This window comes from Gopherus evgoodei, chromosome 1, assembly GCF_007399415.2.
Source record: "Gopherus evgoodei ecotype Sinaloan lineage chromosome 1, rGopEvg1_v1.p, whole genome shotgun sequence".
Taxonomy (NCBI): Eukaryota; Metazoa; Chordata; order Testudines; family Testudinidae; genus Gopherus; species Gopherus evgoodei.
The window spans coordinates 336,050,176-336,293,968 of record NC_044322.1 but is presented as its reverse complement, the minus strand read 5'-3'; the positions used below and the strand labels follow the sequence as shown (position 1 = coordinate 336,293,968).

The 243,793-nt window shown below is 42.4% G+C and overlaps 1 protein-coding gene across 4 annotated transcripts; it reads left to right on the top strand.

Moving 5' to 3' along the window:
* The first annotated feature begins 17,245 nt into the window (after nucleotides 1-17,245).
* Nucleotides 17,246-168,998, top strand: GRAMD4 (GRAM domain containing 4). Of its 4 annotated transcripts, none has more exons than XM_030550539.1 (20): nucleotides 17,246-17,402; nucleotides 67,474-67,684; nucleotides 90,830-90,950; nucleotides 122,382-122,502; nucleotides 131,201-131,262; nucleotides 133,809-133,941; nucleotides 134,768-134,793; nucleotides 137,023-137,114; nucleotides 138,850-138,941; nucleotides 140,378-140,426; nucleotides 141,383-141,454; nucleotides 150,526-150,569; nucleotides 150,673-150,782; nucleotides 153,112-153,266; nucleotides 156,706-156,723; nucleotides 157,322-157,469; nucleotides 157,981-158,074; nucleotides 160,263-160,347; nucleotides 162,159-162,227; nucleotides 163,488-168,998. In XM_030550539.1, exons 1-20 carry the CDS (start codon nucleotides 17,374-17,376, stop codon nucleotides 163,587-163,589), a joined length of 1,833 nt encoding a protein of 610 aa, XP_030406399.1. In that variant the 5' UTR covers nucleotides 17,246-17,373; the 3' UTR covers nucleotides 163,590-168,998. The 4 variants fall into 4 exon arrangements, with proteins under 4 accessions (XP_030406399.1, XP_030414498.1, XP_030422802.1 ...); XM_030566942.1 differs by lacking the exon at nucleotides 17,246-17,402 and adding an exon at nucleotides 25,091-25,312; XM_030575290.1 differs by lacking the exon at nucleotides 17,246-17,402 and adding an exon at nucleotides 84,854-84,952 and having other exon boundaries at nucleotides 67,596-67,684.
* Nucleotides 168,999-243,793: the final 74,795 nt, after the last annotated feature.

Sequence of the window (243,793 nt, the reverse complement as noted above, 5' to 3'; positions counted from 1 at the left end):
TATCTTTGTAAATTTAAAATGGAATATGTTACAGGGTCTTTCAGCTATAGACGCTGGGAATACCCTTCCAGCCTAAGTATGCAAGTACAAATTAAAAATCCTTTCAGCAAAATACAAATTTGAACTCCTTCCAGCCAAATACACATTTGCAAATAAAGAAAACAACCATAAGCCTAACTCGCTTTATCTACCTAGTACTCACTAGTCTGAACTTATAAGAGCCTGTATCGGAGAGATTGGAGAGAAACCTGGTTGCATGTCTGATCCCTCTGAGCCCCCAGAGTGAACAACAACCAAAAAACTAACAGCACACACAAAACTTCCCTCCCTCAAGATTTGAAAGTATCCTGTCCCCTGATTGGTCCTCTGGTCAGGTGACAGCCAGGCTCACTGTTCTTGTTAACCCTTTCCAGGCAAAAGAGATATGAAGCACTTTTGTTCTATTAACTCTTACTTATCTGTTTATGACAGGCTACAATTCCTCATTACAGTAGACCCTAAGGGCCAAATCTTTTGACCATAATAAGGGCCCTGGAAGGTGCCGATTTCAGTGAAACCAGTGTTAGTCCCCTATGCAGGGTCAGAGCAGAATGCAGGGAGTCAGCACAGGGGTACCCAACCTGCTCATGATGGAGCTATGCCACCTGGGGGTCCTTCCACTTTAGGATGTGTGGGACTGGTATCAGGACCACAGGGACTAGCTTTCTTGCATGTAGCATCTTGATGGGTGTAAGAGGACCATCATTCCAGTCTTTGTATTATGATGTCTCACAGTGGCCCAACTAGTTTTGATAATCCTTCTTGATGGCGGGGGAGGGAACGGGATGGACCACTCCTCCTGCCTGGATTGTGAAGTTCAGAGCAGGCATTTTTACAGTTATAAAGCAAAACTTACATATTGCCTTATAGCATGGGATCCAGACATTACAATAAGATTAATGCATGCAACAACTTAGAAGCATTTTATAGAGACAAAACACTAAAAACATCCTTACTAGTCTAGCACCTATCTTGAACAAAACTAACATACTGGTGAGCTGGTCTGGTTTCCAGCTATGAATGTCAGTGCTCAGCTGACTCCTACAGCTTTGAAAAGAGTGGCACCTGGTCTGCAAGTGTCACACATGTTTGAAAAATTCATGTGGAACAGAGGGGTTTGGTGTTTAAAATTCTGTGTTGGCCCTCAAAATGTTGGACATACTTAGAAGTTGTGAGAACTGGTTACTTAAACAGCCTATTTTTCACCTTTTGTGGTCCTCTTTCTCAGTAGTAGCTTGGGGGAAAAATTATTCCACTTATCTTTTTTGTTTGGAGACTTGGAGATATTTCTTCTCAAGAGGAAGGCATTTTTCCAAGAAAATAAATAAGTGTGCTTGCCCCTGTTCTTGGATTGGCTTCTTGACAGAAAATATCACAATCATGGTCCAGAAGACTGTTTCACATTTTTTAATGTGCTCTTTATATATTTATTAATCTTTATTCCCACCTCTGCCCCAGGTTCTAAGATAAAACAGTGCTCCTGAAAGATGCCAGATTGTCTACCATCCAGGTAGAGCATGGGCAACCTACTGCCCCATTAACTTGCTGGATATTGTGGGTGGGATCTTACTCGTTCCAGTCATAGCTTAGACATGTTTTTAAGCTAAACTCTGTTTGCTTAATTGTTACTTCACCTTTTCAGTTCCTACCCTATCCTTGTTTTTCTGATGTGTGCTCTCCAACACCTAGATCAGGGATTGGCAACCTTTGGCACATGGCCTGCCAGGGTAAGCACCCTGGTGGGCCGGGCCAGTTTGTTTACCTTCCACATCTGCAGTTTCAGCCAATCACGGCTCTCACTGGCCACTGTTCGCTGCTCCAGGCCAATAGGGGCAGTGGGAAGTGGTGGTCAGCACATCCCTTGCCCTGTGCCGCTTCCTGTAGCCTGCATTGGCCTGGAGGCATCGGGGTCTCTGGGCTCCTCAGCACAGGTAACTCCCTGGTGACACAGGTGACTCCGATGGCAACAGATCTCTGGTCCGGGTCTCGGGATCTCTGGCTCTCGCAGGCAAAGGCTCTAACTGCTCCTAGGCTGGAGACTCCACCAAGTGTCTTTCTTCCTTGGTGTTCTGCCCAGACTGAGCTAGGCTGCTCTCCTTTATACTAGTGTAGCATCTGGAGCATGCTCAGTACAATCTGAGGGACGGGACTTCCTCCATCCATAATGTGGGATTAACCCTTCCCTTCCCAGTACGGGGTATGCACACCCCATCACATCATATGAAAAAATAAAATATCTGAAAACTCTTTAGCCTTTAGCTGCAAACCAAAAAATTATTTGGAAATGCTGCCGCAAGGTCTGTTGGGAATTGCAGTTTGGGTGACTTATGCCCTCATTCTCCTCTTTGGGCTGATCTCCCCAGCTGGACTACATTTCCCATAACACATCACAGCCAGGGATTCCCATGGTGCATCACAACGGGCTCACCAAAAGGGGAAATCATGGGGCATCATAGAAGATGTAGTCCAGCTTGAGAGCCTCCTAGCCCATAGGAGAGACATGACGTATGCAAACTATAACTTCCATGAACCAAGGCAGCATTTCTGAATAGAAATGTTTGGTTTTCAGCTGAAAATTTTTGGTTTGCAATTTTTGTTGTTGATGAAAATGACTTTTTAAAGTTCTCATCAAATCTTCTGCAGAATAAAAGCTATTTCCCAACCAGTTCTAAAGAGCAGGCCGGCTGCTACTACCCTCCACATCTAAGACAACCAGCAGGTCAGTAAAAGGTGTCAGATGTGTCCAGTTCTGTGCCAATTATCATTTGCTTCAGCAAAGTGAAGAAAAACCTTCACATGCTATTGGCTCTCCTCATAAGAGGGAAAGCAAAATGGGGAAGGAAACAAGTTGAAGAAATCTCTCTTTTTTTTTTTTGAAATAAAACATGAATCACTATAGTATCTAGGTAGCAGTGGGGTCTAAAATGGGATGACGAGTCAACCCGGAAAAACCTATTTCTATCTACATCTTCCCTAGGTCCAGTAAATCCTGGCTGCAGCCCTATCTGGAGAGAGCCATTTTAAGGGCTGAGATGTTGGTGGATGATGGTGTCTATGCCCTTTCCATTCTTGGTCTCACTGATGTGATCAGTGGCGGCTCCAGGCACCAGCACGCCAAGTGCCTGCCTGGGGTGGCAAGCCACGGGGGGCGCTTTGCCGGTTGCCACGAGGGCGGCAGGCAGGTTGCCTTCGGTGGCAAGCCTGCGGAGGGTCTGCTGGTCCCACGGCTTTGGCGGACTTCCGGCAGGCATGCCGCCGAATCCATGGGACCGGGGACCTCCCGCAGGCAAGCTGCCAAAGGCAGCCTGCCTGCCATGCTTAGGGCAGCAAAATACCTAGAGAGTGATTAGAACAAGGTGCCAGCTAGTACCAGCTGTGGTAGGTGGGTAGTTTATTGGCTCATTTGGACTATGAGCCCCAACACCTTCCACATATAGAGCCAAACAGCTGTCAGCTTTTCAATTCCTATCAGGATGGACCAGATTCAAAGCAGTGACCTCGAGCTGTTCAGTTCCATAGCTCATTCTAAATCCACAGTTGATCTCCAGTCATAATATATTAAATGAACCTAAGAAGTTATATTGGCATAATTATTACTTTGTTTTTCTGAGTTTTTGATAAGGAAAAAAATGAACATGTTTGGGAAAAGCATGAGATCTTAGCCTTCAAACTTTATTAATAGAGTTTGAATGCTCCTGATATTTGTTAAATTTTTGACAAGCTATTTTAGTCCTTGATAGAGTAAATAAAAACCATTTGGACACTGTCATTTACTCAGCTCTTTACATCAGAATTGTTTTGTTAGTTCTGTCCAATTAATTCTACTTTCTTTAATTCCTCTTGCAGAATCAAATCAAGCAAATCTGGCTTTAATCCTACATGTCAAGGAACTTAAATTGAAATTTGCTGCTACTCTTTGTGTTACCATCTCCCAAGCACAAAGAAGGGCTGCAAATTACAGTATGTTCCCATGGAAAGAAAATAAAAGCTTGTGCTAATGGGCTCTTTCATCTGTTCAGAAAGATTTATAAAAGCACAGACAAAACGTTTGTAAAATGCAGTTTAGGAATGGCCAGACTGCCATCAAGTGACAGGGCTATTATTGGAATACTGTATTACTGCAAACTTCAATTTATTCCTTCTTAAAGGCACTCAATTTTTGGAATTCTCTAATCCTAACAGATACTGTTAGGACTCACATTAATGGAATTCTAGAAAAGAAATGGACACTTTGCGATAACTTGGATCTCAAGTGTATCTCAGGGTATAAATGGGTTCCGATACTGATGATTCATTGTGATGCATGAGGGGATGCTTGGTCACGTGCAAAAACTGATTGCCACGTTTCAAACCAGAAGGAATTATTTTCTCTGTCATATATTGTTAGAGACAGTAGTGGTGATGTTATATTTGCCTTATTTTGAAACACCGAATAGGGATCATTTATTAGGACAAGATGAGCTTATCCCAAATGACTAATTTCCTGCAAAGGAGCATGGGGGTTGGTAGATACCAATCTTTCTCATCTTCTCTTTCTAGGCCTCCTTTTTAACAGACCACAATTAAAAAAAAATAATCTAGTAGGAAGAATCCACTGTATTTGAAATATGGCATTTTCCACAAAGTGATCATTTAATCACTGACAGCTAAATTATATGTTTGGGTAAATGAATGCAGTTCCTATTGATTCTAACCTGATGTATTTGACCGTGAGAAGATTAGAAAATTATCTGCCCTAGAGTTACATATATGCGAGTGTTACACAGGCTGGCAACAACTAAGGATTTCTGAGTTGCTGCCAGCCTGTATAATACTTTCACAAATCCTATGTAACCTATAAGAAACAAATTTTATGACTTATTATAGCCAGAGGTCTTTGTCCCCTGCCACATGATTGTGCTTACACTTGTGTGCGTTTTCCTATCTCAGTATTTGTTTGTAGTTTGGGGAAAACGTACATATCTTAAATACCAGAAGAGCTATTTTTGTGAGGCCCATAAAAACAATATTTCATGTTCCTTCTGCCAGAGCTGCAAACTATTTTCAGGGCTATGGTGACATCGTAGCAAATGCACAAGCAAAGATATTTGAGGTCATATGGTGCTGCATACAGGATGTATAATTTGAATTTTTAAACAAGAGACAGAGTTCAGTCCCACTTATAACACATGGAGAAATAAATGTTTGGCTAAGAGAAAAGCACACTATTGGTAGAAGAAAAGCTTTTCTCAGTAGGCTAAATACTGTTGTCTTTATGATGGCTATTGAAAACAATTAATGTTTAACCTAGACTGAACCCCAGGGTCTGATTTTTCAGAGATGGTGGACTCACCTTAAACTTCAGCTAGAGTCTGGAATGTCCAGCACCTTTGAAAATGGGGCTCTGTATTCTTTGAAGATGTTGTTATTATAAAGAAGAGCATTTTTTAAAAAGTCCTTTTAAAAATTACATTTAGCTGCATGTTAATAAGAACACTGTCAGCGTTCATTTTGGAAGCTCATTATCATGCACAGCTTGACTAAAGTCTAATACATGCAAAAAAGAAAATTAATATTTTCCACAGTGTGATATTACACCCCATATTCTTCTTAGAAATACTATTATATGAATACAGTATAACTAAGATATACTTTATGCAAGATGGCTCATGTAAGGTATCATTGGAAAGGTTATAATTTACTGAATGTGATTATCCAATTTATATGCATATATCATCTAAAGTTAGGAATATTGACCATGTATTTCAAATGTGCTACTTTGGGTAACACCCACAACTAGTCCTTGAGGTACAACAGTGAAAAAGTCAGGCAGGGCTGATGGCCCAGCAGTAAAGACAACAGACTATGAAATAGCTTAGTCTTCCTGTGGACCCTCCAAACAGCCTGCAAGTAATGGCTGCTATGACCCTGCTGAGACATGTGACTGAGCCACCTGGTACTGGACCCCCACCTACCTTGAATGCCACTGGAAGACAAAGGGTTCCCACCATACACAAAGCTATATAAGGCAGGGGAGTGACATCATCATGGTTCTCCTCTGCCTCCCTGCCCAAAGAGACACTGGGAAACACCTGGAAGCAAGAACTGAACTGGGGGGAGAAGAGTTAAGCCCAGTCTTGAAGGTTGTCTAGCCCGTGTGTAATAATACCTGAAGTTTCAAACTCCAGGCCAATGCAGCTGGCTTCCAAGAATCTCTATAATCTGCTTGAAACAACTTTTAGGGTGAGAAATTACTATTTGTAGCCAATTTCTTTAGTGAATCAAACTTAGTTTGCATGGGATTTTTTGCTAAGTAATCTGCTTTGTTCTGTTTGCTATCCCTTTAATCACTTAACTGGGGGAGCAAGTAGGAGTGTATATCTCTCCATGTTGAGGAAGATGGTAAATTTTTATGAGCTTGTGCTGTGCAGATTTTTCTATACAGAGCAAGACAATATACCTTTGGGTTCGTACTCCAAGGGAGGTAGGCGCCTGAGTGCTGGGGCAAGCCCCTTAAGCTGAGTCTTCCCAGAGCTGATCTTAGTGTCTGACTTTCTGTAGCTGGGTGTGGCCCTGCCTGTTGTGCACTAGAGGAGGCTTAAGAGCCTGGTTTTACAAGACAGGTTAAAGTGGGCCCATGCTGGCAGAACAGGTGGGCTTATGATAGCTCAACACATCAGGTGGCACCTTGAAGGGGGCAACCTGTCACACACAGATCAATACACATAAAATTTTTAAGAGTACTTCTAGTAAGGTACATAGCAGAAGCTTGAAATCAACACTCATCTAGTTCTCCCCAAAGGAGATCCAGGGCTTCAAGATGTATGGTATTATATTACACTTGGAGAACCCTCACTACTCAGGTCAGTCCTGAAGCATTCAAAGCAAAGATGAATTTACATTAAGGGAGCGTGCATAGGCTGAGTCTCTAACCCATACTTCACAAAGCACACAGATCCTGAGTCAGCGTCCAAACTCACTCCTAGTTTGGTGTTATTAGTAAATTAAATTATCACAACAGAACAACCTGCTACTCTACATTTCACCATTTCTGAGATTGCGCTCCTTTGTCCTAAATCCCTTTACCTAAGGCGAGGCTTCTAACTCCTTTATAGCCTGACAGGAGCTAACTAGATTCACCTGCCAACCTGTCGGTAGTAATTACCATAAATCTTAATGCAGAGTTTAGCACCTGCCCATAGGGTGATTTAGCAGAGGAGTCCTGCATTCTCAGACAAGTCTTATGGTCTGCCAACCTCTTTTAGGGAGAAGACCTCAAACAGAGCTGCAGCAATCTAGCTTTGTGAAAAAAGAAAACAAAGCATCCCAGTAGCTCAGCAACCATATAATAGTGCCCAAACCTGTATAAATCTTCCTTAGCATTTACAAAACCTACAGAGATGCCAATCTGAAGGATGAAAATGGATGTGAATAGGCAACCAGCTTCTGGAATAATATCTACATCATCATACATATTAATACATTATTCTCTCACTTATTACATAATACCCAGTTCTACCTCTATTAAATATCGGAGAATTGAAAAATAGGCATGTTTCCTGCTAAAGTATCAACACCAAGGCTCTTATAAATCACACTCAATTTTTAACTGTTGACAGTCATTGGGGAAAGTAAAAGAATATACTCCGACTCCTACTCTTGTGTTTGTTCAGCACCTAGTACAACAGGGCCCCAGTTTCTCGATGCTACCAATGGTATGAATAAGTGGTATCAGTCCCCTAAGCTTATTATTATACCTTTTATGTGAACAATTTATTATTTTTTTTCCATAATGGAAGGACTACTGAAGTCCCATGTTATATTTTTACATTGGTGATGAAAAAATATATTGTCAGCCATGACCAAACATATAGGGAAAAAGAGGCACAACCCAGAACTTGCAACTCATGAGGCATGGTAGGGGAGATTAATACAGCTTTAAGTTACCTGGGGGCCTGATTCAGTCAGCTATCCCTGACATGTCCTTTCTGGTCCCAGCCAAGGCTCGGTAGGGGGTCCTTGGAAGATATTTTTATGGCTGTCTTCCACAGTGCTTGTGCCAGGGCTATCTTCCTCCAGCCAAACTCAGGCTTTTATGCTGCTCTGGCCTCATCCCAAATACTTACTGTGGTCACACCAGTTGGACTGGGTGAAATATGCATAGATCTAAAAACCTCCTGTAATAGAGCCTTCATAGCTAAAGCCCTGTGACGTTCTTTTTAATTTGTATCATTTTTCAGTTTTATTTTAATTGGGCTTTATTTTGTTTTATTATTGGAGGCCCAGTGTGTCAGGTCCTGCCACTGGGTGTTCATGTGGGAGGCCAAGACAGTGGGGTATTTGATCCTGACCCCAGGGATGTGTGGGGGATGTCTGGGGGCACTGCAGAGTGAGCCCACGGGACTGGTCTGGGCTCCCCACTTTGGGCATTGTGACCTGCTACATGGGGTTGCAGCACCACTCACTCAGATTTGGCCTGGAAGCCCAGTCATGATAGCAAAGCAGCCAGGCCAAAGCTGAGCAATGCTACAATTCCACGCACCAGGTCACAACACTCAGAGTGTGGAGCCAGGCCCAGACCCATAGGACAGGAGCAGCCAATGTGGGGAAAGTTTTTTTGTTTTTAACTTTATGGGTTGTTTTCATTTTATTTCACACTTGTGAAAAACTCAGGCCTCTATTCACAGCTATCGGTTACCAAACCACATAGAAGAATATGGGCAAAGATCACACCTATGCTGCCACTAAGGCAGCCTAGAGAAGTTGCAATGATTGTAGTATCCACAACAGAGTTGTAATGGAGAGTTCAGTTCTCTGTATTGTGGAAAGCATAGCACAGAAAGACTTTTACACTGTCTTAATGTCATGTGGGTACATGTGACACACGCACACACAATCAAATAAGATGCCAGTTGGGCAATAAATACCATGAACTTCTTATTCTATGCAGTGAATTCTTATTGACATAAAAGGGTGCTCCCTTTGAAAATCAGGGGGAAGGATAGCTCAGTGGTTTGAGTGCTGGCCTGCTAAACCCAGGGTTGAGAGAGTTCAATCCTTGAGGAGAGCTCTTAGGAATCTAGGGCAAAAACCAGTACTTGGTCCTGCCTAGTGAAGGCAGGGGGCTAGTCTCCATGACCCTTCCCTTCCAGCTCTATGAGATATAGGTAGATCTCCATATATTTATTCATTCTATTTTATACCAGTAATAAATCAGAGTGAAATTTTTTTTAAATGAATAACTTTAAAATCAGGTTTTATTTTTCAGGTTACCTTACCCAAAACTATACAGCCCTCTCTACATTTCAGAAGACTCATGAAAGATTAGCAGAGTGTGTGCTATTATCAAGAAGGTCTGGAATAAGTGAAGGCTTCTTTGTCATTACTGTAAACTGTGGCTGCCTCAGAGCATAAAATTTAAACTCAGGCATTCTGGCTGAAGTAGAAAAGAAGTAAATGGGTACAAGCTCAAAATTATTACAATTATTACATACTCTGCCAGAAACTATGTGGAAGAGATTGGTAGAGATCATGAGATTTCATCTAGTGTTACAACTGAGCTTTGAAAAAGTAGTGATAATTTTAATGTAAACATTGTTAATAATACTTGGAGATATTTGTGTGAAAGTTGATATGTAAGTGCCAAGTACTTTAAAAAGGAGAATAAATATTATAACAACCCATTTTACAGATGGGGAAACTAAGAGACAGTGGAGTTTAAGTAGCTTTCCTCATGTCACATAGCATGTCAGTAATAATAGGAATAGAATGCAAGACTATTGACTCCCATAACCTGCTCTTACCACTAGATCACACTGCCCCAGTTTGGGTAAAATATTGGTATTTAAGGTTAGCTCAGAGCTACAGTATTTAAAGGGACGTTGTCAATATGTTGAGTTTCCTCATCCTACTTCTCACTTTACTGTTTAGTTATTCTTATACCTATTATAAATGCTAACGTGTAATCAGAAACAAAAGAATCTTCATAATGCCAATGCTCAATGTTATTAAGTAGCTATATAGCCTTAGGCGAGGGGTCTGACCATTGGAACTACACCAGCTAAACTGATGAGCAAGAGTGTACATTGCCAAATTAACATGTATGCATATTTTATTTATCTGTACTGCAGTAGTTCCTAGGAGCTCCAGTCATTGTCTAGGACTCCATTGTGATGGATGCCATACAGACACAAAACAAAAATTCCCTGTCCCAAACTGTTTACAGTCCAAGCTGGAACGCATGCCTGTGCACATCAAGCAAGGATGCTAAGAGCTCTGAACCTGAGACAGTCTCCGTCACTGCAACCACTATGATAGAGATAAATATCAAATGAGCAGGTGGAAAAAATATGTGATGCAACAGGGGTGATGGTAGTTCCTGACTGACTTCTAATTGGTGGCTAGAAACTAGGAGCACACTACCAATAACTGAGTTCATCTTGAAAATTACTGCAATTTAGGCTCAAACTAGGGCCTTCTTAGTTCAAAAGCAGCAGCTCCAACATGTGAGTTAAGAGCAGTCAACTGTCCTTGACTGAGCCAGTGAGAGCTCTATCATCTACAACCTGCTTTTGTGATCTGACAGTACGATGTCTCATTTTAAACACAGTTGATCACTCCCACTTCTGCCACTTGTTCTCATGACTATGCTCTTCACATCTGCTCCTGCATCATATCCATTGGAGATTGCCTTTCCCCCTTCCTTCCCACACTCTGTTGATGTCTCCTAGTATTGTGTTCTTCATCCCCATCTCCTCTTTTCTCTGTAGTCACTCCTGGGTGAGCTCATTCATGCCAGGGGTTCAGCTACCACCTCTGTACTGATGACTCCTAAATCTATCTCCTCACACTGACTTCTTTCCCTCATTGATTATGTTCATTTAATAATAAGAGAATAATGATCAGCAGAGGGCCTGAATATGCACAGAATCTTTTTTTTAAGGAGCAGGGGGATATAAGGTGGCTGCTGCATTTCTTTCTGTATCTTTAACATGCGGTAAAGACATATTTTTATGCTAATATAAATCTCAATCAACAAAACAGCACTCTTGTGCTAGGCGCTATCTAAACACATAGGAAGACATGGCTCCTACCCCACAGAGTTTACACTCCCAGATCTTCCACTGCCTCTCCAGCATCTCCACTTGGATGTCCTATCACCTCTCAAACTCAGCATGCTGGCAACTAACCTCATCTTCCCCTCCTTTCTGTCTTTGTAAGTAACTCTCCATTCCCTTCAGCCAAGCTTATAATATTATGTTGATATGAACTTCCCCACTCCATCTTCATGAATAGCCTTTCGCTTGCCTACCTTTGTTTCAGAGTAATAAACAACATTTATAAAAACTGTCCTTTCTCTACGGCTAAGCCTTTTGTTTCAACTTCAAAATAGATTCATAGATTCTAGGGTCAGAAGGGACCAATGTGATCATCTAGTCCGACCCTCTGCACAAAGCAGGCCACAGAACCCTACCCATCCAGTTCTATAACAATCCCCTAACCTATGCCTGAGTTATCGAAGTCTTCAAATTGTGGTTTGAAGACCTCAAGCTGCAGAGAATCCACCAGCAAGTGACCCATGCCCCACGCTGCAGGGGAAGGCGAAAAACCTCCAGGGCCTCTGCCAATCTGCCCTGGAGGAAAATTCCTTCCCGACCCCAAATATGGCGATCAGCTAAACCCTGAGCATGTGGGCAAGACTCACCAGCCAGCACTCAGAAAAGAATTCTCTGCAGTAACTCAGATCCCATCCCATCCAACATCCCATCACCAACCACAGGGCATACTTCTCTGGCGATAATCAAAGATCAATTGCCAAAATTAGGCTCTCCCATCATACCATCCCTTCCATAAACTTATCAAGCTTAATCTTAAAGCCAGATATGTCTTTTGCCCCCACTACTCCCCTTGGAAGGCTGTTCCAGAACTTCACTCCTCTAATGGTTAGAAACCTTCATCTAATTTCAAGTCTAAACTTCCTAGTGTCCAGTTTATACCCATTCGTTCTTGTATCTACATTGGTACGAAGCTTAAATAATTCCTCTCCCTCCCTAATATTAATTCCTCTAATATATTTATAAAGAGCAAGCATATCCCCCCTCAGCCTTCTTTTGGCTAGACTAAAGAAGCCAAGCTCTTTGAGTCTCCTTTCATATGACAGGTTTTCCATTCCTCGGATCATCCTAGTAGCCCGTCTCTGAACCTGTTCCAGTTTGAATTCATCCTTCTTAAACATGGGAGACCAGAACTGCACACAGTATTCCAGGTGGGGTCTCACCAGAGCCTTATATAACGGTACTAACACCTCCTTATCTTTGTTGGAAATACCTCGCCTGATGCATCCTAAAACCGCATTAGCTTTTTTAACGGCCATATCACATTGGCAGCTCATAGTCATCCTGTGATCTACCAATACCCCAAGGTCCTTCTCCTCCTCAGTTGCTTCGAACTGATGCATCCCCAATGTATATCTAAAGTTCTTATTATTAATCCCTAAGTGCATGACCTTGCACTTTTCACTCTTAAATTTCATCCTATTACTATTACTCCAGTTTACAAGGTCGTCCAGGTCTTCCTGTAGGATATCCCAGTCCTTCTCCGTGTTAGCAATACCCCCCAGCTTTGTGTCATCCGCCAACTTTATTAGCACATTCCTGCTTTTTGTGCCAAGGTCAGTAATAAAAAGGTTAAATAAGATTGGTCCCAGAACCGATCCTTGAGGAACTCCACTAGTAACCTCCTTCCAGCTTTGACTGCTGCCTCCCTGCATCTCATTTCACCCCATTCCAGTGATAAAATGCTGCTAAAGCCTTCCTCTTTCCTTCTCTGGCTTCCTCTCACCTTCCATGTCAAATACAATATTCTTGGCCTGATTTTTGGGGCTCTATATAACTCCCTACATTTCAGTACTCAGTTCCTCTTAATCTCCCTCCAATGCCTACTGGATGTTCCTCCTAAGCCTACACCTTACTGACACCCTTTCATCTTCCTCTCACTCCCATCTTTATATCTTCTTCCCTGCAAACCCTTATGCTTGAACCACCCTCTGTTAACTCCAAATGATCTCCTTCCTCAACACGCATTTCTTTCACTAAGTCTTTTGGTGATGATCCTCTGCATCATTTTGAGACTGACCTTCCAACTTATGTATCATATTTCTGAAATGTCATGTCTCATTTCAATGTTAAGCTCTTTGTGACATAAATATTGTATCTTTTATGTTTGTACAAGGATAAGCAAACTGCCAATGCTCAATAAATAACAGCCGCATAATGTATTTATCACAAGGAACACTTGCAAATTTGTTATAGATTTAGATAAACTTGTTAACATATAGTGCCAGAGATATTTAGGAAGATAAAATTTTCAACCCTGACAGACCATATCTTAAAGAGGGTCTGTGAAATGACATGATAAGGGTGATGATTAACACTCAACACAAAGGAAAATGTTGAGCTGCTGTAGGAGGCATATAAATTGTCCCACTCTCTTTCTGACTCAGGTAAGCTGCCAAAAAGTGGAGGTGGATACTGTGGGATGGAACTGTTTTGACTCCAGCCAATTGCTCGAGGTTTTTCTGTTTTTAAGGAGAAGACAGTTAAATTGTTAATCAGATGTTTTATTATTAAAGGTTCAAACCTAACACTTGGCTTTAGCCCTCAGTCGAATTACTAGTGCACACTGAATTAAAGGACACTGTCTACTGTAGCTTTCCGGTGCACACATCTGCCCCTCAGCGCCCTCCCTCGCAATGATACATATGGTTCCACAATCACATCTTCCTATTTTTATCCCCCCTACAACCTGCTGTATGGAAACCAGGGAAACTTACTAGCTAAGGTCTCAGTCCTGCAATTACTTCCATAGAGGCAGACCTTGCACCCACACGGAGTTCTTTACAGGATCTGAGCCTAATTGACTGAAGATGGGGAACACTGACAATGACTACAAAAGATGCTGCCTAATGTACAAAAAAAGCAAACCAGGGACAGGGGGCAAGAAACACATACTTCCCCCCTCTTACTTATTTCAGTTCCAGTACCCTTAGGTGTTGCTTGTAACAATAGGAGCTAAAAGTGTTCAGACAGCAGTGTGATTTTTTTAAAGTTGACAGTATCCTGTTCATCTGAAGGGTTAAAGAATTCAACCCAAAAGAAACTAGAGATAAAAGAAAACAATCAGAAGTTGCGAGACAGTGCTCATACTCATGGGTGTGGCGAGTCCAGAGTAGACCTCTGGCACTTTTGAGGGATGCGGGATAGTCCCCTTGCTTCCCTACATTGACACTGTAGGCTCAACATGCTACTTTCAGAAGTCCATGCCTGAATCTTCCAGAATGTTCAGTCCAGTCGGGGTTCTCTATTCCTTCCTCTACCTGATACTTACCTGTACATGTATTTCTGACAGCGCAGGGAACAGAGTACTTGAGACTATGACGAAGTGTGGATCAGGATATGCAATAGGACTGGATTAGCAGTGTGAGTCAGCACCCAGGCAACAGCTGGGAAATGGAAGATCTGGAGTGGATTAATGTGGGTGTGTAAACCAGGGGAAAGGGTGGATTGGGGTGAGGAAGGGCAAGAAAGCAAGGGATGAACGGAGTGGCAAATCATGACATGGAATGAGGGAGCAAAGAGGGAAAAACCGTGGCATGTGAAGTGGGATGAATGAGGGCAGAGAGCAAAGGGGAATGTAAAAGCAGAGAGGGATAGAGGGAGAAAAGAAGGAAGGGGGAGGACACAGTAAGGGGGCTAGAGAATGAGGGAGCAGGCAAGAAGCTGAGGAAATGGAAGAGAGAAGGGGCTGGAGAAAACATATCCTGCCAGAACAGCACTTTTGACAGTCTCAGAGAGAGGTACTGCTGCTTCAAGAAGGGATGATTCCAGCACCAGGAAGTGCAGGAGATTAAAAAAAGAGATGGAGAATAATCTCCTGATCTCAAATAGGGCATAAAAGAAGAGACCAAAGAGAAGAAGAATGATTATTGTCCCTGTTTTATTGGTTTTAACACGCTTTCATGCTGTCTCCCTTTTTTCTTCCTTGTTATAGTCTAAAGCAGTGCCAATATATGTCAGGAATGTGTCCCTGGACCTCATTATGGCTAAAGCAGCCTTTGTCCCCATGTCCCCTTATGTTCCTGGGCTCTATTAAAATATTTCAACATCTGAGTTCCTGCTCCTCCAAAATTATCACAACACCATTGCAAAATAGTTCAGGACAGGATTAAGAAACAAACAAGGATGGAATTTAGAGAAAAGTTAAATAACTAGAAAAACTTACCAATATGTAAGGAAAAATTAAATTGCTGCTGGTAAATAAACTGTCATTCCCTTGCATGTCAAATACTATGAACAAAGAAGGGTGTAGGATGTGCATTCATGTTAACAAATTCTTACTGTAATTAGCATGCATTCAGTGAAATATTACAAAAAAAAAAAAAAAAAAAAAAAGGAAAAGAACAGGCTGTAATAAAACTGATACTGAAGAAATGGAGTCAAACCCCAAGAAGACCAGACAAGGTTCCCAGTGTAGACCAGTTTGAGAAACCAGAATTTTATTAATAGTAACAGGAGCAGCATGTGAGGCTGAATGAAACCATATTTGTAAATGTGATATGTAATTGCACAAACTCCCTCCTTGGTTTGATTTTCCACCGGCTGACTCAGCCACTGCACAGAGTGACTCCCCCACCTTTTGATTCATAAATTCTTGATAGTGTAAAAATAAAAAGTTAGCATCAAAAGCATCATGTGAGCAAAAGGGCACAAGATGACGTGAAACACAATAATGTTGGAGGACAAGGAACATGTAATGAATCATCACTAAGTGAACGAAAATCCAAACCAAAACATCCAACAACAACAAGCACTACTCTCAAAGGAGATTGCAAAAATATAAAAGTCAAGATCATTCCCTGCAGGAGTCTGAAGGATACAACATATAAGAAGCTAAATCCTGTCTTCATTCTACTAGAAACACAGAATGAGGTATATGAATGCATCACAAAAAGTGTATGACATATGGTTTAAATTGCACAAGTGCCCAATTACCTATTCCTTGTGTATCCAAAGTCAAAAGAAGCTTGTGATGTACAAGAAAAGTGGTATAATAGGGCCTTAAGTAGTATAACTGTCTATATTCTATAATGTACAAAAAGATAATTAATATACAGCACAATATGCAGCAAATAATGCACGATAAAATGTAATGTATAAGAAAGGTATGTAATGTTTACTAAATAACAATACATAAATACATCGATATAAAGTGTGTAAATTATATATAATGTATAACAAAGGTATGTAATGTTTACTAAATAACTACAGTACATATATATCTATAATGTAGATATAAAATGTGTACGATCTGATTGACTTTCCTCCCACACTTTATGTGCTGGTCTTCTGAAAGCCTAATCCTCCAAACATTCATGCATGCGAGTAACTTCACTAACATGAACAGCACCATTGCTACCACCAATGGGACTACTCACCTGATCCATGTTTGCAGGATCAGAGCCTTAGACTGCGGGGCCCTATGGGCAGGGACCTCCAACCTTACACAGCATGTCCTTAACTTTCAGGCTGTGAGCAGTCCTGTCCAGCTGATTGCAAGGGAGCTATTCACGCGCGCGAAGCACAATGCGGGGAAGGGGGACCCGCGGGACGGCCGCCCTGCGTGTCGCTAAGCCCCTAGCACTGCAGAACGGGACCCGCACTTTGCTGGCGGCTTTCTGGGTGCCACAATAAAAATGCCGGGGGAGACGGACATCGCGAGCCGCAGCCCAGGACGGCTGGAGGGAGCCCCGTGCCTAGGCAGATGGCAGCCCAGCCCGCCCGGCTAGACTCCCTCGCGGGCGATCCCCGGGCGCAGGCTCGGCGCAGCAGCAGGTGCACTGGGGGGGGGTGGTGGTGACCGGTTTCTCTCAACAGCCCTAAAGGACTAAAGGCTGCCTGGGCCCCCAGCCCCGCTGAGACCCCGCCGGGCGGCTGCGCCCACACCCACACCCGCCCCCGCCGCCCGGTGCAGCGTGAGCGCTAGCGCGCCGGCCGCGGGAGGCGGGGGCTCCCCTGGGGGCCGCGGGGGGGCGGTGCCCCCGCAGCACCGCCCCTCGGAGCGCTGACGCGAGGGGCGCGGTGCGGCTGCGCGGGGCGGGGCTGGCGGCGGCGCGGGCCTGGCGGCCGGAGAAGGGAGGCAGACGACGGGCAGCGCGTCTCCCCGCCAGCGGCTGGGTGTGGGGCTGAGTGGCCCGCCCGGCCCAGCAGCAGCAGCAGCGGGATCCCTCCGCGCCGGGCGGCCCCTGGGCTCGGCGGGGAGCCGGACAGAGCCGCGCCGTCCGCCCGCCCGCCCGCGTGGATGAGAGTGTGCACCGAGTGCCGGGCAGGGTGAGTCCGCAGCGCCCGGGGGAGGGATGGCGGAGACCGGCCTGTGGGAGACCCTCTGTCCTCTCCTTGAGGGAAACGCCCCCTTGTCTCCAGATCCAGGCAGCTGCCCCTTCCTCTCCAGTGCGGCGAGCTCCCTGCTCCCTCCTGGGACAAGGCGACACCCGCTCTCCGTCCCCCAAACCCAGTCCCGGGGGCAGAGAGCTGCTGCCTTCTCATCCGTGGGGCCATTGCCTCTCTGCAGCCCTTTGTCTGGCATCCATGTGGGGAGTGATGAGCAGCTTCCCAGCGCCAAGGAGACCTGCTCCTTTCTGCGTGACCCGCCTTGCCTTGGCCTGTGGGAACAGCGCCCTGTGCAGATGTCAATGTCATTTGTGTAGTGCTTTCCGGATGTGAAGGGTTGAGTATATTGTGTGGGGTGGTTGTGTTCTCTTGGATGTGAGCAGGGGAGGGAGCGGCTGTGTTGTGCTTCACAATTTGCATGCAGTTGTGTATTGTGTGGATTCGTGTATGTTTCAGTATTGGGGCTATGTATGGGGGGGGGGTTGTTCACTCCTGGGGGTTATATGTAGGGGGATTGTTGTGTTTCACTGTTGGATGTGACAGCAGCATCCTGAGTATTGGTGGATGTGTTGTCTTACTCCATGGAAGCAGAACCCTTTTTGTGAGGGTGATGGGGTGCTGTATTTGCTGATGAAAGCACCACTGTGTAAGTATGTATGTTGTGGCCTGTCTCAGGTGAGAGCAGGAAGGTGTCTGGTCAGTTTATTTGCAGTGTGATTAGAAATGGGAGCCTTTGGGGTTGTTTTTTGTTCCACTTACTTGCTCTGTGACCTCTGACAACTATCCTCTCTGGGCTTATGTTTCTCACTGTCTAAAATAGTGATTTTCTCCATCTACCTTTTTGGCCTGGTTGTTGCTTTTTTATGGTTTTTTTTTTTTTTTTTTTTTTTTTTTTCATTTTGCTTTGGAGGGTCGTCCTGCTCTTACCTCTGCAAGTTGTTATGGAAATTATTCCTGGCCCTTCTCATGTTGAAGCGTATTTGGCTTTAATTCCTTTCAAGAAGTTAGGTAAATCAAGATTTACAAATAAAGAAAAATCTAATGAACTAGTTTATTTTGGTTTCCCTTGGTATTTCAGTAGCTATGAAGTAAGACTTTATTAGTGTGTATTTACACAACACTATTATCTCCATAAAGATCAGACACTGGGGGAGATGAAGATACTTCACATGCTCCTTAAGCACATAGGGATACTCTTACACTAGGAACCTCCCCTGCACGATGCATTCATTTTTGTAGTGAGGATTGTGGTTGATGCGGTAAGTCTGCCAGGGTCACTTTACCATTTCTGATCTTGAGACTTTTCTGTGATATGCAAGTGGAAGCTGGTCCTTAGCACTGTAATGCATTCTTTGGGGTGGCTGGTAGGGTCTCTCCTGAAGCAGAAGTGAAGGACAGGAGTGACCTGCACACTACTGCCCGGCATATATCACCAGTGTCTTGTATAAAGAGCCTAATCTGGTGTCATACAAACTGACTGAATTTTCATTTGAGTAAGACCTACTGCAAGGCATTGTCTAGTTACTTTATTAGATAGAGATTGAATGTCTATCTTTAGTTTGAATAAGCATGCTTAAATGCAATATCAGCAATGTATTATCTGAAATGCATTTATCTTAGCAATAAGGTGTATTCGAAAATGACTGACAATGTGGAGCAGGAGGCAGGGGAAGAATGAAGGAATGATAGCAGCAAATAATTGTCTAGGGTTTTCCTCTTTCAAAGAGACAGTGAAGAGAGGGGGATGGATTGAAGGGTAGACGCTCATCTGAGTTCCACTGATAGACAAATGTCTGGTGTTATACAGGCTAAGCTGTGTGCCAGTAAGCTTATTGAAGAAATGGTCTTCTGGTGGGTATGCCCACAAATATATTGGTAGATTCCTCTCTCCGGCCTTCACTGAGTCCTTTTGTAGGTAAGGAGTAAGTGATTTTTCTAAAAATGTTTACGAAGTGTTATCAAGAGTCAGTTGAATTACCGAAGCTGTAAACTTTTCTATACTAATACATAACTTGAGTTTTAAGCATGTGTGTGGTGAGGGGGAAGGATGGGAAAGATTGATTGCATTAGACCTTAGCTTTGATGTGGAGGGAGATGAGCATGTTTACTAAACTAGGGCAGGTCCAGACTAGAGCTTTAAATCGATTTAAACAGCTTTAAATCGATTTAAAGCTGTAACCGTCCACACTACAGAGTACAGTAAATCGATTTTAAGGGTCCCTAAAATCGATTTCTGTACTCCACCTAAACGAGCGGAGTAACCCTAAAATCGATTTTATAAAATCGATTTTATGCTAGTGTGGACGGAAACAGAAGTTAATGGCCTCCGGGAGGTATCCCATAGTGCACCAGTGGCCGCTCTGCACAGGGAAAGGAACTCTACTGCTGGCCAGGTAAACAGGAAAAGCCCCGGGAACTTTGAAATTTCAGTTCCTGTTTGCCCAGCGTGGAGCTCTCAGCAGCAGAGATAACAATGCAATCTCCTGAAAATAGGAAAAGAGCTCCAGCATGGAACACACAGGAGTTACAGGATCTGATAGCTGTATGGGGAGAAGAGTCAGTGCTTTCAGAACTGAGGTCCAGCAGAAGAAATGAGAAAACCTTTGAAAAGATTTCTAATGCCAGGAGACAGAGAGGACACAGCAGAGACTCGTTGCAGTGCAAGGTGAAAGTGAAGGAGCTCAGACAGGCGTATCAGAAGACCAAAGCAGCAAAGGGCAGGTCAGGATCTGGCCCCAAAACATGCCGCTTCTACAAGGAGCTGAACGCAATATTGGGGAACTGTGCAACGACAACCCTCCCCTTGTCTGTGGATTCAGAGGTGGGGGTAGTGATCTCTGCCACTGCCGAAGATTTAGAGGACAGCGAAGATCACGATGAGGACCAAGAGGAGGACGAAACAGCAGAGAGCACAGAGCATTCAATTCCCCCTAACAGCCAGGATCTTTTCCTAACCCTTACAGAAGTACCCTGCCAGCCCTCTCAAGCCAGTAGCACAGAAAATGATGCTGTGGAATTGTCCTCTGGTGAGTGCACTTTTTTTATTAAAAGCGTAGGCTGAATGAATGCAAGCCTTTTTTAGTGAGTGATTTGCCATGAGTGCTTGCATGCAGTAGCTGGAATTAGAGTTACTGGAACAGTCTGTTAACATGTCTGGGAACAGAGATGACCATTCATTCCTTTCTTCTGTGCTGAGCCAGTAAATGAAAAACCTTTCCTAAAACAATGACCCAGGTGGTGGTTGTTAGAAAGCTGTTCATTCCTACGGGGTGGTGTCCCCTAGCACTTGGCCAGCATGAATCATCCCTATTAACTGCTATGGCAGAGGGGGGATGGGGTTAGGTAGATGGCATTAAAGCTAACTCCAAAGTGCAGCACAGATGATTGTGGGAGGGAACTTGTATTTCCCTGTGCTGCACCTTTTCCATGGCTTAAGAAAAGAAACCAGTGTTGTTCCTTAAAGCGCTTTGCCTCACTACTGTTCATGCTACCTGATAATAGCAGGGGGTGCAGGGTACTACAAGCCACTGCACGGTTCACTACCAAATAACTTACCATTGTCTCCGGACACGGTCTGTGTGCTCCCCTGACCTGCGGCTGAGCTGAAATCTCAGGCCATGTCTACATCTAAAATTTTGCAGCGCTGGTTGTTACAGCTGTATTAGTACAGCTGTATAGGGCCAGCGCTGCAGAGTGGCCACACTTACAGCAACCAGCGCTGCAAGTGGTGTTAGATGTGGCCACACTGCAGCGCTGTTGGGCGGCTTCAAGGGGGGTTCCGGGACGAGAGAGCAAACCGGGAAAGGAAACCAGCTTCCCCGCGGTTTGCTCTCTCGGTCCCGGAGCCACCCAGCAAACCGCAGGGAAGGAGACCTGCTTGCTCGGGGTTCCGGGACCGAGAGAGCAAACCGGGAACGCCGCGGTTTGCTCTCGCGTTCCCGGAGCCACCCAGCAAACCGCAGGGAAGGAGACCTGCTTGCTCGGGGTTCCGGGACCGAGAGAGCAAACCGCGGCGAAGCTGGTTTCCTTTCCCGGTTTGCTCTCTCGGTCCCGGAACCCCGAGCAAGCAGGTCTCCTTCCCTGCGGTTTGCTGGGTGGCTCCGGGACCGAGAGAGCAAACCGGGAAAGGAAACCAGCTTGATTACCAGAGGCTTCCTCCTTCCACGGAGGTCAAGAAAAGCGCTGGTAACTGTCTACATTGGATTACCAGCGCTGGATCACCAGCGCTGGATCCTCTACACCCGAGACAAAACGGGAGTACGGCCAGCGCTGCAAACAGGGAGTTGCAGCGCTGGTGGTGCCCTGCAGATGTGTACACCTTCAAAGTTGCAGCGCTGTAACTCCCTCACCAGCGCTGCAACTTTCTGATGTAGACAAGCCCTTAGTCCTCAGCCACAAGCAATAAGTATTAAAAGAATCCTAAGGCGACCTTGTGGTAAAGTTACATGCTCAAGGTACGGTGAATAGCGCAGTTCACTGAGAAAGACTGTATCCATTGTTCTATGAAATGTCTCTTATGATTCTTCTATCACTCTTTCCACCCCCACCCCCCCACACAGCTGCACATTTCTCCAGCCTCCCTCTCCCTTCTCCTGTCCGACGGGGAGGTCACATAAGAAGGCTAAGAAAAAAGAGGACGCGTGAGGAGATGTTCACAGAAATTATGGCAGTAACCCGTACTGAGAGAGCTCAGCAGGGGGACTGGAAACAATTGGTCGCAAAGTACAGGGAGGCTGCCAGTCAACGCAAAGACAGGAGGGATGCTAAAAATGATTTCAGGTGGCAGGAAGAGCAGCGCTGGCAGGCAGCAACGCTGGATCTTCTTCGTGATCAGACCGACATACTCCGCGATATGCTGGAAGAGCTGCGTGGTCTCAGGTTGCCTCTGCAGCCCATGTATAACCTCCCTCAGTACTCACCCTGTCCCACACCTTCCAGAACCAGGCGTGTAAGAACGCGTGGGGGAAGGCTATCTGCACCAGCCAACTACACCCCTGTGGACAGTCCAACCAGAAGGCTGTCATTACATTGAAAACCCCTTAATGTTATGTTTCTTCCCTCCTGTACTCCTCCCAAACCTCTCCCTTGGCACCATTTACTTACTTTACTCTCAGGACATGCTATGCAAAGGCAGTGTGAGGGTGGGTTGTTAAAGAAATAAAGCATGCAGCTTTGCAAAGCTTCAGGGAAGCTAGTTTGCAGCATCAGGAGTAAACACATGGGAAGGTGGGTAATACAGGGAAAATAAACAAAGCAGTCATACCATACCATGGTCTATGATAAATCTTGTTATGTCTTCTCTGATGCGCCTTCTTCTTACCAACCTCCCTCCCCCTTCCTCCAAACCTCCCTCACTCCCTTCCCCGGAGAACCCCGAGTTATGAAATGTCATGCACAGGATTGTAACAGCAAGCATGATGATTGATTGCTGAAAGGGTCTGATTTTTAATAAAGAACTCAATTTCTTTAACAAATACCAGTAACTTTATTTTCAATAAGCAAGCAGTTAAGGAAGGGTGCAGGGAAGCTCGTTTGCAGCAGCCAGAGTCAAGACATGGGGAGGTAGGTAATAACAGGGAAATAAACATACCAATCACACCGTTCCCTGGTCCATGAAGCCACTTCTGGGCTTCCTTAACTGACTTTGTCTTTCCTTCCTACATCCCTCCCTAACCCTAGCCATTTACTATTCTTCTCTCAAAAAAACCCTATTACTGTAATTCTATTCACAGGCTTCTAAATGCAAGAGGGAGGGTGCGCTGCTTACAGTGACTGTCTTTTAATAAAGAATTCAATGTTTTCCACAGACACAGACGGCTATTTTAATTACCGTAAGCAAGCAGTTGTGGAAGGGTGCAGGGAATGCAGCTTGCAGCAGCAGGACTGAATACATGGGGAGGGTGGTAATCAATGGAAAATAAACTCAGCATTCAAACTGTACCCTGGCCCATGAGGAAGCTACTTTTCAGGGCTTCTCTGATGCGCACAGCATCCTGGTGTGATCTTCTAATTGCCCTGGTGTCTGGCTGCGCATAATCAGCGGCCAGGTGGTTTGCCTCAGCCTCCCACCCCGCTATAAAGGTCTCCCCCTTACTCTCACAGAGATTGTGGAGCACACAACAAGCAGCAATGACAAAGGGGATATTGGTTTGGCTAAGATCTGAGCGAGTAAGAAGCGTTCGCCATCTTCCCTTCAATCTGCCAAATGCACATTCTACCACCATTCTGCACTTGCTCAGCCTGTAATTAAACAACTCCTGAGCACTGTCAAGGCTGCCTGTGTATGGCTTCATTAGCCAGGGCATCAAGGGGTAGGCTGGGTCCCCAAGGATAACTATAGGCATTTCAACATCTCCAACTGTTATTCTCTGGTCAGGGAAGTAGGTCCCTTGCTGCAGCCGTTTAAACAGTGTAGTGCTTCTGAAGACACGTGCGTCATGAACCCTTCCTGGCCATCCCATGTGGATGTTGGTGAAACGTCCCTTGTGATCCACCAGGGCTTGCAGCACCATTGAAAAGTACCCCTTGCGGTTTATGTACTGGGCGCCCTGGTGCTCCGGTGCCAAGATAGGGATATGGGTTCCATCTATGGCCCCCCCACAGTTAGGGAATCCCATTGCAGCAAAGCCATCCACAATGGCCTGCACGTTTCCCAGAGTCACAACCTTTCGAAGCAGCAGCTTAATGATTGCTTTGGATACTTCCAGCACAGCAGCCCCCACAGTAGATTTTCCCACTCCAAATTGATTACCGACTGACCGGTAGCTGTCTGGCGTTGCAAGCTTCCAGATGGCTATTGCCACTCGCTTTTCCACTGTGAGGGCTGGTCTCATCCTGGTATTATGCCGTTTCAGGACAGGAGAAAGCGAATCACAAAGTTCAAAGAAAGTGCTCTTACGCATGCGAAAGTTCCGCAGCCACTGCGAATCGTCCCATACCTGCAGGACTATGCGGTCCCACCAGTCAGTGCTTGTTTCCCATGCCCAAAAGCGGCGCGGAACGGGTAGAACCTCCCCCAAAACCGTCAGGAGCTCCAAAGTGCAGGGGCCCGGGGTGTCGGAAATCTCGTTCTCCAAGTCCTCATCACTGTCGTCCCCGCAGTCAAGCATTCTCTCTTGCATTTCTGACTCATGGTTCAGCATGGATAGCATGAGAATGCGTGAACTATTTACAGCATTCGCGATCAAGGATAAGAGCACTCCTGGATCCATGCTTGCTGCAAAATGGCGTTTTCTCACTGCAGCCAGTAAAAACCGCGCGAAGTGACTGTGTTCCGCTGACAGGAAGGGAGGGGGTGAGGCTGTACCCAGAACCACCCACGACGGGGATTTTGGCCCCATCATGCACTGGGGTAGTAACCCATAATTCCAAAGGCCAGGGACCCATGCAGGAACTGTGGGATAGGTACCCAGAGTGCAACGCTCAGGGAAAAGATGGACGCCAGGGAACATGGACGCTCAACATCGATGTAAGTAGCCCTAGTGTGGACGCGCAAAATCGATTTTATAAAGCCTGCTTTATAAAATCGATTTTAATAACATCGATTTTACCCTGTAGTGTGGACGTGGGCTCTTTGATGTGGAGGGAGATGAGCATGTTTACTAAACTAGAGAATGTAGTTACAGTACTTCAGAATGTCAGATACTCTAGAGCTTCTGAAGATTCTGCCTTAGAGCTTTTATCTATGGATGTTAAATACTTGTTTAACTTTTCTCTTTAAAATGGTAGAAGTCTGTACAGCAAGCCAGACTCTCTTGAGCACCTCCTCAAGTGTCTATCTGCAGTTACTAAAAATGCAGGGAAGTGATATCCTTGTGAAAGTGCAATGGCTCCCAGAAACACACTTCTATGTAAGTCTTTTTAAAGCTTAAAGCAGTTTTAAACTTATGAGACTGAGTGTTTTAGAACTATGTTATTAGTAACATGAGCAATTATGCAAACTAACTAAAAATCTGATTTACATTTCAGGACTTTCTTATGCTGCCTGTTTATGGAGGAGGGAGGGAAGTGGATGGGGAAGATGAACTAGAAAGTCTAGTTCACTTTCAGGTTCTTATGCCCTATCACGGTGGCACAGCATTAGGCCCTGTGCCAGCGAGGAGTAACATGCTGTCAGACCCTATGCACCTGGTTCCTTTCAGGATTCTGGCCATTGGTTGTAAACTTGGCAAAAATATCCCTAAATCCAAACACACTTGTTTAAGTGGAAAATGGCGTTTGTCTTTCTTTCACCTTGGCTCCTGTAGGTACATCAGTGATCAAACCCCATAATGACTGATGGGACTTTTGGGGATGGAGTAGAGGGGGTCTCCTGCACCATTGTTCCTATCTGGCTCCCCAGATATTTCCTACAGAGCTAGTTGCCTCAGGTAGCACAGCAACCACTTCCTGTGGAGTCCCATTCCCCCTTTGTGCTTCTCCCTCCCTGCACTGCCTGCCCGCCCACAAGGTTTTTGGATTGTTATGGGGGAATCAGGTGAAGACAGCAGATTCCTACTGGAGTTATGCTGTCAGGGTAGAGGTAATTGGAGGAGCAGCAGGAAGAGATGCCTGGAGGTTACTTTCTGTTAGATGATAGGATTAGTAGGCCATGCCTTTTTCTTTCTTTCCCTGTGATCTCTTCTCAGACCTCCACTAGGTGATGGTAGGAGGTTCTAGGCACTGAGTCCAGCTTCTCTGTCCTGCTCCACTTGCTTTTTTTCCATGAGAAAGGTTAAGCTAGGCCTTTATTAGGTATAAAATGGTGTCTCTGTCATTTCAAACATAACATTGATATTTAACACAAGGTATTAGCTCAGCCATACTAAGGCAGAGACTAAAGGTCATACTATTCTATGCATACTAAGGGCATAGAATAACTTGTAGCACATTTTTCAATATACAGATCTCACAGGATGACCATGAAGCAGTGACTTCAAAGCTTAGCATATGACGAGCACTGCAAACATTTCAGACATTCTTATCTTAGGCAGTTCCTGCATTATTTCAAGAATGTTTGCAGTGTTGTTGTAGTGGTGTTGGTCCTAGGATGTGGAGACAAGGTGGGTGAGGTAATATCTTTTATTGGACCAACTCCTGTTGGTGAAAGAGACAAGCTTTTGAGCATACACGGAACTCTTCTCCAAGTAAGTTTGTATTTACATATTTTTTTATTTCCATCTCTTCCCCCTCCACACTTTTTTTTTTTATTTTTTTTTATTTTTTTAATGAATATAGTGCGCTTGAAAAGTCCTGGTCTACTTGACCTCTGGAGACTGAACTTCATGCACAGAATACATACATTTCTTTGAGGTGCCACACCTAGTGGCTTCAAACTTGGCTAGGAGGGGCCACTTCTAGAAGTGAGTTGTTCAGTCTCCAAACCTATTCAGCTGGCTTCCTCTGCTGGGATCGCAAAACCTGTGATTCCACTTCTGGTGGTGAACTGTCAACCAGGAAATGGACTCAGACTCGCACTTCATTTCATGTAGGCTACCAAAAAGCCATCAGTTTGTAATGACTTTATGTCACTATCAAACTACACTGTATTACAGTTGGTGATTGAGATGAAAGGATCCATATTACATGAGTCTGCAGTTCCAATAATCTCTTATTGGAGTAACTTCTGTTGGTGAAAGAGAAAAGCTTTTGAAGTAAACAGAGCCCTTCAGATCTGGGAAAGGTACTTGGAGGCCTTGTCTACACTACCCAAGTTTTGTGAGCAAAAGGCAGCTTTTTGTCGATAAAACAGTGGAGGTGTACACACTATAATGCTCCACCCACCGACAGAACTCTTCTGCTTTGCTGACAAAATAAAGCCACCTCGATGAGAGGCATAAAACTTTTTGGGGCATAGTTAGTTTGACAAAGCGTCATTGTAGATGCTGCGTTAGTTACATCGCTGTAACTGCTCCCCAGGAGTATCCTACAATGCTCACCATGACTGCTGTGCTCACTCTTCTGAATCCACTGCCTTGCATCCAGCTACACAGTCATGCATACCTCCGTTTTCAAAGCCCCAGAAAGTTTTGAAACTGCTCAGCGTTGAGAGCTTACAAAGCTACCACCTAGCTGAGCATGTTGCCTGGACTACAGGGGAGAGGGTGGATCTCTTTCCTCCCATGGAGAGAGGAGGCTGAGAGAGAGCTGGGAGGGAATCACATAATCAAAACATTAACAAGTAATTCTGCTTTCCCTGCCACTAGGACCACAGTGGGAGGCAGGCAGGGCAGGCTGCCGCTGTTGTTGGGGGCAGAGGAGAGACTGCTGTGCAGAGCTGGAGAGAGAGGCAGGGTCTGATGTCGGGGTGTTTCCTGCCCCCTGCTGCTGTACTGGTCTCTGAGCTGGGGTGGGGAACTGGGGACACCAGCTATCTGTGTACCAGCTTCTGCCTCAGGATTGGTTGCTTCTGGCAGCTGTCTGAACTTAGAGACCGCCTGCTGACACACACACTTCCCCAACACACTCTCTCTCTCACATACACACTTCCCCCCCCTCCCCTCTCTCCCCCCCCCTCACACACCCCCGTCTCACACACTCCCCTCCACACATGTACACACTTCTTTGGGCTTCTTGTGTTAGTGCTCAGCAATGTCAGTTTGGTGAGATTACCAAGCGTTACTTTAAAAAGTGATTTAAAATGTTTTACTTCTTGGGCACACACAGCAGTAATTACAAGGTTCATAGCATGGTACAAACAAACAGTGCCAGGCTCAGCACAGCAACTGCCTCTGTGAGGCATGCAAACCCTTCCCAAAGCATCCTGCAGCCAATTGCACAGTGGAATAGCTACCCACAGTGCAGTGCTCTGTGTTGATGGAGAGCCACTATTGTGGATGGACTCCACTGACACAAGGAGCTTACTGTGGGCATGCAACAGCAGTTTAATTACAGTGGTAGCTGTATGTCGGTGTAACTTGTGTTGACAAAACTCTGTAATGTAGACAAAGCCAGAGGGTCACAGCTAAATGCAAGGTAGAACAGATTGTTTAGCATAAATCGGTAACATATATTATAAGAGGCTATTCAAGGTGAAGTGGCCAGTTAACACCAATTTAGTTGGTTACAGATTGTTGTAATAAACCATAAAAATCCAGTCTTTTTATTAAGACACTGATTTTTAATGTCTAACAAAGTTATGAATATAACCTCCTGGGCTCATCTTTTGGACGGTTTGTGTAGCTTTGAGGATGAGGGCTGAGAGGTCAGATATGGATTAATCATTTTGTAAAAAGTGTTCGCCCACAGGTGATCTGGTGTTTTTAAAGTGACAAGGTGGGTGAGGTATATCCTTTACCTTTCTCTTGTCTCTCTGTCCTTGTCTCTCTAACATCCTGGGACCAACACAGCTGTAACAACACAATACAGCAATTGTTTTTGTCTTTTTATTTTACCGTGTGAGTTCATTTGAGAATGTAGTGATTGCCTGGTTTCACCCATACAGTTATTGGGGCAGTAATCTTATGTGTTAGCTGCTTAAGCTAAAGAATCTGTTCCACCTTTCATTTAGCTGTGACACTCTGAAAGCTCAAAAGTTCGTTTCTTTAACCAACAGAAGTTGGTCCAATGAAAGATATTACCTCATCTGCCTTGTCTCTTTAGTATCCTGGGAATACCATGCTACAACAACACTGCAAACAGTTCCAATAACTAAATTGCTTTTTAAGTGAAACTACTCTGTTCAAGCAGATATAAATCATAGCTTCCAAGACTTCTCTGCTGCTGTTGTGTGTTTATGAATTTGGAACACCATTTAGGAATGTTGGATGACTTGCCAAGGCCACTCATGACTTGCTGAAATTTTCTTTAAAGCTAGTTTGCTGATCAGGATCCCCCACATTTATCAAGCCCAGCAATGATGCCAACAGTAACTGAACGTTCCTAAAGCAGTAGCTACAGCATAGGGACCTGATTCTGCATGCAGAAAGCTTTCAGGTTTCCCATATGGACTTGGAGAATAAGGTCTAAAAGTTAACAGGTTCAGTGGTTGTTCCAAAGCTTTCATGACTGTAGTCTGTGCCACTATCTTCTTTTCCTTCCATTGTAAATGATGATTTCACTCACTTCCAGTACCATCCCATATTCTGTAAACAGTCTCTAAGATTGCATTCTGACCAGAGCTCATTGGAAATCCATCAACAAAATGTTTTTTTCATCAAAATCAAAACTTATTGCAAAAAAGTGTTGGTTTTGATGAGTTTCACATTTCAGATTTTTTTTTTTAGAGCTTCAGAATTGGCAAAATGTTCCATTTTGACATTTTTGAAACACAGTTTTGTGTTTTTGGTTCAAAGTGGTTATGCGGTTTGAAATTTAACATATATATTAAAATTACCCACCAAAATCAAAACAGAACACTTTGGCCTGTACTAATTATATTTTATTTTTTTATTTTTGGTTGGTAGAAATTTTTGAAATTAACTTTTGTGGATTGGGGAGAAAAAATTCAAAATCTCAGATTTTCCTGGGATGGAAAAATGTCTTCTTGTTCATGTCTAGATCTGATTGTGTTGCTGGAAGTTGCTTTCACTTTACCCCCTAATGTTAACTGACAACAGGTGTTAGACCCCTGATGTTATCACTGAATTATAGAATCATAGAACTGGACAGGACCTTGAGAGGTCATCTAGTACAGTCCTCTGCACTGAAGACAGGACTAAGTATTATCTATACCATCCTGACAGGTTTGTCCAACCAGCTCTTAAAAATCCCCAGTGATGAACATTCCACAACCTTCCTAGGCAGTTTATTCTGGTACTTAACCACTCTGACAGAAAGTTTTTCCTAATGTCCAACCTATACTGCCCTTGCTGCAATTTAAGCCTGTCGCTTTTTGTCCTGTCCTCAGAGGTTAAGAAACAATTTTTCTCCCTCCTCCTTGTAACAACCTTTTATGTACTTGAAAACTGTTTCACGTCCCTTCTCAGTCTTCTCTTTTCTAGACTAAACAAACCCAATTTTTTTCAATCTTCCCTCATAGGTCATGTTTTCTAGACCTTTAGTAATTTTTGTTGCTCTTTTCTGGACTTTCTCCAGTTTGTCCACATCTTTCCTGAAATGTGGCACCCAGAACTATACACAGTACTCCAGTTGAGGCCTAATCAGTGTGGAGTAGAGCAGAAGAATTACTTCTCATGTCTTGCTTACAATACTCCTGATACTACATCCCAGAATGATGTTTGTTTTTTTTGCAACAGCGTTACACTATCGACTCATGTTTAGCTTGTGATCCACTATGCCCCTCCGATCCTTTTCCGTAGTACTCCTTCCTAGGCAGTCATTTCCCATTTCGTATGTGTGCAGCTGATTGTTTCTTCCTAAGTGGAGTACTTCGCATTTGTCCCAATTGAATTTCATCCTATTTACTTCAGACCATTTCTCCAGTTTGTCCAGTTCATTTTGAATTTTAATCCTGTCCTCCAAAGCACTTGCAACCCCTCCCAGTGTATTCTCTGTCCCATTATCTAAATCATTGATGAAGATATTGAACAGAACCGGACCCAGAATTGATCCCTGAAGGACCCCACTTGTTATGCCCTTCCAGCATGATTGTGAACCTCTGATAACTGCCGTATATACTTGTTCATAAGCCGAATATTTTTGGTAAAAAAGTGGCTCATCAAAGAATGGGGGTTGGCTTATAAACTGGTCTACACCAAAATTTGATGATTTTAAACTCTGTGGAATCATTAAATTGGATATCTAATACATTGTCGTTTTGTTTACATGGAGCATCTGCAGGTATGGAGCCCCTCAGCTCCCTGTGGCCACGGTTCGCCGTTCCCAGCCAGTGGAGCTGCGGGAAGTGGCGACCACTGGGAGCTGAGGGGCTCCGTGCCTGTGAATGCTCCAGTTAAACAAAATGTCCAGGCCTGCTAGCGGCATACCCTAATGGGCCAGGAGCCAAAGTTTGCCAACCCCTGAAATATAGGGTTGACTTATGAAAGGATCATACATTTTTTTTTTGCTATTTTTACCTATCTATCTTGGGGAGGTTGGCTTATAAATGAATGAGCTAATGAGTGAGTATATATGGTAGTCTCTGGGAACTATTTTCTAATCAGTTATGCACCCACCTTATAGTAGCTGCATCTAGGTTTTATTTCCCTAGTTTGTTTGAGAAGATCATGTGAGACAGTACCAAAAGCTTTACTAGAGATATGCCACATGTACTGCTTCCTCTCCTCCACAAGGCTTGTTACCCTGTCAAAGTAAGCTATCCGGTTGGTTTGACATGATTTGTTCTTGACAAATCCATGTTGACTGTTGTTTATCCCCTAATTATCTTCTAGATGTTTGCAAATTGATTGTTTAATTATTTGCTCCATTATCTTTCTGGGTACAGAAGTTAAGCTGACTGGTTTGTAATTCCCCAGGTTGTCCTTATTTCCATTTTCATAAAAGGACATTATATTTGCCCTTTTCCAGTCTTCTGTCTACTGTCTTCCATGACATTTGAGTCATTAGCAATTATCTTTGAAAAATCTCCTCAGTCAGCTCCTTAAGTAATCTAGGATGCATTTCATCAGACCCTGGTGATTTGACTTGTTCTTTCTCTTTTAAATTCTGATCCTACCTCATTTTCACTGGCATTCACTATGTTAGACGTCCAGTTGCCACCAAACTTTTTGGTGGAAACCGAAACAAAGAAGTTATTAAGCATCTGTGCCATTTCCACATTTTCTGTTTTTTATTATAGTTTCAGTGAGTGTGTCTGGTACTGAAGTCTGGCTTACCAGCCTATAATTGCCAGGATCACCTCTGGAGCCCTTTTAAAAAAATTGGCATCACATTAGCTGTTGTCCAGTCATTTGGTACAGAAGCTGATTTAAATGATGGGTTACAGATTACAGTTAGTTCTGCAATTTCACATTTGAGTTCCTTCAGAACTCTTGGGTGAATACCATCCAGTCCTGATGACTTACTACAGTTTAATTTATACATTAGTTCCAAAACCTTCTCTAGTGACACCTCAGTCTGGGACAGTTCCTCAGATTTGTCACCTAAAAAAATGGCTCAGGTTTGGGAATCTCCATCACATCCTCATCCTTGAAGACCGATGCAAAGAATTCATTAAGGGCTTGTCTACACTGGCACTTCACAGCGCTGCACCTTTCTCGCTCAGAGGTGTGGAAAAACACCCTCCTGGGCACTGCAAGTTTCAGTGCTGTAAAGTGCCAGTGTAGACAATGCATCAGCGCTGGTAGCTATTCCCCTCGTGGAGGCAGACTACACAAACCACATTAAAGACAGACATTTAAGTTGTTTTATTTAACTAAAACAATTAAGTTATGTATTCTGGATTTTTTTCTTCAACAGCAAACATGATGTTTTAACAAAACAAGCATATTTCAAGTTTTTTTAAAATTAGGTTTGTTTTTGTTGTTTTTTTAACTAAAATAGTTAAATGAAATATTTTAAAAAATTAAATTCACACAGCCAGGTCAACATGTTATTGGCTTCTACAGTTAACTCAGTTGTCTGCACCTTTATTTTCCTGTTTGTTCATAATCTGGAAAAGAAAAACAAGTTTCCCGGCTTCTTCAGGTCGCAAACGATATCTCAATTTGGAATGAATTAGTCCAAAGGAAGAAGATGTTCTTTCTACACTGGCAGAAGAAGCTACTGTCGTTAAGAGCGATTGTCACTTCAACAGTCTCTGAATCCAAGTGCTTAATGACCTCCACCAGTTCACTGGTGTGACTTTCTTTAAAACATCAGCAGCAAACATATATTTCTTGAATGGTTCTTATTTCCAACCTGGGTCTCTTTTGCGGCTTGCTGCCGTTATAGATTTTTCCCTTCTAGTGAGAGAATGGTGTGGTAGAGCTCAAATCAATGAAGGCTACACTCAGAAAGACCTCAAGGCTTCTGGAATATGCTGCTCAAACAGTTTCACTTTTGTTTCTTCTGCTGTCCCTCCCTTCTCACATTTATCTTCAGACTTCTCCTTGTCCAAATCTATTCCGCTCCCAACAATCTTCTATTCATTGAACTTTTTGAAACTTTGCACTTTTAGAGAGAGGTAAGGGATTGACTCTATGTACAGAAATTTGCAGAGAGACAATGGGGTTGAGGTCTGTTATTTCTCACCATATTATATTGTATTATATTAAACGTTTTTGCTGTTAACAAGCATGTTATGTTATTTCTGGAGACATAAATCCATAGTTTGAGATGCTTAGTTTTGCAGTTCTCTGATGGTATCTTCTAGACTGAGCATGGGTCCTATTGGGTAGATAGAAAGATTAACCTAAATAATCTATACAGAAGCCCCTGGAACTCCATAAAATTGGGTCCCTAATCCATGAACTATTGGAACTCATTTACAAAACTTTTCTCAAATATTACATGAATATATTGTCTCATACTATAGAAATAGAATTTATAATCCCTATTCCATAGCTCTATATCTTTGAGCTATCATGTATCTTAATTAAAACTATCTTTAGATAAGTTTTTTCCTCAAAAAGCATTTTATCAACACCCCCCAGATTTAAATTAAAAAAAATCTTTTTTTTAAATCATTGGTTTTTTTTTTATACACCCTGGTGACTGGGCAACAAAATGGCACATGAGATTCATTGTTGATAAATGCAAAGTAATGCATATTGGAAAACATCCCAACTATGTATCTAAAATGATGGGGTCTAAATTAGCTGTTACCGGTCAAGAAAGAGATTTTTGAGTCATTATGGATAGTTCTCTGAAAATATCCATTCAGTTTGCAGCGGCAGTCAAAAAGCTAATAGAATGTTGGGACTCATTAAGAAAGTGTTAGATAATATAACAGAAAATATCATATTGCCTCTATATAAATCCATGGTACGTCCACATCTTGAATACTGTGTGCAGATCTGGTTGCCCCATCTGGGGGGGGGTGGGGGATTGGTAAAGGTTCAGAAAAGGGCAACAGAAATAATTAGGAGTATGGAACAGCTGCCATATGAGGAGAGATTAATAAGACTTGGACTTTTCAGTTTGGAAAAGAGACGACTAAGGTGGGATATGATAGAGGTCTATAAAATCATGACTGGTATGGAGAAAGTAAATAAAGAAGTGTTGGTTGCTCCTTCTCATAACACAAGAAGAAGGGTCATCAAATTAAATTAATAGGCAGCAGGTTTAAAACAAATGAAAGGAGTATTTCTTCACACAACACAGTCAACCTGCGGAACTCCTTGCCAGAGGATATTGTGAAGGCCAAGACTATAACAGGGTTCAAAAAAGAAGTAGATAAATTCATGGAGGATAGGTCCATCAATGGCTCTTAGCCAGGATGGGCAGAGATGTTGTACCAAGCCTCTGTTTTCCAGAAGCTGGGAATGAGCAACAGGGTTGAGGATTACCTGTTCTGTTCATTCCCTCTGATGCAACTTGGCATTGGCCACTGCCGGAAGACAGGATACTGGGCTGGATGGACCTTTGGTCTGACTCAGTATGGCCATTCTTATGTTCTTGTGTAATATAGCCTGCTGGTCAGCAAAAAGTGTTAAGTTTAATTTAAAGTTATGTTTAGTTGCAAATCAACTGTTTTAACGGTTGCCTATCAATGAGGATGATCCTTTCTTTAGGAAAATATCTAAAGTATAAATGCAAAAGTAGTTCTAAAATCAATTATTTAAATCGAAGTTTCTGCTTGCTGATTTAAATCACTGATTTTAATGGTTAAATTCAGTGTAGGACTTCCTAAGCTGAACACAGATTTAAGTGGTATTTGTTAGATATATCTGTAATGTAAGTCCACCTCTGTCTGGTAACTTAACCCTTACGTTGTAGAGGTGCTTTGTTTTTATTGTAACTCCATCTTATTTTGTTAAATTCTTCACTGCTGCTGGAACAAAGTGTATCTTAGTACAGTTTTTGACAGTGTGATGAGAGAGATGCTATGTCTAGCTTCACTGGATAAGCACAGTAATGGATATAACATGGATGTAACATGACAATTATTTGGTGGAGAAATTAGTGAGTCGTATTAATTTGATCAGTGGAACAAGCGAGCTGAAGTGCCCCAGACTAAATAATCTATAATAGCTATTTCCTTGGGCTATTGAAGTCTGTAATGACACGTCTAAAGACGTTAATGAGGTCAACGCTGGGCTTCAAAATTAAGATAAATAGAGTGAAGTTCAAATGTGGTTCCCCATACCCCCCGCTTTTCATGTCTGTGGACTCTAGTGGAGCCTTCGCAATATTTATACAGACAGATGAGCTAGTCATATTGGCATTAGTGTAAAAAGTGCTAAATCCTTGTAGTGCAAATGCAGCTTCACTACTGGTAGAACTATGCTCCCTTCTCTTTCCTCTCCCCCCACAAGTCTCATAAAATGCTTGTTGCCCTAAGTTTTTTTTCTTTATAGGGCTGTTGCTAAGAATTTTTGGGGGTAAGGGGTTGAATGGTGAAGCATCACCTTATCCTCACAACTATCTTCAATCTCTCCTCCCCCTCCTCTGTTGTTCTACTCTCACATCTAGCTTTTTTTGTATGATCTCTTTCATGAATAGCTCCAGACTCTGCTTCTCTTCCTGGTTTTTCCTGGCCAACACCATGAAATTGTCATGATGGAAAGTTTCACTGTTACCCACAAGCAGCAACAGTGAACTTGACAGTTATGTAAACTTCCCTCTGCCTCTGGGTAGCAATGCTATGATCTATAAAGGATGTGCTGGAGTTGTGGGCAGACTTGGGAACAGAGAACAGCATTGGTTTATAACATTTGCTTCATGTTTAGGATGTTCTCTACTGTGATAAGAGCTAGAAACTCAATTTCAAAAAATGAAAACTAAAATATATAGACATTTATGGGTAATGCCCTGGAGAAGCTTTCCACTCTCCTCTGACAGGTGGATTTTTCCAGTCATTTGAGAGAATATAGCTACGGCATGTGAAAAAAACATTTCAGTGTTGGATATAAGCAGGCTACTTGCTGTGTCAAAATGAGCAGCCTTTTCCGTATATCAGGGTTTGCCATCAAAATACTAAAAATCCAAAACCCAAACGTGATTTTATGCAAATCTGCCAAAGTATTAACTTTTTATTATTAAAAATTGCTGGATGTTGCAAGATGTACTTTAAAGATTCAGGGATCTTGCCCTGAAGAACTTAAACTGGGGTTGGGGGAAGGAGAATACAAGAAAAACAAACACCACAGCAATTCAGATAAAGGAGATAGAAGTGAAATTATTAGTGAAAAGAAGAGGAAGAACTCCTGAAAGTTGGTTTTGAGGTGATTTTTGGCAGATGTCATAGGGGCTTGGAAGTTCTTATCTTATTTACTACCACCTCTCTAGATAAAAGAGGAAGAAAAAAAAAGCCACTTTCGTGAGCGAGCAGTAAGGTATGATAGAGCTGCTGGAGGAAAAGGTAAGGGGACTGGAGATGCAAGTGGAGACTCTGGCTGAGTTTAGAAGGGGATTTGAGCAGATGATGGAACACAGACATGATGAGGCACAGGGGACAAGCTCAGACGAGCGGATAGAAGCAGGACCAAAGGACTCTGAGGAGGGGCTGCTAGGTGAGGAAAGTGGACGGTGGAAGCATGTGACTAGGAGAACCAGGCAGAGGAAAAGACGGGCCAGCGATGGAGAAATAGAACTCAGGAACAGGTTTGTTGAGTTGGGAAATGAAGATGGAGCACAGCAGGCTGCTGAAGGACAAAGGGCGAGGAAGAAGAGGCGAGCAGCTAGTCCTGCAGAAGGAGGGGAGGAGTCAATGGAGGCAACACCAAGTATGAGCCCTAGGAGGACTGTAAGGGCGAATACAAATTGAAAGGAATTGCGACCACCTGCTGTGGGGGATAGACCGCAGAATCGCACTGTTGCCAGGAAAAGGCAAGTCTACGTGATTGGAGACTCTTTACTGAGGAGAGTAGACAGGCCTGTAACTAGACCTGATCGGGAGAACAGAAGGGTGTGCTGTCTGCCAGGGGCTAAGATACAGGATGTGGACCTGAGGCTGAATACGATCTTAGCGGGAGCGGGAAAGAATCCGTTGATTATCCTTCATGTGGGAACGAATGATACGGCTAGTTACTCGCTGGACTGTATCAAGGAGGACTATGCCAGACTGGGGAAGAGGCTCAAAGACATCGAGGCTCAGGTGATCTTCAGTGGGATTCTGCCGGTTCCTGGAGCGGGGCGACGAAGGAGTGACAAGATTATGGCGATCAACAGATGGCTTAGGGAGTGGTGTTATAAGGAGGGCTTTGGGATGTACGGTCACTGGGAAGCGTTACGGATAGACGACTGTTCGCTCAGGATGGACTCCATCTAAGCAAGGAGGGAATAGAATTCTAGGATGGAGGCTCGCCGACCTCATCAAGAGAGCTTTAAACTAGGAAGTTGGGGGAGATGGTTGGGAGATGCTCGGGAGATCTCCACGCCGGAATATAACCTGGAGAGGAAAGTAAACAAAGTGAGAGGGGATACCCTTGCGGTCCCAAGATTTGATCCAAGGAGGAACAGTGGAGTAGAAACCAGAGTAACGGGTGATGCTGGTGGTAAAAGGTCTCTGCACGACGGGGGAAAGAATGTCACTGATGCCAAACGCCGAAAATTAAAAGGTCTGTACACTAATGCGAGGAGCCTAGGTAACAAGATGGAGGAACTGGAGTTACTGGTGCAGGAAGTGAAACCGGATATTATAGGGATAACTGAAACCTGGTGGAATAGTACTCATGACTGGAGCACGGGTATTGAAGGCTATGTGCTCTTTAGAAAAGACAGGAAGAAAGGCAAAGGTGGTGGAGTAGCCTTGTACATCAATGATGAAATTAACTGTAGCGAAATAAGAAGCGATGGAATGGATAAGACAGAGTCTGTCTGGGCGAAAATCACACTGGGTAAAAAAGCAACTAGAGCTTCCCCTGAGATAGTGCTTGGCGTGTGCTACAGACCGCCGGGATCTGATTGGGATATGGATAGAGACCTCTTTAATGTCTTTAATGAAGTAAACACAAAGGGGAAATGTGTGATTATGGGGGACTTCAACTTCCCGGATATAGACTGGAGGACGAGTACTTGCAAGAATAATAGGGGTCAGATTTTTCTGGATGTGATAGCGGATGGATTTCTTCATCAAGTAGTTGAAGTACCAACGAGAGGGGATGCCATTTTAGATTTGGTGTTGGTGAGCAGTGAGGACCTCGTAGAAGAAATGGTGGTAGGGGACAACCTTGGTTCGAGTGATCATGAGCTGATTCAGTTCAAACTAGATGGAAGGATAAACAAATGTAGATCTGGGATTAGGGTTTTTGACTTCTCGAGGGCTAATTTTAAAGAGTTAAGGAAATTAGTTAGGGAAGTGGATTGGACTGAGGAATTAGTGGATTTAAATGCGGAGGAGGCCTGGAATTACTTTAAGTCGCAGCTGCGGAGACTGTCGGAAGCCTGCATCCCGAGAAAGAGGAAAAAAAACATGGGCAGGAGTTGTAGGCCAAACTGGATGAGCAAGCAACTCAGAGAGGGTATTAGACAAAAGCAGAAAGCTTACAGGGAGTGGAAGAAAGGTGGGATCAGTAAGAAAAGCTACCTTGGTGAGGTCAGAACATGTAGGGATAAAGTGAGGAAGGCTAAAAGCCGCATTGAACTGGACCTTGCAAAGGGAATCAAAACCAATAGTAAAAGGTTCTACAGCCACATAAATAAGAAGAAAACAAAGAAAGAAGAAGTGGGGCTGCTATACACTGAGGATGGAATGGAGGTTAAGGATAACCTAGGCATGGCCCAACATCTAAACAAGTACTTTGCTTCAGTTTTTAATAAGACTAGTGAGGAACCTTGCGATGATGGAGGGATGATAAACGGGAATGTGGATATGGAAGTGGATATTACCGCAACTGAGGTAGAGGCCGTTCTTGAACAGCTCGATGGGACGAAGTCGGAGGGCCCGGACAATCTCCATCCGAGATATTAAAGGAACTGGCGCGTGAAATTGCGAGCCCGTTAGCGAGAATTTTTAAGCAATCGATAAACTTGGGGGTTGTGCCATATGACTGGAGGATTGCTAATGTAGTTCCTATTTTTAAGAAAGGGAATAAAAGTGATCCGGGTAATTATAGGCTTGTTAGCTTGATGTCTGTAGTATGCAAGGTCTTGGAAAAAATTTTAAGGGAGAAAGTAGTTAAGGACATAGAGGTCAATGGTAATTGGGACGAATTGCAACACGGATTTAGTAAAGGTAGATCGTGTCAAACCAATCTGATCTCCTTCTTTGAGAAGGTGACGGATTACTTAGATAAAGGAAATGCGGTGGATATAATTTACCTAGATTTCAGTAAGGCGTTCGACACGGTTCCGCACGGGGAACTGTTAGTCAAATTGGAAAAGATGGGAATGAATATGAAAGTTGTAAGGTGGATAAGGAACTGGTTAAAGGGGAGACTCCAGAGGGTCGTATTGAAAGGTGAATTGTCAGGCTGGAAGGAGGTCACTAGTGGAGTCCCTCAAGGATCGGTTTTGGGACCGATCTTATTTAACCTTTTTATTACTGACCTTGGCACAAAGAGCGGGAATGTGCTAATAAAGTTTGCGGATGACACGAAGCTGGGGGGTATTGCTAACACGGAGAAGGACAGGGATACTATTCAGGAAGATCTGAACCACCTTGTAAACTGGAGTAATAGAAATAGGATGAAATACAATAGTGAAAAGTGCAAGGTTATACACTTAGGAATTAATAATAAGAATTTTGGATATATGTTGGGGGCGCATCAGTTAGAAGCGACGGAGGAGGAGAAGGACCTTGGGGTACTGGTTGATAGCAGGATGACTATGAGTCGCCAATGTGATACGGCTGTTAAAAAAGCAAATGCGATTTTGGGATGCATCAGGCGGGGTATTTCCTGCAAGGATAAGGAGGTGTTAGTACCGTTATACAAGGCGTTGGTGAGACTACATCTGGAATACTGTGTGCAGTTCTGGTGTCCCATGTTCAAGAAGGATGAATTCAAACTGGAACAGGTTCAGAGACGGGCTACAAGGATGATCCGAGGAATGGAAAAACTGCCTTATGAAAGGAGACTCAAAGAGCTTGGCTTGTTTAGCCTGGCCAAAAGAAGGCTGCGGGGGGATATGCTTGCTCTATATAAATATATCAGGGGGGTTAACGTTAGGGAGGGAGAGGAATTATTTAAGTTTAGTACTAATGTAGGCACGAGGACGAATGGGTACAACCTGGATATTAGGAAGTTTAGACTTGAAATTAGACGAAGGTTTCTAACCATTAGAGGAGTGAAGTTCTGGAACAGCCTTCCGAGGGAAGTAGTGGGGGCAAAAGACTTTTCTGGCTTTAAGACAAAGCTTGATAAGTATATGGAGGGGATGTTATGATAGGATCGTTAATTTGGGCAATTGATCTTGGATTACCACCAGATAGGTCTGCTCAATGGTCTGTGGGGAGATGTTGGATGGAATGGGAACTGAGTTACTGCAGAGAATTCCTTCTTGGGTGCTGGCTGGTGACTCTTGCCCACATGCTCAGGGTTTAGCTGATCGCCATATTTGGGGTCGGGAAGGAATTTTCCTCCAGGGCGGATTGGCTGGGACCCTGGAGGTTTTTTGCCTTCCCCTGCAGCGTGGGGCACGGGTCGCTTGCTGGTGATTTCTCTGCAGCTTGAGGTCTTCAAACCAATTTTGAGGATTTCAATAACTCGGTCCTGGGATAGGGGTTGTTATAAAATTGGATGGGTGGGGTTCTGTGGCCTGCCTTGTGCAGGAGGTCAGACTAGATGATCAGATTGGTCCCTTCTGACCTATGAGTCTATGAGTCTATGTATGTGAAAGAGCAGGAAAGTAGATCAGAAATGTATGTGAAGAAAGTTAGATAAAACCTTCAAGGGACGGACAAACTTGCTTGACACATCACTTCTGTTCGTTCTGCATCTTCATATGCTATGGTTGCATGCATAATTAGAGTGACCAGATAGTAACTGTGAAAAAATGGGATGGGTGGTAATAGGTGCCTATATAAGAAAGTCCCCCCAAAATGGGACTGTCCCTTTAAAAATGGGACATCTGGTCACTCAATGCATAATACATGTATGCAAAATATGGTTGCACAACATGAGAGAAAAGGCAATATTTATGTTAGAGAACAAAGCCATGCACTCCATGCCAGTCTTATGCATACAATTAGTGACTAAGTGCAGGTAGTTTCCAGCTGCTAAGATTGTCTTATTAGCCCTGTAATATAAAACCATGTCAGACTTGTGTTAGAACCTCATTATTACTTGCCATTTATACAGTCCCTGTAAAAATCATTCTCTCAATCTCCCTTTCAGGTATGAGGTTATTTTTACTTATGTTTTGAATTTATTATTTTAAAAACCAAAATAAAAGAGAACCAGGTTTTGTAGGCCGAAAGTTGGCATTTCAGTTTTCAATGAGGTACATGCAAACCTGTGTATATAAGTCTTCAACTAAGCCAAAGATAATTTGAAGCTTTAAGTATCTAGATTAGAACTTCTGGTTTTTGTGGCAGAAACAAATATTGGAGTTTATTTTCCTTCCTAGAAGATGATGTGGTGGGTGAACGAGCTGCCTTCCTCTATCTGCAGCCCTTATCTTCTGGAGGGAGGACCTCAGCCCCATACCACTGTTGCTGCTACAGGGACAGTTGGGTGATTACAACTTTGTATGTCCTACTGCTAACTCTTAATGTTAGGGTGGCTTTGGATAATAATCTTCAAATCCAAGGTCTGATTGGTCTGGAGCCTGTTTTTATTATATTGTCAAGCCATATACCAACTCTGACTGAATGTATAGTTAGGACCCTACCATTGGAAGCGATAAGCACTGACGGAATTTGTCTAACTGCCTCCATGCTTAATGTGACTCATACAGCTGTATTTAAAAACTGTTTTTAGGCTTTATTCCAGTCCTCTTAACCGTAATTTGTAACTCTGCACTTCTATAGTACCGTTCAATCGAGGACTTCAAAGTACTTTTTAGACATTAATCTGGAATGCCAAACACTCCTGAGGGACATGTGGGATTGCTTCATACAACCACCTCTGGAGTGAAACATAGCAACTTGGCAGCAGTGCTACTCAACAGTTTGGGTCAGGAAATGAAGAATATCATATCCAACAAATTACAGAGGCAGAATGAGTTGCCTCTTAGGAAAATTGCAGACTTCTGTAGTTTCTTTCATAATTACAAGTTGTCAGGACCTCAGTGTCTCATCCCAAGTGAAATTCAGGAGCACAGTGTTTCTTAATACCGTGCTGGGATGCTGATTTATTAGTGACTTGGAGATAAAAGCACCATTATCTAATCGCCAAGATCACCTCCAAGATATAGGTGACTTAGCACAGCCCTACTCTGCTTCTGAGACCTGAAAGGATCACAGTGCACAGCTTTATGATTACAGACACCCTGTTTTACATAGATCTAGAGGGGACTTCCTGGGTCATAGAATCCAGCCACTTGCTATTTCAGATGACACTATCATATAATCTTGTTCATAAATTTATCAACCTCCATCTTAAAATTAGGTAGATTTGTTTTTCCCATTACTCCTGTTGGGAAAGCTGTTCCAGAACTTCTCTCCTCTGATGGTTAGAAAACTTCCAATTTCCATTCTAAATTTATTCATAGCCAGTTTATACCCATTTGTCCTTCTGCCCGGATTGTTTCTTTATCTTAAATAACTCTTCTCCCTCACTAATGTATTTGTAGAGAACAATCATATGCTCTCTTGGCTTGTTTAGCTTAGCAAAATGAAGACTAAGCTCTTTTAGGACTTGTCTACATTACCCGCTGGATTGACAGGCAGTGACCACCAAGCACTCTCCTGTCGACTCTGATACTCCACCGGAGCAAGAGACGCAGGCAGAGTTGCTGGGGGAGCATCAGCCATCGACTTACCGCAGTGAAGACACCACGGTAAGTAGATCCAAGTACATCGACTTCAGCTACATTGTTCAGGTAGCTGAAGTTGCGTAACTTAGATCGCCCCTCTCCCCCCCCCGCCCTTTCCTTGTAGACCAGGCCTTAGTCACTTCTCCTGAAGTAGACTTTGCATTCCCTGATAATTCTGCTAGCTCTTCTCTGCACATGTTCCAGTTTTAATTAATCTTTTTTTTGAACATGGGTGACTAGAATTGCATGTAATATTCTAGATGAGGCATTAATACTTCCCTATCTATACTGGAAATATCTCACATGATGCAAATTTGCTTTTTTTATGGCCGTATTGGCGAGAAAAGAGGGCAACCCTTTCTTATGTTGCTTAAGGCCCTTTTTTACTTTATATATTGTATTCTTTTATATATTGAACATTGTTTTTGATTTTTTTACTTTTATGATAGGAAATTAATTTTATTGTCAAAACATTTAAATATTATACATAGTTAAACTTACAAAGTTTTTGCTTTGTTTTTTAAAATACAGTACATATGATGCTAATAGTAGCTGAAATATTTGCTTATGCAGTAAATAGATGCAGTGCTTTTGCTGTTAGCTTTTGTTGAAATGCTTGGTCTGGAAACCTCAAATTTAAACCCTTCCAATGCCGTTGCTAAACTGCTTGATTGTGATCTTTGACAATAAAGCTACATGTACAATAAACTATACATTCCTGCTTCAAATGAATGGATGTCACGCACCACTAATGTTGGGGTTCCCTCGGAGGCCTTTTCCACTCAGCTTATTCAGAACACCTTGTCCAGATCTGGGAAAACACTTCATTCAGTTCTCTGGGATCCAAAAAACTCAGCTTGACTCCAGATTGTATCACTTAGGTATCTTTTTAATTGGAAAACAGCAAAGCTATGCTGAATTGATCAGACTCAAGCATAGGGGGTGGGTTGGTATAGGCATGCAGACATTCAAAGTTTCACTGAAAACTTCTTCCTTTATAAACATGTACACATTGCATTGTGTTTACTGTATTACATCACACTTTTTTGGATTGGCTTAGTTGCTTTTCAGAAACCAATCCCTGTGCAGCGTGCTCTGTCCATGCTCAGCCTCATCTCTATATTCCTAACTGATTTTGTCCATAGTTATCTTGTTTGTAGTAAGTAAATGGTTCCTTGGGTGTTATCCCTCTTATCCGAGGTGATTCAGATTTTGGGTATGGCTACACTTGCAACTGTACAGTGCTGCCGCAGGAGCGCTCCCGCGGCAGCGCTTTGAAGTGCGAGTGTGGTCGCTACGCCAGCACTGGGAGAGAGCTCTCCCAGCGCTGCAGGTACTCCACCTCCCCGGGGGGATTAGCTTACAGCTGGGGCACTGTTTATACTGGCGCTTTGCAGCGCTGTAACTTGCTGCGCTCAGGGGGGTGTTTTTTCACACCCCTGAGTGAGAAAGTTGCAGCGCTGTAAAGCGCCAGTGTAACCAAGGCCTTTGTCTTTTTAGTCTACTGACCTATTTACTTATCTTATTTAGCATAGATTTGTTTGCAGCCTAACGACCCTTTTACCTTCCTGATTCTATCATCGAAGAAATGAGGCCTCCCTCCATGTGTTAATTACTCACTACAGGCCAGGCTTCAGCTACATTAGCCATCCTGTGATTGACTTGTCTACACTGGCACTTTACAGCTTTGCAGCTTTCTTGCTCAAAGGTGTGAAAAAACATCCCCCCTGAGCATGGCAAATTTCGGTGCTGTAAAGCGCCGGTATAGGCAGTGCACCAGCGCTGGGAGCCACGCCTCTGTTGCGACTACACAAGCCACATTAAAGCGCTGTTGCGGCAGCGCTTTAGCATTGCCAGTGTAGACTAGCCCTAATACACATAGTGTTTTCCTCTCTGTTTCCAACTGGTGGAACCCCTGCTAATAGCAGTTTTTCTGTGGGAGTCACTGATAACCTGTTGAATTCCTGTTGCTGAAGAGCTTTTCTTCCTTCCATGCTGAAACCAGAAGCGTCAGATCCAAATTGGTGTCGGGGAAATTGAGCTATACGGTTTTTCTTTTGGTAAACGTCTTTGCAATGGAAATGAGTAGTTGCTTTAGAAAATCCAGCTTCCTTCTTGGAGTGGGAATATTCATTTCTGGCAGTTGCCTGTCTTTAAATTTTTTTTGGTGAACCGTGTCCATATAGCAATTTCTTAAAATTAAAACTCTTTGTAACATCAATAATCTACATTAGGATTTGCATCTCCTTGAGCCTCTTGTGAAAGTCTTGGGTGAAGTGGAGGTGCCCTATCTCTGCCTCTTGCCCATGTGAACATCTTTGTGCGTGTCTGTTGTAATATGGCAGTGCCCAGGAGCTCTAACCAATATTTGGGGCCCCATATTGCTTGGTGCTATGCAAACATGAAAGACAGTTTTTCTGCTCCACAGAGTTTACTGTTAAAACTAGCAGCCTGCAAAGGGTGGGGGAGAAGGAAATTATTCAGCATAGACTTGCTACTTTTGTAATTATGTAAATATTGACTTCCTTAGCTGCTCCTCCCTCCCCCCCGGCTGTCACTCAGGATAGCCCTCCTGCCTTAATCAATGGCATAAATACCCTGCCTCTAAACTTCCTACATCACACTTACGGTTATGAACCTGGTCATTGGTGTATTTAAGGCATACACCATTATTTGTGTCTCATTGCTTTAATAGTGGCTCTACTGTTTACATTCCCTCTTATGCCTGTTTTTCAGGATAACTGTGAATGCTTGAAGTAAAACAGATGTAATTTTTATCTTGCTGGTTAAGAAAAAAGTTGCACTGATGGCTGAACTTTCATATGATGGCTGTGATTTAGTTGCATTTTAATAGGAGTGTTGTAAGACTGGCCATATTGGGTCAGACCAATGGTCCATCTAGCCCAGTATCTTGGCTTCTGACAGTGTCTGGAGCCAAATGCTTCAGAACGAATGAACAGAATAGGGCAATTATCAAGTGAGCCATCCCCTGTCATCCAGTCCTAGCTTCTGGCAGTGAGAGGTTTAGGGCACCCAGAGCACAGGGTTGTGTCCCTGACCATCTTGACGAATAGCCATTGATGGACCTATCCTCCATGAGCTTATCTAATTGTTTTTGGAACCCAGTTATACTTTTGGCCTTCATAACATCCCTTAGCAATGAGTATCACAGGTTGACTTTGCTTTATGTGAAGTACTTCCTTATGTTTGTCTTAAACGTGCTGTTTATTAATTGAATTGAGTGACCACTGGCTCTTGTGTAATGTGAAAGGAGAAATAACACTCATTTCTTTTCTCCACATCATTCATGATTTTATACAGTGCTATCATATTCCCCTATATCTCTTTTCTAAGATGGACAGTCCCCGTTTTTGTGTAATCTCTCCTCATATGGAAGCTGTTCCACGCCTGTAAACATTTTTCTTTCCCTTCTAAGTCCTTTTTTGTGCTGGGCTGCCCAGAACTGCACGCAGTATTCAAGGTATGAGCACACCATGTATTTATATACTGACATTATGATATTTTCTATCTTATTATCTTTCCCTTTCCTAATGGTTCGTAACATATATTTTCTTTTACTTTAGTGAATGTTTCAGTGAACTGTCCAAATGACTACAAGATCTTCCTCAAGCAGTAACAACTATATAGACCCCATGATTTTATATGTATAGTAGGGATTATATTGTCTATTTTGCATTACTTTGTATTTATCAATATTAAATTTCTTCTGCCATTTTTGTTGCCCAGTCACTCAGTTTTGTGAGACCCCTTTGTAACTCTTTACAGTCAGCTCTGGGTTTAACAATCTTGAGTAATTTTGTATCATCTGTGAACTTTGTCACCTCAGTGTTCACCCTCTTTTCCAGATGGGATGACAAGCTTTCTAATCATGTCTGTCACTATTTGGAGTAGCTTTGACATTTGTGCAAGTATAAATGTTCACAAAACAATTTTGTATTTGTTTTTTGGGGTAAGAAAAGAAAAACACAATAAATCTTGCAGCAACTTATTAATTAAAATGTCTTTCCTTACTAAAAGGGACACTGTCCTCCTGTTTGGACCCAAAACCCAATTCTCTTCAGCCTCCCTAGACTTTTTTCTTTTTAATTGTTTGCATCCTCTATGTCCTAAATATAGCACAAGGAAGACAGTCGCAGTAGCATTTGTGTGCCCTTGCGAGGCAGGGTAGCTTTTCCCTAGCCCCATCACTTGTACACAGAGTCAGATCCCTACCCCTTCCCAACCATAGTCAGTGTTTATCTAGTTGGACTTTAAAATGTTTGGAGCAAGGACTGTGCCTTCCTATGATTCCATTCTCTTTTGATTCTTGTACTGGTACCAAGAATCCTCTGTTCTGGATGGGCTTTTGGACACTACCATAGTTTGCATATAAACAAAAATAGCCTGCCTTCTACTACATGCAAATGTTCTTCAAAGCAGCACTTGCAGCAGTAAGTGAATCCTCATGAAATTTGTCTATTGTTACAGTGAGTTATTTGGAGCTCTGACACATCTAAATTACACATTTTTGGGCAGTGAAGCTGTAGCAAAAAAGCAAATCTGGACTATGAGGGACTCTCCTGCACTTTTGCAAATCCCACTTTTTTATAGGCTGATTACAGCTATTGGTTTTGTTGTATAGTGTTCAGTATACCTTTCTGTAATCCGAAAAAACAAAACCAACAACTTACACTTTCTTTTACTCCTAAAAGAGGTTAATGTGAGCTTCCAGTGCATGGGTATTGTCATGTTGAGACATGTTAATTTGTGACTACTAAAATGGGTGTAAAGTGCTTTGTTCTAAGGAATTTTAACTAAATTGGAGAAACTCATTCAGTTTGAAAGTGAACTTCAGTTACAAGTTTGTAAACTGCGAATTACAATACAGAAGTGTTTGTTAAAAAAGAAAATCTTAAGGTTGCAACAAACACTATTGTAAGTGAAATATTGATACCAGGTAGAATGTAGCCACTGTTTGAAAAATGACTTTTTCCACATGGTTTAAAACCTCCATATAAATGTTGTTTTAAGTGCAACTTAATAAAACCGAAAAAATCACATGAACACAAGGGAAAAATAATCCCAAAGGGTTCAGTAGGAACTCTGTGTCACTAGTGACAGGATCAGAGATCTGTAAAAAGGGCAGCTGATGAAGCTGAGGAAAATCTAGTGTTTTCATCTTCAAGTGAAAAATTGCTGTTCCTTAATTGCTTGTGTTACTGTAGTGTAGGTATTTTTTCTCAAGTACTCAAGGGTCTTGTAATGTATTGGGTTCTAACCTTTGTATTTGTTTGAACGAAGGGGGAAGTGCGTATCTGTCAATATGCTGTTGAAAAATTGGTGTAATCAGATAAAGCGGAATGGTTAGCAATTGAACTTGATATCTCACCTGTTTAAAACCAGAGCTCAACTCTGACAGCTTGTTAGGCTTTCAAATGCTTTTTAACAGATTGTTCCATTAAATATTTCCAGATATCTGTGACATTTCAGGGGTTGAGTACATGAATGCGATGGAAATGCCAAACTGGACAAATAAATTACAATTTGGAAGAAGTTTCTTCACGTTTTGTGTCACTTAAGCAGAGGTTCTCAAACTTTCTTTCTGAGCCCCCCTCCCCCTCCGCCAACATACTATAAAAACTCCACAGCTCACCTGTGTCGTCACAACTGGTTTTCTACGTATAAAAGCCAGAGCCTGCATTAGAGGGTAGCAAGCAGGGCAGTTGCCTGTGGCCCCGCGAAGCTAAATTCAGCTTCAGCCTCAAGTGGTGGGGCTCAGGGCCCCAGACTTCAGCCCTATGTGGTGGGGCTTCGGTTTTCTGCCCTGGGCCACAGCAAGTCTAACCCTGGCCTTGCTTGGCGGACCCCCTGAAATCTGCTCATGGCCCCCCCCAGGGTGCCCAGGACTTCTGGTTAAGAACCACAGACTTAAAGCAACAACAACAAAGAAACCGATAAGGCCACTGCTTGTCTATTTCCACTACCCTCTGGAGTTTAATTTCTACTCCTTCCTTCAAATGCCAGTTTCTGAATATACAAGATGTTAATATTTCCTCTCTTTGGGGAATTTCTTCTATAGGGAGTGCAAACACTGGGTTTTGACTTGTGAGGTTGCTCTTATGATCCTGCCATGGAGATGGAGTTGTCATCTTCTGCTCCTCTTTACTATACATCGCAATATCAGTGGTAGGAGAGAGATCTGTTGGCAGCAAGGGGCATCTGTGTAAAGACACCTTATCCGTCTACATATATTAAGCTCTCAGAATGGATATAGCTAAAATGTTTTTCTGCGGCTTCTGATTTGCCTGTGTTGCATTTTCTTCTTTCTTGACTACTTAGGCAGATGAAGCATGTTTGTAAATAAAAACTACTTTGACCTTTGGACCTTGTATGAACTGAAGTGTCAGCATAGGAAAAATACATCCTTAAATTCTGACTACTATAACTTTGGCCCTGCTCCCAGTTTTAGAGGCATACATATCAACCACTCTTTAGCTTGCTGGAAAACTGGTTGATCTGGTTATGGTTAGGCTCAAGAGTGGATTAATTGTGTTCTGTTCTGTTGTGGTGTGGTTTATATATTTCTTTATTAAACTTTTTGTATGAATTTAATAGACTACTGAAGTAGGATTATGTAGTCTCAAAGAATTGCTAGATTATTCACCAACAATTTAATTCCCTTAATTTGTTGCAACATTTCAGATATCTGACAATTTACATAACACGAGTGATGCTTTTATTTCCTTATGTGGGGCAGGAAAATGTTTTGTTTAAAATTGGATTTGAAGGATTAGGTTTTTCAGTGTCAATAAACGTCAATTTCACTGTACACACCCAAACCAATGAATTTTTTTTTCAGTTGATGATGATGGGAATATACAGATAGGCACAGTAAGAAAATGCTTGACTTAAGGTTTGACGTAAGGTTTTACTTAAGTATCCTTATTTGTATATTTTGACACACGGTGTTTTTCATAGATGCCAAGGCCAGAAGGGACCATTGTGATCACCTAGTCTGACCTCTTATATAACACAGGCCATAGAACTCCCTCAAAATAGTTCCTAGAGCATATCTTTAGAAAAACATCCAATATTGATTTAAAAATTGTCAGAATCCACCATGACCCTTGCTAAACTGTCCCACTGGTTAATTACTCTCATAATTAAAAAATGTATACCTCGTTTCCAGTCCAAATTTTTCTAGCTGCATTTTCCAGTGGTTGGATTGCGTCATACCGTTCTCTGCTTGATTAAATAGCCCATTATAAAATGTGTTCCCTATATAGGTGCTTATACACTATAATCAAGTAACCCTTTAATCTTTTTACGCTAAATTGATTGAGCACTGAGTCTATCACTGTAAGCCATGTTTTCTGATCTTTTAATTATTCTCATGGCTCTTCTCTGAATCCTCTTCAATTTATCAACATCCGTCCTCAACTATTTGCACAAAAGCTGGACACAGTATACCAGCAGCAGTCACGCCAGTGCCAAATATTAGAAATAAACCCCTCCCCCCACGCTCCTGCTTGAGATTCTCCTGTTCATCTATCTTAGGATCACATTAGCTCTTTTGGCCACAATGGGAGCTCATGTTCAGCTGATTATGTACCATGACCCCCAAATCTTTTGAGAGTCTCTGCTTCCCAGGATAAAGTCCCCCCATCTTGTTAGTGTGGCCTACATTCTTTGTTCCTAGATGTATACATTTTGATTTAGCCATATTAAAATGCATATTGTTCATGCCCAGTTTGTCAAACAATCCTGATTGCTCTAAATCAGTGACCTGTATTCTTCATTATTTACCACACCCTTCAGTTTTCGTCATCTGCAAACTTTCAGTGATGAATTTGTTTTCTTCCAGGTCACTGATAAAAAGGTTAAATAACACAGGGGCGAGGAACTGATTGCTGCAGATCGCCATTGGAAACAGACCTGCTTGATGACGATTCCCTGTTTACAATTAGATTTTGAGACCTGTTAGCTAGTTTTTAATCTGTTTAATGTTTGCCATGTTCATGTTGACAGTAGGTGTTTTAGTGGTTATAAAGCCTTAACTTTTTGAATCTGTGTTTGTCATTAATTAACTGGAGGGAGGGTGTCCAGACAATGTTTCCCACAACTGTGAAAATAAGTTGATAAAAATCAGGAAAAAATACTTAACATCCATAATTTTGTTAACTGAATTTAAAATCTATTAGAAATATAAAAAACATGTAAAAATAAACATCAATATTATCCACTGGAATTATTTTTAAAAATTGAATTCTGCAACGCCTATTTAAAATAGAGCATGTCAGAGGCAGAGTGGATCAAGGAGTACGAGATGGGTATAGTACTGTGTTCACTTAGCATCTGAAGTGGTGCTCCTCAAATGGCAAATAGCCATATTGCTAAACTTGTTTAAAATTGAAAGCCCAACCTAAGTAACCTATGAGACTTATTTCCAAACACGCCATCCCTCCAAAGCCTGTCTTGTACGTGTGTATTAAAGCACCATTGCTAGTGGCAGTGTGTCCTGGAAAGAAATGATATCCAGGGAGATGGTGATGCCTGATGCTACACTCTATTATTGGGGGAAGGTTGCTTCCAGACATAGCTGCATCAGAGTTCATTTCAGAGGGGGGGGTGTGTGAAAGAGAGAGAAAGAGAGGTTGGATTTTTCCATCCTAGACTGTTTGCTCTAGGATATCAAATATTGAACTTTCTACTTGTTTCAGTCTCAAAGGGAAAATATGTTCAGCTGATCCTGCAGCAGTGTTTAGAAGTGCTTTTAAAAAAAAACCATTAGCCCTATATATGTGTAACTTGGCCAGTTTTATTTTCATTTGTTTGAAACTGTGCATGCAAATTGTTAAGCTAGATACAAACTTGTTTTCCTAAATAGAAATTAAATTAGGGCTGTCAATTAATTGCAGTTAACTCAAGCAATTAACTCAAAACAAATTAACTTGATTAAAAAATCATGATTAATCAGTTTCAATCAGACAGTTAATAAATTTGAACTGGTATTCTATTATAAATATTTTCAAATATGTTGATTTCAGTTTTTTAAGCTCACTACTTTAAACCTAGGGCCTCTCATTGCACTATGCTGCCTCCTCTGCTATATTTGATGTCCAGAAAATTGGTTTTTGTATTTTTTTTTTTTTTTTTTTGGCCAAGGACCAATGCCCTGACTAACTCCAAACAAAATAGTGTTTCTGCTGCTGTCTTCTCCTGTTATAAAAATCGAGGGGATTCTCTCTTTTGCCAAGATGGAAGCGAGGATTTTGATGCAGGAAAGGGAGACACAAAATTTGGACAGCAAACCCAAATGAACTGAAAATTGCCTTCCTGACCAGCGAGGGCACGCTGCACAACTAGCAGAGGGCTGTATGGCTTCAGCCACTGAGATCCCTTTGAGATCGGAACTGAATGCTTAGACTATCGGTGAGGTCCAGAAAAGTGTGTGCACCAGGTGGCCCTTCAGCGCACAATGACTCAAACTTGCTCTGTTTTATGGGAAAACTTGTGCTAGAAGTTCTAAGCATACATACATGCATAAAAGAAAATCTTGCTGCATTCCTGGAGATGGTGGGGATGATCCATAACTCCCAGAGAGGCAGCCCTATTTTTGTAGTTCTATCTAATGAGTGATTGAGACGAGATTTTACTTACCACATATAATATAACTACAATGTAAAGGGGCAAAAATGTTCAACACCTCTCTCCCATATCTCTGACTAGCCACATGGGCTAGCAGTGAGGATTGTTATTTTGAAAAAGAAATTTTGTGCACCGCCTTTGCAGTAAAACTCCATCATTTTGATGGGAAATAGTTATATTTTGGGATCAAATAGCAGCAGCAGATGACCGTACTATGATGCTCATGGCGAGGACTGTGATACAGAAGGAACTCAAGAGGACAGATGGGACTTGCTGTGTGTGATACTTAACTCTCTTGGCCTCCTTTGACTTGCTCACAACTGGGGAAATCCTTGTTCTGTGTATCTTGCAACACAACATTCTTTGACACAGTGTCCTTGTTACGGGCTGCTCGTGTGAGCCTGTCTAAATGCTCTGTAGTGCTTCACTTAGAAGTTGGTGTGGTAAGAAAGTGGAACACTACATCCCCTCCTCCCTTCTCCCCTTCATTGCAGGAGCATCTTCAATCGTTACACAAGTATTATTTTTTCCATCCAAACTTCCCTCTCCCCCCGAAATGGACACTGTTACGTTATTGGCTCCTTGAAGAATGGATGTACTGTCTACCGCCATCCCCCTTGCACAATGCTCCTGATTTACTGAAAGTGTTGGTTAACTCTAAAATTATATAATAGAAATGTTTCTTTTCTTGGATTATATTGACCTTGACCATGTGTTTGTAAGCCAATGATACTATTAACCAGGATTATAGATGGTCATAGCCTGTATGATGATTACTATATATTCTTGGAGGTCTCTTTGACCTGTGTACCAGAAATGTACGCGTCTTCAGAAGAAAGTGTCTAGAAGTGATACATTAACTAGTTAAGGCACCTGCCGAGAAATTGAAACTGTAGCAGATAAGTGCTCATCATAGGCATATCTAGGCAACAAATTCTGTAATACTTTAAGCTGTGCTTTTATTTAATTAAATATGATAAATAACATGTCTCTTCAATTACTGTTTGGATAACATTTTCATGTTTTTTACAGTACAGTTTATTTTTGATGTTTAAAAGAATCTCATTCAAACTGTAGAACAATGCAGTTACAGGATGACAGCAAATGTTCTCTTGATAGTTACTGTCCTTGAAATGTGTGATCTTCTTGTGAAAGATCTCTGGCAAAAGATATTCATGCAACAAACATACGTAATAGAGCTGTTTGGGGAAAATTTCAATGGAAAATTGTGAGGTAGGGAAAGAATCTTCCTAAAATATTTCCCCATTCAGTTTGAAGAAATGCTAATTGTTAATGTATACAGGGCTCTGTCTTCCTGGATTGGCTGCAGTTTGTGTGTTGAGGATTGAGGAAGATAACGGCGGTGCTATGTAGCAAGATCAGTTTCACTGCACAACAGAGTGGATTTGATTTAAATCATTATTTAAATCAGTAGTCAGACTATTTAATCATGGATTTAACATAAAAAAGCATAAGAATGGCCCTACTGGGTCAGACCATAGGTCTGTCTAGCCCAATATCCTGTTTTCCAACAGTGGCCAGTGCCACGTGCCCAAGAGGGAATGAACAGGTAATTCTCAAGTGATTCATCCCCTGTCACTCATTCCCAGCTTCTGGCAATATTTCTGCATGAAAGTGCGTTCTTGTTGGTTGTTATAACTTCATAAATATTCTTCACAACTTAGATGTAGGTTTCAATTTTTGAAGGTACATACTATGCATTTTAAAAGTGATTTATTTTGAAAACTTTTCAGATTAGTTTTACAGCTATATCAGAAAATGAATGATTGTTTGGTTATTTCATTTACCAAAGGTAATTGAAGCAGATTGTTCACCTCACAATGGTATCATAAATATCTCCAATTCAATAGGTTAATCATTAATAATTGGAGGATTTTCTTGCCATGGTGTATTAGGAGGAGAACATCACCAGACAGACATTTAAATTGCTTTTTAACTAAAATAACAATGTTATATAGCCTGGATTTTTTTCTTCAACAGCAAACATATTATATTTTAATAAAACAAGCATATGAATAAACATTCAATTTTTAAAATCAGGTTTGTTTTTATTAAAATTGTTTAAAATAGTTAAATTAAATATATATATTTTTTAAAACAAAAACTAAATCGACTATGTCAGCAAGATCAGCATGAGAATTTTAAAATATTGGCTTCTACAGCTAACTCAGTTGTCTTAACCTTCCATTTCCTGTTTGTTCATAATCTGGAAAAGAAAAACAAGCTTTCCTGCTTTGTGAGGTCCCAAACACTTTCTCAGTTTGGAATGAATTAGTCCAGAGGAAGAAAATTATTCTTTCTACACCGGCAGAAGAAGCTACCAGTGTTAAAAGTGAGATTATCACTTCAACAGTCTCTGAATCCAAGTGTGTAAGTGACTTCCTCCAGTTCACTGGTGTGACTTTCTTTAAAATATTAGCAAACGTGTATTTCTTGAATGGTTCCATCTTAGCTCTGAAGTTTATTATATTTGGCATTATAGAGGGATGAGTGCTGGATGTCCTCGTCATAGCCAGCTCTTCTTCAGCAGTTCAGGTTTGAGCCTGGTACCCAGTATTGAGAATATTTGCAAGAAAATGACCTGGAGATACTGCTTGTCCCATTTTTTTTTATCCTTGTAATTTAGCTGTGTCCTTGCATATTTCTATTTTTAAGATCTCATTTAGTTCCTTCCAAATTTCAACAGCATCAGCAATAAAACAGCGATTTCCCTGCATTTTGTTCAAGGCTGCAGAAATAGGCTTCAAGGTACTCAGCACGTGTTCAACATTTCTCTTAAGCCCAATGTTGCTGTGACCGTGCTATCTATTTTTTCACAATTTTGTTCATAAACTGTCATCAGATTAGGCCAGTTCTTGATATAGTGCTCAAAACAGTCCATTAGTGAGTTCCATTGCACGTCTTGTCAGAGAGTTAGCTTGATTCCTCCCACTTTTTTCAGAGCAGCTGCTGCAAAATAGTTTTTACGGAAGTACTTTGCAGTTTCAACATTAGCCTTTATTTCTGGAACACTGAAGTCTTTGGCTAGGAGATGCATCAAATGAGCACTGCAACCGTATGTTGTTAGCTTGGGACTCTATTCACTCTCTTCTAAATAATTTCTTCTCATCTTGGATATGTTTGCAGCATTGTCTGTGACCAAGCTGCATACTTGACATTTGAATTTTTTTTCAGTTTGTTATAGCTTTTATTGCTGCTTCTTGTAAGTATTCTGCTGTGTGTGCATTTCCTGATGTATCAATTGTTTCTGTAAGGAAGACATTCCTTTCTTCGGTCGTCTTTCTAGCTACCCAGTGGGACTCAGTGCTCAGTCTAGAAGTTAAGTAGATGTTTGTTGCATGAATATCTTTTGCCATCAGAGATGATCTTTCACAAGAAGATCACACATTTCAAGGGCAGTAGTAACTATGAACAGAACATTTGCTGTTACCCTGTAACAGCATTGGTCTGCAGTTTGAATGAGATTATTTTAAACATCAAAAATCAGATTTAAATAAAAAAAATCATTTTTTAAATTAAAACACGATACATTTTTATCCATCCTGCTGCACAAAAGCTAATTCTTGTGGCTGTACTACAGCTCTTCTGTTTCACACCTTTTGATAAGTTGTCTGTAAAAATTTACTGCATGCTAAAATGTGACACAATCCCATGTGTGGATGCTGGGGTATGTGATTCATTCAATCCTGCAAAGTCTTCCTATAAACATATGCATGCACAATTTATGCTATGTCATATGAATTTCTTGGGAAGGTAGGGGTGAATGAGAACAAGAAGGTGAGAATGATCACTGCTCCAGCAATGTAGCTACATACAAATGTCTGTAGCTAGACTCTGTGATACCTTGGGGAGGCACAGAGATACTTGGCAAACCCATAACCAGCCTGCCTATCCTAGGTCGGGGGCATGAGTGCATAGTCATTCTCTTAAATGAGTCTCTTGATTAATGCCTTTTTTATGTTCTCTCCAATTGTTAGGTTGGCCAAGAGAATGAACTGAGTTAAGGTGGTGAATTTTCATCCCTTGCTGACTTACATGCATGTGTTTCCCCAGACTTACTGGTATTTAGAAGTCTGTTTTGCTAATCCTGGATCCTGCTGGTTTTTCAAGATACCAGTCACTATTTAGATCTTCAGTTTGAGGTTTTAACACCTGGACTCTGAGAGGTTTTGCCTTCTAAACCACGACTGTTCCCAGAATCTAGTGAATTTCTGCTTTTATCTACAAAACCTTCAACTGATTTGCTCTATAAGGGAATTTGGAGAACATGGTTCACTGGGTGTGTAAATGAATTTTTCTTCTTTGCCAAACACATCATGCTGCCACCTCCACCACATGCACATTTTGTTAATATTAGCAGAGAACCAAAATTGACTTGGTTGGAATCTAAGTGGCAGTTCGCTAATGTGCCTCAGTCCTCTTGGTCATTGTTGAGGCAGATGGATAGGGATAATTCCAAAGCTTCTGCAAAAGGTGTCACTGTTCTGTGGATAATAAGACTTCAGAATTCTGCCTTGCAAAGAACTACCAAAATGGCCATGTTTTAGTTTCTATATCAAATGTGCTATCTTTAGAAATGTAGAAAAGGATTATTCTGACACTGTGCAAACTCAGTCTGAAAGTAGAGTTTGGCTTCTTTCTTGCATAATACAAGTAACAAAGATTTTTACAGGCAAAGGTATGGAATGCAGTGGTTTGAACAGATGTACCTGACTTGGCCATGGTAATTTAGAATTCTCACATGCAAAAAGGAATAAAAACCCATCTCTTCTCTTCTAGTAGTAGCTGTTCAAGCAGAGGAGACTGGTAACTGCTGATAGTGGGCTCTCCACTCTGAACTGGGCTGCCCCCGGGGTCCTGATTCCCCCTTCGGAGCCTGGGTGCTGCCCTGAAGCTCCCTTTTTGGAGCTGGGCTGTGCCCGCCCTGCTCCCAGCTGGACAGTTGCCCAGATTCCCAGCTCCCCATTCCCTGCTGAGAGCATGGCAGCTGCCCAGTGGGGAGCAGGGTGTTGGGGTATGGGGGTGGGCAGCTGTGCTCCTGGCAGAGAGTGGGGAGCCAAGAGCCCTGGCATCTTCTGTGCTTGGAGCGGGGAACCTCAGGGCACTGGGAAGTGGGAAGTCAGGAGCCTCGGGGTAGCACCCCAAGGGGATGGGGAGTGCGGAACATGGGGGGGCAACAGCCCAGCTCCAGGCATCCCCCAGGCTCACAGTGGGGAGGCCAGGAGTCTTGGGAGCCCAGGGGCAGCCTGGTTCCCCGGAGGGGAACTGTGCTTGGAGATGAGGCTTTGTCACCCACACTGCTCCCTTTAGGTCAGTGGAAGCACCACCTACTGAAGAAGGGCAGTGTGGACATGAATCACCACAGGTAATTACTGCGGTGGCTGTAAGTCGACCTAACATAGGTTAACTAAATTTTTAGCAGGGCTTTGGAGCAGAGCCTGGAGGTGGAGCACAGACCAGTAGGTTTTTGCCCAGAGCTGGAGCAGAGCAATTCAAAAATTTGATTGCTCCAAATCCCTGTTTTTTAGTGCAGACATGCCCTTAATATGGCTGTAGTTACTGATTGAACTTGCAACATACTGAATCACCATTGCCTGCCCTCCTCTCTGAGCAATTTGTCAACGTGCATAGGAAGTGGTCACTCTCTTCCAACAAACGCTTGTTAGTCATCCTGTTGTAGGTTTAACTAATCAGATCTGTTTAAAATATTTTTGCCAGAACTATCTCATGTTTAAGCTTCTTTTTCCCCAGAGCTCAGATGTGTTTATAATCGGTGTCTCTAGAGGGTAAATGGGGAGCAAGATTTTTTTTTTTTTTTTTTTTAAGTTTAGACTGTGGTTTTAGAAAAAAGTTCCGTACCTCACAACCTTTGATTTTGCTTTTTGTGACCAAAAAAATAAGATAATGAAAAAGAAGAGTTGTTTGTGTTACATTTATAATGACCCTGGAAATACCAAATGTTATCTTATTGAAGGTCTGGGATAAAGTATAGAAATCTAGAAAACATGGTTAATTGAGTACCAGCTGCAGAGTTCAGCCCTAAGACTCCCCTTTTGTCTTTGTCTGAAGAGCAATAACCAGCAATAACATTACTTGTTTGTTAAAATGTATAAAATCAGTTTTTTTCAGGGGTTTCTTTGTCAGAGTTTTCCTTACCCATCTGGAGTCCCACCAAAATAGGAGGGTGTCTCTTGGGACTGAACCTGTTTTAAGTATTTTGACCATGCTTATAATTGTTGTTGCTAGGGTATAGAATATAGGTGTGTGTGTGTGTGTATGTGCTTATATGTATTTTTGATGTAACCAACTTTAAGTGGCCTTCGGATTAGTAAAGGAATGCTTGGGTGGAAACTGAGTCATGGTAAAAGGAAAATTATTTCTAACACCTTTCATTCTGGGACACTGTCTCTACTGTATTTGGTCTCAGTGCAAACAGTAAAATTCTAGTGTGAAAGGCCCACACAGGCCCCGAACCCCATTCATGTCCTTTAATACTGGGTTTGAGAGGTATAGGAAGTACTCTTTTCACAGTTGTGAAACTAACCAAAAATACTCTCCAGTTTTGGAGATCCATAAAAAACAATAATGCTCACAATCTTCAGTTCCTGTATTTCCTCTTCTCTACTCAATTTTATGGCTTGGGGAAACTGAGTTATGTTGCCTTGGGCAAATCACTCGTATTGCCAGTAGCAGAGTTAGGCAGAGTTCTTGACCCTCAGTCTGATCCACTAGATCATACTGTGCCTCTGATTTTAAGATTCCCCATGGCCATAAAGCAATGGTAGCCAGAAAGGAGGTGCAAGGAAAAATAATGGAAATCTATAATCCACCCAGGGCTGGATTAAGGTAATCTGAAGCCATATGCACACATGGCTCTGTCTTCATAGAGAGGTGGTGGGAGTAGGGAGGATGCCATTTTTGTACTTCAGGAGTGGCAGCAAGTGTTCCCTCTCTCTCAGGAATAGAAGATGCCTATCTTTAATGGAAAGGCAGGGATGTCAGCAGGGAGTTACCCAGTACATACGCCAATATGTGGGTTAAATCATAGAATATCAAGGTTGGAAGGGACCTCAGGAGGTCATCTAGTCCAACTCCATGCTCAAAGCAGGACAATCCCCAAACAGATTTTTACCCCAGTTCCCTAAATGGCCCCCTCAAGGATTGAACTCTCAACCCTAGGTTTAACAGGCCAATGCTCAAACCACTGAGCTATCCCTCCTCATGAATCTGCCATATTTGCTGTGTTTTTCTCTTGCTGCCGCATGCTATGCTTGCTTCAGTAGTGATAGGTTCCCCGCAGCAGTGTATCTTGCAATTAATACCCTATTAAGATGCATGGGGCAGGTTCTCTTCTTTCTTGAGCCAGCCAACAGTTTCTTGCTGAAAAGTTTTTATATGAAAGCAGGAAGAATCCTTAAATAAACATTTTTTTTTAATATAGAGAAGTTCAGGGATATCTCAAGATCCCTTATTTAAAGGGTGCAGGATCAGAAGTTGGATTTTTTTAACTGGTTAATTCAAAGTGCATCTCTTTGAAAGCTTCTTGCTATTCCCAAATGTCTCCTCTTGTTCAATGTTCTGAAAAATGAAGTGTCCTACAGCTTGATTCTTATAATTCTGATGACTTCAAAGATTTAAGATCTGTTTATCTTGCAATGGCAATTTGGAAAAAAAAAAGGACAAGAAAATCAGAATAGCTTGAAACTTTTAGTGGCAATGATGTGATAATAAAGTAACTGTGCTATTGTATAATACAAAGCATCAGGAATGTTTGTCACTGCAGTGTAAGATAGAATTAAGGGCTAAAATTTTTGAACATGAGTGGTGAAATGTATCTATGGAACCTAATTTTAATCACTTAAATATGAATGGCATGATTCTTTTCCCCTTAGCCTGCTGCCACCCCATCAAAGGTGCAGAGTTGTTGTAACTCCCATTGACTTCAGGCTTTGTGCATGCTCATTTATTCATGAAAATCAAGCTATTGAATGTGACTTTAGCTACCTAGTTTGGCTAATATTCTTATGATCTTTCCATAAGTAGTAGTTTTGGGTATGGAAGTGTGCTGGGAATAGGGGAAGGAGAATTGGAGTGTAATTTACAAATACAGCAATTTTATAGTGGCTGCGTACCAAAATTAAAAACTTCTACAAATTTTTTTCTTCATATTTGTAGTCCCTTCTTCATACTATGGTGGAAAATTTCCATCCCCCCCAGTTATACTGTAGAGGTGGTTTCATTAGTATCTCTGAGAGGGTGTTAATTCCAAAAATCCACGTTAGCTGGACCAAGCATGACAGAGCTTTACTAATACTGCTATTGGAGCAGCTGCTGCTAGTGTGCTGTATTGTGCCCTGGGAGAATACTGAAATATGCAGTAATGTAAGATGATTATATATAAACAAAACAAAAATTCAAAACCCCATACTATGCTGAGTGTGATTCAGAAGTCTATTTCTCTCTTAATTTCATCACTCTTCAGGACAGCTGAGGTCTTCAAACTGAGTCATCTGCTGCTCAGTATTTTGAACACTGTTTTCGTGTAAATGTGCTTTTTTTTCCCTAGGGCTTATGTTCTAAGACTAGTCTATTGAAATTGTAAGGAGGAATTTTTCACCACAGAGCCAGTGCTGAACTAGTTACCTGTTTCTGGAATTGTAGGTACTTGGTAAGAAATTAGAAATGGGTTACAAACAAAACCATTCATTACATAGTATTTATAATTTTGTTGCTGGACCGTGCAGATGTTCTTGACCAGGGGTTCTCAAACTGGGGGTCAGGACCCCTCAGGGGGTCATGAGATTATTACATGGGGGGACTCATAGACTTTAAGGTCAGAAGATCATAAATGCTGGAGGCAAAGCGGGGTTTATGATCATCTAGTCTGACCTCCTGCACAATGCAGGCCATACAATCTCACCCATCCACTTCTATAACAAACCCCAAACCTATGTCTGAGTTAATGAAGTCCTCAAATTGTGGTTTGAAGACCTCAAGCTGCAGAGAATCCTCCAGCAAGTGACCCATGCCCTATGCCGCAGAGGAAGGCGAAAAACCTCCAGGGCCTCTGCCAATCTGCCCTGGAGGAAAATTCCTTCCTGACCCCAAATATGGCAATCAGTTAAACCCTGAGCATGTGGGCAAGACTCACCAGCCAGCACCCAGGAAAGAATTCTCTGTAGTAACTCAGATTCCATCCCATCCCAGACCACTGGGCATATTTACCTGCTGATAATTTGGCAATTGATCTTTGATTAATTGCCAAAATTAGGCTATCCCATCATCTCATCCCCTCCATAAATTTAGCAAGCTGTCACCCTCTACCCCAAATCCCGCTTTGCCTCCAGCATTTATAATGGTGTTAAATATATTAAAAAGTGTTTTTAGTGTATAAGGGGGGTTGCACTCAGAGGCTTGCTGCGTGAAAGGGTCACCAGTGCAAAAGTCTGAGAACCCCTGTTCTTGACCAGGAGAATGTAAATAAAAAGAACATCTAATGGACACAATTTCAAAACAATGTAATAGTTAAGCTCATAAATCTCATAAACCACTAGAATTGTGAGTTTAACTCCTTTTGTCATGCTGTGGAAATGTGATGGGCAGTGTAATCTGTTTCCTGTTACCAGAATTAACGTCGCAAGAGGGAAGGGTGGGGGGAGGGAAGCTGTTGAAACTGTATAGTTGCAGGGAAAATATTGGTCTACATGTTTGGTTTTGAGGACTTTATTTTTCAAAATGTGTTTGTAGGAATGGCTTTTTTTGTGTTAAAGCTAATAAATCTGAAACTCAATATTAGCAGGTATTTTTGGCTTGCTCCTGGCTTGTGGTGGCTTTTTTTTATTTTGTTTTTGTTTTTTTGAGAAGGGGGTTATTTTCCTATACTCATGCATACATAATCCAGTGTCTATTTTGACACTCCCTAGTGGAGAAAAATGACTAGAAGCAGTATGAAGTTAACAGATGAGCTAGTGGAGATTGGGACATGCATGGCAAATCTTTTGGGGGCAGGGTGGAGGTTTATTGTGCATGTTTGCAATGTAGCTATAATTTACCAGTAAATCTAATTCTAACCTTTTGCTCCCGTTTTTATAAATACTGCCAAAGTGTCAAGCAGAAGACTTGTTTTCAGTCTGAAGCTTACTTAATTTTATAGCATGGGATGTCCAAAGCTGTGAGAAACTGATTCATAATGATGATCCGGGGAGTCTGCCTAAGTGTTGCCATGTTTGTTGGCCTTCACTTTTTTAGCAGCTAGTTGCAGAAGTATGACAGTAGAAATGTTGTAACCAGAAAATGAATAGTGCTGCACTTTTGTACAAAAACAGAGTTTTCTTTTGTCCTAGTAGTGTTGCAAACATAGTTTTCTTAAAGGAATAAATTGCGAAGAAGGTTGTAGCCATAAGCAGTATTACAGAACCAGAAGTTAGGAGTTCTCAATAGTTTTCAGACTCGTACTAGAAAAAATGTTGCTTTTAATTGTTACTGCCCTTTTCAGTTTATAACTGAAGATAACCATACTTCTGAACAGTAACATCTTTCCTGAAAAACTGAGAGGAAGATGACTAAGAACTATTTCCTTTCCTTTTTAATGGTCGGCCTGATGAGCTGTTTTGGTCCCTGCCAATGATTGTATTTTGTGGTAGCCTATTTTTGAGCTAAAATTTAAATTGAAGACTTATTTGGATCAGCGGAGCAAGTTCGTTAGTATTTTACTTTTAAAATGTCTTGCATTTTCAAAACTACAGGTGGTAATAACACAACTAAAGGTGGGCCTATCAATTACAGTGGCAAATGAAGCAGTCTGACCATGTTTTAAATAGAGTGGAACCTCAGAGATACAAACACCTCGGGAATGGAGGTTGTTCGTAACTCTGAAATTTTGTTAATGCTGAACAAAACATTATGGTTGTTCTTTCAAAAGTTAACAACTGAGCATTGACTTAATAAAGCTTTGAACCTTTACTATGCAGAAGAAAAATGCTGCCTTTTAACCATATTAATTTAAACGAAACAAGCACAAATAGTTTCCTTACCGTGTAATGTCCTTTTTTTTAAACTTTCCCTTTTTTTTATTAGTAACTTATATTTAACACAGTACTGTACTGCATAGTATTTGCTTTTTTTTGTTTCTGCGGCTGCATGATTAGGTAATTCCGGTTCCAAATGAGGTGTGTAGTTGACTGGTCAGTTTGTAACTCTGGTGTTCATAACTCTGAGGTTCTATTGTATACCTAATGCAAAAATCTGCATGTAAATAACAGGAAGCTGTCATCATGCTGCTACCAGATGCAAGGAAAATATTTTTGTCAAAAACTCAGTCTTTAAACTCATTGTGTGCCATGAATCAAAACATGTACATGAAACTAGTGTAGCATAGGTTCTTGACCTGTATGTCTTAGCTTGCAAAAGACTTGTTTTTAATCACAGATGATGTTTTTAATGCTTGTTACATGGGTTTCTCACACATCTCTTCTCTGCTGTGCCCTCCCCCCATATTTGCTTAGTAGGTAAATATCTTGTAGGCCATATGGAAAGGGGTTACTGTGGGACTTTTGTCACTTTCAAATTCACATCTCTAATTTTGTCAATGTTCTTGTGAACATACTAAAAGGACTTTTCCCATGATATAAATGATGTACCTTCTAAGACTTCACTTCTGCTTTGGAGAGACCAGTGTTTTAGCTGAGCTGCTATGCTGGGAAAGCAAAGGATTGTTTCAGACTGCTGGAACTTTAAGAGGGGCCTCTGCTGGACTCTTCCTCTGATCTGTATTTCCAATATTATCTAAGGGCTTGGCTACATTCAAAACTCCAAAGTGCTGCCGTGGCAGCACTTTGAAGTGCGAGTGTGGTCGCAGCGCCAGCGCTGGGAGAGAGCTTTCCCAGCGCTGCAGGTACTCCACCTCCCCATGGGGATTAGCTTGCAGCCCTGGGAGCTGCGCTCTCAGCGCTGCGGCACTGTTTACACTGGCGCTTTGCAGCGCTGTAACTTGCTGCGCTCAGGGGTGTGTTTTTTTTTTTCACACCCCTGAGTGAGAAAGTTGCAGCGCTGTAAAGTGCCAGTGTAGCCAAGGCCTTATATTGTATTGGAATATGAGGCTGAAGAACAATAGAACAAGCAGTGTATCGTTGCTGAGGGTGACAGCAGAGGCAAGGCAGGCAAGGGAAAACTCATTGGATAGCAAGGAAGGCTAACTTGTATTAGGCACTCTGCATGAGAAGTGTGTCATGACAGGAGATTTTGAAGGGGGTGGGGCTTCATTTTCTGAGGATAGGGAGGGAACATTCAGGCTTCTGTATGATATAAAGAGGAGTGGGCCAGCAAGTCTGCCCTGCTCCAGTCTTTCAATAAACAGCAAATATGCTTGCGTTTGGCTTTGTGAGTTAAACTGCATCCTGTTCAAAAGAAGCTTTTGAAGTCAAATTCTTTTCTGCCTCAAATAATTGACTCTGTTTTAAGAATTCAACTGTGCTCCCTCAAAAATCACCCCCAACCCCAACAAGAAAATAGCTTGTGTGTAATGGGTGGATTTTCCCTGTTTAAGTTTAGCCTGGATACAAACTGAAAGGCAAAGCAGTTAAACCTCAGGCATTAATTTTTCCACCTGGGTTTTAAAAATATAACAGACATTGGCTGGATGGTAACTAACTTACTACTTTGTCTTTGATAAAATACTGAGTTCACAAATTCTGCAAATGTTAATATGGTGTCCAAATTATTCCATTTATAGAAAACTCTTAGCTATATATCTTGCTCAGATCCATTTTTTTCAGTGCTTTTCTTCATGAAAGTGTTTTTTAAAAAATAATGGTTTGAGTAATTTATCCTCCCCCCCCCCCCGAGAAGCAAGTGAGAAGAAGTCTCTTAGCAAGGCTTTGTTTCTCTAGAATTGTCATAAACAGAGTGTTAAGGTTTAATGTCTCTTATACCTGTGAAGGGTTACAAGCAGGAAACTGGACACCTGACCAGAAGACCAATCAGAAGACAAGATACTTTTAAATTCGGGTGGAGGGAAGTCTGGGTGTGAGTTCTTTGTTCTTGGTTCTTTTCTTGGAGGGTCTGAGAGAGACCAGACATCACTGCAGGCTCTCTAAGTTTCTTTTCATATAGTAAGTAAAACAGGTGGTTTAGGCTTTTTAATTGTTTTACACTATTTGCATTTGTGGATCTGGCTGGTTAACCTTTTATATGTGTAGTTGCTGGGAATATTTTGATTTGTATTGGTACTGGTGGGAAAGTCTCTTTCTGGTGTCTGTAAGCTATAAGACCCTGTAATATTTACATCTTGAAGTTACAGAGATAATTCTGTACTTTTTCCTTTCTTTTATTAAAAGATTTCTTTTTAGAGAATCTGATTGATTTTTTTTTTTTTTTTTTTTTTTTTCCCTTGTTTTTATCCCAGGGGATTGGGATAACTCACCAGGACGGGTGGGGGAGATGGGAGGAGAGAGTGATAAAATCTCTCTCTGTTTTCCTTGAATCTGTTTGCCTCTTTGTGAAAGGGAAGGGAGATGCTTCCCTGTATGGTGATTTAAGAGGTTAGATCAGTATGTCAGGATAGCCCAGGGAGGGAAGTTCTGGGAGGGGGGAAAGTTGGGGGAAGGGTTTATTTCTCCTTGCTTTAAGAACCCAAGGGATCTGGGTTCTTAGGGTCCCCAGGGAAGATTGGGAGTCAGAGTGCCCCAAAACACTATATTTTTGGGTGGTGGCAGCCTATCAGATCTAAGCTGGTAATTACGCTTAGGGAAATTCATGCCAGGATCTCATTTTCTGAACTCTAAGGTTCAGATCTGAGAGAGAATGCTAGGACAAGAATTCTGTATGGATCAGCGAGCAGTGGTGGTTTTGGAGATGGCTCTAATGACTGCTTGCACAGATTGAATGTAGGTCACTGCTTCTGTTAAATACTCTTAATTTTGATGAGGTCTTTGACTTCAGTTGGGCGTCTAGTAGATTTCTTCAGTAAATTCTATGCGGTGTCTATGCAAGTCCTCGAGTAATACTTTGGCAATGTGCTGGCCTCTAAGCTACCAAGTTCGTGCTATGATTTGTAAGTCTCTTGAAAAATGTGATCTCAGCTATTCAGTGGAGTTGTATATCTTTTGATTAGATGTTGCAGAAGTCCAGGAGTGTGTGTGTGTGTGTGTGTGAATTTATCCTCAGAATAGACTTTGAATAAAAAAGCAGAAAATCTGAATGAAACAAACAAATAAAACTCTGTGCACGTCACTTGAGTTAGCATGTTGGTACATGTTGGGAAAGGTCAACATCAGTTCTCAGCCATTAGAAACAGTCTCTGCTCATTGTCATACTTGAAAATAAGTGCTTTTTTGAATGCTAAGCCATGTTACAGTTTTCCTTCTATAAATAACTGTTTAACCAGAAAGCACTTGAAAAATGATTAAAAGCACTCTTTGTAATTAGAATGTTTGTTTGTGTTCAGGCATACTGCAAATGTGTTAATAATAATTTTCAGCATATTGTTTTCTTTTGTTTCTTGCAGGGACTCCAACCGTCATGTTAAGGTAAAGCAGAAAAGTGCAGTGCTGAACATGCTAAAGAGGTTAGACAAAATAAGGTTCAGAGGTCACAAGAGAGATGAGTTCCTTGATTTAGCAGAGTCTCCAAATGCTTCAGATACTGAATGTGGAGATGAAATCCCAGTGAAAATACCTCGAACGTCACTCAGAGAGAATGACGAACTAAGAGACCCTGTAAGTATTCAATCTGGCTACATTTTTAAAGCTATTATCAGATTAAAAAAATAATGGAACATGGTAACTGTTAATGCTACTCTCCTGATTTTATTTTATTTTTTATTTTTTTGAAGTAATAATTTAGGATTAAGAAAGCAAATAAAAGGTGCACAGTTTTGAACATGCTCATATTTTTGTAACTGCACTTCAGTTTTTCCTTTTTGTTTGTGGACTTTAAGCCTATTTACTCTAATGGTCCACTGCTATCTATGTCATGGAAGTATAAAGCTATATTCAAATGTGGTGTTTCTTTATTCATGCTGTCCACTCTTGCTTCCCCTGGCTTTTGTGGGCCCATAGATCTATGGATGTAGTTAGCACCGGAAAGGAAGGACAATGATATTTAGCAATGTCAGCTCAGATTTTTAGGGGCAGTTAAGTGGTAGCAGAATGTTAACCAAGTCTCCCTCGACAAACTAGCATACTGTGGAGAATGCGGGAGATTTTTGTATTTCTGTGAATATATTTGTTCCTTAATTTACTTGCTTGATATTATTCTGTCTGATTGCATTAAGTTAAATCACAGGAGGTTGTTAGGGGAAAACAAATGAAACACTGACCAGGGAAGATACCTCTAGAGAGAACAGCAGCAGAACAATGTGGGGGGCAATTAATTGAGACACCCCCATCTGCCTGGCTCCTGCTAGGTCAAAAGGTTTATTTGTCCCAGGCCTAAACCTAGCATCAAAGAGAGCTAAACCATTGAAGATCCCTGTCTATCGAGAAATGGGGGTGAGTAGGAAGCAGTGCGGGAGGTGATTGACAGACACTTAGAGAATGCTTCTGGGGCTGGGTGTTTCTCTCCCAGCCCAGGAGTAGGGGTCTGTAGGCTGAGTGGAACTTAGCCAAAACTTGCATGAGGTTTAAGTAAGATGCGTGTGTTTAGGCTGCCTTGTTATTTTAATGTTTCTCTCTCTAACTGCTGTATTCCTGTTGAATAATACATAAACCTTTTGTTTTTAAAAGGCAGCACTGTGTTGCGGCATATTCTTTCTGGTTACGATACACATGCTCGCGCATGCTCTCTCTCTCTCGCCCCCCCTTTCCCTCTCTTCTCTAAGACTCCTGCAGGGAGCAAAGCCAAATTGGCTCTGCTAAAGAAGCTATAGTGAATATGGGAGGAGGGGGGCTAGGGTGACCAGCTGTCCCGATTTTTGGTGTCTTTCTTATATAGGTGCCTATTACCCCCCACTTCCCCATCCTGATCTTTCACATTTGCTGTCTGGTCACCCTAAGGGGGGCTGAAACCTAGAGGTCCAGTCTAAGAGTAGCAGAGTTGCAGAATTCTTCCTTGAGTGAAGTGGAGACTCACAACCTCTTACTAGGACGGGTGTACTTACAAGAGACAGTAGAGGGGTATAAGGCATAAATCGCTATGTAAGCCGTGCTGTATGCCTTTAAACTGAGAAACTCAAAAAGCTTTAAACAGCAGTGCCCAGATCTAAAAAGTGCCCTTTTCCCTTTCAGAATAATAAGAGGTACTGAGCACTTGTGGAAAATCTGGCCATTAAAAATTGCAGTGGCCTTGTGAGAGAGGTGGGGGCAGCAACGGGGTGTGTCTGTCACTTTTTCATTCTCCACTGAAATGCAGAAGCCTTTGGTGTGAAACGCAAGGCCTGTTTAACACTATGCAGCAGCTGAAGAAGGGAGGTGAAGGACAGGTCAAAACTTTCAAAAGTTACTAGTGCTTTTAGACACCTCTGTTTTGTGGGTCCCTAGACTGAGATACCTTTTAAAAAAGAGTGACTTTTCAGAAAAAGATAAATATCTATCTTCTGAAAATCAACCCACCCAGTTTCTCAAATTGAATGTCCACAAATAGTCACCCAAAATCACTAGTTACTCTTTAAAATTTTGGCCACTGTACAATGTACATTGCAAGGGGAATTTTATGTAAAAACAAGTTTCCAGAGTTGGAGTTGGGCCTGGACACAAGAACTCTAACCCCTTTTATTAAGAAATATGCTGTATTATCTTTATTAACCATTTGTATGCTTTGTTCTTACATGTTATCTGAAATTTGAAATGATGCTCTCTTGACTACTTGCTGGAACAGTAGTTCAGTGTCGGTGTACTAGCTCATACACACCAATTCCTGCTGTACCTGTATGTCCAGTAGTTATCTCTACTCTATCCCATTTACTTAAAAGCTGCTGGCAACCTTACGTTAAACCAGGTTAGCTTGATCAGTGCAAGGCATGTATTTTTGTATTTTTAATGTAATGTTGCTGATGAAATATAATAATGTGTTGATAAACTTAGAGCTATCTGGCTTTTAAGTAACCATATTCTACCAGATGTCATGCTATTTCTTTAAAGCATGTCACATAATTTAGACAGGAATTTGGGTTGTGGATTTTTTCCCCAAAGTTTTATGCAAGAGTTTAGTTTTGTGTCTTCTTTAAATTACGTGGAAATCAATAGCTATGCATTGCTTTGGGCAGGAAAAGTATATCAGAAAGGGTATCTTTTTTTCTGTACAGGGAATTGAGTCATTCTGCATATAAAGTTAAGAATAGACCTCTTCCCGTTAGACTTCCTAGGCTGTAAAGCACTCTGTGTGCTTATGTTCAGGCAGCTCAGTGTTTTCAAAAAAGGCACTTTGCTGTATTTGGTCTGTGTAAGAGAGTGTTTCTTTTCATACTGACTATATAAATGCAAGAAGGCTACTCTGATTTTCCTTCTAGGACAGTAGTTCTCAAACTTTTGTACTGTTGTCCCATTTCACACATCAAGTCTCTAAGTGCAACCCCCGCCCCCAAATTAAAAAACTTTTTTCTATATTTAGCACCATTATAAATGCTGGAGGCAATGTGGGTTTTGGGGTGGAGGCTGACAGCTCAGGACTCCCCCCATAATAACCTCACTTTGAGATCCCCTGTTCTAGAATTTAGCAGAGTTTCTAGTTAAAAATAAAAGTCTTTTGTTTTTGGCCCTGCTTATGACTAATATGGAACTCCAAACTGCACCCAAGGTGGCAGTGATATTGGAGCAAGACAAGAATGCTTGTAGTGTTTGTCATCGGTGACAAATAATCAGATTCATCAGAGAGGAAAGAAATCCTTTTGCTTTTAAGGTACTGGACTGTTAAATGGGGATAAAATAATTCGAGTGATTGCTCATGTGTATTCCACAGTAGGTTTGCGTGCTCGCCATGTGAACCGGTGCTGGAAGTTTTTCCCTTAGCAGTACCCATACTACGGGAGCACTGCAGCGACCCCTGGAGTGGCACCTGTATATTGCGCTATAAGGGGAGCTGCGCCCTCCCCCCGCCCTCAGTTCCTTCTTGCCACCAGTGAGGGTGGTCAGAACTTTGAGTCTTTCTACTCAACCTTAGGGGTACCGTTACTTCAGTTATTAGAGTGGACTTGGGGCATGTCCCGTGTCCTAGACTTCAAGTTGTGCGACTCCTGTCACTGTTCTATGCCTAGAAGTGACCTGCACACTGAGTGTCTCTGCTGCTTGGGTGAGACTCACATCAGTGAACATTGTAAGATCTGCAGGTCATTCAAGCTGCAGACCAAGAAGGAGAAGGACATTAGACTCCGTGCTCTTCTGATGGAACAGCGTTGGCCCCAACTCTGGCACGCTGGGCGGACTTGGCACCTGCTGCCGCATTGTCGGTGCATAGTGAGGCTCCCTCTATCAGCCGGCACTGCTCCCCCGCCAAGAAACAGGGAAAGGGCCTAACTCTGAGCAGCGCCGAAACAAGGAAAAAGGGGAGGCTGGTCCCACGTCAGGCAGCCCATGGTCCCCCCCCGGGCTCAAGGCCTCCGATTTGTGTTGAGCGGAGCAGCCCGGCGCCACTTGCCCGCACATCTCTGCCGGTATGGATGCCATTGATGCTGGAGACGATGCAGGCTGCGAAAGACATTATGAGTCTGTTGGTTCCAGGCGCGTAGCCAGTGATGGCTCCCTGGTCTCGGGGAAAGCCCCCATTGTGTGCCCAGCAGACCTTTCCTGCAGGTCGCAGTTCCTGCTCCGAGGACTGCTTCCCGCACTGTTTGGCGCACAGCGACCGATTGTCCAGCAGCTCGCACCCTCCCTCGACGCCAACCAGGCTATCCTGGTCACCACCTGTACGGGAGTCTTGGGGACCCTCTATGCCGCCTGCCAGCGCGCACAGGCACGAGAGGCGTGCCGGGAACGTTTCCCTTTGCGGCGCAACTGCCGCAGCCGTTCTTGATGGGATAGATGTCGTCATTCTCATTCCAGTTTCCGCTCAGCTAAACGTCATACTCGGGATTCCCCTCGCAATGACTTGGCACTGGGGCACCGGAGCTCCCGCTGCTGTCATGGGTACCGAAGAATCACTTCGGGCAAGTACTGGTCCTCACCGTTGAGGTCCAGGTCCCGAGGGAAGTGACACCGCAGGCACCACCACTCACTGTTTCCGTGAGACCGTGCTCTTGATGTGACCTCGGCACTCAGCCGCCCATCCCTGACCTGCGTGGTCTAGCTGGGACAACTACTGCTACTGGGCCCTCAGCCAGGTCAGTGGCAAGGGGCCCCGTGGCAGGGACAGTGGTGCCAGTGGGCACTCTGGCTGCTGATGGCCGTCCAAATGGAGGCCCACTCGGTCGCCGGACCGTCTCAGGCCCCATCAGCCTCGTCTGGCCGTCTAAGAGGCAGACCGGCAGGCCACGAGTCGGCGGACCTGCATCCGGACTCTGATCTGGGGCTTGACGCCCCCTCCGCCAGTACTGGCTGAGGCCCACGGCTCTGTGCCAGCCCTTTCCCTGGCACCAGACGACACCATAATGGCATCCTGCTGTCAGTCCCTCAGAAGAACTTTAAGGCGCACCAAGACGTGCTAAATCAGGTGGCATCCAGCCTCCAGCTTCAGGCCAAGGAAATGAAGGGCCCTTCCGATTCCCTCTTTAACGTGTTGTCCTCCTCGGCACTGGGCTGCGTGCTTCTGCCCCTGCACCAGGGTGTAGCCAACATTTTCAACACCCTGTGGCAAACTCCTGCCTCCTTGGCCTTATTCTCCAAGAAGGCTGAAAGGAAGTATTTTATGCTGGCCAAGGACCATGAGTACCTCTATTCCCACCTGGCACCTAACTTGCTTGTGGTAGAGTCGCTAAATCACAGAGATCGACAAGGCCAGCCTGCGCCTACCCCCAAAAATAAGGATGCCAGACGACTGGGCTCCTTTGGTAGAAAAATGTATTCTTCTGCAAGTTTCCAACTCGGGGTAGCCAACCACGAGGCCTTGCTGAGCAGGTATGACTTTAACTTTAACTTGTGGGAGTCTCTGCCTAAGTGTGAGCCTCTCCTCCCAGACCGGGACAGGAAGGACTTTAAGGGCCTGGTAGAAGAGGGGGTGGCAGTGGCGAAAACAGCCCTGCAAGCAGTGTCGGATGCAGCCGACACTGCAGCCCACTTGATGGCTTCAGCGATTTTCCATATGCGGAGTGTCGTGACTCCTCCTGTCTGGAGTGTCAGCTGAGGCACAATCCCTTATGCAGGACCTCCCTTTTGATGGGAAAGCTCTCTTTGCAGACCGGACGGATGTCAGGCTGCATGGGATGAAGGACTCCTGGACCGAGGGACCAAAAATGCCGGTCTCAGCGACAGTACCGCTCCACCCACAGCCTGGGCCCTCTAAGGGCAAGAGGCAGGGAAAGAGGCGGTTTTTGACTATTTACAGGGGAGCACTGGGCTAGTTGCCAGGGAGAACCCCCAATTAATAACGTATGTGTTCTGCAATCGTTTGTCTGCCTTCCGCATGGCGTGGTGCCGTATAACATCAGATCAGTGGGTCCTCAGCACCATTTCCAAAGGCTACATGTTGCAGTTCACCTCACTTCCCCCCCCCCAAACCATCTGCCTGACCCGGTGGACCCGGAGCATGCCCATCTCCTAGGGTATGAGGTGGACCATTTACTGCATCTGGGGGCAGTGGAAAGAGTACCAGAATTCCAGGGCAAAGGGTTTTACTCCCGGTACTTCCTGATCCCGAGGCCCATTCTGGACCTCTGGGGCCTAAACAGTTTTCTGGCCCGCTCCAAGTTCCGCATGGTGTCCCTGGCCTCTATTATCCCCTCCCTGGACCCGGGGACTGGTATGCCTCCCTGGACCTCCAGGGCTCATACTTCCACATCCATATTTTCGAGGGGCACAAGAGCTTCATCTGCTTCCTAGTGGGGCTGGACCACTACCAGTTTGTGGTCCTTCCATTTTGGCCTATCCACAGCACCCAGGGTTTTCGCAAAGTGTATGGCTGTGGTAGTGGCCCTCAGGTGAGATGGGGTACAGATCTTCCCATACCTGGACGATTGGCTTCTCAAAGGTGACTCATGTTCTGAGGTAAAGACCCACGTGGAGCTGCTCCTCTCAACATGCGCTGGTCTTGGCCTAGTGGTGAATGAGACCAAATCAACCTTAGTTCCAGTTCAGCGCACAGAGTTCATTGGGCTGCTGCTGGACTCTTCAAGGGCCGCAGCCTTTCCCCCAGACAGGTTCAAGGCCCTGAGAGATCTCATCACCTCGGTCACGGTTTTCCTGGTGACAACAGCGAGAGCATGCCTTCAAATTCTGGGCCACATGGTGGCATGTACATATGTGGTCCGCTATGCCAGACTCCAAAGGAGGCCCCTCCAACTCTGGCTAGCCTCTCAATTCTCTGAGGCACAGGACGGGCTGGAGAAGGTTCTCACGGTTTCATCCCTGATACTGGCTTCCCTTCAATAATGGTCTTGCCCAAGCAATATACTGCAAGGGGTTCCCTTTTGAGATGCCAGCCCGTCTGTCGACCTGATGACTGACGCGTTGGACCTGGGTTGGGGAGCCCACACAGGAAACATGCAAACCCAAGGGACGGGTCGATCTCGGACTTGTCCCTTCACATAAATGTCAAAGAGCACAAGGCAGTTCAGTTGGTGGGCGTGGCCTTTCACACGCACCTTTGCAGCAGGCTGATCAGCGTCCTCACGGACAACGCCGCCGCCATGTACTACATCAACAGACAAGGTGGGACTCGCTCCCTAGTCCTCCGCTGGGAAGCCCTGAGCCTATGGGAGTTCTGCATAGCCCAGGATATCTCCCTGAGGGCCATACACCTCCTGGGTGTCTGCAGTACACAGGCAAATCGCCTCAGCAGGGTCTTCTCCCCTCAGTACGAGTGGTCGCTCCACTTGGAGGTTGCTCACCGGCTCTTCTGAGAGTGGGGAGTTCCCCAGGTCGACCTCTTTGCAACCTGCCAGAACCAATGTTGCCCCCGCTTCTACTCCGGGGAGAGATGGGGAGGGGTGTGATCTCTGATGCATTCCTCCTGAGGTGGTCGGGCCAGCTCCTCGATGCTTTCCCACCGTTCCCCCTCATCAACAAAGTCCTGCAAAAGGTAAAAGCAGACAGGACGAGAGTCATCCTCATAGGCCCAGCATGGGCCTGCCAACACTGGTACAGGATCCTCCTTCGCCTCTTGGCAGGCCCCCTGAGGAGGCTGCCGCTTTGCCTGGACCTCCTCTCCCAGGATGGGGGCTGCCTCCTCCATCCTAATCTAGTCACACTCCACCTGGCAGCTTGGTTGCTCCATGGCTAGACGAGGAGGAGGGCAGGTGTTCAGAGTAGGTAAGGCGAGTCCTCGTGGAAAGCAGGAAGCCGTCCACGCACCGTACATACATGGCGAAGTGATCCAGGTTCTCCAAGTGGGCGAGTGAGTGGGGAGTCTCCCCTTTCTCCGCACCTCTCCGGCTTATCCTGGACTACCTCCTGTCCCTTGGGACCCAAGGACTGGCACCCGCCTCGGTCAGGGTACACTTGGCGGCTATATCGGCCTTCCAGCCGCCAGTGCAAAGGCTCTCAGTCTTCTCCCATTTTATGACCTCCTCCCACTTCCTGAAGGGCCTTGACCTTTGGTTCCCATATGCTAGACCCCCTGTGCCACAGTGGGACCTGAACCTGGTTTTGTCATGACTCACGGGTCCTCCCTTTGAACCCCTGGCCACGTGTTCCTGGTCTCACCTCTCATGGAAGGTGCCTTCCTTTCGCAATCACGTCAGCCCGCCTTGTCTCGGAACTCAGGGCCTTGACCTCGGAACCCCCCTATACGGTGTTCCACAGGGATCAGGTCCAGCTTCGCCCACACCCGGTGTTCCTCCAGAAGGTGGTCTCCGCCTTCCATGTGGATCAGAGCATCTTTCTCCCCATGCTCTGTCCTAAGCCCCATTCCTCCAGCGAGGAACGCCGCCTCCACATGCTCGATGTACGTAGAGCGCTAGCATTTTACCTGGATTGGACCTAACCGTTCTGGAAATCCTTGCAGCTTTTTGTTGCCTCGGTTGAGTGGGTAAAGGGGCAACCTATCTCCAGCCAGCGTCTTCTCTGCTGGATTATCTCGTGTACCTACGTGCTATGACCTGACAGGGCTTCCCCCACCACCAATCGTTAGGGCACCCAATAAGGGCTCAGGCCTCATCAGCTGCCTTCGTAGCCCATGTCCCTATCCAAGACATTTGTAGAGTGGCTAATTGGGCCTTGGTTCACACGTTTACTTTGCATTACGCGATCGCCTCCCAGTCTAGGGATGACGCCGGGTTCGGCAGGGTGGTACTCTGTCGCGGTCTATCGTGAACTCCTACCCACCTCTAACAGGGATAGTTTGGAATCTCCTACTGTGAAATACACATGAGCAATCACTCGAAGAAAAAAGGACAGTTACCCGTTCTGTAACTGGCGTTCTTCGAGATGTATTGCTCCTGTCTATTCCACACCCCGCCCTCCTTCCCTTCTGTCTGATTTGTCCAGTAAGGTGGGGGGAGTGAACAGCTCTCCTTATAGTGCGGTATAGAGGCACCACTCTAGAGGTCGCAGTGGTGTTCCCCCAGTACGGGTACTGCTAAGGAAAAAACATCCGGCACCGGGACACGTGGCGGGCATGTACATCTACTGTGGAATACACCTGAGCAACATATCTCGAGGAACACCAGTTATAGAACAGGTAACTGTCCTTTCTCTACCTCATGGGGATGTGGAGGGTAAGTACATTAATGGTTTGCGATTCCGACACTACAGTGATTGAGGCTGTATAACTGCTAATCAAAATGTAGGTCCTGCTGTCAAAACTCTTATTAACTGACAAAGTAAGTGTGTGTGTGTGTGTGTGTGTGTACACGCATATGTGAGAGTGAGTGATAAAAATATATGGTGCCTGGTTTTAAGGGCAGTGACTGTAAATTGGAGGGATTAGTTACCAAATGTGAATACAGTAGAACCTCAGAGTTAATGCCTTGGGAATGGAGGTTGGTTGTAAGTCTGAAATGTTTGTAACTCTGAACATAATTTAATGGTTGTTCTTTCAAACGTTTACAACTGAACATTAACTTAATACAGCTTTGAAACTACTATGCAGAAGAAAAATGCTGCTTTTAACCGTATTAATTTAAATGAAACAAGAACAGAAACAGTTTCCTTACCAACTTACTGTACTGTATTTGCTTGGGGCGGGGGGAGGGAGAATAGGGGGACTCTGTGCCTGATTGTGTACCTCCACTTCCAAATGAGGTGTGTGGTTGACCAGTGAGTTCATAACTCTGAGGTTCTACTGTATCTGATGCCTGAAAACATCAGGCATTATTGCAATATTAGTACTTCTATCCCAAGAATAGTTTTTTTCCTAAGGCTATGTGTTTGGAATCTGCATTAATGTGTTTAAATCAATACCCAAAACTCAAGTAAACATGAATTGTTGGGTTCAGTCTCAGTCTCACATGGAATTTCTTCTTCTCTCCTCTCCTCTCCCTGAACTACTTACTAAGTTAAACAATGTAAGATATACTCTCTTCATGGTACTTTCAGGAACAGAGGTAGGGTGGGAAGATCAAGTCTTGTATTACTTCACTCTCCATGACTGACTCCCTGAGGTACTGAACAAGACTATGAAAAGTAAGCATGAACACTAGATCTTGCATATGCCTGTTTACGTGTTAGACTGCATAGTCCTAAAATTGTATCTACACTAGATATCCTACAGTGGCAAGGGGTTCTTCCTTTGCTGTAGTAAAATCCACCTCTCTAAGAGGCACTTGCTAGGTTGACAGAATTCTTTCATCAATTTAGCACTGTCTACACCAGGGATAAGGTCAGTTAAATTATGTCTTTCAAGAGTATGAATTTTTCATGTCCCTGAGCAACATAGCTGGATCAGCCTAACTTTCTAGCATAGACCAGTCCTTAGTCTTTATTTCTCCACTTTCCTGTATTATTTTTTTCTGCTTTTGCTGCTTCACCTGTGCAGTGGTGATGATGCTATTAAAAGCCAAGACAGAGTGCAAAACTGTTGCCATCATGCATGTTATTTCAGCCAAGCAGAACAGAAAAATGAAGTACAATTTTGATCTCTTATGAAATCTGCCTGAGCACATACCCCAAGGGGTCCTCACCAATGCTTTTAGGCCCCACATTTATGTCCCTTGATGTGCAGATGAACTCTCCTTGCCAATAGTGAAAATTCCACAGTGCATCAAATGCAGTATAGTTAAAAGGACTTACTGGCGATTCTCTTAGATAAATAACTTGCCAAGGGGATTGCTGCTCTGCCTCTGAATTTCTTTTTAACACTCAATTTGGTGTTTGTACGAGATGTCAGATTGATGGCCATGTAGACTATAGCATCTTGTCTATAAAACTATAAAATCGGTGCAGCATGGGCAGCGAAATGCAAGTCAGTTCTGTATTGTGTCATGAATCTGAATGGAATGGAGCAAAAGGGAAATTTAGTCTCCTTTCAGTACTTGTCTCGTGATCTTGCCAAGGCTTGGCAGGCTTTGTAATGTGGACATCTGCCCACTAAGAACTGGACTAAGGCCACCAATACACAAGCCCACTAAATCATCACAGATGGTGACTTTCAGTCACTACTACCTAGGTGGGGTTTGAACCAGTGACCTAGTGCACAATCCTGCAAATAACAGAGAACATAGTTCTCCCTACTGTGAGTACTTGCTCGAGTAAGGACTACTCACTGTAGTCCGTGTTGAAAGGATGTGAAAAGCTCCATGCCCACAGCAACTCATACATTTTAAGTTATTTTGGGGCTAAAACTTGACTTAAGCTGTCTGTAAAGAAGACTTTTTTCTTACATAATTTAATTTTAATATGTTCATTTAATATTCAGTTAGAAAATAAAAAAAGTATACAGTATGTGAAATACTTTGTGTGCCATTTGTATAATAGAAATTGGGATTTTAGCAATTTCTTTTCCTCGGGTAAAAGAGCTAGAATGTAGAATTTAAGGCCAAAAGGGACAGTTAATCATCTAGTCTGACTGCCTAAATTACCACTAAGCTGCCTGCCTATTAAGTGCAGTGCAGGAGCTCAGGGCTGCACTTAATGCCTCTCCCCAAGGCCTGGACCTGCTTTGGCCCCGACTCAGCCCAGAGTGGAACTTGCTGCAACTGGGGGAGAGATGCTCCTCCCCTAGACCTGCCATGACGTGGCCTGGCCTGGCCTGGACCTGCCATGGTGGGGAGAGGGACCCACCCCACCTCACCTCAAGCCCAGGTGCTGCTGCGGGGGGACAAAGCTGTGGGGGAGTCCTCTCTCCCCACCACAGGTCTGGGAAACCCATCTGGACCGCAAACCCCTTATCCCCCTCCCCCACCCCAGAGCCTGCACCCCAACCCTCTGCCCCAGCCCTGAGCCCCTCATTCCTGGCCCCACCACACAGTCTGCACCCCCAGCCAGAGCCTTCATCCCTGCCCCGTACCCCAACCCTCTGCTCTAGCCCTAAGCCCCCACCCACATGCTGAACCCCTTGGCCCTCCCCACCACATGAATTTTGTTGTGTGCACCAATAGGGAGGGGAAAATTGCTGATTACCTGTACATACCAGGCCATTCAATTTCACCCATTTATCCCTGGATTGAGCCCAATAATTTGAGTCTGGATAAAGCACATCTTCCAGAAGGGTTTCCTGTCTTGATTTGAAGACCTCAAGAGACAGTCCCCGACTTCCTTTGGTAGTTTGTTCTATTAGTTAATCATCCTCACTGTTAAATTTTTTGGCCTATATTTCTAATTTCAGTTTGTCTTTCACTGTTAGGTTAAAGAGCCCTTTAGTACCCAGTGTTTTCTCCTTGTGAAGATACTTATACACTGCAATCGGGTGGATTACAAATCAATTTTAAAATTTTTTAATTAATATGTCTTTTAAAAATAAACTTATTTAAAATTAATTTTGAAATGACAACTTATATCAAGGCCTATGTTTGCTATAATTTATTTTAAAAGTTGAAAAGTTATATTCAAGCAGTAAAGGTTTGCTGGCAAAGTTTTAAAGAGAGCCTGACCACTGAACTGGTAGAATTCATTGGCTAAATATTTGGAACCAGAATTTGAAGTGCTGCACCAGCCTAGGAGTAGTCTCATCTGTAAGTGAAGAGAGTCTATTTTCTTAATTCCATTCAGTTCAGAGAGTTGTTTATTCAAAGTTCAGAAACCAGTTAGTGGTTGAAAAAGGAGAGCTTGTTTCCTTTTCCAGTCACGAATAAAAGTAAATTGTGAAGAAAAGTTCTTCTAGTTGTAAAATCTTAAAGGTTATGGTGACCAGACATAATAGGATAAATGGACTAACTGCAGATAATCAGTTAGCCTTCGCTTAATCAGTTTTAAATGCAAAACATGTTTTGATAAACTTTACTAATGTATCCAGCACTTTTAAATTAATTTTAATTAATGAAAAATAACTTTAAAATGCTGTTCCTGTGCCTTAATTGAATTCCAACTTCCATCCAAATGGAGCTTTGTAATAGAAAATAAAAAAATCATCATAGTCAAATAAGAAAGAAATGATAATAAGTGAAACTCAAGAATCTGAATGTGTTGTAAGCTGCATAATTGCTTAAATAAATATCTGGTTATAGTGTACCATCCTGGTTAGTAATTAGTATCATATTTAGTATGAGAGCTATGTTTAGTTGCAAATGCACGTTATAATGAAAGTGGATGAGTCATTCTGCAAGGAGATAAGATTAGTTAACACACCTGAGCTGGTACTAGTATTAATGGGGAATTTTAACTTCCCTGACATCTATTGTAAGATTGTTACAGCAAAATATAATATGTCCTGCAAGTTCTTAGCATGTGTAGGGGACAAGGGGGTCATTCATTTTGGATCTGGTTTTGACAAACAGGGATGATTAGTTGCAAATAGGGTGACCAGATATCCTGATTTTATAGGGACAGTCCCGATTTTCGGGTCTCTTTCTTATGTAGAGTCCTATTACCCTCCACCACCTGTCCCGATTTTTCGCATTTGCTGTCTGGTCACCCTAGTTGCAAACATGAAGGTGGTTGGGAACTTGGATGGAAGTGATCATGGTCTAATGTAATTCAAGATCCTAAGGAAAGGAGGACATGAGAACAGCAAAACAAAGACACAGGACTTCAGAAATGCAGATTTTAACAAACTGAGAGAAATAAGAAAGGCCCCATTGAAAGATCAATTAGAAAGAAAAGGAGTCAAAGTGGCTGGCAGTTTTAAAGATGATGTATTACTAGAGGCTCAACATTAAGGTATTCTGATGCAGAGGAAAGATGAGAGCCGCAAGAGGCCAATGTGGCTGCGCTAGGAGCTTTTTAGAAATCTAAAAACCTAAAGGGATACCTACAGGAAATGGAGGGTGATGTCACCAAGGAAGTATACATGGGAATAGCATGAGTGTGCGGGGACAAATTCAGGAAAGCTAAGGCAAAGAATGTTAGTGACAACAGGAAGGGGTTCTACAAATATGTCTGACAAAAATAAAAAAGATGGTGTGGGTTTGCTGCTCAATGGAGAAGGTGAGCCGGCAACAGAATATGATAGGAAAGCGGAGCTGTTCAATGCCTGTCTTGCCTCAGTCTTCTCACAAAAAATAACGTGACTGGACAACTAGCAAAGTTATAGACAGTAAAGGGAAGGGATGCAAATCAGGATAAGTAAAGAACACATTAGAGATCTTCTGACCAATTTGAATTCAAGTCAGCAGGGCCTGATGCCATTCACAACAGGTTATTGAAGGAATTAGCTGAAGAAATCTGAGCCACTGGCAATAACATTTGCAAATTCATGCATGATAGGAGAGGTCCTGGAAGAGTGGAGAAGGGATAACGTATTGCCCATCTTAAAAGGGGGAAAAAGGAGGAGCCAGGGAACTATAGACTAGTCAGCCTGACTTCAATACGTGGGAGGTTGTTAGAGCAATGTATAAAACATTCAGTTTGCCAATAGCTGAAGGATGAAGAGGTAATCACTAGCAACCAGCCTGAATTTACCAAGAATAAATCATGCCAAACCAGCTTGATTTCCCACATGACATTCTGGTAGGTAAGCTGGAGAAATGTGGGCTTGACGAAACTACCATTAAGTGGATACATTATTGGTTAACCAATAGCAAATAGAGTAACTATTAATTGAATGGTGTCAGATTGGAGAGAGGTCTCAAGTGGGATCCAGAGGGATCTGTTCTGGGTCTGGTGTTTATTCTTACATCCAGGTCATTAATGAAGATGTTAGAGAGCATACTGATCAAATTTGCAGATGAGACAAAGCTGAAGGGTTGCAAACACTTAGGAGGATAGAGCTAAAATTCAAAGGGCTCCTGATAAATTGAAGAACTGGGCTATACACAGCAAAATGAAATTCAGCAAAGACAAATGTAAGATGCTACACTTACAGAGGGAAAACCAAATGCAGAATGGAGGATAACTGGGTTGGTAGCAGCACTGCTGAGAAGAATCTGGGAGTTGTGGTGGATCACAACCTCAACATGAGTCAGCAATGCGATGCTGTTGCGCAAAAAAAAAAAAAAGCAAATGCAATTTTGGGTTGCATTAGACAGAGGCATAGCATGCAAGTCATGGGAGGTGATAGCACCACTCTACTCGGGTCTGGCTAGGACTCAGCTGGAGTACTGTGTCCAGTCACCAATGTATAGAAAGGGTGTAGAGAAACTGGAAAAGATCTAAGGACCAATGACAAAGATGATAAAAGAGATGGAATGCAATCCATATGAGCAAAGGCTGAAGGAACTGGGTCTATTTAGTTTGCAAAGGAGACAATTAAGGAGGGACATGAGAGCAGTCTTCAAAACATGAGTATTGCTACTTTGGTAAGATACAACATGTTATAGTTGCTAGGGCTTCAGACTGGAAACAGCAGATCTGCCTTTTATTCCTCAGCTCTGCCACTGACTTGCTGTGACCTTGGCCAGAGTTTTGACTTCTGTGCCTTAGCTTTTCCTAGCTCTGAAATAAGAGGGTAATGCTTATTCACCTTTGTAAAACACTGTGTCCAAAGGATGGAGAAAACATTTTACAGTGCTAAATGCTGTTTAATTGGATTCATTGATATTTGTGTGCAAAGGAACTGTGGGCAGTTGGTTTGTTAATTCATATGGTCTCCTGGAAAAAACAAGGTTCTATGCAAAACTGATTACGAACCTGCAGTGAACTGACAAATTGAGGACCGCAAATTGATGCTGCTACTTTGTCCTTAACTGGGTACTCTCTTGTACCTGGCATGTCATCTGAAAACACAATGTAGTGCTACTTACAATGAAAGTCCACCACCTGACTCCTAGGATTATATCTGACTAAGTTATTGTAGTGTATAAAATGTGTGTTTAAAAAAAATTAGTTGTTGAGCATCATTTTGGAATATCTTTACTTTTGTCAATTTAAATTGAACCTTTAACATGACTGTCCCCAAACTATTTCTACAGTGCTCTGAAGATGCAAAGCACCATATGAATGCTATTAGTTCTGTAAAATGTCTTTCAGTATTTACAAAAAGAACAGGAGTACTTGTGGCACCTTAGAGACTAACAAATTTATTTGAGCATAAGCTTTGGTGGGCTACAGCTCAGTTCATTGGATGCATAGACTGGAACATACAGTCTGTGCATCCAGTGAAGTGGGCTGTAGCTCACGAAAGCTTATGCCCAAATCTGTTAATCTCTAAGGTGCCAGAAGTACTCCTGTTCTTTTTGTGGATACAGACTAACGCGGCTGCTACTCTGAAACCTTTCAGTATTTATATCTAAACTAGAACAGTATTAAATTTTGGGGTTGTGTGGCATGCAACAGGGTCTCTAGTTTTAACTTTCTGCTGCTCTTCAAACTCTGGAAATAATTCCAAATTTTTAGTGTTAATTCAGAGTTTTACCAATTTATCCACTTTTCCTTTCACTTTTTTCTCTTTTTTTTTTTTTAACACACTCCAGAGTCCTTTGTTCCAGACACAGTCCTTCCAGTCAGAAGTACTGGGCAGTACTTGCCTCCCTTTATAACCAAAGCCGCTCTTTGGATGGCCAAATAGCTTACCTTGAAATGACGTGGTATTATTTCCCAAGGGCTTGGTATGCTGCCTCCTCATTCCTCTCACATGTTGTTGCCCTAGGAAATAGGAGACCGATTTAAGTACGATGTCAGTATCTAAGAAGATATACGTAGAACAAGCCAAGTGCATTAGCTTACCATGCAGTTTTGCAAGCCCTACCTGACACTGTCATCTTATCCTAGACCAGTTAATCAAACTGTGGTTTTCTTCATTCTCTGTGGCTAGGTGCTCAAAATTAGCTGCAGACTCAAATGTCCAGATGCTCATTTTTGTACATAGTATTTTGATTGTACTGAACTTTTTGTATTTTTAACTTCTTTAGATTTATGCTTGATAGAATGTGTATCATAGACTGCAGGCATCCTAGATATTGTGCAAAAGTACATGGCAAGAAAAAACACCAGATGCCTGAACTGTGCCACTTACCATAAACCAAACCATCAAGCCAGAAAATTACTGCCAAAATTACCCTCCTTGACCAACAGTGCACAATATCCACCATATTAAGATATAGTTATATTAAATAAGAGGCACTGTTGTCTAATAGCTACAGTACAGAAGTGGGAATGATGAGGCCTAGGTGCTCTCATCAGTGAGGACGATGGCCAACATCTTGTACATCTTTTATCTTTTCTTAAGGTTAAGATCTCTGCTTTGGATGTTCGATATGAATGAGTAAGAAATGAGACTTTGGAGAAATATAGCCTTGAGTAAAGCTGTTGCCTTTTACTCCTGGGGGAATTCTGCCTCACTGCACTTATACAGAATTCATGGACTCCACAGATTTCTTTGCTTCCCCGCAGAAAAATGACTCCTGATGATGAAGCAAAGGGAAGCCGCAAGAGTGATCATGTGCCGCATCCCCGGCAGTGCAGGCAGATTGGTTCGGGCACCAAGAGCAGGTGATAGAGACATAACTGCTGGGGCTGGCAGCCATGTGTGTGAGAGAGAGAAAGACACTCTGTCCCTCTTGCTCACTATTGTGGTATACTTGGTGTGGAGGGGCCAGGCTTTGGGGTATTTCTGAAGAGGTAGGCGTGGGGCAGGCCCTGTTCCCTCAGGCAGAGCAGAATGTAGCAGCCTGCCTGATTAGTGAATTATTGTAATTGTTCTTAGTGAATTCCCCCAGGACTATAAAACAGGTGCAAAAAATTTTAAGGCTTCTTTATGTTGCCAAAGTGATGTAAAGGAGCCTTATTGTAAAGGACGGTATGGCCTTGTAAGTACTTATGGTGCTTTAGTGATTAGAACTGGTCTAAATATTTGGAATGAAAACGTTTCCTGTCAAAATGTGCTCCATGAGTGGTTTGCTACTGACCTTTTGGGAGATGGTCGGTAGCCAGTATAAAGTGAGTTTGATTCCCCAGCCTTCACTTGCTCTTCAGTTGCCTATGATGTAACACTGAGCATATGGCTGCGTATATTTGTTGACTAATAACTAGAAGTTAAAGGGTCAACATACATTACTATTAGACAAAGGGGGTTTGGTTATTTCTTCCAATGTTCCCCACTCGCATGCTCCATCAATTGTATTGTAGTTTAAATAAATTAGCAAAATAATTGAAACCAGCTTGATGATGATGTACAGATTATAATATGCAAAATTTTGCAGAATTTTAAAATACTGGTCACGGAATTTTTAATTTTTGTGTGTGCAGAATTCTCCCAGGAGTAGCCCTTAAACTGGTCTATTGCTTTTAATGTAATGCATTGTCAGCTACCATGCTCATACTGTAAGCTGACTTTGTGACTGAGTGGTGTCAATAGCCTTAGTATTAAACAAGCAGAAGACGCATTGTTTCTAGTCTAAGGAGTTTGCAGTTTGCATTTGAATGCAGACTGAAGCTGAGAGATGATGCTTATTGTGAAATGTTTTTATACATACTACCCTTTAAATCCTGAGTTGGCAGGTTACTGCTTCAAACCACAGAACGTTGATGGTGATTTGAGGCATGTATGCAACCAACTTCCTCCTCTTACTCCTTTCCGTTGCTGAGCCTTCACTCTCTTGGCTCTTGTGATATTGTCATTTCACTAGTTGTCATAAAGTCTTAGACCTTGTCTTCACTACAAAATTTAATTGTATTTGAATGTTTACTACTGTGATGCTTCCTACAACTCTGTATACAGGAACACTTTGTGGTCAACATCATATCAGCTAGTTCTAATTTTGTCCAAGCTAGAGAGGAACTGAACTGCTAATGTGAGAAATTAGCAGAAAACTATTCTGTGTGGGAATCTCTTTCCAGGCTTTCTCTACATATCACAAAGATGCAAGAAAGGGCATAAGCCTGATTTCTGCCTGCCTCCCTCCTCCACTTCCTTTTTAAAGGGAGCAGTTTTCTTGTATTTGGCCACACTGGCAAACCTTGCTAACTCCTTTGTATCCTGAATTACTGGTAGCTTTGCTCCGCCCTTCCTGGTCACTCCCAGGCATTCAGGGATGTATTACATATTTGATATAATCAAGTTTTGAGATGTACTACTTTTTAAACTAAGAAAAAATAATCCCGATGATAGCTTCCAGAATCATGTATAGTGAGAACTGGGTTATAGCAGTGTCCTTAGAGATTTCCTGATATGGTTCTGCTGGCCAGTGAATATTTCTACTTGGTATGTCATCCTGTTCTGTGACATTTTGCAGTTTGATGTGTGGCATGTTGTGGCACAGTTCCTTAGACAGCCCTGTATTATCTTTTACACTGGGAGTTGAGGATCTGTCACTTGTAAGTGCTTGATGCCAACTGCATAATTTATAGCTGATGCTCAAGGATGTGGCTTTTTCACAGCCCTGAGCACTGTAGCTATGTCGACCTAAATCTTAAGTGTAGAGTAGGTCTGAGTTTCTTAAAATGTCTTACAAATAATAACAAATGAAGTTTTGTAATAGCTTTGTAAATGTACTAGATGATCCATATTTACAGATGAAAAACTGATACTGGGATACTAATTACTTGTTCACATTCACCTACAGGGTTAGCCAATAGGCTAGGTTTCAACAATGGTTTTAAACAGAGTAGATTGCTTTTTTTTTTAATCAGTGATTTAAATCACCAATTTTAATCATGATTTAAATCAGCAAGCAGGGAACCTTGCTTTGTAAATCACAGACTTTAATAATTTTCCTAAAGATAACCAATGAGAATCAACCTAATAATTAAAATGTGTTGCTTTGCAATTAAATATAGCCTTTACTCTAAATTTGAGGCTTCTCCTCTAGCCGGGAGGATAGTATGATGCTATCAACACACATCTATGTAATTGCTTAAATAACTTAACTTACATTTATTGAGATTTTTAATTTTTACATTTTTATTAGAAAATGGTGACTGATTCATTTCTTATTTTACTAGATTAATATCTTACTTGAGATTTGTGTCAAGCTCTACTAGGATTGAAATTCAAATTCAGTTAATGATCAAAAACAGTTTATTTTTCTGATTAAATAAAGCTGCTTTTTAAAGTTGCTGGATACATAAGGGAAATCATTTTTTTGGCATTAAAAACTGATTTACTAAACAAAGGAAGTGCTTGTTTCTGGTAATCCATGTCCTTCTGCAGTTTAGAACTAGTAGATTGGATCCTCTACACTTAGTTTGTATTCATAAATTGGAAGAGGAAGGCACCTTTGCCTGCTTCTTAAACTTCCAGGTGAGATTTCTTAACTTTTGAATGAGGTAGTCATCAAACTGAACTAGTTGAATAAACTGAAATGAAGAAAATAGTTTTTCTGAACCTGCAAAAGAGGCTACTGCTATCAGAAGTTGGGTTAGCGCATCAGCAAACTGTGGTTCCTAGCTGCTTAGCCATTGACTTCCACCAGTTCAGTGGTTTGACTTTGTTTAAAACTTGGCAGAAAATGTACTGTTTCAATCAAGTTACTAAAAATATTAAATTATTTTAATAGATTATAATAAATTTTAGGCCTTAACATAGGTTATCAATTTTAAATTTAATTTTAGGTTTATTTTTTTTAAAAAGTAACCCTTGTTAAATTGAAGTAAAAAAATCTGATTTTTTTTTTAAATCATCAATTTTTATCAATCCTGGTTTGAAGCCTTGTAAGAATGGAATCTGTTATGTTACAGTTCATTAGTGTGAGATTCAAGTTCTGTATCTTTATAACTCCAATTAAGAAAACATGTACATTTAATAAAATAGTACTGTGGTGGTTCTTGAGGTACCCAGGACTGAGAGTCAGGTTTCATGAAAAATCATAGAATATCAGGGTTAGGAGGGACCTCAGGAGGTCATCTAGTCTAACCCCCTGCTCAAAGCAGGATCAATCCCCAGACTAATTTTTGCCCCAGATCCCTAAATGGCCCCCTCAAGGATTGAACTTCTCAACCCTGGGTTTAGCAGGCCAATGCTCAAAGCACTGAGTTATCCCTCCTCCCAAAAACACCTGCTCAACAAGATATCTCTTCAGTGAATGGATGCACAGAGAATCTTTCTCTGCTCTCACATACTGAATCAGTCTTTTGTTTCTGTTCACTAAGGGCTTGTCTACGTTACCCGCTGGATCGATGGGTATCTAGTCTGTACGTGATAAATCGACTGCCGAGTGCTCAACTCGGGTACTCCACCAGGGATATTGACACCAATCAATCACAAAGTCTGTTATAATGTTTCTTGTTATGTTCAAATGGCTTTGATTGTTTACAGTTGGTTTTCCATTGAGTGTTTGGGGATGGGGCAAAGGTAGGCAATTGAACCATGTATTACAAAATTTGCCTGCCAGGGACGAATAATAACTCCCTCCTGCTTGAAAGGGTCATCACCAAGACACATTCCCTGGATCACTCACCCAGTACATAAGGGTATAATTTTCAACATAATTACATTATTATTTAAATATTATCCATATACACATCTTGTAACTTATCAATACCCATAATCATTACAGGCTTTCAGTAGAGACCTTATAAGTGACTCTTTTTTTGGATAAATACCATGAAACAGTGTATTAGGTATAGTGAGTTTCAGGTCTGATATAGGACTTGATCATAAAGAACAGTGAACCCTTTTGCCTGTGGGCACCAATGGGCCTCTTTGTTACAGATACATTGACAGGGTGCTTAAAGTGTAAATAATTCCCAACAGTGCAAATGTATATGCTGTGTATGTTATGAATAAATCGCTGATCTGCTTTTAAAACCTTTGGATGGGATACAAAAGAACATTTAAAAACATGCATCCGACTAAGTGGGTATTCACCCACGAAAGCTCATGCTCCAATATGTATGTTAGTCTATAAGGTGCCACAGGACTCTTTGCTGATTTTAAAACTAAATACTTATAATTAGTTTTTAAACATTTAATTTAGTTTAAAATTTAAAACAGTTCTATTAACTTGCTGAATTACTTGACTATATTTAGATCATATTATACTAATTTGGTTACTGGATTTTATTTTTGTATGAAATGTTTCGTTTTTTTCAAAAGTACTCATGTTCTCACTTGAGTTCTGAATGCGTACAGGTGACTCAGTCATGGGCTAAGAATAAAAATTCACCTTTGCTTTACTTATAAAATGAATACTATAAAAACTTGCATCTGGCAAGCATTTAATACCAGGAGTAGCTCCAAGAGCTTACACCCAATATCAATCTATAGGGTTTGTACATTGCTAGTTGTGATTGCACATGTTGTTTTAATTAACCATCTCGCAAAACAGAAATCTGTCTTCCTTGTAATTTAACAGACTATTTCCAGAAATGTAGCATCCTCACCTGCCTCTTACTATGAAAGTCCATCTGTTCCTTTGTTGTTTCATGTTGTGCGAGCTACTGCTGCTTGTTAGAAGCCATGCATTCTTCTTTGATTTTCACATTCTGCAGTATTTCCAGTGCTTAGTTTATGTAGCCGCTGGTGGTGGTGGTGATGATGATAAATCACCTCTAAAAGATGCAAGAGCCTAGAGTTTTTGTCCTGCAGCATCGTCTTTTGGACACTACCCCTCCATTCCTGTAAAAATGCCACAAAATAGCCCTGCTGGTTTTTTGTTGCCTTTCTTGCATCAGGATTGTAGATTTTCTTCCTTCAGGATTATGTCTTGACGTTAAAGTATTCGCATATAGGCAAGAGAGGATTTGTACAGAATGGTAATTAGTGCTTAGAAAATCTGTTTTTTGTTAAGGCTTGTCTGTGTGCTATGAGGGGTTACAGCAGTATAGCTATGGAACTGCAGCTCTGCCTTTGTGGCCCCATAGTGTAGACATACACTACTGCAACGGAAGTAACTCCTCCTGTAATAACTGCACCTCCCTGAGCAACAGTAGCTAGGTCAGCAGAAGAACACTTTTATCAACCTTACTGCATCTGCACTGGGTGTTGAGATCGGCATAGCTGTGACACTCAGGAATGTGGATTTTTCACAGCCTTGAGACCAGGACATAGATTGTTGCTTGTGTGCATATTGGTTTTGTTTTAATTGGCCATGTGTCAAATAAAAGGGAAAAGGGGGTTATTTGAAATGCACCTTCAGCCAGCAGGAGGGAAGTGAAATGATCGTCATGTTGCAGCAAATCTAGAATCTTTCTAGGCAAGCGCACTGAGCAAACCTGTCTGAGGGAGATGCTGTTATTGATTCATTATAGTAATTCTAATGCTGAATAAGAGCATTGCTGAGTTGTTGGCTTCAAATGCTTACACATTTTTTCACACAGCTCTTTGTTTACTGTTTTTGAGGTAAATTGAAGTATTTAAATGACACTTCAGGGAGAAGCTTCCTTCTGAGTTATCAATGTATATTTTTTTCCCCTTCTCCTTTTTCATAGGCTGGTCCAGGGACCATCAACATGGCATCAGGAGTCCAGGATTTTAACAGAACAGAGTCTGATAGATTAAATGAGATCAAAGGTCACCTGGAAATCGCCTTACTGGAGAAACACTTTTTACGTAAGTAATAAAGAATGCTCTTGAATAAGGAATGTCCAAGCTTATTGAAATATGGCTTGGTGTGCACGGAGAGTAGGAAAATATGGAAAACCTGTTTGGCAGTGGCTGAGGTTTTTTGATGTATGCTGTCTTTGCTTGGGTTTGATGCAAGATGTGTACCACATGTGAGGTGATTTGAAGAAAAGTGATAAGGTTTTTTTTGTTTTTGTTTTTTTTTTTAAAAGCCTCATCAGAATAATTGAGTAGCATTTATAAATTTGTAGCAAAAGGGAAAAAATAAGTGTTTCTTTCAAATATTTTATTTACTATGTGAAGCTAGTGAAGGTTTCATATATATTGACATCTGAGGGTACATCTAAAATAACTCTGTGCTAGTTTTCCCCCCTTATTTAGTTGCTTAATTACAAGAAGGGGGAAAGATTTTTCTTTAAAAAAAAAAAAAAGTCAAATTAAGCGTTTCCTTAGCAAGTACCCTGCTTTGCCAGAAACGTCTTAATATGTATGTTTTCCTCTTTTAATTATATGGAAACTGTTACCAAATGTATAATATTGGTAATCCATAAAACATCAACTAAGTGAAATATAGGCATAAAAGAATTCCCATTCATATCCAGAAGTTACGATATTGTGGAATAGGAAAGCTGTAGGAATCTGACTGCACTTCTACATTAGTAACATTGGAGTTCAGATTTGCCAGGAAGTTATATTAAGGCAAACATTAAGGATGGGAGTGAAAGGCAAACAATTCTCTTTTTAGCTGATATTAAGAAAATCTCTTCTGACTGATCATAACATTTAGTGCTGATATATTGTTAAAGTTGATGTTCTCGCTCAATTGCTTCCCTACAAGAGGCAATTTTAATGTACTTTTAAAAAACTTCAAAATATTAAGTTTCTAAGAAAAATTCACAAAAGCCTGTGACCTGTCCCTGACTTTTACTATAAATATCCTTGATAAAATGGGAAGGGATTGCCCAGCCACCCCGCAGCTGCCAGTTCTGGGGCCCCCACCACCCATGGGAACTCAGCTCCAGGGTCCCCCTGCCCCCTCCCCAGCGGCACAAGGGAGCTCCAGGGTCCCCCTGCCCCCTTCCCAGCGGCGGTGGCTAGGGAGCTGTGGGGGTCCCCCTGCCCCACATGGTGGCGAACAGGGAGCTGCGGGGGTCCCCCTTGTCTGTGGCAGGTGGGGAGCTTGGGGAATCGCTGCCTCAGGCAGTGGGGCTACATTACAGCTCCCTACCGCTGTGGGAGGTGGTGGGACCCTACAGCTCCTAGCCGCTGAGGCTGAAGTCACAGAGGTCTTTGGAAGTCATTGATTCTGTGACCTCCGTGACAAAATCATAGCCTTATTCATGACATCCAGGTAGATCGGTTTGTCCCCACCCTTGTAAGAAACCCCTTGTCATATTGCCAAAGAAGCAGCCTTGCTTATGCTGCAGTGATAGAATCTTGTCCTGACTGAGGTTGAGTAGCAGCGAATTATGGATACAAAAGAGGACAGGATAGTAAACTAGTAGTGAAGAAATCACCAAAATCTTAAAATACATTTCTGGCCTGATTAGAATAATCTGGCTTCTGGTCTATTGTACCAGACCAGAATTTATTTTTCTGATATGATTCCGTTCTTCTTTCCATTCCCTGCTCCCCTTGCTTAATCTCTCTAGAGTAAACAAATGCTAAGTGCTTTTTTCTAGATTGTGGTATCAGCCCAGATAATGGTGAGCATCCCATGGTACTAGCAGTGTTTGGTTGCCTCCAGGAGGAGATACATGCTGAACAGGAGAACATGATTGAAATGTGAAGTCTATTTACTTTATCCTTGGAGGATAAGTTTCAAAGTGGAGGATGAGGGCTATCAAAAGTAAAATAGAGAAAACAGTAAAGGGAGGCTTGTCATGCAGCTGTCTGCAAAATACATCTTGTATAAAGAGGGATTTTCCTATTTTGAAAAGTAAGATAAGTGGATACTCTTTTCACCAATATTTCTTAAGTCATTTATGTATGAACAAAAAGTGCTCCGCCATTACGTCTCATTCCCCTTTTCCCCAAGGAAGCCTACAAGAAACTAGTCAGCTAATAATGACAAAGGAGGAGGATGTTTGGGGGATAGTTCATGAATAAACAAAAGGCAGCCCCATGGAACTACCAATATGTGTGCCAACTTTCAGCCTTTGAACCCTCTGTCTGTATCTTTTCACCTCCCTCCCGTCATTACCTTTCTCCTTCCAGATTGTAAACTAGTGTATTCTGGGCACTACTGCAGGCTGAAAAATGATTGTTTGAACATAGGGAGCTTATAGGTCAGTGTTCCCTCGAAGGCACACGGCCACCCAAGAGTTAATCAAGTGCTGAGCACTTGATTAGCAGAGCTGCACACATCCAGCGGCTGTGTTCAGGTGCCCCTCCCGCTGCTGCTCTGCAGCCATGTTGCTCCTGCCCTCTTCCTTGGAGCCCCTGGCCAGCTGCTCCTGGGACCCTCCTGCTTGCTGAGCAGAGGGGGAGAGCATGCTGATGTCAGAGAGTCTCCCTCCCCCTGCCCAGGTACCCCATCTCCACAGAGGGAGGAGGGACAGGACTTGGGAGTTAGATGTGACTGCTAGTGCTGAGGTCTGAACAAGCCTTCAGACTGGTGAGTGCCTGACTGCTTAGAGAGTGCACAGTCTCTCATACACTTCCCCAGCAGCCAGCATGTGCTCTCGTGCGTGCACACTCATACACCACTCTCACACTTTTTCTGTCTCTGTGTCTCACACACGTCTCTGGAATTTTATTCCTTCAAATTGCTGTTTTTAGTTTTTTTTCTGGTCTATGCATTTCACAATTTTATTTTATTTCTTTAATTCTTTGAGTAGTGAGTTCTAAAATGTTTTATCTGTCCTGGCTGGAGTAATTATCCCAATGATAACTTTTTAAAAATATATATTACATCTTGGTGTTTTTTCGTACTGGTAGTGCACATCTGCACATTACCTGGATATTGGTGGACATGGATGGAACAAATTAGAGGGAACATTGTATAGGGCCATATTTTTTTTGCACATTTCCATTCCATATAGCATAGTGGAGGATGCACAAATGATGCAAGTGGAGCAGAATTTTGACTTGTTAAAGTTTTGACTCTCACAATATTGTAGATCTTCATGGCAATGAACCCGATGTCACAAACACAGGACTGACTTAGATAATAGACCAAACAGAAAGAAGCTGTGTTGTGAAAGAGAAATATCTTAGAACATCTTTACAGTTAGCAAGGAAGTGCTGATGTCCATCTTTTGTTAAAATATGTACATCTAGTTACTACCACCGAGGGTCTCTTTCCAAAACAATTTTTGTTACCTCACTGATTGTAGGTGGAAAAAGCAGATTAAATGGCAATTGCAGTTTCTTGGTTTCCTTATGGGTATATTTATACTGGATTTTATTTGTGATCAAAGACTAAGACTAATGTGGGACACTTTTTTTCTTTTTGAAATATTAAATGCAGAAAAGACAGGGTATGTGGAGGGAATGAAGCAGTGGAGAGGATGGTGGAAGTCTAAGTCAGGCCATCCGAGTGGCTTACGCTAGTACCAGGGATGACTCATATAAATTAATTCATTTATAATTAGTACACTTACTGTGGTTTGCTGATACATCCAATTTTGATGCTTAGGCAGTTGTTTTTCTTTAAGGTTGTATGTTGCCCTAGATATACCTGTATTTGTTACATGTTAGCAAAGCACAAACTATAGCACCACAATATGATACTAAACTAATGCTCCTATGCTGTTTATGTACTAAAGAAGTCCAAAGAAGCTTGGAGAATCATACTGTTTTCTCTCTCATATGTGTAGATAATACATTTCTGTCTTGTTAGCAAGAAACCACGGGGCTGAGGTTAGGTCAGTTAGCCTTTGAAATGTGTCTCAACCTGAGTTTTAATTAACTGCTTCCTCAATGCAAAACTACAAACTTCTTGAGAATTATTGAGTAACGGCAAGAAAAAGAAATCTTCACTTTTTAGATCCCAAGTTAAGTTCATTGCACAAGAAAGAGACAGTATCTATTTATTGATCAATATATCAGGTTTATAGAAAAGGCACACACAATAAAGCACAAAAATGTTCCTTTGGATAGTAAATGTTTTTATTTGTTGTAACTAGAACCGAGATGCTAAAATTGTGGATCTGCTGAAATATGGCCTTCAGTGGCTCTGTTTAATACATGTTTCAGAGTGGTAGCCATGTTAGTCTGTATCAGCAAAAACAATGAGGAGTCCCTGTGGCACCTGCAGACTAGTCTCTAAAGTGTGACAAGGACTTCTCATTGTTTTTTCTGTTTTTAATGTTAGTTGCCCAATATATCCATTCAGTTTACCAAAGCTGCAAGTTTACTTAACCACAAAGAGATGGAAGGCAAATGGTGTGTGCCCGCCCATAGTTATTTTTGCTTAGTTTAACAAATGTCCTGGAATTAAACTTGAAGCCTAAAGGGTTAAGAGATTTTGTAAAAGCTTTGAAAATGTGTTTAAATTACTAGCATGGCCAAAGAATATTTTGTTATAAGAACATGAGTCATGGAATTAGCTGGGCTGAGGAGAAAACTGTCTCCCTTCTATATACGATACAGTATATGTTTATATATTATATTGCACGAGTGTTCAGTCAAACCTGAATTTCTCCTTTTGGTAGATGAAGAAAACGCAGTGGACGTAACATTTGATATTATGTCTTTCAAGTTCTTAGTTAAAAAATTTAACTGTTGGCTTGAATAGGAACTCTGTGGATTAAAAAGATAAAAATTCTGTCCTATGGCTGAAAAGACTAAACAAAAGTGAGCCGGCAATGTATGAAATTGTGTGGATAGTTCTAGAGCGGTACTGCAAGGATTGGTGACCAGACTGCTCTGAACTTATGAATATAATGACCTTAAAAGGTAAGTAAATGGCATGAGATTTGTAGTTGATTCTAAAGTTGGAATTGTGAACACTCTTCAAGACAGACAGAAAGACCATATCAGAAACATGGACAATAAATAACAAAATGAAATGCTATTTGGAAAAATGGAAACTAAATCATGAGATGTTTCAGATCAATGTCTCTTGTGAGGAAGAAACTTGAGAAACAGTGATAGTGAAAAGAGACCAGCGTGTGGTTAAATTCACCACACATTAAACACGTTCAGCAAAACAGTTTTGGGTTATATGTGCAGATATATTATCTAATACAGTAGGAGGGTAACTATGCCTCTCAACTCAGCTTTGGTCTGACCATACTGGCAATATTATGCCTACTTTTGTGCACCACACTAAAAGAGTGACAAACTGAAGAAAGTTCAGAGAAGATCAACAAAAATTATCAATGAACTAGGAAACAAGGAAAGCTTAAGAGTGGAAGAAGTAGAGGTTGGCTAAGCAGTCATTTGGTAAAGAGACATAGCCTACAAATAATTTGAGGGTGTGAAGAGTGAGGATGTTTAGGAATAGTTTAGGGTGGTACACAAAGCTGTAACTAGTCATGGAAGGAGGAAATTGAGAGGCAGGTAAACTTTAGGCTGAATATCAGGAAGAATTTGTAAAAAGTGAAGGGCCATGAGCTGCTTTACTTGGTTCTTTTGCATTTAAAGATCTTATTTTATCTACTTTGACACTTTCTTAGTATAATTATTTAAATAGATTTGCATATTACTCAGTCTCCCATCAGGTGTCTAGATGTAATCCTCAACTCTGCATTGATTATCATAAATATCAAAGTTAGAAAATGAGTAATGTTCTTACATGCTTCATTTTGCTTTAATCTTTTAGCCCCTTGTCTCACAAAATTTACATCCCCCACATCTTGGCTTTGCGCATCATTCAAATAAGTAGTATAATACATTCTCTTAAATAATTGACTCCTGGCCTGGGTGGATTGATTTAAATTACTGATTTTAATCTTAATTTAAATCAGCAAGCAGGAAACCTTAATTTAAGTTGTAGACTTTTATTATGCATTGCATTTATACTTAATTTTCCTAAAGGAAGGTTCATTCTCATTTGTTGGTAACCATTAATGTTTTGATTTGCAACTTAATATAGCCTTTACACTAGATTTGGTGCTTTTTTTTTTTTGCTACCAAAGAGGATACACTATATGTGTACACATTTAAATAATTATTTAGCTTAATTTACATTTATTCAGATTTTTTTACATTTTTTTGGTTAGAAAATGGTGAATGATATTACTAGAGATTAGTTTTGTGCTTGTGACATGTCAAGCTCTACCTGTGAGATGGTGGGTTTTATAGGTATGTTAAGTGACTTGCACAGAGAAATACAGGGAATCCGTGTCGGAAATGGAAGTCTGGTCTCCTGGCTTTTATTCTGTTCTAATTCCTGTGCAAAGCACACACCTAATAAGGGCTCAGATCTTCCCGTTCCACAGTAGGTGATCCTAGGAGAGGAACTCTGCATGTGGGTCTCCTCTTGGAGCTACCCTCAAATCTCTCCGTAACAGGAGTAGAGTTTGCTCCCAGTACCGTTTGCACCCCTACCCTTCAGAAAAGGCCCTGGGGCCTGCCTCCAAACTTGGTGGATCTCTAGAGATTGATTAAAAACAGTGATAAAAGCACTGGGTTCTGAAAGACAAATAGGGATATCTCTGGTTTTTAGGGAAATGTGGGTTATGTGATATGTACAGATTCTTTATAGAAGGATTTTCATTAGGATTTAATTATGAATTTAATTCAACAAATGCTGACTATGTGACTGCTCATATGGTCTTAGAGGGGCTGTTACAGAGTATACTGTTAAATACGCTTAAAAATAAACTTGGCCAAATGTTAAGAGCTCATGGAAAAACTACAGGTAGCAATAAGTTCAGGTTTCCATTATATAGCCACCTTTTTGCACATGCTTATCGTATTTTTGTCATTTCTACTATTTGTGTAGGCGTTTTCCATGCTTGGTTTCAGATTAGATTTGACTTTAACCTTTTTGGTTTTGTGTTTTTTGTTTTTACAAGTCTGAGGAAAGTAATTTTGGCCATTTCAAAGTTACAGGACAGTGAAGGAGATAATTTTCCACTTTTTAAAAAAATACTCTTTTGCTTTCCAGTTCAATCTTCAAACTTTTGTATGCAGCTATCCTCCATGAAGGAGTTCCTGATAAGTTGAGGAAGTGGAGTAAACTAATGTTGCGAATGATTAAAGAATCACTTTGATCATACTTGCAGGATATCAGTGACATGCTGTCTGGAGTGGTTCGCAACCATGAGTGTCTACCCAGGGCAGACTGTCAAAAGCAGGGCAGACACCCAAACTCGTGGTATGTTCTATAATAAGATTTCATCAACCCAGTAACAAATGTGAACTCCCAAAGTACTACAGTAGTTTTATAATGGAGTTTGAGGCAGTCGTCTTAGATTCTCCAGTCTTTATTGCCACCCAGACAACCTGGACTATGTGATAGATGGTCAGTTCCTCCAAAAAAATCACAAAATATTCAGATTACATACAGTCCCAAGAGACCAGTCTCTCAACCAGGTCGATTTACATCCCTGATATCACACCAAAGACAACACTGGTTGTCCATTGTATAGTAAACTAATTAAAGGGTTATTAAGAAAAAGGAATGTGAGCTATTGAGAGGTTAAAGTGGGTAAAAATATATGTGCAGGCAAGTCACAGTCTATAATTTCAAAAGGTAGCAGAGATGCAGTGTTCTGACAGTTTCCCAGAAGTCTTTCAGGGTTACCCAGAATAACTGGGGAATCTCCACCTCTTTGTTCAGTTTTCTGCCCTGTAAGAATCTAAACTGCCAACAGAGGAAGAATTTTTCTTGTGCCATATTTATATCTTCTCTCCAAAAACAAATCGACGACAACAATTCCCATTTAGGTCCCTTTTTCATGGAGCAGGGGAGGAATGCACTTAATTAAGTCTTTGATTCTTGATCTCGCACAATGGCTCATTTGCGTTTAATGAACAGGATTTCATATGTTGTTAGAGACCATTATTTGCATTGTACAAGGCTTTTTCCCTGTTTGATGAGTTAATAGCAAATGCTTGCCATCACTTTATAAGATGGAGTATAGTTGAGTGAGAACAATAGATTCAACATCCTAGTGGCATTTTGTAAAACACTACACACTTACCAACTTAACATGTAATATTTATTTTGATAATGCGAACACACAGAGAAGCAAGACAGGTTTCCAACTATGCATTTGTATGTGTTCAGTGAGGCCTGAGGCCTTCGCATGAACTGGCACCTGCTCTGCCAGTGTCACATTCAGCTAAGACATTTAGGCTATGGCTACACTACAGTGCAGATATTCTAAGGTGACAGGAGAGAGCTCTCCCGTCGACTTAATTACTCCAGCCTCTGCAAGTGGTGGTAGCTATGTCAGCAGGAGACAATCTATCACCAACATAGCGCTGTCCACACCAGTATTTAAGTCTGTGTAACTTACGTTGCTAGGGGGGTGGCTTATTCATACCCCAGAGCGACATAGCTTATACTGACATAAGCTGTAGTGTGTACATAGCCTCAGAGTTTAACAGGGCCCTCCATGCCCTGTGTGAAGTTGCTAGAGGGCTGGACAAGATTCTTATTCTCCGTGTCCATCTATACTAAACCAGATTTGCCTGACTGCCTGGACAGTTCACATGAAGAAAACTGTAATTTCTCACTCTTAAACATAAGAAATAAAATAAAATAAAACATTAGCAGCAACAGAAAATTTTGTAGTTCTTGCAGTTCTAAATAGGTTCTACAGTTTATTGTTTGTTGTAGCACCTAGGAGCAATAGTCAGGGATCAGGACTGCATTTTGCTAGGTACGGTAGAAACACAACAAAAACGACTCTCCCTGCCCCATGGAGCTAACATTTTTTGCTGCATTTGGTAAATGTCTGGAACTTTACAACCATTAATTAAAAGCTTTACAGCCATTAATTAAAAGCTTTTGTGTCTATGGCAGCCAAGATAGAAACGTCTCTTTCTTCCCCTCACCCCCACACATCACATTTACTTCAGTAAGGTTTGACTATCTAACACTATTTAGGATATCTTAAATGTTAGTAGGCAGCTTTTTTCTTTTAAAGGTGATCGGTAAGGAAAACTAGCTGATCTTGTACCTTTTTGGTTTTTGCCTTTCACATACTATAACCGTGTTTGTGGTATATAGGCCAGATATATAAGTGAAGAACGACTGTAATGCAAGGCCTACAGGCTGTAAGATTTTAACTTAGCCCCACTAGGTTTAAGAATGCTTGACATAAGGGGGTGACACTATAATTTACCACATAACAATTAATTCAATTTAACATAAAGGCTACAATATGGAGAAGGCATAAATCTCTTTAACAAAAACCCACCTTGTCTCCTCCTTTTTTAATTTTAGAAATAGGTTTTGTCTACCCTTGAGAACTCTATCATTTGAAAATATGATGTTACAAGAGACTCACACCTGAGCAATTGAGAGGGAAGGGAATTTTAGTCACTGTTTAATGTCACATGCTCTGGGAGAAAGGGTTGTCTTCCTTAAAGATTAAATGCCCCTTGCTCCTGAGTGCTTCCAAGACCTCCATGTCGTCCAGCAATTCTAGGAAGGCTAGATATAGCATTCTTGATATTTCTAAGGTAAAAATCAATTAGGGAAACTTCTCTTTGAGGAAAAACTGCTCAAGGCTCTTTTGTGCACCATACTGAAGTGCACCAGATCCCCACACCCAGAGGAACTTTAACCCAATCAGCAAAGAATGCTTTTCAGGTCACTTTTCCCTCAAAATAAATACATTTAAAAAAAAAACAAAGGAAATTAAATACTTAAACTATTCTACCATTAATGTTTCAAATTTAAACACAAGTCAGAATGAGATGTTAAGGTTTTCACAGTGGTACAGTTCAACCACACTCTGTGTGAATACACATGGGAAGTCCCATGTCTTCAAACCATCAGATTGTGCACATAGCAAGCCTCTTATCGCTGCAAGAGTTTCTGTTCCTCTCCTTTACCTGTGCCCCTACCCATTGTTTGTTTCATTCGCTTGTCTCCCGTTAACTCTAAGATCTTGGGGACAGGGACTCTGTCTGCAGATCTATTCAAGGGACACCATCATAAGACCTAACCACATCAGCCACACCATCAGGTGCTTGTTCACCTGCACATCTACCAATATGATATATGCCATCATGTGCCAGCAATGCCTCTGTGCCATGTACATTGGCCAAACTGGACAGTCTCTATGGAAAAGAATAAATGAACACAAATCAGACATCAAGAATTGTAACATCCAAAAACCAGTAGGAGAACACTTCAGTCTCCCTGGACACTCAATAACAGACTTAAAAGTGGCAATTCTTCAACAACTAAACTTCAAAAACAGACTCTAATGAGAAACTGCAGAACTGGAATTAATTTGCAAACTGGACACTGTCAAATTAGGTCTGAATAAAGACCTGGGAATGGATCGGTCACTACAAAAAGTAATTTTCCCCTCTGCTGATACTCACACCTTCTTGTCAACTGTTGAGAATAGGCCACTTCCACCTTGATTACATTGGCCTCGTTAGCACTGACTCCCCACTTGGTAAGGCAACTCCCATCTTTTCATGTGCTATAATATTTATACTGTTTTCTGTATTTTTCGCTCCATGCCCACAAAAACTTATGCCCAAATAAATTTTAGTTTCTAAGGTGCCACAAGGACTCCTCGTTGTTTTTGCTGATATAGACTAACACGGCTACCACGCTGAAATTTGTTTTTCCTGTGTGTTTGTGCAGCACTTAACACAGTGATCCTGATTGTGGCCTCTGGATGCTGCAGTAATATAGTTTTGTACTGGATCTTGATATGAGTGGGGAGCCCGTGGAATTCACTTGATAATGGGAGTGCTGTAGTCTTGCTTCTTTGTGTCTGTACCCAGGGCAGAGAGCAGGGGACAGTGCTTGCAAGTGAAAACAGGAGAAAGTCTGGACGGATGGGGAGGGTTGAAGAAGGGGAGACCCCCCAATTGTGTGCATACGTTAAAGGCTGAATTTTCGTCCTGAAATGCATACATGGAATTGGGGAAAGCGGAGTTTTCTCTCTCTGAGGCTTTAAAAAAAAAAAGATTGATCATGTCTTCAGGGGTGTCTGTTTTGTGAATTCTGAAGTGTTAATATGTATTCTCCCTTGTATGCCTAACTAAAGCTCTGATCATGCAAATAGTTACTTGCTTGACTAACTTCACCTGTGGAAATAATCCCATTCAGTTAACTAGGCCTTCTCACATGAATAAAGTCTATCACGTGGGTACTTTTGTGGAATTGGAGCTTGTGTGCAGTATAAAATTTCTTGACTGTCTAGAAAGTGAATGAAATCTTATCCCACTCCTTATTTCTTTTTCATGCTTCTTTTCATTTCCTATGATATGTCGCTATAGTACTGGCTGCATTTTGTGTGCTGACTTTGAAGTGAAATGGTCTAAAATCTTATTGTCAGAGAATTGCTTTCCAGCACTTCAGCAAGCAGCATTTTAGGGAGCATCACTTTGCTGCTAGCTCACTGAGCACAACAAAAGTGCTGTGGTGGTGTTTATTAGAGAAATAGAACAATGAATCTTGAACAGGCCTGTGATGATTGTGTGAAAAGAAGTCACTGTATCTAGGCTTTAGGCTGTACTAGAAAAAGGCATCTATTCTCCTGCCAATGGACAGGGACATTGACAAAGTGAGTGGGCTTTTCAGGCACCCCTGGCTTGTAGTTAGAGAGCATGTACTGCTAGGTCCTGCTGATTCGCACTTATCTTCTCCGTAGGGTCTTAGATTGAGCTAGTAGGCTGCCAGTTTCAGGAATGCTCCCAGCAATCTTTTAGGCATGGCAGCCAGGAAAGGCTGAGAAGTGGGTCCTCTTCTCTGCCCTCGCCTCAGTGCACCAGTGTAGGGAACAATCATGCATTGGCAGCAGGATGGGATCAGATTTTGTCCTCTGGCAAAACCAGGGAGATATTGCTGATATTTCTAAGGTAAAAAACATCCAGAAACTAAAACAAACAAACAAAAAAAAAACTACGCGGGGTAAGGTGCCCTTACACATCACAAAGAAGAAGAAAGGGGAGCAAACCAGTTTTCTTACCCAAAAAAACCAGCCATAACCACACACACACAAACATTTCACACACCCTTTGCTCTTCACTGTTAATATTTTTCATCTTTTTTTTGGTATGATTCATATAGTAAACCCACATTCTAGTTTTTATAGCTGTTCTGTGATACTGAGCAGAGCACTGAAATCATTCTTGGAAGAGTTAACAGTTCAGCATCAGTGGCGCATCCATGACATTAGTTCTGCCACGATTGGCACTGGAGCCAGTGCCTTGGTCATTAACTGCGGCACTGACATCGACTGCTTCAGTACTCGAGGCATCAGCGGCTCCGATTGCAACTATGGCGCACGACACTCCTTCTGCACTGTCAACACCAGTGCCAGCACAGACACCACCTCAGTCATCGGCGTTGGCTGTGACTGCACCTATACGAACCCTGGCGCTGACACTCATGCTTTTCACAGCACCTGGACCAGGTCAACCTACTGCAGTTCCCACAGGGTCAAGAGATCCCTCGGGTGGGGACAGTAGGGAGCAGTCACCTCCCTAGGGTACAGAACGAGCTGGCGGGCCACCTCAGCAGGTTTTTTCATGGCCATGAGTGGTCCCTTTGCCTGGACGTCAGGATTTCTCTCTTCCAGAGGTGGGGCTTTCCCTAGATAGACCTGTTCACCATGCGACACAACAGGAAGTGCCAGCAGTTCTGCTCCTTCCAAAATCACAGCCCGGGCTCCAGCACGGATGCGTTCCTCCTCCATTGGGAGGTTCTCTCTTGTACGTCTTTCCACCCACACCACTTGTTCACAAGATGCTTCTCAAGATCCAGAGGGAACGAGCTCAGGTCATATTGATAGCACCAGCCTGACCCCATCAGCACTGTTACACATCTCTTCTAGACATGTCTGTGGAAGCCCTGATCACCCTGCCGCTCTTCCTGGACCTTTTGACCCAAGATCGCGGTAGTCTTCAACATCCAAACCTCGAGTCACTTCACTTCACAACATGGAAGCTCCATGATTGAACCTGGTGGAGTTTTCCTGTTCAGACCAGGATAGACAGGTCCTCCTTGACAGCAGAAAATCCTCTACAAGAACCACATACCTTGCCAAGTGGAAGAGTTTTTCAATCTGGTTGGCTTAACGCCATTCATCCCCGCACTAGCATCAGTGCCGCTTATTCTGGACTACCTCCTCCATCAGAAGCAGCCGGGGCTTTCGTTGTTGTCTGTAAGGATGCACTTAGCCACCATCTCGGCCTTTCACCCGGGCGAGGAGGGATGCTCTGTGTTTTCTAACCCCGTGGTCAGCCGGTACTTAAAAGTGCTTGACAGGCTATATCTTCATGTTTTTCAGTCTGTCCTGGTCTGGGACCTCAACCTGGTTCTTTCTAGACTGATGGGACCACCGTTTGAGCCCTTGGCAATGTGCTGCCTCCTCTACCTCTCTTACAAGGTGCCGCCGTTCCTCGTGGCGATAACCTTGGCCAGGAGGGCTAACCTCAGAGCCCCTTATACCATGTTCTGTAAGGACAAAGTTCAGCTCAGATCTCACCCTGCTTTCCTCCCGAAGGTTGTATCACAGTTTCACATTAACCAGAACATCTTTCTCACAATGTTCTACCCTAAGCCACATTCTAACAACAGGGAGCAGAGACTCTACTCACGAGATGTTTGCAGGGCTCTTGCTTTCTACGTTGAGAGAATGAAGTGTGACAAAGTTCCTCCTCTACCTTGGTGGGTCCTGAGCTTATTGACAGATTTGCTCACCTCAGTGATCTTCCCCACAGTCTCAGTCAGCTTCTCCTGTGTCTGATCAGGAGTGGGGAGGTTTGGGGGGAACCCGGGCCCGCCCTCTACTCCGGGTTCCAGCCCAGGGCCCGGTGGATTGCAGCAGTCTATAGTGCCTTTTGTAACAACTGCATGACAGTTACAACTCCCTGGACTACTTCCCCATGGCTGCCTCCAAACGCCTTCTTTATCCTCACCACAGGACCTTCCTCCTGGTGTCTGATAACGCTTGTACTCCTTAGTCCTCCAGCAGCACACCCTCTCACTCTCAGCTCCTTGTGCCTCTTGCTCCCAGCTCCTCACACGCACTTCCTCTCCTTTGGCTCCCCCTCGCCTGACTGGAGTGAGCTCCTTTTTAAACCCAGGTGCCCTGATTAGCCTGCCTTGATTGGCTGCAGGTGTTCTAATCAGCCTGTCTGCCTTAATTGGTTCTAGCAGGTTCCTGATGACTGTAGTGCAGCCCCTGCTCTGGTCATTCAGGGAACAGAAAATTACTCATCCGGTGACCAGTATATTTGCCCTCTACCAGACTCCTGTACCCTACTGGCCTGGGTCTGTCACAGAAGCCATTCAGAGAATCGGTCCAGCTATTTGTGGCGGAGAGAATGAAAGGCCTACCTGTGTCATCACAACACATTTCATCATGGATCACATCTTGCATCTGCCAGTGCTACAACCTGGCAGGGGTTCCCGCACCCCCGATCACTGCGCACCCTGCCAAGGCACAGGCTTCATCAACAGCATTCCTGGCGCAGATCCCTACTCAAGAAATATGCAGAGCAGCGACACGGTCCTCCATCCGTACCTTTACCACGCAATATGTGGTTACTCAGCAGGCCAGAGATGATATGGCCTTCGGGTGAGCAGTGCTCCAATCAGTGGAAGACTCTGACCCGCCTCCTGAACTTGGGCTTGAAAGTCACCTGATTGAAATTGACATGAACAGGCATTTGAAGAAAGAACAATTATCTCCATCTTGTAAATTTTGTTCTTTGGGATGTGTTGTTCATATCCATTTCAATACCCACCCTCCTACCTCTGTCTGAGTATCAGTAAAAAAGAATTGAGGGGGTGATGGGTCGGCAGGGCTCTGTATTGGGCGCCAGGAAGTCATGACTCCAGGGGGCGCCCAGGCTGACTCTGGTTGCTGCTAGGGGAAAAATCTTCCTGCTACTGCACATGTGCTTGCGTGCACACCCTAATTGGAATGGACATAACACATCTCAAAGAACAGTTATGAGAAGATGAATAGCTGTTTTTATGATATGAATATGACAATAACTGAGATGTACTTTTTGCAAGATGTTTCTTGTGAGATATCATTGGAAAGATAATTTACTTTCTGTGATTATCCACTTTGTATGCCTGTATCATTTCTGCATCTGAAGTTAGCAATATTGACTATGTATCTGTATTTCAACTATGGTGATTTGGATGACACTTCAGGTACAAAATGGAAAAGCCAGATAGGGCTGATGGCCCATGTCAGAAAACAAAATACTTTCAAATCTCGGTGGAGGGAAGCCTTTGTGTTTTTTGGGTTTGGCTTTGTTCTATCTGGGTCTTGGGGGTCCCCAGGGAAGGTTTTGAAAGTATTTTGTTTTCTGATTGAAGGTGTTTGGTTCCCTGTTTGTTAACCCTTTACAGGTAAGAGACATTAACCTTAACTATCTGTTTATAACAGCCCATCAATGAGGACAATGGACTGTGAAAAGGCTTGGCCTTCCTGCAGACACTCCATACTGCCACTGACTCATGGACCCTCTAATACTACAGAATCAGGTGGTCTTGTCACCTGATATTAAACATTACCTGGGACTTCTTGTAACTTTCAGCTGGAAGGGAAGGGGAGTCAAGCTTGGGAAACAAAGGATTCCCCGCCTTGTGTAAATCCTATTTAAGGGTGAGGAGGAAGGCAAATGGGATTCCTCTTCTCCATGGCCTGTCTGCCCGAAAAGAGACTGCTAAAGTCCCCTGAAGAGAAGGCAAGGGGGGAGTCCAGACTGAGACAAGGGTCCAAGGAATATAATTGGAACTCTGAACCACAGAAAGTTTGCAACCTGCCTAAAATAACATTTAGGGTGAGAGTTTACATTTTGTAACCTGTTGTTTAAGTATATTTATCTTAGCTTGCGTATTTTGCTTTATTTGGTCAGTAATCTGCTTTGTTCTCTCATCTCTTATATTTACTTACAATTCACCTTTTGTAATTGTTAAACTTACTTCTTGTTTATAATATAACCCAGTTTATGTAACTTCTAACTGAGGAGGGGCAAGAAGTTGAGGGGATGTATTTCATAAAACCTTTGGGTTTGTAGCCCTTAAAGGGCATGGGCACCAGAGTGTTGGGGCAAGCCCCTAAGGCTGAATCTTTCCAGAGCAGATCTGTCTCTCTGTGCAGCTGAATGTGGCCCTGCCTGTGTGCTTGGCTGAAAGAGGCTTGTGAGCCTATTCCAGCAAGGCCAGGTAAAGGGGACCCAGGCTGGCAGAATAGGCTGACTTAGTGGCATCCCAGCACATTAGTTGAAACCCCAAAGGGCCCAAACCTGTCACAATCATTACAATTCAATTTAAAATTGAACATAGGAGGAAAGGTGTACAGAATCATTGTACCTTTATAAATAGATGCACAGCACCTTTGATCATAAACTGTTAGTATAATTATTTTATATATATCATAATGACACCATTTTAATTCTTAAACTTACCAGCAAACTTTTTTTTACTTTTAAGAAAAAGAAACTAATGCAGATGCAGTTCCAAAAGTTGATTGTAATAACAAAATTCTCTTCGCATACTAAAAGATTTAAATATTGTTATGCACATGAGCAAAACATAATGGCAATCCTGAATATTTCAATACTATGGAAAGTATAACCGCTCATTGATAGGATTTTAGATGGATTTGGTAACTTCTTATATAGAGAAATTGAAAAACAGGGAAATCATATTTGTGGGTGATAGCTCAGCATCAGTGCCTATCGGAGTGTGGGGAGCAGGGAAACAAGATATTCAGAAGCTGCATGAACAATGAAGGAGGGGACCAGATCAGTCTACCTAAGAGATGAATTTTTTAAGTAGATCTGACCCTATACAATTCCTTGTTTATGACTCTGGATGAAGCTATCTGATTTTTTTTTTTAAATTGTATCGCTGTGGGCCAAAAACTGACCTGAAAATGCCCCTTTGGAAACTCTGGAAAGCACAATAGCTTGTTTGTAGGATTTTAGGATAGGGTTTGATAAATGACTGTAGTTAGAAAAGGAGATGGAGAACTAGACCCATAGTAAGACTGAAGATTACTCAACAGAAACTGTTTTTTGTCAGTGACAGGCCTCTAGAAAAGCAAATTCAGGCATAGGGAAGTGGCAGAAATAAGAGGGTGTGGGTGAGAGGGAAAGAGGATTGCCTGACTGAGGATGATGTGCGTTTTTTTCGGTAGATGGGCATGACCATTAGTTTTAAACTAGCAGGTCACTTCCTCCTTTTACCACTTCTGAAGTGAGTCCTGCATGTGAGTGAACCTTACATCAGCTTGAATTGGAAAATACCAATTAAGTCATAGAAGTCTTTCCCTGAAGAAGAGCTCTGTGTAAGCTTGAAAGCTTTTCTCCCCAACAGAAGTTGGTCCAATAAAAGATATAACCTCACCCACCTTGTCTGTCTCTACAAATGTCAGATTCACCCATACTTTCCATAGTATGGAAATAGTTTAATCTATTTGTTTGGCAGAGGAGGGGATTGGTAGGGAGGAGGAAATGCAGATATTAAAGAAGAAAAATGTTAAATGCATTTTAAAGGGGCACTTGATATCTAATCAGTTAAAAACAAATCTAAATATAGTTTCAGGTACAGCACCTGCCACTGAGTCCCCCCTGCCAATATTTATGGCTGTAACCAAATCATATTTTCCTATTCTTAAATGCTTCTCTCACTAGTTACTGTGTAAAAGACTCGTGCAGGCAAGAGGAAGACTGCCTGCCTGCACATGGGAATCCATTAAATTGGCAAGTGCTGCCAAATGCATGAAGTAAACAAAACTAGCAGAGGAATATTTTCTCTCTAATCTTTTGTATATTGTGACTTCAGGTATTTTTGTTACTATCTATAAGGTTCTGTGCCCTATTCATGGCCATTATCCAGCTTAGTTTCTGAATACCTTAATATTCCCATCCTTAAACTAGTGGGTGCCAAACTTCAGACAGAAAAGCTAATAATGTCCCTTTCCTATCATTTACGATTGCATTTCAGAGGAAATCTGAATGAGGTGAAGAGCAATTCCTCTTTTCTCACTACAAACAAGTCTGACTAGCTCTGAGGACTAACTATGTATTTGAGAAAGTTAAGTAGTTCACAATAACTAAGAATAAGACACACAGAGAGAAGTTATCGCGTGCAGAAGTGGCAAAAGAAGGAAGTGACCTTCTTCAAAAAAATAATAGTCATGCCCATTTATTGAAAAACCACACTCAAGTTCTTCAGGCAGGCAGTTCTCCTTCCCTTCACTCCTTTTTGTTTGTTCTTCTTCCTGTGCACAGGTAGCAAATTTTGACTGCAGTGGTAGGTCTGATTGTCATTTTTTCTAGGTAGGCATGTTTATTATGTCTAAGCACACATTGCTTGAGGTCTTTCACATTTGCCACCTATTTAACTTGCATTATGTGTAGATTTTTCTTCTGTTGAAGTTTACACCAAATAAATGTCTCTTAATAAACCTATCATAATGACCCAGGATATACTGACCTACATTATCTTTTGACTCTGCAGTGCTTGGAGAGACAAGGTGGGTAATATCTTTTATTGGATCAACATCTGTTGGTGATAGAGATAAGCTTTCAAGATGATACATAGCTCTTCTTCAGGTCTGGGTTTCCATTTCAGATCGCAAAATCCAGTATTTTCCAACATTGCATATCTCCAATGCTTGGCAGTTCACCAAACTGAGTCTTGTTAAACACACATGATATTTGAAATTATAAGTACATTGTCACTAAGACATTATTCCTGTAAATTAATATGTACAATTACGATTACATCTTGAATGTAGGATGCTACTCATGACAGCTGAATAGAACAAACCATGAGAATTTTCTGTGCAATATATTTATTATAACTCAATTTTAAATGATTCTAAGAAGTAGGAATGAATCTGACACTTGTTACTTTGATTATATGTGCCCTGAAAACTGACTTTTGATTGAAAAATTAATACTAGTGCATTTTAAACAAATTAGTGTGGTTTGACTTATTTGGATGATGAATGAGTTGAGGGAAAAGGCCCTTAGTGAAAAAAGGTTTTATGTTCTTAATTCTGTTTTCATTGGGACTCTCATCCAAGTAAGAACAGGGAAACTGTTACAGACACCAGTACGTTGGGAATTGCAACAGTTTTATATCACATTCATTATCCATGCAACACTGTAGTGTCACCTTTGTTTTGTGCTGTGTAAAGGAATAGCTCAAGTGACTCATAAGCAGAAAGAGAATGATGCATGCAATATTTAGCCTGCTGTAAGTATACACATTTACACAAAAACATGTAGGGCAAGATCCATGTTTACTCATCACTCGTCTGGGTATCTATATTTAGATTTAAGAGTAACTTTAAGCATCCTTCAAACAACCCCACCCCCAAAGCAACAAGTTTGGCCAAAGTCAGAAAGTTCCTATCCCAAGAGGTTTATAATTTAACTCAAACATAGACATGAGGCAGCAATACAAAAGCAAAGTGGCATGGTGTGGGTACAAAAGGGTAAATTTAGGAAAACTTCCGCAAAGTAAGTTTTAAGGAAGGATTTGGAGGAGGAAGGTTTTCTGGTGCCAGAAATGGTCTTTGTGCCCTGCAAAGTCCACAGTCATGGGCCTCTTTGATTTAAGGGAGCTGTAAATGTAAAGGAAAATCTCTGGGTACACGTGTGTATGTGTGTATTCCTAGCCTACTTCCGTGTAAGGATAGCTTTGAAATTATGCAGTGATTGCTAGGCTCAAAAGAAAATGAGTACCTTGGCTGCAATTTAGCAGCAGAGAAGGTAGAGTGTAGTGACCTAAAGTGTGTGTGCCTGTGCAACTGTGCTTCAGTGGGTCACACTGAGGATGCAAAATTCAGAATGAACTGCTGAGAAATAGGGCAAATACAATGCAAAACTGGTAATTTATTCTTTTATAAGATGTACCAAACCAGCCACAAAAGTAAACTTCTGTTTCACCACACTGGTTAACAAGAGAACATAAAGGCAGTTTCCTCAGGCATTCCAGTTCTTATATCGCCACCAAAACCACTGGATTCAGAGATGAGTGGTTCTTCACAACCAGTCTCATCAAATAGGTGGTTCTGATCCCAAAGGACCAGCCACACATCCAGGTCAATATATAACTTAGATCTTACCCAAAATTCATGCTGATGCCAATCCCTTAGTATATAAAATCTAAAGGTTTATTTATAAAAAGAAAAAGGCGAGAGTTTAAAATTGATTAAAGGAATCAATTACATACAGTAATGGCAAAGTTCTTGTTTCAGGCTTGTAGTAGTGATGAAATAAACTGCTGGCTTAGGTCAAGTCTTGAATACATCCACGGCTTGGATGGGTCATTCAGTCCTTTTGTTTAGAGCTTCAGTTTGTAGCAAAGTTCCTCCAGAGGTAAGAAGCAGGATTTTTATGTGAAGTGAGCTAGATAAGTTTGGAGTGTCTCACAGCGTCATCTTGGTAGTACTTGTGCATGACGGTGGACAGGAATTGGTTACATTTTGGAGGCAAGGGAGGAGAGAGGTGGAAGTTGTTTCTCAGGCCTGCCATAAAATGCCAAGGCACATATGAATTGGGGTGCGTGGGGGGAGGGGGGAGAGTAGGAGAGGGGAGGGTCAGTTCTAAGCATAGCCATCAAACGTGAAAAGGCATGAAACTGAGAGATAGTAAAGAAACCAAGGGAACAGGTAATAGAGAAAATGAGGGTCCTAGAGTATTGATTTGGGGAGACAGTTGCTATATGTAGCAGAAGCTAGGTAGGAGTAAAGAGAGGTTTAGTCTAATATTACATATGCAAGTAGGAAATTGTCATTTGTGTGAGATCTTGCTGCAGACGGTGATGCCCCACTTACACAGGCTCTTGTTTGTAGTATGTTAAGAACATAACGGCCATGCTGAGTCAGACCAACGGTCCATCTAGCCCAGTATCCTGTCTTCCGACAGTGGCGAATGCCAGGTTGCATCAGAGGGAATGAACAAAACAGGTAATCTTCAACTGATCCATCCCTGTCACCCATTCCCGGCTTCAGGGACACTCGCATGCTATTGCATCCCTTCCTATCGTCGCTAATAGCCATTGATGGACCTGTCCTCCATGTACCTATCTAGTTCTTTTTGGAACCCTGTTATAATCTTGGCCTTCACAGCATCCTCTGGGAAAGAGTTCCGAAGTTTGACTGTGTTATGTGAAGAAATACTTTCGTTTGTTTTAAACCTGCTGCCTACTAATTTCATTTGGTGACTCCTAGTTCTTGTGTTATGAGAAGGAGTAAATAACACATCCTTATTTACTTTCTCCACACTACTTAGTATTTTATATACCTCTATCATATCCCCCTTTAGTTGTCTCATTTCTAAACTAAAAAGTCTGTTGTCTTAATCTCTCCTCATAAGGAAGCTGTTCCATACCCCTAATCATTTTTGCTCTTTTCTGTACCTTTTCCAATCCCAGTATATCTTGTTTTGAGATGGGGCTACCAGATCTGCACGTAGTATTCAAGATGTGGACATACCATGGATTTATATAGAGGCAATATGATATTTTCTGTCTTATTAGGCCCCTACCAAATTCGCGGCCCTGAAAAATGCATCATGGATCATGAAATCTGGTGTTTTGTGTGCTTTTACCCTATATTATACAGATTTCATGGGGAAGACCAGTGTTTCTCAAGTTGGGGATCCTGACCCAAAAGGGAGTTTCATGGGGGTTGCAGTATTGCCACCCTTACTTCAGCACTGCCTTCAGAGCTGGGCTGCTGGAGAGCGGTGGCTGTTGGACAGGTGCCCAACTCTGAAGGCAGTGCCGCCACCAGGAGCAGCACAGAAGTAAGGTGCCCAACTCTGAAGGCAGTGCCACCGCCAGGAGCAGTATCCCAACCCCTCCTACAATAACCTTGTGACTCCCCCCAACTCCTTTTTGGGTCAGTATCCCTTTAATTACAAAACTGTGAAATTTCATATTTAAATAGCTGAAATCATGAAATTTAAAATTTAAAAATTCCTATAACCATAAAATTAACCAAAATGGACCATGAATTTGGTAGGGCTCTACTTATTTTCTATCCCTTCCTAATAAAATGTTGGGAATCATTAGCTTTTTTGACTGCTGCTGCACATTGAGTGAATGTTTTCAGAGAACTACCCACAATGATTCCAAGATCTTTCTTGAGTGGTAGCAACTAATTTAGACCCCGTCATTTTATATATATAGTTGGGATTATGGTTTCCAGTGTGCATTACTCTGCATTTATTAACATTGAATTTCATGTGCCATTTTGTTGTCCAGTCAGCCAGTTTTGTGAGATCCCTTTGTAGCTCTTCGCAGTCTGCTTTGGACATAACTATCCTGAGTAGTTTTGTATCATCTGCAAATTTGGCCACCTCACTGTTAACCCCCTTTTCCAGATTGTGTATAATGTATTGAACAGTACTGGTACCAGTACAGACCTTTGGGGGACACTGCTATTTATCTCTCTCCATTCTGAAGACTGACCATTTATGCCTACCCATTGTTTACTATCTTATAACCAGTTTCTGATCCATGAGAGGACATTCTCTTTTATCCCATGACAGCTTACTTTGCCTAAGAGCCTTTGAAACACCTTGTCAAAGGCTTTCTGAAAATCTAAGGACACTGGATCACCCTTGTCCATACCCTTGTCCTCAGGTTTTGGTAGTATACTGTGGTTCCCAGGGAGATCACTGCTGGAAAATGTTTTGCCAGATTTTTTATTTGAAGAACATGTATTGAAAGTGGACAAAGTCATTCCCACGTTTAAGGAATTGTAAGCTTTCCTGCTTTTAGTAGAGGAAACCCTTTGTCCATGGTAAAGTGGTGGTAGGAGACAAAAAACTCAGGGATTTTTTTTAATGGAATTTTTTTTCTTTTGGCACATCTGGCTGCCAAATAACGTGAATTAAAAAATGACAAGCAATGGCACTGATGCTTTAGGCTTTCATCTGTGTTTTCCCCTCAGGCAGAAAATGAGCTTTCTTCTGAATGTTTGAGCAATTGGATACACCACAGGAGGTAGGGGGAGTGGGATATTGATCTCTGTGGTTGACTAAAAATGTAAATGTTAGTTTATAGTTTATTTTTATCACTATATTGAGGATACTGGCTTTGATTGAAATCTGTATCAAAATAAGGAACAAGCCTGGTAGTTAATATGTTGAGAGTCCTAGTCTGAACTCTGTCAGCCAGGTGCTGACTTTCTGCAAGCAGTACCATATGTCAGACCTCTTGAAAAACTTTGAATATTAGTGTTAGGGGAAAATAAAACCTGGCAATGGTAGTAAGTACTTATTACAATTATTTTACGGTGTCTGGCACTGCCGGTGTTGTTGACAGATCCAGTTTCCCAGTATGTGACTGGGATTTAGTGTTAGTCTGTACCAATTACACAACATGCTTGAACTGAAATAGTATTCAGGGAGTCATAGCGGATTTGCCATAATTAACACAGACACAGAGGAACTATTTCTGTCTTAAGCTTACACTGGGAAACACCAGTGTTTAACTGTCTATAAAGAGAGAATATATTTAAACATTCCGTTGCCACTTTTATTCGACTCATTGTCCTCAAAGTCCGTATAATACAGGGCCTGATACTGTACTGCTTTGGTAAACATAAATCTTGCCTTATGGGCTGTACTCCAGCACAGCACTGAAATTTGAGGTACTGTCACACACAGAGGTACTGTCAGGCTGCCTGGAGTTGCTCATGAATGTGGGTGCCAACTTAGACTGTCATGAAGCATGGCACAACCCCCAAATTGGTTTTATGTTCTGTAATTAGATTTCACCAGCCAAGTGATAAGTGTGAACGCCACAGGCACTACAACAGCCTTAACATGGAATCACACAGTCCCCTTGGGTATTCTGCTGTATCTTGCCACCTAGGCAGTCCTGCCTTTGTGAAAGAGGGTCCCTTACACCAAAAATCACAATAATATTCAATTACTCTGAGGCCCAAAGGACTGGTCACTTACCCCAGGTTAATTGCACTGCACATCTATCTTTAAAGTCTGCACTTTATAGCCAATTCTGTTTAAAAAAAAAATTACTTAAGATTTATTAACTAGGAAAGGAACTCATTATTTACAAAGTTAATGCAGGTAACCATACACACACAAATGAGTTAGTTTTAGGTTTCAAAAGGTAATAGTAGCTGCTATAATATACAAGCCCACCTTGTATCTAACTGTAATAATCTGAGTACATTTCCTAGATATGAAGAAGAGCTCTGTGTAATCTTGAAAGCATACATCTCTCACCAACAAAGATTGGTCTAGTAAAAGATATTATTTCACCCACCTTGTTTCACCTTGTGTCTCATATCCTGGAACTGACAAGGATACCACAACACTGCATACAAGCTCTCTATATGTTCTTTGTGGCTAACCCAAGCGAAGCAGCTTGGGGAACCTTGCTTGTGCTTAGAAATATGGCCCTCTTCGAATTCCAAGCAATGTAGTGATAACAATTTCTCCTTAACAGGGATTTTATTCCCTTCTCCCAGTGTTCAAGCTGAGGCTACGTCTAGACTACCCGCCGTATAGGGGGGGTTAAAATCGATTGCTCGGGGATTGATATATCGCGTCTCATCTAGACGCAATGTATCGATCCCCGAGTGCGCTTATATCAATTCCGGAACTCCACCAACCCCAACGGAGTTGCGGAATCGACAGGGGGAGCCACAAACATCTATCCCGCGCGGTGAGGACGGGTGAGTAAGCCGATCTTAAATATTCTACTTCAGCTATGTTATTCACGTAGCTGAAGTTGCGTATCTAAGATCGATTTCCCCCTGTAGTGTAGACCAGCCCTGAGATGGGATCAGGGCTTATGTGCATACCCTCTTCATGGGTGTGATGGAAGCAATCAACAAAGTGTTTTGTCCACTGATGTTCCACAGTGGTTTGGCCTGGGTCTGTAGGCCTTCTTTTGTTGAGCAGGAGATGGCACATGTTGTGGTAAACTGGTATTTCACACTTAATAATGCTTCTCTCCTGACTGTGCGGTTTATAGTCTTATCAAATATTTTTAGTTACAGAGCAAACATTTAAATATTATCCTATAATGTGGGATACAGATATTATAAATAAGATTACTACATGCAGCATTGGATAAGCATTTCCTAATATCTAAACACTAATCACATTCTTTCAACTCTTATCTATTAACAACACTAGGACACAAGCGAGCATGACTGGTTTCCAGCTATGCATTTGTCAGTGTTCAGTGAGGCTCAGTGACCTTGGAATGAGCTGGCACCTGGTCTGTGAGTGTCACATACCTCTATATTTAGCAAGCAATGCTGCTACATAGATTATCTGGTAAAAGGCACAATAGATACTGCAGCAGTTTATGATCGGTATTAAGAGAAGACTATCCTTACTGTGTGTGCATTTGTGATGAGATTAGAAATCTAGTTTACGGCCATGAGTCTTCCCAATCTCTAATATAGTATGTTGCTATTTTACATACAGACATTAAATACTTTTGAAGTGCAGCACTTAATTTTTGGCAACCTAATGAAAAGGTGGTCTTACAGCTAACTGGTGTCATCAAAGGATATTTGATAAGGAAAACACTGAAATGTGCATTATCTGCACAGAGCTATAGATATCTGACTGACCTGAATGCCTTTTGTATTATTCCAACTTCTAGAAATTTTCTTCTGGCATCAAGATGTTACCATGCAAACAAAAATTCCTGATGCAGACAAATTTCCTGCTGTCCTATGAAGTTCTAGACTAAGGCATACATAATTTGGCTATTGTATTAATGAGGAGGCAGTGGTGGAGTGGGGGGATGCTTTGGAAAAACTAAAGACCCCAAATTTATTCTGGAATCTCATCTTGCATTCAAAAGTTGTTTTGGAATCTCATCCTACTGCTGCAGATTTCTGCTATTAGGGTTTATTTTACTACATGCTTATCTAGCCTAAAGGTAATTATACTTAAATCTTATCATATAAACTTGTTCAGATGACTTCCCTTCATTGTTTTAATGACCTTTTAAAAATAATTTTTATTTATACAGTACCCAAGGCTTTGTAATAGAATGAGACATGACCCTGTTACAGAAAAAATTGCAGGGCACTTTTCTAAAATCACCTTTGGTGGTGGTGCTAAAACTGTAAATTGTAATTACTGAAGAATTATGCTGGTAAGTAGGTCCAGTATATAAAGTGTGTGGGAGTGTATCTCTGGGCCAGAGGGAAGTAAGGAGCTACAACACAGAAGGTCCTGGAGGGAAACTGTAGTAAAAGCCAATTTAGACAGAGGTTTATGGTGTGTCTGTAATCTGGGAAGGAGGAGTCGGGGTCTTTAACTTTAAGATCAAATCACAGGAAGGGCGGGGGGGGGCTGAGTTTCAGGTACTAATTCAAGTTTTTGTCATCTGTTGAGGGTGCAGTAAGATTCATCCATTTGTAATACTTTACAGACAAGTTGCTGATGTACCCTGAAGAACTTTCCCCTGTAAAAGATTCTTGTGGACTTTTTTTTTTTTTTTTTTGAGTAGCTCTAACAACTCCATTGTCTGCAGTAGACCTTTGAAATTCTGCAGGGACAAAGTCCTGGAGCTAGAGACATATCTGTTTTTGTCCCATTAAATTCTGTTCAGATTTGGCTGAGTTATAAACCATTGAAAACTGCCACTTACTCTTCAGTTACTTAGCAAGATTTGTGAGCGTGCCAAGCTAACTGCACATGAATGTTCTAAAGAGCCAGACCTACACTGCTGTCAAAAGTAGCAGTAGCAGACATTGCATTGGGAGTGTCTGCTACTGCTCCCAAAGCAGCTATATCTGTGGGAAATTGGGAGAAGGAGGTGTCTTCAACACCAGCAAACCCCGGGACCAGTACATGATCATTTTCTGCTTCCCTTGTGGAATAACTGTCTTCTGCTGATGCTACCTAATGTAGTTAGTCATATGCTTCAGTTGTGAATGTCCAGAGTTTAAACTACTCTCATATGGGGGCTGCTTTTACTATTGTTTTCCTTTTAAAAAAAAAACCTTCCCCCAAAACCTAAGAAATCACATACTAAAAGTCCACATTAAAAGAAGATTATTTGAGTTCCAAAATTATGAGCTTGAAAGTTAGGAAATGTCAGATTTATGGTTGTCCTTGCAATCTTAATTTTGCCATTGTCCAAATGCTTTACTGTACAGTATTAAATATAATGATCACATATTATTTTTTCCCATAGGACCCCTGCCTCATTCAATGTATAGGATGAATGCACGAGGGAGCAGAATTAAGATTCCACACGAAACCTATATTCAGGAATTTGCTAACTGCCATACACAGCAGTGGTAGAGCCCCTTCTGGCTGGACATTCACCAGACGGTTGTGTTTGGGGTCCAGCAAAGTGGGCTTTGTGCTTTAAACCTGCTGAGTCTGAACAAAGTCCAGGCCCTGCCCCTGGTTGGCCTGTCTAGGCATACTCTTGATCAGTCTGGCACTATCTTCTGAGATGAGACCCTGCAGTCCAACTGCCTAGCACCTGAGGCAGTGCTGACTCCTCAGACTCTGCCCATAGCCTAAGCACATGCTCTCCCAGAACTCCAGCTGAAAGGGTGCCCTGGGTTTACAGTTTAATTCTTCAGGGCCATGTGAAAGTGAAGGCCAACAGACACCCAGACATCTTTTGCCTAGGATTCTAAACACAATCACTCTACTTAGATATTACAATAAATACAAATCTAGACAAAATATTAAACACAGCTGTACACATTTCTCTGCCTCAGTTTTGTCACTATTCTGAAGAGTCCTTTGGATTGAGGGCAGAGACCTCTTGAGGGGTCCAGGATCCTTCTCTTCAGCAATATGGAGTCCACCTCTCAAAGTCAGCTAGCACTATTCTTTCCTGGCTGGTCCTGCAGTTAAGCAGGACCCTCTGCTATGAAAGCATTCTCTTCTCTCCTTTCCAAATTTTCTGTGCATCTGGCTCTCTCCAGTTTACATGTCCCAGCAACAACACCTGGTTTCTTTATTTTGCTGCTGAGGGTTTTTTAATCTCCACTTCTATGGCCCCCTGCAAAGAAACTTCACTGAACTGATTTCCCTTGGCATCAGCCAACCCATTGTGCCAAGGTGCTTCTACTTGAATAGGTGACCAAAAACGATAGGTCCATCAAGACACCATTGCACCTGATCTGGGAGGGACATGCTATAGCCCTGACAGCAGATGGCAGACTCCATTATTCCTGACAGAGTTCTGCGCCCCAGTCTGCATATTTCTATGCCCCCCTGTGTAGAAAAATGCAAAAGAAATCTGCAGGGAGACATGTGCTTTTTCCCCAGCGGCCCAGACAGCGCATGTGTTCCAGCATGCCTGGAGCAGCCTCAGAGGGGCAAATCACTGCAGGTAGTGGGGCACTGGATGTGCCTGTGGGGGAAATGTTAATTATCATCATGGGGTGGGGCTAATGCGGCTCGCCGGGAGTGGAGGGAGCTAGGTCTTTTTATTATGCAAGGGCAAGACTCTGTCCCCAAGACAGAAATGGAGCAGTCTGCCTGCCTAGTAATATGCCTATAACTTCTTGAGAATCAAAAAAACCCACTCAATTAAATAGTATAATGTTACTGAAAATTGTTTGTTTTGAAATTCAAGAAAATAACTTTTGTAAGAAAAACCAAAAAAAAAAAAAGCCAACAACATGTTTTGTTAATGTTGCTGTTGATGCTTAGTTGATCTCATTCCTTGAGGCAGAAGTGTAGCAGCCTGCCAGTATAGTAGCATTGTTAATGTTCCTATTGTTAGTTAATTGTTCCCATTCTGTAAAACCTTTAAGGCCCCTACATTGCCAGAGTGAGGTAAAGCCTTATAAATGACAGTCAGGGAATCAAGTAGGCAGATCTAGGTGCTTTCTCACTTTTTTCCTGTGCCAGAGTGGCACAGTGAGGTTAGATTACAGCTCAGGATTTACTTTACTTACCCATTAAAAAAAAAAAAAGACTTTGAGGGCAAATAAAACGTTTACCAAGCAGTCAATAAAATTTTAGGACAGTCAGAACCAAGCACTTCCCAAAGTACACAGCCAGGTCCATGACAATGATTAGCAAAATTATATGACTTTCATGTGTGAAAGTCTGAGCAGTTTAAAATGACATTCTATTTTTTTTATTTGCTGTTTGGTATTCTGTAATGTAATTTAAGTCTAAGGTATTAGTTACCAAGTGTTTGTAACTTAACTTTCATATACTGTATTTAGGAAATGCTGAATAGTTATTTGTGACTTTTTTCTGTATTGTAGTTTAAATAATTCACCAAAACAATTGAAACTGGAGTAATTATAATGTATTGTTTTGACAAATAAAATTTTCAGGATTTGTAATTTTTTTGGCACAGAATCTCCCACCGGAGTACCACATCTATATTTATGCATTCCATGGTACAGTTGTTTCATAATAACTTTAATAATATCAACCAGAACTCATGTTATACATAGTGTGATTATTCAGGCAACATGTATAATTTTCAAATGCTTGACTTTTTTCAAATTAATTTTCTTTGACTGAACCAATGAAAACCAAACTGTGGAATGGGAATAGGGTCTAAGCAACAATCTTTCATGGTGATTGAGGTTTATATGCACCACTTGGTCGTTCTGCTGGGTAAATATATACTGTAAAATAATTTCCTCCAACATTAACATTACAATGAAAAATCTGTACATTTCATTCCCTCTGGCCCATTATATTCTTACCCAGCACTCAAACTTCACCTGATATTTTGTTGCAATATTTCACTAACTTTTAACTACTCGGAATTGTCACCCCTGGCTCATTGACTGTTACACTGAAACTGTTGTGTTTATCCACAAAACAGATATAGTACATGCAATAGCTGCCAGAGTCTTTCCCTAATGTGCCACAACACTGACATAGAGGAAACTCCTTTATGGGTTTGAGGATGGCTTAGTTTCGATGCTCATTCAACACTTGGCCTTCTTTTTGCAGGGATTCCTTACAGGCCATCAGTGGTATGTTAATAACTTTCATTCTCTACAGACATGGGTGGAAATTGAACTGGTAACCTAGCAATAAATGGAGCTGTATCCTATTATCAGTCACTTATTTTACCCCAAATGTATTGTAAACATTTAGTATGTATTCAGAGAGTCAAGGGAAATGGAGAGTGGACAGAATATCTCTCTATTGGCCACCAAGTCACTTAAAATATATTAAAATGTTCTTGCAAATTGCACAACCTTCTGATTAGCACAAACTTACAAGAAGCGATATGAATAGGCATAGAACAGCTAGCCAGAGGCCAGGACATATTATAAGCATGTGTTGTTAGTTTATATGAAATAAGTTATAGCATAGATCTGTTTCTGTGGAGATAGCACGATTAGCTAGTTTCCCTTGTCTGATTTACTTTGAGTTTGAGACATTACAGCTGTTCTGCTGCTTATTGTCAAGGCAATTAAAAAAAAAAGGCAGCAAAATACTGAGCAGAGTAACTTTCATTTTTAAAAAATTAATGAGACTTCCTGTCTTTTTTTTTGTTTCATGCCTTCGTGCATCTATTCAGAGTGATGTGCTGGAAGTGACATTGAATCTTTTCCTTCATTGGAGACTCATGTGGAGTTGTGAAAAGGATACTATCAGTAAATTCTCCAGCCCCTGAAACTGCAAAATTAATTAGTAATTAAGTGGGCTTTTCATTGGTTATACTGGTTGATTCAACACAACAGGCTTTTCTTAAAAGCTTGTATCATAATACCCTATTGACTATAAAAATTTAACCTGCATCTTGGGTAGGAATGGACCTGAGTGGCAAAGTTGATATTAAAAACTTGCCCAAATTTAGAAGTGCTCAGATCTAGGGTTTTGGTTTGGACCTGTATCTAATGTAAAGGGAAAATAAAAAATTGCCTTGTATTTCCTGTGCTGTATTTTAATGTGAAGAACACTTCTGTCACTCGAGAAACTTCCCTGTTCCTGGAATCCAGTCTAGAAAACTGTATTGTGTAGTGATAGCTTACGCCTCAAGTTTATTTCAATTTTTTTTCTTTTTTTACTGTTTTAACTGGTTTACAAATGCATTGTAATTAACCCAGTCCTTTTTAAAATAATTAACCAATGTTACCCTTCCATGGTGCATATAGATATGCTGAAAAATAGACTTCCTTTTTATGAAGAGGAGCATATTCAACAGTAATAACAAAATATTATATAAAATGGCTTTTCTGTTTTGCTGGACAATATATTTGCATAGACATGTACGTAAAGCAATCCATATGGTTACTTATTTGTTTTCATGGGTTGCTTTTTTAAAAATTTCTTAACACTTCAAGGTAATTAAACTTTTCTTCCTTCCTTTCTTAACAGAGGAAGAACTCAGGAAGCTCAGAGAAGAAACAAATGCTGAAACCTTAAAACAAGAACTAGAAAAGGAACGGCAGAGGAGATTGGAACTGGAACAAAAGGTCAATGAAATACTTAAAACAAGGTAAGAGAAATCACTGCATAAAGTGTACTCAAGTGTCAGCTCAACTATCTGGGTGGCACAGAACGAAGAATTACAGAGAAACGTTAAAAAACTCATGCTTGTTTATTTACCCAGGATTTCACTAGGGAGAGGAGGGAAGTCAGAATTTAATGAATTTAAAAAGTCCAGAAGGGACCATTGTGTTTATCTAATCTAACCTCATGCATAACACAGGCCATAGAACTTCCTTGAATTAATTCCTTTGAACTAGAACATACGTTTTTTTAGAAAAACATCTAATCTTGATTTCAAAATTTCCAGTAATGGAGAATCCACTGCAACCATTGGAATAAGTTGGTGAATTGTTTCATTGGTTAATAACCCTTCTGCCCAGTCTTGCCCGCATCCCCCTTTTTTTAATGCCTTATTTCCAGTCTGAATTTGTCTAGGTTCAACTTCTAGCCACTGGACCTTGTTACACCTGTGTCTGTTAGATTAAAGGGCTCTCTATCAAATTTCTATTCCCTATGTAGGTACTTGCAGACTGATTAAGTCGCAATCCTTAAATGTCTTTTCAAGAGCTCAGTCTGTTTAGCTTGAGTCTTTCAGTGTAAGACACTTTTTCCAATCCTTTAATCGTTTTCATGGCTCTTCTCTGAACCCTCTCCAATTTTTCAATATTCTTCTTGATTTATGGATACTGAAAATGGACACAGTGCCAAATACAGATGTAATGTAAGCCCCACTACTCCTACTCAAAATTCTCCTGTTTATGAATGCTAGGATTGCATTGGTCCTTTTGTCCACAGCGTTTCACTGGAAGCTTGTGTTCAGCTGATGATCTAACATGATCCCTGTCACAGCCCTGGTTGAGCTCCTGCTGCTGGACACTCACCAGGCTGCTGGACCCACATGCTGGGCTTATGTGATTCTTAAGCTTCCCTTGGTCTGGGTAGGCTCCAGCACTGTCTCTGGTCCACCCTCTCTGGCACACATCTTGTGTGCCAAACTGTCTGATACCCCTTTTGGAAGTGGGGCCCCGTGTCCCAACTACCCTAAGTCCCCTGGGTCAGTACTGACCCCCCAAGAAACTCCAGTAGCTCTTCACTTTAGACCCCACAAGAAGTGTGTGTATATATAGATCTACATAAAAACAAATGCTTGAACACTATTCTCTGCCTCAGTTTCCTCACCACTGTAAATGTTCTTTGGGGTCAGGTTTAGTGTCTTTTCAGGGTTCCAGGTCTTGCTTAAGCCTTCTTCTCGGAACATGGAGTCAGCTCTCACTCCAGTAGCCAGTTTCCTTCTCGTTCTCCCTCTGTAAAATGGCTGGTACCTTCCTTGCTTCCATGACTTCCAGACCCCTTTATCAGGTGACATGCTGTTCAGCCTCAAACCCATAGTCAGGCGATCAGTTGTCTGGTTTCCAGCCCATCTTGGGAGGACTGGTTCTTCTTGATGATAGCCAGCTCATTGAACTAGAGTGCCTCCATTTAAACAGACGACCACAGTAATCCTTGTGTTACCACCCATTGGAATTTCAGATCAAGATGGAGGTAAAAAGGCAGAGAAGGCACAGACCAGCCTTACAGTCAAAATGGGGTTTGTAGTTTGATATAGATACATAGCCCTGGTCTACACTAGGGGGAGGGAGCGATCTAAGTTACGCAACTTCAGCTATGTAAATAACGTAGCTGAAGTCAGTGTACTTAGATCGACTTACCGTGGTGTCTTTACTGCAGTGAGTCAACTGCTGCTGCTCCCCTGTAGACTCTGTCTGCACCTCTCATGGCACTGGAGTACAGGAGTCGATGGGAGAGGGCTTGGGGGTCAATTTATCACGTCTAGACTAGATGCGATAAATCGATCCCTGCTGGATTGATTGCTGCCCGCCGATCCAGCGGGTAGTGTAGACATACCCGTAGAGTTCATAATTCCAAACAGAATTCAAAAGTTGCACGTGGATTCTCCAAATTGTCAGAACCCCCAAATTTGTTTGTTTCACCAGTTCTGCCCTCTGTTCTGTTTGTGAGGCATGCAGTTGTGTGCAAGACCAAAAAGACAACAGCACTGAGAGAGTTTCCATGTTTATGCTCATGTCAGCTGGGTCTTTATTTTAAGGTGCCTTTTTTTTTCTAACCTGCCTTCCACTTGAGTGAATTAAGTCTCTTTTTTTTTAATTCCTTTTTGATCAGTTACATGTAACACTAAGTGTATTTTAAAACACCTCAAAAGATTTTAACGCACAGACACATAATGCAGCTCTTGTGTACAAATGGGACAACCAAACAAAACCAAAACTAATCAAGCTATAGAGTAGGAAGAAGAGGAGATTGTTGTTTCTATTTTTAAATAGTTGAGAGGTGCTCAGATACTACAATTTTGGTAGGTCCTGTAAGTACCGCAAGATGAATACAGATGTTGCAACTAGAATTCAGTAAAGGCAAGAAAAGGGATGCTTAAGAGGACCGTCTTGTCAAAAACCTGGCTTCTTTCTTCTGTGTTTCTCTACTGTTCTTGATTTTGCAGCTGTGGTGCCCACACCAACATCCAGTATTTGGGAAGGAACTGTTTGAGAACATGGAGGCATCCAGATAGAGGCTTTTCTGTAGGGATGTACTGGGTCTGCCCAGACTTTGGTACAGCAGCTGCAGCTTGCGGTACTTTGCCAGGGGAATGATGCATAAATGATCTGCCAGATTAGCAAATGAGACCAGGACCCACATCACAGAATCTTATCTGGCTCTTTTGCATGACAGTGCAGAACACTCATCTCCAAAACATCTAGTTGGCTGCACTTTTTGTTTTATTTATTTTTAATCTGCCTAAGTTAGTGATAGGTTACTTGTACAGTAGCTGCTCTTGAGAATGTTTTTATCTGTTGTGAAACCTTTAACATCCCAGGAACATCTCTTCATATGTAAAAACACATGGACCAGTATTGTTTTGTTGACAGGATCTCCTGTGTGAGAATCCTGCTCTTTGTTTCTGTTGGCAAAGAACCAACAAGCATAGGATGTTAGCTACATAAAGTGCTATATGTTTACAAGTGTGGGAGTGTTTAGTTGGCACGGAGAAATGGAAGTCAGTGTATTTTATGTAAATCTTTAATCATTCCTCTGAAGTAAATTTAACATGCATAAATAATGTTAGGTGTATTCAAACAAGAGGAGTGAAATCCAGAATATATGTAGCTGTTTTTTTAACTCAACGATTGCTGTATGTAAGATCACTCCAAGTTCAGAAACCTTTATTTTGCATGGGCACAATTTGAATGACACTTTTCCTGCCCCAGTTTGAGAAAAATGTCATTGTCTATCTACACCTTTTAAAATAAATATATTTCAAGGGTTGGAGGATGCGCTTAGCCTACCCCTGAATGTGTTTGCAGTAAGAAATGCAGGGCTAGAATCTCTGCTTCTCTGAGCTTCTGTAGCAGTCATCAGGAGGCCGGTTATGTCACCAGTGAAGTGCTGAGGTTGGAATACTGGAAAACCTCTGTGTTTTGTCCACAACCTGAAGCACTTTGTGGCAAAGTACACTTTATTTAATTCTGAAGTACCTCAGTACTGTTGGAATGGATATACAGTGGCTCCAAGCTTTTAAAAAAAATTTTTTTTCCCTCCAAAAATTGTAATGATATTGTCATGCAGCTTCCAAAAAAACCACTTGGGTTTGCATAGCACTTTGAGAATGTTGGAGTAAATAACCAGCATGTCTGGTGTCGGGTTTCCTTTTTAAATTATGCATCGTGCATATAGCTATAAAACTCATGCTTACTAATATCTAGACGTTGTTGCAGGGTGTTTCCCATGGTTCAGAACTGAATGGAAGCATGTAACCCTGTACTTTGCTACTGTGTAATGTTACATGTCATTTGCTACTTGTGAACAGCTATAAATGATGTTTCATGCTTTCCTAATTCCAATATGTTTAAGCACAAATGAGTCCATTTTTAAAAAAAATCTGCATTTCTATTGGGTACAGTGGCCTTTTTTATCAGCGTAGTCAGTCCTTGCATTCAAGTGCAAGTAATTTGAGGTTGAGTAAGCATATGATTTACTGTAATCTGAATGCTGGTACCCCTTAGAGTGAGTTAGCCCTTCCTCTCTTACCGTTTTTCTGGGTAGGAGTCCCTAATTGCAGTAGAACTGATGTGATTTTTTTAAAATTTGAATTTGGAGTAGATTTAGGAAGCTTGTACCATGCTGCCCAGCTCCATATGGCATGAGAGTTCTGGGGACAATGATTAAGCCAGTGCGCCCGAGGATCTCCCTGGCTGAAGGAGCAGCTCGAGCTACAGAGAAGAGGATCTCTCCAATCCAGCTTGTTTACTTAGTGTGTCTCAGTTCTAGTACTTGGTCCACTATTTTACAAGTGCACAAGCCTGAAACAAAGGAGTTCATGACTTCTCCCTCTGAATCTGTCTGAAGCAATTAATTACAGTCTCTGTCCCACCCCACCCTCCAGATGCAACCAAAGCAGATGGTAGATTAGTCCTATCAAGAAAGTACCACCCAAGGTTGCATTAATCTTATTCATATTGGCATTCAGAACTAATTTTAAATCATAAGTTAAAATCCTTTCTCCTTCTCACAGATGTCTGATGAAAAATGGCACTGTGCTGCTCATGGTGTCATATTTCAAATAAGACTCAAAGCCACAGGCCTGACTGCTTGTGGCCATTGGTTCCTGCGGCACTTTTGTGTACATCTTTATAAGAATGTAGGTGTGAACCCAAGTGTTCTGGCAGAATACATGCTTAAATAATTATATCTTGCCTACCTAAATCTCCTACTGACCCTGAAATATCAGAAGTTGATGGTGTATTATTAATGTCTGTTGCTTTATAAATTAAAAAAGACATGCTACAGAGCGTTTACAATCTAAATGCCTGATTCTGCAAATACCATCATGTGTAGTGCAACATCAGCAGGTCTGTAACAGGAAGTAAAACAGAGTGGGGGTAGGGAAAGATCGCTGAGGGAGAAAATGAGTTGTGTTGTATAGCAAGTGACTCTAAAGGTTAAAGAGAAATAGGGCAAGACAAGAGAAGTAGATAATACAGGCGCAGAAGTAATAAGTAAGCAATAAAACTAAATTAATGATTTTTCAGAAGAGGGTTGAAGGAAAGTTAAATTGCTTGATGCTAGAAGAACGCCATGCAGCATGGAAAAGGCCCAGGGAGGAGTAGGAGGCACATAACTGTCTCTATTTTTTAAATGGTAATTTTAGCAGTCTGCATTTCAGAAGCTGAGTTATTCCTCAATATTCAATCTATAAAAGTGCTGTGGGAGTTGTTTAGGATAGAGGAGGTTTGTAAAATATTAGAATATATAAAAATGGTTGAAACTGAGATCTAAATTATCAACACAGAGAACAACTGAAGGAGGGGTAAAGTTCTGTTTCTGAATAGTGTTGTGTTTAATTTTTTTGTCTCTTTTCCCTTTCCTATGGTCAGGTAGGTAGTGACATAACTTGGCTGTCTGAAGATCAGTTATTTGGCAAGACCTAGAAACTTTCAAATCTGTGGTATTGGATCTAATCCTGCTCAGTCCTTATAAATCAACTTTGCAATTTAATTAGGTTGTGCATAATAGAGGCTTGTGAAGCATTGCCTCACATCCTTTTTAACTGTAGTTACTTACCATGCTAAGACATTGAATTCAGATTTCATTCTGGACATCTTTGGCAGAGATGCTTAATCTCCACAATGGCTTGCCCCTATTATATCTGGTGTTCTTCCCCTAGCTGTAGTGGGGTTTAGTCCAGGTTGGAGGATGTTATGATTTGCATAGGTTTATCTTGTGGTGCACCGCTTGAGGATGGAAGGGAGCCTCCTCCCCATGCAACAATAGGGCAGGGCCTTTGGGAGATCCATTAACCCTTAACTGCTGCTAGCTGACTAGCAGGCCAACTGATGCATCATGTCCTTGAAGGGCCATGTTCTACCTGTTACAGGATCCTTCCTTTTTCCCAGTGCTGCATATGCTGCAGCTCACAGTTATCAGTAGCTGGGGTGAACGCTGATCCTGTGCAGATGAGCAGCATTGCATCAGGCTAGTTGCACTTCTGCGCCCCACAGCCTATCCTGTGAAATCCTGCATGCAGGATTCCTGTAGTTAGAGGAAGGTTCATCTGCTCATCTTCAGTTTGCTGACCTAGGCAGGATTTGGTTCTTCATGTTTATGAGGAAAAATACACTTGAGAGTGCCTATATCATAAAAGTTTGAGAATGCGTGTATGTCACTTATACTTTTGCTTTCAAGCAGTAGGTTTGGCAGTCATGTAAATTCATGTTAAAGAAGCTATTATTACGGACTATCCTACACTGTCAGAGTAACTTCTCCAGTGGAGCAGTGTAGTTGCATGGTGTCAAAGTCATGCTGTATGGATTGGAAGATGCCTGAAGGTCACAGTTTTACCTAAGAGCATCCTAGCAGCAGCTATCTATGGATTGAAATAGAGTTGCTAAAAATTAGTGTAAAACTAGCAACAAAATGGAAAACTAGGTATGGGAACAGAAGTGTATACACACCTAAATATATTATGATAATATTTGCGTATAAATGTACCAAAGTTAACTTTTTAAACTGGCAGGATATTGGGCTTGAAGGACCATTGGTCTCATCTGTTATGACCAACCATGTTTGCTGTTGACCTTTCAGGCACCTATCACCTCAGCTCTCTTGGTACAGTAACTCCTCACTTAGTCGTCCCAGTTAACATTGTTTTGTTGTTACTTCGCTGATCAATTAGAGAACATGTTCATTTAAAGTTGCGCAATGCTCCCTTATAACGTCGTTTGGCAGCCGCCTCCTTCGTCCACTGCTTGCAGGAAGAGCAGCCCATTGGAGCTAGCTGGTGGGGGGGCTTGGAACCAGGGAGGACCGGCAGCCCTGCTATAAGCTCTCTGCTCCCCTAAGTTCCCTGTGCGGCAGCTGCTCAGCAAGCTATCAGTTGCTGGCAGTTCGGCTCACCTTCCCCCCACTGCCATGGGCTGCTCCTGCCCTCTGCCTTGGAGCTGCTCCCGGGAGCCTCCTGCTTGGTGTGCGGGGGCTGAGGGGGAGAATAGGCAGGCAAATGTCAGGGTGTTCCCCTCCCCCCTGCTCCTGCACCCCACTTACCCCATCTCCAGATGAGGTAAGTGGGGGAGATGACACGACAGGGCTCAGGACAGAGGGCTCTTCCTGGGAGCAGCTGCTGTCTCAACTTGCTGATTAATTAACAAGGCAGTGTACTTAGTGGGGTCAGCCTACTTAAAGGGGCAGTGCACATCTCCCTCTCTCTCCCACACACAGTGTCAGTGTCTCTCTGCCATGCTGTCTCCCCTCCCTCCATTGGGGCGAGGGATAGCTCAGTGGTTTGAGCATTGGCCTGCGAAACCCAGGGTTGTGAGTTCAGTCCTTGAGGGGTTCATTATAGGGATCTGGCAAAAATCTGTCTAGGGGTTGGTCCTCCTTTGAGCAGTGGGTTGGACTAGATGACCTCCTGAGGTTCCTTCCAACCATATTCTATGATTCATTCATGCTGCCTTGTAGAGTGTGAGGCTACATTAACAACAATGGGTTAACCCTTAAGTGCTCAGCTGAATGCTAGTTCATGATTTAGCAGTAAGGCATTCCCTGGGAAAGATCCCACCTTCTTCCACGCTCTGATTTCTCCATCTCAACCAATGATCATCATCATTACTGTGTACAGTATTAAATTGTTTAAAACTTATTGTGTGTGTGTGTGTGTGTGTGTATAATTTATATATAATGTATATGCATGTATAAATACATGTATGTAAAAGCCCAACTTTCTGTGCATTGAACATATAGTAACATTCTGGTTATGTTCCTGAAAAATGTGACTTTAAGTGAAATGATGTTAAGCTATTCCCATTTCCCCATAAGAATTAATGTAAATGAGGGGGTAACTAGAACATTACTGTATGTTCAATACACAGAAAGTTGGACTTTTGCATACCTGTATTTTTCCACTACTGAAAGAATGATTAACTTAGCCTCAGTGAGTTTTTAAAAGTAATTTCATCATAAATTGATATCTGTGCACTCTGTGTTGTATAGGAATTTAAACAATACCATATTTAAAGAAACCCTTTGTCTTATTCTTAATTTAATGAAAATGAGTAGCTGGTGGCTCCAGTAGTAATGATGACATAATTACTTTTGGAGTATTGTTCTGGAACTGTGGTTCTCAATCCCCCACCCAGTCAGCAGTATTGGAAGGAAGTATGGTCAGGAAATCCTGATGCATGTTGGGAACCCCAGTTCTGGACCATTGTACTGCACATACGATGTGTAAAGAGATATCTTGGAATGAACTATAGAATGGCTGGCTGTAGAGCTAAAGGGAGAAGGAACTGAGCAGTCAGGGAAGAGGGGCATGCTTTAACCTTTCAATGTAAACATATTCTGTTTTCAAGGATTCTAAAAATCTGTGAAAATAAATCTACAGTGAATATTTTACTTTCCTGGTGGCTCCCAGCACAGCTTGCACTACAATGGAAACAAACCTAACTCCTCCTCCTTCCTCCCATGCTCTTGTGCTGCCTCTGCCATGGAAACAGACACTGACAGCACTTCTCCTATTCCCCAGCAGAGGCAGTCCTGCAGCATGAAAATATGCATCTAGTTCATTCATGGGAAATTATAAGCATGAAGTACTCTGATTCTACAGATATTCATCTCTTGTTGCTTTTTTTTCTTTATAGAACAGAAGAGCTGCCTACAACACAGCAACCCTCAAAACCACCGACACAAGTCAATGGAACAGGTAGTTTTGACTAAGTCAGTACTAGTGATTTGATTCACTTATCAGTTTTTATTCACATGAGCTCTTCTCCCAAAACTGATCTGCAAGATGATACTGGAACATTTTTGTACAAGCTGATGGTTCTTTATTCAGGCTTTTGGAGAGCTATATATGAGAGATTATGTGAATATATTCTTCTGTTCACGCAGCCATGATTTAACTTAACAAACCTAAGTTTACAGGATGAAAGGAAAGAGTATTCTGCATCTTTCTTGATTTCCTTTGAAGTTAAATGAGACTGCTGGTGTTAATATGTTCTTCAGTATTTAACATTAAGTAGAATTTTTGTCCTCTGCTAAAAGCAAAGATGTACATAAGAAAGGCCATCCAGCCCAGTATCCTTTCTTCCGACAGTGGCAAATGCCAAGTGCTTCAGAGGGAATGAACAGAACAAGTAATCATCAAGTGATCCATCCTGTCGCCTATTTCCAGCTTCTGGCAAACAGACTAGGAACACTTCAGAACATGGGTTTGCATCCCTGCCCATTTTGGCTAATAGTCATTGATGGACCTATCCTCCATTAACATATCTAGTTTTTTTTTTTGGAACCCCGTTATAGTCTGGCCCTTCACAACATCCTCTGGCAAAGAGTTCCACAGGTTGACTGTGCGTTGTGTGGAGAAATACTTCCTTTTGTTTGTTTTAAATCTGCTGCCTACTAATTTCATTTGGTGACGCCTAGTTCTTGTGTTATGAGAAGGAGTAAATAACACATCCTTATTTACTTTCTCCACACTACTCAATATTTTATAGACCTCTATCAGATCCTCCCCCTTATTCATCTAATTTCCAAACTGAAAAGTCCCAGTCTTCGTAATCTCTCCTCATAAGGAAGCTGTTCCATATCCCTGATCATTTTTGCCCTTTTCTGTACCGTTTCCAATTCCAGTAAATCTTTTTTGAGATGGGGGCGACCACATCTGCATCAGTATTCAAGATGTGGGTCTACCATGGATTTATATAGAGGCAATATGGTATTTTTTGTCTTATTGATCCCTTTCCTAATGATTCCCAACATTCTGTTAACTTTTTTGACTGTCGCTCCACATTGAGAGGATGTTTTCAGAGAACTATCCACAGTGACTCCAAGATCTTTCTTGAGTAGTAACAGCTAATTTAGACCCCATCATTTTATATATATAGTTGGAATTATGTTTTCAAATGTGCATTACTTTGCATTTGTCAACATTGAATTTCATGTTCCATTGTCTTGCCCAGTCACCCAGTTTTGTGAGATCCCTTTGTAACTCTTTGCAGTTTGCTTGGGAGTTAACTATCTTGAGTAAAAGCAGCAGAGAGTCCTGGGGCACCTTATAGACTAACAGACATTTTGGAGCATGAGCTTTCGTGGGTGAATACCCACTTAGTCGGATGCATGTAGTGGAAATTTCCAGGGGCAGGGGGGTGTGTGTGTGTGTGTGTATATATATATACATTATATATTATATATATATAATGCCCTCTTCTAGCTACATGCATCCGACGAAGTGGGTATTCACCTACGAAAGCTCATGCTCCAAAATGTCCGTTAGTCTATAAGGTGTAACAGGACTCTTTGCTGCTTTTACAGATCCAGACTAACATGGCTACCCCTCTGATACTATCTTGAGTAGTTTTGTATCGTCTGCAAATTTGGCCACCTTACTATTTATCCCTTTTTCCGGATCATTTATGAATATGTTGAACAGAACTGGTCCCAGTCGTTGGGGGACACCACCATTTACCTCTCTCCATTTTGAAATCCAACCATTTATTCCTACGCTTTGTTTCCTATCTTTTAAACAGTTACTGATCCACGAGAGGACCTTCCCTCTTATCCTATGGCAGTTTACTTTGCTTAAGAGCATTTGGTGAGGGACATTGTCAAAGGCTTTTTGAAAATCTAAGTATACTATATCCACTGGATAGTTCTTACCCACGTGCTCGTTGATCCCCTCAAAGAATTCTGGTACATTGGTGAGGCATGAGTTCCCTTTACAAAAAACATGTTGACTCTTCCCTCAACAAATTATGTTCATCTATGTATCAGATAATTCTGTTCTTTACTACAGTTTCAACCAATTTGCCAAGTACTGAAATTAGGTTTACTTGCCTGTAATTGCCTACTGTATATAACTGGCAGAGCATCTGAAAGAGAAGCAATCCAGAAGAAACATCCAAATTATATGAACTACTGCTACTTTTAATAAAACTTTACCTGGAAGCATCTACATTTAACTGTAATATTTCTCCTTAAAGACCAGGAGACAAATGTTAATTTAAAAAAGTTTGTGGCTCTATATTTAATTTCCAGAGTTGGTGGAGAAGGAATCATTCAATCCCATTGGACTCTGCAGTGGGGTTCTCAAGGGAGGTGATAACTTACAAGGAATGCCACTAAACTACAAAGGAAAACTAGATCTGGCACAGTTCTAGTTGCATGTTACAACATGAGTTCTTTTCAGCTGATTTTTTCAAAAGTTTGTTTTTTGTCCTAATATACAAAATATGCTGTTCGGATTTATAGATAAACGCAGTCAGATGATGTGTTCGAGAGTCCAGAAGTGGTTTTATGACAAATTTGGGGAGTATGTTGAAGACTTCAGATTTCAACCAGAGGAAAACACAGTGGAAACTGAAGAGCCACTTAGCGCTAGAAGGTAAAAATACTTGTAAACCCTTTTTTTTTGTTTGTTTTTTTCTTTTTGGATAAACCAACATACAACTTGTCACAAATGATTCTACTATAGTGAAATACATGTAAGGAAATATATTTGTATAACAAGTAATAGAAGTTGAAGTAGCAGGGCTAATTTTGGCTCTGTATGTATGCTTCTAAATCAGTGTTAGCAGCAGAGAGTTCAAATCCCATATTTTCTGCATGTCTGGAATGAAATTAGACTTGGTATGTCTACAATGCAGCTGGGAGTGTGCTTTCCGGCTCAGGTAAACAGACAGGTGCTAGCCCTGCTCAAGCTGGACCCTCCAAAAATAGCAGAGTAGCAATGTGGGTTGCCCACCTAAGTATGTACCAGAGGATCCAGGTAGTTTTCTACTCAGGTGGTTAGCCCAAGATGCCGCTCATGCTATTCCTTGCTACATTGCTATTTATTAGCATGCAAGCGCGAGCAGGGCTAGCACATCTGTCTATTTGTGCTGGAAAGTATACTTCAGCTACAGTGTAGACATACCCATAAACTAGTTACTGGGTCCACAGTGTGCTAGAAATGTTTCCTTTAGTGCTGAGGCTAAGTACCTCAGTAGGCTAGTGAGGTTTTGGCTTCAGTTTTGATCTGATATCAGGTAGGGCTTAGTTGTAATTCATTTTGAATTGCATTTTTGGCAGCTGAGTAGCTTTACACCATTGATACGCTAGCTGTCTAATGTATGTGCTGTACATATTGTACTAGAACAGAAGTACGGATATGTTGAGTTGCACTGAAATGCTTTTTGTCTGCCTAATATGTTTTATCCATATTTTTCTAGGTTAACTGAAAATATGAGACGATTAAGTAAGTATTGAGCAACATCATTATCTTGACATAAAATCAATTTTTTTTATCCCTTAACTTAATATTTGTGCATATAAAAATGCAGAAGTCTTGAGAAATACTTCTCCCAGTTGATAGGTGGAAGCATTTCTAAAGCCTTGAATTAATCCTTGGTGTAAATAGTAACTTAAGTAAGCAGTATAACACCAGGGATGATACTGTCTGCCACATTATTAAATAGTGGCAGAAGATATTCCCTTGTTAAGCTCCAAGAAAACAGGATGCTCCCATAAAAACTGTAATACAGTATGCTAAATAAATACCCAGTCTGGTGAAACTTAACTCTTCAGAGCTGGGTAACTGAAAGCTCATCTTACAAACCCTTGTTCCTACTTAATTGAATTATTAGCAGAGATAGAGGCCTGCTAGAGTCAATAAAAGTTTGCAGGCATGGACCCTACCTGACCAGGAGGAATACGTCATTGTTTCAGTCTTTCCTAATGCTTTATACAGCCTAGTTTTTAAAGTAAAATTATCATAGTATGTTGCTTCCATCATTTGCTTTGAGAGACTATTCTATGGCTTGTCGTCCTTATTAGGAAGTCAGGGGAGTCCTATCTGAGTAAAAAATGTAAGATCATGCCCTGGGTATTTATGTGGGAGATCCAAATAGTTCTTAAATTCCGTCAGGTGAGCAGTGAGGGCTAGATTGACTGACTTAAGTTGGTGTAAGGGTTTGTAAAGATTTCCCTAAGCCATCCAGACTCGTGCGTAGGTCCAAAGGAAGGCAAACAGCGCTAGCCTCTTTTGAGGGTCCTGCAAGGGCTGGGCAGCAGTCTTAACTCAGCACAGCACTGTCGACAGGAGCTGCCGTAAAGAGCAATTAAATCGATAAGCTCCTCTGGTGATACGGCCCTCCCAGCTAGCCCCATACAATCCTTGGGGTGTGATGTTGGCCCTTAGAGCTACCCTTTTGCAAATTTAGCCCTGGTTGTTTAAGAACTTCCCACGGAAGGCGTGGCAGGGATAGTTGAATTTTGAGCAATAGAAATTAAGGACCGCATCCTGTACTGCAAGTTAACAGGAGTCTTGACTAAGGACTACAGGAGATCAGATTGGGTTCATCAATAGGATACAAGATTGGAAGGGGAAGAGTATTTAAAGGATCTAAACCACATTGCAAATCATATTTCTTCTACTTTGTGTTAAACGTTGTTTAGTTTGTGGGAGTGTGATTCTCTTTAATTGCTCAGTGATCTTGAAGTCTCTTTCTGTAATTGTGTTTTTTTAATTAATTTGGGCACTGAGATTTTGGACAAGCTCTTGCATTTAAATAAAAAAAATGTGTAGTCCAATCCATAAATCTGTCTTTAACATTCAATAAAGATCCCAGATTATTCGCAATGTACTTGTTTGTTTTGTTACATAAGAACGGCCGTACCGGGTCAGACCAAAGGTCCATCTAGCCCAGTATCTGTCTACCGACAGTGGCCAATGCCAGGTGCCCCAGAGGGAGTGAAGCTAACAGGCAATGATCAAGTGATCTCTCTCCTGCCATCCATCTCCATCCTCTGAACAGACGCTAGGGACACCATTCTTTACCCTTCCTGGCTAATAGCCATTTATGGACTTAGCCACCATGAATTTATCCAGTTCCCTTTTAAACATTGTTATAGTCCCTGCCTTCACAACCTCCTCCGGTAAGGAGTTCCACAAGTTGACTGTGCGCTGTGTGAAGAAGAACTTCCTTTTATTAATTTAATTTGGTGGCCTCTAGTTCTTGTATTATGGGAATAAGTAAATAACTTTTCCTTATCCACTTTCTCAACATCACTCATGATTTTATATACCTCTATCATATCCCCCCTTAGTCTCCTCTTTTCCAAGCTGAAGAGGCCTAGCCTCTTTAATCTTTCCTCATATGGGACCCTCTCCAAACCCCTAATCATTGTAGTTGCCCTTTTCTGAACCTTTTCTAGTGCTAGAATATCTTTTTTGAGGTGAGGAGACCACATCTGTACACAGTATTCGAGATGTGGGCTTACCATGGATTTATAAGGGCAATAATATATTCTCAGTCATATTCTCTATCCCCTTTTTAATGATTCCTAACATCTTGTTTGCTTTTTTGACCGCCTCTGCACACTGCGTGGACATCTTCAGAGAACTATCCACGATGACGCCATTTGTTGTTTTACAAATGATTCAATTGCTGTTAATTATTTACATTTGTTTTTTTCTTCTGCCTAGAGAGAGGTGCCAAACCTGTTACTAATTTTGTGAAGAATCTTTCTGCCTTATCAGATTGGTATTCTGTCTACACTTCTGCTATTGCCTTTATTGTAAGTTATCCTCTTCCTCTAAGTGTAATAACTGTTGAAAACTGTATAGCCATCACCTAGTGGCTTTCTTTGAAAGTGTCTACTATAACTCAGTATTAGCAGACATGGCAAAGTCAAAACAATGTGGCATAATTTACATAATATTTTGTTCTATATTAAATAAAACTTTTTCTTATTTCAGACCTATTTTTAATATTAGGTTTCTTTGCTCATTTTTTAACAATGTCAGATATTCAGACAAAAGTTTCCATATTTGCAAATGGTTTACAGCCTAGGGGATATCATCCTGGTTGTCCTGTTGCCTGCGCTTGCCACCACTCCCTCCCTGCCCTCTGGAAAATGTGTCCAATCATCTGACCGATATTCCTCTGTGAAATATCTTGTCAGTCTTGGGCCAGTTCCTAATATGGACAGTTCCACATCAAATACAAGTCTTCTCCATCAATACCCCACCATAACATCACAGTTTGCATTAATTTGGTGCTCTTTGTGATATTGTCAGAAGAGACGCCCAGGGAATAGGCATACAGACTGCACTAGAATTGAGGTACACTGGGGGGAGTTTTGTGAGGAGGGCTTGTACTGCTTGGTCTGTGCGGACACACTTTATCCACACTACATCTAATTTAAAATATGCTAGAAAAATCTAAATTCTAATTGAAAAATAAATTACAGGTACTGAATTGAAGGGTTCTAGCAACATCATAAAACATGCCAGTGAAGTTTAATTATTTTACATAGTTACAGCTGCACTTTCGTTGTTTGTAACCCCATAGGTCAATATGGGCTGCTGATTTAATACTGTTTTTAATACACTGATCAAGGAACATTAAAAAAGAACCACCTCCCTTCTGGGCTCCCTTACCCCTTCTAACACTGCCTTTTACACCCCTTTTCTCAAACCTCTATCCACCTCCTTTCATCTCACCAATTCTTGCTTCTCATCTGAAAAGTGATTTATATAGAAGCAGCATGGTCTGGAGAAGAGCCTTATCTTGGGAGCTGCTATTCCTAATACTTGCTGGGCACTGTCTCATTGTGTGGCTGCGTGCAGAACACCTTGCTATGTTTACTTGTCCATAAAATGGTCTTTTCAAAGCTTGTGAGAGCAGTAAAGTATGTATGTGAAGCACTTCTGAAGTGCAATCTGTAATGCAAATGCTAAATATTTTTTTTCCTTTTCTTCTTAGACATCTTACTTTTCTTTCCCCCGAATGGTATTAAAGTTGATGACGCATTGGGGTATTGCTTCTGTGAATAAAATACAAGTCAATATCTTGGTGCTCATGCTGCTTCCTCTCCCTCAAGTGCCCAGTTGCTAGAACCACTCTAACTTCCACTCAGCACTCTGATTCACTGCTAGTGTGGCCTTGCTTGGTCAGAATAGATGATCATAATATGGCCCCGTTTGTCTTAAATTCTGTTAATCTAATGACATTTGTTGTTGGGCTCCAGTGACTGAGATTCACTGCCACACATGCAGCTCAGGGCTGCTGAGGTAGCGGTTCCCTGAGATTGACTGACTGAATCTCATAGTTAATGTTTGACACTGGATGTGTGAATCTGGTACCTTTTCATCAGTCACAGGGGTGCTTTCACACCCTTAAGTGTTAATGGCTTGGGGAGTTGTGTTTTAGCATGGGTTACAGTATACCTAGTAACACAGTTCAGGTATTGTTTCGTGCAAATCGTAATTTAGCTTGTAATCTGCAACTCTTTCCTTTTTTATCTGCAGATTTACATGAATGCTGTATGGCATGGCTGGGCCATTCCTATGTTCTTATTTTTAGCAATTTTGAGGTTATCCCTAAATTACCTCATAGCCAGGTATTTACTTCGCTTAAATATTAAGGATTTAGCCATTCGTGTAACTTAATTTATGTACAGGCTTTTATTTTGTTCTTACACTGAAATAACTGTAAGTTGTTAACTTTGCTATCAGCAAGAGTTAAAATGTGAGTTTAAATAAATTTGTGTTTCTAAAGCTATGACAAATATCAAAAGGCATAGAATCCAAAGTAGTTGTGTTGTGATAGATCTTTATGACCCTTGTAAGTAATGCTCTTGGTTTGCAATGACTCAGGTTGCCATAAGTGATGCTGCATATTCACTGACTTAATGCAATGATTATTGTTATAGTACAGGGGTAGGCAAATTTTTTGGCCCGAGGGCCACATCTGGATGTGGAAATTGTATAGTGAGCCATGAATGCACATGAAATTGGGAGTTGGAGTGCGGGATGGAATGAAGGCACTGGGGATGAGAAGTTGGAGGTGCAGGAAGGTGCTCTGGGCTGGGACGGGGGGGGTTGGTAGGCAGGAGGAGGATCAGGCTGGGACATGGGAGGGAGTCGGGGTGCAGGCTCTGGGTGGTGCTTGCCTCAAGCAGTTCCCAGAAGTAGCAGCGTGTCCCCCCTCTGGCTCCTAGGCTGAGGCATGGCTAGGCAGCTCTGCGCGCTGCCCCATCCGCAGGTGCTGCCCCTACAGCTCCGCTTGCCACCGCATCCTTTCCCCAACCTCCCCGCATTCACTGACGGCGGGAAGCGGAGTGCCGTGGCTGGGAGCTGGCGGAGTGGAGTGGACTGGGGCTGGGCTACTCCGCTTCCCGCTGCTGCTCGTGAGTGCCTGTGAGGGGGTGGAGGGTGGGTGGATAGGGGTCGGAGCAGTCAGGGAACAGGGGGGTTGAGTAGGGGATTGGGGTCCTGGGGGTGATTAGGGATGTGGGTCTCTGGAGGGGGCGGTCAGAGAACAAGGAACGGGGGGCAGGGGCAAAGCAAGTTTGATATAACATGGTCTCACCTATAAAGCGGTGAGATTTTTTGTCTCCTGAGGACCACGTTATATCAGGGTAGAGGTGTAGAACAATACTGTAATTCCTTAATTACTGCTTATTGTCAGAAAGGGGTTGATGTGCTTATTTTTTTAAAATAGAACTCCCAACACAAATGATTTTGAACAGTTGTGTGATGTTTTCCTCTACAGCTTAGAACAAACTTCCAAATCAATGACTTCATTGCCATGAATCAGTGTAAAATGTTTGAAATATCAAGGCCATGTGACTGGTTATTAGAGAGAGAGAGAGAGAGAGAGTGTGTGTGTGTGTGTAGATTTGAAAGGACACTGTTCACTATCCTCTCAGATATTTAAAAACGTCATTATTTTGTTAAAGCTACATAAGTGTTGGTTGCAGAAAAGTATTTTAAACCCTGCTTGGTAGACTTGTGGAGAAGAGATATCTACATAGTTTGTTCCTTGGACTTTTAGGGGTTGGAGAATACAGTGGAGCATTGTGCCTGAAGTTTCTGAGCCCATTGTAAGTCTTTAATCCTCATTTTGCACTGCATGTTGTAATGCTACTCCAAAACACACACACACACACATGCCTATGTGAAAATTGTCCTTTCAAAGTCTTTTCTCATTTTTAATCATTCATTTGGGAGAATGTAAAAATATACAGCTATTGCCGCACTTCTGTCTTTCTTTCTTGCAGTTTTGAAGCCAGCATTGGTTGTGGGTTTTTTGTTTTTTTTTTTGTTTTGGGATTTTTTGTTTTGTTTTTGTTTTTTTTAACTGGAAAATGTTGGCAGTTTCATCATAAATGAAAGTATAAAGTTGAATTTCTGGTTTAAACTGAGATTTGAGATAAATCTCATAGTTGAATCCAGTGGACTTTTCAGTTCAGGAAACTTTGCTTATACTGCTGTTAAAAGTCCACTGTAACAGTGTGAAGCTGTCAGTAGCTTTCAGCCTGTGAAAATTAATATTGATTTGATTTAAACAGCCCAAAAATTTACACTATCTGCAAGAGTTCTTGGAAACAACTATTGATAATCGATAAAGAGCTATGTTAATTAAAAACCTTTTCAGTAAAATTTATTGAGGATTTTGGGGTTCCAGGGAAAACCTTGCAGTCTTAAGTGACAAAAGATTTTTATTTTTATCGTAAGTTTCTAGACATACAACTTTACTAAAGAGTTTTTAAACAGAAATGTACATGACTAGTATTTAGAGCAGGAAGGGGGTCAAATTTGCACAACATTTATATGGGTCAGAGGAGAGCAATTTGTTAGCTACTGCTAATAAAAATCATGGCTAGCAGCAGAAGAAATAAAACCATAAGTGGAATGTAGTAAATTTAGGATGCACACTCAGTGGCTTTATTGTATATTAAATATTTTTATTTTTGTCACTAGCAGTTTTCTAAAATATAAAGAGCAGTGACAAAGCTGAAAGTTAAATTTAATTGGATTTTTTTTTGTTTTGTCCAAGGAACCTCCAAAAGAAGACCTGACAGTGTCAGAAAAGTTTCAGCTTGTTCTAGATGTGGCACAAAAAGCACAGGTACTATACTCCATTCAGACGTTGTCCGTGTTTCCTGAGTAAAGAGAGGATACGTCTTGAAAGAGCTCCGTGTACAGTGTGTGAAAATGGGTCAGAACAAACTAATTTACCTTGTAATCTCTTGTACCTTTATATATTTAAAAGACATACCCTGTAATGGAAAGGTATGAATCATGCTAAACAGCTTTAGATTTTATGAAAACAGCATGCTGAAGTAGATAAGAAAACCTCAAATAAAATATAAAAAGTGTGACAAAGTTCCTCTTCTACCTTGGTGGGTCCTGCGCTTATTGGCAGATTTGCTCACCTCAGTGATCTTCCCCACAGTCTGGATCAACTCCTCCCGTGTCTGATCAGGAGTTGGGAGGTTTGGGGGGAACCCTCTACTCTGGGTTCCAGCTCAGGGCCCTGTGGATTGCAGCTGTCTATAGTGCCTCTTGTAACAGCTGCATGACAGTTACAACTCCCTGGGCTACTTCCCCATGGCCTCCTCCAAACACCTTCTTTATCCTCACCACAGGACCTTCCTCCTGGTTTCTGATAACGCTTGTACTCCTCACTCCTCCAGCAGCACACCCTCTCACTCTCAGCTCCTTGTGCCTCTTGCTCCCAGCTCCTCACACGTACTTGCTCTCCTCTGGCTCCTCCCCGCCTGACTAGAGTGAGCTCCTTTTTAAACCTAGGTGCCCTCATTAGCCTGCCTTGATTGGCTGCAGGTGATCTAATGAGCCTGTCTGCCTTAATTGGTTCTGGCAGGTTCCTTATGACTGTAGTGCAGCCCCTGCTCTGGTCACTCAGGGAACAGAAAACTGCTCATCCAGTGGCCAGTATTTTGCCCTCTACCAGACTCCTGTACCCCACTGGTCTGGGTCTGTCACATACCCCTCCCCCCTGCTCAACACCAAGGGGTTGGGCAGCTTGGGAAGCCAGGCAGTGCACACGTGACAAGCCATTGGCATTGCCATGACGGCTCCCTGCTCTGTGTTGCACATGGAACTGGAAAGGTTGGAGGGATAAGAACCACCTAGTCACCCTTGTGGTGGTCTCCTTGTTCCACTGCATCCATTGAAGAGGGGCATGGTCGGTCACGAGGACAAATCTGCACCCAAGCAAGTAGTAGCGCAATGCTTCCATGGCCCATTTTACGGCGAGGCAGTCTCTTTCCACCACTGCCTGTTTTTGTTCCCTCAGAAGGAGTTTCCTACTGACTAGAGAATTGGGTGTTCCTCCTCCCCGACCATCTGTGATAGAACGGCCCCCAAGCCTACTTCTGATGCATCTGTCTGCAGGATAAATTCCTTGGTGAAATTACGGGCTGTCAGTACGGGGTTACTGCAGAGGGCAGTCCATAAGTCTGTGAATGCTTCCTCTGCTGCGTCAGACCATCTCACCAGATCAGGTCCACGGGCTTTCACTAGGTCTGTCAGGGGGCTTGCCCTTGTGGCAAAGTAGGGGATAAATCGTCGGTAATACCCCACTACACCTAGGAATGCCTGGACTTGTTTCTTGCGACGTGGTTGGGGCCAATTTTGGATGGCCTCCAACTGGTTCACTTGGGGTTTTACCAGACCTTTTCCCACAATGTAGCCAAGATATTTGGCCTCTGTAGACCCTACAGCGCACTTGGCAGGGTTTGCTGTAAGGCCAGCTCGCCTGAAGGTATTAAGGACTGCCTCCACCTTCTCTAGGTGGGTTTCCCAGTCTAGGGTATGAATGACCACATCGTCCAAGTAGGCAGCAGCATAACTGTTATGCAGGCATAATAGCTTGTCCGTGAGATGCTGGAAAGTTGCTGGGGCCCCATGTAGTCCAAAAAGGAGGACAGTATATTGAAAAAGACCCTCTGGTGTAGAGAACGCAGTCTTTTCCTTTGCATCTTCAGCAAGGGGAATCTGCCAGTACCCCTTTGTCAAGTCTAGAGTAGTCAAATACCGGGCATTACCCAGACGGTCCACTAGCGCATCTATGCGAGGTATGGGGTATGCGTCAAGCTGGGATACTTCGTTTAGTCGCCGGAAGTCATTGCAAAACCTTGTGGTGCCATCAGGTTTGGGCATCAGCACGATTGGGCTGGACCGCTGACTGTGGGATTCTTCGATGATCCCCAGCTCCAGCATTTTTTTTACTTCTGCTTTTATTTCCTCCCTTTTGGCCTCTGGCACCTGATAGGGCCTCATTGTTGTTCTGGCCCCAGGGTTCGTGACGATGTGGTGATATGTCTCGGTTATTCGACCTGGTTTTGTCGAGAACACGTCTTGGTTCCGGAAGATCATCTCAGACACCTCATTCTTCTTGTCTGGTTTTAAATCGGGAGACACTCTCACCTGTTTAGAAGGCTTGTTTTCCTGAGTTAGGTCTTTTTGGACAGTTATGCATGCCTCTTGTGCATGCCAGGGTTTCAGAAGGTTGACGTGATAAATCTGTTCATGTTTTCGGCATCCTGGCTGCTGCACCTTGTAGGTTACTTCCCCCACGGGTTCAACCACCTCATAGGGTCCCTGCCATTGGGCCAGAAGCTTGCTTTCTGCCGTGGGTACCAACACCATTACCCGATCCCCTGGCTGGAACTGTCAGACTTTTGCCTGGCGATTCTAGTGGGTTCTCTGGGCCTCATGTGTCTTTTCCAAATGTTCCCGTACAATAGAGGTGACCCGGGCTATCCGGTCTCGCATCTGTATTACATGTTCTATTATATTTCTCCCCTCATTGGGTTCCTCTTCCCAGATCTCTTTGGCGATATCTAGTATGCCACGGGGGTGACACCTGTATAATAACTCGAAGGGGGAAAACTCAGTTGAGGTCTGAGGTACCTCCCGGATAGCGAACGTAACATAGGGTAGTAGAGTGTCCCAATCCTTCCCGTCCCAACTTACTGCCTTCCGTATCATAGCCTTGAGGGTTCGGTTAAACCTTTCTACCAACCCATCAGTCTGCGGATGGTAGACTGAAGTTCTCAGGGTATGTATATGGAGCAGCGACAGAGCTCCTTCATTAGCTTTGACATAAATGGGGTTCCTTGGTCTGTTAATATCTCCTTTGGTAGCCCCACTCAGGCAAAGATCCCCACCAGCTCTTTGGCTATCATTTTAGAGGCTGTGTTCCGCAGGGGGACAGCTTCTGGATAGTGAGTAGCATAGTCCAAAACAACAAGTATATATTGGTGGCTCCGAGCCATCTTCTCCAGGGGTCCCACTAGGTCCATGGCTATTTGCTCAAAGGGGACCTCTGATGGGAAGGGGTACTAAAGGCACCCTCAGGTGGGGACGGGGACTGTGCAGCTGACACTCCGGGCAGGACGCACAGTACTTCCGCACTTCTTCATGTACTCCGGGCCAGAAGGACCATCGCAGGACTCGTGCCAGGGTCTTCTCTACCCCCAAATGCCCCCCCCCCAAAAGATGACTATGAGCAAGACTTAATACAGTGTTCTGGTGTTTTTGGGGTACTAGCATCTGCTGTACCTTCTGCCCCTGTACTGGTGCAACCCGGTATAAGAGATTCTTCTTCATTATGAAGTAGAGTCCTGGTCCCTGGATATTCCCTTCCACAGGGACCCCATCTATTTCAGTCACCTCCTTCCTAATGTTGTACCTTGGGTCTTCAGCCTGGTCCCATCGAAAATTTCCTCTCCCGGGGCTAATCTGCCCAAGACCTAGTAGGCGCCCAGTCTCTGTTGCCTCTACTGGTTCAGAAGCGTTAGGGTGGGGGTCAGACTTGGGTGCTTCTCCCTCCTGGGTGGCCTCCTTTTCAGCTGCTCGGGTCCACTTACTTACGAGAGCAACCCTCTGGCTTTGAGTCAGTATTTGGGTTCCCAAGGCCTTAGCTGCCCTCCTTTCCCTTTTTGACTTTCTACCCTGTCTGGGAATGGAAAATAAATCTGGGGATATTTCAGAGAAGACTGAGGGTTGACAGTCTACTGTGGAAGCCTCACTAACTTCAGGGTTCCCCTTTTCCTCCAATCCTCCTACTGAGAGTAAGTTTCTAAACCCTGGGAAGTCTCTCCCTATGAGCATCGGGTATGGGAGTTTAGGGGCTACATCTGCTGCTACCTCAGTAGTGTTCCCTTGAATCTCAATTTTTCCTGGGATGGTAGGGTAATAACCAACTGTCCCATGGATGCATGTTATCCCTGTACGCTTAGCCCACAGCAGCTGACTACACTTGAGCTTCCCCGAGACAAGCATGAAAGCACTCCCCGAATCAACCAGTGCCTTAGTCTCTACCCCATTTAGTTTTACTGGTCTGGTGTACAAATGTGGGGTTAGTGAGACCCCCACAAGGTGGATTAGGGAGCATGGATCTGCCCAGTTCCCCAGGTTACACTGCATAGGCTCCTCAGCATTGGGACACTGTGCAGCTGTATGTCCCCACTCACCGCAGGCATAACATCTGTATGGAGCCCTAGGCATTCTCCGGTCTCTTGGTTTGGGCAATCTACAGCATGATCCTCTTCTCCATCCGTGCTCCAACTCTTTGTGGCCTCTGGTGGGCCTTCAGCCCCTGTCTTTTTCCACCTGGGCCCTCCTGGTGGCCCAGTCACCCGAGCTCTAGGGCTTGGTGCTGCTAGTTTAACCCAGGGTGCCCCTTCCTTAACTGGTTGTGTCAGCTCCCTCGCTGTCCTTTGCCTCTCTACTAGTGCAACAACCTCATCATAGATGGGGGGTTCGTTCTGGCTTACCCAGGCACGAAGATCTGGCGGTAGTCCCCTCATGTATCGGTCAATGACCAGAACCTCTAGTATCTCTTCCGGACTCTTGGTTTCCGTTAGCAACCACTTTCGTGCAAGATGGATGAGGTCATACAATTGGGACTGCGGGGTTTTGTTTTCCTGGTACCTCCACTCGTGATACAGTTGGGCCCTCACTGCAGTCGTTACCCCAGATCTGACCAAGATCTCTGCATTCAGCTGGGGGTAGTCTGCTGCAGCCTCTTCAGGCAGATCATAGTAAGCCTTCTGGGCCTCCTCACACAGGAATGGGGCAAGGATGCCAGACCACTGATCTCGAGACCAGGCCTCCCGTAGGGCTGTCCTCTCAAAGGCCAGAAGGTATGCCTCTACATCATCATCCCGCGTCATTTTCTGCAGCCGATGGCTGCCCGTATGATCTGCGTCCCATCGTGGCCGTGGTTCAGCTCTGTAAGGATCTTTACCTGGTTTACCAGTTCCCACAACATAGCCCGGTCTTGAGAAGCCTGGTCCATCAACAGCCGATTAGTCTCTTGCTGCAGCCGCACTGCCTCTTGTTGGGCAGCTGTCTGGACACGGGTAGCCTCCTGCTGGGCCGCTGTAGCTTGTATCAATGCCCGTACTAAGTCATCCATTATGATGAAAAAAAAATAAACCCTCTACCTTTTTATTTTTTTAAATCACCCTCCTTCTTCTGCCGCGCTGTGCACACCAAATCCCACTCCTGACACCAGTTGTGACAAAATTCCTCCTCTACCTTGGTGGGTCCTGCGCTTATTGGCAGATTTGCTCACCTCATTGATCTTCCTCACAGTCTAGATCAACTTCTCCAGTGTCTGATCAGGAGTTGGGAGGTTTGAGGGGAACCTGGGCCCGCGCTCTAGTTCCGGGTTCCAGCCCAGGGCCCTGTGGATTGCAGCTGTCTATAGTGCCTCTTGTAACAGCTGCATGACAGCTACAACTCCCTGGGCTACTTCCCCATGGCCTCCTCCAAACACCTTCTTTATCCTCACCACGGGACCTTCCTCCTGGTGTCTGATAATGCTTGTACTCCTTAGTCCTCCAGCAGCACACCCTCTCACTCTCAGCTCCTTGTGCCTCTTGCTCCTAGCTCCTCACACACACTTCAACTCCTCTGGCTTCTTCTGGCCTGACTAAAGCGAGCTCCTTTTTAAACCCAGGTGTCCTGATTAGCCTGCCTTGATTGGCTGCAGGTGATCTAATCAGTTTGTCTGCCTTAATTGGTTTTAGCAGGTTCCTGATGACTGTAGTGCAGCCCCTGCTCTGGTCACTCAGGGAACAGAAAACTACTCATCCAGTGACCAGTATATTTGCCCTCTACCAGACTTCTGTACCGCACTGGTCTGGGTCTGCACAAAAGAAATAAAATCCAACATACAAAGTGCCATAAGTGAACTTCCTGGCCATCCAGACCAATAATATTAGCCCAGAATAGTAAAATAACACTGCTCTACAGCCAAAATGCTTCTGAAATAACTGTAGTCCAACTTTACTAATTCTGGGTCACTGAGAACGAAAATGATGCTTAAAATTGTTGATTGGCTCTAGTTTTCAAGATATCCAATTGGGTCAGTATATACGACCCTTGACTTGGGAATGGCGGAGGATAAGTGAGTTATCAAGGGAAGGGATCTCAATTTAAACCAGAAATGACTAAAATACATCTTTGACGGGATCTATGAATAAATCTGTGACTGGGTTTGGACAGTACTTGCTTTTTAGGCAAAACAATGAATGATGCAATCTGAAGCTGATATTGCGTCATACATGATATGAATTGCATCATGTTATTCCTAGAAATCATGGATGATGCAGTCATAACGAAGCTTACATCACTCTGCTGAACAAATTGCCCTATATCAGCTCTAGAAATCATAGTGTCGTGCTCTCTTATTTGTCAGTGTTTGATTTTGCAAAGGGACACATTTCTGTTTAGCCAAAGTGAGCAGAGATGCCTCGTACTTGTGTGAACAGTGCAGATAACTTCTGCTGTGTTTGTGGTGAAGTGACTTTTGCATCACAAAAGCGCAGTCTAACCTCTATGGTTAAGAAAGCCTATCACCTTTATTTTGGCTGCAAAATTGGAGATCAGGACAAGAGGTGGGCCCCACACATATGCTGCAACACTTGTGCAACAAATCTTGGCCAGTGGTTGAAGAGGAAAAGGAAATCTATGCCTTTTGCAGTGCCAATGATTTTGGAGAGAACCCACAGATCATGCCAGCAATTATTACTTCTGCATGGTGCCTCCAGTTGGGAAAGGTGTGTCAAAGAAGAAAAAGTGGACTGTGCATTATCCAAACATTCCATCAGCTATACGCCCAGTACCCCACGGAGAAGGACTTCCGGTTCGTGGTGCACCAGAATCATTCTCACTTGAGTCAGACGAGGAAGAGGATGAAACTTCTGGTCCTGAACCATCAGTGTCACAGGACCCACATTTTCTCCCATCCTCCTCTGAACCGCACCTCCTAACACAAGGTGAACTGAATGACCTTGTCAGGGATTTGGAACTACCCAAGAGTAAGGCAGAGCTGTTGGGCTCCAGACTACAGCAGTGGAATCTCCTGGCAGGCTATCAGGGCAAATGGAGCCCTCAATGCTTGTAGACTATTGCTGGACAGTGACAAGAGATGCTCCATTTAAGGTATACAAGAGACAAGCCAAGAAGCGCCGAGTAGACACTGAATAGGACTAAACTATGTACATAATAGTTTTTTGCCTTTTGTTTCATAATACATTTTATTTATATAACCCTTTGAAAAGTGTTACATAAACAGGACAGGTGAAATATTATCATGTAAAGCAACCATAAACACATGAAAAGACCTAGGTTTACAATTTATGATTAAAACTCTACTATCTACACAATATACATAGACATAAAATGTAAAAACTTAAATATCTTAAACGGTAGCCAATCAGTTGTTTTAATTGTCATATTTGAATTCAGCACATCAAAATACATAATAAATATCACATTTTATCTCTGAAGCAGACGACTTCTCAAAAATTGTAGACCAGTGTAATAACTCCTTATAAGTGCCCACCATCTTCAACCACCATCCCTTATTTAAAAAAAAAAAAAAAAAAAAAAAGGCTGGAAATAGGTGGCCTTCTAGGAAAAGTTAATGACTTAAACCAACACGTTAAATGCCACCTAGTAGTTAATATGCATCCACGCTCTGTTCTGGGCTCCTTTGGTGCAATGTGGTCTTTACGAAAACTTGATAAGTGAGCTGCTGCATTCTGCACTAGCTTTATTTAACTTTAACTAGTGATCCCAAGATGTAGACCCATGTTGCAGTATTGTAGTCTTGAGATGACACGGACGTGCAGCTTCATTTAGGCATTCTGACATTTCCTCCTAAATGTCTTGCCATCATCTTGAACTGATAATACTGGAACTCCTTATCTTTCATCCTGCACCCTCTCTGCTCACCGCGTTCTCTGTGATTGTTGAACACACTACCATCTGTCATGTAACTTAAGCCTGAAGGGAATCGTCAACTCCCTCCTCCTCCTCCTCCGCCAACACCTTCCAGGCAGTGTCCAAATTTTACTACCTTTTCACGCACACCACTATGGTCTGACAGCTAAAATTCACATTCATGCCTCATCATCTCCAGCGACTTCCCCCGATCTGCCTGACACCTACATCAACCCCTCTGTTCTGTACAAAACATGGCTGCTAAGATAACTTTTGTGGCTCTTTGTTTTTCTCATAATATCTTGAATCATAGAATATCAGGGTTGGAAGGAACCTCAGTAGGTCATCTAGTCCAACTCCCTGCTCAAAGCAGGACCAATCCCCAGCTAAAACTAATGCCTCTGCCCTGTTCCCCACTTTCTCCCCTACTGCATCAAGTTGAAGCTTGGTGTCTTTCTTCCAGTTCCTGTGTTATATAATATAATAACCACTTCCCAAAATTCCAGTCCCATCCAAAATCTACTAGTTCAGATCTGTTGTGTTGTCTACTTACATAGTTTCTTTTGACTTCTCCATTGATTTAAAACTGCCACCAGGATACATACATTTTCCAGCCATAACAATAAAGTTAAACAATTCCTTTCACTTACTTTAAATAACCAGTGATAAATAGGTCAGAAATTGCAGAACAAGGTATACAAGAAAATGGAAATCCCCTGAATGCTGATTAAATAGATTTTAAAGGGAAAACATGCATGTTGTTAATAGTGCATATTTTATAATTCTTTAGATTTTTAACTAAAGCCAGGAGAAACTAAGTGGTTGGCTTTCAAGAATCACTTAACCTAGAAAATAACTTCTCTTTCCACCAGTTTCAGTTATCTGCAGGCAAAAAGTATATTGTAAATTAACTGTCTCTTGCTTTTAATGCAGAACCTATTTGGCAAAATGGCAGACATATTGGAAAAAATCAAGAAGTAGGTTTATATTTTTCTTTTTTTCCTAAATAAACCATTTGAACAACCTCTGACCAGCCAAAAATAAAATGCTGTAACAATTATTTCTGTTTTGTTTTTACAGCTTGTTCATGTGGGTCCAGCCAGAAATAACACAGAAGCTATATATTGTTCTATGGGCAGCTTTTATTGCATCCTGCTTCTTTCCCTACAGGATTATAGGGCTTGCAATGGGTAAAAATTACATATATAATGTTTATATCACAGGGTAGACATAGCTCTTACATCTTATAATTTGTTTCTTGAAAGACCTTTGTCATCCTTCCTTCAAAACTTAAGTCCATACATTAAAGCACCATATTTACTAAAGCATCAGCATTGTTCTTGGCACTGTGTAAGATGCACAGAATAAAGGCACAATCCCTGCCCCATGAGGCGCACCATCTAAAAGACAGAATAGGCAGTGTACCAGGAGACCTAGTGAATGGTAACTTTAGGAAGTGGGGAGCGTGTACAGAATAGGCATGGTGATGTACCATTGACATGGGTTAGAGCAGTGGTTTTCAAACTATTTTTCTGGGGACACAGTTGAAAAAAATTGATGCCCATGACCCAACAGAGCTGGGGATGAGAGGTTGGGGGGGGAGGGGCTCAGGGCTGGGGCAGAGGGTTGGGGTGTGGGAGAGGGTCAGGACTCTGGGCTGGGGGTGCAATTTCTGGGGTGGGTCTGGGAATGGGGGGTTGGGGTACAGGAAGGGCTTCTGAGTTTGTGGGGGGCTTAGGGCTGGGGCAGGGGATTGGGACGTGGGGTTGTGGCATGGACTTACCTCCAGTGGCTCCTGGTCAGTGGCGCAACCAGGGTGCACAGGCAGGCTTCCTGCCTGTCCTGGCATCACGGATGCGGCCAGTAACAGGTCCAGCTTCTAGGCAGTGGTGCAACTCTCTCCCACAGGCATCAGACTCTCTTCCTCCCACCCCCGCAGCTCCTGTTGGCCAGTTTCCGGCCATTGGGAATGCAGAGCCAGTGCTCGGGGTGAGGGCAGCACGCAGAGCCCCATGGCCCCCGCCTAGAAGCAGGATCCGCTGCTGGCCGCTTCCAGGGCGCAGCGCGGTGTCAGAAAAGGTAGGCACTAGCCTTCCTTAGCTGGGCAGCACTGCCGATAGGACTTTTAATATCCCGGTCAGTGGTGCTGACCAGAGCAAGGCGACCCAGCGCCTTGCATGCCACGACCCACGTTTTGAAAAACACTGGGTTAGAGTTTGAAGGCCTCTCAGATTTTCAGGAAGTATGTAAAACAGTGGCAACCTGGGATGTAAGTATGAGGCATGGCGGGCAGCAGGAACGAAGTAATGAAGCTGAGAATGGTTGGAAAAAAATGAAAGAGCAGTGACATCGTTGGTAGAACAAGGACATAATGAACAATAACAGTGGGGGCAAAGTTGTCCCTTTACATTTGTCCCTTCTTATATTAGATTGGTTTGGCCAGGGGTAGCCAGTAGAGGGATTGAATAGGAAGGAAAGCTGTGGGAGCAGTGGCCAAGGATGCTTTTTGGCTGCTGCTTTCAGTATGCTATGCTTCTGAAGTGTGGGTGGGAGGGTGGGGTGGGGTGGGGTGAGGGGTGTGGTTTTGAAATAAGAAATCAGGAGAGAAAAGCCTCTTCTGTGTAACATGTAACCATGCACTGCGAACTAGGAGTACTCACCATGCACTGGTGCTGGAATTAGGAGTGTTAGGGGTGCTCCCCCCCCCCCAGCTTGAAGTGGTTTCCATCATATACAAGGTTCACAGTTTGGTTCAATGGTTCTCAGCTCCCCCACTGTCCAAATTGTTCCAGCACCCCTGCTACCATGTCTCTGTAATGAAGCTTATGACTGTCATGTGTGCAGTTCTTAAACTATAGGTAATATTTTAAATGTGGCATTGACTTTAAATTGCTACACTAGATTAAGCACCTACTACACATATTGGATCACTTTATATGGTGGCTGGAATTTTTTTCTCAATGGCTTTCAGAGTGAGATTTCATTCACTCTGAAGATTCCTTTTAAAATCATTAGTCCCTGTTAAGAGATTAGAGGTTTGAAATACATTCAGTAACCTAGCATAAAGGAAGAGGATCTTTTGAGTAAGATAAGAGGATATAATCAACTGTCCAAGAGCTCTGTGTTACCATTTAGATTGTTAGAGGAGATTACCGTTTTAATAGAAAAAGAGGCAAAAGGGCATCTCTCATGTTTATCTGTTTTGTTCTGAAAACAGCAGAGGGATGTTTGAATTTTTTTAGTGCTTCTCAGCATTAAATACTAAACTTACGCAAAGAAACCAAAATTATAGCTGCAGAGATCGTGCAGTTGTAGCTCTCACGTTCTCCAGTTGAATTCCTTTTGTGAAGCGAAGGCGTGTATGTGGGTGTGCTATATTTTTTTATACTATATTGATTAGAAATATAATTGCAAAAATATGGTTTATTGATGGACTTTAATGGAAAAGTGATGGAAAATCTGACAATCTTAATGCCAGTTACTGTGTTTGCTAAAAACAGATTTTTTTCAATTGTTCAGGCCTTTATGCTGGAATTAAGTTTTTCCTTATTGATTTTATCTTCAAACGATGTCCAAGACTTCGAGCTAAGTATGATACTCCTTATATCATCTGGACAAATTTGCCTACAGATCCTCAACTCAAAGAAAGGTCTAATGCTACAGTGTCAAGACGTGTAAGTAAAGTTTCATGTTTTTACATATCTGGCAAAGTCCACTGTTTTGTTTTGTTTTTTTGTTTCCAGTGACTAGAGCACATTGAGGGAGGGATAATCGTTAAACCTAATTTCAGTGTTCACACTTCAGTGGCAGTCTGATGTGTCTTTATTTTTAAATCTAGGGTCCCAATATTCATAAAGTGACTTGATTTTTGGTGGACAAAGAATTTTCTTTTAGTTTAAAAAAAAAAGTGTTTGGGTGTTTTGTTGTTTTTATTACTACAGAAAAATTACTGAAATTACTATTATTTTAGTATAAAATAATTTATTTTATTATAAATTATTAAAAATTACTATTACTACTATTATTACAGAAAAATTACTAAAAATAAGATCTGCGTATCCATATTAGTCTGTATTTCCATGACAAATTTGCTTACGTAACAAATAAAAGCAAGTTTTTTTTCACCATATGCCAGAAATGAATATTCAATGTGCTATCTGGTTTACCCAGATAAAGAATCACTGTGACACTTAAAAGTACCCATAGGATAATAAATAGTTTAGTTTAGTTTAATAAATGATTAATAGATGGTTGTAAGACTGTTAGACATAAGTAGTATGTCTGATAGAGATGATTATAAGTGCTTCAGTAAAGAACATGGTAAATGAGTATAAACCTATGGTCATAAAGAGCCATCAATTTTGGGCTTTAACAATCGATTAATCATTTAATAAGAGTTAATAATGTTTTTAAAACTATTTGTACATGTACTGTTAATATAATCTGCAATCTCATTCCGCTTTGTACACCATTACTAGCAGTACACGTTTTGGAATAAGAAACAATAACTTTGCTGATGCATGGAGCAGGTTGGAATGCAACATGCTTTTCCACATCTTTGAGCTTGGCAGTATTCACAACAGTAAAACTTTGCTGAAGACTAAGATGTACTTACAAGGAATACCTACATGCAGTAGAGCTAGATGGACATAGATATAGTGCCCTTATTGTCATACCTGAGTACTTTGACAATCATTTATATCAGTGGTTCTCAACCTGTTTTCATTTGCAGACCCTAAAATATTTCAAATGGAGGGAAGGCCCCTTTGGAAATCTTAAACATAATTTGCGAACCTCTGGGTCTGCGGACCACCGTTTTTCTGTGGTAATGACAACCTTTTACTGATCCCTTAAACGTAGTCTGCAGACCCTCAGGCATCCATGGGTCACAGATTGAGAACCACTGATTTATAGGACTATAATCAACCTTTAAAGGACTGTATGTCTCTTCTGTTATCTGAAAGATTTTTAAAATACTAGTTTTTTAAGAGTACAATGTTTTCCAATCGATATGATTCCCCCCCCTCCGGCCCCGTTTTCCCCACTTTGATAGTGTCTGGTTTCTAAATTAGCCACTAGCACTCAGTAGAGAGAGGCACTGTCACGTTTAACAGACCTGGCTGTGGATCCAGTCTGTAAAATTACTGAATGAACCCAAACGTGGTAGCCAACTTTATCCCAAACCCATCTACTCTCCACACAATCCATAACTGCGGATAAGTGTTCATGACTCCAGACTTTTCTGAATCTCTGACAGGAGGACTCATGCTCTGTTTTTAAAAGTAGTGCTAACATTAAACCAGCTGCTTGCCCCTTAAGCAAGGGGCTGAGAATGAGGACATAGTACAGTCCAAGTACTGTGAGCATAAGACTTGCACTGTACAGCTTTCTTATTCCTTCCTATCCTTTTCCACCGAGGCATCATTGTACTACAGTAACCCTAAAGGCAAGATGATAAATAGCCCATGTCTGCTTAGCTCTTTTGTAAAACTTGATTCAGTTTCAGTGCACAGATCTCATTCATTTTGAATTTTTTCATCTTGTAGGGCTAAATACTGAGAGTGCCACGAACTTACAGTGAAATCAGAAGCAGCAGAGGGTAGCCAGCTGTTCCCAGGATTGTCTTTCTGTACAGATTAAGGGCTCGATCCTGCACAAACATGTCAGGCATGTGTGCACTACCCAGCTGGTGATGCATGTTTGTGATGAGAATGAGAATGGAGCCCTTGATATGCAATTTCTAAGAGAGATGCCAGCCTTTAGAACTGTGAGTTGTTCTACCAGTCAAGATACAAGAAAATAAAGTGCAAAAAAGCTTTCCAAATTCAGCTGTGCACTGCCTTGTCAGAATTCAGGCTGTGGGCTAGATCCACAAAGGGCCATAAGACTTACAATGCCTAACTCTTAGGTGCCTGCTGGCAAACAGAAGTCAGAGCCCTTAGTTAGCTGCCCAAGCTCCCTTTACAATGCATGAGGAGAGTTAAGCACCTGAGAGAGGGATTCTCAGAAGTCAGAAAACTGAGTGGGGAGCCACTTAAGTTAGCCAGTAGGAAATGCCAAGTCCCACCCCTCAAAGGGAGTTAGGCACCTAACTCTGGGGCAGAGGGAGATGACTCCCTGCACTCAGGATTTCCAGCTATGAATCCTCTCCTTGAGTTAGGCACCTAAGCCAGGTCAGCTCATTCTGGCAAAAAATGAGAGGGGGGGGGTCCCTTATAGCCAGTAGCTCAGTGGTTAGAGTTCTCACCTGGGATGTAGGAGAGTCAGGTTCAATTTCTTGCTCCAAATCTGGCTGAGTGGGGATTTGAACTTGTGTTCCATATGCTGGGGGACTACTCCAAACCATTGGGCTACTGGTTATAATCATACACCCTGCAGCTAGCCACAAAAATTCCCGATACGTGCACCCCCGGCTGTCTCTTGTGTGTGGTCTGTGCTCTGAGCAGGCCCACTAGATTGGGTCCTGCAGGTGAACTTGGAGAGGGAATGCCTCATTTGAGACTCCCACCTGGACTAGGATGCAGAGCAGTTCAGTGGCATCAGGACTTAAGCAGTTTGGCAGATACCTACTAGCCAAAACTTAGGCACCTAAATTCCCTTGGCTCCTATAGGGTTAGGTGAAGCTGAGTAGGAGTTTCAAGGATCAAAGGGGTACCTAAATGTTGAATTTAGGTGCCTAAAGTGGCAGTTAGGTGCCTATATCACTTTGTGGATCTCACCCTTTATTATGGGGCAGCATCCAGTGACTTAGGAGCTTTGTTTGAAAGTTGATTTTGCTTTAGCACATGGTGTGTTAGAAATCTCCACTCTTATCATCAGTGTGTAATAATAACCATGCCAGTTTTCAGAGTGTTAGCCTGGGAAATTCAGATCAGCTTCCAAAGCTGGGAGGCCAGCCCACCCTAAGATAATATGAATAATTAAAATGGTGTGCTCTAACCACTGATAACTTGTTTTAAATTGCATTCATTGTGTGCAATTTCTTGGTATGTGAGTAAGATCTTGCAGCTTCATTCAATTCATGTTTTATTCTGTATATGATACTGTTAAATAGATTTCACTTTTTTCTTTTGTCACTGTCACATTTGTGTTTGTTGTTTCTTTTCCTGCTAGCTGTCAGGGCATGAAAAGGTATGGATCTTAGCGTGGAAAACTTTCTTTCAATTTGAGCATTTGTGTTCATAATGAGCTGATGCTGTTTTGTGTATGTTTTCTTTTAATGTTTGCTTTTTTTACTCTTTCTTTATATTGAGTGTTCTGGATTTTTTTTTTATGTCTCAAAGACAAATCTTAAATGCTGCTACTGGTTATATATTAACTGGTCCTGGGGAAGTCCCTCCTAGCAAATTAATTTGGGTTGTGTGCAGTGACGTATTCACATCTAATCTGATGTACTCCTTGGTGTGCAGTGTCTGTATTTAAATACAGATGCCTCTTGCAGAATGTCTTTTGGAGGCATGAGACCGCATCTGTCTAAAGAATAAAATTGCAGTGACCCAAACCCCTTAAAAATTATCTTCAGATGGGATATTAGTACATTATGGTATAGCAAGAATACTATGGTTTTGTACCAAGTCCAATTTGTCCTGGAGTTATCAAGAATGCTATTTGAGGTTATTTTTAGCTATCCTTTTTAATTTGATTTTAAATGAAAATTAATAATTAACTAATCATTTAAAGAGTGCAATTAAATATTGCTATTCAAATTAATCCAGTTGTTTTCCTGCAGGTTCAAACAGCATCATCGAGAAGTTATGTTGGTTCAGGTGCCCCAACTGGAGTAAACAAAGATGAAGATAGTAGTCGTTTTCATACCTCTAAAAGAGGCAATTTCCATGAAGTCTTTAACCTATCAGAAAATGAGCGTCCTTTGGCAGGTATTTGTACAGCTATTACAGTTACAGTCGTGGGAAAAATTAACTCTTTTGAACTAGTCAGACATGTAATTTGAAGTCTGGGCCCCTATCTGCATATCCCAGTACTATTCAGAAATGAACTGAATTGTAATATTATCTACTCTAAACTGGTATACAAAGGAGATGAAGTTAATCTTTTATCCATAAGGTTCTCTGAAAGGACCCAGTGCTCACAGCCTGGCTTGTCTCTTGTGGTAATACAAATTTGATAGGGGAGAAAAGATGCTTAGTCAACTCAGAGGAAGTAATTTAACTCATTCTTTGAAACAAATATTTTCATGTTTGACTATAGAGCAAAAGCTTTGCAACCACAGCATACATGAAGCTTCATTTGCAGGCTATGCTGCTTTTTATAGGAGAACTGTCTAATTGATGGGGAGCCATCTGTCTGATTTTAAGACTTGCATCCTTCTTTCTTTCCTAAAATTCTTTCCTTGACACATTTGATTTTGTGTGTTGTATTTTCTGGTAGTATGTGAAAATGGTTGGCGCTGCTGCTTGATTAACAGAGACAAGAAGATGCCCACGGACTACATTAGGAATGGGGTTCTTTATGTTACAGAAAAGTAAGTCATTGGCACTTGGCAGTACATTGTTCCCCTGTCCTCCCTCCCCAGAGAAACTTACTTATTGGGAACTCATTTTCTTTTGTAAATACAGTTAAACAAAGAAATGTAATACAGTAACTCCTCACATAGTCGTCCCGGTTAACATTGTTTCATTGCTGATCAATTAAGGAACATGCTCGTTTAAAGTTGTGCAATGCTCCCTTCTAACATTGTTTGGCAGCTGCCTGCTTTATCCACTGCTTGCAGGAAGAGCAGCCCATTGCAGCTAGCTGGTGGGGGCTTGGAACCAGGGTGGGCCGGCAGCCCCCCGTCAGCTCCCCGTTCCCCTAAGTTCCCTGTGCAGCAGTTGCCCAGCGGGGGCTAGCAATTGCAGCTGTCCCCGCCCCTTCCCCCCCCGCTATTTGCTGCTCCTGCCCCCGCCCCTCCCCCCCACTATTTGCTGCTCCTGCCCTCTGCCTGGGAGCTGCTCCCCGAGACTCCTGCTTGCTGTGTGGGAGGGAGGGGAGGAAAAGGGGGGCTGATGTCAGGGTATTCCTGCTCATGCACCCCACTTACCCCATCTTCCTTAGAGCAGGAGGGACTCACGACAGGGCTCAGGATGAAGGGAACCTGCTGGCAGCAGCTGGGGTCTCAGGAACGTGATCTAATTAACAAGGCAGTGTACTTAAAAGGGAAATGCACATCTCTCTCTCTCTCACACACACACACAAGGGGTGACTCTCTGTCTGCAGTGCTGTCTCCCCTTCCTCCATTCCTGCTGCCTTGTAGAGTGTGAGAGTTAACCCTTGAGGGCTCAGCCAATTACTAGTTCATCATTTAGCTGTAAGGCATTCTCTGGGAAATATCCCACCCTCTGACTCCTCCACCTCAACCAAGCTTCACAATCATCATCACTGTGTACCAGTATTAAATTGTTTGTTTAAAACTTATACTGTGTGTGTGTGTGTGTGTGTGTGTGTGTGTGTGTGTGTGTGTGTGTGTGTGTTTATATATAATACAGTCTTTTGTCTGGTGGGGAAAAAAAATTCCCTGGAACCTAACCCCCTCATTTACATTAATTCTTATGAGGAAATTGGATTCGCTCAACATCATTTCTCTTAAAGTCGCATTTTTCAGGAACACAACTACAATGTTAAGTGGGGAGTTACTATATAAATGTAATCCTATAGGAAAAGCTTTTAACTATCTAGTCTCCCGACATTTGAATATACAATGGTTTTTTTTTTTCATAATACTAAACCTATAGAGAAACTGTATAGGGTAACGACAGTTGGAAATTGAAGCATGGTAGGATTTAACAAATGTATTAGGTGTCTGAAATGTTTTCAGAGAAGCAAACCATAGCATCAGTGTTTAGCATGTTAGCACTTGTTACAGTGAACGGGACAACTAAATTATGAAAATGTAAAGCCCTAACTACTTTTATTAATTAGTTCATTATAATTTACCAAATGTTCTGTGTTTTGCTGCGTATTTTGAGTGCTGTGAAAACCCTGTTCAAAATGAATGTATGGCTTCTTTAAAAACAAAAAACACAGTTGAATAAGTTAAGCTTTGGTTTCAGAATCAAAGCTATTTTCTCTGCGCACACTGAATGGGTATTACCAATGCTGTTTAGGATCTTAGACTGAAATTCCTTCAGTGTATTAGAATCTAGTGGAACTAAACCTAGATTATCTGTATACTGTGCCCTCTAGTGATGGTGATAATTCTTCTAACGTCTAGAATTTCAAGCTTTATTTTAGCATATCTTCAGGTTTGTCTGCATTATAGCAGTGTGCAGTTAAATCCAACTTTTCATTAGTTTTCACTTGGGAGGGGAGGAGGTTATACAGATGAGGTGGATATTTTTAACTGTCAGTACAGTGGCCTACTTTTGCTTTCATTTAAGATTGGTATGTTTGGTCTTATTACATAGACTTTCACTGTAAGGATATGAGTATGAAATGTTTGTGCATGCAGTATATTACTGATCTTTTAGTGGAATTAGATGTTCAACTGATGGAGTTTATGGAATTGTTTTAACATAAAATCATAATTGGAAATTATATTTTTCACACAATTCCTTGCAAAGCTGTTTTTAATGTAGAGAATTTCAAAACTGTTTGGAAGAAGACAGAATTTTAACAGTTTTGGTTTTCAGATTATTGTACCAAATAAGCACTTTTTCCCCCTTTGTCTTCAGTTACCTATGCTTTGAAAGCTCCAAATCTGGCTCTTCTAAGAGAAATAAAGTTATTAAATTAACGGAGATAACAGATATTCAGAAGGTATGTCTCTGTTTTGTTGAGTGTACAGTAATATGGGAAGATCACTTTTTCTCTTCCATGCTAATTTTACTTTGTTTTCAAGGAGTGTATCTTTAAGAATCGGGTGGTGGGGTTTTAGATTTTATAATGCAAGTAGATATGCAATCATCTGAGCAAAGATGACAAATTTATAAAACTATTTAACTGAACGTTGGGATTTTCCTAATATAAAATTGGGATGAAGTGAAATAATGCAAAGCAACTCAATTGATTCTTACAATATATGATGTTTACAGGGGTATATGGCATGCTTTGAACCCACAATAGCTCAAATGCAAACGTTAGGGTTCTTTTCTGATGATACCTTGAAAACCAGTCTTTTCCTATTGAAGACTGATTATCATATAAAATTAAGTTGGAAACTGTGACTGGATTCTTCTAATTCAGTTTCTTGAAATCCTCATTCTTCCCTATTTGATTTCATGGAATTGAAGACCAGAAGTGACTATTAGATCAGCTAGTCAGACCGTCTATATATCACAGGCCATTAAATTTCATCCCCTGTTTTGAGCCTAATAATTGGGGTTAAACTAAAGCATTTCAGTCTTTGAGAAAGTAAATTTTTGTGCACCAGAGGCAGAGAACAGGAGAGACTGAGGTGTCCCCACGCCAGGCCCGGCCCCTGAAATGGCAGGGAATTGATTAGGTGGGATATACCCAGGTGACATTTCACTTCCTTCTCAAACTGTCCCCCAAAATTGAAATTCTTTCCTCCTGGTGCTTCTTTATTGCAACTGACAGGTGAACTGCCCTTCCCATCTCAGACTCTGAGCCTCTGTTATGTTTGACTCTCTCTTCTGTCTCTTAGTATGTCATCATAGTAACTTTGTCACCAACATTTTACCCTTTTCCTGCTCTCTTAAAAGTCCTGATCCATGCCAAATCTCTGACCTATGTATTACTGTATCCTGCTTCTCGCTTCACTCCCTCCAGTCCATCCAGAATGCAGCTCCGTACCATCCTTCCCCTTGATTTCAAATTTTTGTCCAGTCTCTCATACACACAGCTATCTCCAGTATTGTGTCTAAGTATTCTTTTCCTCTACTTTAAATATTTCCTTAAATCCTATTTCTTCTTTATCAGTAATCTCTCTCCTGTGCTCTCTTTCATGCTGACCCAACAGTGCCAAAGATGCTCTCCAGCTCTCGTCATTAGGAATGATGATTTAATTTCTTGTGGGGCCTTTAGGTAGTAGGAAATAAGAGACTGAAAACCGAACAATCCCACAAAATCCCAGAATAAACTTACATCCTTGAATAGTATTTCTGGCACTTCCTTTTGATTGGCTTTGGTTTTATTCAAGTGATCCACTCTTGCTACAGTACTTATGAAAGGCAGCATACAGTACATAGTTTATTGGATTTTCAGTGTACTGCTTTTGCATGATGAGGATTCTTTAGCCCAGTAGGAAGCTATGATTCCTGCCACTGTACCTCTGAATTGTCACTTATTTATATTTCACTTTCATGAAAGGTTTGTGAACTCCTTAATGCACTTGCCTTGGCAGACCTCCACCAGTGATCTTAGAACATGCCATGCACGAACACGTTAAGTACAAGGAAAACTTATTGCATTGGTATATTTGGCTTAAGTTAGGATCCACTTACCTATTTAATTTGGAAATTAATCTTTACAGTTATCTATAAGTAGGCATCTTTTAGGCAAGCTTCAGGGGTGGATGGGAGGCTCCACAGTAGACAGGTTACATCACATTCTCTTTCATGCCCTTTTGTAATTGTTCAGCCCTTACAATATCTGTTTGTTTTTTGTAGTACAAAGTGCTCTCTGTTCTCCCAGGATCAGGGATGGGTATTTCAGTATCAACACCATCTACACAAAAAGTAAGTAGCTATCTCTATCTGTAGTGCTGCACTGCACCCTCATGTGCTCAGGGTTCCTGTTCTGTTTTAAATGCAACATAAATGCCCTCCATTTCTTTATAGCTTGTGACAGAGGGCAGTGTGTGTATGTATATGTTTTAAATGTTTGCTCTCACTCTGTTTTATTTAGTTTAATATATTTTGGAAGCTGAGTGTGTGTATTATATAGTATAGTTGACCTTGTCTGACTTGGTTCATTCAAGTGGAATCAAACAACTCTTCATCCCTCTTCAGCTCTCTTACTCCAACCTTAAATTGATCATTTTCTTACCAACCTTCTTCATGGCAATCATAGGAGCTGTTAGTAACACTGCTGCAAACATGTCAGAAACTTGAGGCCAAATTCTCAGTATGTAGTGCCTTGGGGTAATGGTGTCTGCAGTGCACTCAAAGAGTAATATAATTGGGGTATTTTGAAGGCCAGTGTGATTTTGACAGGTCCTGCAAAGTGTGGCTGAAATCCACCAAGTTTTCCGCCTTCAGTCATGTGACTTTTCCAAGACGCTGTGAACTAAAAATTGATGAGGGTTATGTAGTTTAATGAGCATTTCAGGCTTACAAAAAGCAACTCTAATAAGCAGGGAAATATTATTGAGCCTTGATAACTAATCAAAGTAATAACTTGTAAAAAGAGGTTTCTTCTGATTCATATGCTAGTTAGTATGCTGATCCTTCTACACCGTGCCTGGGCATGCATTACTAATTACTCAGGATGTTTCCATTGGAAATCCAGTGACCTGAAACTCAGTGCCACTGAGCCATTTTAGAAATCATAAGACTACTTTAAAAGAGCTCTGTCTGGTTATCAAGAAGGCTTTATAGGTCCCAAGCAGTTGGAAAGTGAAATAGGACAATTGATATAGAACACCTGTGAACGTTCTGTGCAAATGATAGTTGTTAATCCAGTCCATTATCAGAGGAAAATGGGAGATGGAAATGGAATATCTGGGGGAGGTTTTCTTAGGAATTGAACACTGAACGGATTCTTGGACTTTTAGGAAAAAGCCCCTTTTAACATCCATTCAGATCCCATTCATGTTTCACTGGACCAAAAAAACCTAAAACTCTCTAATAAAGGCTTGTTAAAAAGGAAGCGGGGAGAAGGGTGTTAATTTAGACAAGTCTGACCAGGTTCTTTCAAAGACTTCAGGAAATTTTCTGATTTCCTTTTAGCCTATAATTTGGTTTGATTTTTTTTCTTTTTTTTTTTTTGTCCTGTAGCCATTAGTGTTTGGTGCCATGGTACACAGAGATGAAGCTTTTGAGACAATTTTCAACCAGTATATGAAAATAACCTCTGCAGCATCGAACAGTGAAAGCTAGTATCTTACCTTCAGAAGATCTAGAGGAGACTTTATTTTACGACTTGGTAGTGAAAAATTGAACATCTTCATCTATTTTGCAATAATTTTTCTTGTCATATGGTTTATATTCTGTTATGTGAATCAAGTGTATTTTATATATGCCTTCATGTTTGTTCTTAAGGTTTTTTAAAAAAACAGTGAAAGTGCTATCATCACTTAGCCTTGCACATTAAGCATTTTCACTGTTTATTTACTGACATTAAAAGCTAGGAAGATACTTGGAGAACTGACTAGATATCAGACAGACTGGAACAGATTCATCCCTTGGGTATCTCCATTGATATCAGAGATTAATTTTGCCCACTGTCTGTTGTTTTTGCATGAGTTGAAGCACATTACAATAGTCTGGTGTGTGTTTCTTGAGTACAACAAGCTCTGAATTGAGTACTTTATGAAACCAGTGTCAACACCTAGGAAATATTACTATTAGCTGTTAAGAATATTGATTTTAAGGCATTTTTCTTGCTGATTTCTGTACTCTAAAAGAGTTTAAACAGTTTGACCTGATTCAATTTTTCCTGCATACATAGTTTCAAATTCCTTGTGCAGTGAATTCAGCATTACAAAGCAGAAGGAAAATTTTGGAACATTATCTTCCTTTTCTGATCAACCAAAGTACAAGAGGAAGAAAAGAACTACTTGTTTTTTGAGGGCATCAAAACTTTGTTCATAAAATGTTAGGCAACTTATGTTTGTATTCCTATTGATATTTGTCGTGGAAGGGCTCAATAATTGTACTTGTACACATAGTGTAGCAAGATGCACGTATGTTCATGCAAAAAGACTTACTGGGCATCTTTTTGTGATGCGGGGGGAGTTGGGAATAATTACACCTAAGCAAAACTTGAGATCAGCTTTGTATGTTATATATTCATTTATATTTGGGATTGTAGGGGGTGGGGAGGATTTCTGACAGTCTCTTGTAACAGAAATGTCAGGATAATGTAACAAATGAAAGCATTATTTCCAGAAGAAATTATTCTATTTTGATCTTTCTTTATTCAATTTTTCCTACAGTAGAGCCTGACTTTGCCAAATGGAGCAGTGACACTGTGCCCACCTTCTCCATAACTTCTCTATTGAGGGGCAGCACATAGAATAATATTGGTCTTACTTGAAATTTTGAAAGTTTGCATAAGTCATGTAATATTAAGCCCATCTGAGAGTTTAAAGGCACAGCAGAATGTATACTAGCCCCCCAGTATATTTTCTCCCTACTACATCTTATGAGTTTAGTGGTATTTTTCTTGCACAAACTTTCCCATAAAACCGATCAAGAAAATAATTCTGTTAGCCTATCTAAAAAATGCACTTCTTAGCCATATGTTTTCTAGTTAAACAAGTTTTATGGGACATCATTACTCAGAAGATCTTTAAACAAACTCCAGGTTTACATTCAGTTAAACATAACAACAATACAAAAATCCAGGAGAAAATGGCACTCTGAAACTGTAGAAACCTATTTCAAAGTGGCAGTGAAGATAATTAATTTTAATATTAATATGAATATTTAATGACAGTATTTCTCCATATTGTATTTAAAGTTCATGTGCATTTGAGCTCACACAATTGAATATTTAAGGCACAAAGTTGTTGATGCGAAAGCTCCATGCTGTAGACATAAGTGTATAAATATGTAGCACAATCCATCTTAAAGAATTTAAAATTAATATCCATACGCTGAGTTCAGGAAATCACTTAATCATATATTCAAATCACTTAATCATGTATTCAAATTAACTTCAGCACATGCTTAAATACAGTACAAAGAGGGATGTTTTCCTGAACCAGGCCTTGAACCATTTACAATATAATTTAAATTGGTAGGAGATCCAATTACCCACTATATAACAAGGATCTTAACCAAATACCATTTTGAAGCTACTTTCATTTGGCAAATAGATATTCATTTTGCATATACAGGCTTATATTTAAGTAAAACTATTACTTTTAATTTTGCAAATTTTTTTTTAAAAAAGCAGTTTGATTTAAAGAGAAGAAATTGTCATTTATCCAACAGCAATTTATTATATAGTTAGACTTTTATAAAGCCTCCTTTAAGCATCAAAGTGGCAGATGAATTACAGTAAGTGGCAAATAAATAAGCATTAATATAGCTTAATGTTATGTCCAACTTAGTCAGAATCATAGTTCATTCAGTTTGTCTTAAAATCCCTTGGGTGTTTGTGAGGTTGTCATTTTTTGAAGAAACAGAAGATTATATTTTTTACAGAGCAAGTAGTTTTTCTTATTTTTGTATCATTTTCAAATGTAATTTTTACCTTCAGTCTGGTCATAAGGCACTGGTTTCAGTGTAATTGCTGGTAACTGCACTTATTACCTCCTCCCCCCACTGACTGACTGTAGTATGTAATATTGTCCTATATTCTGGTTCCTGAAAGCCTAAAATATTGTTGGGTTGATGATGCCAGGACAGTTAACAAGACTCATTTTTAAAGAAGTAGTAAATCATTTGCCATCTTCCCAGACTTAGAATCCTCCTAGAGAAAATACATATTAGTTTGATCAACAAAGATAACAGTCCTACTAACGCTAATTTGTCATTAAAAATTAATCTGCACTTTAACAATATGTATTTTTAAAAAAATTGTTAATGCGGTAAACTTATTGCAAACTACAATGCAACATTGGTTCATTCTGATAAAAAATAAAATGAACTGGATTTTTTAAAGAGTAAAATTTGTAATATAACTGATTAAACATTCATGTATATATTTTGCAAAGTTCACTTTACATTAGGTTACAAGAATTACTGCAAATTAACTGCTCTCGTATTACATAATTAAAGGCACTAAACAATAACTTCAGTGCGCTTACTTGTGAGTATTGCTACACTTTTGTTTCTCCTCAGTCCTGAAATGCTTGGAGGCAGTGGGCAATTACATAATTTAGTTGTGCAATTACACTGAAGTTAATAATTTAAAACTTACCTTCCTACATTCAATTTGCAGTATAGCCTTCTCTTTGATTCAAGGTTGAGTTGTGCCACTTAATGTAAAGTGTTACTTTCTGAAAGCAAAAAGTGATGTTTTTGCCATACTATTGTTCGTTTGCTGTCATTTGTTGTAATTCTGTTGATGTATATGGTTTACTGTTGGATCATTCACATTTAATTGGTTTAACTTCTTTCCTAGAAGTGTAGTGGTTAGTTTGAGTTCCTTTCAAGAAAAAAAGGGAGATGAAAACTTACCACATTTATTACTCATCAATGACCATTTAAATACAAATTCCCGATGAAACGTTCAGATACAACATCATGTTTTTCTGTACTTTGTCACTCTTGTGAGGTCACTTATAAGTGACAACGCACAAAAAAGCCAGCAGCAAAACCTTATTACTGTCCATGCAGACCAAGAGAGAAGATATTTCACGCGAGAGTGAAGAGGTGAATGTGTGTACTTCTTTTTTTCTCTTTTCCTTTTTTTGGGGCAACTTAAACTCCTACAAAGAAAACTGGTAGTTTTTATTGAATTCTGTAAATTTTGGTTGATATTTAATTTCTATTACTAATCATTGAAATAGAATGGATATTAAAATTGTTTTTATGTCTGAAGTTTGTCTATTTTGAAGTTGTAAATAATTATGCATTGGCAGTGTAACTTTTGTTCAACAAAAGACCCGTTTATACTGTATGAAGAATTGAAATAATGAAACAATTTTCCCTGTACATTTTTTAAGAATCTTCTTTGTTTAAAAAAAGTATTGTATAAATTATAATTTTTATTTAAATAAACCTAAAAATGCTTTGTGCTAACAGGTATGTTTTTAACAACTTTTCATCCTTCAGATAGTGCGAGCATAGTCTTTCTTGATTTCCATAGACTGAGGTTAGTAAAAATTATTTTTTTGCTATGTTTATAACCTCATCAAGAAGATCAAATAGGTAGCAGGTTTTTATAAGTAGCAGTATTATGAGCTGTTGCTTGAATTTTTATATCTACAAACCATTATTGAATTAGCTCATATAACTTGTTTGAGATTAAGAACAAATAACATTTTTCTGTCTTTGTGCTGTTCAGATTTTTTTTATACAAATTCTTTTTGCAGTCATGGCCCTTAACATTTTCTGGTTTTATCTAAGATAAATGTGCTTACCTGGGAATATGATGTATTCCATTCTGCATGCCTGTATTTACTGTAAGAAATACCATGAATGTTACATATAAACTTGGCAAGAGTTCACAGCCCACCCACTGTAACTATCTGTTAGATGCACGTTTGTTTTTTTAAAAGTATGGTCATTCAAAATGTTTTATCAAACACAACATGGGCAGTTTTTTAAAAACTTTGCTAAACATTTGAAGTGTCTACATTATATTGCATTTAACATGAATGAATTTGGATGAAGAATAAATATTACCCATACATAATACAAATTTCCCTAGTTTCTGGAAAGTCACCCTCCTTACCACCACTCCTTTTCTCTTCTTCCCCTGCCCCCAAAAAGTCTGTTCACAAAATAAGTGGAGAAGAGTAATTTTCCTGTTCTGATCTTTTATTAAGGGCTAAGTTCCAGTCCCTCACTATAATCATATTAGCTGGATTTTTCCCAGGAGAGTTCTGCAAGGGCATAGAGGAGATAGGAGGAATTCCACATCCAGGTCAGGTTGTGCCATGGGCTGCAGTTACCGTACTACCTATGGACACCTTGTGTAAGGGGAGACGGCACACTAGGAAATCCCATAATCACTGATCCAGTGGCCACTCCTGCACCTGATTCACCCCTCTGCACTGCTGTGGCTGAAGCCTCCAACAGAGCATGCTTCTAGTGTCCATGGTGTTGAGAGATTTTGCACAGGTCACTACATCCTGAGCCTCTTGTGCACCAGCACTTCACTAGTTCCATGGCCTGTTGGAGTACACATGCCCCTGCTGCCAATTAATTGGTTTAGAAATATAAAACCAGAGGTCTGAGACTTCACAGATTAACTAGTCCAGCCATGTTGCTGCACCACAACCATGCTGCTCATGCCTTTCACTCCATTGTGATTTTTATTTTAAATGAGTACATCTTTTTTCCCTTATTCTGATACATTCTTATTCTAATTTTAATAAAACAGCTGGCAATTTCCTGACTGAAATTTGTCAGTTCTAAAAAATTTTTCTTTGACCGTGCTCATGTCCCTTTTTTGTGTTTCCATGAATATTTGTGCAAAATTAGTTTTATTTGTACCAGTGCTCAGAAAGTGAATTCTAATTTGCATGCCTGAGTCTGAGGCATGCACGCTTAAATGCTTGAAGCAAACAAATGTTGATGAACATGTTCAAAATTTGGATTTCCAGTAGCAAGCTACTGAGTAAACAAAACTTGTGATTCCCAAACTTTCCTAAAATAAAATCATGAAAATTGTGATTGTTCTGACAGTCTGTGAAAGTGATTAAATTCATTACATGAACTGTTTATTATAGGTTATTCACACAACTCTAACCGGGCTGGGAAGAAAGCATGTGTGCCAGCTCTTACTTGTACAACATCATAAATGTGTTCCTTTTTTTCAAATTAGGAAATAGATATCCTGTGGTGCAGCATCCTATAGGCTTCATGGGAACCTTCATGGCATTTACATTAGTTTACACCAGAGTTGAATTTGGCTCTGTTACTTTAAAATGACCTCTAGAGCCAGATGTGGCAGTCTGGTTGACAATAACAGCATCTTCACCAGGGATCTTTATGACGCACTAACACTCTGCTAACTAATCATAAAGCTATCTAAAATAGTTTGTCAGCAGGCCACCGGTTCCTTTAAGAGATTCAAATGTCTCTCCTACGTTATAAACAAACTACTAAAGTTGTATGTGATTCCATCTGTTTTCTGAATCACAGAAGTAGGGCATTTTCCAGTGAACAATCCCCCATAGCAACAGTATCCACAACTCAGTTGCTGGCAGCCTTTTAAGTGCACGTGCACTTAATAAGATGTCTTAGGGAGACAGTTATTCTCAACATGTAGGTTTGAGAGTATAAAGATCTCTTTAAAGATGGATTTACTCTGTATTTGAATGATATATGTTGGAGGCTTCTCTTTCTTTGGACATTTATAGATATCTAAGACCTTATTTGGCTACATGTTCTTTACCTTTGTGCTATTGAGTTTACAGCCAAGTCAGTGGTAAATGCCTCTATTTGGGATTTAAATAAAGGGTGCAATATTCCTTTTGTTTCTCCACTTTTCTTGCCAGCTTCTAGGAGAAAACTGACATTTATGTAGCATTACTTTATTTCAGCCTGTCTCTTTCTGTACCCTTTCTTCACAGGGGAGGGATAGCTCAGTGGTTTGAGCATTGGCCTACTAAACCCAGGGTTGTAAGTTTTAGTCCTTGAGGGGGCCATATAGCGGTCTGGGGATTGGGCCTGCTTTGAGCAGGGGGCTGGATTAGATGACCTCCTGAGGTCCCTTCCAACTCTGACATTCTATGATTCTCTACCAGTTACTGATCCTGAGATGTTTTGCTTGCCACCGGTCCTCGGGTTCACCTACTTCTCTTTATTGACTTCTCTTGCACCAGCTCTTATTTTTCCCTGTCATCTGCTCCTTCTGGTTCCAGCCTTCAGTGTATACTGGAGTGCCCTTCATTCAAGCCCCTTGACCTCCCTTTTTCCCCCAGTTATCCCTTTCTCTGTGATTTCCCCCCCTCTATATTTTGGTTTTTGGTGACCTCATCTGTTTACATAATTCACCTGCTATCTGCATGTTTAAGTGAAAAATTTCTCACTCCATCCTGATATAGCTCCACTGTCATTGACACATTGTCATGGATGGCCTGGTGCAAGCTCAAACTCAGTGTGGCTAAAGAGAAGTGGCTTTTTTGTCTTCCCATGTTCTCTTCACTACTCTTTCTCTATTGCTGTGGACACTACAACCATCGTCAAAGTCCCCCCTGCTCATCTTTGACTGCCTTTTTTCTCCCTTCACATCACAACATCTAAACAATCCAGACCTTCCTGCCCTGCCTGCTAAAATAAGTGTGTACACGCTAATCATTTCATACTTCAGTTATTGCAACCTCCTCCTTTCTGCCCTCCAGATTGTACAAATATAGCTTCTAAAATTATCTTCCTTGCCCTGTCAGCATCATGCCCTCTATGGATCTTTCCACTGGATCATATTTGCTCATCATATCAAGTTGAAACTTTTTACTCTTGCCTTCAAGTTCCTGCACAAATTGAGTTTAACTGAGGTCGGTTAACATTATGTACACTCTTTCCAGCACAGACAGAGAAACTATTTTACAAGACCTTCCATACAAATGCAATCTCTAGCTTCATCCAGCAGAACATGTGCTTGTAGGAGGGGGAAAAAACTAGAGCACGCTGGATATTGCAAGATGATGTTTGGGAACATTTGTTTGAATTCCAAATAACTGTCCAACTGTCTTTGTCCAACCCTCTGAACTCCTGTCCAATTTGTGAACATTTAGGATGGGACTGTTCAGTGCCAACTTAACTCTGCTCTCGGAGGGAAGTTAGGTGGATACTGAGTGCTCTGGAAAATCCCACCTTAGGTCTTAGTTCAGGTGAATGTAGCAAGAATGATTGCTATTTACATAAATACCTGTATTTGCATGAAAACAAGTATATACACTGGTCCCTACTCATCATTAATTACTCTCCTGTGTAAAAAGTCATCCAGTTTGCAAAAGATTTGCAAATTTAGCCCTTTTTTTCTGTTTACAATAAAAATTTGCAAAGAATAATCCAACCAGATCTAGGAAAAATGATTTTTAAGAAACACGTGCTGTTTTAATATTTGTGAGTATTCTGCTAGAAACTGGTTTTTGTCTTGTTGAAATGTGGACCAATGGCAAAATACTGAAAAATTTCTGGGGTAAATTTTCAATATAAATGGGATACATGGTAGTTGCTGTAATTGTTGTTCACTTAAAGATGCATGGAATCACATGAGCTAATTTTCAACTGTACATTTTTCAGTTTTTTGGTTGAAAAGCCAATTGCTCAAATATTTAGGGGCATCTTCTACTGCTCCAGCTGTTTAAAAGCCCCTATCTTTTTAATTACAATATTAGGAGATAAGGTTGCAAATCACTGAGATTTTTCTCTTTAGAGTTTCCTGTGTGTTTGTTCCAGCTCCAGCTAAAGTCTCACATATCGAGCAGAGCTGCAGGAACTGAGCAAACTTTACCCGTCTAGGGTTTGTTGGGGCATCTACACTAATGGCAGGGTAACGTTTCACCTGCTCCTCTCTCAAGGCTCCCTCTGGTGGTGCCCAGCAAATATGGAGCAAGGAGGTGGCAGAGCAGCTAGTTACCTAAAGGCTTTGCAATCAAGAGAGGGAAAGGTGAGATGGCTCCAAAGGGCACAGTCTGCAGGAAGCATGGCAGCTCTCCTTTGAGTCCCTGTTGCTCCCCCATTCTGTCCTACCTGTTTCCGCTTGGAGGGCCTGTTCCTCCGCTGGGACTTGCAGGCCAGTGGCGTGTCAGTTCGGAACAGTCTTTCTACACCAGGAGAAGCTGTTTGCATAGAAACCAGCTCATCCGTCTTTGAACCCTGTCAAGGAAAAGACTACTCTAGTGTTACGTATGTTATGGTGTTTGCATGCAGATGGGGATGGTACTTAGCTCTGGGCAGTATCACCACACCCAAGAGAAGTTAAAACTCAGGAGTCAGAACTCCAAAGTCATGAGACTGAAAAATAAAATAGGGATTTGGGTAGTTTTTACACCTCCCCTTCCTGGCATCGGGGTATGTGGGAGAGAGACAGACACAATTACAGGTTGAAATCGCATTCAGAATGTGCATGCACAGACATGTCATTGCGCTCTCCAACTCCCTCCCATTGCCCAATCCTCCCAACTTGCAGCCCCCGCTCTTTTCCCCAGCATCTTCTGGCTGCCCCTACTCCTCCAGTTCCCTGCTTCATCAACACCCAATGCAGGCTCCAGCAGCCTCGCTCTCCCACCTCACTGCAGGCTCCACACCTTTTCCCCTGGATTCCTACTTCCATTAGCCCACAGTGGTGGGGGGTTAGGCTGAGATCGCAGTGGAGTTTCCTGTTCCCCTCAGAGCACACAAGGATGCCCTGATATTGGCGGCAGAGGCTATGGCTGCCTGAAGCACAAGCAGCCTCCAGCAGCCAAAAGGGAGAATCTGCAAGCAAAATTCCTGAGGTGACTGTTTAATCACTAGAGCCTCGACAGTTAACCCGATGCTGTGACAGTGCAAGTGCTGGCAATGCAGTTAGGATGCTAGCATTCCATTAAAGTGCATCTGTATGAAATAATGGGCTCTAGCACACGGGTAGGGGGCACCCGAGCGGCTGTGTTGATAAAAGTCAGGGCAGGATGGCTCCCCAGCCTTAGAAATGATTTTGGTGAACAGAATAATCTGGGCTTTCGCAGATGCCCAGAGGAAACCCAAGCATCTTAATGTTCTCCCGCCCTTAATTATTTATTTCCAGGGCTGTTGTGTTGGATGGTCTGTAAATTTCTTCAACAAACTTAAAAGGATCAACCTTGGATTTGCGTGAGTAGATGCAAATACAGTGCTGCCAGCCTGCATCAGAAGAAAGTTAATGGAAGCTTTGCCTTCCTCAACCTTCCAGTTTTTCTGTTTCTGATCTATTGTCTTTACAAAGTGGAGGAGGCTTGAGCTATGGAGAAGGGTGCTAGCCTGAAAGAGGCTGAAGCATGAAATATTTTGCTACAATGGATACAGTCTAAAAATGTTATGTTTATCCGTCTGAAGTGCAATTGCTTTGAAGTCACGTAGGATTTTGGGCTTATGTCTGCTATTGAAATAGTGCCTTTAAAATATTTCTCCATGTTTGAAATGTTATGGCTGAATTTAAATGTGATTTACAGGAAGAAAGTTTTACAGTAGGTGTAAAAGCTGGTTTCATGAGAGTTGCTTTACATTAAACTTTATATTTTGCTGTTATTGGACTGCTTAGCTGCATCCTACAGGCTGTATATTGTAATTATTGGATGTGGATAACATTTTCCCCACTGACCATCACACAAAACTATAATCATGTTTTGGCTGCCTGCATGTGTTAACATAACTACTCAGAAATTAAGGCTTTTTTTTTACTTGGTGACAAGGAGTTACTCAGTTCGAATTGAACAAGAATGTTTTGCAACCTATCTGCTTTTTTTATTGCCGTAATCTCATTACATTGTTCTCAGACAGATCAGCTGCTGGGCAAGCCTATAATCCCTCAACTGAAATAATTTGAAGGTATGTAAGCAAAGTAACAGCACTCCAAAGTGTGGGAAACCATGTGATAAACAGCTCTGGGTCAGAGCTCCGTTTTGTCAGACATTTGCTTAATTCAGGCACAGTGTTGCCAACTCGTATGATTTTATTGAGGTTTGTGATTTGGTGTGTCTTTTATCCCCAGCTCCTGTAGTCATGGGAATACATGACAATATTGTGTTTCACTTAAAATAAATGTTTCCAACCCTCAAGACAGCAGAGAAACTTGAAAATTAAGAGTTCAAACAGCAGAAGGCACATAAAATGAAACATGGCCAATGTGTGCTTTAAAAACCATTTTAAAGAGAAATGAACCTCATGGCTGATGTGATTGCAGAGCAGTTGGCCATTAGCTCTGAAAATGGGTGGTGATCCGGAGAGGTCCCGGATAATTGGAAAAAGGGAAATATAGTGCCCATCTTTACAAAAGGGAAGAAGGAGAATCCAGGGAACTACAGACTAGCCATCTTTGCCTCAGTCCCTGGAAAAATCATGGAGCAGGTTCTCAAGGAATCCATTTTGAAGCACTTGGAGGAGAGGAAGGTGATCAGGAAGAGTCAACATGGATTCACCAAGGGAAGTCATGCCTGGCCAACCTGATTGCCTTCTGTGAGAGAACTGGCTCTGTGGAGATGGGGGGAGGGGTGGACATGATATACCTTGACTCTAGCAAAGCTTTTCATACAGTCTCCCGCAGTATTCTTGCCCGCAGGTTAAGTAGTGTGGGTTGGATGAATGGACTATAAGGTGGTTAGAAAGCTGGCTAGATTGTCGGGCTCAATGGGCAGCTCAGGCAGCCCTTGGGCCAGCCACATCGGCCGCTGCTGGGGCAGTCTTGGCTATTGTGCCCCCCTCCCCACAGCAGCAGCAGTAGTTAGTGTGGGAGGAAGCTCAAGGCTGGGGCAGGGGGTTAGGGTGCGGGGAAGGGGCTCCCCGGAAGCGGCCAGCATGTCCCTGCAGCTCCTAGACAGAGGGGCCAGGGGACTTTGCATGCTGCCCCAACCTGCAGGCACTGCCCCTGCAGCTCCCATTGGCTGTAGTTCGTGGCCAGTCGGAGCTTCGGAGCCAGCGCTCATGGTGGGGGCAGTGCATGGAGCCCTCTGGCCTACCCTCCCCCTAGGAGCTGCAGGAACATACTGGGCACTTCTGGGGAGCTAGTAGGGAGCCTGCCAGCCCTGCCAACCATCCCCTCCCAAGCATGAGCGGGAGTCCAGGACCATGTGCCACCCCTCTCTCCCTGAGCTACCCCCCCATAGCACTCCGGCCCAAGTTTTAGTTAGGGGTATATAGTATAAGTCATGGACAAGTCACGGGCCATGAATTTTTGTTTACTGCCTGTGACCTGTCCATGACTTTTTTACTAAAAATATTTGTGACTAAAATGTAGCCCTAGTCATGTCCCATCAAAGATAGTGTCTCTTCATTTCTTCCTTGTTTTTGTGTGGTTTTGCAAGTCCAAGTGTTAGAAGTCTTCATTAGTATGTGTAGCCCAGCTCTCAAAACTAAAAGGATTTGTGTTACAACATTTTTGGATTAGCTCCAGTATTCCTTTTCTCCAGATGTCCAATCTTAGTTTCCTTCTCCCAATTTGCATGGGCAAAGATATAGCAACTAGATACAATAGTGACTATTGCTATAACTACAACTTAAATAGATTGCTTAGCCCCTTTGGAAAACAAACGTGAGCTGGTCTGCGAGCAGATGGCATTTCAGCCCTGTTCCTGACACAATACATATAAACTGCAGATCTATCCCCTTCCTCGGGTTTTTCTTTTGTTGTTAAACTGAGGTGTGTGTTTGTTGTAATTTAAGGTTTTCCTTGAGTAGCACCAGAGCCTCAGAACTCAGACCCTTTTTTAATCATGAATGTAACAAGTGGTGCAAGTAGAAATCATTTCTTGCTGGTACTGCACTCATAGGAAGGACACAAGGGGGAGCACATGACCTTCCTATGTGACTCCTCTCTGCCTAGCCCAGGGCCCCCACACTCTCCCCGTCCCCTCCAACACTCCCCTTACCTGTCTAAAATTTTACAACTGTTAAACAGGTGCAGGTGTAAAATGATGATTTGGGCCCCGGTGCCACCTGTACTTCCAGGTGCCACAGAGGATCCAGCAGCACCCCAAATTGAAAACTACTTAAATGAAAGAAGGAAGGATAGGAGGGACAATCATCCCACTTTCCCTTAACACATTATCAGTGCCTCCCTTATGTCCAAACTAAGCTTCTGCCAGCTTGCCTTTATCTAAGTATTGCTCTCTGCCAGGCACTAGGAAAGCGAAGATGCTGCACCATCTTGGTTTGATGGAAAAGAGGCATGGAACTGTGTGCCATCTGCATCTTGATAGAATTACAGCCCAGATTGTTTTATTATCTTCTTCAGCATGACGTACAGGAGGAGCAATCAAAATTAGCCTGGCAGAACATGCATGAGAACTGCCTCTGTACACAGGGCCGTCCTTAGGCATAGGCAACATAGGCAGCTGCGTATGGCACCTGAAAATTTGGGGCACCACTGGGTCTTAGTGTCCACCCTCTTGTTTTCCTATCCTTGTTCTGACCCTTCCTGCAGGCTCCCACAGATGGCTGCTCTAGCCTGGTGAGTCTTCCTTGGGAGGAAATCTAGTAGTTAAAAGTGAAAAAACCTCCAGCCTGCCAGACCTATTAGCACAACATTGAAACTGTTAAAGAGACATTCAAGGGATAATAAAGCCATTTAACAGGCATTTCCCAACCCCAAGGTATATACTGACAGGTTTCAGAGTGGTAGTCCTGTTAGTTTGTATCAGCAAAAACAAGGACAAGTCCTTGTGTCACCTCAAAGACTAACAAATTATTTGGGCATAAGCTTTTGTGGACTAGAACCCATTTCATCAGATGTCCACGAAAGCTTATGCCCAAATAAATTTTTATACTGTCAGTTTCTGACTTTACTGACAAAAACAGTTGTGCATTAATATAATATTTACACAGAACATGTCAGTCTACAGGACCTTAGTTTAAAATTTGCTTTAAAAATATTTCATTAGTGAGCTGGTGAAGCTTATAAAATCACATTTCTAAAAAATGCTTGCATAGAGTTTTAGATGCACAATCATCTTTAGCCTTAAATGTGTGGACCTTCACACACAGTTTTTTAAATAAATCCTTCAAAAGACCTCCCTTATCTAAAATACACATTTTAATTACTATAGTTTAAAAAAAAAAGTGCTTCCAAGTCTTCCTGTCCTTTCTGTCCATCCCTTCACCACCTCTCCCCCCACTGAAGAGAGCCCTTAAAGGGATAACAGTCCTTCCCTTCCAGATAGCTGGACAAAGAGTTCCCTTTCTTTACTTCTGACTATCCGACAAACTAGTTTTAAAAGAACCCTCCAGCAAAATCAGTACCTTAGTAAGACAAAATCCTTGTTATACCTAAAATCTTTGGAGACATATTTTTTAAAGTTGGTGAAATTTCATAACCATGTCTCTTGTTATGGAGATGACACAAAGTAAATTACTGTTCCCTTTTTCTAAAAGCAATGAACATTGTTATGAACACACTAAACCTCTCTGATTAATTTAAAAGAATGTCTTTGTTTCACTGAGTTAAATATGTAGTAATCTGGAATGCTGTCTTAAGATTTGAGTACATTTAAAATATAAATTCAATTTAGAAATACTGATGAAGAAAATGTAAAACAGAGAAGAGCTGCATCATGTATTCCATTATATGTAATGTTGTATTCAGCAGGAGAGCTGACTCACCCTTACTATGAAGTTTTTGCAAATAAATCTCTGACAAACTTCAGGGCATATCAAAAAACCTGTGACTGACATTTTTTATTCCCAAATTTTAGTGCTTTTAATTAGGTACTTTCTTCATGTCCATTCTGCATGAGGGAGAGTGCATGGAAGTCTCTGCGGGGAACTGTGACTCTCCGCCACCATGAGGCAGGCTGGGCATCTCATTATCCTTTGCTGTCAAGTCCCTCCTCCCCCTCCCCCACCAGGCTGTGAGCTTGGGCTGCCATCCGGCATAGGGGCACCAGTTTAATAATACTGCGTAGGGCCCCATAAATCCTAAGGATGGCCCTGTCTGTACAGATAAGCAATTGATCAAAATCATATTCTCTGATCTCTTGGGGCCAAATCCTGTTCCCATTGAAATCAAAGGAGTTTTGCTGTTGAGTTCAATGAGAACAGGCTTTAACATTTGGAGAGAAAAGAACAAAACCACTCAAGCAAGGGCTGTGTTGCTTATACTCCAGGTATTATAGGCTGCTGACTCATGTGAGAAAGTCAGCGGACATCTGATCTTTGTCCATTGCAAGGGAGAAATCAGCTATCAATGAGGCTAGAACAGTCTCTGTACCATATCCAACTCATAAGTCCATCTGCAAAGGATCAAGGAAATATGAAAGCTCCAGATTACCTTAAAATCCTCAGTCCCTTGATTAGAATGCTCCCATTAGTGTATGTTCATGGTCCAGAGGCTGGAGCAGGAAAGAGGCAAAATGGAGATGTTTTCAGGCCAGGGCCTTTTAACTTCTGCCAAGTGCTAAGTAAAGTGAAAGCTGTTCTCACTGTAAAAGATGGTATTTGAAGTCACATGGACAAGTTACGTATCCATCACCCCCACCCATATTGTAGTTAGAACATTCACAAAACGTCCATTAAGTGTAGGCAGGCATTTTCCAGGGTCCATTGTGAGCTATGTGTTCCTTAATGGGACATTCAACTTGACTTGTCCCTTCATGTGCTGGCTAAATACCTTGTGCGTGTTACCACAGGAGCAAATGTGTAGTAAACATAGCTAATATTCATAACTTCAGATGCGAAGATGAATATACATGTATAGAAATAACATAATCATAAATACCAGCCATTTCACATACATGACTATTCCCAAAAGAGATTCTGAAAAATCACACCACATACCTGAGACCCTATGTGCCAGCACCATGCCCCACTGGAGTTTTATCTGTTATGTAACAACAGAGATGGAGCCAGTGACATGACTCTCTTTAGCCTAAAAGGGCAAGATTATTTTTTAGCTGTTTAGGCATGACTTCACCTTCAGTCAGTAAGGGCATACTGGCTGGCACACATTCAGGTTAATGGGCTTCAGTGTTCCTTTGCAGTTACCAGGTTTATGAACATTAAAAAGTTATGTGCTGAGGTGGTTTAAAACAACTCAGGTTTTTAGGTTTGCAAATCTGTGAACCTTTGCCTCTTTGAGATTTTATTAATTTCTTTTTTGCCGGTCATAATGTGGGAGGGTTTCCTCTCCACCCTCTGTTCATGAGGTTATGTATGTGTCTTGTTCAGAAGAGTGCTACATCAATTGGAAGGAATTTTTTTTCAGTAAGTGTGGACTGATTCTTTTCTCTTAGAAGGCATGTAATTTTTTCAGATTCACACCGATTAACACAGAAAACAATTGGGGCTGTTAAACTTTTTTTTCAAATTCCATAGAAAATTAATTTCAGCTATATTTTCCAGTATAGTGATGAAATAAATGTGTTTGTATATACAGACATCAACATGCTTAACTACTCACTTCCCCCACAAATATGTAGTATTTCAGTCTGTTTATTTGAAATATGGGAGTTGGGTGGGGAGCCATTTCAGCATATGTATGACTTATTAAAAGACAAATTTTAAGTAGAACTGTATCCTAAACTGCATTATGGTACTGTACCCAAACACTGCATTTCAATGGGAAATTCAGCTTCCTTTATAGGAACAGAACAAACCCCTGAAACTCTTACCACAAAAGTGGTCCATATTCATGCAAATAGTCCCATTGTCTTCAATGGAATTGATCAAATGATTAAGGGTTTACAGGATTAGGTTCCAAGTTTAATTGTTCTGAATGAAACTGACAATGCCCGAGATGTCAGATCAGAAGGAGCTTCATTTGAATGAAGGTAGGCAGATGTGTGATAAGTCTTAGCTCCGTTGCTAAGATTGAGGAACATATTTTCAGCAAAGTTCTTGGCAGATTCGTGAGGCAGCTGGTTTAAGGCTATCAGTGTCTGGCATTATAAACTCCACTTATAGTTCTCTCAACTCATGTCCAGACTAGGTATTAAAATCTATTTTAGATACGCAACTTCAGCTACGGGAATAACGTAGCTGAAGTCGAATTTCTAAAATCGAGGTACTCACCCGTCTGGACGGTGCGGCATCGATGTCTGCGGCTCTCCGTGTCGATTCCGGAACTCCGTTCGGGTTGATGGAGTTCCGGAATCGATGTAAGCGCGCTCGGGGATCGATACATCGCGTCCAGACTAGACGCGATATATCGATCCCCGAGCAATCAATTTTAACCCGCCGATGCCGCGGGTTAGTCTGGACGTGGGCTCACCCAGAAAGCTGGAAAAGGAGGCATTTGTTTTCTTTGTTTTGCTGCTCCAGTTAACAAAATGCATGTTAGAGCAGTTTGGCTGCAAAGAAGAATTCTGTGTACACTGAGAAGAACACCTGATTCCTATAAGGCTGCAGAACTGGGCTGACATCAGAATCCAAACATCCTCTGATCAGTGCAAGCAGAGGCATTCCTGTAATGATTTGGACTTGATGTGATGCAGAATTAATGTCATGGATAATTCAGACCAATGGGGAGAAACAGAATCAAAAACACTATTTAAACACCTTCCATCCTACCCATCCCTCCCCTCTTCAGGACTCCTGACCAACTTAACATCACAATACATATGCTAACCAACTTAAAGTCTTTGTTTAAGTTGGTTAGCATATGTATTGTGCTGTTAAAGCCATATAAAGAATGACTGCCCCCCAGCCATGTTCTGCTCCTTGAGCAGAGCGCAGCACCCCCCATCAAGGGCACTAGCCCCAAGTCTTTTCGGTACCCGGTACCTGCTAAAAATCTCTCGCTGGTACTGTGTACTGGAGACAACCCCCCTACTTGCACTACTGAATGTAGCTAATAGGCTACATCTGATCTTACTGTCAGGTTGAATCAACATATGTCACTGCAGCTGCTGCTCTAGTGCCTGTTACAGTTGCTCTGAGTATCCTTAGTCCATCACTACCAAAGTTGTAGTACAGCTCTAAGCAGTGTATCATAGAAATGACAGGCAAGGGGAGGGGGCATTTGCAATTAAATATTTTTGTAGGAAAAGCAAAAGACTTTTCTTCTGTGACAATCGCAGTTTCATTTAAAAAACCCAAGGTAAAACACCACCATTACAAAAATCTCAATAGCTACACACTTCTTTTTCTAGGGCTGCAAATGAAAAATCTTTTGGGTGCAAAATGCTTTAATTCCACAATAGATATTCTACAGTTTGCCTTGTAATATGCATTTCCTTATAACCTTGATTTTATGCATCTGTTCATGTCAGTTCTAAATTCATACTTATTAGAACACACTTCACCATATTGGCTCCAAATGCTCTAGAGTATTGGACTGTGACTAGTATTTTTATCAGGGATTTTAATTTCCAAAATATTTTATATAGTGTCTATCTGCAATGACATTGTACAATAAAACAAATACAGGTAAGGGATAGATTCTTGTCTCGCTTACAGTCTTGTAACTCAAGGGAAAGACGCTGAAGTCAATCTGCTGTAAAACTTGTGTAAAGTGAAAGGGGAATCAGGCCCTAACTCACTAAAAATAGCTAAGAATGAAATAAATGCAAACCTACTATTATTTAAATTGCTTAGTGCTGACCAGTATCTCAGAGCTGTATAATGCAGTGTAGTATAGTTCCTCTCCAGCAGAGTTGGTTTTAGAACAGCATTTCTCAAACCTGGGATCCCGACCCAAAAGGGGGTCACGAGGCCATTGTAGGTGGGTTGTGGTATTGCCACCCTTACTTCTGCACAGATTTCAGAGCTGGGCAGCTGGAGAGCGGTAGCAGCTGGCTGGGTGCCCAGCTCTAAAGGCATTGCCATCAGCAGCACAGAAGTAAGTGTGGCATCACAGCCTGAAATATTTTTAAAGGTGTCCCAGCAAAATAAAGTTTTGAGAACCCTTGTTCTAGAATGTAGACACACCAAAGACAGGATACAATGGAAAATCCAGAGGTGGGGGAATGGAGAGTTTTTTCCCTCATTTCCTCCAAAATAAACTTGCCATCTATCAGATGAATGTATCATGTTAAAAAAACTCCCAAATTAAAAAGGGCTTTAAATGGGTTTGATTATTTGATCATCTTCAGTGCAGAAGCAAGAGCATTCCTTAGCACTGTCCCAGTGCCATAGAAGCAGAGAGACACTTCCCCTGCAAGCCTGGCAAGCTGTAAGCCTCATCCCCTGGGGGGCAAAGAGAGGTAGCAATCCAAACAGTATCTGGGGGTATGTCTACACTACAGGATTATTCCAATTTGACATAAACTGGTTTTGTAAAACAGATTGTATAAAGTCGAGTGCACACGGCCACACTAAGCACATTAATTTGGTGTGCGTCCATGGTCCAAGGTGTGCGTCCATGGTCCAAGGCTAGCTTCGATTTCTGGAGTGTTGCATTGTGGGTAGATATCCCACAGCTATCCCATAGTTCCCGCAGTCTCCCCCGCCCATTGGAATTCTGAGTTGAGACCTCAATGCATGATGGTGCAAAAACAGTGTCGTGGGTGATTCTGGGTAAATGTCGTCACTCATTCCTTCCTCCGTGAAAGCAATGGCAGACAATCATTTCGCACCCTTTTTCCCTGGATTGCCCTGGCAGACGCCATCGCATGGCAACCATGGAGCCCGTTCAACTTTTTTTTACTGTTACCGTATGTCTACTGGATGTTGCTAACAGAGGTGGTACTGCAGCGCTACACAGCAGCATTCATTTGCCTTTGCAAGATAGCAGAGACGGTTATCAGTTGTTCTGTACTGTCTGCCAGGCCATTGTAAATTGGCGATGAGATGACGGTTAAGCAGTTGCTCTGTACCGTCTGCTGCTGTCATGGGTGCCCCTGGCTGAGGTCGGCCTGGGGCGCAAAGACAAAAATGGGAATGACTCCCCGAGTCAATCCCTCCTTTATGGTATCTTAAAAATAGAGTCAGTCCTGCCTAGAATATGGTGCAAGTATACTAGAAAACCAGTGTACCAGAGAGCATAGCTGCTCCATGTCAGATCCCGCAGAAATGATGAGCTACATGCCATTCCAGGGGGTGCCCCTGCAACAACCCCACCCGTTGCTTCCCTGCTCCCCCAACCCTCCTGGGCTACTGTTGCAGTGTCCCCCCCATTTGTGTGATGAAATAATAAAGAATGCAGGAATAAGAAACACTGATTTGTTAGTGAGATAAAATGAGGGGGAGGCAGCCTCCAGCTGCTATGATAGTCCAGGCAGGACATTAAACGGTGCGGGGGAGAGGAACCCAGCATCCTGCTGCTATGATAGTCCAGACAGTACAGAATCTTTTCTTTACACATGAAAGGGAGGGGGCTGACGGAGCTCAACCCCCAGTTGCTGTGATGAAGACGGTTACCAGTCGTTCTGTACCATCTACTGGGAATGACCGGGAGTCATTCCTATTTTTACCCTGGCGCCCCTGGCCGACCTCACCTGAGGCCAGCCAGGAGCACTCATGGGCTGATGATGACGATGGATAGCAGTCATACTGTACCGTCTGCCACCAGGGAGGGGAGAGGAGAGGATACTGCTGTTCACTGCCGCAGCATCGTGTCTACCAGCAGCATGCAGTAGACATAGGGTGACATTGAAAAAAGTCAACAAACAATTTTTGCCCTTTTCTTTCACAGAGTGGGGGGGGTAAATTAACGAGCTATACCCTGAACCACCCCAGACAATGTGTTTGACTCTACAGGCATTGGGAGCTCAGCCAAGAATGCAAATACTTTTCGGAGACTGCTGGGGACTGTGGGATAGCTGGAGTGCTCAGTACCCCCTCCCTCCCTCCATGAGCATCCATTTGATTCTTTGGCTTTCCGTTACGCTTGTCATGCAACACTGTGCTGTGGACTCTGTATCATAGCCTGGAGATTTTTTTCAAATGCTTTGGCATTTCATCTTCTGTAACGAGCTCTGATAGAACAGATTTGTCTCCCCATACAGCGGTCAGATCCAGTATCTCCCATAAGGTCCATGCTGGAGCTCTTTTTGGATTTAGGACTGCATCGCCACCCGTGCTGATCAGAGATCCGCACTGGACAAACAGAAAATGAAATTCAAAAGTTCACGGAGCTTTTCCTGTTTACCTGGCCACCGCATCCGAGTTCAGATTGCTGTCCAGAGCGGTCACAATGGTGCACTGTAGGATACCGCCCAGAGGCCAACACCGTCGATTTGCAGCCACACTAACCCTAATCCGATATGGTAATACCGATTTCAGCAGTATTCCTCTCATCGGGGAGGAGAACAGAAACCGGTTTAAAGGGCCCTTTATATCGATATAAAGGGCCTCGTTGTGTGGATGGGTGCAGCGTTAAATCGGTTTAATGCTGCTAAAATCAGTTTAAACACGTAGTGTACACCAGGCCTGGGACCATTCAAGCCTTAAAAGTTAAAACCAAGATCTGCCCATGCAGACAGTAATTAAGGGAGACCAACAGCAAGTAGGGGGAGCAGAGTTTGTGTAACAAGAATGGAATTGCTACATTCTGTACAGACTGCAGGTGATGGATCAGAGCACTCAGTAGCTGGTCAATGGAAGTGTCACAAAGGTGCAGATCACCATTGCTGGCTCAGCATAAGTGAGGCATAACCACAGTCTGGAGCATGTAGTAAACCATCAGACAACAGCAGGCTTATGTGGATGAGAGGTAAATTTTGAATTTAAATTAATGGGTGTATTGTGTAACTGCTTTCAGCTACTTTAAAATACCATTCTCTGCGCAGCCTGGAGTAATCATCACTCACTTGGCAAAGATCAAAGTAGCCTGTGATTTCACTCACAAAAGCAGAAGAAATGCAGGGATGTGTAAAATGTTTTTAATAGCCTCACCTGGCAGTTCTGAGATGCAGAGCAACTTTGTTTTGATTCAAAACCCATCAATCGTGATATCTTGTCCAACCATATGTGACTTCCAGTGTGTATGGCAAAGTAGAAATTGCAGGGCTGAAATTAAAAACAAAGCCACAATGCCTTTGAAATATCTGAAAATTCAACAGGAACTTCATCATAAAAGTGCCAGAGCTGGAAACAGACAACTTGCCAGCGGAAGGAAAAGGTGCATGAAGAAGTGAAAAGTAAGGGACTCTGAGTGAAGATTTGGATCAATATATTTGATAGTGCATCTAATTCTAGTGTTGTTCCATCTTCATGTTGATCTAGTGATTCAGCCCAGAACTATGATTCTTCACACTTCAGTGCATCATGAGGCTTGCTCATCAGAGCACTGTAGGAGAAACCCAGCTCCTCCAGAGCTTCAGTTCTCCTGGCATAATGAGCTTGTCTAAATAAAACACCCAAAATGGATTAAAGTTGGTAATAAATTTATTGGTAACACCTGGTTTAAGAAGAAGGCCAAAAGGAAATGGACATGGATTGTGCCCAATGTGAAGAACAAGAATGACATTGACTATGTTCTGATCAATAAGTGGTGCATTGTACAAGACATTTCAATAGCAGCATCATTGAACACCAGTAGTGACCATCGCTTGCTCAGAGCATAGCTCAACTTCAATGAAACAGTGGAGAAGAAAGTGCTACAGATGGCAAATCAGAGACGGTGGCCAAAAATATTTGATGAGGCAATCTTGAAAGCAAACATTTCAAAGGAAGATTGAAGTCTTATAGATAACTGCGATGAGGATTATAAAAACTTTACTGACAAATTGAGGCAATGCATGTGTCATAGTATCTTTCCCCAATCTGAACCTTAGAGTCTAAAAGTTGGGGTACCAGCATGAATTCCTCTAAGCTTAATTACCTGCTTAGATCTGATAAGCTGCTACCAATCAGGAATTCCAGTGCCTGATACACTCTGGTCCCCCCAAAAACTTCCCTGGGGACCCCCAAAACCCAGACCCCCTGGATCTTAACACAAGGAAAGTAAATCCCTTTCCTTACCTTTGCCTCTCCCAGACTTCCCCTCCCTTCTCTTCCCCTCCAGGTGTTCCCTCCCTGGGCTCCTGGAGAGAGAGACAGATTCATGCTCCGTGAATCTAAACCAAAGGGATTCCACCCTTCTCCCCTCCCTTCCCCTTCCCTGTTAAGTACAGACTCAATTCCCTTGAGCCTCAACAAGGGGAAAAATCAGACAGGTCTTAAAAGCAAGACTTTTAATAAAAAGAGAGAGAAAAAGTAAAAGTTGTCTCTGCAATTTAGATGGTAAAAGTTAAAGGGTCTGTCAGCTTATAGACACTAGAAAGAAGCCTCCCCCCAGCAAAAGTACAATTTAAAATACTTCCAGCAAACTACACATTTGCAAATACAGAACACAATCAAAAGACTATAACCGCCTTTCTTACTAAATACTCACTATTCTGAATATATAAGAGACTGTAGCAGGGAGATTGGCAAGAAACCTGGTTGCACGTCTAGTCCCTTCCAGGACTCAGAGAGAACAAAACAAAACCCAAAAAAACACAAACAAAGGCTTCCCTCCACCGAGATTTGAAAGTATCTTGTTTCCTGATTGGTCCTCTGGTCAGGTGTCCAGTTCACTGTTTGTTAACCCTCTACAGGTAAAAGAGACATTAACCCTTAACTATCTGTTTATAACAGCATGAAATTAACCGAGAAAGAAAGACCAAAAAGAGCGAAGAGAAGAATCTCAGAGGAAACGTGGAACTTGCTAGAGAAGCAGAGGAATATGAAGCAAAATGATGGTGACAAACTTAAGTACTCTCTGCAAGTTGATAAGAAGACTAAAGGAGGACTTTGAGAAGTACTGAAATGAAAGACTCTTAAAGACAGCTGAAGATCACAGAATCCTCAAAAAATGCAAAAGGAAATTGACACTGTATAGGTCAACAATAATGGCGCTGAAGAACAGGGACAGAAAACCAGTAATTGACAGAACAGGGATGGAAGTGGTCTGCAAAGATTTCTACACCGAACTGTTTGTGTCTCAGATAAATGTCCCAGTGCCAACACTTCAACAGACCAATGAGCATGTGCTCACAATTCTTGTCAGTGAAGTTCAACATGCAGTTCACCAAATGAAGGAAGGAAAAGCCCCAGGTAAAGATGAACTGACAAAATAAGAGCTGGAGGCCAAGACCTCTGGGAAACTCTTACTTAGAGGTTTAGTTGTTACTTGGAAATGCAGAAGATACCATCTAGCTGGAAGGAGTCCAACACCATTCTGCTATACAAGAAGGGCAATCATGAAGATCCAAAGAACTATCGTCCAATATGCCTGTGCTCACATGTCTACAAGCTGTTCACCAAAATAATAACAAACTGACTCTCACAGAGTCTGGATAAGGAGCAGGCAGGCTTTCAAAGGAATTTCAGCACAATGGACCATATTTTCACTATAAACCAGCTATTGGAATGATCAAGGGAATATCAGTTCCCTTTATGTATTGCCTTCTTCAACTATGAAAAAGCATTTGAAGCGTAGAGATCAATGCAATGTGGAAAGCTCTTGCAGAGCAGGGCATCGACACAAACTATATCAAAGGAAGCAAATTCTGACCGCGCTACAGATATACCCCCCTTCGCATCCCAGTTAAGTAAGGTGTGAAACAAGGAGATACGGTTTCACCGAAACTCTTCACAGCCTGCCTCGAAATGGTAATGAGCTGGATGAATTGGAAAGGTGGAATCAACATCAACAGAGAGCAGTTAAACCATCTCAGATTTGTGGACAATATTGTGTTGGTCACTGAAAATACTATCAAACTACAGAAAATGTTGCAAGAACTCAACACAAAAAGCAGCCAGTCGGACTGAAAATTAACCACTCCAAAACTAAATTTATGCAGCCCGATACCTTGCCAAAAACCCAAATAACAATCAAGGGAGAACAAATAGAAGAAGTTGAGCAATATATCTATATGGGCTAAGAAATTAACATGTGCCATGATCAGGAAGGTGAACTCTCATAAAGAAAGCAGGTTGGTGCACATTCAATTCTAGCAAGGATGTCCTCCAAGGAAAAATCAACAAGGCAACACACGCCAGCCTCTTCAACTCAACAGCACTACCAGCAATGTTGTACGGTAGAGAAATATGGGTGCTGACGAAGAAAGAGGAGCAGCAACCATCTGTCATGGAGAGGGCAATGGAAAAAATAATTATGGGAATTTCAATCTGCAATTGAGTCCCCAATGAAGTGATCAGGCAGCAGATTGGAGTACAGGATGTCCTTGTTGAAAGCAAGTAAAGTAAAATGTGATGGGCTGGGCATATAGCTGACAATCAATGGACTGCAGCTGTTGCCAAGTTGTACCCACGGGAATTGAAATGACCACTTGGCCAACCTCCAAAGAGATGGGAAGTTTTTATTGTGAAAAGACGTGGCCACACATGGAGAAGGAAGGCCAAGATACGAGAAGAATGGAAGACATGTTGTGATCGGCGCAATCTATATGAGGGCTGAAGGACCGATTGATCAAGGTGAATAAATTTTACATTTTATTTTCTGTTATAACCCTTCTTCACAAGTGTCTTTAATGTGTTCACTTAACAGTAGACATGATGGATATGTTTTTTTTTTTAAATGTAACATCAGATCCATTGTCTTTATTACAGACCTGGACTCACTGAGGAAGCAATCCTTAACTCATCACTGAAAGGGAGACAAATAATAACCAGATGTATCAGTGAAGGAAGCCTACACGCTTTCAAGTTAACCAGCTTCTTCCTTTGTTTATTTGATTAACAAATGAGCAGAGTGGCAAGACTGAAAGCATTTATTATTGGTATATATTACTTTCAGTAATTAATAAATATAGAATTGGACTTCACTGCAAGTCAGTGAGAACCACAGAAATGAGTGCTAAGCATGTTGGGGGAGGTCTGTTATTTGCATAAATACTAGTGTGAAATGTTGGTTCTTCTTCGAGTGCTGTCCCTGTGGGTGCTCCACTCTAGCTGATGGCGTGTCCCAGCACTGTTGATCGGAGATTTTCAGTAGCAGTGCCTGGTCGGGGTGCACGCACTCAGTTGGTATCTCCCGTCTCGTTGGAATCTTCCTGAGCGCATGTGCCCCACACCCTCCTCAGTTCCTTCTCAACCGTCCTCGGCTGAAGACGGGACTCGGGGCAGTGCTGCATTCTCTTCCCTGGTCTCTATAAGAAACAGTAACAAAGAACATAGAAATAATTATTAATTACTTCCCAGTTGTTTCCCTCCCTTTAGTATAGTTACATAGTTAGTTACTTAGTTTAAAAAAAAAAAAGAAAAGCCCCTCAGGCTTGTCTCCCTTTGAGACACTCTCCTTGGCCATCTCTAATTCATAATGCCAGGAGCTTCAGGATTCAAAAGATGCAGCTCCTGTCAGGACTCCATGCCACGGTCAGATGGGCACTCACATTTTGTGAAGTGCCTCAGGGACACCCACATCCCTGCGAAGTGCCTCCATTGCGCGTGCCTCAAGTCAAGAGCTCATCGTGAGAGGGATCTGCGGCTCAAAATCCTGATGATGGAAAAATTCTTACAGCCACTGTTGGAGACGGGAAAGGCTAAACCTGCTTCCTCACTCTCCCCAGCCAGATCAGAACCGGTGGGGAGCGTTGCTTCACCCTCCCTGGAGTGGAGGCAAGAAGCACAACAGTCTCACAGAAGAGACTCTAACAAGGGTAGGGGGTCTCCTGCGAAATCCCTACCCTCTGTGCTGACAGCACCAAAGACAGATGCCTCAGCCTGCTCTAAGGCCTCAGCCATGGCTCTGACAGAGCACAGAGGCAGGGACCCGACCTCTCACGCCGGGAAGTTCCTTGTGGATCCGGTCTCTTCAGCGGCGTGGACACCTCGCTCCTCCTCGGCACCGCAAATGGCCACAGCGCTGGCACCGCTCTCCTCCTGAAAATGGCCGCAGTGCCGACAGCGCGTTCTGCTTCGGCATTGAAAACGGCCACGGTGCCCACAGCGTGCTCCTCCTCAGCACCGAGAAGAACGTCGGCACCGAGCCTGTCTTCTACACGCACACCAGCATAAGACCCCCTGCAGGGCACCTCTAAGCAGTCTGCAGCAACACTCTCATTCTCACTTTCTCCTACTAATGAGCTAGAGCAGAGAGCAGGCTCAGCTCAGCCCAGAGAGCAGGAGCAACAGTTTCTCACCCAAAGTGACCTTTCAGTGCCACCTGAGCCTCACTCTCCGCTCCTAGACACACAGGACTCATTTCTTGAACTGCCACTCTCTCCACCTGAACTGGCTTTCACTGATGGGGAACTTGATTTACAGCAGCAAGCAGAGTTCTCCCCTCCTGCTTCTCCTCCACAGGTGCCTCTACCACCTCAGGTCATGGCTCAAGGTCAACAACCTCAGCTTCACTACTTTGCCCCCCTATGGGCAGCATCTGGGTTCTCCTACCCTATGCCTTGGCCTCAGTGGTACCTGTGGCAACATCCTCCTACCAATCATCCTCCTTCCGTGCCTCAGTCTCCTGCTCCATCCACTTCTAGGGTGTCTGAGCCCCCTCCTGAGACTGGGAACTACGCACCATATCCTGACTCACAGACCCCTAACTTACCACTAGCCTCGGATGAAGCCCTCCTCCCTTCACCTCCACAGGCCGTGAATGACTGCAAACAATTTCAAGAACTTTTTAGGAGGGTGGCACTCAGTCAAGATATTCCCTTAGAAGAGGTTCAGGAAATGCACCACAAACTCCTCAGAATCCTTCAACCATCTGCACCCTCAAAAATCACGCTCCCTGTAAACAAAGCACTCATGGAGCCAGCTGACACTCTCTGGCAAACCCCAGCCTCCTTAGTACCAACTTGCAAGAAGGCTGAATGTAAATACTGTGTCCCTGCAAGGGACGCAGACTTCTTATTTTCTCATCCACCACCAAACTCTCTTGTCATGGATGCAGTTGCACAGAGGACGAAACAGTTACAATATCGACCCATTCCGCAAGACAAGGACCTTAGGCACCTTGATGTCCTGGGCCGCAACATTTATATGTCCTCTACACTACAATTCAGAATTGCAAACTATTCTGCTCTCCTCGCCAGTTATGATTTTGATAATTACAATAAACTTTTTGAATTTGCCTTCTACATTCCAGAGGATAGCAGAGCAGACTTCAAATCAATCCTGACTGAGAACCAACTGATTTCCAGAACAGCCCTACAGGCATATTTAGATACGGTGGACACAGTAGCCCGTACCACTTCAACTGCTGCGGTTATGCGTAGATCCTCATGGCTGTCCACATTCAGCATTCCTAAAGAACTCCAGACCAAAGTGGAGGATCTCCCCTTTGATAAGGACAAAACTTTTCTCCAAAAAAACTGATGAACTCCTCCATACCATGAAAGATTCTAGAGCAATACTGCGCACCCTGGGCATTCACCCATCCCTTCCCAGGAGACAATGATACCAACCCTACCAAAGACCCCACTCACATCAGTACTATCATCCTCAACCCAGACCATACGACTCAACTAGGAATCGTACCAGACCCCCCAAGTGCAGACAAAATCAAGATCAAACCACCACCTTCCATCTGTCGGGCAATAAACAACAGTTTTGAAACATTGGTCGAGGGCCTGCACGACCACCCCTTGATTCCACTGCTTACTTATTTCACCGCCTCTAGAATTTCCAACATGCCTGGCAGCGGATTACACAGGACCACTGGGTCCTCGAAATAGTTCAGGCCGGTTACTCCATCCTTTTATATCCTACCTTCCTAACCTTCCCCTTCCCTCTTCAGGGACCCTTCTCACGAGCAATTACTTCGCACAGAAGTGGACATCTTCTGCAACTTGGCGCAGTGGAACCTGTGCCGATGCAACATCAAGGGACAGGTTTCTACTCCCATTACTTTCTAACACAGAAAAAGACCAGAGGATGGAGGCCTATACTAGACCTACGCCGACTGAACAAATTTGTGAGGATACAAAGATTCAAGATGGTCACACTGGGCACAATAATACCTGCATTGGATCAAGGAGACTGGTTCACAGCCCTCAACCTACAGGCTGCTTACTTTCATATATCAATTCATCCAGCTCACAGATGCTTCCTACGATTCACAATCGGTCACGACCATTTTCAATACAGATTTCTTCCTTTCGGAATCTTCACAGCACCAGTAGTTTTTTTCCAAGACTCTAGCCGTGGTTGTGGCTCACCTCCGCAAACACGGGTTCACACTGTTCCCCTACCTGGACAATTGCCTCATCAAGGGCAACTCCTATGGTGAGACACTTCAAGCTACGTGTTTCGCCATTTCCCTCTTTCACAGCCTAGGCCTCCAAATAAACTTCCAAAAATCCACCCTGACACCTACACAACAGATCGAGTTCATTGGAGCTCATCTCGACTCAACCCAGAGCAGAGCCTCGCTCCCATACAACAGATTCTTCGCTATCACGCAGCTCAAACGCACACTCTCTGTTCGTCCCAGGACACAAGCAAGAATCTGCCTACAGCTCCTCGGCCACATGGCAGCCACCACCTTCGTGGTTCAACTCGCCAGGCTACACATGAGATGTCTCCAGAGCTGGCTCAACTCCAGTTTCAAACCCAACAGACACACCTTAGGGATGCTGCTAACTCCTCCTCCCAATGTTATAGCTTCTCTACAATGGTGGACAAGTCCAGAAAAACTCTGCACAGGGGTTTCCTTCCAGCAACGATCCCCAGTGCTCATGCTCATCACTGATGCTTCCCTAATCGGTTGGGGAGCACATCTAGGGGGACACAGGTCACAAGGCTGGTGGTCCACATCAGAGACGCATCCTCACACAAATCTCTTAGAGCTCAGAGCAGTGAGGACAGCATGCCTTCACTTTCTTCCCCTCATAAAGAACAAATATCTGCGGGTCTTAACAGACAACATAGCATGTATGTACTACATAAACAGACAAGGGGGAGCCTGATACATTCCCTTTGCATGGAAGGCATTCAACTATGGAATTGGTGCATATGACATCGAATACAAATCATCGCTTCCTACCTACCAGGCTGCCACAACACTACTGCCGATGCACTTAGCAGGCACTTCTCGACAGAACACGAATGGGAACTGCATCCCACAATACTCCAACAGCTCTTCTGCCTCTGAGGCACCCCGTCAATACATCTTTTTGCTAGACCCAAAATTGAAAATGCCCCTGGTTTTGCTGCAGAGCGGAACTTGGGACTGCATTCCTAGGAGACGCATTCCTCATCCCATGGAACAACTACCTCCTGTACGCCTTCCCACCAATCCCTTTGTTACACAGTGTTCTTTGGAAGATCACGGACGACAAGGCCCAGGTCATCCTTATTGCTCTGGCTTGGCCAAGACAGACGTGGTATCCCTACCTACTCCGCATGTCCTCCCGTCACCCACGGGCTCTCCCTAACAGGCCAGACCTCCTTTACCAGGACAACGGACGAGTTCTTCAGCGCCAGCTCCAAAAGCTTCACCTCACAGCCTGGTTCCTTCATGGTTCCAAACCCATGAACTAGCCTGTTCCAAGCAAGTCCATATGGCTTCCTACACAGTAGGAAAAACTCCACTCGTAAAACCTACCTGCAGAAGTGGAAGCGTTTTGCTCTCTGGTGCTCACATAATCACTTAGCACCCAATAACGTGACCCTCCCTAACATTCTAAACTACCTCCTGAAACTAAAACAGGACGGATTTTCGCTCAGCTCCATCAAAGTGCACCTGGTGGCGCTTACCACCTTCCATGACCTATTAGATGGGTACTCACTCTTTACACACCCCACCATTAAACGCTTTCTCACGGGCCTGCAAAATCTCCACCCTGAAATTCACTCAACAGCGGCTGCATGGAATCTTAACCTTCTTCTTCATGCTCTCATGAAACCTCTATTTGAGCCCTTGGCTACCTCCTCTCATCTCCATATGTCCATGAAAGTGGCTTTCTTAGTTGCCATAACATCAGCGAGGAGAGTTGGTGAAATGAGCGTCCTGATGGCCCATCCTCCCTACACAATCTTCTCCAAAGACAGTCACTTTAAGACCACATCCTAAATTTCTTCCTAAGGTGGTATCAACCTTCCACTTCAACCAACCTATATACTTACCTACTTTCTATCCCAAACCTCACAAGACTCCGCAAGAGGCAACCCTGCATACTCTCGACATCAGGCGACCAATTGCCTTTTATTTAGACAGGACTAAACCATTTTGCAGGTCTCCACGACTCTGTTTCCATTGCCGAAAGATCAAAAGGCACAGCTATCTCTAAACAACGCCTATCCAAGTGGATCTCTGGCTGTATCAGATCCAGATACTGTGCGAAAAATCTTTAACCGCCCGAAGGCATTAGAACTCATTTCACTCGAGCCATGTCGACATCCGTTGCCTTCCTACACAACGTTCCCATTCCTGACATCTCCAAAGCAGCTACATGGTCATCTGAACACACGTTTGCAAAACGCTATGATCTCACGCAAGACACCACGGCTGACATCATAGTAGGCCATACAGTACTATCTACAGTACTCATTGCCACATCTCCAAAGTCCCACCAACCATAGTGGGTACTGCTATACAGTCACCTAGAGTGGAGCACCCACAGGGACGGCACTAAAAGAAGAAGAGAAAGTTACTCACCTTGCAGTAACTGAGGTTCTTCGAGATGTGTGTCCCTGTGGGTGCTCCACTCCCTGCCCTCCTCTCGTCTACTTTGGAGTACTAGTAGGATTTTCCACGGTAGAGAAGGAACTGAGGAGCGTGTGGGGCGCACACACTCAGGGAGATACCAACTGAGTGCGTGCACCCCAACCAGGCACTGCTACCGAAAATCTCCGATCAATAGTGCCGGGACGCACTGTCACCTAGAGTGGAGCACTCACAGGGACACACATCTCGAAGAACCTCAGTTACTGCAAGGTGAGTAACTTTCTCATCTTCTAAAGGGGATATTTGACATAGCAAAAATGAAGAGGTATTTTAAAATGTCACTCAAACTGTTAGACTATAGTTTGCCACAGACTTTGTTCTCTGTTTCTGTGAGAGACCCTGGTTAGCAACAGTGGGGGGAAAATGGTATCCGGGAAGAAGTGAATAGCATTTTATTAACTGCTTCTCATCAAAACATATTTACATCAATCTAATCTCATTTAAAACTATGGAAAAGTTATTGAAAAATGGCAGCTTTTTCTATAGATTTGTGAACCATCCCATAGAAACTAATAGCAAATCATATCCCTTCTATAGGAAAGCTTAACTTAAAACAACCATTTAAACAAAATTAATTGCTGTAGGTTTTTAGAGTAATTTCTTTAGAATTCTATTAATTGAATCTCTGTTGGATTTTCCATAAGGGTACAGTTTACATATTGTAATGCACTCTGATAAACCAATGACCTATTGTTACCTAATCCTTTTGTGTTCTGCTAGAGGTGTGGTGGGCAAATCTTGTTTGGACAATCTCTAAAGCAGAACACTGTGCACTCATTTTCTCTTTTTCTCTAGCCATAATCAGGGTCTACCCACACGTCTCTATAGCATATAATCCACTGAGGTAATACTTTATACAGCATGCTTCACACAGTACATGTGTAAGCAGGGTCTGAATGAGTTTTCCCCTGACAGCTAGCTGGGAGTAAACTGTATTTATATGAACACACCTACTCTGTGTAGGTATCCAGTAGACAGGAGCTTTGTTGGGTTAAAAAACACTATAGTACTGAGTGTAGAGGTAGTGAAAATTTATCTTTATTGCATGAGTAAAGGGGAGCAGAACTGAGCTGAGCCTGTCGTGATTGAGAAGTCACCCTCAGTTGAAAATTACTCGCTAAGGGAGGTGCGTGAAAGCAGAGATTGGTGGGCACAGGTGCCCAAGCCAGGAGATGTGGACTCTCCCTAAGGGTCCCCGGTCTGGTTTAACCTGTTCCTCCCAACTGTTCAAAGATAGGCTTCATTAGGAGCCTTTTGTCTCTTTGAGTACTCAGTAGGAGCTGAAATCACTTGTGGTAGGGTAGTGTTTCTGCCCAGCCTGCTGAGAGCTAAAAATCACTAAGAGACTGACCTACAGAGGTCACAGCAGAAGGTGACTGATGGGCAGCTGTTTGGAGTGGCTGGTGAAAGTGGCGAGCAGTCCTGGCTGGTGGGAGCAGCCAGCAAAAGTGGCCAGCAGTCAGCCAGAGGGAGCGGTTGGTGGGGTGGCCAGATGGCCAGGAACAGCAGCTGTCAGGGTCGCTACACGGTGAGGGACAGTGTCTGCTCACATGGTGGAGCAAGCTAGGTGCCTTCTTCCCCGGGTAGGAAGTGACTCACACAGATGCACCTCTGAATCCTGCATCCTCACTGACCAAAGACAACCACTTTGAGTGGGTATGGTGAAGGGGGCTTTCGGTGGTAGAACTCAAGAACATGAGGCAGAAGACTGCCACACACACTCTGGGATGGGTGCCCTGTTCACAGTTATATATTTATGAATCCTGCTTGCAGCATTTTCCTTAATTAATGTCATGTGACTTCTCTCCTTTCATTAAAAGTTTCTTTTCTACACTCAGACTCTGTTCTTGTGAGAGGGGATGTGTTGCCTCTCAGAGGCACCCAGGGGTGGTGTGTAATTTTCCAAGGTTACTGGGTGGGGGCTTAAGCTAAGTCTGTGTTGTAGTGTTGAGAAAGGGTCCCTAGATATTGAACCTGGCCCTGGTTGCTGCTGGCTCCAACTGGCAGAATGGTTTCACTTGCCTTAGACTTGTGAGTAGTATCACTAAAGTATGACCTCAGTATGTCAGCCTGGTATTCAGGGTAGTTTCGTTACTTACTTTGAGTCAATAGATTTTTCCATGTTCTATAAATATTTGATTGCTCACACATACAGCAGAAGACATTATACAGTTAAGATTTTCCAGTTGTTACTACATATATTTTCTGTTCTAAATTATGCGTCTGTTATCGCAGATGTATTCTTTGCTAGAGCTGCAAGAAAACTGGAATGTCTGTCCTATAGAAAATTCTGATATTTCAAAAATAGTTTCTGTCCCAAATCAGGTTGAAAAGTTGAAATATCAGATTTTTTTGTGGGATTAAAAATTCAGAAAAGTTTTTGATTCAGAAGCATATAAATGTTTTGTTTCCAGTTAGTTCAACACTAAACTGTGCCTGCCTTTGATGCTGCAGTGCCTCATGCTAACTGTAATTCAGGTACCTCTTGTCCTGGACTTCCAGGGTGGACTGCATCTCCCATGATGCACCTGCAGTCACATGACTCCCATGATGCTCTATGTGGCTCAAACATAGAGGAGATAGTGGGGCAATCTCATGGGAGATGTAGTCAGTGAAAAACCCAGCCCACAGGGGAGAATATGGGCATGAGACACCACAGCAGCTTAGACAGGTGCAATTTAATGTTGAACTGACAAATCTAAATGCTTCACTTTGGGTTGAATCAACCCAGACCAAAAATATTTTTTAGATTTTCCTGACAGAAAATTGAAGCCCTTTGGAAATTTTTGATTCTGTGGAAGCTGTTTTCCATTAAAAAATCATTTTGAGAGAAAATTCCCAACCAACTTTTTCTAAGTACAGGAAAAAACTTTGCTAACCTCAGATAGCACTGTTTGGTAGCAGTTCCCAAATGTTGGCTTTAAAATGGTGATCAGTGTTTATCATTTCACTTTCTCACATCTATTAAAATAGTTGCATTTGGAAACAGCGATTGCAATCTAATGTTGTTAAAGCCAGCCAATTGCCACTATAACAACTGTAGACTCTAGTTACAATAGAGCTGTTAGCCAGTAGCCAGATAGAACCTGGTTTTTAAAATGTCTGTTTTATGATTGTTCAAATTATTTCTCCTTAGAATGAGTTTAAATATAATTGAAGTGTAATAAATCTATGATGTCGCATTATTGAAAGTAGCTTATGCATTGGGATCCTTTTACTACACATACATACTTACTAAGGGTCTGATCCAATGTTGTACTGAATGCTTCTATGAGGTGGTGAGCTCCCTCAGCTCTCATGTAAGCCCAGGAGGGGAAAGACGCTGACTAACTAGCAGGGCTAAGCTTTAGTTCAGTAGATTTGTGTGTCTAGGTAACAAAACTACCGAGCACCGGCCTGAGCTGTTTACTTGCGAAAAACACATTTCAGAGCAAAACAGAACATTAAAAATGTAGAGAGAGAGAGAGCACACATTCTTGGTGAAGTTTTAATAATATAGAAAAACCAAGAGTAAACTGCAAAGAAAAGTGGGGGAGGAACTAAAACAGCTGCCTCCTCCCCCCCCCCCAAAAAAAAACCCAACAAAAAACCCTGAAGATTGGAGGACAAGAGTGTATGAGGCGATTGAGAGTACTAAATTTATACAGTTTAGAAAAGGGAAAACTAAAGGGAATGTAATCACAGTCTATACATACCTTCAAGGTCATAATATAAATGAGGTCTATGAAGACAACAGAACAAAGACCTAAAGAAGGAAAATTTTAGGCTAGAAATTAAGAACAAGTTCTGAAGAGTAATTGGGCTGGGGTTCAGTAGGCTATCAAAGTACAGTTAGCCAACTCACGAGTGCTGCAAATGTTCATGAACAGGTGAGAGAGACTTCATAGGAAATGATGTAGTGAGCAAGCCTATAAAATTCTAAGAGATCAGAATGGGCTAAGTGGTCTTTTCTGATCCAATGATATAAGAGTCTGGGAAAGAACATTCTCTCCAATATCTGTGACCCTCACTACTTTCTGCAGTTAAACTGTGAATTCAGCTCTCATAATATGAAACATTCTTACTAGGCCTTTTCAAGCTGCCAACATTACGAACTTGTCATCCAGATCTGTTGAAGGAATACTGTCAAGTGTGGTTTGGCCACAAATTTAAGCCCTGGTCCTGCAACTGGAAGCCTAAATTTGGGCCAAACTAGAACTGATAGTGTCCCTTAAATAGACATGGGGCTCCATTTTGGTGCAAGGGTTGCCTGTGTAGATCTGACTGTAGGATCAGTAGTGTTCTCCATATGACAGGTTGTCCCCCTTCAAGATGCCACCTGATGTGCTGAGATACCACTGAACCTGCCTGTTCTGCCAGCCTGGACACCCTTTTTCCTGACTTACTGAGTCTTGCCTCATCGAGCACACACACAGGCAAGGCCACCTCCCATTGCAGACACAAACTGAAGTCAATTCTCTATTAGTCACATGGACACTTCTTTTGAGGAATAAACCCAAAATAATACTGTCTTGTGCTGTAGAGAAATCTGTACAATGTAAACTCATAAATTCGCCTCCTCCCTCAATGCGGAGGAGGATATGTACAACTTTTTCCCCCCACCTCCTGTTAGAAATTGCACAAACTGGGTTTAATAATAAACCAAACAAAAGTATTAACTCTAAAAAGTTAAGTTGGTTAAAGTGATAGCAAACAGAACAAAGCAGATTACTGAGCAAATAAAACAAAACAAGCAAACTAAGCTTGATTCACTAAACAAATTGGCTACAAAAGTAATTTCGCATCCTAAATATTGTCAGTGTCAGATTACAGAGAGTCTTGAAAGCCAGCAGCACTGGCCTGCAGCTTAAAACTTCAGGTATTTCCATTCTCAGCCTGTATGCCCTTCCAGCCTGGGATCAACTCTTCTCACCTCAATTCAATTCTTGTTTCCAAGTGTTTTTCAGTGTCTCTAAGTTGGGGAGCAGAGGAGAACCATGATGATGTCATTCCCCTGCCTTATATAGCTCTTGTGTCAGGTGGGAACTCTTTTTCTCCCAGTGGAAGAACACAGGCATTCCAAGGGATGGGTCCAGTCCTAGGTGACTCAGCCCCATGTCTCTGCAGGGCTGTGGCAGCCATTACTCACAGGCTGTGTGGAGCATCCACAGGAAGACTAAGCCCTTTCATAGTCCATTGTCTTTGCCAATGGGCCATCAACCCTGTCTGGCTCTCCATTGTTGTACCTGAAGGGCTAATTGTGGGTGACACCCAAAGTAGCACATTTGAAATACAGATACATGGTCTATTTCTAACTTCAGATACAGCAATGATACAGGCATACAAATTGGATAATCACATTCAGTAAATCATAACCTTTCCAATGACCTCTTACATGAGCCATCTTGTATAAAGTATATGTTATCTCATATCCATATGATAAGCACATTTTCATAAAGACAATGGAGTCTTTCAGTTTTTATTTGTTAAAAAAAAAAAAATCCAGGAATTTTTTTAGTGTTTATTTTCCAAGCATTAAAACCAGGATGAAATCTGGTTAAAAATAATTTTAAAAATTGGGAAAAATTAAGGGAAAAAGAGAGGAAAAAAACCCTTTCACAATATACTAATTTTGTTACAGTATAACGGAAACTTTTTTTTATGTACAAAGGTATTTTGTATCTCTCAGACCTAGTAGTTTTTCCAGAAATCCTGGTTTGCATATGCTCGCATAATTTTCTCCAAAGTATTCTCACTCGTGTGGAGCTTCTTGCTGTCTTGGAGGTAGTCCAACTTTGAATATAAGCACCCTGCATCAATAGATCCAGGGGGTGCACTCAAAGCTCACCGTGCCACTTTGCTGAAGTTGGGAAGTGCATTTTGATGACTTTCCAAAAAGCCAGCACATCCAGTTTCGGATCTGGACCTGGGATTGTAACAGGACAGTCCTTAGACCTATAGGCAGAATATGTGGCTGCATAGGGTACCTGCAAATTTGGGGTACCACTTTGGGTCTTAGAGTACCGTCCCAGCTCTCCCTATCCCTGTTCTGACCCTTCTTGCAGGCTCCCAGAGCTGGCTGCTGCAGCCTGGTGACTCTTACTCTGGAGGGGATTTAGTACTTAAAAGTGAAAAGGCCTTCCAGCCTGCCAGACCTATTAGCACAGCACTGAAACTGTTAAAGAGCCATTCAAGTGGAAATGAAGCCATTTAGCAGACATTTACCAACCCGAGGTATATGCTCTCAGTTTCTGAATTTACTGACAAAAACAGTTGTGTGTTACTGTAATGTCTGCTTTCTCTTCAGTTCGTATAAATCTTTCGCCTTTTACTCAGAACATGTTAGTCTACAGGACCTTAGTTTAAAAATTGCTTTAAAATATTTCATTAGTGAGTTGGTGAAGATTATAAAATCACATCTCTAAAAAGTCCTTGGGTAGATTTTTAGATGCACAATCATCTTTAACCTTAAATGTGTGGATCTTCAGACATATAATTTTTTAAATAAGTCCTTAAATAAATCCTTCAAAAGACCACCCCTATCTAAAATACACATTTTAATTTGAATTACTATAGCAAAAAAACCTTGCTTCCAAAGTCTTCCTGTCCCCTCTCTCCATCCCTTTCTCCCTCTTCTGCCTGCTGCTGAAGAGAACCCTTAAAGGGACAACACCCTTTTCCTTCCAGATAGCTGGACAAAGAGCTTCCTTTTCTTTACTTCTGAATAGCTGATGAACTAGATTTAAAAGAACCCTCCAGCAAAATCAGTACTTAGTAAGATGTAAGCTTCTTTGTTATGCCTAAAATCTTTGGAAACATATTTTTTAAAGTTGGTGAAATTTCATAAACATGTCTATTGCTATGGAGATCACATCAAGTAAATTAGAGTCCCCTTTTTCTAAAAGCAATGAACATTGTTATGAACACACTAAACCTCTGTGAATGATTCATTTAAAATGTCTTTGGGTATGTTTATACTACCCACTGCAGACATAATAAATCGACCCCCGAGCGCTTCCCATTGACTCCTGTACTCCACTACTGTGAGAGGCGCAGGCAGAGTCAACGGGGGAGCAACAGCAGTCAACTCACCACAGTGAAGACACCGCGGTCAGTAGGTCTAAGTATGTCAACTTCAGCTACATTATTCACGTAGCTGAAGTTGTGTAACTTAGATTGACCTCTTCCGCTAGTGTAGACCAGGCCTTTGTTTCAGTGAGTTTGAATACATTTAAAATATAAAATCAGCTTAGAAATGCTGATTAAGAAAATGTAAAACAGAGAAGAGCTGTATCATGTATTCCATAATATTTAATGTTGTATTCAGCAAGACAGCTGACTCACCCTTACTACAAAGTTTTTGCTAATAAATCTCTGACAAACTTCAGGGCATATCAAAAAACCTGTGACTGATATTTTTTATTCCCAAATTTAGTGCTTTTAATTAGGTACCTTCTGCATGTCCAATCTTCACCACCTGTCATTCAGTGGAAAAAAAGCTCCATGTTCTTTAGAAAGACATTGCAGAACTGTGTTTTTTTTCAAATGTAATTTGCTTCATTTGGGTTCAGGGATTTGGATGGGAGGGAAGAGAGGAGCAGGACAGTGGGAAGAGGGCAGGGCCTGGTCAGAGTGTGGTGGGGATTGGGGCAGAGCAGGGGTGGAGTATGGGAGGGGCCATAGGCTGAAGAGGTGTGCTGGGTAGCTAGCCTCCCCAAGCGGCAGCTTCTCCCACTGCCCATGACAGTAGGTAAGAGCGAGTTGGCTCCGTGTGCACTGCAGTCTTCTTAGGCAGGGACCGTATTCACAGAGCTGAATGCGCTGGTGCCACGCATTCTGCATGAGAGAGAGGATACGGGGGTCTCTGCGGGAACAGTGGGGGTGGGGCCTATGGGGGCAGGCAGTGCGCAGTGTGGAGACCTCCCTCTGCCACCTAGGAGCTGCAGGGGCATCATGCCAGTGGGAACCAGGGGTCCCCCAATCCCAAGATAAGTGCCCCCCCTGCACTCTCCAACCCCCCGTTCCTAGCCCCCTCCCACACACACAAACTGCTGCTGCTGGCCCAGAGGCTGCCCAAAGCCAGCACTAGCCACTACGGAAGTTACGAATCAGGGAAAGTCACAGAATCCGTGACCTCCATGACACACTCGCATCCTTAAACATGTGTAGCCTTATTGAGCCCAATGGGGCTACTCATGTGCTTAAAGACTTTGGTGAATTGCTTAAATTATGTAATATTTGTATGAATTTTATTGTGAAGTGCTGTGCAATTGGAGGACACCTAACTGCTGGATAGATAAGAGAAAAATATTAGCATGAACATAATTGGAATGTTGGTTATGATTATTTTGCAATAATGTGTTGGTTACATGATGGTGCTGGATAGTATGCTATCCTGAAGTTGGAAGTCTGAACTTGTATAATAAATACATATTGTAGGTGGCTAAATCTGTGTAGTGTGCTATTGATATGTTCCATTGAAATTTTGGAGAAAATGTCACTGTTTTGATATTCATGGCTATATATGTTAACTTCTAAAGCTTTAGGGATGGTCATGAAAATGTTTTTTCCAAAGGAAAACCATTTCTGAAAACATTTTTGGTTTAAAATCAAAACAAAATATTTAAGTCATTAACCCAAATCAAAACATTTCAGTTTGTTGATCTGCACTGAAACATTTTGTGTCAAGTCAACATTAATCTGTCCCCCTGAACTACCCTGGTGCCTTGTGGGAATTTGGGTTCCTTGTGGCATCCTTCTGTATGGGGTTGGATGCGTTGCAGGCTCTTCTCTGGTTTAACTGCCATGACTGTGGTGGATCATGGGAGATACAGTCCTGCCAGGGACCGTAGCCCATAGCAGAGAATGGGGGCAGGAAGCAGCTGAAGTGCAGCTTCAAGGAAGCACCGCTGTGGCTCAGGCAGACACAGTTCATGATTGAATCTAGCTAGAATGAAACATTTAGGCATTTCTAGGGTGTGTTTTTAACTCTCTCTGTTCTGTGAAAGATATCTATAGTTTGACTTTCCATCCCTGTAACCTGATGGGCTCCCTCACCAGCTCAGTTAGAATTCAGAGCCATTCCCAAGTCTCTTTTCAGGTCCTTCCTTTGGGGAACATTTAAATCTCTCACTCAAAGTTGCAACACTGACAGACTCTTGTGCTAGACAGGTGCAGCTAGTGTGATGTGGTTTTGGTATTTAGCATTTAAACCTTTGTATACTTCCATGTTTTTTATAAAGTTTAATATCTTTTTAAATAAGGACCAGAAAATGTGTTCCTGGCTGGGGCAGCCTAAATTGGAAGGATGGGGAGAAATTCTGAATCTTTTTTTTTTTGGCAGCTAAGAACTGCAGGAGGGAACAAAGTGGTGTTTAAAACGTGCCCTTCTGGAGCAACAGCTGGTGAAATGCACAACACTGAGCATGAAGGTGGCTCTAAGTAATCTAACTGTCACAGTGTTAAACCTTGGAATAAATGCCAGTAAGTAATCCAGTAACAGTGTATAATGTGTATGATTTTGGGGGGAAATTTTTAAGCATGCTAAAAATGGTAATTGAAATTTGCTTTCAAAGGTCTCATAGTAATACTGCCTCTCAGCTATTACCTGTGAATAAACGTAAAGCTTTGCACAGCACAGATACCATTACAAACCTGATCTGTAGTGCAAGAGGGGAAATTGAGGTACACAACTTCAAGAATTTCATAAATGAACCATGGAATAATTCACCCTTTCCCTTTTAAAGATAAAAACCTAGCCTGCCTATAAAATAAAACAAGAAAAGTATGAAGGTATTTTTTTTTTGTTTCCTGCAGCTAACAAAAAGATTTGTAAAAGAAAATATTTTTAAGCAATAATCTGTCCCCACCAAGAAGCTGAGAAATGTTCATTTTGTTTTTCAGGCACATTATGGGCAAGCTGGCGCCAGTGGAAGAACAACCCAGAACACCATGGGTTTACTGTCAAAACAAAAATTGTTTTGTGGTGTTTGTCTTGTTTTTACTGTTATTTTGCCGGATATTGTACAAGAAGAGTTAACTCGTATAACAGCAAACACCGTCCATTCCCAGTTCCTAAATGGAGGGTTCCTTACTTAGTCTTTGACTAGTTGGGGCCCAGTCTGCTGCTATTAAAAACAAAACAAAAATGAGTTTATTGCATACACATATAAGGCACAAAAGGGGAATTAAAAATGAAAATAAATAAATTCTGTTGCGTGCATTCTACTGGTAAACCCACAAAGGAAAACAAGGATGCCCTGACCTTAAACCAAGCATTGCTGCTATTCTTTCTATTGTAAGCCCTACCAGCATTTGGAGGTATAACGGTTCACGTGTTTCATAGACTAGGACTGGAAGGGACCTCAGGAGGTCAAGGAGTCCAGTCCCCTGCCCTCATGGCAGGACCAAATACTGTCTAGACCATCCCAGACAGACATTTATCTAATCTACTCTTAAATATCTCCAGAGATGGAGATTCTGCAATATCCTTTGGAATAAACTGCCTGTGTTTAACCACCCTGACAGTTAGGAACTTTTTCCTAATGTCCAGCCTAAACCTCCCTTGCTGCAGTCTGAGCCCGTTGCTTTTTGTTCTATCCTTAGAGGCCAAGATGAACAAGTTTTCTCTCTCGTCCTCGTGGCACCCTTTTAGATACCTGAGAACTGCTATCATGTCCCCTCTCAGTCTTTTCTTTTCCAGACTAAACAAACTCATTTCTTTCGGCCTTCCTTCATAGGTCATGTTCTCTAAACCTTTAATCATTCTTGTTGCTCTTCTCTGGACCCTCTCCAATTTCTCCACATCTTTCTTGAAATGCACTGCCCAGAACTGGACACAATATTCCAGTTGAGGCCTAACCAGCACAGAGTAGAGCGGAAGAATGACTTCTCGTGTCTTGTTTACAACACACCTGTTAATGCATCCCAGAATCATGTTTGCTTTTTTTGCAACAACATCACACTGTTAACTCATATTTAGCTTGTGGTCCACTATAACCCTTAGATCCCTTTCTGCCATACTCCATCCTAGACAGTCTCTTCCTATTCTGTATGTGTGAAACTGATTGTTCCTTCCTAAGTGGAGCACTTTGCATTTGTCTTTATTAAACTTAATCCTGTTTACCTCCGACCATTTCTCCAATTTGTCCAGATAATTTTGAATTATGACCCTAACCTCCAAAGCAGTTGCAATCCCTCCCAGTTTGGTATCATCTGCAAACTTTATAAGCGTACTTTCTATGCCAATGTCTAAGTCATTGATGAAGATATTGAACAAAGCCGGTCCCAAAATAGACCCCTGCAGAATCCCACTTGTTATACCTTTCCAGCAGGATTGGGAACCATTAATAACTACTCTCTGAGTATGGTTATCCAGCCAGTTATGCACCCACCTTAGAGTAGCCCCCTCTAAGTTGTATTTGCCTATTTTATTGATAAGAATATCATGTGAAACCATATCAAATGCCTTACTAAAGTCTAGGTATACCACATCCACCGCTTCCTTCTTATCCACAAGACTTGTTATCCTATCAAAGAAAGCTATCAGATTGGTTTCACATGATTTGTTCTTTATAAATCCATGCTTGATATTCTCTATCAGCTTACCACCTTCCAAGCATTTGCAGATGATTTCCTTAATTACTTGCTCCATTATCTTCCCTGGCACAGAAGTTAAACTAACTGGTCTGTAGTTTCCTGGGTTGTTTTTATTTCCCTTTTTATAGATGGGAACTATATTTGCCCTTTTCCAGTCTTCTGGAATCTCTCCTGTCTCCCATGATTTTCCAAGGATAATAGCTAGAGGCTCAGATACCTCCTCTGTTAGCTCCTTGAGTATTCTAGGATGCATTTTATCAGGCCCTGGTGACTTGCAGGCATCTAACTTTTCTAAGTGATTTTTAACTTGCTCTTTTTTTATTTTATCTTCTAAACCTACCCCCTTCCCATAAGCATTCACTATGTTAGGCATTCCTTCAGACTTCTCAGTGAAGACCGAAACAAAGAAGTCATTAAGCATCTCTGCCATTTCCAAGTTTCCTGTTACTGTTTCTCCCTCCTCACTGAGCAGTGGGCCTACCCTGTCCTTGATCTTCCTCTTGCTTCTAATGTATTGATAAAAAGTCTTCTTGTTTCCCTTTATTCCCATAGCTAATTTGAGCTCATTTTGTGCCTTTGCCTTTTCTAATCTTGCCCCTGCTTTCCTGTGTTGTTTGCCTATAGTCATCCTTTGTAATCTGTCCTAGTTTCCATTTTTTATGACTCCTTTTTATTTTTTAGATCATGCAAGATCTCATGGTTAAGCCAAGGTGGTCTTTTGCCACATTTTCTATCTTTCCTGCTCAGCAGAATAGCTTGCTTTTGGGCCTTAGTAGTATCCCTTTGAAAAATTGCCAACTCTCCTCAGTTGTTTTTCCCCTCAGTCTTGATTCCCTTCCTAAGTGGAGCAGCTCTCTGAGGCTACGTCTTCACTACCTGCTGTATTGGCGGGTAGCAATCGATTCCTCGGGGATCGATGTATTGTGTCTCATCTAGACGCGATATATCAATCCCCGAACGCGCTTATATCGATTCCGGAACTCCACCAACCCCAACGGAGTTGCGGAGTCAACATGGGGAGCCACAGACATCGATCCCGCACCGTGAGGACGGTGAGTAATTCAATCTTAGATACTTCAACTTCAGCTATGTTATTCACGTAGTTGAAGTTGCGTATCTGAGATCGATTTTCCCCCGTAGTGTAGACCAGCCCTGAGTTTACTGAAATCCATTGTCTCTATTCTACTGTACTCCCTTCTACCCTTCCTTAGAATTGTGAACTCTATGATTTCATGATCACTTTCACCCAAGCTGCCTTTCACTTTCAAATTTTCAACGAGTTCCTGCCTATTTGTTAAAATCAAATCTAGAACAGCTTCCCCCCACCCCAGTAGCTTTTTCAACCTTCTGAAATAAAAAGTTGTCTGCAATGCAGTCAAAGAACTTACTGGAAAGTCTGTGCCCTGCTGCCTTATTTTCCCAACATATATCTGGATAGTTGAAGTCCCCCATCACCACCAAGTCTTGGGGTTTGGATGATTTTGTTAGTTGTTTAAAAAAAGCCTCATCCACCTCTTCCACCTGGTTAGGTGGCCTGTAGTAGACTCCTAGCATGACATCGCCCTTGTTTACTTCTTTCAGCCTAACCCAGAGACTCTCAACACTTCTGTCTCCTATATCCATCTCCACCTCAGTCCAAATGTGTACATTATTAATATATAAGGCAACACCTCTTCCATTTTCCCCCGTCTATCCTTCCTGAGCAAGCTGTACCCATCCATACCAACATTCTAATCATGTATTATCCCACAAGTTTTGGTGATGCCAACAATGTCATAGTTGTATTTATTTATTAGCAATTCCAATTCTTCCTGCTTATTACCCATACTTCTTGCATTTGTATATAGGCATCTAAGATACTGATTTGATCTTGCCTCCTAGTTTTGCCCTGACCCTTCTTTCTCTCTGCCATTATAACCCATGCTCCCTCCTATTTCCGACCCATCTCCCAGGTCTCTATGTTCTCCACTTTCCTGTGGGCTTTGCTCACCTATCCCCATCAAACCTAGTTTTAAAGTCCTGCTCACTAGGTTAGACAGTCTGTGTCCAGATAGGGTCTTTCCCCTCCTCAAAAGGTGAACGCCATTGCTGCCTAGCAGTCCTTCCTGGAATAGCATCCCGTGCTTGAGAAAGCCAAAGCCCTCCAGGTGACACCATCTTTGCAGCCAAGCATTCACCTCCACTATGCACCTGTCTCTGCCCAGGCCCCTACCTTTGCTACTTTACATTGCTGGATTTGGATCTGGTATAGCAAGCCAAACCCAGCAAAGAAAAGAGGCCCCAAGTGTGGGCTGGAGAGCAAGCCCACCCCACACTCAATCTGCAGTGGCAGATTCTGTCCCAGGCTACCTGCTCTAAGCATTGCAACCCCATGAATTAGGTCACAGCACCACTGAGGGCTGCATGTCTGCCCTGTCTATGAAAAGGACAGTGTGCCAAACTGCCCATGCCTGAAGCAGGGAGCTGGGCCCATGGAGTTTATTAAAATTCACAATTACTGTGACCTGCACACCAAAATCATAGCCTTGACCAGCAACAGTCCCAATGACCACTCAGTCTTAACACTGCTTCTTTCAGATTTCTGCCCCATGGGAAAATTCTGATATTTCTGCAGCTGAGTTTGTCCCGAGTGAGGGTTCTGGCATAGTGGAACAGCCAGGAAGTGGGTAAGGGAAGCTTTAAAGAAAGGGGTATGTCCATTTCCAGGACAGAGAGATGCAGCAGGAAAGCCCTGTTGTCAGTGGCAACTGGGAGTCACTTTTCTTTTGTGTATCTTGTGAAGTTTTCTGTTTATTCATAAACCATGCCCTGAGGAAGGACTCTGAAAAAAAGACTTGGGTGTGGCACTGAGTTCTCATGGGCTCCCTCACTAGCCCAGGAAGTCTATACATGATGGGGAACACAGGCAAACTGCCACAGCCTGAAACTAGATCCTGAAGCCCTACAAGAACAGCAGCAGCTGAGGCAGCTTTTTGGCACAGTGACAGCAACAGCAGTACCAACAGCTCCAGCAATAACAGCTACATGTGCAGCAACCATAGATTAAACAGCAACAGGAAAGCCAGCAGCAGTTATTGCTCCAACTACTGGCTCAGAATGGCTGGGATTAACAGGTTGATGTAATGCTGTTGGTACCCATAGGTAGGGGAGGATTTCTCATTAAGATGGGGCCAGAGGGTGACTCCAAAGCCTTTCTAGAGGCCTTCGAACATGTGGCAGATGCCCAGGAGGTCTGTGCCCTTGTAAGCATCTGGACTCACAGCCACAGCACCTCTTGCTGATGACTTCCAGGAACTAGCTTATTCCAGCTCCAGAGTCCCCTCTGCAGGCTGGTGATCCGCCTTACCTGTGGTCCTATGTCCCTCCCAGGACCCCGCTGCCCCCTGGCAGTAACCCCTTTCAGCCTCAGGGTCTCCCCCTCCCAGGGGAACCCCCACCCACTATGCCCACTTTGCCTCAGTGTTCAGTTACTACCAGTCCCCATCTAGCCCCCTGCTCACTGGGGCAGACTGTAATGTAAGCCACTCATCATCAGAAAATGGGTTTGAACCTGCTGTCTCTGCCTACCCATGGGCTGCCCCCTGCAACCCAATACTTAATATCTTACCAGGCCTTCAGCCTGGGTCTTTTCCTAGGCTAGAGCTCCCTAGGCCTTTCCCCAGCCCTGCTCCACTCTAGATTTCCTTATAGGCAGAGGGAGACTGCCTAGGCTACTAGCTCACAGCCTTTTATAGGGGCCAGCTGGGCCTGATTGGGGCATGGCCCCAGCTGGGCCTACTTTCCTCCAATCAGCTCAGGCTTCTTGCCCCAGCCACAGCCCTCTCCTGGGCTGTTTCAAGCCCCGCAGGGCAGCAGCGGGTAATCACTCTGCTACAGCCCTCAAAATAGCTCCTTGATTGACAAGGGAGTCCCAGGCTGTTTATTATGCTATGGCTGGGGCCTTGGCAAAGAGCAATGGGCTGCTGAAAGCAGCCATCTTGGACTGCTTGGGTCTTAGTGAGGAGGAATACCATGATTCTTTCAGACAAAACTTGTTACAAACTTTGAGCCTCAAGCAGAGGTTCAATAGTTATGGGATTTCTGCTCTCACTAGTTATGGCCAGAAATCCTGTCCTCTGAAATTGTGGCAGTGGTGGCCTAGAGAAATTTGGTCAGATCCTACTAATAGGGCCCAAGAAGTGGGTTTGTCACCACCAGGAGAACTTTCTGAAGATAATTCTGTATTGTGGGACTACTGAGACTTTTGAAACCAGCCCCTCTATGAAAGCGAGGCCAGTAGTGGCTGGGACTATGAAGGAGTGGCCAGGGTTACAAGGCCCCCATAGGAAAGGGTTCCACTAGGCTATGGGGAGATCGAGACCTGAGCTAGACCCCAGTATCAGGCCTATGACTGGGAACAAGTAACATGCAGTGATGGGATCCCTGGCTAAAGGGACCAGGGGCTTCATAGTGGGATTGCAGTGGCCCCTTTTGCTTCTGTTGTGGGCAAGAAGTCCTCAGGTATTGGGATTGTTCCAGTGTGGAGTGTGATTATGCCTAAACCCGAGCCTTTGAAACCCAAGAGGAACCCCCTGATTCAAAAGCCTATGTAGTTCCAGTCATAGTAAATGGGACAAAGGCTTTAGGCATAGTGGATTCAGGCTCAGGGCAGACATATGTACCTGGGCAGCTAATTACCTCAGAGATTCTGCACAATGGAAAGTAATTAAATATAGGCTGCGTCCATGGAGACAGCCAGCCCTACCTATGACTATAACTGTCCCTGCGAGGCCTTAATAATGTATGACAGTAGCTGTAGCTGAACAGTTGCCTTCCCCAGTTGGGGGCTGGGATTTGGGCTGTAGCCAATCTTTTATTGGAGGCAGCTGGAGCAGGCTCAGGCTCAGACTCAGGCATCAACACGCAGAGGGTGAGTGCGCCAGAATAGGTCTTTATCTTCTCTGATCCCAAACTCTTCAGTACCCAGCCCAGGCCTTGAAGGGAACATTGTCATACCAGGAAGGAGACTCTTGGGAGTCCAAGGGGCCCAGGGAAAAGAGAAAAGGCACAGTACAATGTAATCTGGACCTCACAGAGGGCTCCTGTGAGAACCAGATCCCTCTGTGGTAGACGCCCAGACCACAGCTGGCAGATCTGGTTTTCTTCAAAGCCAGTGGGATGATGCAGTGTTCAGTAGCTCCAGGGATGGCTGGGTAGGGTATATGAAGTACTTTTATCAACTCTGTCCAGGATTGTCTGTATCCCTAATTCAAGATCAAGGGAGACATCCCAGTAAGAGTCATCCAGACACAGACAGGAACACTCCCAGGTTTGTCTTTTCAAAGTGCTGGGCTGGCTTCCTTTAAGGACGCAGTAACAACCACTTGAGTGAAACGAGACAGTCACTACACTCTCGAACGAACTCACTCAGAAAAATGATAGAAGTCAAAAGCACCCTATCACCCATGAGTGAACACTTTTCACAAAATGATCACTCCATATCTGATGTCTCAGTTCTCATCCTCGAAGGAAACCCTCCCAACACTTTCAAAAGGGAAGCCTCGGAGCATAACTCCATAACTTTGCTAGACATAGACACACACAAAAAAGGTCTGAATAAAGACACTTGATTTATAGCTTATTACAACAATCTGTAACCCACTAACCCTCCCCCCTTTTATCCTATGACTGCAGAGGTGTTAACAGGCCACTTGGTCCCTTAGAATATGTGTTCACCCCGGCACAAACCATTGGATCTGCTCCTTCATGGCCATGGGGGACGGGTACATTTAAATATTTTCTTTGGACAAACAATTACGTAACTGAATTATTGTTTATTTTACACCATTTCATTCTCCTCTCTATCCTCCAGTGGTTCCCAGTGAGCTTCTCCCTTTCTTATTATTGCCACAGGGCTTATGGGGACCATCTTAGTTGCCATCTCATTCCAAGGTACTACTGCAACTATTACCCAGGTGCTAGTCCCTTAGTTGAGCATTTTCATACACACCTTCTTCCTCCAAGTTAGCCTTTTGAAGCTATCTCCCCCATCCCCACATATCATAAGGTTCCCTGTTCAATGAGTTAACCGCAGGTTCACCTTTGCTGCCCTTTTTCATTCCATTGCAATTGTAGATAGTTGCTGTGCCAGTAGTTCATTGATTTGTTGTTGAAGTTTTACATTTTAGCTTATTAATTACTTAGTTATCCAACAGTCCCCTAGATTCCATACACCCAACCCTGTGGTTCCAACTGCCCATAGATCCCTTCAATGTATGTGCTGCAGTTGGGGTGTACCTGGTCCACCCCCCTTTCTCTGGGGTGTACCACCCATCCATGTAATGGACTGAAAGGATACATTGATGAGCTCTGGTTGCACCCGCTCCCACGGTGGCTTCCACACGTTTGCCCATGAGTATTTCCAGCTCCAGCTGCAGCCAGCTTAAATCAGAATCCTTCCAGCTTGGCATCCATAGTGCCTGTAGGGTTACATTCTGCAAAGCAGTTAATTGTTAAATTCCCAGCATTTTAGGGGAGACTTCATGTCCAGTCTGGAAGCTTAAGGATTGTCCTTTATGGAGGTACCATTATGATTACACATGGCAATACCACACTCCAGTTGTGGAACCCCATAACCCAAACACCCCAGGACTCCAGAGAGTGATATTTTTCATCCCTTTGTGATAAGCCACCTATCTGGATGACTGTTTCCTGCTGTCATTTATTATGGCATATTTTAAGGATTACCATGCAATAGTTCCTGATAAATTTGATATTTTTATACCAGGTTAGGATTTTCCCCTCCAATTCATACACCACACATTGCCAAATTTCCATGGGCAAAACCTTAAAGTCCTTATTTGCCTCATTACCACCATTTGGGTGGTTGTGAACTTTCCCTGACTGAGTGTTTTTTTGCATGACAAAATCTTTGCCTTATTGATGATGAACAATCTGCTATTACAGGGGTTCTCAAACTTTTTTTTGCTGCCCCCCCCTTTGAAAATATTAAAATATTTCCGGCTGTGACAACCCCCTCTCCCCCAAAGTGATAGCAAATTACTGTACATGCTCATAAGAGCATACTCATGGTATTGCCCCCCTTCTGTGCTGCTGCTGGTGGCAGTGCTGCCTTCTCAGCTAGCTGGCCAGAGAGCGGCAGCTGCTGTTCCCCCCTCCCTTTGAGCTCCTCCTGTCCCTGGCTTATTTTTTTGTGATCTCATGATCCCCTTTTGGGTTGGGACCCTCAGTTTGAGAAATGCTGAGCTATTACATAGAAGAGGAACTGACTGCATTCCTTATCTGGGCATTTTGAGACTGACATTTTTGGTGTTAGCAGTATACGACAGGGAGTTTTAAAAATAATTGAGTGTTATCTGAGGTAAATGCTAAACACTGCTTTAAACATACAGCTCACAATGCACACTTTGGGTCTGACATGCAGTTGGACCATCTCGTGAACAGTTTGTGACTCAGTGCAATGGTAGGTACAGGGTAGGGCTTATTGTCTGTCTGTACTTTCCAGAATGGACAAATCCTGCTGCTGAACATACTACCTAAGGGCTTTAGGAATCTCAGGTAGTTATATGGCCTTCATTAGTGTAGAATTCTGGTGCTTTAAGTCTTAAACGTATTTATCCTCACAACACCCCCAGAGGTAAGGAAGTGTTAATTACAGGTGGGAAATTGAGGCATAGAGTTAGTAAGTGACTTACCAAAGGTTGCACAAGAAGTTTGTGGCAGAGCAGGGACTTGAGCCTGGGTCTCTCAAGTCCTATCTCTAATCACTGGACCACCCTGGCTTAATCTCCAGGTGGGATTTAGAGTAGCTTTTGAAGCAAAAATAGCTGCTAAGTACTTCATTTATATTCCCAGGATCACATGTAAGTACTTGATCCCTACCCTCTGACCTCCACCCACTGAAATGCCAACTTTGAGTGCTACACAGCTTGAACAGTGATGAGCAATACCCACCCTCGCTCATTCCGCTCAGCTCGGCTGGCTCCAGGCACCAGCTAAGGAAGCAGGTGCTTGGGGCGGCCAATACAAAGGGGCGGCACTCCGTCCTCTATTGGGGCAGCACCTCTGGGTGTTCAGCGGGAATTCAGCGGCGGGTACCTCACTCCCTCCCTTCCTCTTTGAGCTGCCGGTGAAGTGCCGCCGAAGAGGAAGAGAGAGAGTGAAGGACTCGCCGCCAAACTGCTGCTGGAGAATGGAGCAGCACGACTGAGCTGCCACCACAGTGCCGCCGATCAACCTTTTTTTTTTTTTCCTGCTGCTTGGGGCAGCAGAAAACCTGGAGCCGGCCCTGCACTCAGCCACTGATGGTACTAAGCAGCTAGTTCAGCACCTCTGCAGTCTTAAGCACCTCCCTGCTTAGTTCCTTGCTGGTCTGGTCTGGTGCATATCAGGATGTCATCCACATAAAAAAATCACATTGTCTCTTTCAGGCATCCCATCCCACATCTTGATTACAGGGGGACCCTGGCAAAACACAACTGCTTCCCTTGAAAGGTAAAAGCAAATTAGTAATAGCTGTCCCGATGTCAAAGGACAGCAAAGAGAGCATTGGCCAAATACAAAACTAAAACCACTGAGTTCCCCCCTCACCCCCCCCCACACATACACAATAGAGACCATCTAATACTTAGCCACTATGGGGGCTTTCGGGGTGTTACCTGATCAAGTGGGCAAAAATTAACTACCAGCCTCCAGGTCTTGCCATCACTTTCAAGGACTGGTTTTGGGGCTTGACTATTATTGGGGCTTGACTATTTCACTAAAATCCCTTGGCTTTAAAAGTCCATCAATTGTTTCTTTCAGGCTGGCTTCTGCCTTCCTTGGATATCTGTACTGCTTCTGGGGTGGGGGATGGGGGTCGGTAACTAGGGTTCAATTTTGCCACATTCTATTTTATTCTTGGCCCACACCTCCGTGTTTCTCTGCAATTGCCAACATTTCTGGAGTCCACGTGGGCCACTCCAATTCTTCAGATGCCTTAAAAGTTGCTATCTGGTAGCTTGCTAAAATCTTCACTGGTTCCTAGGGCAGGGCTTCTCAAACAGGGGTTGCCACTTGTGTAGGGAAAGCCCCTGGCGGGCCGGGCCGGTGTGTTTACCTGGCCGATTGTGGCTCCCAATGGCAGCGGATCGCTGCTCTGGGCCAATGGGAGCTGCTAGAAGTGGCAGCCAGTAAGTCCTTTGGCCTGTGCTGCTTCCAGCAACCCCCATTGGCCTGGAGCAGCGATCCGCGGTCAGTGGGAGCCACAGTCTGCCGGACCTGTGGATGGGGCAGGTAAAAAACACCGGCCTGGCCCGCCAGGGGCTTTCCCTACACAAGCAGTGACCCTTGTTTGACAAACCCTGTCCTAGGGTATACCAGGAGTTATTTTCCATAGAACCCTGTTAGCAAAATCAGCTAACACTCTTCATTCTCCTCAAACATCAATTCCCAAAATGCCGCCTTCTCCCAAATTCATTAAGCCAAATTGCTATTTATTTATCCTCTTTCACACCTAATACAAAATATTTCTGCAAAAGGGAAGAACATTCTTTATCTCATTAAAGCCCTATAAGGTTTTAACTCCAGCTGGCAGGCCAAACAGGTTCTCTGTCTGGGTATTCATCAAGAAGTAAGTGGCACCTGTATCTAACAACAGATTCTGTCTGATCTCCACTCCTTCACACTCCACACAAACCATGAACCACCCCCACCCATTGGTGTCCTTATGTGTCACTGCTGGGGGCGTTGCGGGCACTGGCCTTCCTAAATGGAGGCAACTGTCTATGGTAGCAGAGCACTCAGGGTTTTTTTCTGCATGCTCAGCCAGCCTCAACAAAAATTCCAGGGTGGACAAGGCTTAAAAGCTATCTCCAAATTTCCATCCACCAGGGATCAAGAGCTTTGACTGGACCCTGGAAGGGGCTTGTCTTCGTTCACTTTCCCGTTTTCCTTTTTGCCCTCTTTTAAAATCTTATTTAGGAGGGACCATGGCTTTAAACAAGATTGCTTCATGTGGACACATACTTTTCAATCTTTGGGCCCGATCCTTCTTTTGCTAATTTACTGCTTTTCTCAAAACTGCTTCCCAGGCCCTGATCAGTATTGCCTGGCAACCATGTCTTCAAAGACAGTAAATACTTTCAGCAGAGAGAGGGGGGAAAGAGAAAAAGCAGAGGGGGAAGGGGGAAAGAGGTGGAGACAAGAAAAGGGAGAGAGGGGGAGAAGAAGCAGAGACAGAGGGAGTGAAAAAAGAACGACATAGGGAGAAAGGACATCCTAAGCTGAGGAAAATACAGACAGCAACAACAAATCTAGAAGTAGGGCTCCACAGACCAAAGCATCTGGGAACCTGGACCCCTGACCGCTATCCTGGCTCTGAGAAGACAGTGGGAGTTGCTGTAATGAAAGGTGCTGGGGCTCAGTCCTCGCAAACCCTGGCACAAATTAAGCACTAGCTGGGTGGCTGCTCAGCTCTGAAGGAAGCGCTACTGCCAGCAGCAACACAGAAGAAAGATGGCATGGTGTGGTGTATCGCTATCCTTACTTCTGCGCTGCTGCTGGGGGCGGCTCTGCCTTCAGAGCTGGGTGCCCAGAGAGCAGCTGCTGCTGGCTGGGAGCCCAGAGGTGCTGGGGCTGTGACCTGCCAAGCCTAGAGGTGCTGGGGCTGAGCCCTGGCACAAATTAAGCTCAGCTGTTAAGGTGTCTGAAGCTGGGCACTTAAGAACTGAGGCACCTGAAGTGGGGATGACCAGATGAGCACTCAGTCCTTATTCACCAATATCATACAATATATCTCAAGGTACTCCAGCTTTGCAGGGTTATGGCAACACTTTGGCCTGTTACCTAGAACATCTGTAGCAGTTCTTTTACAAAGGAGGTCAACCTATTTGTTAAGGAGCCAAATCGCCTTGCACCGGGTTAGCTCTTTGCTTGAAAGTGTAAGTGCACTATCCCACATAAGCACTGGATGGCAGTAAATGCACAGTAAAAACTAGCTGGACAAACAAACAAAGTGATGACTTCAATTGGTTCAGTGACCAGTTCTTTACAAATGGTTATTATATAATATAATATAATATGCAATTGTAGTTGGCCTGATTCATTAGAAAGCTCTGTGCGCGAATACAATCCATCTACTTTAAATGGCTAAAGAAAGAAGTTAACTGTCTCAGATGTTATGGGAGTAACCAAATAGCCAGCAGAAGTGAAGGCCTTTTGTTTGCAGGGCAATTGCAAGAGGATGACCTTAATCTATTTCTTTGAGTATTTGAACAATTTAATACATTTTGTGACTTGCTGAAGTTTTGTAGGATTGATTGCTTTTGATGTCTATGCAGGCAAATGAGTGTGTAGTAGTTCTCTGCCAAACGCGATATCATTTGTTGATGACATTACAAATCAGGCTGATAAAGATAACTGTTAACATAATATGCTTGGAGTGCTGTAAGGCATCTGACTTTAATACTGCATGACATTCCGATTTAAAAATTAGCACTATACAAAATCAATTCAGCCCATATTAAATGGATTAAAATTGGCTAACTGACAGATCTAATAAAATAATAGTAAATGAGCAATCATCATCCAATGGGAGGTTTTCTACTGGGGCCCCAGGGATCTTTTCTTTGCCTATTCTGTTCTATATCTATCAGGGATCTGAAAGAAACAAATTCAATGCTGGTGACGTTTGTAGATGATACAAAGCTAGTGGAGTAGTAAATAATGATAAAGAAAGTTCAGGACTACAAAGTGATCTGAATTACATGGGAAGATGGGCTCCCTTGAACAACATGTGTTTTAATGCAGCAAAGCACAAGGTCATGTATCTTGGACCAAAAAAACAAGGTCGTACTTACAGGAGAGGGGAGGTATTTTGGAAAGCAGTGACTCAGAAAAGGACGTAGGGGCCATGGTGGATAACCACCTGAACACGAGCTCCCAGTTTAATACAATGGCTAAAAGAACTGCCACAAGACTTTCATGTATAAGCAGGGGACTATCAAGCAAGAGTAGGGAGGTGGTATTACCATTATATGGTATAGGATTGCCAACTTTCTAATTGCACAAAACTGAACACCCCTACCCCAACCCTTTCCTGAGGGCCCACCCCTTCTCCAAGGACTCGCCCCCCACTCATTCCATCCCTCCTCCCTCTGTTGCTCATTCCCCCCCCCCACTTTCACCAGGTTGGGGCAGGGGGTTGAGGTGTGGCAGGGGGTGAAGGCTCTGGGGTGGGGATGCAGGCTCTGGGTAGGGCCAGAAATAAGGGGATCATGGTGCAGGAGGTTGGGGTATGGGAAGGGGGTGAGGGTGCCATCTGGGGTTGAAGGCTCTGGGGTGGGGCTGGGGATGAGGTGTTTGGGGTGCAGGAGGGAGTCCTGGGCTGAGGCAGGGGTTGGGTGTGTGTGGCTGTAAAGGCTCCAGCTGGGGCAGAGGATGATGGATTTGGGGTACAGGAGGGGGCTCAGGGCTGGAGGTGCAGGGAATGAGGGGTGTGGGCTCTGGGAGGACATTTGAGTATGGGCTGGGACTCCACGCTGGGGCAGGGGGTTGGGGTATGGAGGTGGTTCAGAGTGTGGGGTCCCAGCAGCACTTACCCCTAGGCATATGGGTGGCCAAGGAGGCTCCGCACGCTGCCCTCATGCCTGCAAGCACCACTCCCACACCTCCCATTGGTCGTAGTTCCTGGAACTGCGGAGCCAGCACTCGGGCCAGGGGCAGTGCATGGAGCCTTCCTGGCTGCCCGTGCACCTATGGACCGCAAGGACCTGGCAGCTACTTCTGGGAGCCGCACAGAGCTAGGGAAGGCAGGGATCCTGCCTTAGCCCTGGGCCTGCCCTGTGCCGCCAACCAGACTTTTAATGGTCTGGTCAGCAGTGCCTTTTCGACCGGGAGTTCTAGTTGAAAACCAGATGCCTGGCAACCCTACATTGGTGAGACCATTAGTGAAATACTGTGACCAGTTCTGGTGTTCACACTTTAAAAAGGATGTTGATTAATTGGAAAGGGTTCAGGAAAGAGCAATGAGAATGATTTGAATCTGGAAAACCTGCCTTGCAGGGAGATAAGAGAAGTTCAATCTATTTAGTTTCTCCAAAAGAAGATTAGGTGATTTGTTCATCGCTATAAGGGCCTATGCAGGGAAAAGATTTCAGAAAGCAGATATATCTTTAATCTAGCAGAAAAAGGCAAAACAGGGTCCAGGTGAAGCTAGACTAGAAATAGACTGAAGATTCAGCTAGAAGGGCAGGGACATTTGATTCGTGTTTGTATAGTGTCTTCCGCTTTGCAGTGCTGAGCTCTGATTGCGGCCCTTAAAGATACAAGTACAAAATACAAATATATAAAACTGTTTGGGGACAATTCTGCTCTCACTTACACCCGTGGATATCTAGAGTAACTATAGAAGTCACCAGTTATTTTAGATGTATACGTGTTGTAAATCAGAGCAGAATTTTGTCCTGTATTAACTATGCATACCTAAATGTTAATAGTTTTGCATACCATGTATATATATATAAAGCATAAAAAACGATGTTGTCATAAAATATGAATCTATTTGAAGTATAAGATTCACACAATATATTGTAATCAATATGGTCTATATTACAGATCATGAATATATACACTCTTTTTGCAATAAAAGTATAACAATGAATCTTTGTGTGTAAAGAACAGCTAAAGGACATCAGATAAATATTTCAGTACATAGCTAAATAAGAGGGGAAAACTGTCCATATTCAATATGTTTTCTAAACACCTTGTTCTGTGTGTCAGATCTGATGATGGCTGGTGACTAGATACTTCAAAGAAATGCTGCTTTGCTATTTATTTCTTATTTGTACTCCTGAGAAATCTCAAAACATTTTAAATTTGATTTAGAGATGTTTCATGACATAAATTGAACATGCAACAGAGAGCAGTTTACTTTCATGGTCAATATGCAAACAATAAAGTACAATAAAGGTAAAGTGATTTCGTTTTGTGACACTTGCCGTGTATGTTTATGCTTTGCTGTATTTTAATACCCCTGGCACTTGCTCTGAAGCTCCTAGATACTTTCCTTATGTTGAATCCTTTTGTCAAATCTAAATCTTTATTGTGTCAAGAATGTAAAGCAGATGTGCATAAACTTTGCCCAACTGAAGGCCACGTTAGTTAATTGCCGAAGAGACACACATAATCTACATAAAATGGAACAGACAGAAAGGTAGCACTGCATGCTAGGATTTGTAGTTGTGGATAGCGGCAATTCCATATTAATGAAGATGATAGCCATACTAAAGAACTCTGTAGGCTGCTTTCCCCCATTTCCATGTAAGACATAGCATCAAAATGAGTGGCACAGAAACCATCAACGTGGAATGGAAGTATTACTGGAAAACAGAATGGGAGAAGGGGGAAATTCACTCATTACCCTTAACATTAAAATCCTGTAATCCCCACTTGGAGTTTGCCAGCTTCTGGAGTGCCAGGCTGAGCCTCTAGAGGGGTTCTAACCAAGGGACTATGACTGGGTCTTCACCCAGGTGAAGACACTGTAAAGGACCCTTTTTTGGGTGTAAGCTGGCCAGCGTTCCCAGCGCTGCAGCACAGGTCTCATCCCCAATATGCGATCTGCCTGGGAGAAGGAAAATTCATTGGTGTGTTGGTACTTATTAGTTAACGTTAAACTTTCCCCTCCCCAGATCTTATTTTTCTGCTCCCTCTTGGTTATATTGTTATTTTGGGATGTCATTCCTTTGCTGGGGCTTCTGTTGATGCACTTTATTGTTTCTTGTATACTGGATTTATTACTCCTTGCCAGCTGTAGTAGTAGTAGTCGTTTTCAGAAGGGACAGCACTCCTTGTGTATTGGGCCCAGTGAGAAGGCATCAGGCATCACAAAATATAACCCAGTACTCAACCCCTGTGAAGAGAGGCACATCTCAGGGGACAGGCTACAATTCTAAAAGCCCATAAACGTGACAAAGTGTAACAATCATAGGAGTGTAGGGCGGGCAGCGACCTCACTATGAAAAAATGAAATAACTCTCTCATCTAACTCAAAGCTGTCATAACATTTCTTTCCAGATCTGGACCTTAGCGTCCAAAATATGGGTGTTAGCATGAAAACCTCCAAGCTTAGTTACCAGCTTGGACCTGGTACCGCTGCCACCAACTAAGAATTATACAGTGCTTAGCTCACTGTGGTCTCCCCAAAACCTTCCCTGGGGGACCCCAGACTCAGATGCCTTGAGTCTTACAACAAAGTGAAATAACCCCCTCCCCTTGTTTCCTTGTTACTTCCTCCCAGGCTCCCCTCCCTGGACGACCCTAGGAGTTCCCTGCTTCCAGTCCTGGAAACACAAGTACCGAGAGATCTAATCTCTCCCCCTCACCCAGATGCAAAGTCAGGCTTAGTAAATCTAACACAAAGAGATTTTCCCCTTGACTTCTTCCTCCCACCAATTCCCTGGTGAGCTGCAGAATCAATTTCCTGGAGTCCCCACTAAAGAAAAACTCATATAAAAAGAAAGAAAAAAGGACATTAAAAATAGGCTCTGTATCAAGTTGACAATATACAGGGTCAATTGCTTAAAAGAAAAATGAATAAACAGCCTTATTCAAAAAGAATACAATTTAAAACATTCCAGCAACTACACACATGTAAATACAAAAGAAAACAATATAAACCTATTGTCTTACTATCTTTGTACTTACAACTTGGAAACAGAAGATTAGAAAGCCAGGAGATAGAAAAATCACTCTCAGAGCCGAGAGGGCACAGACACAAGACAAAGAACAAAGAACTCACACCCAAAACTTCCCTCCACCCTTATTTGAAAAAGTCTTGTTTCCTGATTGGTCCTCTGGTCAGGTGTTTCAGGTTACTGGTGTTACCCCTTTACAGGTAAAAGAACATTAACCCTTAGCTATCTGTTTATGACAAAAGCTACTTTGTTTTCGTACTTGTTATTGTTCTTATAGCTGAAATATATGCTACACTATGCTACCAAAGTTATCTTTCCCAGGCAAAAACTTGGCTAACCTGGAGGTAAGGCTGACAGAACATATCAGTAATATAAGAAAATGCCTTACAAGAACATTGTAGTTAACATTGAAGTTGTGAAGGCTAGGATGAGGTTGTGAAGGCTAAGACTATAACAGCGTTTAAAAGAGAACTGGATAAATTCATGGTGGTTAAGTCCATAAATGGCTATTAGCCAGGATGGGTAAGGAATGGTGTCCCTAGCCTCTGTTTGTCAGAGGATGGAGATGGATGGCAGGAGAGAGATCACTTGATCATTGCCTGTTAGGTTCACTCCCTCTGGGGCACCTGGCATTGGTCATTGTCGGTAGATAGATACTGGGCTAGATGAACCTTTGGTCTGACCCAGTACGGCCTTTCTTATGTTCTTATCCACAAAATATTAGAAATCTGGGAAATTCAGAGGTAAAGTTGAACTTAAAAAGAAACGGAAACACTTGAAAGTATCACCATGCTCAGCTAAGTTGCCCAAACAATGTTACCTATGGCCTCCCAATTTGCTATCATAATATCTTTCATATGGGGGTATGATGAGTTGGTTTGGATCAAGGACATTTTACTAAGAGTTTTAAGAGGTCTGCAGTTATCAGTGCAATGCAGTGACTATGCACTGAACATCCTTCTTCTTGCCTTCAACACGTTTGTTCACAAAGGCTTTAAGAAGTCTGCAGTCTGTGGCATTTAGTGTATTTGTACAGATTAGGGGTGGAGTCTCAAAAATGTGCATCACAAAGTATTAGTTTTGCAATTGGTTTCATGCATACAGTATGTCTCTGATGTTTTGTTGTCCCATTGTGTTTTTGTCCTGAGCATAATTGTTACAATTTCATGATCTGATACTGGGACATGTGGGCTATGTGTTTAATGATACTTGTGTACATAGAATTTTAATGAAGACTGGCTTCAGTAAGCTATTGTCTAATCAGGGATTTGTGAAGTGTTTCATTTTCTGTGGATTCTGTGTGGCCATAAAAAAAAAGACTGTAGCTAGCATTAATGGTGAGGCATTACATTAAGAGTAAGGCATTTTAGTTTTTTTGTCTGCCAATAAGATTAAACTCTTAGGGATGAATAAATTGGACTCAGCATTTCTGATTTTTCTCAGGGCTTCTCCACAGGGACAGAGTTTATTGGTGACTTTAGCTACGAATGTCCATCCTTTGGAACGTTTTGGTTAGAGGGAAGCCTGCATCTAGTGGAGTTGGTCCATAGCAGCTCCTGTGGATGCTAAGAATTCTATAAGAAGTCAAATTTGGAAGTGAGAGCAGTAAGTAAGGTATGGGCCCTGTGGGAGCAAGGCAGGCAAGAGGCAGATAACTTGAGGACGGTGCTGAACTCTAGGCTCAGAGGAAGCCATGGGACATTTAGGGTCTGAATTGGGGCCAAATGAAGTGGGAATCCCCTTATCTTCTGCTGCTCGTGACTGTTGCCTCCCTACTTTTCACTTGTACAGATGCACGTTGGGCACCTTGTAACTCCCCAAAGGACTCTAGTAGTACATGAAGAGTACAAAAGTAATTTTTTTCATGGTGGTCATAGAAGTCTAGGATTCCTCATGCTAGGATGAAAGAAGCCTCCTTGCCCCTGTCCCTCCTATGCCTGTTGAGACGAGGCAGCTGCTGCTGAGAGGAGAGCAGAGACTGATGCCTTAAGCCCCGGGAGAATGGAGGTGGTGGGAGGTGAGTTACCTAGGAAGAATGAAAGGGAGGGACGAGGTGTTTCCTCCTCTCCCAAATGTAGCCTACAGACTTCACAGCACCACAGAAATGATCTCCCTCTCCATTAGATTTCCTTTTTCCAGAAAGGAATGGCTCATGGATGAGGGGAAACATACTGACATTTTCCTGGTGGCCCTTCTGGCTCAGCCACGGAGGAGAAAAGTAGAAATCAGAAGGAAATGGGGAATGAAAATTCCTTGGTGCCTCTCTCCATGAGTGGTGTGGGATGAAAAGCAAGTTATGCCAGAAGCAAGCATTGAGTTAGGAGCTCTGACTTCCAGTGGCTGAGTAGAGCTGAACAGGCCATCCTTGGCAAATAATTTACTGGGTGAAAGTTGCCTCTTTTTACTCATGAGGTTTCTGCCTGTAGGAAGCTGTGATCCCCTCAGATTCCTTATCTGCAACTGGAAGAACTGGTTTTGCCTGTTGTTCTCATCCCTGGATTGATCATGGATAGTTCTCTGCTGAGGATTTGTTATTCAGACTGTATTGGTCTGCTCCACTCATGACAGGGCTAGTCCCTCACGCACTGCTGCAGGAAGGACAGCAGGACTTTCCCTCCCATCCCTCTTCTCTAGGGCATAACAGAGACTAATTTCCTTTCATCTGCTTTTGGGGGGTGGGATGAAGGGGTTAACCATTTTCCTCCTGCTTTATGTGGTGGGGGTGGGGACAGAGAGAGCCATTGTCTCCCCAGTGTTCCAGAAGGAAGCCTGGGGACGGGAAGGAAGGGCAGAAAGGAGACAGACACTCTCTTCCATCATTTTCTTCCCTCCAGGGAGAACAGAGAGCCCTTGAGCTATAACCTGGCCACTCCATCGTGGGGACAGTTTCCCTGACCCTGCATCACTGAATGTAATGCTGTGTGTTTGTGTAAAGCCAACAGACCCCCATTGGAATTGAACCTGGGGCTTTTGGAGCTTAAGCGCATGAGCCTCTACTGCATGAGCTAAAAGCCAACTGGCTCTCAGCTAAGGCTGTAGAGCAGCTAGAGTGTGTGTGCTCTCTCTTCGTTTTAATTATTACATACACAAATCATAACACTGCAAACAGACAATGTCTGGGGTCCTTTTCATTTTAATGTAAACAATTGTACTGAGAGAAATCCTTAGCAATATCCACTCAAAAAATGCTGCAAGATCTTTGAACTAAATAGTTTTAGTAAAACTACACTTTTAAAAAAAAAGTTGAGAGCAAAATATGGTATTCAAATAGGGAAAACACAGCTTTGTATAAAACTGAGCAATAAGCAACACAACATTAACAAAATTGTTAAAAAACCACAGTGTGTTATTTGTTGGATTTTAAAACAAAATAGTTGTCCAACTTTGAACACTATATTGAGTTTTCAATTTTTGTGTGCATAAAATCTGAATTTCTGTGTGGTAAAAATAAAGACCCAACTCTACGCTCTACTAATTATAAAATCATCAAATATTGTAAATAATATAAAATAACATTTATATTATAACACACTTAGGCAATGGATACTCACCCGATCCAGTAAAGGAGAATCCAAACTTCAAGTATATGTCATCATATTTTCTTACCACTTTCTTTCTTTTTTTTTTTTTTTGGCTGGCTCCTTTTGTGTAGCTGTAGATGGCCCAGAACTTTCATTATCTTCTCCACTAGGGCACCCTTTTCATTTTTGACAAATAGATCAATCCATGTCAGATTGAAATACTGCTTGCCATTTTTTACAGTTGTAAATGACAGACTGTGTGTACATTGCTAGGTTATCTTGCAGTGAAACGCACCATTGTACTCGTGAAAATTAAACTTGACATATTGCATCTTGTTTGTTTTTGAAATAAATACTTTTTTTCTATACACTGTCCAACATATACAGCTCAAAACATTACATGTATATTCGCTTTTACTTAGATTACACGAGTCACGTGGAGTTAAAGATTTACTACGAGCTTGACTGGAGAATTTAGTTGCGCTGACAGACCACCTGGGACTGTGTTGTGTCCCACCTGTAGGCCGCAGCCCACAGTTTGGGAACCCCTGTCCAACCCACATGCTGAAGCAGGATTTAGTATACCTAGATCATCCCTGAGAGGTGTTTGTTTAACCTGTTCTTAAAAACTTCTGATGACAAGGATTCTACAGCCTCCTGAGATAACCTACTTCAGTACTTAACTATCCTTAGAGTTATAAAGTATTTCCTAATATATAACCTAAATCTCCCTTGCTATAGATAAAGTCAATTACTTCTTGTACCTACCTTCAGTGGATGTGGAAAACAATTGATCATCCTCTTCTTTATAACAGCCATTAATATATTTCATGACTGTTATCAGGTTCATTGTCAGTCTTCTTTTCTCAAAAGTAAACATGCCCAGTTTTATTAACCTTTGCTCATAGGTCAGGTTTCTAAACCTTTGATAATTTTTGTTGCTCTCCTCTGGACTCTCTCCAATTTGTCCACATCTTTCCTAAAGTGTAGCACCCAGAACTGGACACAACTCTCTATAGGAGGTCTCACCAGTGTGAAGTACAGTGGAATAGTTAACTCCAGTATCTTACATATGACAGTCCTGCATATGAGAGTCAACTGCATCACATTGTTGACACTTATTCAATTTGTCATCTTCCATACTCCACAGATCTTTTTCATCAGTTCTCCTGCCTACCCAGTTATTCCCCATTTTGTATTTGTGCATTTGATTTTTCCTTCCTAAGTGTAGTAGTTTCCTTCACTGAATTTCATCTTGTTGATTTCAGACCAATTCTCCTCTTTATCAAGGTCAGTTTGAATTCTAATCTTGCCCTCTAAAGTGCTTTCAACCAATCTCGTCTTGGTATTGTCCACAAATTTTATAAGCACTCCATTATCCTAGTCACTAATGAAAATATTGACTAGTGACAGACACCTATGGCTCTCCCTCCCTGAAGATGCATCCTTGCAGTTTGACAGTGAACCCTGAATATTTTTTCAACAGTTGTGTACCCATCTTATAGTAATTTCATCTAGACCACATTTCCTTAGTTTGCTAATGAGAATGTCACATGGAACTGTGTCAAAGGGGTTACTAAAAAAACCCGAAGCTATCTCATCTACTGCTTCCCTTCTGTCCATTAAACCAGTAACCCTGTTAAAGAAGAAAGTTGGGTTAATCTGGCACAATTTGTTCTTGACAAATTCATGTTGACTATTACTTATCACCTTATTATCCTTTAAGTGCTTACAAATTGATTTTTGAATAATTTGTTCCAGTATCTTTCTTGGTAATGAAGGCTATAATTCACTGGGTTCTCTTTGTTCTTCTTTACAAAGATACTACGTTTGCCTATCTCCAGTCTTCTGGGATCTCACTCCTCCTCCAGGAGTGCTTAAAAATAATTACTAATTGTTGTGAGATAGATTGATTCCTAGTCAGTATACAGCAGTGAGTTTTCAAGTTGGCAAGTCCTAATGACATTCATCCTAGGATACTTCAGGAACTAGCTGAAGCAAACTGGGTCAACTGCTTGAAAGACAGCTCGGCTCATCACTATACTACCCAGGCAACAACTAACAGAGGTAGTTGAAATTACTTATTACTTCTATGCACAGTAATTTCAAGTGTCTGAGAATCTGGACCTGCTCTTTCAAGTTCAGTTTAAATAGAATTGGTAGTAGGACTCTCAGGGTGGGGGAAATGGACAGAAAGAAAATATTGACCCAAACAGCTATTTGGCACTAGCACTCTGTTTTCCTTGCTTTTGCTGACAGTTCTTGAAAAGCTGAGTTTTAAATGCTTCTTATTTTTTCCTCATTGTCCTGTCATCTTCTGCTTAATTCTGCAGTGAATTCAAAATCCTAAAGGCCTGATCCTACAAGGTGCTGAGCATCTCTTTGGAGTTGATGAGCGTCCTCAACTACCAGTCCAATAGGAGTTGAGGCTTCCTACTATCTTCCTGTTTCAAGCACTTAATGACAGTGTGGCCTGTTAGCATGGAAATAAGCATTGCCTCTTTCAATTTCCTATGAGTGTTCACAAAAAGCTAAGTAGCGTTGGTATTGATCACCAGTCATTTTTGCAGGTTATTCTAGGCTACTCATTCTCAGAATGCACATCAAGTTCAGCCAACAAGGGGTTAATTAATGGCAAAAGTGCATCAGTATTGACAGAGATAGAAAACCTGTACTTTTCAGCATAACTGTGCCACACTCCATGAGCAGCTTTTTAAGATCAAACATATTTCTATTTTGAATTCAGATCTTTACCTCAACAGTATGCTTGTATCTCCAGGGAAATCCTCATGCACTATAGAATTTACAACATATAAGCAAGAAACATGGAGAAAGGATATTTTTCTGTAAAGAACAGGGCCAAATTCTCAAATAGCTGTAAATAGCGCAGTGGGGGGAACAATTCATTTGTTCTCTTGAACATTAGGGATTTTTGTATCAATCTGACTTATCACTAGCTATCATTTTTGCTTTAACAAGCATTTGCAGAGTGTTGCACATGATCCAGGAAGGTCCTAGTCATGTTGCAGTATATGTGTTTCTCCTATCTTTCTGCAGATCTCCATTTCTGACACATAGTTCAAAATCAGCCCCCTGAATCTGTTGCACTTAGCTGCTTGTATTTCACGTCAGCAGAAGGCTGTAAAGTTCTATTGTTCCTGGGTGTTTAAAATATCTTAAACTGAGTGGCCTTCACTGAATGAGTGCAACAGTGAGGTATTGTGCCTTGTCTATAAGCAACACATCTATAAAACGATCACTTGGAACTGGCCTGTTAGGTCAATGCTAACTTATCATTTCCTCTTTTTAAAGCCTGGGCTGCATAGCAAGCTATGTAAGGGGACACGTTGCCAGGGGTTGCAGGAAGATTCCCTCTCCCAGAAGGATCCACTGTTCTGGAAGACTATGCTCTGGAAGCAAATCTGTACAAGGAGGCTTCTTCTAGCCACTTAAGACAACTTCAATATCCAGCAGAAATGAGATGGGGCTCAACCTAGAAAGAGGGGAAGAGAGGCAATGGGGTCATGATTCAGTGAATAAGAGGAAGCACCAGAAACATTATTTACTTAACACACAATATAACGAGTGCCAGCCCTGCTAATGTAGTAGGATGATTGTACCAAAAAAAAAACCTGAGCAGCATGGTCCCATGGACAGGCACTGAAATGAGATTCAGGAGAGTGGGGTGCTATTCCTGGCTCCGCTACTGCATGCTGGGTAACCTTTGACAAGTCACTTCACCTCTCTGGGTCTCTGTTTTCTCACATGTATAAAGTACATAACAGGGTAGCAGGCCCATTAAATGAAACTGGGCTCAGCTCTCCTGTTCTAGTCCAGGTGCTTCCAGCTGGGCCAATTAAGACGGTGGTGGGTAGCACGTGGGGGCTATAAAATGTCAGTCAGGAGGCAGACCAGGCCAAGTCGGTCAAGAAATGAGATCTCTCAGAGACGGAAGGTGGTTCCTGGAAGAAGGATGAAGGCAGAAGAGCAGAAAGGGGGGTTTGCTGGCTGGTGTCTCTGAGCCAGGGGCAGAGGGCTGAAGGCAGGAGGAGGAGCAGCAGCAGCAGAAGTGGGGCATGCCTGTTGGCTTGAAGCTAGGTTACCAAAAAATAAACAGGAGAAATCTTCTACCCAGCCTTAAACCGGGCATAGCCACTCCACCATGAGGTACTCTCTTTTCCTGGGGACAACTGCAGGAGGCTCTCTGTCCCTGTAGCTTCACTCTGCACTCCCCTTCTAGCTCTGCTCTCTGTTTACTCTCACTCATAGACTTTATCGGGCAATGTCTTTGCAGGACCCAAACTTTCTCCTGGTAGTGGCTCATCCCAGCTCCACACAGTCTCCTGTGACCTGAGCTCCCCTAGGTCACCGTTACACTTCCTGTCTCTTACAACTCTCAACTCCTGTCCAAAGCCGGACTGACCCGTTATAGCCCCCGTCATGGAGGGATAATAGTGTTGAAAAGCTCAGACCTTTTTTGGATGGGAAATGTTCACCCTCTTGAGCTGAGCATAGAAGGATGGCAGCATCCACAGGAGTTCCTGATCCATAGCCCCCAGGAACTTTCCCTTCACACCTTAGTTGGCCCAACTAGGAGCCCCTGAACTAGAACAGGAGAGCTGAGCCCAGTTTTATTTAATGGGCCTGCTGTCCTGTTACATCTGGATAATGGTACTTACATTTCTTTGTAAAAGGCTTTGACTCTATGGATGAACAAGTTTGTATATAGAGTATTATTATTACCGTTTCTATTCATGTACCCCATGACAGGACTGCTCTTTTTCTTTGCACAAATTGGAAAAACTAACTCCAACCTGAGGAATGGCCTACTGGAAATACCCTGCAGAGACTTAGGAGTGTATGAGTGCAGAAGCAATGTTCTTCTAAGGCCTACAAAAAAAAAAAATAAAAAAAAAAGGCAGCAAGAGCAGTTATGGGCAGTGAAATGTGAACTAAGTAGAATATCCGTCTTTTTTGCCTTGATTCTTTTGTTGAGATGGGGAGACATAATTACTCTTTACCCTTACCAATGCACATTAAACTATCATTTTTGAAAGAGAAGCCATTTTTAACTTGCTTTGGGACTGAATAAGACACTGGAACAGAGTCAGATCTTAATTAAACTAATGTAAATCCAGAGCAACAACTCTGAGATTAATGGAGTTACTTTGCATTTATGCTGGTGTTATTGAAATGAGATGCCAGGGAAGTAAGACTCCATTGTTGCAATAGTGCATCGGTTGTTGGGCTGCTGACAGACAAGTGCATCAACCATAGACTTGTTCTGCTGTAATTTTGTATTTCTTGATAAAGAGCTTAGATTGCAAATTTGTGGCAGACCCAGGGGCTGCAGCTTTAAGCCATTGGGTCAGTGCAATGTATCATTAGCAGGATTCTTATGTCAGTCCTTTTTCTTTCTGAAAGGATGTGATTTAATTAGCTTCGCTGCCAGATACTTTAGAGAGGAATGAGGAGATGCAGTTCACAATAAATCTCTAAGCTTTGTTAGGGTGGGAAATGATGGCATTGGCTAAAAAAGGGAGGACCCGCAGAACAAATGGGAGAAAAGTGGACCAGAGTTGGATAACCAGTAATAATGAGACATGAGGATGTTTGCCTTGCATTTGCCTGCTTCTCTGGCAAATACTACAGGAAAAAGAGCTGGAAAGACTCTTAGACCGGGAAAATAGAGCCTAGACTTTTTTAAATTGATAGTCAAATTCAAGATAATATTTACTGAAGGCTTCTGGTTTCAGTTCTAATATGGTGCTACCATAAATTATTGACTTTCTTTTAAGCCAGTTGCATATAGTAAATTTCTGTCCTCTGTGTGATTATATGAAAACCTACTGCATTATTCTAGAGTAATAGCCCAGGACTGGGATTTTCAATGGAGCCTAAGAAAGTTGGGTGCCTAAATCCCACTGACTTTCCATGGGAGTTGGGCACCTAACTTCCATAGGCTCCTTTTACAAACTCAGCCCAAACTACTGTTTATAGAAATGTTACCAGTGTTTAGTCCCTTACTGTAGACTATTTAAATCCTTTTAAATTGTAATTCCACTGCAATAATGGGAAGCATTATCCCCATTTATCAGGTAGGGGGCTCAGGCTCAGAGGTAAGGTGTTTTGCTCATGGTCACACATCAGGTCATAGGCAGAAAGAGAATGCAAGTTACCCAACTTCCAGGTAGTGACCTTAATCCACAACTGCCCCTTGAAGAAAGTATTTATTCCACAGGGCTCCCTGGTTAATAAATAATTGTAAGTGGATGGCCGCGTTTGGTTGAAATACCTCCACTCTGCTAACAGTGTTGATTCTGTTGGGAGATAGTGAGATGGGCTCTGCTAACTCACTGGAGCAGGTACGTGATTAGACGATCTAGGGTGCAGGCTGAACAATTGTCCGGTAGAACCCAAGGAGCAGCCAAGCCTGAGAAGAAGATCTGAGCTGAACTTTGTTAATTTCTTTGATAGCCAATCCTTCAGGCAAAGGCTGACTGTCTGACTGCCATCTGTGGACTTTCGAGAAGGCTGGAAAAGACATCTCATTACAGTTACATTGTCTCAAGTTATTTTTCAATGTCATGAAATACGAAACTCCGGACTTCACTTTTTTTGAACTGATACTGTACTGCAAAACACAAAAATTGCCACTGCAGCCTAAACACTCTATAAAGAGCTTTAAAAATTAGCACCAGTGGAATCTCAGCAAGCTGTTGCCTCCCATGACTTTTACTGGCCGAAGCTCCAAGCTCTATGCAAAAAATTAACACCTCTGACATTACAGCTAGTGAAAAATCTGATGGAGTTATTTTTTAATCAAATTACGGATTTTACAAGCTTAATCTTTTGTTCTGGAACTTCTCATGACTTGTTTTAATAACACCCAAGAGATTTGATGCTCTGATTTCTTGGGTTAAATCAAGTACAAAATTTAAATTATAGTTAGGTCTTGGTTTGTTCCCATGATCCACAGCTGCAGTTTGGTGTGGGTGGTTCATGGTGACTGTGTAAGCTAACACCAACGGTTTGGGAAAACATAGATTTCTACCTAAGGAGATTTCATAACTGGATGATAAATCCTTAACTTGAACATTCAAAGGTGACTGCGATGCTTTCTCACTGCTCCTCAATATATGCTGATATTTTGAAAGGTTATACTGCTTGCAGTAGGCCCATTATCTCTGTCTACTGGGGCTTTTTCTTACACAGTGGGGCAGATTCTGCTCTCATTTACACTGATATAAATAAGTAGTGACTGCACCCAAGGCAATGGAATTACCCCACTCTATAACTGATCAGAATGAGGTCCATTGTTTCCTACTTACAGCTTTAAAACCCTCCCAGTTCTGCTCCCATTGAAGTCAATAGCAAAACTCCTTTTGGTTTCAAGGTCAGCATGATCAGAAAGTGGAAATGATAACCTACTTTTGTTGGGCTCTCCTATACACAAGTAACAAGTAGATACTTCAGTCAGAGAGAGCTTTCTTTTATATTAAGAGAACAATGAAGAAAATTAGAAAGCACATACTGGCTGCATCTACATTGCCAAAATTAGGACCCATAATTTACCACAAGTGCAGACTATAGAGTAGAAAAAAGACTTCAGTGTTTTTACCACCATGTCATCTAGGCATCAGCAAGTGGCAATTTACAGACCCTAATTTTCCTAGTGTAAGCAGAGTCAGGATGAGCTCTACCCTGACATCTGGTGGTGAATTATGGGAAGTGTGGAAAGGAATTTTAGGTATTTGCATTGGCACACCCACCCCACCTAGCATAGCCCACTGCCGCCTGGGATGGTTATTTTGACAGCTCTGGGATCCCCAATTTCTTTGTTATTGGGGCAGGAGGAATAAAGTGTTGTCACCCTGATTATGTGAATGAGGAACTATGAGACTGCTTTATCACAGAGATGTCTCAATATCAATTAAATAGCACTTGCTAGACAAGGGACATGGGTGTCAAATCCCAATGAAATGAGAGAAAGGTTGGAGATTGGTGTGTGTACCTGATGGTATGGGCCCCTTTTGAGGGCCTGGAACACCAAATGCACATCCTTCTCTCTCCACTGTTGAAGGGTAGAGCTAATTTTGATTCCATTAGGAGTCCATCTAGAGGCTGCTGAGCTGAATTCACATTGGGCTAATAGTGCACCAGCACTGGGGCTCCCCTACTACAAGCTGAAATCACTAAAAGAGCTAAGCTTACTGAGCTGAGATCACTGAGTGCTATGTTAAGCAGTGGGGGAGCTTGAAGACCTATTGCTAAGTGGCTGGCAGAGAGGAGCAGTTTGCAGCATGTTGGAGCAGCCCATGGAACAGTGAGCGGAGTGGAGCGGTTTGCGGGGACTGCTGGAGTGGCTCACGGGTCGGCTGGAGGAGCGGCACAGCGGTGTAATGGAGCTGGTCGTGGTGAAGGCTGCAGCAGAACTCCACGGAGAGGCAGAGCAGTTGGTCCTGGCCCACGTAAGGTGCCCGTTAACACCCTGTGTGTGTGTGTGTGCCCCCCCCCATTTCTACCCAGGCTGGGGGGGTAAAACTCTGCAGATAAACTTGTGAACTCTGGGGTGGCACTGACTAGAGACTTTCGGGTTGTTGGACTTTGGGGTGATTGGACATAAGACCCTAAGGGGGAAAGGACATTGTCAAACGTACTTGGAGGTGGGTTTTTGCTTATGGTTTGTGTTATAATCCCGTTTGTGGTGTTTCTCCAATGTGATGTCCCATTGTTTCCCTCCTTTATTAAAAGGATTTTGCTACACTCAGACTCCGTGCTTGCGAGTGGGGAAGTATTGCCTCCTAGAGGCGTCCGGGGTGGGTGGTATGTAATTGTCCCAGGTCACTGAGTGGGGGCTCGAGCCGAATTTGCATTGTGTTATTGAAACGGAACCCCTGGATACTGAATCCGGCCCTTGTTGCTGCCAACTCAGAGGGGCAGAAGGGTTACATTAGTGCAGAACAAGATGTATTTCAGCCCTGGAACAGGTTGCATTTCAGTACAAAAGACAAGCTGTCTCTGCAGGCAAGGGGGAAATGTATCTCCATTTAAAAGGAGCTGCACAAAGAAAACAAGTTAGAATTAACGCAAGCTACAGCCACCAGTCTGGTTTGCTAGTTAATTTAAAGGCAGTCTGAACTCCTAGGTATTCAGCTGGTGCTTTGTGTAAATGTCAGACAGAGAATTATTGGAAATTACAAAAAAATCAGAACTTTGATCATCCCAAGAGGCATAAAAATAAGCACACACTCAAAAGGCTTTTCTCACACAGTCCCACATGACATTCTAATAGGTAAGCTGAAGAAATGGGGCTTGGCAGAACTGCCATTAAATGGACACATATTGATTAAACAACTGCAAACAAAGAGTAACTATTAATGGAAAGGTGTCAGATTGGAGAGAGGTCTCAAGTGGGGTTCCACATGCATCTGTTCTGGGTCTGGTGTTGTTTAAATCTTCATTAATGTCCTGGATGTAGGAATAGAGAGCTTACTTATCAAATTTGCAGCTGACGCAAAGCTGGGGCAGGGGGCTGCCAACACTTTGGAGGATAGTGCTAAAATTCAGACAGATCTTGATAAGTTGACGAACTGGATTACAGACAGCACAATGAAATTCAACACTGACAAATGCAAGGTGCTACACTTAGGGAAGAAAAAACAAATGCACAAATACAAAATGGGAGATAACATGGATATAAACTGGCTATCAGGAAGTTTAGACTTGAAATTAGATGAAAGTTTCTAACAATCAGTGGAGTGAAGTTCTGGAACAGCCTTCCAAGGGGAGTCGTGGGGGCAAAAGACATATCTGGCTTCAAGACTAAGTTTGATAAATTTATGGAGGGGATGGTATAATGGGATAGTCTAATTTTGGCAATTAATTCGTCATGCATCTGAGGAAGTGGGTATTCACCCACGAAAGCTCATGCTCCAAAACGTCTGTTAGTCTATAAGGTGCCACAGGATTCTTTGCTGCTAATTCGTCTTTGACTACTAGTGGTAAATATGTCCAATGGCTTGTGATGGGATGTTAGATGGGGGTGGGATCTCAGTTACTACAAAGAATTCTTTCCTAGGTGTCTGGCTGGTGAGTCTTGCTCACATGCTCAGGGTTTAGCTGATCGCCATGTTTGGGGTCAGGAAGGAATTTTCCTCCAGGGCAGATTGGCAGAAGCTCTGAGTTTTTTTTTACCTTCCTCTGCAGCGTGGGGCACGGGTCACTTGCTGGAAGATTTTCTGCACCTTGAAGTCTTTAAACCATGCTTTGAGGACTTCAATGTCTCAGACGCAGATTTGGTACAGGAATGGGTAGGTGAGATTCTGTGGCCTGCATTGTGCAGGAGGTCAGACTAAATGAAAATAATGGTCCCTTCTGACCTTAAAGTCTATGATTCTATGGCAGCAGCAATGTTGAGAAGGAACTGGGAGTTGTGGTGAATTACAACCTCAACATGAGTCAGCAATGTGATGCTATTGCAAAAAAAGCAAATGCAATTTTGGGTTGCATTAACAGAGTCCTAACATGCAAGTCACAGGAAATGATAGTACCACTCCGCTTGGTGCTGGTTAGGCCTTAGATGGAGTACTGTGTCCAATTTTGGACACCAAGATATGAAAAAGATGTAGAGAAACTGGAAAGGATCCAGAGGTGAGCGACAAACTTGATCAAAGGGATGGAATGCAAGTCATATGAGCAAAGGCTGAAGGAACTAGGTACGTCTAGTTTGGAAAAGTGGAGATTAAGGGGAGGACAGGATAACGGTCTTCAAATACTTGAAAGGCTGCCATAAAAAAGATGGAGAAAAGTTGTTCTCTCTTGCCACAGAGGGCAGGATAAGAGGCAATGGGTTCAAACTACAGCATAGCAGATTTAGATTAAATCTCAGGAAACATTTCCTAACTGTAAGAACAGTAGGCCAATGGAACAGACTGCCTAGGGAGGTTATGGAAGCTCCTTTGCTGGAGGTTTTCAAAAGGAGGCTGGACAGCCATCTGTCTTGGGTGGTTTAGACACAACATATCCTGCATCTTGACAGCGGTTAGACTAGATGACCCTTGCAGTACCTTCTAACCTTATGATTCTAACAGCACATGCAATTTTTCCTTCAGGGGCATGCAGGCAGCACAGGGAGTGGTCAAGAGGGACACAAGACTTTCAGAAATGGAGATCATGCAACAGTTGTAAATAGTGCAGGCCAAATGGCAGCACCCAGAAACCACTCGTTCATCTGTAAATAATAGTTAACAGGCCCAGAGAAGACCAGATGGGATGGAATGGGCCCAGTAGGGGAGCATGAAGGGAGCCAGCCTAGGAAAAAAATGATGTTGTATGTCACAGATACATATGGGTGAGGCTTTCAGTAGACGTGAGAGAACAACTGACAGCTCAAAAGCTAAGACAGAATCTCTCCTCCTTCTTTTTTAGGGGCCAGTGGGCACCATTCTCCCTGCTGCTTAGTGATATCATTGACCCCTTCCCATACCATGAATCTAATGTAATTATCTATGGTATTTATAGTGCACCTTTACTCTCACTGGCACCAGTGGGGTTTGGTGAAAGCCGTAGTGCTTGGCATGGTCATCCATGTCTCTCTAAATGCTGCTGTCCCTGCCTGTTGGTGGGAACACGCTCAGCTGGCCTGTTTTACATTACACTCATTCAGCACCTTCAGCAGAGTGCACTGGCCCTGTCACCATTGGCCACACCTACTGTCCTGAAAACCAATCGCTTTGCAGTTATTGCCCCCAGGGAATGCAACATCTATCCAACCTAGCCTGTCCCCCACATAACTGGGAGGGGAGAGTACTAATTGTACCCATTTGACGATATGTTCAGGTCCCAATTATAGTATCTAGCAAAATTCCCACTAACTACAGTGGAAGCAGGATAACCCTTTGGGAATGGTATTGTCTTGCAGACTCAGAGGTCTCCCTCCACATATTTTTCCTAGGTTGCAGAGAACAATGGTTACGGGGATTGATCAAGACCCTGCTGTTTAAAGTTCAGTGGATTGCTCCTGTGGTTTTCAGGTTCTAAGCTTTTCAGGGCAGGCACCATGATTAGTTCTGTGTTTGCAGTGACTAGCACATCATTGGTGCTACTGAACTACAGTCAGTAAATAATACTGTTATCACCTCACCACCTTATTTGCATTTCCCAGTTCAAGTGAACTTGGTCATTTCCATGAAAGGGGCAAAATCTCTCTGTACAGTGGGAGAATACTTCTGTCTTGTGCAACTGTTTGTATACAATAGTGATCAGAGCATGGAAAGGAAGCCTTCAAATGGCTCCAAATATAATTCTTCCTGACCTCAGAGTGCAATGTTTAATACTTGTGCTTTGGATGTAGTAAAAGATAAAAAATGAACCAGTGGCATGATTGGAAGCTGCCTTCCTTAAGAAGAAAGAGGAAGCTTAAAAGTTTTATGTATCTGTACATCAAAGTATTATTACTAGCTGAGGTTTCTCTTTTATAATTTCAGCTTGTATATGAATTGAATTTCAATTGGTTGGTTTTGCAATGTATTCCTATCTCCAGATCAGTCAAATTTTATGAACACCCCAAAGCTTAGTGGCTGTGAAAGAGTGAGGGAAAAAAGCACATTTAGGAACATCAAATGGGAATGCAGGACTGATATCTTTTGTCAGTGGAAAGATTGTTTTAATACCCTGTCGGTCACAGTAATAACCTTAAACAAATAGATCACTTGTATTTACTTTGTAATATCAATGCTTTTACAAGATTGACTACCTAGTGGGATTGTCTGTACAAATTTCACAGTTGTCCCTAGGCAGCTGTGTGAAGAGGACACTTTCACTCCATATGCCATAGAAAGATGCCTTCAGTGACGCTCTATGAATTAATCATATCCCCAGGGGCTGGAGGAAGATAATCATAGAAAAACTCTGTAGAAGTGACTCGGAGAGCTTCAATAAGCTGTAACAGCACCTGGCCACTTTGTACAATGAAGAGCAGTTATAGGAAATAGGCTGCTGCCTCCGAGAGGAGATAGCTCTGAACCTCATGGAGTTGCCTGGGTTAGTCAGAAATGAAATGAGATGAATCCACATGATTTACATTACAGATTTGTGCATGCTCCCCACCACCTGAGGTCAAGAGGTTTAGAAGAAAGAAAAGGCACTAAACATTTATCTAGCCAATGACTCATTTTTTGAAATCCCCCCACTGCTCCAGTATTAGAGAGGCACAGCAAGGACAGGTTGTACTTTATTCAATGTTAAAATACAAGTGCTAGATGGCAAACTGAAGGTTTGGTGAAATGGTTACGAGACTTTCATGCACATTTCTTCCTTTCACGGAGATACACTCACCCTCCTGCCAGGCCATCTTTCCCTGAAACTATCTATTATACACTGCCTTCTCTAGGTGAGAGCCCCCTCTCCCCCCAGCACATAGATTCAAGAGAGTTTACATTAGTCTCTTGGTATCCATCAGAAAAAAAAGTCATGTCACACACCAAGGAAAGGTAACGGCATAATTAAAATTATGTTTGATTTTCTGTTCTGGGCCTTCTAAGATATTACAACCAGACTTAGTCAAGTTTTATTGCATCTCTACAGGAGTTTAACAGTAAACACACAGATTAGCAAATAAAGATGTTTGTTTGCAGAGTGTGCTACCTGCAAAGGTATGCAGCTGGTTTACCTTTGTTTGCAGCTGAGAACAGTGGATGCATAGTGGTGATTTTTCCTATCTGTGTGAGACCCATTTTGTTTTATTTCTTCTTGAGCTATGTGCAAGTTCATTACTCTCAGACATTTAAAAGCTAATAGGAAAAGTGAATGATTCATTTTTCAGAATATTTTTTTGCTCATCTGTTTCTATTATATTTTAAGGCTCCCCTCGACCCTCCAGACAAATTCTGGCCTGGTCTAAGTAGGTGCAATTCTGCAAACTTCAGTAGTTTTGCATCTACTTGTATTGCACCAGTGTTTTTACAAAATTCCGAGAGTTTCTAGAAGCAGTGGCCTGATTGTCTTCTGATTTACACCAGTATAATTCCATGAAACCAACAGAGTTACTCCTGTCTTAAGGAATGGGGGCCACTGGTAAAACATTCTCCACCCCCACCCCCAAATAGTTCATATTAATCAAATGTTCAGTGAATCTGTTCTTTTTCAAAAACAATCTTGAGCTCTTAGTGCTGAAAACTCAGCTGAAGCTTAAAGCCTGTCACATCTAAACACTTAGCTCTAAATTTAAAATTGATAGCAGTAATGAAGTCCTTAGCCAACTCCATGGAGTTTCGGGCTTTTCCCTTTTTGGTGTAAAAACTCTGCTTGGGATAGGGGTTGGGTTTTTTTGTGGGAGGGCGAGGGGGTTGGTTGATTTGTTGTTGCTTTTTCAGAGTGTTTTTCTGAATCCAGTGCTAGGTTCACACCCTTTTTATATCTAAAATCTGTACAATTCTAAAATGTTTAGCCAAAAATGTGATTTCTAGCAAAGTACTTGATATTCCCTGACTGTTTTGATATGAAACCTCCTTCCTCACTATAGCAGTGAAATCTCCTGGGAGAGCACATCAGTTCTGATTACCTGACTGCTATAGGAAATGGCACAGAAGTATGGCTGTTTCTTGTAGATTAACGTGTTGATTGCAGGTAAAGGCTGCACACAGGTCTTTTGAAATTTCCATTAGTTCTTCTGTTTATCAGGAGGAGGATAGTGATACCCTGCCTATTTGCCTCAGCAATCCTTGTCAGTTCAGTGCTGCTCTCTCTTGTCCAGCTACAGTAACAAAATAACCATGAGTCTCCATGATTGAGAAACATTACTGCAGAGCCACACACAAGTGCTTGTGAGGGGAATGCTCACCACCAGTGCCACCTTGGGTAAGTCTGCACTGTAACGTTAACCTGTATTTGAGCCCCAGCTCAAGCTTAGCCCCCCCTTGCATCTACACTGCAATTGTGCTAACCCAGGGCTCAGATCCTTCAGGGCTGGAAGGTCCAAGCTTGATTTAAGTCAGGACGCAGGGTCCAAGCCCTAATACTTTGCAGTGTGGATGCAGCCCCACTTGACTCGGGTCCCAGGAGTCAGTGGGAAGTATCCCACAATTTCATGGGACAACTTCCTTAGTCCTCTCTATCCCAACAATCTGCAGTCCATTCTATTGAAAATGGAAGCCACTCAGGTCAGTATTAACCCATTCTCTTCTGATCATCACCCTGCAAGCACACCATCAGAGAGCTTCCTAGATTCTCAATGGAGACTGAACTGATTGAGCCTTTTGCACAGCAAGCTGCTTCCTGGTATTGTGCAGGGCAGGTAAAGTTTTCCCACAGTGCACCACAGTCCTAGGACTAGAATGTCCACATTTTGGGGGTGGGCGCTAGGAACTCTGTGATATGGTTACTTTGACTCTGATCTGCACACTTCATTGTGGACACCACAACCCTAGGTTTGAACACAGGTTAGAAAAGTCTTAACATAGGATTAAAATACAATGTAGACACTCAAGTCCAGGGTACACTAACACTACTCAAGTCCCACTAACTCTGGGCTTACTTTGCAGTGTAGACATACTCGTGTGGGTCAGATGAGGTGCAGCAGGTTGACTTCCTCCCTGGTATTCCCCTTTCTTACCACTATTCTGCCCTGTGGTGCTTTGTCCTTTCTGTGACTCAGTCCTCCAGCCAGGGCATGTTTTCAAGTCCACCCCTTTCAGGGTATATGAAGAGTCAAATATCATCAGGATTAAGTGAGGTATTTGGGTCAAGACCTCATGGCCCAGACCATTGTATCTTCACGTTCTTCCTTTAATTAGATTCCCCACTGAGGGACAGATTTTCTTCAATGCCTTCTTCAGAGGTTGGTAGGGGAGCCCAGATCCAGCATCTCCTCCAGGCTCTAATCCAGGGCCCAATGGCAGGCAGCTAAGCCCTGCACCCTGGGGTGCTATGCAGCTGCCTCCCTGGATCACGTCCTACCAGCCCCCTCTCTTCTCACAGGGTAAAGACCAAACACAGAGATAGCCTCTGACCTCCGTAGAGTCACCAGCCCCAGCTTCGCAGGCTTGGCCAGGTCACTATCTCCAGGCCTGCAATGCTCCTTCCTAGGAGCTTACAGTGCAGGTCAGTTGACCTCCACTGTCTGCCTGCCACTGAGCTACTCTGCTCACCTCTCTACGCCCCTGCTCCAGCCTGCTCAGGCTTTGCAGGTGCAATGGGGTGAGGCCGCCTGGGCACAGAGCAGCTCCTTAACCCTTTTCTCTCCAGAATGGGTTTGTATGTCCTGTATCTATATCTAAACCAGTAAAACTGAGATGGCCCTGCCAGCTGACTTGGGCTTGCAAGGCTTGGGCTGCACTGCTGTTTAATTGCTGTGTAGACTTCTGGAGCCTGGAGTTTAGGACCCTGTGGGGTGGGATGATCCCAGAGCTTGGGCACCGTGAGATTTAATCGGCTAGCACAGGCTAGCTGTGGGTTTTTCTTTGCTGTGTAGACATACCCTATAAGGTCCAGACAGCTCCTCATAAACCACTCCCTAAATACTAGCTAAACATTCAGATTTTCAGAGTATCAGAGAATTCCATTTCCCAGGATCACTGATAGACTTTGTGGAGTTCCAACTTAGCATTGCGCCATACAGTCCAAACTCAGATTATTTAAGTGTGTTTGTAATTTCTGCACAGTGTAAACAGAAGTGTAACTGTTCTAATGCGCTTGCTGTTTAGAAGCCTAGTGCTTTTCCCTGAAAGAACTCTGTGTGCCTTCAATGGGCATTTTCTCTGGGAAAGACCTGCCGGTAGAGGCATAGAGGCGAAAATACAAATCAGGTGTGTCAGAGTGGCATACCTTTAGAGGGACAGAATATATAGAAGCAACTTTACTTTAGAGGTGCATATATTTACCAGAACAGGGCTGAGCGGAAATTGAGCACATAATCCAGAATTTTGGTTTATTTGGGGAAGATTATTTTTTAAATTAATATCAAGGCTGACAGGCATATCAGTCATGTAATGGAATGTTAATTAATATCAGTAATAACAGATCTCAGTTTAAAGCACTTGATAATAATAATTAATTTATTAAATCAGAGTACAGAACCTCTGCGTTGTCTTTCACTGAATGGTTCGTTTCTCTCTTTAGCTCTCTCTCCTATAGACAACAAAATCCTAAGGTACCTGAGGCCACCCAAGCAGTTTGGGTGTTCCACACCATCATCTTCTCTAGTCAAACCAGGAGCCTCTTAAAGATGGTGAAATTGTATTATAAAGCTAAGCACATGGCACTGAATTGATCAGGATATCCCTGGGACATTGAGTGAGCTCTCTTGCCTGAGTAAGATGGTAACTGAGATCACTGGGAGCAAACCACTAGGATATGTATTAGTGCTGGCACATAGGACTATTAGCACTGCTAGTTAGCTGGCCATTCCCCCCTGGCCTGGCAGTCTCCACCACACTTGTATTGGTCTTAATATTAAACTCTCAGCACAGCCTCTTTGCTGAGCTCCAGAGTGATGCTTGCCATTCAGTTCTGGATTCTCTTGCCCACAACAGGGCTTTCACATAGCTGCTGTAAACCCATCTTATGTGAATCTAGTAGACTAGACTTTCAAGTGCGCTGAGAAACATGCGTGACTGAATAGGGAGCAAACTGTGGCACTGCTCAGGGGCACCATAGAGGCTGCATCCTGAATTTATCAAAAAAGCAGGGCTAGGAAGAGGTCACTGGCAATAGATGGAAAGTGTAGGGTTGACACATATCCCGGGACTTCTTGGAAGTAACTTTGACATGCACAAACCCGAAGGACGCAATAACAGAGTATCACAACAAGATGACATCTCTGCAGCAACCGTGTTACCATGTGAAGTCGATACGATGACATTATTATACAGCATAATGGTGTCAAATAGGAACATTATCACGTGTATTATGTTTGTCGCGTTAAGTCCCAACATGGCAGCCTAAATGGCATGAGAATGCGATGCATGTACTTGTCCCAAGGGACAGTTTTGAAAAAGAAATAATTCTCTAAAGTGGCTGAAGAAGTTGCTCACTTTAGGCAACTGGAATTTGCTTCTGGTGCAGCTTCTGTCTTACACAGGTAAACTGATACGGTGGCTCAAAGGGACTGTTGGCTGCTGAGATGGATAATGGGTGTTAGCTGTGCGATTTTGCCTTTGGATAGTTAAAACATCATAGGTTTTTATTCATGTTTAAGAAAGGGCTGAATCTGACACATGGAGTTACAAGACCTATGCTTTAGTACAAGGGTCTTGGGGAGCAGCAGGCTCCCTTACTACTTTTAGGGGACTACCTCGCTTCTCTCTTATTCAAAGACATCTGGGAGGGGGCTGGATTTTGGTCCCCTTACTTTTCAAGATACCTTCCTGCTCTACTGTACAATGTGCTTCAGTTTGGGTTTGTCCTGCAAACTGGAGCTGCACGGTGCTGAAGACACCAAACCAGGCTGGGAAGCTGGGCTCCACCACCACC

Excerpts from the sequence above, each read along its gene's own strand:
- GRAMD4 (XM_030550539.1), top strand. The coding sequence starts at position 17,374 with ATGAGAGTGTGCACCGAGTGCCGGGCAGG. Across the intron at positions 17,403-67,473 it reads TGCACCGAGTGCCGGGCAGG|GGACTCCAACCGTCATGTTA; the intron begins GTGAGTCCGCAG and ends TGTTTCTTGCAG. Across the intron at positions 122,503-131,200 it reads AATGAAATACTTAAAACAAG|AACAGAAGAGCTGCCTACAA; the intron begins GTAAGAGAAATC and ends TTTTCTTTATAG.